This window comes from Ursus americanus, chromosome 4 (assembly GCF_024610735.1).
Source record: "Ursus americanus isolate L20-20 chromosome 4, mUrsAme1.1.p, whole genome shotgun sequence".
Taxonomy (NCBI): domain Eukaryota; kingdom Metazoa; phylum Chordata; class Mammalia; order Carnivora; family Ursidae; genus Ursus; species Ursus americanus.
The window spans coordinates 10,284,702-10,512,986 of NC_142130.1; the positions used below are offsets into that span (position 1 = coordinate 10,284,702).

The 228,285-nt window shown below is 41.1% G+C and overlaps 1 protein-coding gene and 1 pseudogene across 5 annotated transcripts; one reads left to right on the forward strand and one right to left on the reverse strand.

Annotated features, from left to right (window-relative positions):
• Positions 1-739: 739 nt before the first annotated feature.
• On the reverse strand, positions 740-203,201 carry PLD1 (phospholipase D1). Of its 5 annotated transcripts, none has more exons than XM_045788648.2 (27): positions 203,076-203,201; positions 130,520-130,710; positions 130,134-130,261; positions 125,175-125,320; positions 124,858-124,963; positions 123,562-123,627; positions 116,270-116,328; positions 114,922-115,014; positions 106,075-106,227; positions 104,639-104,788; positions 103,858-103,941; positions 88,448-88,529; positions 81,238-81,348; positions 78,346-78,546; positions 77,126-77,339; positions 76,434-76,547; positions 70,618-70,746; positions 69,752-69,870; positions 67,721-67,834; positions 58,063-58,173; positions 55,260-55,348; positions 43,026-43,139; positions 40,692-40,741; positions 24,148-24,282; positions 15,082-15,235; positions 7,514-7,631; positions 740-5,896 (listed from the first exon to the last, which is right to left on the reverse strand). In XM_045788648.2, exons 2-27 carry the CDS (start codon positions 130,677-130,679, stop codon positions 5,672-5,674), a joined length of 3,225 nt encoding a protein of 1,074 aa, XP_045644604.1. In that variant the 5' UTR covers positions 130,680-130,710; positions 203,076-203,201; the 3' UTR covers positions 740-5,671. The 5 variants fall into 5 exon arrangements, 4 of the variants coding, with proteins under 4 accessions (XP_045644604.1, XP_045644603.1, XP_087717523.1 ...); XM_045788647.2 differs by lacking the exon at positions 203,076-203,201 and adding an exon at positions 166,378-166,534; XM_087861397.1 differs by lacking the exon at positions 76,434-76,547.
• Positions 203,202-213,841: 10,640 nt separating this feature from the next.
• Positions 213,842-214,265, forward strand: LOC123786438 (large ribosomal subunit protein eL31 pseudogene; annotated as a pseudogene).
• Positions 214,266-228,285: the final 14,020 nt, after the last annotated feature.

The following is a 228,285-nucleotide window of genomic DNA, read 5'->3' on the forward strand; positions in this document are numbered from 1 at the left end:
TGGTGTCTGCTGTTCAGCCCCACAGCTATCCCTCATATACCTGGGTGTTGTATGTACGCCCCCGGAGTCTTGAAGAGGGGGTAAAGGACAGTCTCAGGGCCATGACCATTCCTGAGCATGTACCTCCAGAGCTGCTGAATGAGCTGAAACATGGCAAGTGCTTAGAAGACGTCCTGGCCAACAAATTCACTCATGATAGCTATTACTGTTATGGGCAGTAGTAATACGGCTGTTTCCTGGTTTCTACTCTGCTGTCCTCGAAGACTGACGTTTATTCTGTTTCACCCTAGGCTTTGCTGTTTTCTCCAGCTTGGTAATTCCCCTACTTGCGCCCAAATGCCTCCTATTTCAGGCACTTTCTTAGTTTGAGAATGGCAGTAACTTTGCACTCTCAATTCACTAGAATGTGGGCACCAAAAAGGCCCACCTGCTCTGACTCGTTCACCGATGCGCCCCAGCACCCTCACTGGCCTTCCTCAGTATGTGCTGACTGGAAGCTGTCTCGGTCTTTTCAAAGAAATCCAGCACCTCACTCTAGCATCACACCTCACGGGTCAGAGGCCTGGGAGAAGCAGAGGACGCTGAGATCTGAGGCTACCTTCGTGGGGGCCCACGACTGGGGTGTGGGCGGGGGCTCCACAGACACGCTGTTCCGTCTCAAGCTCAGACATGCAGCACTCTGGCTCTCAAGACCCCGGTGCAGAGCAACGAATCTGGTTTTCAAATAAAGGGACACTGCTGATTTCACACTTTTAATGATTTAATTAATGAATATTTACATTTTTAAAAAGCGGTTAAGGAACCAGGCACAGAGAGCATTGATTGTGAGGCAGAGAATGGATACATGGATCATTTCCAATGCTTCACAGATGGAAAGTTCACGGGAAACTGAGTCTTCCTGAGTTCACAGTTCTCATTCTGAATACAAACCCTCCAGCCTGCCCATCCTCATTTTCTAACACTTTAGTTACAAACATTGTCAATGTATGCCGATGAGTGCTCAGCTGGGAGACGCCTGCTTTAGCTGACAACATGTCTTTCCAGAACCAAAACCATGTGATTTTATTCCTAAAAGGACTTGACCTTGTTCTTCAAATAAATCCATTGTAGAATGTTGGGCTCTGGGATAGGGAGACTTGAAAACCTTGTTAGGGAAGAGATTAGAACTCACCCAACTCTGTTTGGTTGAGGGACGCTGTCTGGACATTCTCTGCTCCCTCTAGAGGAAGGACCAGTAGGCTTTTCTTAAAGATGGTGAATATTTTAGGATTTGCAGATCATTTGGTCATGAATGCATGGAAATGAATGGACGTGGCTGTGTTCAAATAAAACTTTATTTACAAAAACAGGAGGCCCAGCCTTGGTGTGCCAAGTGCTGCAATAGAGGTGAGGCTAGGAGCCTGAGTTCTGTCCAGATTATGGAAATATTCTGAATGGATGTTCCTTGTCAAGTATTTTGTGTATGTGTGTGTGTGAGTGACACGTGCTTCAACTGCAATACTTCAGCATGAAGTTTTAGAGTGGTTTAGGAGAATATCAGTACCTTTGGCCCAGACTATTTTGTGTGAAGAATCCAAGTAGATCTACATTAGGAGGGCGGGATGTTCTGTTTCCTAGTGTGCAGCAGAATTAGGGTGACATTCACTCACGTGCATTTATCAAGAATAAAGTGAACAACTATAGTTGCTTGGGCAAAGAGGAAGTGAGCATGCACCTTGGCTGGACTGCCATCCTAGTCTCTGACTTTACAACCTCCAAATGCTTAGCGTGACACATTTTCATGTATCGTATGTTTGATTACTGTTCTTAAGTTACACATTAAAAATAGTATAAAGGAAAAATAAAATAACCTATAAGAAATTAAGTCATAAAACATTAGGTTCCTTTAATGAAAGCTTCTAATCTCAAGTCAAAGTCAGTGCCATCTCGCGTGTGAATTACATGCCGTCTGGAATCATTTTATGGTACCTAGCCACCCCCCTAAAAATAATTCGAATCCATTGACTTTTCGCCTGCAACTTTCTGAGAGATGCTGATGAATTCTTTTTCTAGTGCTTTTCTAGATTCAAGAATTTCTCAAGGCCCATCCATTTGAAACCTCCCAACTGCCAGTAGTAATTGGCCTCCAAGGATCTTCCAGGGAAATAAAAATGTATTCCTAAGCACACTTAAAGTCCTTTAGCCTTTGCTCATTTTATACAACAGAGTAGAGAGGGATGAGGAGACATGAAGGACCCTCTCTGCCCCTGCGTAGAGGGTGACAGACATCAGAAAACGCTCAAGGGCCGTATCAAATCAGGGATGTTCATGAGACGATTACCTCTGGTAAAAAATAATAATATTTTGCCAGTCACTTAAAAGGGAAGTGAAGCTGAAGATTTGTTGTAGAGGCCTCATTTTGTCTTTTCAGAAACCCTCTTCTTGTCCTCTAGGATGGTTTACATAATAAGGAGGTGCCCTGCCTGGGGACAGAGGCCGAAGGAATAAGGGGTGAGGAGCTGCAGGACGGGGAGGTTCTTCTTGAAGAGCGTGCAAACCGGGTCTGCCCCTAGTCTGACGGCTGCAGAAAGGCTTCTCCGCCCGCTGTTTTCACCTGGGAGACGATTCGTTCATGATACATCACAACTTCCCAAGTTAGCACACAAGAGATGAACTGCTCACGTTTTTGACCTACAGATGAAGTTTTCTTCCAAAGGTGCTACTAAAAGAAAACCAATATTTTGTTTTACGATATGCCACTCAATTATCTAGCGACCGCCTCTCCGAGCCTCTGCGCGATGCCTTACAGGTGAGAATTAAGAACATCCCAAGGAAGGGCGAGTCACCGAGTGGACACTTGATACCCAGCAAATGCCTGCACCAGACCTGCTGTGTTGAGTATCCTCCAACGACTGAGCTTGGACAGTCCGGACAGTTTGAGTGGCTATTCGACTTCCTGCCAGTCCTTTTGTATAATCATAGAATTTTCCCTTCTTGAAAATAAAAATTATTACAGAGATTATCAGAGTATTGGGTACAGCATTTATAGGCATTTCAGAAGATTACAGTTGACTTCAAATGTGGAGCAGATTCATAATAGCTTTTCAAGGCTTTGAATCATTTGCATTTTAAAGTTGATACCAGATATTGCAATGTTAAAGATAAACTATTTGAACTTCTATTATTAGGTAATAGTGGTGTCAGAATGATGGCTAATTAGACCATGCAGTACACCTCGTGTCCACACCCCATGTGACTTGCAGAATGTTGCTCTATGTAAGCTGCTGTTGCAAATAGGCCATTATTGCATAGAATCTTCCAGAAAATCCACCCAAGTAAAGCTGGTAACCTCTCTCTTTGCAGAAGAACATCTTGCCTTTCAGAAGGTGCAGTAGAAAGGAAACTGGCCCCAGAAACCAACAGTAAGATTTCTTGCCTGAGATGCCGTGAGTTTGTCATTTCATTAGCTCTCTCCTGCACCTCGTTTATTCACCCACCAGTTACTGAGCACCTCCCCTGTGCCCAGTACTGTTCCAGGCTCTGAGGATACACTATGAACAAAACACAGCGAAGTCCCTGCCCCGGGGAGCTTACATTCAAACAGGGGAAGACAGATGAACACTGAAGTACATGATATCACGGTGTTCAAAGCAGCTTAGAGATATCCTGACTGAAATCTGTTTACTGCCTCTCCTCACTTGTGGACAGTGATGACATCAAGAGAGAGGCTAGGAATGGACCACAGCAATTTCACTAGTCCTGCCTCTACCATCTCTCAGATGGGTGAACTCAAGTGCGTCCTTCAACCAATCTGGGCCTCAGTTTTGTCATCTATAAAATGGGGAGAGACTGGACTAAGTGATTTTTTTTTAAGAGAAGGGGACGTTTTAGGCTTTTATTTTTCATGGTGTTAGGAGAGCATTTTGCACAAAAACAAAAGCCAGCGTGTTGACTGTTCTATAGTTTAAAAAATATTTAAAAGTAAACTATTAGTAATCCTTCAGTATTCCACATCCACTCAACCCTTTAAATGCCAATCTAAACTTCATAAATAGCAAATGTCTTATTTACAGCTGCTATAGAATGAAGTTGTTTTACCACCTTCAGCCATCTGAGAAATTATTTATTCATAAAGCATAGTCCCACCTCATTTGTGAAATGTTCTCTAGGTGTGAAATCCTCTCCTGAGTGTGACATTCTCTCCTACTCACCCAGGTTATTGACTTTGTACTCCTGTTTAACCTCTTCCTAACTCCATGAAAACAAAGATTGGGCCCTCGCTTTTTTTTAAAGAACGACTCCAGTGAGATTCTGTCCCGGGAATCCTTACATGTGTGATCAATGCACCTGCATCATGTTTTACGGGCACGGGCCTCTGGGAATGCACAGCAGCTCTTTAGGCTGGAAGAAGAGTTCCGTTTAGGAACATTAGAGCTAGGGTGCACCAAAGGGAACGCTACTATTCAAAAAGGAAAAATGGGTTTCCAGAACGATTAGTAGACTAGGACAATGTGAATTAATGAAGATCCTAACCTCTTTGGAAGCCTGCTGGAATGTTCATGCATATTTAATGATACAAGTTAAATAGCAAGTATTTTGCAATCAATTAATTTTTCTTAAAGAAGGTAACATAGCTGAGAGCTGAATGTCAAATAAGGTTAGCTTTCTACTTATTAATTTCGTAGGAGTTAGGAAGACTCTGGTTCTCTTGAAAGACAAATTGCATTCACTGGTTTGGTTTTCAAATGTAGAAACTCAAATTTCAATCAATCCTGCAGCTAAGGATGATAGGAATTTTCCAGGACTATAAGGAATCTTCTTTTCTTGTCTGGATCCGATCCCCACAGCCACCTTGCAGGCTTCTGAAGGCTGCGTTCTTTGTCTCTGAGTTTCATCAGCTGCTGTGTAATGAAATAGCCTCCATGTGTTTTCAAATTTGATCGGGTGGACCCTATCAAAAGACCATATCTTGTCATTGCCTTTGGAGGCAAAGTAAAATCTCTGCCTCAATGACCAAATTTAATTCCTTCCTACTGCTCTGTGGTGTTAAGATCTATAGTGTTGATGTTATCAGAAGCACCTAACATGGGCAGCTGTATACATAATGTCTACCCTGTCCTTTCAGTCACTGAACAGGGATAAGGACCACATCCTTGCTTGGGTGAACACTCCTACTTCAGGACCAGATGGGCAGGGGTATCCCCATTACTTTAAAGAACCTGGAAGCAGCATCGCAACATCCTCCAGTTATAAACAATATCTTAAACCGTGTGTGTATGTACTATGAAGTGAGGGCAGGTGCAACAGTCATCAGCTGCATTCATGAGGGTCAGAGAAGAATAAGGAGGTTTCGACAATTTCTGGCAGCCTCCATCACAGGCACAGGTGAAGTTTTGTTAGCAAAGGAAATGCATTTTGGTGTACACCGTGGAATTCGTTGTTGAGCATGTGCTCCCAGTAAGAATACAGTCCCTTTTTCACAGGGATAAGCAGGAAGAGTTAGAAAGCCCACCTGATGTTCAGCGTCCTTCTATCAGTAGGACCGCAGTCCTGCCCGGCCAATCCAGGGGGTGCATGGGGTGGATCCCTGCGTGCACTGGGGCTGGCTGCGGCTCTGAGGATCTCCCTGAAGTCACTGTGTGCAGTGCACTTTTCAAGGTGGAAGTCCTTGAGCTGCAAACGAGTATCACCCTTAAGTCCAAACCTCTGTGGGCACTATGGCTTCTTTGGTTCCAACGGAAGGCAGTAGGCTTTCTTCAGACAGGAAATAAAAGGGGAATTGCACTAAGAACCCGCGGATCTTCTTCAGTTCTTCCTCAGCTCTAATGGGATCTTCCCTTGCCAAGATGGGCTTGGTTATAAAGTCTCTCAGTTGAATTAAATTGTGTACTTCATCATTGGGAAGGCACCGGAACACCTGATTAAAACACAAATAGGAAGAAACTAGGTCATAAGTTTAAAAGAAAAGATATCCCCTTTATGGAACACACTCATTCCGAGAGACAAAATCTTTGCTAGGTTTATGGCACAGCACAGACCTGATTAAGAGTTGCTTCTCTTATTTGGTACCAAGAAACCACTAGATTTGCTTCCATCAAAAAAAAAAAAAAATCATAGACAGATCCTTCTAGCTGATCTACACAAGTCATTGCCTTCAGGATAAAGTCAAGCTAGTGGTAGGGGAATTCCACTGATGTCAGCCCACATTCAGGTTAGGATTTTGGATAATAATTCCTAGAATTTCACTGGAGGTTCTGGTCTAAGAGGAAAATTGCAGATTATATTGTCTCTAACTTTTTATTTTCAAAAATGTTCATATCTGTACTTCTACTTAAAGTTATCAATTCTACACTTATATTGCTAATTGAAAATGAGCTTCCCATGTCAGAATACTTCCCTCCTAAATACTTCGGCATGTATTAAGCATAAGAATGTGCCTATATAACCACAATAGCATTCTTACAACCCCAGAAAATCAATTCCAAGTCATTTACGATATGGTCCATATTCAGATTTATCCTATGTTCCCAAATGTTTTTTTATAGCTGCTATTCCACACCCCCTGCCCCCGCCATGAGGATCCAAAAAAGGCTGTGCACTGCATTTTTAAAATTGCATTTTAAAAGACTCCATGCCCATGACCTATTTGCTCGTGGCCTTGAGTCCGCAGTATGAAATAAGTCTATGTAGACTGTCATGTTTCATTAGGAATGATGAATTCTCCAGGCTGGAAGGGACTCCAGAAGTCATGAAGAACAACACACTCTTACTCAATTTCTCAAAGATGGTCAGCGGATCTCAGCTTGGATATTTTCTATGACAGAAAGCTGGCTACTTCACGAAGTAACTTGCTCCCCTTTTGGACAACTCTTAACTCTTGTACATTCTTTATCATAACCCAAGGATAGAACTTACCAAAAGATACATTTGGCCTCCCTAACACATGGAGCTGGTTTTAAAACACCTTTCCAAAATTAGAGATGCCCAACAAAGGACGTGTTTCGTTATTAGTAAGTTCCAGCATGAGGAAGGATACCATTTACTATGCACTATGTGCTAAATACACTTAAAAGACTATTCTTTATTTTCATAACCACCCCAGTGAATATTCCTTCTGGTTTATAGGAGAAGAAAGGAGGGCTCAGAAAGTCAAACACTAGATACAAAGTTATATCACCAGCAACTGGGTGAGCTGGGTTGAACCCAGGTCTAACTCATTTTTGGATCCCATCTGCCTCTTCTCTCTGTGTCACTAGATCCGTCCAAAGGCTGGGTAACCACCTTTGCTCAGGATGGGATCCCAGAGTCAGAAGAGAGATCAGAATGCCACTAATGGCTCTTCTAAACCATAATCCATCATATTTTTTGACACTGTTTTTTAATGTCTACAAAGAGGTATTTTATTACAACTAGGAAATATACTGTTCTTTTACACTCATTAAGAATACTCTGTACCAATAATATGCAGTAATAATGATGTGCTTTTGTGATATGATTCAATTAAAAAAGGTGGGGGGTGACACGCAAACCTCACCTTATCATAAATTGTAGCATTTCGAGCTGCCGTTGCAACCCACACCTCCTTGAAGAATTTGTCACTCACTGGATCCTGAATGTTTTCACTTGGGTCAGAAAGATAGCCAAGGACAACCCTGAAATACAAGTACCCTCCAAAATGAGTAACTGAGATAAAGAAGTTTGCTGCAGGCATTGTTTCTAATGGTAATGTAATTCAGGCACTCAACCATAGAAGTCCTTTTTTAAAAAAAAAAAAAAGAAAAAAGAAAATCAGAGGAAGCCATTAAAACTGTGTGTGTGTGTATATAAAACCTTAGTTGCAAAACAAAACAAAACAAATCTAAGCTGTTATGATGCTTGGAAGTTTTAACTGTTGGATAGACAGAGAGACCTCAGTTTAGTTCCAAGTGAGTCCTTGGAATTTGGCCAAAGCGGGTGAGAACTTTGGAGGATAGGGTTAATATTCAAAACATGGGCCAGGGGGCGCCTGGGTGGCTCATCTGGTTGGGCATCTGACTCTTGATTTTGGCTCAGGTCATGGTCTCGGGGTTCTGGGCTCAAGTCCCATGTTAGGCTCCATGCTCAGTGGAGTCTGCTTGGGGATTCTTTCTCTCCCTCTCCTTCTGCCCCTCACACTCCTCTCTCTCTCTTTCTCAAATAAATAAATCTTTAAAACACACACACACACACACACACACACACACACACACACACACACACAACCCATAGGCCAGCAAATGTACTGAGCCCTTTCCAAGAACTGTCTCAGTAAATCCTCAACAATCTTATCAAGAAGCAACTATTATTATCTCCAGTTTACAAATAAGGGAACTAAGGCACAGAGAGGGTAAGTAACTTGTTCAAGGTCATCCAGCTGATAAGCTGTAGATCTGGGACTCCAGACCATCTGACTCCCAAACCTGTGCTCTTAACCGGGATGAAATACCCCTTTCTCTTCCATCTCTCCCTATTTCCCTCCCTTTCTCCCTTCCTTCTACCCTCCCTCCCTCCCTTCTTTCTCTTGGGCCAAGAACAATGCCAAACTCTAGGGTACAGAAATGAATACAAAAGACATGGAGCTTCTTTGGGTAATTAAACTTAATGGGTAAGATCAACAACGAATAAATAATTATCCTTAAAAAGAATGAAGTACTGTGATAAATACTGGGTGTGCTTTAAAAGTATGATATGGGAGTAGTAGTCAGGGATCCCTCCCCGACCCTTCCTGTTTGCCTGACCCCACCTACCATCTTTCAGCATTCAGTGCAAGGCTTCCCCTTGATTCATGGCTCTCTGTCTCCCATATCCCATTTTTCTCTCCCAGTCCTCAGAGATTTGAACATTCTTCTTTTGCTCCCCCACTATACTTCATATATGCTTTGTTTTGTCAGAACACCTGCAATACTTGACGCACTTTTTGTTTTTAACAGGCTTACGTCCCACATTGAGCAGGTTAATTCTTCAAGAGAACACGGCCTGGCTACTCTCACATCCCCAGAGTGCTTGGCTAAAAAAAAGCCACATACTAGACGTTGTCTGACTTGATCATATCTAAACAGCGGACTGGAAGCGAGACATTCTTAAGCAAAGCAAGATAAGCTTTAGAGGCCATATTGGAAAATAACCTCTAAATGAAATGAAAAACCCTTATACTTACAGAACGCCTTGGAGGAAAAAAAAATTCAACCTCAATCCTGTGAGGTACATGGTACATGATTCCCATTTTGCAGATGGGAAGCTAAAATCTGGAGACATACTACTAACAAAGCTTTCAAACGGAGATTTCAAACGGAGTCTAAAGTCCTTCCTCACATGCCTGATAGGTTCAAAGAAAATCAAAAAGGCTTATGTTACATTGAATAGAAGTGAGGAAATAGGTCTTAGAATGACTTTGGCTTTGACGCTGAGTGAAACTGGGACATATTGCAGACACTGGAGCAGAGGAGTGACAGGATCTGACCTACATACGAAAATACGGCTGCTGTGTCGAGAAGACAATGTGCAGGGCAAGGGCTGCAACAGGGAGGCCACTTGGGAGCTCCTGCAGTAATCTGAGTGAGAGATGGTGGGGGCTTAGGCAGTGGAGAGGAAGGTAGAGTAGAGCCAACAGGTTTTACTGACAGCCAACAGGTTTTCCTGTATCTAGGCATACAATGTGAGAAGTGATGTCATCAAGGATGACAACGGGGGTTTTGGCGTGAGCAACTAGAAGAATGTGGTTGCCATTGGCTGACATGGGGAATTCTGTTGGTAGAGCCAGTTTGTGAGAGAAGACCAGAAATTCCGCGTTGAACCTGTTGAGACTTCCATTAAGCATTCAGGGGTAATGCAAAGTAGGCAGCTGGAGAAATGAATCTGGACTTGGGGAGAGGGGGCCTGTCTGGAGATATAAATTTGAGAACTGGGGTGCCTCAGCGGGAGGGAAGAGGAGGAGCAGCCAGTGAGCCTGGAGAAAAGCAAGGGTGTCGTATCCTGGAACCACAAGCAGTTCACCAAGGAGAACTGTGTCAAATTCAGATGAGAACTGACCACTGGATTCGACAGTGTGGAGGTCCTTCTATGGTTACCCTCTCTGTATTTAAATAAATGTGGATTGACATTATTGTTCTTAATGGTTGCATAATTTCCCATCATGTGAAATTTCTTTAACCAATTATTTTATTATGACCTTTTGGATGGTTTCCAGTTTTTCATTATTCTGAACAATTTTACAATGAACATAATTTATTCATCATGCATAATACTTTGTGAATTTATAGGACTCTTTCCCCAGAAAAAACTTTAGAATTAAAATTTACTTCAAGAAAGGCTCTTCCAACACAGACGCTGTAACCATGCACGTTCTCCCCAGTCATCCCCAACATGATTAATTCCTGAAAAAGCTCAGCCATTTTTACAAGGATAAAAGGACATCACATTTTAGTTTCAGTCTGCACTTTTCCCACTATCTAAAAATTCTTTAAAATAAATGGATTTGGCACCATGGGCTCACTTAGGATTTTTTAGAGTTTTATAACCTAAAAATTTTATTTCCACTTCAAATAATGTCTCCTTCAGACTGTAGAAGAATAACTTTAAAAATGGATTTAAGGGGTGGTGTTTGCACCCAGATGCTGGCTGTCATTAACACCCAAAGCAAAATCTGCACCAAATCTGAAGGACCGTGCAAGTTATGACAACACATTATAATAATACCTCTGATGGGGATCGGGTCTAACCAGCTGCAAACGTAGCAAAAAGAACATTTCTGTGACTTTGCTTTTAACTTAAAACAAGAGGTGACACAATGTGTCCACCAAGTTATCAGCTAAGAGCTTTTTTGTAGACTAAGTATTTAAGTAAGTCTGTAACAGGTAATTTTTAGTAATAAATTATTTTCCCTGTCAGTTTTCTCATGTTAAAATGCACAGTAAAATGAAATTCTCTGGATATGCTTTTGAGGACTAAGGTGAGGGAAAACTCACCTGATTTAACGTAGGTGTGTATAATGGGAATTATTTAATGATTAATGGTTTATGCATCAGTGGAACAGGAGGAAACTGCAGAAAATAGTTCCTGTTCTCTCCATTCCTCATGTCTATTGCTTTACATGACTCTGAGCTCTACTTGGGTGGATAATGGTTTCTGTTGAGTGATGGTTACATCTGTAGAGTTGGATAATTTTCTAGGACTTAATGAACTGTTCGGCACATAGTTGCGACATTCAGTGCAGTACCCTGATGTTTGACGCTATTTGGAATTGATTTCACATCGAAATGTGTCTCTCTGTTTCTTTTCAAAAATAACCCAGATGGAAAATGGATTGAAGCTGCATTTTTTTTTTAAGTGAGAAAATGGCTGTATTCTAGGCCTGAACATTATCTTTGAGAACATTTCCTAATAAAATCAACATGAGGTTTTTTGTGGTGCTTTTTAATATATTAGCTCTGTTTGCCATTGGGGCAAAGTGAAAAATGATTGTTTGCAAACAAATGCCTCTTTAAGACAGTCTGAAAATTGTCAGTGAATTAAAAGCACCTGAGAATATGCTTAGCATGAAATGTATAAGATCAGCATAAAAAAGTTAAAATAAAACTCTAATGATTACTGAAGAGCAACGCCCCCCAATAATGAAAACCCTAGAGCTTTATTAAAGAAAAATTCAAAAAGAATTTGAATAAATTGAAGTCTATACTTCGTTCCTCAAGAGGATGACTCAACATTATAAATATATTAATCTTTTTATATTAATCTATAAATCTACCGTAATCTCAACAACAGTAAAAAAAAAAAAAATGAAGAGAACATGAATAAATAATTCTAAAGTTCATGTGGGAGAGTGAACGTCTAAGGGTAGGCAGATTATTCTGCCAAAGAATACTGATTTGGGAATTGGGGTGGCAAAAAGCAGTATTAAAGCACACAGCTATGATGATGAAACTGGTGTCACACTGGGATGCAAGTAATCAGATTATAACAGCACCCGATGCAGAGACTAGAGATGAGTGGGGCTATACAGCGACGCGGGGTATCGTAAGGAAGCACTGTATGTTAGAGCGGCGAGGAGTCCTGTACATCATTCAGTTCTGGATGATTGGAAGGCTGGGGAGGGATGTTAGAGTCCTTACCTCATTTCTTACATTAAAGTAAAATGCAGGTGTTAAATGTAAAAAGCAGTATCAAATAAGCACTAGAAGAAAATACAGTATTTGATCTTGGGTTGGGGAAACTATACTAAGCATGCAAGAAAAGGAGGGAAAAAACCTGGATAGATTTGATTAATCAGATTTTGAGTTTCCCCCAAATACTCTAAATATGATTCAAGGGCAATTGACAAATCAGATTTGCAACCAGTGTGACAAAAGAATAGCCTCGCATACACTTAAATTACTTATAAATCATTCAAAGAAAGGGAAACATTACAACAAAATGGACAGAAGACATGAATAGGCTAGGTAATTCCTAAAAGAACAATTAATTACTAGAACAATATGGCTAAGGAACACATTTTTTTGAACCCTCAAAAATGTAAATTAACATAATGAAATTCCATTTGAAATCCAACAAATTGGCAAAGATTAAATAAAATAATAGAACTCAGTGTTGGTAAAGACGGGAAGAATAGGCCCTTGAAAGCATTACTAGCGAGACAGCAAGAAGTTAGAGGGTAAAGGAAGCAGCACACTTTCTTTGATTAGAAATTCCATAGTTAGGATCTAGCTAAGGAAACAATTAAGAAGGTAAATAAGATGCTATCTACAAATATATCAACTTATTTATTTGTTTATTTATTTTAAAGATTTTATTTTTATTTTTATTTTTATTTTTTTTAAGATTTTATTTATTTATTCGACAGAGATAGAGACAGCTAGCAAGAGAGGAAACACAAGCAGGGGGAGTGGGAGAGGAAGAAGCAGGCTCATAGCAGAGGAGCCTGATGCGGGGCCCGATCCCATAACGCCGGTATCACGCCCTGAGCCGAAGGCAGATGCTTAACCGCTGTGCCACCCAGGCGCCCCAAAGATTTTATTTTTAAGCAACCTCCACAGGCAACACGGGGCTTGAACTCTCAACCCTGAGACTAAGAGTCACGTGCTCCACCGGCTGAACCAGCCAGGTACCCCCATATCCACTTTTTTATATCAGTGAGAACCCTGCTTATCAGTGAGGTATTAAAGGAGTCACAGCATACTCACATGATGTAATACAGTGCAGCCATTAAATGTTACAGAAAAATACTTAAGGACACAGAAGTATGTAACATTATTTACATAATAAAGAACTTCCCAGGACTGCAAGATCCTAATTACGTTTTTAAAAAGAAATACAGTATAGTAATATACATGTACTGAACAAAGGGGAATGATATACAGCAAATGTTAAAGCTGCTAGCTCTGGGCGGTAGGATTACAGATGAATTTAATTTTCTTTTTGCTTAACGGTATTTGCCAAATTTTCTCCCACAAAAATAGGCTGCAATCAGAACCACCTACACCTTTATAATTATCACACATTTAGAAAGTTAATAAAGAAGCTCAGCGCTTTCAAGAGAATGCTTACGTTCTCACGAAACCGAAAAGACATTTATTTCTAGTTTATACAAAGAAATATTTGCCGCTTCATAGATGCTGCCGTAGGCAATCAGTGGGCTGATTAACAGGGTCCTAATTTTAATCTCTTCCCCACTAAACAAAGCAAATTAACACTAGAAGCTAATTGAAATATCAATGGTTTGAAAAAAAAAATCTTACCGGCAAAACAATTAGTAAGGAGGGCAATAAATACAGCCATAAACACCGTGAGGAAGTATTGACAGATTTTGAGGGATGGATTGGCCAAGCTCCTGGGGCAGAGAGAGCTGACCCCGCTCTGGAACTGAAGGCTCTGAAGCTTCTCTTGCTTCTGCAGAGCCGGAGCCTGGGCTGCTAGACAGGAGGGACATGGCGGCCAGCATTTGCAGGGAGCCCAGTGCTCATGACGCGCCTGCCAGTGCACCCGGTTCCAAGCTCTAGCATTCACGCCACGGGGTTAAAACAACCGCGCAACACGGCCGTGCTGCTGTGTCTTTCCCCAAATAGCTGAAAGCTTCATCAGGGCCACTGGCTGCCTCTCACTGTGGAGGCCACAGAGAAAGCCCACCCTGGCTGATGCAGCTCTAGAATCGTGCATAGGGGCTCACTGCCAAGGCCCAGGCGTAGGACAGTGCTCAGGGTGTTCCACGGACCATGAGTGAAGTCACAGGATCCAGGCTGGGTTCTAGAAGGATCATTCTGACCACGGAGACTAGATTACAGGCACTGGGGTAGGGCCAGTTAGAGCCCAGCCCTGGAAAGTTCTCAGGAACATTAAGGGAAAGAAAGACTCATTTAGGGCCCCCCAGCCTTTGCTGCCCCACACAGTGTTCTCTCAGCTTGAGCACAGGTCAGTGTAAAAGTCACATCTTCTTAAAGATCAGGAATCTTTCATGTCTGGAGCTGAAGTTTCCAAACTTCACCATCAGCCGTCACTCGCACCCTCCTTTAATACTTTCTATTACATCCCTGTATTATTGGGACTATTATAATTTTTAAAAAATGGACTTACTTTAAAAAACTTAAATAGGGGTGACTGAGTGGCTCAGTTGCTTAAGCACCCAATTCTTGGTTCCGGCTCAGGTTGTGATCTCGGGGTTGTGGGATCGAGCCCCCAGTCAGGCTCTACACCCAGCAGGGAGTCTGCTTGAGATTCTCTCTCTCCCGCTCTCTCTGCCCCTCCCCCCACTCACCCTCTCTCTCTAAAATAAATAAAATCTTTAAAAAAAAGCCAAACAGACAGACACTAGATGGGTTGACCGGGCCTGGTCCTAAATCAATGAATAAATTTAAGATGTTATTTTTCTTGATTACACATAAAAATAATAAAAACGATTAAAATAGAAAATATTTATGCCCCACATAAAGTCATTTGCGCACTACTGGTGATTCACCTCCCATACTCTGGGGGAAGCTGTTTTAGACAAAGAAGAGCCCGGGGATGACATGTGTGCTAAGGGCGGGAGGCGGGGCTGGGTTCCAGCACCCACCGCAGTGAAACCACGTCAGAGGGACACAGCTCTGGAGGGCCTACCTGAAGCACTGCAGCCGAAGTCCCTGGGCGAAGCGGCCAGCCTGGTACTCTTCTCCGTCCATCACCGAAGGGACCGTCTCCGTGTCCTGCACAATGACAGCCATTTCACTGTCACGCTTTCCCAGCATGCTTCGGTCGTTGATGTTGGCAGAGCCTATCATGGGAAACAGTGACATCGAACAGTCTTCTCGGCAAAGCAGACACTGTTGTTTGCCCTCCCCACTCAATTCTTCCTTGCTAAGAAAACATTAATTTTGTTCAGGTTATCAAGAGATGCTGAGTTTTGGGAAGGGGAGGCCCATCCTAACCCAGGCCTGAGTCTTGATCAGTCTAAGCCAGCTATGGTTTTTGTGATTTTTACCCATGACTGGCTCAGGAATGGGCACTTGACATCATGGTAGCCAGTGTGACATGAAGAAAAGTCTGCTGGGGGCTTCTAAGAAAGTCTTATCTCCTTATAAACAGACACCAGACTGGGATGCTGTCTCTTACAGCCTTTTGATATTTTGGTTTGAATGTTGGGTGAGGATGTGATTCCAAGAGCTGCTGCAGCCATTTTGTAACCACTAGGGGACAAGCAGACAAGTTGAAGATGGCAGAGCAGAAAGAAGAAACACTCTGGTTCTTCAAGTCACTGAACATTTGTGAAATAATACATCTTCCTTATTGTTTCCCATACCTCCAGCTGAATTTTCCATCTGGTGGTTCAAAGGATTCTAAGTAATATAATCATTAAGCACACAAAGAAAAAAGACACCAATTCAATTTGGTCAGCTTTCAGACTTACTCTGCAGAGTCTGATGACTTAACTCATGGCCATATAATTACGAATGTCAAAACCCCAGAGTAACTTCACCATCAAGAGTCCACTCTCAAATAAGGGTTAGCATTAGTGGCTTGGGTTTTTACATTCTCTTGCCTCATTTGTGTGGCATGCCAACAGGCTCTGTATCAACTTCCTTCCATTCTATTTTTAAATCCAAATGAGCTGAGAATGTTGACTTTCACATGCGAAGGGCAAGTATTTTAATATTAGTTCAACCTGTGCTTTCTCCACTCCTCTGCTGTGCATTCAAAAACCCCAGCACGTTTTTCTGCATTCATCACTATGGATTCATGCTTCTGAGTCCTTGAGGTGTCCTACAAACCACAGAAGGAACCTGACTCTTTTTTCTTCGTCTTCCCCTAGTCACACATTCCACTGCTTCTGCAGGCATGCAGCAGAAGGGCCGGCCTGAAGAGGAGCAAGAGGCTACCCTCTGGGATGCGGACAGTCAGGGTGTAAGGTGATAGTATAGCCCTGCCCTGAGCCCAAATGGCAGCATGCTGTACATGAGAAAAAGCTGGCCCTTCTAAGGAGGTTTTACTGCCATTTGCCATAATGTTGTCCTGTATTCAATATGCAAATCTATGGTAACTGTGGATGCAAATGTGCCCACAGTGACCCTGGGTGACAGAGAAAGGATGGAGCACCTCACAGAAATTTGGGAGCACTACTGGAGCTCTGAAAGGTGGAAACGATTGACACACTTTGTTTTGTTAGCAACAGACTGTCTATTAGACGTGCACTTACATTTCGATGATGCTATAAAATTTGTAGCCATATCTTTGGGCTTCACAGTTGGCCCAGCATTAATTTGGACAAAGTCATTTAATCTTTTTCACCTTTAATTTGATCTTTTATAAACTGAGATCATAATATAGATCTTTTTCTTTTTTAAGCAGTTCTTTTTTTTTTTTAAGATTTTACTTATTTGACAGAGAAAGAGAGAGAGTGAGCACACAAGCAAGGGGAGTGGCAGAGACAGGCTCCCCACTGAGCAGGGAGCCTGACGTTGGGCTCGATCCCAGGACCCTGAGATCACGATCTGAGCTGAAGGCAGATGCTTAACCAAGTGAGCCACCCAGGCGCCCCCATAATATAGATCTTGTAGGGTTCCTGTGAGAAGTAAGATCATGTGAAAGAACTTACTCACTTATAATCTGCTCTACAGTGTTAAATATTATTGGCATTATTATCAGATACTTTGTTAAGACTGCACTAGCTAGAAGACACGGCCATAGGAACGGGCAATTTGCTGGCATGTAGCATTTGTATGAAACTAGCTTCCTGTCTGGGTTCACCACCTCCCAGCCAGGTGTGTGGGCCGGAAGGAGGAGAGGAAGAAAGTGCCCACAGCGCTGCTGCGGGAGTCCACTATGTCCGGGCCGCCAGAGGCTGCTGTGGGGCTGGGGGCTGCTGGATTGGGTGGCCATTGTTGCTCATCACTGCCTGGAAAACTGGGGATGTGAGACCCCCAGGGAAGTCTCCTCTACACACACACACACACACACACACACACACACACACACACACACACGTTCACACCAGGTCCCTCAGTCTCCCTCCTCCCACCACGGTGGGCTCCACATTCCAAAGGGGGGAGTACATTCCCGGACCTCTGAGCTGGAATTCCTAGAGTGTGGTTCTTGCACATCAAGGGCCCATCTGGAGTCACCCGACCACGCAGGATAAGTGAGTTGGCTAGTATTTAATAGGAATGAGAAGAAAAGGATGAGGGAATTTTAGATGAATAATTGAAATACTGAAAATGAGATATTGGTGTAATGTTACCTGCATTCTTATTGTTAAACAGTCCCATACTCTGAAAATCAAATTCAGAACAGCAGATATATTATTATCCCATTTCTATAGAACATGAGGAAAAAGAGAAAGGGCCCTAGAAAGGCCCACATTGAACTGTTAAGAGTGCTGGGTTCTTTCTAGCAAGAGGGATTTTTTTACCTTTTATTCAATATGTGTCCTTAGAGTTTGAATTGTTTACTAAACAAATATGCTTCGTATTCTGTGTATTACTTTTTATGGTAACTGCAATTCCTTGTTTTTATTAGGACATTGCCCTGATAATTTAAAACCACTTAATTGGGGCACCTGAGTGGCTCAGTTGGTTAAGCGTCTGCCTTCGGCTCAGTCCCGTGGTCAAGTTCTGCATCCGGCTCCCTGCTCAGCAGGGAGTCTGCTTCTCCCTCTGCTGCCGCTGCCCCTGCCTGTACTCTCCCTCTCTCTTTGTCAAATACATAAATAAGATTTTTTTAAAAAAGAAATAAAACCACTTAATTTTTAGAGAATGACCTTTTCTAAGTCTGCTTTTAGGGAACATTTAGAACATTGTGAAATACAGCAAAATACAAAAGAATATATGAAACATATATGTACAATATATGAAACATATATGTACAATTTAGGCAATAATAAAATATTCACCCAGGCTGAAAAACAGAACACTACCACATCCCAGAAGCCCTCAGGTGTCTTCCCACGCAGGTCTTTGCCCATCACGAGAGAGATTTTATATAGAATTTTGTGTTCAACATGCTCTCCCTGTTTTCCTAATCAAAGAAATAGTTTACTATTGACTTGTCTTTAAATTACATAAGTGGACCCATATAGTAGATAATCTTTTGAGATTTGTTTCTTTCATTCAATGTTTTATCTTTGGGATTTAGCTGTGTCTGATTATAAAGCATTATTTTCCTCAAATGAGCACGGCAGGACTTATTCATTCTAAATCTGTGGGTGGATGTTTGGGTTGTTTCTAGTGTTTTCTATGGTGCACACTTATGCTCTCCATATGTTTCCTGGTGTGCACATGTGGGACTCTGCCTGGGCTCTGTCCATAGGAGTGGAGTCCCAGGTGCTCCATGGCCTTGTCAAAACCTGGATTGTCCAACTTTTACATTTTTGCCAATTGGTATTTTTTAAAAACTGTTCTTTGTCTCATTAGGCTAATGAGGATGAACATCTTTCAAATGTTTACAGGCCTCAGGTATGTCCTCTTTGGTGTCATTCCTACACAATTCCTTTGCCCATTTTCCTTTGGATGTTGTCTTTGGTTCTTGGTTTACAGTTTTTTTTATAGGTTTTGAATATTAACTGCATGGCAAATATCCTGTTTTTAGCTTATGGTTTAATTATCTTTTTATTCTCTTATAGTGCTTTTTAATGAATAGGTTCTGAATTTTAATGCAGTTGGATTTATCTGTCTTTTCCTTTTCGGTGTGTGCTTTTTAAAAATGTTTCAGAAATTGTGAATCTTTCTGTTGTAGGCGGAATAATGGCCCCCAAAGATGACCACGTTCTAATCCCCAAAGCCTGTGAATAAGTTATGTTACATGGCAAAGGGGAATAAAGGTTGCTAATTAGCTGGCTTTAAAACAGGATGATTAGTCTGGATGATCCAGGTGGGCCCAAAAGAACCAGAAGAGTCTTTAAAAGTGAAGGGGGTTCACTAAGCATCATCCCCTCCAGTTCCATCCATGTCAATGCAAATGGTGGGTATTCACCCTTTCTAATGGCTGAGTAATATTCTATTGTATATGTGAACCATATCTTCTTTATCCATTCGTCTGTTGAAGGGCATCATACGTGGAACATAAGGAAGAGCATGGAGCACTTTAGGAGAAGGAAGGGAAAACTGAAGCGGGGGCAATCAGAGGGGGAGATGAACCATGACAGACTATGGACTCCAGGAACCAAACTGAAGGTTTCAGAGGGGAGGGGTGATGGGTATTAAGGAGGGCATGTATTACGATGAGCACTGGGTGTTATATGCAAACAGTGAATCATGGAACACTACATCAAAAACTAGTGAAGTACTGTATGGTGACTAAGGTGATAATAAAAAAAAAGTGAAGGGGATTCAGAGGCAGATGTGGTTACAGAAGTATGGGTTGAGACTTTGGGGAACCTTCAGAGAGATGTCATGTCATGGAGGAAGGGGGCCATGAGCCAAGGAATGCTGACAGACTCTAGCACTGGAAAAGGCAAGGAATTAGATTCTCTCTTGGAGCCTCTGGAAAGGAATGTGGTCCTGCTGACACCCTGATTTTAGCCCAGGGAGACCCACATTGGACTTCTAACCTACAGGACTGCTGGATTATAAATTTGTGCTGTTTTAAGCCACCAAATTTGTGGCCATTTGTTACAGCAGTCACAGACAACGACTAACCAACTCTACCCTGTTTTAGCTTAGTTGGTTTTGAGGGAAAACCGATTCTTCTATTGAGCCCGAATGGGCTACTTAGAACTTTCTACCCACTGGTGTTCCCTGTACCTCCAGTTCAGAAGATCTCGGCTCAGACTGCATGTTAGCTGCACCCAGTAGGCTTTAAAAAAAATACCGGGGCCAAAAACAAAAATAAAAACCTTGATGCCTGGGCCCCAAACTGGACCAATTAGTCAGAATTTCTGTTAGTAGGAACCAGACATTAGTATTTTTCCCCCAGTACTGCTCCGTCCCTTTATCCATTAATGCATCTTTTTGGGGGGATCTATTTTTTTTTTAAGATTTATTTTATTTGCAAAAGAGACAGCACATGCATGAGCAGGGGGGGAGGGGCAGAGGGAGAGTGAGAGAGAGAATCTCCAGCAGGCTCCCTGCTGAGCGGGGAGCTTGACTTGGAGCCTGATCCCAGAATGCTGAGATCATAACCTGAGCCAAAATCAAGAGTCAGACATTTAACAGACTGAGCCACCCAGGCGCCCCTTGGGGGACTCTAGTTTAAAGTAAATTGCAGGGGCGCCTGGGTAGCACAGCGGTTAAAGCGTCTGCCTTCGGCTCAGGGCGTGATCTCGGCGTTACGGGATCGAGCCCCACATCAGGCTCCTCCGCTATGAGCCTGTTTCTTCCTCTCCCACTCCCCCTGCTTGTGTTCCCTCTCTCGCTGGCTGTCTCTATCTCTGTCAAATAAATAAATAAAATCTTTAAAAAAAAATAAAGTAAATTACAGACTTGAATAAACTTCCCCCTAAATGATATCTATCTATCTATCTATCTATCTATCTATCTATCTATCTATTTATCTATCTATCATCTATCATCTATCTATCTATCTATCATCTATCTATCTATCTATCTATCATCTATCTATCTATTATCTATCATCTATCTATCATCTATCTATCTATCTATCTATCTATCTATCTATCTATCATCTATCATCTATCTATCTATCATCTATCTATCTATCTATCTATCTATCTATCTATCTATTATCTATCTATCATCTATCTATCTATCTATCTATCTATCTATCTATCTATCATCTATCTATCTATCTATCTATCATCTATCTATCTATCTATCTATCTATCTATTATCTATCATCTATCTATCATCTATCTATCTATCTATCTATCTATCTATCTATCTATCTATCTATCATCTATCATCTATCTATCTATCATCTATCTATCTATCTATCTATCTATCTATCTATCTATCTATTATCTATCTATCATCTATCTATCTATCTATCTATCTATCATCTATCTATCTATCATCTATCTATCTATCTATCTATCATCTATCTATCTATCTATCTATCTATCTATCATCTATCTATCTATCTATCTATCTATCTATCTATCTATCTATCTATCTATCAATCATCCCCAGGCAACTCTAATGCAGCCAGGGTTGAGATCCATGGGATTAGGTCAAGGGTAAACCCTCTTGCCTGGGGCAGCCCTTCAACAACAGACTCTGATCTGCCCCTCTCAAGCCTGTTCTTTAAGCACTGATACCCATTTCCTCTACGTAGCTTCCCACCTACCAATCTCATTGATTGCCTCTGGACCTTCTTACTCCCGCTCAGCAATACCCACCCCGATGTTTCTGGTGTTACCTCCCTCCCCTCTAGCCCTTGAGCTCTGTAGGGCAGAGGCACTGTTTGATTCAGTTTTTGTATCTCCCTTTTGTGCTTAGTGGATTAGTGAACACTGAGAAAAACTGTTTCCCTTCATCAACAGGACAGGTTCAAATTCTACTTAAGGATAGCCTTATTCTGTTCAGGAAAGCAAACAAAACGTTAGTTTGGTTAAGTGCCAATATTAAGATGGATTAGAAAAGTGGACTTGGTCACAGATTTCATGACCAGCAAGGGCACTCAGGACAAGAGATAATTAAAGCTCCGCACAAAGGAGATCTTTAGTGCGAGAAAGCAAGTTTCCTTGTGAGGAAAAAGGGAGAATAAACAATTAGTTGTTTTTCTTCCATTCATTATTCAATAATTCTGGCATACATTTGCCACGTTAGAAAATTTAACCACAGGTTACTTTAACCTCTTTGAACACCTGTAAAATATTTTCAACCTAACCTCTCAAACTCCTTTCTGAGAATTTGAAATACTGTTCTCGGAGTTATGAATTTAAGCAGGGCTGATGTGTGAGAGCAGCAACAAACCTACTGCTCTTAGAGTTTCCCCTGAGATACAAAAAAACAGAAGTATCTTTGGATTTTTCCACAGGGAAATCTGTTTTGCCCATGGGGAAGGAGAAAAAGAAATCCAGTCCCTAAAGACTAGCAAGTAAAACCTCTTCATACTCCCAAGGCCACTTCTTTGGTTTCAAGAAAATGGACAAGAATTATGTACAGGATTGATCAATTATTGCTAGCCTAAATAAACTGTAGGCTTTGAGAGTTCAGAGAACCTTCTAGAAAATAAGTCAATTAGAAAACTCAACTTATTTAATCATTAGCTCTGTTATGGCAAACTACTTTGCATTTACACTTTATTTAAAGTAAAGCAGGCTGAAAGCCAAAATGACCTTTAAAAGGAAAATATTTACATCTGTCAATATTTATTTACTTCAAGAGTTCTGAAATCTTGAAGAAATCAACTAAATTTTATTTAGCTTTGCTTGTTTTTCCATTTCAGCACACATCAATACTTTTCTTTTCCTACTGTCACCGCCAAATTTAATATGAAAATTTTCTGAGATTGGCTTCTGAAGAGCAAGGCCAGAGTAGCTTGGTGGAAATTAAAGAAACCCTGTTTATTGGGGGAATCTGAGAGTAAATAAATCCCTAAAGAAGTCTGATCCCTATAGAGCAAGAGATAGAAGACACAGATATTTTTCTAAATGCCCTACGTAAGTATGGAGAGAGAGAGAGAGTGTGTGTGTGTGTACACGCATATATATGTATCACCACACTGTGGTCTATACATTTTCTGGCTGCAGAATTGCTTTTTCTTTCTTTTCAATCATGTTCCAGATAAGACAATCTCATTACTCCTAGATACGAGATTTTTTTTTCTTTTCTCATCGGAAGATAGAGATGGAAATGGCATATTTACTGCCAAAAAATTTCAAAACACTCTACAACATTTAGTTTCTCATAGAATAGGGAAGATAAGGAAGTATCTAATTATAGTTGGCAAACTACACTTTATTTTTTTTTCTGGGAATTTATTTTTTTAAGTTTCTATTTAAATTCCAGGTAGTTAACATACAGTGTAATAATTAGTTTCAGGTGTACAATATAGTGATTCAACACTTCCATACAATACGTGGTGCTCATCACAAGTGCCCTCCTACCATCACCTATTTCACACATCCTCCCAAGCCCTCCCCTCTGGCAACCATCAGTTTGTTCTCAATGGTTAGGAGTCTGTTTTTTGGCTTCTCTCGCTCTCTTTTTCCCTTTGTTTGTTTTGTTTCTTCAGTTCCACATATGAGTGAAGTCATAGGGTATTTGTCTTTCTCAGACTGACCTATTTCACTTAGCATCATACTCTCTAGTTCCATCCAAGTCATTGCAAATGGCAAGACTTCATTCTTTTTTATGGCTGAGTAATCTTCCATTGTGTATATATACCACATCTTCTTTATCCATTCATCAGCCACTAGACACCTGGGCTGCTCATTTTTCCTCCCCATGTCTCCACCTCTAGCCCCTGAAATCTAGGTACTTGGATTAAAAATAAGGGGGTAATAAAGAATTAATGAGAACAGGCTGATTACCACTCTCCTGGGCTAAACCACTGCTCTCTGGCTACTGTAATTTGCACACTGGCCATTTAATTGCTCCAGGCCTCTGTTTCTTTGCAGATAAAAAGAGGGATTAGAAAGGACATAAGTGGAAAATACTGCCTCAGAAATGTTTTAGATGTCATGTTATGGTCCCGCTCAACTGTAAAGGAATCTTGGGGGGAAGAGAAAGAAGGATTTTTGTATGAAGTAAGTCAACTAGCAAGCAACACAATTATAGACCATGTACTCACCAATAATAACAGTGTTGTCATCAGCAATTAGCAACTTGCTGTGGACGTAGATGAGCTCAGTGACTAGATTTCCTTCAAGCTCTGCATGTGTTCGAAGGCCACAGAATGATATGTAATTTATCCACTGATTGCCAACTATAACGTAAAAAAGAAAGCACTAACATGAATATGACCAAGTTCATTAAAGGTACATTAAATTTTACTGTTTTTCAAAACAAATATACTACTTAAATAGGTGGTTAAGAATAGATTGTATACTCTGTGTGTGTGTGTGTGTGTGTGTGTGTGTGTGTGTAATTTCAGAACTCACCCAGGATCTATTTTTGCTATCAGAAGAGTCTTTTACTATTACTATGAATGGATATACATTTTTAGAAAACCATACTGGAGAGCTTTCTATGAATTACCTTTTCCCAAGGCAATCCAAAACTATATCCAATACGAACAATTTATTTTAATGATTTGGCGAGTAACTACTGAAGAGTGATCATTAAAGCCGAGCCAGAGTAGATAACCCAAGGCCTCAGTGTGACATCTGCATCCATCTTGGTTGACACCTGCTGCAGTTTAAATCAGATGCAAAAACAATGCTCAAACGACGTGATGTGTACGTAGTGTAGCGTACTCAGTGCAGAGCAGCAGTTAATTGTATAGACTTTGGGTAAATAAAAATAACACTCCTTGTACATCAGTAACATTAGGAAATGAAAGAATCCTAACTACGTTTGACTTTGGAGAATCTTCCTCAGAGCAAGCAGTACCGGGTTTGTACTTTAAAACTCTGCCCCGTCATCACGTGAGGGCCATTCCTGTGATAAGAAGAAACGAATTCCATACGAAGCCAACCCATAACCATTATCTTGGCATGAACATTAGTCACACAATTTTATGGTCTCTATCCCACATAGCGGTTGTCCTGGCTAAGGAAAGTCTTATACTAAGAATAAACGGAGTGGAACCAAACCATCATGAGTTCTAATAGAAACAGAATATAAATTTTTTTTCTTTAAGAGACTCTGAAGCATACTAATAGAAACAATGGCATTTCGTGTTCTGTTTACTGAAGTTTCCATGTATTACTGATGCTTTCTATTATTCTGTTGATGTTACTCGGTGTTTCTATTAAATTTGGGTATCTTGGAAAGAAATTCATTCAGAGGTTATGGATAGAGATTCCTCCATCTACAGGTAACCTTTCCCTTATATATGTACATAATATTGTAGCTGTTTGCCAAGAGCTGACGTGCCAGTGCACTAGTACGTCATGGGTAAGAGATGCGCTCCTAAAACGTTTCATGTAAATAAGATTTTTGTAAATCAATTTCTTCCCAATTTGTTAATGTTATATTGGATAGATACTTCATCTAAAGCATCAACTTCTCTTTAAATCTTCTCTGATCCAGAAGAAAGAGATATTTCCTCTTTTAAGCCCATCATACCCATAAAATTCCTGGAAAATATTTCTAACATAACATCTAATATATTATTTTACAACCATTCATTTACCCCTCCATTTCTCCTACCGTTATAGAGGTCTTAAACATTTCTGTGTCCCCATTCTTGCATAGTGCTAAAAGAAGTTGAATAAATGAGTGAATTGATGAATGGACAGTCAGGTGACAGCTATTATTTTAGCTTTTGGTTTTTCTGTATCATCTACTTTTCTGCAGCTGGCTCATGATCTAAAATTTTGAGATATAAAGCAGATTTTTCAAGAAATCATGGAGCAAACTCTTTGTTAAAGTAAATAATTTTTTGCAGTCACTTCCCATAAAAAATCCACATTGAACAATATGGTAGACCAATGGTTCTCAGTGTGCACAAGGACTGCTTCTGTGAGGGCCTGTTAGAAGTAAAATCTGGAAATCCTTCCCAGAGGTTCTGATGCAGCAGAAACCCATAATTCAATAAGTGCCCTAGGGGATATCACTCTTCAAACGACACTGTTGTAGAGCTTTGGTATTTATAGTTTTAAGATTAGTGGCACACTTTCAGGAAATAATACACCCTGATAAAGTGAGATGCATTCCAGTGGTGCAAGTCTGCTCAATATGAGGACATCCGTTAATATAAAACATGATACTGACCAATCTAGGGAGAAAAATCATATGATTATTATAACAGATGCTGAAAAGTTTTTGACACAACTCAGCACCCACTCTGGATAAAAACAGTGAAGAAAGAAGAAAATGATGAATACTTGCTTAACATGATTAAAAAATATATATACATTATACATACATAATATGTGTACGTGTGTGGAATATCTTCAATACTGTATAACATTGCCTTGGAGGTATCAGCCAATACAATTAAACAAGAAAAATCACATAAGGAAAACCAGCTCCGTTTCCAGATATGGTAGTATGCTTGGGGAATCAATGATAAAACTATCTCAAATGGCTAAAGAATTAAACATGAAAACAGGATATAAATTAACATATAGAAATCAATAGCCTTCATACACACAAACAACAAACATTTAGAGGATAAAATCAGACAACACATTGCTTACGATGGCAGCAAAAAAGATAAACACAAAGATAAACAATAAACTTATCAATAGATGTGTGCAATTTTTATGAAGAAAAAATTAAAATGCTATCAAACACAAGAACAGACTTGAACAAATGAAAAGACATCCCTTGTTCTGGGATAGAACAATTCAACATCAAAAAGATGCCGACTCTCTCCATGTTAATTTATAAATTTAATATAATCTCAGTAGAAATACCAACATGTTTTTATGAAGTTAGAGAACTTGACATTACAGTTCATGTGGACAAATAAACATCCAAGAATGACTATGAAAAAAAAAACTGGAAAAGAAAAGCACTGAGGAGGGGCAGTAGCCCTATGGACAGTGCTGCCCCAGCACCCAAACAGACAACTAAACCACTGAATAGAAAGTCAAGAAAGAGACCCAAGCTCATACAAAAATTTTGCATATGATAAAAGTGGCATCTCAAATGACCACAACTTTTTTTTTTTTAAGATTTTGTTTATTTATTCGACAGAGAGAGAGACAGCCAGCGAGAGAGGGAACACAAGCAGGGGGAGCGGGAGAGGGAGAAGCAGGCTCATAGCGGAGGAGCCTGATGTGGGACTCGATCCCACAACGCCGGATCACGCCCTGAGCCGAAGGCAGACGCTTAACCGCTGTGCCACCCAGGCGCCCCTCAAATGACCACAACTTTTGCATAAAGGCCTAGGGCTTCACATATCTGTGGCACATAAGGAATAGCAGGGAGGACATCAGGAGAAGGAAGGGAAAATGGAGGGGGGGAAGTCAGAGGGGGAGATGAACCATGAGAGACTATGAACTCCGGGAAACAAACTAAGGGTCTCAGAGGCGAAGGGGGTTGAGGGACGGGTTAACATGGTGATGGGTATTAAGGAGGGCACGTATTGTGATGAGCACTGGGTGCTATACACAAACACTGAATCATGGAACACTACATCAACAACTAAGGATGTACTGTATGGTGACTAACATAACATAGCAAAAGAAGTAAGCAAGATAAAATAAAATAAAATCTATAGAATTAGGGAAGTTCTTCCCAGATCTCCCTCATCAGAGTCACCAGGAGGGGGGCCCTGGCTATATGTGTTTTAAACAGTTCCCATGATTCTGATGTTCTAGGGTTGAAAACCAATGTAAAAAGTTAATAAAAGAAAAATGATATCTTAAAAAAAAAAAAAGGCCTAGGGCCTTTAAATAAAAGGTGCTAGTATCATTGCATAGCTATTTGAAAAAGAAAAATTACATGCATACCTCATACCAATCACAAGAATAAACTCCAAATGGACCAGAGAGAGAAATGCAAGCATACGAAATGACACGTGTTAGAAGAGAAAACAGAGTGAATTCTTACACAACCCGAGTGTAAGGAAGGCTTTATCTATAGGCAATAAAAGAAAAATATCAATAACTTTGCTTAGATTTTAAAAAACCACATGACACAAAACACCACAAGCCAAAAAAAAAAAGGGGGGGGGACAAATGACAAAGTCGGAGAAAGTATTTGCAGTGCATGTCACAGATAAAGAGCTTAGAGTCCAAACCTATAAAGAAGTCTCAAAATCTTGATAGAAAGAATGGGCAAAAGACATAAATGGACAATTCACATACATGAAAAGATATCTGAAAGATATTCTTCCTCACTCATAATAGAAATGCAAAACTACACTGAGAAACCATTTCTTACCTATGATAACAGCAAAAATATAACACATTCTATCAGTGAGACTGGGTTGAAGAAGGCTCTCTCGTACACTGGTGGTGAGAAACCAAACTGGTACAAATTTTTTGGGGGGGGGAGTTTATATCTAACAAATATCTAACAGATATCTAACAAAAGTATATTTTAAAAATTATTTTATTTTATATCTAACAAATATCTAACAAAAAGTATATTTTAAAAATTATTTTATTTTTTCATCATGATAAACTGCACTCCTGTATCCCTTTTACCAATTTACCCCATCCCCCACCCACCTCCCCTCTGGGAACCATCAGTTTGTTCTCTGCAGTTAAGAGTCTGTTTCTTGGTTTGCCTCTCTTTTCCCTTTGCTTGTTTGTTTTGTTTCTTAAATTCCACAGACGAGTGAAATCCTATGGTATTTGTTTTTCTCTGACTGACTTATTTCACTTAGCAGTAGCAATCCTGCCCTAGAAATTTACCCTAAATAAACACTTTCAACAAATAATATATATGCACAAGGTTATTCACTGTATAACAGTAATCAAAAAATACTGAAAATAATCAAAACACCCATACAGAGGCGAACGAGTGAACTGAGTGTGGCAAATCTATACATGGAAGACTGCAGACATAAAGGAACGAAGAGCTCTATGAACTGGTATGCAAGAAATAAGAACATATACATACATCTGCTCATTTCTACAAAAAGAAAACATTGCAAGAATAATCTAGAAACTGACAAAATTGGCTACCAATAGTGGATGTGAGGGAACAGGATAGAAAAGATGAGTGTGGAGGAAACTGACAAAAAGTAAGAGAAGTGACACTTAGCTAAGTATGCCATTTTTACGGTTCCGAGTATTGGAAGTATATTGCACACACTGAAAGAAAAATCAAGAAAGATATAGAAAAAAAACCCTCTAAAATGGAATACAAACTGAAGGAAATGAACCCAACTATATTTCAAATTAATAACATAATCCAAGTAAATTTTGAACACTGACTTTTGAGTATATACCCTTAGGCTAAAGACAAAAAGAACTGTAAACAAATACTGAATTCTAGTGAGTAGATTTATTTTTCATAGTGGTATGGGTTAGCGATTCTAAACCTATTTTCTGTATATTCTAGGATTGAGGAAAGAAATGCATATATTGTATCTACAACACAATACAAAGCCTGAGCCAGGTTTCTCACTGTGAGACAAAGGGTTATAAAAAGAGAGAGATGGCTAGAAGGAACTCTGTGGTGTGGGACTGGAATTGGAAGCATTAATACAAAGACAGACAGATGGACAAATAGATTTATCGATGGGTGATAGACAGGTAATGTGTACACGATGGGTCTTAACGCAATGACATCCCAGAAGCCATGATCACATCTAACACCTAGATGTTGGTTCCTAAATGTCATTTTCCACTAGAAGAATCTAGGTTCCTTGGAGAAACCGTTGATTCTAGGGCTAGTTCTGGACATATACAGGATGAGTGTGGAACTCGGCTTGTGCCACCAAGAAAAAAAGGCTGATGGGAACATATCAAAAGCACATAGGAGCCAACTTTTAAGGTGCTCACTGGCCAAACCTGTGCAACTAGGAATTGAAATTATACACACTGAATAAAATAAGAATCCATATGTCCGTACCAATACAAATACATACATAAATCCACAAATGGGGAAGAAAAGGGGAAACCTTCCTTACAGTAGAATTCCAACTAAGAAATTGAGAAGAAAGTAATAAATACAGAAGAAATGATGAGATGAAAAAAATCAGCATTTGGCAACTATCATAGTAGTAATACCTGAATCATAGTAGCAATAATTGATTCAGGTGAGAATCATTAACGTATGCTAAAACCACTGGGTGAATGTTTGATGAAAAGCAGGACATTTATATAGACTCGAAGGGTTTTCCATGAAGTATTTATCATTACAAAAGGAAAAATCGTTATTCTATGGGGCGGGAACCTGGCAGATAGCACCCTCACTAAATGATCAAAGGCACAACCAGTAATGTGGCAAATCAAGACCCCATTCTTCCTGATACGGAGCACGAAGAGCCTATGGCTTCTGTGATCTTCCTGCTCCAAATGCCTGCATCTCATCATGAGGAAACAGTAGATAAAACCAAACTGAAGGCTATTTTTACAAAATAACCAGTCTGTACTCTTCAAATATATCAAGATCACGAAAGTACCCCCACCCTCCAAAAAAAAAAAAAAAAAAGATCGAGGAATTATTATTAAAGGAAAATAATGACACATGACAACCACATTGCAACACATGACTGCCGAATGTCTCCTGCGCGAGAAAGAAACATTTCCTCCCTTTTGTTATGAAGGACATTAGTAAGCAATTGGCAAAATTTCAATAAGGTCTACAAACCAGATAATAGTATTATATCAATGTTAATTTTATTAATTTTGATTATTGAACTATAGCTGCTTTTTAAAATGTCTTGCTTTTTCCAGAAACACACACTCAAGTATTTACGGGTAAATGGGCATTATGGCTGTGACCTATTCCCAAATGGGTCATAGGGGAAAAACCCACCTATCTATGTATTTATCTATTAAAAAGAATGATAAAGCAAAGAAGGTAAAAGATTAAAATTTGGGAAATCAGGATGAAGTGTGTATGACAGTTCTAGAATCCCTTCTATCAGTCAGAAATTATTATTGTTATTATTTTAAAGATGTATTTACTTATTTGAGAAAGTGAGTGAGAGCAAGCATGAGTGCCGGGGTGGGAGGGGCAGAGGGCAGAGGGAGAGAATCTTAAGCAGACGCCCTGCTGAGTGCAGAGCCCAATGCAGGGTTGGATGCCATGACCCTGAGATCATGACCTGAACAGAAATCAAGAGCCAGACACTTAACTGACTGAGCCATCCAGGAGCCCCAAGTCTGAAATTACTTCAAAATAATTTCCAAAAAAGATCAGTGATGCTAACTAGCTTAGCAGCCTGAAGGTTGAAGACATGTAATAATATGTAATTTTCTAAGGCAGGGATTTGTGCTATTCCCTAGCAAGGCTGGAGAATATCGACAACATATCAATTGGCTGGATAGCTTCACAGCCCATCATCCATACCTCCTTCCCATCCATCCTGGCCTTTGAAATAACTCCTATGAAGTGATAAAAAAAAACCTTGTTTCTTTGTGAAAAATGCCCCTCACAGAAGAAGAAAGCTAAAAGTTAGTACCAATAACAGAACCCAAAAGGAAAGACCGGGGTCCTAGCCAGAAAGTGGACATTTTGGATTAAAGCATAGCCTGTCAAGTGCATGGGGGTACCCACCCAAGATGTTAATGATTCCACCAGAAAAGAAGAAAAAGCAAACTGAGAAGCTGTTTCAGCCAGTACTGTATTCCGTGAAGAAGTGGCTCAACAGGGGACAGATACAAAGTTGGAGATGTTAACTTGAGCTGTGAGGATATACTGAGCAAACAAGTGCCTTCTGAGAAAGTATGAGAATGTCAGGAGCATGCAGAAGCAGTGATAAAAAGCCATTACTGGAAAAGCATCGAGAGGTTTCCAAATTGTATGTCCTAGTGGTATCTGAGAATCTGGAGGTGTATACTGGGCCCCTAGGACATATCTTTAGGAACACTGGTGCGTATGTACCTCAAAAGATGGGAATTCAAGGGGTGCCTGGGTGGCTCAGTCAGTTAAGCGTCTGCCTTCAGCTCAGGTCATGATCCCAGGGTCCTGGGATCCAGTCCGGCATCAGGCTCCCTGCTCAGTAGGGAGTCTACTTCTCCTTCCCCCTCACCTGCTGCTCTGCCTGCTTGTGCTCTCTGTCAAATAAATAAATAAAATCTTAAACAAAAAAAGATGGGAATTCAATACAACAGACTCTTGATATTTACAAGGAAGCTTAATGAAAAGGCTGAGAGTTGTTACAGGCTTTTGTTACTGAAAAAGTTGTAGCACTTCGTATAGGTACATTACTACATCCTGACAGAAAACCTCTAGACCTTGTGTTCAATTACACTCAATTGGCTGCTGAAGTGCCACGATTCACAAAAATTATAGAAATGAGAAAGAAATGCTTTCAATTGAACACTAAATCCCTAAGGATTGGTGCGTATGATAATTGCAGTCCACTAATAGCTGCTAGTTTTCTTTTCAGGAATTTCAACATATTCATAGCAGAAGTTTTGTTATTTCTAAAGAACTGAAATAGTAGAGAACCACAGTTCTCTATCCAATTAGAGATTAGTTATTTCATATATTTAAAACCCACTACACATTTACAAAAACAAAACCAACAATATAACATCGTACCTCGGAAAGAGGCATTATGTAATTCTTCTGTTCTTTATGTTTAGAGTATGAACATTTTTCCCACTGAGATGCCTGATTCTGACTTGTTCCCAGGGTGCTTGGAAATCTTTTCATAAAAGGGCTTAACATTGAAATTACTTCTTGTGTTAAAATCCAATTTTTCCCCTGAATAGGCAAAGACAGGCAAAGGGTCCAGAGCCAAAGGAATGCTTTATAATAAGCTCGGGCATTTTTATGGTTGAGAAACTAAATAATAGGCTTGTTCTGACTTTTTGTTCTCCTAGAACCTCACCTTTGCATTTTTGCTAGTCACTGTCACCACTGAGTGGCTTTCCGGATTTTGTTTTTGTCAATACTTCTTTTAGAGACATCCATTCATTATCATCTTCATTTTAAGCCATTAGGAACAGAGACAGTGATAATGCTCTGGTAAATCTCTGTCCTAGATGCAATTAGATACAACTTTGGAAAGTATTTATTATGGGTGATGTACATATCTCATGTCTACAGTTGTCTAGAGAGTTGCCTGAGCAGCCCATTAGCGAAAAATTATTAAAACGTCCAACACACACACACACACACACACACACAGTATAGATTTTAAATTATCATGTACTAAAAGCTTAATTATTTTGAAAGCTTCCAAATCATTTATAAATCCATATAACATACAATTCACCCCTTTAAAATGTACAATTCATTGCGTTTTTTTTTTTTTAGCACATTCACAAAGCTGTGTGATCACCACTATCTAATTTTAAGACATTGGTATCACACCAAAAAGAAATGCCATACCCATTAGGAGTCACTCCTCATTCCACTCTATCCAGATCCTAGCACTGACTAATTTACTGTCCTGACTCTGCAGATTTACCTATTAAAAACATTTCACAAAAACGGAATTATGCAATATGTGACCTTTTGTGCCTGGCTTCTTTCTATTTACTATCATATTTGCAAGGTTCATCTATTTTGTAGCATGTATCAGTACATACATTTTGACATATAAATAATATTCCACTATATGGACATAAACGTTTTGTTTCTACATTCATCAGTTAATGGATACTTGCGTTGTTTCAAGTTTTTCACTATTATGAATAATGCTGCTATCAACATTCATGTGCAGGTTTTTGTGTGGACATATGTTTTCAGTTCTCTTCAGTATATACTATGGAGCAGAACTGCTGGGTTACATGGTAATTCTATGTTTAATTTATAAGGAATTACCAATTTGCTTTTCAAAGAGCCTGTACCATTTTTTAAAAGTTTTTATTTAAATTCCAGTTAGTTAACAGACAGTGTAGTATTAGTTTCAGACGTGTAATACAGTGATTCAACATTTCCATACGTCACCCTGTGCTCATCACAGCAAGTGCACGCCTTAATCCCCATCACCCACTTCCCTCTCCCTTTCTTCCTTCCCCTCTGGTAACCATCAGTTAGTTCTCTATAGTTATGAGTCTGTTTCTTGGTTTGACTCTCTCTTTCTCTTTTTCCCTTTGGCTCATTTGTTTTGTTTCTTAATTTCCACATGAGTGAAACCATGGTATTTATCTTTCTCTGAGTTATTTTGCTTAGCATTATACTCTTTAGGTCCATCCATGTCATTGTAAATGGCAAAATTTCATTATTTTTTATGGCTGAGTAATATTCCATTGTGTGTTTGTGGTGTGTGTGCGCATGCCACATTTTCTTTTTCCATTCATCAGCTGATGGACAGTTGGGCTCTTTCCATAAATTGACTATTGTAGTAATGCTGCTATAAACATCACGGTGCATGTATCTCTTTGAATTAGTATTTTTGTATTCTTTGGGTAAATACCTAGTAGTACAATTGCTGGATCATAGGATAGCTCTATTTTTAGCTTTCTGAAGAACCTCCACTCTCCTTTCTAGATGGGCTGCGCCAGTTTGCATTCCCGAACAGCACAAGAGGAACGGTTCCTCTTTTTCCACATCCTCGCCAACATCTGTTATTTCCTGTGTTGTTGGTTTTACCCATTCTAACAGGTGTGATGTGATATCTCATTGTAGTTTTGACCTGTATTAACATTATTAGACTCAGTTTGTAATATTTCACTAAGGTATTTTGTGTCTATATTCATAAGGGATATTGTTTTGTAGCTTTCTTTTCTTTTCTTTTCTTTTCTTTTCTTTTCTTTTCTTTTCTTTTCTTTTCTTTTCTTTTCTTTTTTTAAGATTTTATTTATTTATTTGACAGAGAGAGACAGCCAGCGAGAGAAGGAACACAAGCAGGGGTAGTGGGAGAGGAAGAAGCAGGCTCCCAGCAGAGGAGTAGCCTGATGTGGGGCTCGATCCCAGAATGCCGGGATCACACCCTGAGCCGAAGGCAGACGCCCAATGACTGAGCCACCCAGGCGCCCCTGTAGCTTTCTTTTCTTATAATGACTTTGGTTTTGACATCAAGGCAATATTGATTTCGTAGAATGGGCTGGGAAGTATTCCCTTCTCCCATATTTTTTGGGCGGGAAGAACTGGTGTTCTTTGTGAAGAACCGGTGTTCTTTTGTGGATGGTAGAATTCACCCGCAAAGCCACCTGAGCCTGGGCTTTTCTTTGCAGGAAGACTCTTGATTACTCAGTTTCTTTGCTTATTATAAATCTACTCAGAGTTTCAGTTTCTTGTTGAGTCAGTTTTGGTAGTTTGTCTTTCTAGGAATTTGTCCATCTTACCTAGGTTAACTAACGTGTTGACCCATAACTGTTTGTAGTGTTCTTTTATATTCCTTTTTTTTGTAATTTGAGTTTTGTCTGTTTTTTTACTTGGTCAGTCTAGCTAAAGATTTGTCAATTTTGTCCATCTTTTCAAAAAACCAATGTTTGGTTTCATAATTATATTGTTTTTCCATTCTCTATTTATGTCCCCTCTGATCTATATTATTTCCTTCATTCTGCTACCTTTGAGTTTAATTTGTTCTTCAGTTTCTTAGGGTGTAGGGTTTGGTTACTGATTTGAAATCTTTCTTCTATGTTTAATATAGGTATGTTTATAGCTATAAATTTCTCTCTAGCATTGCTTTATTTTTTTTTTATTTTTTTAAAGATTTTATTTATTTATTTATTTATTTATTTATTTATTTATTTATTTATTTATTTGACAGCAAGAGAGACAGCCAGCGAGAGAGGGAACACAAGCAGGGGGAGCGGGAGAGGGAGAAGCAGGCTCCCAGCAGAGCAGGGAGCCCAATGTGGGGCTCGATCCCAGGACCCTGGGATCATGCCCTGAGCCGAAGGCAGATGCTCAACGACTGAGCCACCCAGGCGCCCCTCTAAGCATTGCTTTACAGTGTCTCCCAAGTTTTGATATGTTGTCTCCATTTTCATTCATCTCAAAATATGTTCTGATATCCCTGTTTCTTCTTTGATTCTTTGGTTATTCCATCTATTTGTGAATTCCTAAAATTTCCTTTTGTTGTTAACATATAATTTCATGCTACTGTGGTCAGAGAACATACTTTGTATGATTTCAATCCTTTTAAATTCATTGTAACTTGTTTTATGGCCTGCTATTTGGTCTATCCTGGTGAATGTTTCATGTGTACTTGAGAATGTATATTCTGTTGTTAGGAAGTGGAATCTTCTATAGATGTCTGCTAGGTCTAGTACTTACAGTCTTACGTCTTCGGTTTCGGTGCTGATCCCTGGTCCAACTGTTCTATACGATAGTAAACATGGGGTATTGAAGACACCAACTATTATTTCTAAATTGTCTATTTCTCACTCAATTCTGTCAGTTTTTGCTTCGTGTACTTTGGGTTCTGTTGTTAGTTGTATATATGTTTATAATTCTTGTATTTTCTTGATGAATTGACCTTTTTATCATTGCATAGTATCCTCTCATAAAAGTTTCTGTCTTAAGATCTATTTTGTCTGGTATTGTTATAGCCACTCTAGCTATTTTTTTTTTTGGAGGGGTTACTGTTTGTATAGAATATATTTTATCATCCTTCTACTTTCAAACTATTTGTATCTTGAATCTAGAGTCTCTGATAGATAGTGTATAGTTGGGTCATTTAAAAAAAAAATTCCAGGGTTGCTTGGGTGGCTCAGTCAGTTAAGCATCCAACTCTTGACCTCAGCTCAGGTCTTGATCTCAGGGTCATGGGTTCAAGCCCTGTGTTGGGCTCCACACCCAGTGTAGAGCCTACTTAAAAACAAACAAGCAAACAAGCAAACAAACAAAAGACACTCCATGCTGTTTATCTCCGTACTTAATTGGAAGCTTAATCCATTCTATATCTGGAGGGAGTTATTACTGCCATTTTCTACTTGTTTTCCACATGTGTCATATCCATTTTGTTCCTCCATTACTCCATATCTGCCATCTTTTATGTTACATAGGTATTTTCTAGTGTAACATTTTAATCTCTTTGTTGTTTCTTTTACTATATATTTTTTAAAGATTTTATTTATTTATTTGAGAGAAAGAGAGACTGAGAGAGAGTGTGAGCAGGGCAGAGAGAGAGGGACAAGCAGATTCCCGGCTGAGCAGGGAGCCTGATGCGGAACTCGATCCCAGGACCCCAGGATCATGACCTGAGCTGAAAACAGACGCATTAACTGACTAAGCCACCCAAGCAGCCCCTTTTTTACTATATTTTGAAAGTAATTTCATTAGTGGTTTTCCTGGGTATTACAAACAATCTAGTTTGGATTAATATGAATTTAATTTCATAGTATACTAAAACTTTTATCTAACATAGCTCCATTCCCTTCTCCCTCTCTTATGCTATTATCATCATACAAATTAGATCTTTAAAAATTACATACCCATCAACACAGATTTATAATTATTGCTTTGGACAGCTGCCTCTTACTTTTGATTGGAGGAAAAAAAGTTAGAAAAAGAAAATATATCTATACAGTCTTTTTAATTTACCTATATAGTTACCATTGTTGTGCTTTTTATTTCTTTGTCAACACTCCAGTTACTTTCCAGGAACTTCATTTCTACATGAGGGCTCCTGTTAGCATTTCTTGTAGGGAAGGTCTGCTAGTGATAAATTCTCTCAGTTTTTGCTTATCTGAAAATGCCTTAATTTCTCCTTCATTTTTGAAGGATAGTTTTGCTGGACACAGAGTTCTTGGTTGATAGTCTTTTCTTCCAGCACTTTGAATATGTTGTCATGGTGTACTCAGAACTCCATAGTTTCTGATAAGAAATTGGCTATTCATCTTATGGAGGATGCCTTATATTTCACGATTTGCTTCTCTTGCTGCTTTCAAGATTGTTTTGTCTTTGTCTTTGGATAGTTTGGTTATGATGTGTTTTGGTATGGGTATCTCTTTATCCTTGTTGGAGTTTGTTGAGCTTCTTGGATGTGTAGATTCATATTTCCCATTAAATTTGGGAAGTTTCCAGTCATTTTTTAAAAATATTTTATTTATTTGAGAGAGATGGAGAGAGAGAGAGAGAGAGAGTATGAGCGGGGGGAAGGGCAGAGGGGGAGGAAGAGGAAGAGAAAATCAGTAGACTCCCAGCTGAGCATGGAGCCTGATGCAGGACTCGATCTCATGACCCTGAGATCATGACGTGAGCTGAAACCAAGTCTGACGCTTAACCGACTGAGCCACCCAGGTGCCCTCAGTCATTATTTCTTTAAATATTCTTCCTACACTTTTCTCTCCCTTCTTTTTGGGATTCCCATTATGTGTATGTTGCTGTGTTTGATGGTGTTTCACAGGTCTGCAAGGCTTTGTTTATTTGTCTTCTTTTTTCTTTCTGTTCCTCAGGCTATATAATTTCAATTGATCTGTCTTCAGGTTTGTTGGTTTTTCTGCCCCCTCCAATCTGCAACTAAGCTCCTCTAACATACACTTCATTTCAGTTATATTTTTTAACTCTAGAATTTATATGTGGTTCCTTTTTCTTCACAAAAAAATTTTATAGAAACTTTTTAATAAAATATTCTATTTTTTTAATATTCTCTATTTGGGAAGAAATTGTTTCTTTGTTCTCTTTAGTTCTTTAGATATTATTTCTTTTAGTTCTTCGAACATAGTTACACTAGGTCTTTTAAAGTCATCTAAACTGTCAGGTCAAATTATGACAGTTCCCTGAGAACTGCCAGAGGATGGGAGCTTCACACCCATGGCTCCCTCTGGAAGCTCATAGGCTGCTGGTGATGAAGAGCTGATTTTCAAAGCTGCTGTGGAACTGAGGAGAGGGTGAGGGGTATATGGCAAATTAAAATGCCACAAAGCTTGCTGCTTTTACCAAGATTCTGCTGTGTCTTTTTTTTTTTTTTTTTAATAAACACTCCTCAGAGTGTTACAAGCCTTTGGTTAATGCCCAGAGTTCTAAAATAGTTGATTTTGACACTCTCTGTCAGTGTTTTTGTTGCTTTTATGAAGAAGTGGATTTTTGGAGATTCTTACTATGTCATTCCTGCTGATATCCCAATTCTTTATTTTTAAGTGAAAAATATACCTACATGGAAGCACTAATATTCTCTCCCACATTCTTTTTTAGTTTTTTAAAAGATTTATTTATTGGAGAGAGAGAGAGAGAGTGAGAGAGAGCGAGGGGAGGCAAAGAGAGAGGGAGAGAGAGAATCCTCAAGCAGACTCCCACTGAGCATGAAGCATGATGTGGGGTTCAATTCCAGAACTCCAAGATCATGACCTGAGCTGAAATCACGAGTTGACTGCTTAACTGACTGAGCCACCCAGGTGCCCCTCTCTTCACATTCTGATACATCATTATCTCTTGCCTACCACTAGTCTCTCTCTATTTTGCTTACCAACAGTAAGTGAATCTTTGCATTAGACACTACTTTAATAGGTTCACTCCAAGGAACAGAGGCTTCCACCAACCTTATCTTGTCTTCTTCAGGATAAAATCTAGTTCTTTTTAATGTGGGCCTCCAAGTTTTCACAATCTGTATCCAATCTGCACTGGAGGTCAGACAAGTTGGGTTCTGACTCCAGCTCACCTCTTGTGGAAGCTTCTGTACCTACTGTACAAGGTATAGAACATTATCGAGAACCTACTATGTGCTGAACTCAGTATCAGGAAATACAGATAAGTAAACCCATAGTTATAATACCTGGTAGCTGGGAACTATGTAGAAGGGTCGATTAAGAAGATACCTGAGGGGCGCCTGGGTGGCTCAGTCAGTTGATCATCTGACTTTGGGTCAGGTCATGATCTCAGGGTCCTGCACTTGAGTTCCGCATTGGGCTCCCTGCTCAGCAAGGAGTCTGCTTCTCCCTCTCCCTCTGACCCTCCCCTCACTCATGCATGCTCTCGCAGAGAAAGAAAGAAAGAAAGAAAGAAAGAAAGAAAGAAAGAAAGAAAGAAAGAAAGAAAGAAAGAAAGAAAGAAAGAAAGAAAGAAAGAAAGAAAGAAAGAAAGAAAGAAAGGAAGAAAGAAAGAAAGAAAGAAAATCTTTTAAAAAAAAAGAAGATATCTGAAAAAGTGCCTTTGCAAATGTGAAGAACTACAGAAGTGAAAGGTATTACTGTGGGCTTTTTCCTGATTTATTTACCTCTAAGTATACTACCTTCAAAGGTTTAGTCTAAAGTAAATGAAATAAATAAATAAAAGTGGTTTTCTTCCCTAAATATAAGACAGTATTGTGACAGCCTTGGGACTTCTGCATAATAGGAGGCCGCATGAAGACCTGTTGGCCTTGCAGCATTTGTGTCCTCGGCTTTAAAGCAGGAATGACACCTGCCCTGCTTATTACTTCCCAGGACTGTGGTGAAGGACCACAGGAGAAGACACATGGAGGGTCCTTGTGAAGTTGCTTACAAATCTTACTTATTATCAAAATAATTGGTATAAATAAATAAAAATAAATAAGAAAAATCCTCTTATTTTTTATTACCTATGCGTCTGCAGTTGTGGCATCTTCATTTGAACTTTGCTTGGGGCAATGTAATGAGAATAAATAATTTGTCTCAGTTAAACATTTTGTGGGTTACCTTTCGTGAACAGAGTGCCCCAGTCACACTGTGAAAACATGAATGATTACGGATATGTCATCAAAAACAACTGTGGAAGAAAATAAAAGCTGTTACTTACGCTTTGCGTTTAATTGTCCAAGGATGGAATTTTCTCCTCTGCACATGGTCCTGAACACATGTAAAGGAAAGAACTAATTACAGAGGTTTCAAAGGAACCAATTCCAACTGCGATATCTGTGGAGTATGGTCCTACCCCAAGTAAAAACAGCAAGTGCTTTTATGAAAAGATGTACATTTAAAAAGCTAAAAAACCCACCTGGATATCACTTTTATAATGTTACGGGGGATGGGACAAGATAGTCGTTTTGAGGTAGGTAAATGGAAAAGTCATAAAATTGACATTAGATTTCAGAAAGAGGTGCTATTTTAAAAAGATGGGCTATGAATGAACTTTCCCTCTTATAGAAAATTTGGTGACAGCAAAGATAAATTTAGAATACCTCAACAGATGAGAACACGTACAGACTCACGTTACTTTCAGAGGTGTTTAAAAGGGCAAACACTTAGCAGAATAATTTCAGAGTTAAACTATATACTGAGGCTGTCTCTGTAAAGTCGGCAAATGCCTGGAAAGTGAAAAATAGAGTCTCAAATAACTGACTCTGCTAATGATTTTGTTTCTCACAACTCCGCTAAGAGTCAATGAATTATAAAGACTGACAAAACAAAAAAAAATTCTATGCGCCATCTGCTTGCTCTGTAAAAGTAATTAAAAATACAGTTACGCTTGGGAAATACTGATATTCTTAAAGATGATGCCAGCAAATAGAGATGTTTTTGCATAATAAAAGGTTAGAATTTTTGTTACTGAACGAAAGCCAAGCATGTTATTTCATTCAGCTGGTTCAAACCCAAGAAAACAGTCATCGAAAATAATTACAATTGACAATATTCCAAAAATAATATTAGAATGGCAAACAAAGTGGATAAAATCCAATTAAACATTATGTCAGTGCCTTAAATACATGAAAAGCTTTGTTTGTCATGTTATAAATCAGATAATATTAGAAATGGGCAAATCTTCAATCAAAGCGTATACACCAAAGCATAGTTACAGCTCTCTTATACTGTAACCAGGCAAAATTGCCCCAGAAGAAACTAAAAAAAAAAAATCTTGAGATCCTGGCAGACAGGCATACCTCAAAAAGTCAATAAGAAATGAGGATTAAAAAAAACAAACAAACACACACCATCACACAATGGTGCTCACAAACTATTTCCAGGACCCTCACATACTGTAGGGGGTACGTGTGGGGGCAAGTGGCAGGGGGGCATCTCTGCCCCTCCCCACCATTTGACCAGGTACCTGAAACCTTATCTGCTTTAAATATTAGGGGTTCTGTGTAAGGTCTCATTGGTCCCTCCCCAACAAAAAGGTTTGGTTAGAAAGGTGGGAAGCTACAGATGGTTCTGAAAGACAAAGCATATTAAAAGAAAATATCCAGGTTCTAGTCCTTCTTTGACTTAGAACAAGTGTGATCCTGAGCAGGGCTCTTTTGTATCTCAGGTCACAGTGCTTGTTACTGGAAGCTGGGATTCATGCCCAGACCCGTCCACTTACCTCTTCACTGCCATTCTCTTTCTCAGCTAAGTGACCCGGAGAGAATGTTAGGGGGACCTTTCCATTACTTTCTACACCACCTCTCTGTCTGCTCACCAGACATACCTCCCAACCCTCTTCATGATGCTCTACTGGCAAAGTCTGAAGCTTCACGGGTCTTTTTTTTTGAGTGAATATGGCAGTTCTGCTTTTTAGAATATTGAGAATAGGATTTAATACTTTTCTTAAAAATTTTAACAAAGATACGGCAGAGAAAACAGAATTAAAATTCCAGGAGATAGGAAAGAACCTTCATGCTTCATTTACCAGCCAAGGCCATCATTACGAACCTTGTTGAAAACCTGGCTACCTAAAGAATCATAAACAAACACATAGAAAATCATACTACTTTAAACATTTAATTTTTTTTCTTCAAAGAATATGGAATGCTCAATAACTATGTGGTGGCTGAAAGATAATTTTTAAATCAATATTCTATGTAGGTATATATTATATATATATGTACATACATTTATATATATATAAAGTCCTTGTCTCCGCTTATAAGATCTATGTATATGTATGCCTTGTGTATAGGCAAGGAATATAAAAGAGAGATTTATATTTCAGTTCTTTTTATATTTGCCATTTGTTCTAGGCCTGCCATTTACGATTTTAGGCTCTATTTGAATTTTATCAACTAGTAAACAGGCCAAGATCCAAAAGTAAAATAAAGCGTTCATCTGTTCAACACTCCCTGAATAGATGTGGAGAAACATTTCCATTCCTCTCACCAGCTTACGGGCATGACTGAGAGAAAGCTGAAAACAGACGACTTTAGAACTTTGGCACCTGTAGTTGAAGTGCATTATTGCCTGCAGAGCGTTTCCTCCACCGGTTGAGATGTCTCCTTCAAACCCTGGCAGCAGTGGGATCACCACATACACCCGGTATCTCTGGCTTTCCCTACAAAAGTCAGATGCAGAGCCATTCACCAAAAAATGATAGTTCAGCAGTTCCCATGGTTTTAGAGATTGAGCTAACGACTTCCTACAATACATTCATTACCATTGTAGGGCTTGGAAGGTGCTGTTGGATTGGAGGCCAGAAGCTGTTATCCAGGTAACAGTTCATAACAACCTAAAAAATAAGCTGAACTTGGCAGTAGAGTAGGAACTCTACTCACTATCTCTCTGCAGCATAATTCTTCCTAGAACAAAATCCATGTAAGCAACCCATGCTTGCTTACAACCCATGGAAGGTGGGGTGGGGGGTTAAAACAAAGTTTTGAAAAAGATGTCATCATAATACTTTTATGTATAACAAGTTGTATCCGTTAGTACGTTTCTCAGAGCCCAGCAGATAACAGGCATTCAGTTAATGATTGTTGAATCAGTGAGTTCCCACAGCCTAGATCTCAGAGGCAGAAGACATACATCCTGGTCCCAGTACAGTTTCCAATGCAAAAATCATCATTGCTTAGAAACTTCGATTCAGCTCTGAAAACTGGTTCCACTACAAGATGGTATCCTGGGCCCTTCAATTCTGAGTAACTGATGATTTTTTAAATTCTCTGCATATGTAACTCAAAATTTCTTGGGCCACTGTTCCAATGGATTGAGGACTGCCTTTGAAAGAAAAGCCTTTGAGTAGCCTTTGCTACTCAGTGATGTAACAAATAAAAGGAGGTGGGACTACTTATTTGATCTCCTTTCAGAAAGTAAAAGATTTGGAGAATTATGTTCAAATAGGTATCACTATTTGGAGGCCCGGCTGTTACAGTCCCTGGCTCTATTTATAGGATACACAGGAGGAAGTAAAAGCTGAAAATGACTGTGGTCGAGAAATCTTGTCCATATATCTGAGAGATCCATAGTCACACAAAGATGCTGCTACTTACATTCTTCTATTAATACTTAATTTCTAAGGATCATTTTCTTCTAAACAACTACCTTTTTCTTTCATGTGAATATTACTACCCCTCCCCGAGGGGTCAGATTTCATTGCAACGCGTGCAAACACCAATGTTTGTATCAGGGCACGTGGACAGTGAAGTTCAGGGCAGAAGTGATGGCCAACACCACGGAGTCTGGAGGCCTGCGAGCCTAACTGCCACGCTGAGGAACCAGGCATCTGAATTAGGTTGTTGCAATGGCATGAATTAATCACTAGATGGCAAACATAGTTTGAGTTGGAAAAATGAATTAAAAAAAAAAAAAGTAAACTCTTCAAGCTCTCTGCCTGCTAAGGGTAAGGGGCTCACATCCTTAAATGGTAAACAAGATAGTGGGGAAAGAAGAACAGAAGGAATACCTAAGCTATTTTCCCATCGCCAGCATTTGAAAGTCCAAATGAGTCAAAGCAGACACTTAGAAATGGACACCATCTAGCCACAACTGTCTTTCCAGAATCTCCTTCCCATGAGATCTTCCCAGACCCACAGGCCAGTGCCAGAATACTGCCCTTTGCTCAGAGGTGTCCCTCCCTACTAAGGAAGGTTGGCTCACCTGCCCTCTGAGTCTGGAATACCCGTCCTGCTCACAGAGTCCCAATTCTCCTTCCTGGGCAGCTGAAAGGCACCTTCCTTGGTCAAACCATCCTGAATCTTCCAGTCAAAGCTGGCTTGCTCCTGCCTCTGCACTCCCATGGCACGTGGCCGGGATGTCTCTTCAGCATTCTTTTTGCTTTACACCATAGTGACACACAGATCTGCTGCCTAGGTTACGGTGATAAGCTCTTCTGAAACCCAGGACATAGGTCCACATATCTTTCTATTTTGGGCAGTGCCCAACAGAGGATCCTTGCACACGCTATGCACGCGGTACTATCTGCTTTGGGAGAAGGGGGTCAGGTTGGAAGAAGTTTGTTTCTGGGAAGTTACTGGCAGAGAAGGGATTAGGCTGTAAAAATTAAATTAGGTTTTTCTTTAAATTACATTTTATTTGCATTTTTATTGTGGTACAATATATATATCACAAAATCGGCCATTTTAACCATTTTTAAGTGTACCATTCAGTGGCATTAACTACATTCACACGTGTGCAACCCTCACGATACCTACTTCTATAACTTCATGATGCTAAACAGAAACTCTGTGATAGCTGAGCAATAGCGCCTACATTTTCCCTCCCTGCAACCCCCAGTAACCTCTCATCTACTTTGTGTCTCTATGAATTTGCCATTTTAGATATTTCCTCTAAGTGGAATCATTCAGTAGTTGTCCTTTCGTGTATGACTTATTCCACTTAGCATAACATCCTCAAGATTCATCCATGTGTCAGAATTCCTTCCTTCCTGTGGCTGAATAACATTGCATTGCGGGGGTAGCCCACATGTTGTTTATCCCCTCATCTGTTGATGGGCACCTGGGTGTTTCCACCTTTTGGCTACTGTGAAGCACGTTGCAGTGAACGCCGGCATCCAGAACCTCTGTCCCTGTTTCCAGTGCTTCTGGGTATGTACCCAGGAATGGCATTGCCGGCTCATATATTTATTCTATATTTAGCCTTTGAGGAATCACCAATTAACTTATATTTTCTAATGGATACTATATTGCTTAGAGTACAACATTTAAGAGGTAGAAGATTTTATGATGAAAACAAAATTCTCTCTCTCCTTTGTCCCCAGGCACTGTTTCCCCTCCCTGAGGGCAACTCCTATTACTTTTCATGTTCTTTCAGAAATAGTCTACGAATCTATAAGCATACATATATGTACTTTTCTGTGAAAATATTAGAATACTATAAACACTTTCATGAATGTTATTTTTATTTATGTCTGTACATTGTCCATGTTTTAATAACAATGATACAGAATTCCACATACATCCTTCCCATAATACTTACAGCAGTTCTCTATCGATGGGCATTTAAATTGTTTCTAAGTTTTTACTACTTTGAAATACCTATTGTTATGGATGCTGACCCACATGAGTCATAATTGTGAAATGTGAATACCCCTTTGGAGTGATACTGATGGTCCTAAAACCAAGGGTTTGTGATTCTGTTTGTAAAAGATGGTTCCCTTTATCGTTGTGTTCTCTAAGAGGAGAAATGACCTCAAAACAGAGACCTCACATGTAGGATACTGGGAAACGTCCTATACAAATCTTATGTCTTCAGATAAAATATTCTTGCAAATTTAGTTTGTAGGAATCAGAATGTCCACGTTTTCTTGTTCTTGGGACTCTGTTAGCTCCATATCAAGGTCTTTGCCTTTTTACAATGAAGTAGTTCTTGAATTTCCTGAATGATGAAAATTTTAAACTGTTCAGCCAGTTAGCAGAAATTACTTAGATTTTCACTGTTGTAGAAAAGGGGGCTCTTGAATTTCAAACATAAAATGATGGCTGAGTTTAAGCCAACGAAGAGAAAAATTCTACGCGATACTATGTCCAATCTCCTTCCTTGATCTCATCCCCAGAAGACACCAGCTCTCAGCTGCCGAGGACTCTGAAACACTGCCTCCTCATACAGTCGGGGCGGTGCAGATGACAGCCATCAGCTTAGGGCAAGAACCTGCGCCCCTAGCGGGCAGAATTATTTATGATCTTAAAAACAAGATAAGAGCTGGTGGGCTCTAAACCATTACGTAGGTTCATCCACTGCAGAGCAGAACATTTTCTAAAATGGCTCTCTTGGGCTTTTTCCTAAAATGAGTTTTCTTTCAAACCTCACAACCACTCATAGCAGTGCTGTGTCTAATATCTAAAAATTGGAAATCAATGTCCAATAACGGAGGATGGTTAAATTATGTTACAGCCACTCAAAGAGTGAGCATTCTGCAGCCACGAAAATGACCACGATGAGGACTCACTAGCGAAATACTTCCGGTACTGTGTTCAAACAGCCTGAATGCAAAGTTACAATCACGAGACAATTACAGATGTGGCAGGCTGATACTATGAAATATGCAGTAACTTTTCCCCTTAAATGCATTACCTTCCCTCACCCTGTGCCTGGAGATAGGAAGCAGGCATTGTTCTCAGGTGGCACTCTCCCAAGGGAACCAAGGCACAAGATATCAACTTCTTAGATCTGGGGAGCTGCGTAGAGATCCTCTGAGCTGAGCCAAGAGGATAAAGACACAAGGGTGAGACTCAGTGCAGGGATCCTGCTCTTCACCCTCAAGCAGAATTCCAGGGAGAACAGGACAGACCCCATCGCTTTTCAACAGGACAGGGGAGCCATGAGGATCTGAGTGTGAGACATAATCTTGCTTCCCAGGGAAGCCTGGAGAAAGGTCCACCAGCCCCCATGATGCGCAGCAACAGAAGAGAAGTGGAGGAAAGGCAGGTCTGACAGGAGAAGGGAGAGGCCCCCACGTCACGGTAAGCAGACGCCAGAACAGCCCAAGAGAGATCAATGCTGAGGGCTGGAAGCGTCTTCGCAAAGACCCGGGGCCCCTTACCATCCATACCAAGGACGGGGCGCGTCAGGGAGGGGAAGAGAAGAAAAGGCTGGGTTGTGCCTGAGTGACAGCATACAGAGCAGAAAGAGCAAATAGCAAGAAATTGCTGAATTTGGCCACACTTAAGTGTGGAAGTGACTAGACTAAATTTCCTTCTATTGTGTGGAAATGGAATAAAAATTCAGGCGAGCTATAGAAAAAGGAAATAAATTACAACTCAACAGAAAATATATGTATATTAGTACGAACAAAAAAGATAAGATAGTAAAAAGTGAGTTCCTGGGTGGTGAGAGTGTGGGACCTTTAATATTTTCCATTTTTGTGATCGCTGAAATATTGCCTGTACCTTGAAAAACAGAGCACTAATTCACCATGTAAATGGTCATGGCTTTCCTCTACACTACCCTCCTTGTTCTTCCCTCAGGAAAAACCCTCTCCTCTTTCTTCATCAGAAGTGGGGCTGCCTAAAGTGGCATCTCAGGATCTGTACGAATGCCCCTGAGGAGCTCGCCGTGCTTCTCCAATGATGAGATGCTTTGTTTTTTGAGAATTCGGGATTCATAGATCATATTTCATTGCTATAAGCTCCGAGAGCTGGTATAAATCCTATCATTGTGGATTTTGCAGCAGTGAACACGGCCAGAACCAAGCAGAGCCGTGGCTGGGGCAGAGTGTTCTTGTGGGGAGAATCTACACTGTAGGGGTATCGGTTACATGACACTCGGGTCGGCAGCTTCTCAGTGGTTTGGGACGGAACCCATTTTATTTTACGTTTGGCAAATCTTTAAAAGTGCAGTAGCCCTTTTCAGGCTTCAGTTTTCCCATCTGCAAATGAGGGAGTTGGCTAAAATCACAGCTAGCCCACCAGAGACGCTGGCCCCACTTGTCAGTGACTTTGCATATCGTATGTGCAACTTTGTAGATTACGGCATCATACATACTGCGCATGCACACGCACGTCGTGATTTCATTGGTTATGTTTTGGAGACGCAAGCTCCTCAATGGAAGGATGCTGAAGGTTAGCCCAGCACGTCTAAGACTTCACTCTTGACTTGATAAGCTTTGTGAGAAAGGCCCCTCTGTTGCCCCCAAATAAAACCCTACAAAATGATTGCTGGGCTCTGCCCTGTGCTAATCTTTACATCTCTCTATCTTCTGAGATTACCATTTATATAATTTTTGGATTCAAACAAAAGCCATTAAATGATCTAAATTGAATATTCTCCTGCCATGATCTCTTGTCATCTCTGTCCCAGTGTAACCTCTTCTCAGGTTATTTTACAGAGCTTAGAGGTTGGCCTCCAAGAAAAAAATATGAACCCAGCAATTGGCATACTTAATCTACATGCTTTTTGTTCTTTCTATTACAACTGCAGTTTAAATTTCTTTAAGACAGTGCTTCTGAAACACGCCCAGCATGTCCTTTCAGTGTGGTTCACAAATTATAGGCTATGGTAATTACAGGAGGCAGACTTTTCTGTAAGCTGAAGAACTTCTTACCTATCAAACAATTACTTTAAAAAAATAAAACGTTCATCTGATTTCTTTATTTTAAAAATAAAGTATCTCTCATAGCTTTCTGGGAGGCTTACTATTAGAACATTTCTACTTCCCTTGAAATGAGGGCAGCTTTGTAGCTGAGTGGTACAGAGCACAAGCCGAAGTTCCTAAAGACATGGTTTCAGTCTCAGATCCACTCATCAATAGCTGTGTGACTCACGCCAGTTACTAACCTCTCTGGGCTTCACTGCCGCATTGTAGAATGGGAAAAATTATACATCCGCTAGGTATAGGAATTAAATAAGGTAATGGGTGTAGAGCACCTCGAACGTGGAACAACTCAAAAACTACTTGATAACATTATTAGTTTACAACCACCAATTTCAAGGAGAAAGCTTATACACCTTCAAAGAATAATAAAGGAAACGGGACCTAAAATTAAAACAAATTAAAGCAAAACTGAATTCATTTTAGGCTACAGAATACCTTCTGTTTTATTTTACATTTGGGGGGGATCAATAAGATCAATAAGAAGTCCAACGACTGATTCCCAGGAGCAGAAGGCAGCTATGGACTTCTGGTAGGACACCTCCAGACAGTGTTTTCATAATGCATCTCTGCGTGTCACAGGTGAACGAGCACCCGCGGCAGGAAACCAAAGTAAGTTTCACCTATCCAGCAGTTGCCGTCTAATAATTTAAAACCAGGCATGTTAAACAGCTCTTTAAACAGTTGTTTCTATCATAAATATTAATTCTGAAACAGTTGATTTGAGTATTGTGCTTCTTGATCCCTGCTCAAATTTACAGTGAGCGACCAGATTTCCAGAAGATGAATTTCCTGGAGATAACATCATCGTGTCTTACGTGAACTGATATGTTACGCTTTTTAAATTGCTTTCACATCCATTCATATGAGTCAGGTAGAACAGGTAAGATTTTCTCTGTTACTCAAAAAGCAGTGTCAGAAAGGTAAACTGATAGATTGAAAGGTCACATACCTGTAGATAACAGAGTTGAAAAGAACTCAAGTCTCCAGACACCTGGTCCCCAAATAATTCCAGATTCCCCAGGGGAGTATTCCCCATGCCACCCACTCCTGGGCAAACTGCAAGCACTGTCTGGCACTGTTCTACAGTTATAGGAAGCAGGAAGAATTTGAGCAATTTTCAAAACTGTGTGTTTTTCAAAGTAGTTCAATATTAGAATATGGAGGCATTAAACCAACGGCCTATTTTCATTGTATGTGTCAACTCTGTTGATAGTGCAAAATGGACTCTCTCACTTCTTGTTTACCAAAGCAGCAGAATTATGCACGTCAAGTTCCCAGAAAGAACTGTTTCATCCTCAGAAATCATTTATTCATGGCACACTGTGTTTTAAAATTTCTACCTGGATCAGTGGGTTCTAACTCCTTCTTGGCTTATTCAAACATGGTATAAAGCAGATGAGTTCTTCTCCCCGATCTGCAATCAGATTTGAGTTGTCAAAGATGGGCTTCCAGTGGGTTGGCAGCTGGTCTCAACTCCAGGACAGTTTTACTCATTAGAGGAGACTTTCTGTTTTCTGCCGAGATTCCCACAGCAACTCTTGGTTCGCCATGGGATGAACAACATTCTGAGGCTCTAGGTCATGGATCAGAGCGTGAAGTCTTTGCAAAAACCTGTTTCTGCAAAGCACTATGGCTGTTGAGAAGGAACCAGGAGGAAGTGAAGAAAGCGGAGAACTCACTTCAGGGAACTGGTATTCCCTGGATTCCAGCACTGGCAGAAAAATAAAGTCTCAGCCCGGTCGAGGGAGCTGGCAACTAAACGACTCTGATCTTTCCAGGGTGGGAGGGACCTGGAAGGGAGCCTGTGTTCCTTGGTCAGGCCTGGCTGAATGCTGACTGTCATTTCCCTCCGTCTGCTTTGTGCTAGATTCTATTCTTTTTCCAACAGCCAAAATTATACTTGTTGCTAGGCACGTGACATGGCAGGGAAGTTCTGAGTCTCAGAAGAGTGAGCACAGAGAAGTCAATAAAGGAAGAGAGGGGGTGAACTTGGGCATGGCGCACAGTGGCCCTCAGTGAAAGGGGGATGGGGAGCATTGCAGGCAGGCTGCACGATGAGCTCCCTAATCCCACCCCTCCCTTTCCTAAGAATACAAGCTCACAGACTTGAAATTATTAAATGAAAACATATTTTACAGTTATTATGAACACAGGAGATGAACAATAATGTGGAGCTACAGAGAAGGGGGAAAATGTAAAATATATTTCCAGGATACACGTGCGTATCCGTGAAAAGTTTTATGTGTGATATACACACCCTCTGAAATGTGACTGTCAAAGAAAGGGAGACGATGGAGAGATCAGAGCTAAATAACACAGTTAATTTGAAATTCAATGGACTCATTTCCCATTTCCTATACAAAGTAGGCTTGAAACTGCATCTTTAATGTGCTCTGTGAACTTCCAAGTGTGAGACAGTCTGCAGCAGATGCTACCCTCCCGTGCCCTCTCATCACAGATCCCTTCTCTTTTTAGGAGCAGCTCACAGGATCACTGGGAAATGTTCAATCAGAAAATATCTTAAAGGTCTTTACAGCCCTGAAATACTATGATTTCAGAAGAAGTCCAGATTTTTAAAGACAAACGAATATGCTAAGGAAAAATGTTCTTCCAGGCTCCCAAGCCCTTTAAAAACAAATCTTACAGGTACTTACTAATATATGGACTACAGGGAGCTAACAGCTCGCATGAGCGAAGCTGAGAGTCGTCCTGCTTTCCTTACTAGCTGATCACGGTCACAATATTCGTCATTCACCGCTCAGCCCAGGGAGCTCATTTGTCTGCTTAATGGATTTCTGCAACTCATTTCAATTTCATGAAAAAAATATTTTTCTTCTTTGTCAAATGTGCTTTATAGATAAAGTGGATACTCTTGCATCAATGAAATGGAAGAGGTGACAGAAAATTTAATTTTGTAAATTAAACATAAATTGACCCACAGAATTAAGAGACCGGCATGTGTTATGTTTAACTGTAAATAAGGCTGTTTTTAAGTCATTTCAGAAACAGCTCCCCCAGTAACTTTCTGGAAAAAAGTATGTGAGAAGGCAAAAGATAGAAGTCACCTGGAAAGGCACAGATCATCATTAATACTTGGGGCCATGCGTGCTGTTCTCGGTGAGTACTGAGCAGTCTTGCCGTGCCCTGGAGTTACCTTGGACCATTATGAAACACAAGTGCCTGGGCCCCACTCCAGGAAATTCTGACTCAGCAAGTCTGGATTGAGTCCAGCTCTCTGGATTTTTGTAAAAGTCCAATGGTGAGGGGCGCCTGGGTGGTTCAGTTGGTTAAGAGTCCGACTCTTGATTTTGGCTCAGGTCATGATCTCAGGGTCGTGACAGCGAGCCCTGTATCAGGCTCCACAATGGGCGTGGGGCCTGCTTAAGATTTTCTCTTTCTTTCTCCCTTTGCCCCTCCCCACCCCTGCACTCTCTCTCTCTCTCTAAAATAATTAATAAATCTTTTCTTAAAAAGTCCAAGGGTGACTTTGATGTGTAGTCAGGGGTGAGATCTATTCTACACCTTGCAGGATGTGGTGGGTACTGTGATGTGCTGCTTAAATGCCCTCACCGTGGGCTCAAGACAGCCATTCCCTTCCCCCTGAGAGTGCTGGCTGCTGACTACTCACAGTGAAGTCCTTCTCCAGGATTTGCCCTCCCTGCCCTCACCCAAGGTCATGCTCATTTCCTCAAGTCAGCCTGGACCTGATGACTGGCTAATGGGAGGAGGGGACAACAAAGGCCCAACCCACTTGCCTCAAATTGTGGGAACCCTGAAGGGGTCTTAAATCCCACCTGTCAATGAACTGAAGTTATGTGGTATGGGGAGAGGCACTGGGTTGGAAGTCCAAGGGCTCCGGCTCAAAGGCATTTTTGCCTATTGCTTTCAGTGGCTTAGTCAAGCCACGTCACCTCTTGAATCTTAGTTTTTAACTCTACAAATGGGGACAGCAATGACAATAATAAAAGTAACAACCACGAGGACTATATGATCTACTTTCAAGAGTAGTTATGAATATTCAGTAACAGTCTAGAAACTACCGATCATATAAAATACTGGTAGTTATTGTTGTAACATGTTCTTAGGTCGAAAAATCCCCACGTATTATGTGGGGAAAAAAAAAGATATTAAAGGGCCATGTGACGCTGGAAGTAAAATGATGTTTTAATCCCCAAATGTGTATGTACTTAACATTCTCCACTGCATGTGTTCAAGGAACTGAAATAATAAAATATAATCGTGTTGCTTGTTTGTTTATTTTGTTGCCTTTACACAGAGCTAAAATCAGCCATAAAAAGAAGAGTCGGGATGCCAGGACAACTCAGTGGAGAAAGAACAGTCTTTTCAACAAATGGTATTGGAACAACTGTATATCCCCATATAAAGGAATGAAGTGGGACTGCTGCCTCACGCCATGTATGAAAATAACCCAAAATGAATCCAAGACCTAAGTGTAAGGAGTAAAACTATAAAATTCTTAGGAGAAAAGAAGTATAAATCTTCATGATCTTGGATTAGGCGGTGATTTTGTGGCTATGGTACCAAAGCAGAAGCAATAAAAGAAAAAACAGATAAACTGGACTTTATCAAAATTAAAAACTTTTGTGTTTCAAAAGATATTATCAAGAAAGTATAAAAGAAAACACCCTGCATAGGGGAAAATATTGGCAAGTCATAAATCTGATATGATATTTGTATCTAGAATATATAAAGAACTCTTACAACTCAACACTGAAAAAACGAACTAAGTAAAAAATGGACAAGAAATTTGAATATATATTTCTCCAGAGATAATTACAAGAAATGGCAAATAAACAAACAAAAAAATACACAACATCATTAGTCATTAGGGAAATTCAAATCCAAACCACAATGAGATATCATTTCACACCTATTAGGATGGCCATAATCCAAAAGAGAGATAATAGTAAGTACTGGCAATGATACAGAGAAACTGGAGCCCTCATACACAATAGGAATGTAAAATGGTGTAGCTGTTTTTGAAAACCTTCTGGCAGCTTCTCAAAACGTTAAACATAGAATTACCATATAACCCTGCAATTCTACCTCTAGAGTAATAAAAATATGTCTGTAGAAAAACTATGACAGAATATTTATAGCAGCATTAATCAGAACAGCCAAACATTGGAAACATCCCAAATATCTACCAACTGATGAATGGATAAATAGAATATAGTATATTCTATATATTTCTATATTCAGAAATATATATAATATATGTGATACATTAATTATTATGTATATTAATATACAATGTATATATTATATACAATTACATATATTATATAGAATAATATATTCTATATATTTCTATATTCAGAAAATGGAATATTACCTGGCAATAAGTATAAATGAAATACTGTTAACATCCTATAACATAGATGAGTCTTGGAAACATTAAATTAGGTGAAAGTAGTCAGTCACAAAAGACCACATATTGTATGATTCCATTTATATGCAATGCCCAGAGTAGGCAATCTATATGGAAAGAAAGAAGTTTAGCGGTTGCAAGAGGATCAAGTAAGGAGAAGTAGACAGTGACTGCTAATAGCTACAAGGTTTCTTTCCGGGGTGATGAAAATGTCCTAAAACTGATTAGGTATAGTTGCACAATGCTGTCAATATGCTGAAAGTCCCTGAATTGTACATGTCAAGTGGCTGGATTGTATGGTATGTGAATTATATCTTAATAACATTGTTATTAAAAAAATAATCCCATGAGCTGAAGAAGTAAGACAGAGGGTAACAAGCATTTAAATAGAACCCATGGAAAAATATGATGACTATTTTGCTTTGATTTTTAAGTGAACACAGTTCACTGTCTGCCACTAAATAAATCAAATCACAACTCTAATGGCGTGGGAAAGAGACTGGCCAGGAAAAAATGACTGGGCCCTGGAAGAATTCCGATTGCTTCAAAAATGGGACTCAAAATTCTCAGCAACTGAAATCACATTGAAGGAACCAATAACCTACCGCTAGCTGAACTCAATTTATGCCTGCTAGGAAAAGACCGTATTTTAACACAGGCTTTCAAAAGTCATTTTAGCAGGAAAGGCAAGAACATTCGCAGTAACCACTTCTAGCCAAAGGCCAAAACATTACCTGTGAGCTTTCAGTATCCTCTGAGCAATGGCATCACCTATCTTGTTGAACACAACTTTGTCATCAGCGCAACTTATGAAAAACTGGTTCTGTAAGAAAGACAGTGATCACGTAAGCCTTTCTTATCTTAGTAGTGTATATACATGGAAAACGTGCTCTATTACAAACACTACACCGATGTTAAAAAAAGTTTCACATAGCAGACATGTTCTTATTACTAAAATCATTTAGGAAAGTCAATGACCCTGAGACTAAAAGAAGCCTCATCTCACTCTGGGTCTCATGTGTTTCCAGGCATTTCACATATCATATCTCAGTCCAGTGGGAGGCTACACTGTTATTTCATCATGTGAGTTCTTTGTCGCTGACCTTTTAGAAAGGTAAGAACTGACCTTTTAGAAAGGTAAGAACACTCCAAATTTAATCATTAGGGACCCCAGGTTTACAGATTCATGTATTGTGTAAATGCTCATGATTTAAAATCCTATATTGGTTGGGGTGCCTGGGTGGCTCAGTCGTTAGGCGTCTGCCTTTGGCTTAGGGCGTGATCCCAGGGTCCTGGGATCGAGCCCCGCATTGGGCTCCTTGCTCTGCTGTGAGCCTGCTTCTTCCCTCTCCCACTCCCCCTGCTTGTGTTCCCTCTCTCGCTGGCTGTCTCTCTCTCTGTCAAATAAATAAATAATAAAAAACCTTAAAAAAATAATAACATAAAATAAAATAAAATAAAATAAAATAAAATAAAATAAAATAAAATAAAATAAAATAAAATAAAATAAAATCCTATACTGGTAAATTTTCTGTCTCCTGCTCAATTTACCTTTCTAACAGGGTAGATGGCTGAATCCTGGTCTAGTTTTCTCCACGCATTCTCTATCATTGCCTAGTATCTGCTTTTGCCTTGTCTCATTTGTTTGGGTCACTTACTATTTCTGAAATTCTATTTTAAGTAGCTTCAAATCTCTTTCACAAGTATGTTTGGTACATATAAATAAGCCAACAAACTGGAAAAAGAAATATTTTTCTTTTTTTCTTTAAGTAACCTATACTATTCATTAACCCATAAAACATTCTTTAAAACTCTTCCTAAAAAACCTGGGTACATTATTATCATAATGGTGTAAAAGATTTAGTCGCGGCATAAAGGAATGTTAGTAATTAGGTACAAATACTATCACTATCACATACTTACATGCATTGTTATAATACACCTGTAACATAATCATCATAAAGTAATCTTTGCTAATCATTGTAAAGAGACACAGAAGCAATGACTCGAACTAGGATTATCATCCCTTTGCAACATCATTATTTTTACTAGTTTACATGTTTTTAGACTTAAGTGCATAAATCTCTAAAGTGCCCCCATAAGACAAACTTTCCAGGAGACATTGTGCAGGAACTCTCTCGAGAATGTGTTTTCCCTTAAGGCATCCAACAATAAAAAGTCAGTGGCAACCAAACCATGTTTGTTTTTCTGAATTCATATTACAGAGAAGCTTCGCGTTCCTCGGCAGCTGTGAACACCCACTGGCCGCATGTCACGGCCTGTTCTCCTCTTTTGGGGAGAGCAGGGTAGTTGCCAACCCCTTAGCTCGGCTAGACGTGTAACAGGTCTGTGCTCACAGCCACGTGCGTCCACACGGCATTACGGACGTCACTGAGCGCTGTGGTAGCGCTAATAAGAAAGGCTGACTTAATGCTACTACAAAGAGCTAAGGCATAAGGAGTCTGGGTCATGGATGAGGCGGCCGTGAACATGGTCTATCATGATGGCATAACTGCTGAGATCAGTAATACTAATTGTATCAGTACTGCAAAGCTCCAGACCTTGATATTCACAGTCCTTTTCCTGTCCCATCCAGGATACTGTATTTCATTTAGCCTGCTAAGTTTTGAAATCAGCGTCTCTTCCTCCAGGCCTGTGAAATAAACAAAGCTCTAATTCTTTCCCACTTGCCCTTCGTGATTAGTCACTATATGGAGGGGGAGATGGGAAGGAACACAGGGCTAGGACAGTTTTCTCCAAGAAACCCATCTCCCTCCACACATTGCAAAAATTCAATGGGAAAGACAAGATGGAAATAAAGAAGAGAGATGTGCTCTGATTTATTTTTACATTATCGTGACTTCTAATTTTTTTTCAGGATTGTCCACGTGCTCTGAGCTAGCTTCACATCTACTCTGAAGTACAATTAAGGTCCCCAAACTAAGTGTAGCGGCCCTAGGTCTTCTCCTCTTCTCTGAACACAAACTCTGGCATCTGACCAAGCTTTAAAAGGAACAACGGTTCATACGGGATTGAAGGAGGTGACGCTTGCCCTCCATAACCTCACACCTTCCTTTTCTACGTCCCTTTCCCGGCACTCTCCCTATTCCAGTATTGCCAAACCAGTGGCACCCAGTGGTCTGCATTTGAGCACTTACCCTTGTAACCCAGTAACCACTCCTAGCCAAAGGAGTGGTTACTACTGCTCTCCTGAAGCAGCACATGCCTCCCACTCAGACCCTGCACCTCAAGACAAATAAAAACTTACTCATCCACCTTGTGGTATTTCTGGCTGGTAAGAGTATAGTGAGTTCACACACTTTAATAACAAGAACTTGGGGGACTCCTCCTAGAGGCCTGAACTGAAAATGCAAAGTGCATGTCAGGTATGCTGGGGACGTAAAAATTCAGGTGGCTCGAACTCACATCTCGACACATGCCGATTAACGTACAGATCCTCAGTCTGGGACCCTGAGGTCTTTCAAGCTATTTATGGGAAGGCAGGTTGTCACGCTAACTTACGTGAGCCGGACTTACTTCTATATAGATGTAGTGCTTGCTGTTCTCTATCACGTGGACGTAAGCAGTGTGGATGGACTCTTCATGGTACTTTATACCAGCCGACCAGTCAGCAGCGGAGCGAAGCAGCTACAAGGCAACAATCGGAAATGAGCGGACAATCGAGAGGACGCCAGATGTATTCATAAAATGAAATCAATCCTTTTTCTTCTGCACAACTGAATGATTACAGTGGCTTGGGTGTCATGTGTGGGCCCACGGAGAGGAGGTGGGTGGGACATTGGTCCTTGGACATAATCCATAAGGAAGGAGCCAGGCTAGAAGTCAAGCCCTGAATACTTCCTCCTCCACCCAGGATTATTGTCATTCGAAACTGGAAACCATAAAGTGTAGTTTCTACAAAGAGTATTCCAAAAGTCCCTCTTTCGGTGGCTATGAGTAGGGTGACCATTGGTATTCTTTTTTTCATGATAGTTCCACAATTACACCAGAATGCCTGTTGTTCTGGTGAATTTGTTAATAGTACCACTTTTACTCTCCAAAGTGTCCTGTTCTGAGCCATAAGATATGGTCACCCTAGCTCTGACCTGATAATGTGCTGATTCCTTTTTCCCCAAATAGATAGGGTTCAGATCCATACATTTTGAAATATAAACAGCTTCATTTAGATATATAACCTTGACTTTGCCTTCAATTAGCTGACTGATTCTTCGTGTGCCTCTCCTGGCTCATCTTTCTCATCCCTACTGCCTCCCCCTATTCAGACACTCACCTGCTCCCATCAGGATTACATTAAGGGCTTCCAGCCCAGACACCTGAGTATAAGGTAAGTACACTGATACTTAGCGGGACTGCCTAGTTCAAAGCCTAGCCCAGCCACTCAGTAGCTTTGATCTTGGTCAAGTTTCTCAACTTCCTGGTGCCTCAGATTTCTGTTCTGTTCAATTGAGTATCTATTTTATAGGGTTACAGAGAGGATTAGATGAATTACTGTGAAGCGTGCAGGAGGCCTACTACCTGGTACGTGGTATGTGAGTGTTTGCTATTACTAATGAGAACATTAGAGGATGCATTTGAGTTGTGGCTCATCACAGCTGAGCCGCCGTAGAGACTGTGGCTGTGCACAGGATGGTGGCCCAGAGGACATATAAGCCTTTCCAACTAAGAATCACTGTTCGTTACTTTTTCCAGTATTCTAACTATGACTACAGTACAACGTTGGGCAGACAGCAGGTGCTCAGTAAATATTTATTAACCGATTTTCCTTAAGCAATAGCATGACATTGCAGAAGAATCACTATAAAAAATAGATTTGCTATTCCTGATTTGAAATGAATACTGCAATGGTCTCTCACGAGGTCAACTGAAATTGAAAACAAAAGAATGGCTCCACATTATTAGGAATCTATAAAGTGATCCACTATGTAATTGGTCTTGTCTATTATATATAAAAGATCTCATAAAATTCTTCATCTAGTCAATAACTTTAAAAGTTGTTATCGATAACACTCATGAAATTCAAACTAGAACTTACTAACATCATGGATTTTATCCTCAAAATCTTACTCTTTAGTATGAGGTATTTATTACAAAATAGCTTCCCCTCAAAACACTTACTGAATTTTATCAGATGAATACGTGCCATTGGAAAGTTTAATTGTGAGCATCAATCATCAAATATCTCAAAAGAAAACTCACAAGGAAATTTATATAAACATGATCCACACTGGGAAAATATCTCGACTTCACATCATCTCTAAGGAACTGCATTATTGTCCACCAGTAGAAATGACAAAGTTCTGAACAAATAGGAGTTTCAGTTGTTAGTCCTCTCAAATTTATGTCGAATTGGGATGCGGAGAGGCATAGCCCTGAAAATGCAGGCTACCTAGAGAAGATTCTTCTCCTACACATCCTGATCTGATTCGCGAGAACTCTGGAAACAACGTATAAAATGGCAGAGTATGCTGGGCAGATAGGAACTCCAGAGATCTGTGCTACAGCTCTGCCCTTACGAGCCCTTTCACCTTCAACAAGTCCTTTTAATATCAGGGAGGCTTGCTTTCCTCCACTGTACAACTGAGATCTCTCTCTCTCTCTCCCTCTCACACACACACACACTCACACGCAGAGGCTCGCGCGCCACAGCTGCTGAGTGAAGAAATAAATGGCATAACAAACACAGCTCTATGGTCTGGGGAACGTGGTAGATATTTGATGTATATGCTCCCTAAAAACTTACAGGCGAAGTTTATGTACCACCTTTGGTGGTCACTTCTCAGTCTTCCCCTCAAATCCAGAAACCTTACACTTTCCTTTCTCACTCTCCAAACTTGCCCTGATTCAACGATTTAATAAGCTCATTAACATAAGATATAAATGAGGAGGGCCAAATAGGTTTCAAGTCTAATCAGTTTGGAGTAGTTTCCTGGACAGCTATGCCAGAAAGAGGCTCCTTGGAACAAGACACGCTGGGGAGGAAAGCTAAGATGGATGGCGGAGAGCTCCAGGAAGGGAAAGCAGGCAAGTTCAAGGTAGAGGTGAAACACAGATCCATTCAACTGCTTTAAATGCTTGATAGTCCAGAAAGTTTGTAAACAGCCAAGCAGGCCAAACACATTGCGACGGACTCCCTTCTGTTTTAAATTTAAGATTTACTCTCTCCTTTTTCTTAACTGGTCTGACCAACTTGTCCCGCATTTCTGTTTTAAACCAGCGTAACTGAGACAAGCCTCAAACTCTTGCTTACATATGCAGAAATAGGCCTTATCTTACTGCCATATGTATACTGAGAATCAAATCTAACCCTCACTTTTCAAACCTCAACTCTGAATACACAATTTTAAAGCATATAAAAAGCCCATATTTCTAATTTTATGTTTTAGCTTCAAAACTGTAACCAGAACCAGTCATTTTCCTTTGTACTATGTCCTATTTTTTAACTTAAAAGATAGCCTTCTTAGGCAAAATAGGTGAAGGGGATTAAGAGGTCAAACTTCCAGTTATAAAATAAGTCAGTCACAGAGATGGCACAGAGGATAGAGTCAATGATACTGTAATAATGTTGTATAGTGACAGATAGTGACCACACTTACCATGGTGAGCACTGAGTCATGTACAGAATGGTTGAATTGTTATGTAAAAATAGATAGATAGGGGCGCCTGGGTGGCACAGCGGTTAAGCGTCTGCCTTCGGCTCAGGGCGTGATCCCAGCGTTATGGGATCGAGCCCCACATCAGGCTCCTCCGCTATGAGCCTGCTTCTTCCTCTCCCACTCCCCCTGCTTGTGTTCCCTCTCTCGCTGGCTGTCTCTCTCTGTCAAATAAATAAATAAAATCTTTAAAAAAAAATAGATAGATACATAGATATAGATAGACAGACAGACAGGCAGGAAGATAACCTTCTCTTTTATCCACAAGCCCTAATCCCTTATACACAGTGGGCCCAAGTTGAATATATGGATCGAAACTCAGAAATCTCTTCTCGAAGGAAAACTTTCAAAGCTTTCTTAGTATGTGTCCCAAGTTGCTTTTCTCTTACTGTTATGCTTTTCTTCCATATAAATTCAGCACATATCTTAATTTCTTTGTGTTTTCCTTAACTCCCAAGTCAGTCAGCTGTGGACCAGAGACTGTTAGGACAAGAGCCATTTATATGTCTCTCAAGCAGAAGTTGGCTTCCATGGAGAAGCCCATCAGTGGCACGGGTCAGGAGACAAGGGAAGCACTCAGACTGTTGGGCCTTATTCTTCCAGTCTGTACCCAGGACAAAAGCAGGCCAGGAGCACCAAGAAACGGACTTTGTTCAAGAATTCACCTCACACTATCAAGCCCTTCCTTCTAATCACCACTTTCGTACCACCGAGTGTCACCCATTCACCACACAACATGGGAAGATCCTTTCGCCTGAACAATAGGGAAAAGTTAACCTTGAGGCTGAAGGAGAGGAAGAAAATAAACTTCTGAAGAATAAAACTGAAGGGGAGAGAAGTCCTAGGAAGAAAGGTGTCGATGGGGGCTCTTGGGAGCCAGGAAGAAGCAAGAAGAGGGTTAGGGAAGGACTTGGGGCTGCTGCAACAGAAGAGGATCCTAAATGGCAAGCCGGACACGCAGCTCGGCCTGGCCCAAGCCCTTGGTGGTTACGACCAGCCAGATCTCGTCGGAAACAGCCTGTGCCTGGTGGTGACCACCTCGGGCCTGGAGCCAGACCGCTCAGCCTCAGCCTCACCATCCCTCCCTGGGTTATTTTAACCTCCCAAAGTCTTACTTTCCTCATCTGTGAAAACAAGAGGTTGCACAGGAGTCCGGTGTAGTGACTGGTGAATACTGAATGAGATAAACCACGAAGAGCTTAATGCAGTGCTGGGCAGGAGTAAACACTCGCCGTTCATGGCTCTCCCTCCAAGAACTGCAGTGGCGAGCACAGAATGCCACTGCATGAAGACCTGGTCCACAGACGGGAAACAGCCTCCATGTTAGGAAACTGCCTTAGAGGAAGTTAAGTGGCTTTCTTTTACCCCTCCCTACCTACTTCATTTTTTCACAACACAAAACATGCTGTGGGCCTTTGACATCTACATTGATTCCTACAGTGACATCCTGCAGAGAGTCATGTGGCCATTTTCCCCAAGTGTAGGAACAAGTTTTTCCACTAATATAATCTGGATGTCATTCACACTTGCCTGTATAGTTTTCCTGTTTAATTTTTTTTAACAGACAGAGAGATCAAAGACCTAACTCCACTGGAATTATTTCCCTCAATTTGGCAGGACTTCTCAACAACGATTGTCTAAGGAATGGCTTTTCTACAAGAAGCTGCCCAATTTAATAAAGAGGATTGTTCCCTATATTGATTCCATATTGATGCTAATTTGGCATCAGGCATGGTCTTTTACCTTGATAGACATGCCGAATGTCCTGTCTTGGTCATTTACCTGACATGGCAATGAGAGCATTTGGGCATCCAGTTTGTTCCTTTTCAGGAGAGAACAAGTTCTTTTATACAAGAACTGGGCATAAGTGGTTTCAGAACCATCTTTCCGCCACCCCTCAGCTCCGAGCCTTTCTCCTGCTTTGTCTTCTCTAAATGATCTTGGCAGGCTTCTGAGAATGCCCAGCTCAGAGGGGAAACACCTGAGAGTACTTTAAAAGTGTCAGTGGAAGTTGCTGAAGTCAGCTTTCAGGTTCGGATGACTTTTTTTTTAGGAACAGAAACTCGTGTTGGTGGGGGCAGCCTCCGTTCCCCCCTGGACTGGCCGCCCTGGCTGCTTGTGGCAAGCCTTCTGCGATGGCTGGGCATCACGGCTGGTGTGCAATTACCAAGGATAATTGGACCCAATGTTTTTGTGTTAAAAGAATTAAATCAGTGGGTTCCCTTTTGCAAATAAAAGAACGTGAATCTTACCTACTACCTATTTCATTATGTCAAATGCTCTTTTTCTCCATTTCAATAAATTTATGGTATAAAGATTTTGTAGCCAGAATAACCCTCCTGACCCACCCAGAAAAATGTCCTCTTCTTTGTTCCACGCTTTTGAAAACACGAGGGAAAGCTTGAGGACTGAAGCTAACATTGATATGATCCAAACTAGTGCACTTTCTAAGTGCTTTTGCATGGATTTCACTTAGCTCTCACCACCAACCCTATGAGGCAGATGCTATTATGATGTCTGTTTTATTGATGAAGAAAATGCATATGGAGATGTGAAGCAATTTTCCCAAGGGTGCACGGCTAGTGTGTAGCAAAGCTGGGATTTGAACACACTCTGACTCTAGAATCTACCTCTTCCACTTGCTACATCCCCTTGCTCCTTTTGAGTTAATTAAAGCTTGCGGTCTCTAAATTACGTTATGAACAATAAACTGTTAAAAATTATGCTAAAATTTGTTTTTAAAAAAGAACAAACCTAAGAAAGAACTTTATTAAATAGTGTTAAATTTCTCAACCGAGAGTATGTAAGAGTTATTTGGCTATTGCCACATGATAGCTGAGAGAGTGAAGGGCCTAGAAGTATGACAATTAACCCTTTAAAGATCAAGTTGCCTACAACGTACTGGGTTCCACCTCCCAGCTCCCTTCTGGAGTCTCTGGAAAACCAGGGATTCAGCTCGATTATGGCTTTGGGCTTCTAAGTTCTATTTGCTCATGACTTGAAAACAAGAATGTCTAGAACAAGACGAATAATGTGGAGAGCCAGTAAATAACGTGAAGTGAAACAACACCACAGTCAGAACTTTACAGAAAAGGAGAACAGAAGCAGAGTCATTTCTTTTCTTTTTTTGGTTTCTGGTCCTCTCAGACTTTCCTGACTTAGAAAAGTTGGCACTGGCTGGCTGGGCCCACTGTTTACACCACTGGAGTTGTTTTGGCCATTCTGAAAAACATCTTCTGGTGACCAGTAACACTTCTTAAATTGCGGGGGGGTCCTCTTCAGGAAAAAGAATGCTAATTTACAAATGCAAACTTTGCATACGCTCGAACCACAGTCACAGCCTCCTCACTGGTATCCTTGCTCTTGCTCTCTTTTTTGTCTAAGTTCTCCCTATGTATAACCTATAGGTGCCCGAGTGGGTTTGTTCAGAGAGATGGGAACAGACACATGACAAAATGAGAGATCCTCCATCCATTGGGCTTGGGAAATTCTCACAGCACATTCATTCTTAGCGATTCCCTGATACACATCAGCATAACAAAGGCGCTAGGAAGTCCTGTGCTTAGAAGATCTGCAAAAGCTTCTCTGTCCATGGAAGTCTTTTTTGTGACATAGCTATTAGCATTTCACAGGTAAAACCAGGTTTGGAAACTCTGATCTGGGTTAGTTTTCATAAAGCATTCCTATATCATGCTGCTTCCTGGATGGGGGAAAAAAAAGTTCCAAAGTTCACTAACGCCTCCAGGATCTGGTCCCAATTAACCAAGCTGGCACTCCACGGTATCCCCAATCTGGCCTTACGCCATCTCAACTTCACCTGCCAAGCCCTCAAGAGCAAATGGTCTGCGGCAGTCGGATCTCCCATCCACGGAGCAGGCAGGCTTATTACTTACAGCAGACACCCAGTTCTCTCGTCGTCACTGCCAGACTCGCACAGCGTGCTGGGCCCTACTTGCATGCCAGCGGTTAGTCCCGGACCACACCTAGCATTGTTAACTACATGGTTCAATGTCATAGCTTTCTCTCCCCCAGCTAACTAGGCTTCCAGAGGCAGAGAACTTTTGTCTTCTTCCTCAGCACCCAAGTATGCACTGATGACTTCACTGTGCAAACAGATGGCTCTTAATAAACATATGTTGACGGAATAAATGAGTTAATGAGTAAGTCTTGGTAGACTTCCTTTCCAATCAATTGGCTCTACAGGTTCCTGAGTCCAAGCCATCCGAGCAAATCGAGGATGGACACAGAAGCATATCAGGAGATACCCCGGTTCCAGCCCCACCTCTAACACCGCATTCAGGGATGCAGAGAGGGTGACTCCAGGAGGCATCTGACAGAGCGGTCACGCAGTTTCTGTCTACTTGCCAGGGAACTGGATGAGAATATAGAAAACAGGGCTTTATCCACAGGTAAGAGATGATGTATGTTTATGCAACACCAGCGTACAACTTCCTTTGCTGTTCACAAAAATATGCAATTCCCAGAAATTCCTTTTCAACAGATGCTTAATTAGCATCTGCTAACTTTGATAAGTTGATCCCTGAGTCAATTTTAATGCCATCTCAAATCTTAAATTAAATTCTCTTATTTTCTTAACATGAAGGCTCCTATTTTATCTTACAGCATGGATAATTTTTCCCTCCAAGTAGAATAAAATTAAACAGGTTCATAAAATATTCATTAACTTACATGTGAACACATATATATCTGTGCCTCTAAGTTTAAATTAATTGTCTCCTGTAGCCTGGGATAACTAAATATTTGCTATAGGTATTTCTCTTGAGTGGTTTATCTCTTTGATTGTTCTCTTATTTGATCTATGGCCTGAAATGTCTTTTTATTTCTTAGCTACAAATATTACTTGTATATAGTAAAAGTAACTGATTTAGGCATTTCATTTACATAATCGTATTCACTAGAATCCATGTCCAGATTACATAAATCTGTATTAGTGATGTCCATAGCAGACTGCTGGATCTTTACTAAACAATCCTTTTTTTTTTTTTTTTTTTTTTAAGAAAGGGGGGCTGGGTAGGGGCAGAGGGAGAGGGAGAAAGAGAATCTTAAGCAGGATCCACACCCAGCGCTGAGCCCAGTGTGGGGCTCAGTCTCACGACCCTGAGATCATGTCCTGAGGTAAAAACAAGAGTCGGATGCATAACTGACCGAGCCACTCAGGCACTCTTACTTAAACAATACTTTTGATGCTGATAGTGAATGACCTTGAACAAAAGGCAATGTCAAAGGCGGCCCATCCTAGTTCTGCCCCTGATGATCTCAAGATATCTGAGCTGCGGTAACAATGGACTAGAGCAGGATTTCAAGTCCTACCTCTACCTATAACCAGCTGGTGACCCTGGACAAGTCTCATAGCTCCACTGGGTCTTAATGTTCCTATTTGTAATCTGAGATGCTTCGACTGAATGTGGTAAAATGATGTGACTCCATTAAGCAAATTCCATATTCTATTAAAAGAGCCTCTAAAAGGCATTTGGTTAATTAGGAACTAAAATTAGATTGAAGTATAACTAGCTTCTTAGATGTGAAGTTTCAGCCACATTCCTGGTGGTTAACCGGTATCAGTCCCTGGCTGCCGGTGTATCATGTTGCTAGGGTCACTTCCGAAGGAATTACAGGACAAGCCTTTCCTTGACTGGCCTTTTCTAAGAATATTTATTTACTTATGCATTTACCATTTAAGAACGCGTTTATTGGAATCCTTGTGACATAAAGATTCTTAATTTATATGTAAACTTAATACATTTTTGAGGAAACTACAACCAGACCCTTTAGAGTCAAATGTTATGAGTGGAGGACAAAGAAACTTTTTGAACTATTTTGTAAGTGTAGATGAGCTATTCCAGACTGATTAACCCTCTTTAGTCATTTTGCAACCTACCAGTGATAATATCAAACATAGTAAAAAAGAAAAAAAAAGCAAAAAGATAGAAATATAAATTTCTTGAGCATTTGATGCTTTTACAATTTATGCATGAAAGATTATACAGTTTAAGAATACACATGCTTTCTGTGAGACCCTCTCATAAGGGAAATGCTTCTTAACAATGATTGTTTTATATTTCAGTTCTAAAGTGACTCAGCTAAGGAGATTATCCATCACCCACTCTAGGGTAAGTGTAAGACTCTAGGATAGCTACAGTGGGAGGAAGAGAGGCATGAAAGAGATGAGTGTGTCGCTGAAGAAACGATAATACAGGTGAAATAAGAGACAGACACGTAAAGATAATGATGAATATACTGCAGTGTAGAATAAACGAGAGTGACAGAGGTAACAAGTGGTAAGGAAGTAAAACTGTGCATTTACTATATTTATAAGAGTTTTTAAAAGAGGATAAATGGAATCTACTTTAAATAGGAAATATAATACTAAATTTTAAAAGGTCTATTCAGATTTGCTTTGGAGTTGTCCTCATTGAAAAATCTGAAGCCAGTGTAATAGGCACTTAATCCAGAAGAGTGATTTCACCCAGTAGCATTTGGTGAAACAGAGAAGCCAGCCTTACCTGTACACTGGCACTGACGGACCCAGGCACTTGATATTTCAACTCATGGGCTGTTGTTTGCGATTTGGGAAGCAGGAAAGGATAAGAGAGGGACCGATATTTGGACTTCATAATCTAAAATAAACAAAAACAGGTAAAAAAAAAAAGATCCACATGAGAAAATAGCTCCATTCCTGCCTACTTTGTGGTTACAAAGAAATTCAGATTCATTTGAAAAAGAAAAAGAAAAACATTAACAGTGGAGTTTCTAGTTGAAGAGGCAAGAGATTATTTTTCTGTTCTTTCTATTTTCCAGAGGCAGAAAACTCCTTTTATCCTTCTTTTTTTTTTAAATCTTTTGTAGTGGGCATTTATTGTTTTATATTTTTAAAGAAACTTTAGATGCAATCTAGAGTTATAGAGGTATATAATTGCAAAAATGGTATTTTTTTGTCAATCGATTTCTTACTATGTTGTAGATATCTTGTCACAGTACAGCACTGTATATCCTATTTTAATAACTTCCTAAGAAAATGATACAGAAGAACCATAATTTGTTAAATAAATTCCTATTAATGTGCATTTGAGTTATTTCTCATTTTATCAGAATTATTAGACACAATATCAAAATAAATTACCTATCAGATTACTTTTTTTTTAGATTTTGTTTTTTTTCCTTATTTGCCAGAGAGAGAGCGAGAGCACAAGCAGAGGGAGAGGGAGAAGCAGACTCCCTACTGAGCAGGAAGCCTGACACGGGGCCCGATTCCAGGACCCTGGGATCATGACCTGAGCTGAAGGCAGACACTTAACCGACTGAGCCACCAGGCACCCCAGATTACTTCTTTAACTTAAATACCCAAAAAAGATTTTCTAAGTTAAAGGTTGTATACTTTTTAAAAGCTTTCTGGGGTTTACCAATTTATCCTGTCAGGAAGAGAATATAAAAGCACTGGAAATCCCAAAACCAATCACAGATACCAGTAGGTTAAAAGTAATATTTCTTCATTTATTCTTTCATGCTTCCTTAAATTTTGTTAAAAATCTTTCCATTACTTCTCAGACTCTGTGCTCAGTGGACAGTCTGCTTGAGATTCCCTCTCCCTCTCCCTCCGCCCCTCCCCCCTTTCTCTAAAATAGATAAATGAATCTTAAAAAATATTTCCAGTATTTCTAAAAGGTTATAACATTTATGTAAATAAAAGCTTACATAAATGAAAAATTAAGTGATATTCTAAGTTATTGATAAAACAATTTTTCCCAAATTATCAAGGAGACTAATACCTTGTCGTAAGGTATTACAGTGAGTAAGATGGAACCTTAATGACACCTGGATGGTAGGTACTTAAGTTATTCCTATATGTAGTGATGGCATACGACACAGTCTGAAAAAAAGGAAAATGGCCCCATCTTCTCACACTCCTCCCCTTGCTCAGAGCCACCTCCCAGAAGCTTGGACCAGTATGAACCCAGCGTAATGCCAGGACTGGGAGGATGTGAAAGCTGGAGCTCTCTCATCCAAACAAGGCCCTTTTCCCCCCTACGATAGCCCTCCAGGTGCCCATCAGCCCAGACCAGATACTTAACACTGAGTACCCACACTGTGAAAGGATCACAATAGGCCCTGAAAGTGGCATCTATCTCTCTGTGCTCTGAACTGTCTGTGGTGGGAAAGTTCAGGAACATCTTCTTTTTCTTTTCCCCACAGACCCTGGCATGCTGACAGCCAGGCACTCAAGAGCAGATGGGCCACCACAGTACCTTCTTGCCAACCCTCTAGGTTTCTCCTCTTCCAGGTTCTCTCTCTCTTTTTTTTTAGATTTTATTTATTTATTTGACAGAGAGACAGCCAGCGAAAGAGGGAACACAGGCAGGGGCAGAGGGAGAGGAAGAAGCAGGCTCCCAACGGAGGAGCCTGATGTTGGGCTTGATCCCAGAGCGCTGGGATGACGCTCTGAGCCGAAGGCAGATGCCTAAAGACCGAGCCACCCAGGCGCCCCTCTTCCAGGCTCTCTTTATGTGGCCTGAATCATGACAAAACGATCCACGTACCTTCGTGAAGTTCCAGCGCTGGATGAAGTGACGGGCCACGTCACGAGCCGCCTTCCCGTGGACCGCAGAGGCAATGTCATGCCACGGCATCCGGGGAGTGGAGTATCTGTCAATGAAATCTGCCCAGGTGCCCCGGGCAAGGCTCATCACGAACTGCTGTGCCAGGGACAGAGCCATCCACTGCCAGCACGGACCCCAACCGCAATACATCAAAGGAAACATGGTAATGTTCACTAAGCATATAGTACTTGGCTGGGGTGCAACAATACCTTTATAGCCAAAGGAAACACAGATACACACTGAGGAGCACAGTCCCCCACGGGCCTCCCCCAGGATGTGTCCATCTCACTTAGTATGAGATAATCACTAGGCAAGGAGAGATGTGAGTTGGTGTAAATTACCTAGGGCTACGTACTTAATATTACATTTTTCTTTTGTGTCCTGTTGAAATAACCTCAGGCTATGTGTATACAGTTCCATCTCTATTTTCTCTTAGATACATCAGCACAGTGATAATCTGAAAATGTGCCATTTTAATGCTGGAAGATGAAGATGATACGCAGAAAAGGAGATGATCAAAGGAAAGGCACCATCTCTTGCAGAATTATAGATTATTACCCCCAAAATATGCCTCGATGAAACCTGGAGGTTTCAAACAGTAAGCTATATCTCATGCTCTTTTCTTATTGTAACTACAAGGAGAAGTCCTTAAGTATGTGACTGAATGACAGTCTCCAAAGTTTTACCAAATATTCAAAACAAACCAAAGCAGAACAAAGGACATTATATCCTGCACATGCGTACTCGTTCTATGCTGACAAGTAAAAGACCAAATACGAGCATCCACCCACGATCCCGGCACTCACCAGCAAAAGGCTTATCCAGTTGAACCCAGTCTTTGAAGACAAAATTGCAGTAGTCCTTCCCATGCCAGAACCTGGTCTCCCCATGGAGCTCTCCCATGCCTGTCTGCAAACTGCGGACGGAGCTGGTGTCTGTAAAGGCAGCGGACACGGTGTTCAGGTAGGCCCTGGGGGGGGGGGGGCTCACCCTCACTCATTAAACACCTCGGGACTTCTCAACTGTTCCCCTTAAGGCTCAGCTCTAGGGGAGCATGTGCTCACCCCTCTGAGGCTGTGGGCTGGCAAGGTTTCACACTGCACACAAGTTTATCATTAGTGGGCAGTTGGCGCTGCAACGAGGCTCATCACTTGACGATGAAATTCAACATTCTTCTCCCCATCTACCAGATCACTAAAGAACAGATCACAGAGCTAACCGTGAATAAAGAACTCACTGGGAGGAATAATAGAAGAGCAGTAAAGCCAGGTCAGGCAGAGAAACATAGAGGCAGAGGCCATGAAGAAATCATGCCCTTGGCTCTCCCCAGTGGATATGGGACACACCCATACGTAATGCTTATCTTTTGCATCTCAAAAGCAAGAACTTCAAATATGCAGACAGCCTCTGTTCAGCCCTGGAACTGTCAGGCTAAGTGACACTGAGCTTCATTTTTGGGGGTCAGAAATTCTTTATACATAAAAGGAAGAATTTGGCCTAGATGGCATCTAAGATCTTTGCGTTCTAACATTCTGTATTCCCAGCATCATAAATGACATCCATAAAAAATATCACAACAACACACAGAACTTACGATCACATAGGCACAAAAGCAGCATTCCACTGCAATGTTTCACAGAGCTCTGCTGGGACCGTTTTACTTAAGGGTGAATACTTTGACTTAAACAGTTTTTACATTTATGGGATATGTTGACCACAAAGACGACGAAGCAGGAAGACAAGCACAACTACAAATCACAGATGCAGCGCTTGGCACAGAAGAGGCACTTAACAAATGAGACACTCGATGCAAAACTATTTGTTGAATGAATACATGGTAGCACGTGCCAGTGAGAGTAGTGGACTGGCCCCTCCCACCACGTGTCCCAGAACTGTCTTTCTAAAATGCAGACTGTTGGCTTAACAGCCTTTTAAGAGCACCTGCTGCCTACAGGGAGTCAAATCCTAAACGCTGAGTGTGCACAGAAGGCTCTTTGCAAACTGGTGCCAACCTCCCTTTCTGAGCCCTCTTCCCCCCAGCCAGGCAGAGCACGCTTCTCACAGGATTTTGACAGGCGTGGTCTGTTACGTCTTGGTGCATCTGGCACATTATTCCTTCGGTCTGGACTGATCTTCCTTCCCTCTCATCCTCAACTTCACGTCCTTCCAGAGCCACATTAGCTGTTCCCTGCCCTACTGATACCGCCCAGATCCCGGCAGGCACAGGCAGCCACGTGCAGTGCTGTGGAACCACCCGGGGCTGCACACCCAGGGCCTCCGACTCTGCGCCACAGCCGTGGAAGGATGCACCCCCCTGCTGTGTGTCCCAGCTGTGTAAGGGTGCTCCCCACCAGGCTGTAAACTCCTCAGGGCTGGAGAGTGTAACTTCACTGCTTGGCAGAGCTCTCGGTAGTCAGTAGGCAATCAATAAGTATTTGCAGAGCAAAAGTTTTTAAACAATCACCACACACACTGCTAATATTCTACCTCGAACTGAATAATTATCCTCCAAAGGTTACTGAAATTTTCTATAAAAGAAAAATGTCTTGGGGCGCCTGGGTGGCTCAGTGGGTTAAGCACCGGACTCTTGATTTCGGCTCAGGTCGTGAGATGGAGCCCCTCGTCCGGCTCTGTGCTGGGTGTGGAGCCTGCTTAAGATTCTCCCCCTCTCCGTCCGCTCCTCCCCGCCTCTTAAAACAAAAGAAAAATGTGTTGAAGTGCTAAATATTTATTATTTTTTAAAGATTTTATTTATTTGAGAGAGAGGGCGCATGCGTGTGAGCAGGGGGAGGGGCAGAGGGAGAAGGAGAAAGAAGCCCACGCAGACTCTGCACTGAGCTCAGAGCTGGACGCCAGGCTCTCCATCTTAGAACCCTGAGATCATGATCGGAGCCGAAACCAGAAGCCGGATGCTCAACCGACTGAGCCACCCAGGCGCCCCTGAAAGTGCCGATTATTAACAAAACTAAATAATGTTAAAAATAGGATTCTATTGACTTCTCCCAGTGATTTATTTTCCTGCTTTGTTAAGACTGAAAGGCCAAAGTACTGGTAATCTGTTTGCTCACCTGTAAAATCTTTACAGTAAGCATGGCACTTTGTATTTAAAAAAAGAGAGAGAAAGAAAACAGGAACAAAGAATGAGATAAATAATGGGTCAAATTCCAAAATTAAAAGTACACATATGTAAGATAATATATTATACATATAAGCCAGAGCTTTACATTTACATACATACACTTGTTTAAAAATTAACTTTCTTCTAATAATCAGTTATAAGAAAAACAAAGCAAATTCTAGTCTCAGAAAATTATGTTGGTTCTAATTGGATCCAACCTGTTCAGAATTCAAATCTGTTTTTGGCTTCAGTCTCAATAATCTTGGCCTAAGTTATTCCAAATAAATCAGGGTCTTCCTCAGAACAAATGAGATATTAAGGCACTAGAGCCAAGGGTTCCTAGTAACTGTGGTTACTGCTCCGACGTGCATGAGCACCTAAAGCAGAAAGAGAGGCTTTCTACGTCGGCAGTGCTGATCTGAGGGCTTCTCCTTACTCTGCATCTGGCTCCCCGTTGATTTCATGATGGTACCTGCCTTGTCTTCAGCATAGGTTTCCAGGCTAGTTTTCTGCCATCCTCATCCGTCAGTGGCCCAGACCCTGCCCGCCAAGGCTGCATCCCCTACACCATTACTCCAACCCCCCCTTCTTGACCTTCTTTCCTAGTCCCTCTCATCCCTAGCAAAGTTCTCCCCGACCTTCTCCTACATGTGCCCCTCTAGCTCTGGTTTCTCCTTTGGCTCTAAGATGGACAGCCTCTTCCAGGGTCTCACCTTGGCCTCGTCCACCTCGTTGCCCCATCAGCACTTAAAATCACGGGTTTAACACTAGAATCATTATTGTCCTCACAAAATCAAGCCTGCTCCTGAGATTTCTGCTTTCTGTTTATAGTGGCTCAAGCTCAAACCTCGAAATCAACATCGGCTCCTCTCTTTTCTTTGTTATCTTCTCCACCTACCTCCCCATTGCCACTTCCCAAATCCTAGAGAAATTCTGCTGATTCTTTGGAAAAAATTTGTTCCATTTACTTCATTCCTGGGACAAGCTAGTCAGACTCCTTGAGTCTCTAGTGTAATTTCATAAAACACCACCCTTAAGCCCTCCATCCCCCCACCACCCATCTTCTCCAACCCCTCTCCCCCCAGGGATTCTCCAACATTTAGTGAATGAAGTTCAATGTTGCAGCCTGATTTTCAAGGCCCTCCATATACAGGTACAGATCTGTCCCATCAACCCAATCTATACATAAATTTATTCATCTTTTAACCATAATTCCAAAACCCAAAAGCTCTGAAAATTCAAGTGTTTTCTTACAGCTCATTTGTTGGTAAAATCTGACCCGAACTGACAAGAGATTGTAATCTTTATTTATTCCACCTAGTGCTGCAGAAATATAAATGATTTGCTTATAGGGTATTTCCAGGACCCTGCCAGCAGGATAACATGAAGTATAGGTATTGCATTACCTTTCTAAAACCCCAAATCTTCTAATTTCTGAAGTACCTCTGACCCCTAGAATTTTGAATAAGAAATGGTAGACCTCTATGTATTTACCACATGGCACACCTGAGATCCTGCAATAAACACTCTTGGCATTTCCCATATATGTGCTTTAGGATACAATGTCTACATAGGATGTCTGTTTTTCTCCCTTCTTCGGCTCTACCTACTGAATTTTTGCCTATATTCAGGGCCAGTTCCAAAACAGGTCCTCAATGAGTTATATTTTTTAAAAACCTTCTGATTTTTGAAACTGGGATTTTAGAATCGTGGATCAGGGTTTACCTTTGTGGACAAGGCCTCACTGGCAACTCTTGCCAGTAGGGGTATCTCCCCCTGATGGATTACTAAGACACTAGGTTAGAGAAACATTTAAAACTGATGCTTATCTATTAGCTAATAACCTCTTCGACAGGAGAAAATATGTCTTATACATCTTATACGATTGCATCCTGAGAACAGAGTTTAGAAACGATTTAACCTACTATTCTTTATCCCTTATGATTAGATCTCTGGGGTTGAAACACTGTCTCAACTAAATCGCAAAAACTATTTCCTCCCCTCAGCCATTTATTTAATCTTGCTTAAAAAAGTTTAACTGTTTAAAAATAACACAGTTATCAAGCAAAGCCACTGCAACTTGAAATTCTCCCTCTTGCAACATCATTTTGAGAGAAGAAAAATCTTAAAGATGGCTGAATGATTTTGTATGTATACTACAGAAATATACCATGACTACTAATCACATTCAATACGAACTGATTTTGGTGAATCTTCTCCTTCTCACTGTGGAGTGAGCTTGCACGCACGCTCCACACTGATTTCTGTACAACACCAGTGACGTTCACTAGGAGCCCAGTTCATCATGGTTTTTTTTTTTTTTTTTAAGATTTGTTTATTTTTTGAGAAACAGAGAGAGCAGGGGGAGGGACAAAGGGAGAGGGAGAGAGAGAATCTTAACAACCTCCCCCCCCCCCACTCTGAGCATGAGTCCCACTCTGGGCTCCATGTGGGGCTTGATCTCATGAGCATGAGATCATGATCTGAGCTGAAATCCAGTCGGAGGCTTAACCAACTACACCGCCTAGGCGCCCCCATCAAGGTCTTTTCCGTTCAAGTGAAACTGACATTGCAAAGAAGCTAACCCAGTTTATAGACTCAGGAAAGGAAGTTATTAACGTAAGCAAATACTCAGTTTCAGTTTCTCATGAAGAGTTCCTCTACGTTTAATTCGGGTTTCAAGTCCTGTGAGACAATGTAAGTTTAAGTCATTACACAATTTAAATGTATAACTGTGCTCTTTAAACTCCTTTTATTATTAATACTAGACCCTTACTTTTTTTTCCCCCCAACACAAATTCATAGGGAACTTCAATATGCATATGGAAGCAGGACTTCTCTGTTTGAAGCAAGGACCAATAGAGGTGGGACGGTCTGGGCCCACCTCCACAATATTCCCCTCAGAGCCCCCTGAGAAACACCAGAGTCCACAAGTGACTCAGACCCAGCCGGGGTAACTGGGCTCTCCCTCAGTCTTCTAAATAGCACACTAGAACCGTGGCCTTGGAATTCAGCCAACTGCTCGTGATGGAGTAATCTGCGTTTTTGCTAAATCATAAATCCGAATTAGGAGCTCTGGGAGGCTGATAAACTGGAACACCACTGTGCAAGTTACTTATCATCTCTGACCCCCAGCTTCCTCATCTGTAGAAAGGGAGATAACACTATGACTACCAAGCGTCGACCAGTGCTCAGGGTCGGCACAGACAGTCTGCACACGACAAACTAGCTTGTAAGATTTTACTGCGGTCGCCATACATTACGGTCGTTACTTATCCCTTTAGGTGATCGGCTGCCACGTTCCTCTTCATCCACCGCATTTTAGGCCCTGATGAACTTATTCAAATCCCTAGTTCTTGCAAAAGCTTATGAGATTGCAGTTTCTGATAACACGTGTGGTGTGAACACGGAGCAAACAGAAAGCCAGGCCACAAACACACGCACTCTGCTCACGCAGCAACAGCGCACGCCTGAGGACGTTCCGCCGCCTCACACGTCACTTACCCACGTCAGGTCTAGCGAGGCCCTGCTCAGACTTACTGGAGGAGCGAAAGAGTTTCAGGTGGGGTTTTAAACCATGGATTAAATTCTGACGACTTCTACAGTGATTACAATAACCTGGAGAAAGTTGAGAGTTCTTTTTTTTTAAAGAAATATAAGTACATCAAGTTTTCTAAAGTGAAAAGCAGGCTCAATCATTTTTAACACTAGGCAAGGCTATCAAATCAGTCACAAATTCTGTGTAATAGAAAACGGCAGAGCTTTAAGACAGATGTGAAATGAAGAGCAAATTTACAAGATGGAGGAAATCTAATGTTTGAAGATAAAAGCTTCCTGTATTTCTGGATAGGAAGAGAAATGAGATTCCTTCTATGAAAAGGGAAGGATGCCTCATACTTTTCTTTTTTCTTTATAACGTGGCATTATTTTAGAAATGCTGAGTCATTCTGCTACCATCAGAAGTATGAATTGTGGTTGTTAGGACTCCTTAGGTGAATAACACAATAAATCTGTTCTAAAATGAGGCCCACAAAGCCACAAAACGGCAGGATATTGATTAGGGTGATGGAGCCACCTTTCAGCATTGCTCCTATGACGCCATTCCAGAAAGACAGGTTTTAAAGACTGGTACGCAGTACCCAGCTGTGGGGGGAAGAACGTCATGAGGACACATTCCAGCAAAGACCAAGGCTTACTGGAGGCGCTGTCCAGGCTGCTGACGCTGTCCGCCTTGTGTACGTGCTGCCTGTGCAGCTGCCTGTAGAGGCTGAATGTAGAGAACTTTCTGGACTTTCCTATTCCTTTCAGTTTTGAATCCATATCATCAACACTCTTCAGGGTAGGCGGATTTTTACTAGGTTCATTTTTGTCTTTGAGGCTCAAGGATTCCATGGACCCTGTTGTTTCAGCCTGAGAAAATTATTAAAAAAAAAAAAAAAAGACACTGCATAAGATATGCTGCAATGTGATCCTTTCATTCCCGCTGAGCTGAGGTGTCAAGTTCACACGGGATGGAGGCTCTCTATCAGACACACAATAATGGGTGAGGTCAGCCCGGGGGCAGGGAGGATTCTTAGGAGCTGTTTCAATGCTAGCAAAGGGATACCAGGCATTCCTTTGTAGCTCCCCCTTCACTAGACCAAATTCCTGAAATTTCATACCAGCTAACCTTTTTATCTCAAATAGTTACGTGAGTTACATTCGCTGTGGAGCAACTGAACTTCTGCCTCTGATAAACGTTAAGTTGTGCTGCTTCTGCCAGTGATTTTCCTGGCTATCTAGTCACTAAATCGTTTTTTTTTTTTCTCCGGAAAAGTTACCAACATATCCAGCAGTAAAATAAGATGGAGCCCGTCGAAAATTTTAATAAGTGTATTGATATTCTGGCAACGGTTGGGGTTGAAACAGTAAGTACTGCATATGGACACAGGCATATGGGTATCTTGGCAGCTCTTGATTTGAAAGGTACTTTGAGAAGTTACTGACTTCCGGGATTCAAAAAGAAGCCCTTCCATGACTCCACACTGACCTAGCCTTTATTTGCACGTCCTTAGGAGGAAGATTTCAAAAGCCTTGGCAGGTCCTTGTAATAAGGCTGCTTATTTAACTTCAAGCCCAACTGATGCATATTTTAGTTTATGAACTTTTTTTTTCCAAATAGGGAATGAATCTTTCGTTTAAATGGAGAACGAAGGAGTGGACTGTGAGCGAGCAAATGTGCTATTGTATCTCTTCTGAGGGAAGAGACTGAGATCACAAGATGCAAACTTACAGACGTGCTCGGAGGTATTTGAAATCAGGTGTGTCCATCCAGGAAGAGGCCGCCCCTCATTCAACCAGTCAGTCAGTCATGCTATTAACACATACACAAATCATGTCCCTTTCACGCAGTTCCATAAAGGTGAAATTCACTTACAGTGAAGGAACCCAGAGACGATCCTACGGTGACACGCTTCACACTGCCCACGTCTGTGAGTCTGTGTTCATTGTCATCCCACCTTCCATAGGCCAGGTCAATCCCACCCACAAAGGCCACTGACTGGTCGATGACAACAAGTTTCTCATGATGAGCCCATAGATATACACTGGATGATACATGATCTGGGTGCCTCATCACCTTGGGAGGGAAAAGAAAAACCTACATGTAATGCACTTTTTAAAATTTCTTTCATGTTGTAATAAAATAGATCTGTTTTCTCCCCTGAATAGCATTTTCCTTCTTTCCTTTCTCCTTCCCTCCCTTCGTAGCTTCCTTCCTTTGTTTTGCTTTGGTTTTCTTTCAAGGGTTTATTTAAATTCGAGTTAGTTAATATATAAGGTAGTATTAGTTTCAGGGGTAGAATTTAGTGATTCATCACTTGCTCATTACAACAAGTGTTCTCCTTAATGCCCATCACCCCATTTACCCCATTCCCCCACCACATCCCCTCCAGCAACACACAGTTTGTTCCCTATAGTTAAGAGTCTCTTAAAAAATGGTTTGCCTCCCTCTGTTTTTATGTCTTTTTCCTTCCTCTGTGTTCATCTGTTTCTTCTCTTAAATTCCACACACTAGTGAAATCATATGGTTTTTCTCTTTCTCTGATTTATTTTGCCTGCATAATACCCTCTAGTTTCATCCTCGTCATTGCAAATGGCAAGATTTCATTCTTTTTGATGGCTGAGTAATTTTCCATTGTATATACATACAACTTCTTCTATAGCTATTCCTCAGTCAATGACATTTAGGCTCTTTCCATAGTGTGGCTATTGTGGACATTGCGGTTAGAAACATTGGGGTTCATGTGCCCCTTTGAATCACTATGTTTGTATGCTTTGGATAAATACCTAGTAGTGCAATTGCTGGGTTGTAGGGTAGCTCTATGTTTAACTTTTTGTGGAACCTCCATACTGTTTTCCAGAGTGACTGCACGAGTTTGCATTCCCACCAACAGTGCAAGAGGGCTCCCCTTTCTCTGCATCCTTCCCAACATCTGTTGTTTCTTGTATTGTTAATTTTAGCCATTTTCCCCTGAATAGCATATTCTATAATTCAAATACCAAAATGTGCTATGTATACACCAAAGTTCTAATTTCATTCTCAGTATTTAAAGAAAACGACTCCTAGTTACTTTTTAAGTCTCTCTACCAGCCCCACCCCATACCACATTTTGGGGTAGCTGCCATTTAGCTAGAAATTTGGCCACATAGTTTAGTAAAAGTCAGCTCAACATAATAGCTGATTCTTTTTTCCACTTTAAAGAATTCCGTTACACCTGATATTATTTTAAAAACTCTAAAAATGTTTAATCAACAACTATCTCCAACAAATTTTTAATATGTATATTGATATTTTGGCAGCCATTGAATTAAAATGGCAAGTATACGGAGATAGGGATATACATACTTTGGCAGCTCTTGATTAGAAAGATATTTTGAGACGTTATTAACCTCCTGCTTTCAAATAGAATTCTTTTTAAATGATCCCAGGCTGACCTATTTTTTTATATCTTTAAGTAGAAACATTCCAAAAACTTCGGAGACTACTTTTTTTTTCTTTTTAGTAACCTACTTCTTTTGTGTGTGGTAAAATACACATAACATAAAATTTACCATATTGACCGTTTTTAAATGTACAGTACAGTGGTATTAATAAGTACATTCATATTGTTCAATCATCACCACTATCTCCAGAACTGTTCATTTTGCAAAACTGAAACTCTATACCCATTGAACAATAATTCCCCCATTCTCTCCTCCCTGCAACCCCTGGGAAATACCATTCTACTCTCTGTCTCTATGACTTTGACTTATATATATCAATAGAATCATACAATACTTGCCTTTTTGTGATTGGCTTATTTCATGTAGGATAATGTCTTCAAGGTTCACCTATGTTTTAGCATCTGTCAGAATCTCCTTCTTTTTAAGACTGAAATGTATTCCACTGTATGTACATGCCAATCATTATTGAGAGTGGGATATTGAAGTGTCCCACTGTTATTGCAGAACTGTCTATTCTGCCCTTCAATTCTGTCAATATTTGCTTTATATATTTTGATGGTGATTATTAGGTAGGTACATGTTTATAACTGTTATATCTTCTTGCTGCATTGAAACTTTTATTAACATATAATATCCTTTCTTGTCTACTATAAACTTTTCCTATTAAAGTCAATTTCATCTGATATTAGTACAGCCACTCCCGCTCTCTTTTGATTACTATTTTACATGGAACATCTTTTTTTTTTAACTAAATAAAATATATCATTGGTATATATTTTAAGCCTGTTGGAGATTTATTAATTCATTGCTTTGATGTATCTCAATGACTGAGGAATAACTACTGATAGGCTTTAAATCTTTGGTAAATATCAAATAGCTTTTTTCAAGCTGCTTATTGTGTTTATTTACTTTATTAGGTTTTTATACAAGTTGCTATTAAGAAAAAGCTTCTCAAATCCTAGAGGAGCTCTCTGTTGCTATCAGCATTCAAGGGATGTCACAAGGAGGTCACATCTAAGAGGTTCTGGGACAATCTTACTGTTGAGCATGGGAACTTGACAGAGCTCCTGAATATTAAAACAGTTCTAAGAGATGTGTTCTTGACTAAATGATCAGGGTTGGAAACATGAACTCTGCTGACCCCATCAATACCAGAAGTACAAGAAAGCAGAGTATTTTGTTTTATTTCTAAGAAGGATACAATGTTATTTATTCAAAACATACATTAGAGAATTCTACAGATTACACTGCTCAAAGCAAAACACATCTGAAAAACTACAGAATAATAGAGAAGAAGGATTGTTCAGAAGGATGAACCTAGTACCTTTATGTTGGGGTGTAGACGCATGAGAGTCCTCTTGCTGTATTCACTGTTGATTCCGAGAGCAAGTTCTACCTCTTTGTACAGCATTACAAAGATTCTCACTCCCTGTTGCTGTCACAAGAGAAAACACAGGGAGGAATGAGAATTTCTGGAAGTAGGTTACGATTTTCTTTTTCTTTTTCCTTCCTGTGTATTAAAAACTTTCTTCTACAAACAAGTATAATAAAATATTTAATGAAAAGTATAATACAAGAAGGTGACACATCAGTGTATTTTAAAACACAAATATCAAAAATAAAAATTTATCTCCTTTCCATTCCTATGACTTGTCATACCAAGAGACGGTATCAATATTTGATTCATTATAGCCAGGAGGCTGAAATGGTAACCTCATCTGCTAAAGGTGTCTGATGATCTTACACCTCTGGACATTTTCAAACACTTACCATTGAGGAAAGTTTTGGCCTGATTCATGTTACAGGATTAAGGTTTTTGGTTTTTATTATACTTCAATTAGTTGAAATAGCAGTGCCACAAAATTCTGATGCACTAAATTATACTAAATATCTCTTAAATGTTTCTGGAGCATTTTAATAGAATTTTTCTTTATTAAAAAACATTTAAATAAAAAAATTTATCTACAAAGATGAATATATTGATTCGTACTCTTAACCCACAATTACATTATTAATGTCTGTTTGTGAAATGACTTCTTTCAGTTTCTCTAACATTCAAAAATCCCTGAGTTTTAACAATAGCACAAAATTAACATTGATCTAACCTGAGACCCTGGACTTAAAAGAAGATAGCTAAGGCCATTGTGACGGTCAAATTAAAAGTGCCTGATAAACTTTAACATGCTATACATATAACATTTTTTTATTAATATCAACTATCAAAAAGATAATGTCTAACAGCTGGTAGTGTAAAAAAAAAAAAAAAAAAAAACCAAACCACTGGGGTGCCTGGGTGCCTTAGTCAGTTAAGCGTCTGCCTTCGGCTCAGGTCATGATCTCAGGGTCCTGGGATAGAGCCCCACGTTGGGCTCCCTGCTCATAAGGGAATCTGCTTCTCCTTCTGCCCCTCCCCCTGTTCATGCTCTCTCTCTCTCTCTCTCTCTCAAATTAATAAAATATTTTAAAAAAAACCAAATTAGTATTTCCTCTTCTAGTTCTGGGTAGTGATAAGGTTTTAGCCTGTACTAAACTGTCCCACACCTGAATGTCCTTCCTCTTCTCCCTGTCCAGTCACACAGTTCCCTCACTAACATATAGTTCAGAACGTATTCCTCCAGGATACTCTTATCTTATTTACTCCCATTTTTTGTATGACCTTTTTACTTTTTCAGGTTTGCATCCTCAGTATTGCTGTGCAGTTCGCAACATCTGAACGTGCATTCTCTCTATCCAGCAGCTCTGAAGGCATTCTGAAACAAAGTGCATCCACACTGGAGAATGTATCTACACCTAGACATTTACTATCCTAGGAATAAAAGGCAAGAATTTCCCCATGATACAGTGCTTTCTAAAGCATTAGAAATACAGGCATATCTAATAAAACTATGGTGACAAAGAATAATTTAGTTACAATTTAAATTAATAATCCATGGTAATTAGGCATAGGCGTAGTTCTAAATGGAAATTTGAGTCATTAATTTAAGAAGCCAGCTGGGTTGAACACATCTAATTTATAAGAACTGGTTACTTTCTCAATGCTATAAAAATGTGAAATAACACAGGAGTTAATATTTTTAGGTTGCAGGGTATAAAATCTTGGAGTAAGCCAAATATATGTATAGTTCCCCAATACCGGCCTGCTAATATTAAGAAGCATATTTCGGCCCCTAAATCCTTATAAGAACACATCACTTCAAAATACAAATATTCTGTAACATGTAAAAAGTGTATACATTTTTGGAGGAACATACTAAATATATGTTCTAAGCTGCACTAAGGAAATTTGAGTACTATAAGACTCATTCTGACTAAAAAAAATAGGATAAAAATATATATGTCACCTTATTTCTGGTTGACAGCTGACTTTTGGAACTTGCTTATTACTAGTTATAATTATGCAACTACTATTGCAACCAAGTGTATAAGTACAGATATGAATAAAGAAATAGGTAGTGAAAGTGGAAGCAAGAAATGAACAGATTAACTTCTAACAGTTTTGGCCACTGAGGGCTCTGCAATAAACCACTAATGGAGGGCTTGAAATGAAAATTAGAGCATTATTTTTTTTCTTCTACTGTTCATATGTACCTGCTATTTGAATATTTTAGGATTCAGCACTGGATAAGAGTGATAAAAAACAGCCTCCCATCGAAAGATATAGTATAAAGTTTAAAACCCCAAATTGCAACCTGAATTATAAAATGTTACACCTGACTTCTTTCATCATGGTTCATTTGTTTTAAATGAATGAAATCCTGCTTCTCAGGCTTATGAAATTACTACTCTTGAAGGACAGTAGTTACAATTTAGAAACTGGCCTAAATCTTATAGTTTGCCATTTACCTGCATAACTAATGGATTTTTGAAATAATAGAGATGTTAACACTAATGGATTACATTACTACCCCTCATCTATTAATACCTGACATTTTCTTCCATACTTTGTCTTTTCTCCTGGAAATAAATTAACTCCAAAGGAAACAGGATAGAGACTTTTAAATCTTTTTAGCTTATACACAAAGGACTAATAAGGAAGTAATTGAAGAAAACAGTTCATTTTAGGTAGTCTGATTTACAATTATTTACTTACATCCATATAATAAACGGTTAACTAGTGACAAGATTTCTATGATAATAAAGCAATAAATTCCTCTTTTTTTGTCAAGGTATTACAACACTATCATAAACTCTAAACTACAAAGGGCAAAGGAAAAATGTTTCTGGACAATGAAGGCATTTGCCAGGTCATAATAGTGCAGACTTACACAATATGTGGGAAATACTTGTGTAAAATGAAAGCCACATTAGAAAAGAAAAAAGGACTGATGTTAATTCTGTAATTTAAGAAATACACATTTGAAGCATCCAATGTTTTACCAATGCCTTTTCATGACCCTAAGGGAAAATACTTTTTGCTTAGAGAGGAAGAAGAAAAGTACTAATACGGCAAGTAGAAAAATGGATGGCTTGGAGTGGGCTATGTGATGCCATGTTTCTTATCTCTGCTGAAGTCATGTAACCCAAAGCTTAGCAGAATATACTTCATGGTGTAAACACAGAATAAACTTCATAAAACCTGAGTTTTAAAAGATGAAAGTTCTATCCTCTTTTCTAATTAGTTTTGAATCAAGTAGAGCAGACATACTACTAGATACAGTAGGAATTTTTAGGAGCTTTTTATATACAAAATACATGTAAAGACAATAAAAAATAAGATTTTTTTATAGTTGAAGTCAAAGAGACTCTTTTGAGCCAATTTTTTCCTCTAATTACTCAAGGTACTATGGTCAAGATATTTTCTAAATGCAGCCAAGTTTGTCCACTTCTTCAAGATAGCTTAACGTATGCATCCCCAGGAAAATCCTAATTTTATCATTTGTCAAAGATTTTCCCAGGGGGCATGATATTTCGGGAAAATGAAAAGTAAAGGACAAAAAGAAATCATATCCTCGTCACTCAAATGTAAGCAATGTGAAAGAGCACAAATGTTCCTATGCCTTTTTTTTTTTTTTGAACCCAGTTCTATTTGAAGCACAGTTCTCAAGGTGGAAGACACATTCTTCCCTTCCCAGACATGCCCCCCAGCCCACCACTTTGATAAGATACTGTTTGATCTTTCTGGGTGAAGACGTGATTATTTGTCTCATTTGACAAACCTGAATATCTTCCCTCCTAACGATCACTGACTGCAACTCTAGAATGTATCCTGTGGTCTAGGACAGAAAGAAATTGCCTGACAACAAAATCCCACCGGAGCACCTATACCCTTTTCTGTAAGTCTGCAGGTTGCTGCACTTGAAGATTCTTTTGGTGCAGGTCCCATCAGCAATATCACAGGTTTCTAAGGTTGAAATATACACATTGGATACAGGAATACAGTTGCCATAACTATGATGCAGCTTAGCTCCTGGGGCAGGGGCAGTAAATGCAGACCTGTGGGAAACACTGGGATGTTGACTTGAGTTGTAATCAGCCTGTAAGCCAAGGTTGCCTTATACTATTTTATTTTATTTTATTTTATTTTATTTTATTTTATTTTATTTTATTTTTTAAAATATTTAATTTGTTTATTTGACAGAGAGAGAAAGAGAGAGCACAAGCAGAGGGAGTGGAAGGCAGAGGGAGAGAGAGAAACAGGCTCCCCTCTGATGCGGGACTCAATCCCAGAACCCTGGGATCATGACCTGAGCCAAAGGCAGACGCTTAACCAACGGAGCCACCCAGGTACCTGCCTTATACTATTTTAAATGATAACACTGTTTAACAAAAGGCCAAAGAAATAGGAAAATATCAACTTGGCTATCACCAGAGAAACAAAATATTGTATTTCTTCCCTAAAAACATATCTTGGCTATGACACAAAGACACTAAATTCCTCCTCTCAAATCAACACAATGAGATAGAAGGAAAAAGCCTTTATTTTAATCAGCCTTGTGGACCTCTGGGGCCCATTAATGTAAAAATAAATGTTATTTTCAAGCCAGTACTTTGTGAAGGTAGTGGGTTTCAGAAACTAAATTATTTATGTGAAATTGTTTATCAGCATAGAAGATGTCAATTTAGAATGATCTGGGAGGTGTAGCGAGATTAAGGAGGAGCAATTCTGCCAAATGTACCATAGAAAATTAACATTTTAGAGTATTATTATTTCCTTAGGAAATTTTTAAAATCATTATGTACAATTTAAAAATTTCAAGTTTCCTGAAGCAGATGAAATTGAAAGGAAGCACGATTTTCATGCAATAATATTTACTTGGCCATGGTGTTCACCTAGGACCTCACCAGGGTTCTTGGGCCATCAAAGCAAAGAAAACCCATGCTAGTGATAGAAAAGTAACCTGACCAGTATCTGAAGGGGGAAGTAAACACAGGAGAGTTACCATGACGTGGAGGGCTAGGCCTGCAGGTTCTGAGCCCTGCTCAGGCATTTGGAGCTTTCAGATGTCCCGTAGGCACCTCACACTCAAGTCAGCTAGAATTTAGCTCCTTGAGCCTGAGTTCTCCCCACGTCCTCCCCCTGCCAGATTCACTTTCCTCACACACCATCTTGATCAGATCACCCCTCCTCCCCCAGGCTCCGTTCCCCAGTAGTTCACCATTTTCTTCCATAAAGTCCAAACCACGGACGTGGCTCACAAGCGTCCACATCTGGCTAGAACTGCCTTTCCTGCTTAAGCCCCCCTCCTACTTAAGCTAACACTCCGGTGTAATCAACCTTGTCACTCTACCATCACTGACAAAGCCCTCAGAGTCCCTGTCTCCAGAATGTTTCTGCACCACATTTTCTACACCTAGAAGCCTCCTCCTTTCGTTTCAAACTTTTTTGCCCATTCTAAATGCCCTAAATTCCTCATATTGAGAGGGGCTTCTCCACTAGAGCTACTCAGTGGTCTCCCTCCTGCCTTTGAATCTTAGCACTGCCTCTGTATCCAGTTGACTCTTGTGTAGATAGAGTTTTAAGCTCTTTCAGGTCAGGAATCATGTATTTTATTTATGTACATCCCCATATGATAAGCCAGGTGCCCTGCACATAGTAGGCACTCAACAAATACATGTTGATTGAAACCTACAGCAGTGAAGTGTTGGATAGGTACCATGAAAAGAGGATTTACTAGTATGGTTGACAATTGCTAGGCAAGACTGGAACAACTTAACTAAAATGGAATCTTGAAGACAGATGGGAAAGATGTCATATCACAGAGAGAAACATGGAGAAAGTTCTAGCCCATTCAATATATAGAAAGAAGTTTGGTAAGGCTAGATCTGACCCAGGACATGAGTCCTTTAGCAAGCCCTGCATGGGCAGGGATGGAATCCTATTCACACATATGGTATCTTTAGTAATTAGTGTAGTACTTGGCTCATAGGAGACACTCAATAACTGTATGCTAAATTATTTAAGGAATACGCAAATAATGCTTTTCAGGACCAGAATTTCCAATATTGTGAACGGAATTCTGTTGAGACAATGAATTAGACTAGGCACGAAAATGACGCTGTTTGGCAGTACATATGTCTGAAATAAAGCTTATCAGCTTTTTCCATCAATATTAGCAGTGAGGTCTTACTGTATCTATGGATACCTTCAGAAATCTCAAAGTGAAGGCACGCGGAAAAGACATTGAAAGAAGGGAGATGCGTGAGTGGGGAAAGGAATAGGGGAATGTGGAGAATGGGAAAGAAGAAACGAGTCACAACTTTAAGAAACAGAAAGATGCTACCCCCAATTACCCAGGATCTACAAATCATGCTAGCATGTTTAAGGATAGAATAAAAAAGATTAAGACAATTGCAAGAAATAGTAAAAAGGCCCACACTTCCTAATTTGACACGATTAATAATAGATCCAGATCTATTCTAATTCAACTCTATTTAACCTGGTTGAGAGACAACTACCTAATAACACTCATTAGAAATATGGATGTAAAGTAGCTATTGGTGAGCCCATACTGCTTCAGTTACGGACTTTTTATACCAAAAAGAATACATTGGCGCTCACCCAGAATCTACAGGGTCAACTGGAGAGGAAACAATTTCCCATTTTTACTATGAACTGTCCCAAAACGGGAACCAAAGCAACAGCCGATTCTTAATGTCCTTCCTCTCTGATACTCTTCGACATTAGTTTGGCCCCACCCGACTGAAACCATTCTCCTCATGACCTTATCTTTTGCTCAAATGCAGAATAATGAATAGAATAAACTGCTACATTTCATTTCACCCTTTATTATTCAATAATAAAATCTTGTTACAATTTTTTTTGCTTATAAAATTAACTGCCTATCACTGATTAAAAGTCAGAAATTAGAGTTCCTAATATAATCCATGCTGTGAATTAGGCCAAAATATTTACGTAGTCGAGAGTAACAGGAAAAAAACCAGAACGAAGTAAACCTGAAAACAAGTATTCTACTTTGGGTCAAACTCTACAGAAAAAAGTTGTACTTATATATGGAAGACTTTGAAAGAGAAAAGACATTTCAGAGACAACAAACATTTAAAAAATTACACCAGCATATGTTTGGAATACGTACTGCTTTTCGCTTGAGAATGCAGTCCAACCTCCAACGATTTCCTTCAACCACCGGGCGTTTCAGGAAGATTTCTGGACTCAACCTGAAACCAAAAAACCAAGATTTTAAGAAACTAAAACAAAATAAAAAGTTCCGATTGTGTCATAGGAAACAAAGGCAGTTTTAGCCCAAGTGCCATCATGCACCTGCAGTGTGGCGGGTCAGAGCCCTGCTCTGAGGTCACGTACAGCTTCACCTGGAAACAAGAGCCGCGAGCCAGAAAAAAAGAAAAAAAAGAAAAAAAATCAATCTGGATTTCTCTCTTTCTCTCACATGCAAATATATACACATAAGCAGATGCTGTTGCCAGCCCAGCCAACAGCCATTCTCCAGCTTCTTTCTTTGGTGGGAACCTAAATCTACCTCCCACTCTACCATGTGAATATTCTAAAGACTTGCTTCCCCAGCCTCCCGCGCACCTAGAGCACAAGGTGACCCAATCCTGGATGGAAAGACATACGAGAAAGCACACATGGGGTGAATGGGGAAGCTTTTCCTTTTTGAGCTCTTACACACACACACACACACACACACACACACACACACACACAAAGTGGCTGTAGGACAGATGTTGCATGGGGATAGGATGTTGAGACAGGGATAGCCATGTTGAAATTCTAAGGGGAAGACCAGAACCCTGAAATCACTAGACCATCTCAACAACTTTAGGACTGCCTAACTTGGATTTCTTATTAAATGAGACAGCCACATTTAGTTGAGCTTTCTGTTAATTCAAGCCAAGAGTATTCTGATAGACATAAACACGGACTTCCTATACCAGCAAGCAGTGTCCCCAGGACCCCAGGGCTTTCTGAGCCGGGAAGAAGGCAGGTTTGCGGAGAGATGAAATTTTTCCAATGTAAGAAGGGATCCCTGGATTCTTCTCTTTTGTGCCACAGGCAGCTAAGAGTACAGTACAGTCACTTTTTCTCTTGGGGTTGAGTTTCTTTTTTTTTTTTTTTTTTTAAAGATTTCATTTATCCATTTGTCAGAGAGAGAGAGAAAAAAAGAGCCCAAGCAGGGGGAACAGCAGCCAGAGGGAGAAGCAGGGAGCCCAACGTGGGACTTGATCCCAGGACCCCAGGATCATGAGCTGAGCCGAAGGCAGACACTTAACCAACCAAGCCACCCAGGCATCCCTCTTGGGGTTGAGTTCTAAAGTCAGTGTCTGAGTTAAATCTGCATGTGATATAACTCCTATAATGAGGAAAAACAAAAAATGAACAATAAAGAAAACTTTGGGGTTCCTGGGTGGCTCAGTTGGTTAAAGTGTCCGACTTTTGATTTTGGCTCAGCTCATGATTTCAGGGCCGTGAGATCAAGCCCTGCCTTGGGCTCTGTGGTCAGTGGGGACTGTGCTTGAGATTCTCTCTCTCTCCCTCTGCCCCTCCTTCCTGATCTCTCTCTCTCTAAAATAAATAAATCTTTTAAAAAAAAAGAAAAGAAAAAGAAAAGAAAGTAAAGAAGACCTTATTTGCTGAAATGCCAGACCCAAAGGAGCAGGAGTAGACAGCACAGGATTAAAGCCGTGTAGATTCTAGACTGGAATACTGCCTTGCCAGTGAGTCTTCCTAGCATGTGAAACCAACAAGGTTTTAAGGACCTAAAGAAATTTTTAAAATCTTTTTATGCTCTATTTCATTCAGTTAAAGAAAAATAAAACCCCAACGATAAAGTAATTAAAGGAAACCCATACTGTAGAACATAAATAAGAAAATAGACAAATAGTGGGGTGTATGCGGTATAAATACTTGCATATGTAATTTAGAGTACGAAAGGAATACAAAGGTAATCTATGCCCAAACAAAGAAACAAAAATGCAGCAATTGATAGCAAAAGATCTAAAATGAATTAAAAAGAGGTCTGTTTCAGGTAGAAAAGTGCATTGCTGTGGAACACAATGCTTGTTCCCTGAAGGTGAGAGATATCCAATAACATATAGATACTTGCAATTTTTTAAAAGGATTTATTTATTTATTTTAGAGAGAGAGAGAGAGCTGTAGCAGGGGGAGGTGCGACGGGAGAGGGAAAGAATCCTATAACAGACTCCTGCTGAGGGCAGAGCCCCATGCAGGGCTCGATCTCACAACCCTGAGATCATGACCTGAGCCGAAATCAAGGGTCGGATGCCCAACTGACTGAGCCACCCACGTGCCCCTTGTAACTTTTTGATGTATACATTAATTGTCAACTCAGAGATCTTCCATTTGGGGGCCACTTTTAATGCTATACTCTGCAATTAAGTCTTTATTATTCTTTAATCTATAAGCGTTGTGTACACTGTGTGCAGAACATTTTATTAGATACTTTGGAGGATCTTAACGTAGCTCTCAAGGAACCCTTAGTTTTGAGGATAATGCATAAAAAGATAAAAGACCAAAATTCATGCTTAAAACAAAGTATAAACAATGGTCTCCCTGGCAAGGAGAAAGTAGCTATTTGAGTATGACTCACAAGCATCATTATGTCAGCAACTTCACTAAGCAACTATTAGATAAGCAAAGTTCACAAGAATTGTATAATAACTACATTTCATTGAATCTAGGACATTAATAATTGTAAGATGCATCATTACTATTTGTACTGCTGAGAAAGAAAAACGTATGACAAGTATAGCTGTGAGACGATCTTGAGTGTAATATGCATCCCGATTTCAGAGATGGAAACATGCACCTCTACAGAAATGTTCCTCTCAGAAGATTTTATAGCTTCCAATGCTGCTAAGAGAAAGACCAAGTTTCAAACCAGTGATCAGAGCTTCCATCTTAAGAATAAGAAAAGAGAGGGGCATCTGGCTGACTCAGTTGGAAGAGCATGTGATTCTTGATCTCGGGATCATGAGTTCGAGCCCCACACTGGGTGTAGGGATTACGAAAATAAATAAATAAATAAATAAATAAATAAATAAATAAATAAACAAACAAACAAACAAATAAATAAATACTTCTTAAAAAAGAATAAGAAAAGAGAACAAATTAAACCTGAAATAAGAAGGAAGAGAATAATAGACAAGAATACAACTCAATGCAATCTAAAACAGAAAAATAATATGGAAAACTCAATGAAACTGGGGCACCTGGGTGGCTCAGTGTCTGCCTTTGCAGCTCAGGTCGTGTCCTAGGGTCCTGGGATGGAGCCCTGAGTTGCGCCCCCTGCTCAGCAGGGAGTCTGCTCCTCCCTCTCCCTCTACCCTGGCTGTGTGCTCTCTCTCTCAAATACATAAATAAATAAAATCTTTAAAAAAACAAAACAAAACTCCATGAAACCAAGAGCTAGCTCTTTGAAAAGACTGATAAAACTGACAAACTTCTAGCTAGATTAAAAAAAGAAAAAAGAGGGGCGCCTGGGTGGCACAGCGGTTGGGCGTCTACCTTCAGCTCAGGGCGTGATCCTGGCGATCCGGGATCGAGCCCCACATCAGGCTCTTCCACTATGAGCCTGCTTCTTCCTCTCCCACTCCCCCTGCTCGTGTTCCCTCTCTCGCTGGCTGTCTCTATCTCTGTCGAATAAATAAATAAATAAAATCTTAAAAAAAAAAAAAAAAAGAGAGTTTCACAATGAGATTCCTCATGTCAGTAGAATCAGGTAGCATTTGTTCTTCTGTGTCTCGCTTATTTCACTTAGTATAATGTGCTCCATTATGCATTATATTTCCACATTATATAACATATTTCCACATTATATAACATTATATTTCCATGTTATTGCAAATGGCAGGTTTCCTTCTTTCTTAAGGCTGAACAATATTGCATTGAATGTAAATACAACACTTTCTTTATCCATCATCCCTCAATGGACATTTAGGTTGCTTCCATGTCTTGGCTATTTTGAATAATGCTGTAATAAACATGACAATGCATATACTACTTCAAGACCTTGATTTCAGGGGTGCCTGGGTGGCTCAGTCGTTAAGCGTCTGCCTTTGGCTCAGGTCATGATCCCAGGGTCCTGGGATCGAGCCCCACATCGGGCTCCGTGCTCGGTGGGAAGCCTGCTTCTCCCTCTCCCACCACCCCTGCTTGTGTTCCCTTTCTCGCTGTGTCTCTCTCTGTCAAATAAATAAAATCTTAAAAAAAAAAAAGACCTCGATTTCAGTTCCTCTGGTTATATGTCCAGAAGTGGGATTGCTGGATCATATGGTAATTTTATTTTTAATGTTTTGAGAAACCTCCATTCTGTTCTCCATAGTGGCTGCACCAATGTATATTCCCACCAACAAGGGCTGCATCTATACTCTGCAATTAAGCCTTTATCACCCTTTATTTAATCCACCAGCACTGTGAACCCTGTATGCAGAGCATTCTATTAGGTATTTTGGAGGATCTTAAAATAGTTCTCAAGAGGCCCTCAATTTTGAGGATAACGCATTAAAAAGATAAAAGACTGATATATGTAAGTGGTGGTTACCAGGCCTAGGGAGAGGAGGAAACAAAGTCTTGGTCAAAGGGTACAAAGTTTCTGTTATGTAAGAAAATAAGCCCTAGAGATCCACTGTACAGCATAGTGCCTATAGTTAACGATGCTATATTGCATACTTAAACATTTGCTAAGAGGGTAGATCTTATGTTAAGTGTTCTTATTACAAAAACTGAAAATAAATAAAGAAGATGGGAGGAAACTTTCAGAGGTGATTGATATGTTTTATGGCACTGATTAGGGTGATGGTTTCACAGGTGGATGCTTATCTCCAAACTCGCCAAGTTGTATATATTAAATATATACAGCTCTTTCTGTATGGCAATAATACATCAATAAAGGGTATGCTTTTTAAAAAGGTGAGTAAAACACATGGCCATTGAAAATATATAACATATTCTCAGATGGAGAAATATGTAATTTTATATATGCTGATATTTCATGTTTAAAAAAGAAATGTATGTGTATATACAAGGATTAGAAGATAAAAAAATAAAAATTTTCTTAACTTAGTAAAAAAAAGAAAAAGGAAAAGCATGAGTTATCGATATAAAAAAATGAATGAAAGAAAATCACTACAGGGCCTGCAGACATTAAAATGATATTAAATCAATAATAAGGAAATATTATAGGGGCGCCTGGGTGGCACAGTGGTTAAGCGTCTGCCTTCAGCTCAGGCTGTTGATCCCGGCGTTGTGGGATCGAGCCCCACATCAGGCTCCTCCGCTATGAGCCTGCTTCTTCCTCTCCCACTCCCCCTGCTTGTGCTCCCTCTCTCGCTGGCTGTCTCTCTGTCAAATAAATAAATAAAATCTTTAAAAAAAAAAAGGAAATATTATAAATAATCTTATATGAATATGATAATTTAGAAAAACCAACAATGTCCTTGAAAGAAATGAGTTACCAAGACAGAAGTAAAAAGAAATTGAAACTTTAGTCCTATGTCTATTAAAAACTGAATTCAGAATTTAAAAAACACCAGAACTTATAAAAAGGATAATAGATCACAACAAAGTGAGGTTATCCTAAGAATGCAAGGTTGCTTTAAAAGCTGAAAATCCATCAATACAATTCACCACATTAACAGGAAAAAAAATGATCAATTCAATAAATGCAGAAAAAAGTTTTGACAAAATTCAATACCATTCATAACAAAAACTCTCAAATTATAGGTATAGGCAGAAAGGAATTTCCTCAAAATAATAAAAGGCACCTATAAGAAATCTAACTAAAGCATAATACAATGAGCTGAATGCTGATTTCTCCCAACACTGAGAACAAGGCATAGATGTTCATTCTTATCACTGCTGTTCAGCACTTTACTGATGGTCCCAGCCAAAGCAATAAGGGAATAACATAAAATGGAAGGTATACAAATTAGGAAGGGAAAAGTAAAATGGCCATTATTCACACATCACATGATCATCTATGGAGAAAATCCTAAGGCATCTACAATAAAGCTACTAGCACCAATAAGTGAACTAAGCAAAGTTACAGTATGTAAGATCGATATAAAAAATCAATTGTATTTCTATACACCAGCAGTGAAAAACTGGAACATAAATTTTAAAAAATACCATTTACAGTAATACTAAGAAATATAAATTACTTGGTGATAAATAACAAAATATGGGCAAGAACTGTACAATAGCACCCCCTTATCCGTGGGGTTTGCATTCCAAAACTCCCAGTGGATGCCTGAAACTGCCGATAGTACCAAATCATATACGCTTATCTTGCATATACCATGTTTTCTTCCTACACACATGTCAATGATAAAGTTTAATTTATAAATTAGGGACAGAAGATTAACAACAATACTAATAAAATAGAGCAATTATAACAATAATTGTAATAAAACTGTAATAAAAACAAAATAAATAAATAAACTTGTAAATAAACCTGTAATTTATTTTACATGAATGTGGTCTCTCTCTCCCAAAACATCTTATTGTACTGTACTCACCCTTCTTCTTGTGATGATGGGAGATGATAAAATGCCTACATGATAAGATAAAGTGAGGTGAATGATGTAGGCATTGTGATGTAGCATTAGGCAGACTACTACTCATCTTCTGACAACAGGTCAGAAGGAGGATCACCTGCTTCCAGACTGTGGCTGACCTTGACTAACTGACACTGCAGAAGCAAAACCACACATAAAGGGTACTGTTGTGTGTAGAAAGTACAAAACATTGCTGAAAAAAAATTAAGATCTAAATAAATGGAGAGATATGCGGTGTTCATGAATTCAGGAAGAACAGAGTTTGATGTACCATCTAACCAATGGGGACTTTACCATTGTTTTCCCATATGACTCATCATCCTGAAGGGAGAACCCAGTAACAGGCATTGGTACAGGCAGAGAGAACTCAGGTAAAAGTCCTCTGTTTCAGGCTTGAGGAGAAAGAATGGGATCTTCTGACAGTGATGGGGTGGCAGCATGGGCTCACCGGCACCAGAAACACTGAGGGATTGGAACTTTCCTCTCCACATAGAACTGTGGTTTCTAGAGGACAATGTAAGTATCCATTGCTTGGCTCTAGACACAAGTATCATCGCAGAAAGCATGTAGCAGAGCAGGGAAAATAAAGCCCCACTTTTCTAGTTAGAGGACTGAAAAAAAAAAAAGAAAAAGAAAAAACAAACTACAGGAAACCCAAAAGTGGTGGAGAGGTCACGGAGAAAGCAGAGTTCAGGAAAGCAACCCTATAAAGTAGTTTATCAACTTCTAGCTCACTCCCAAGTTGCCCTTGCATGGATTTGATCCTAAACATTATAACAAAGTTTGAGAACTGAACTAAGAATTAGACCACTGCCAAGGGATGAAAAAATATTCACCATGCAAATGGAAGAAAAAAATAAAAAAAAAAAGCCAGGGTAGCAATCCTTGTATTACACAAAATAGACTTTAAAACAAAGACTATAACAAGAAACAAAGAAGGGCATTACATGTCAATAAAGGGATCAATTCCAATACTGGAGCACCAATCTGAATTGGTAATCAAAAACCTGCTAAGAAATGAATGTCCAGGACCAGAAGGATTCACAGATAAGCTTTATCAAACATTTAAAAAAGAGTTAATACCTATTCTCTTCAAACTATTCCAAAAATAGAAGAGGAAGGAAAGCTTCCAAATACATTCTATGAGACCAGCATTACCCTGATAGCAAAACCAGCAAAGATATCACTAAAAAAGAGAACTACAAGCCAATATCCCTAATTAACTTAGATGCAAAAATCCTCAACAAAATATTAACAAACCAAATCTAACAATATATTTAAAAAAAAATCATTCACCACAATCAAGTGGGACTTATTCCAAGGATGCAAGGATGGTTCAATATTAACAATCAATCATCATTATACAACATATTAACGAGAGAAAGGATAAAAACCATATGACCATTTCAATAGATGCAGGAAAGCATCTGACAAGATTCAACATCCATTCATGATAAAATCTGTCAATAAAGTAGGTTTTTAAACGTAACACACCTCAACACAATAAAGGCCATACATGAAAAACCCACTGCTAACATCACACTCAGTGGCAAAAAACTGAGAGCTTTTCCTCTAAGATCAGGAACAACATAAAGATGTCCACTCTTGCTACTTTTATTCAACATAGACTGGAACGCCTAGCCACAGCAATCAGACAAGAAAACGAAATAAGAGGCATCCAAATCACTAAAGAAGATGTAAAACATTCACCACTTGCTGATGACAAGATAGTAGATATAGAAAACCCTAAAGACTCCATAAAAAACTACTAGAACGGATACATGAATTCAGTAAACTCACAGGACACAAAATCAATGTATAGAAATCTGGTGCATTTCTATATACTAATAATGAAGCAGTAGAAAGAGAAATTAAGAAAACAATTCCTTTTACAATCATATCAAAAATAATAAAATACCTAGGAATAAACTTAACCAAAGAGCTGAAAGACTTGTGCTCAGAAAACTATAAAACATTGATAAAAGAAATTCACGATGACACAAAGAACTGGAAATACATACCATGCTCATGGATGGGAAGAACAAATATTGTTAAAAAGTCTATACTACCCAAAGATTTCATGTAATTTGTATCAAAATACCACCAGCATTTTTCACAGAGCTAGAACAATCCTAAAATTTGTATGGAACCGCAAAAGACCCCAAATAGCCAAGCAACACCAAAAAAGGAAAACAAAACTAGAGGTATCACAATTCCCAACTTCAAGTTATAAAGCCGTAGTAATCAAAGCAGTATAGTACTGGCACAAAAATAGACACACAGATCAAGAGAACAGAGTAGAAGAAGATCCAGAAATACACCCACAGTTATATGGCCAATGAATATCTGACAAAGCAGAAAAGAATATGGTACGGGAAAAAGTCTCTTCAACAAATGGTGTTGGGAAAACTGGACAGCTACATGCAAAAGAATGAAACTGGACCACTTTCTTACACCAAAATAAACTCACAATGGATTAAAGACCTAAATGTGAGACCCGAAACCATAAAAATCCTAGAAGAGAACACAGGCAGTAATTTCTTTAACATCGGCCCTAGCAACATTTTTCTAGATAGGTCTCCTGAGGCAAGGGAAATAAAAAACAAAAATAAACTATTGAGACTACTTCAAAATAAAAAGCTTCTGCACAGGGAAGAAGACCATTCACAAAACTAAAAGGCAACTGGTCTTAATCCACACCAGCAGGTGGAGCTGCAGTTAAAGTTTCCCAGTCCATTCTGGGAGTGGGAGCCCATCTTGCTCCAGGCTGAGGCCCTGCAGGAAGGTATGTGGTTTTATTTCAGGCTGATGCACCCAATCCAGGACTCATTCCAGATACAGATGCAATAGGTGTAACAGTTGTGCTAATTACATGCACCTATTAAGATCAAGAATTTATTAGAGTTGGCTATTATGTAAATAATGAATATACCGAGACAGAATTAAGGAAAAATCTGCCAGTAAAACCAGACTTTTCTAACATTCAAAGGAATATTTTGGTATCTAATCCTAGAGTCATGAGATTTCACATTATGTGGGAAGATAACACAGGAAAACTGGAAGATGTAGAGAGCAATAGTCCAAAATTACGATCGCTTCTTTCAACAGATGCATTACCTTCAGCATCAAAGGGATGATTCACGTCAGAAAACTCACTAACTGGCATGTTAGAATCTCACATGACCTGCATGTGACCACCTGCCCTCCCTTCAGTACAAATTAAGCTATAAAAATACACAGAACTATTTCCGTGAAATTCCATGAGAACACAGTCAAGACACCATTTAGAACTTCTTTAAAAAACATCCTGTAGAAAGTTTATAAGAAAACCAGTATTTGAGCAAATTGTGGAATATAAATACAACTATTTTTAAGTAAAAAACAAACAAACAACAAAACAAAACAAAAACCCTAAAAGGCAACCTACTATACTTGCAAATGACATATCTGATGATAAGGGGCTAGTATCTAAATACATAAAGAACTGATACAACTCAACACCCAAAAAACAAATAATCCAATTTAAAAATGGGCAGAAGACATGAACAGACATTTCGCCAAAGAAGACATCCAGATGGCCAACAGACACATGAAAGGATGCTCAACATCATTCATCATCAGGGAAATGCAAATCAAAACTATAATGAGATATTACCTCACCACGGTCAGAATGGCTAAAATCAAAAACACAAGAGATAACAAATGTCGGCAAGGATTTGGAGAAACAGAAACCCTCAAGCACTGTTGATGGGAAAGCAAATTGGTGCAGCCACTGTGGAAAACACTATGGAGGTTTTTTCAAAAAGTTAAAAATAAAACTGCCCTACAATCTAGTAATCGCACTACTGGGTATTACCCAAAGAATACAAAAATACTAATTCAAAGGGATACCTGCACTCTTATGTTTATAACAGCATTATTTACAATAGATAAATTATGGAAGCAGCCCAAGTATCCACTGATAGATAAATGGATAAAGAAGAACTGGTACATGTTTGTGTGTGTGAATATTATTCAGCCATAAAAAAGAATGAAATCTTGCCATTTGCAACAACATGGATGGAGCTAGAGAGTATAATGCTAAGTGAAATAAGTCAGAGAAAGCTAACTATCATACAATCTCACTCATATGTTGAATTTGAAAAATAAAACAAATGAGCAAGGGAAAAAAAGAGAGACAAACCAAGAAACAGACTTTCATTCTTTTCTTCCTTCCTCCCTCCCTCCCTCCCTCCCTTCCTTCCTTCCTTTTTAGAAGGGAAGGGAATATTTTTTTTTTTAAAGAGAGGGTGAGGGTGGGGGGAGGGACAGAGGGAGAGGAAGAGAAAAAGAATCTTAAGCAGGCTCCATGTCCAGTGCAGAGCCCGACTCAGGGGTCGACCTCACAACCCTGAGATCATGACCTGAGCCAAAATCAAGAGTCAGATGCTTAACTGACTGAGCCACACAGGCATCCACCCCGGGTTTGTTTTTTTTAAAATTAATTAATTAGAGAGAGGGGGAGAAACAAGCAGGGGGAGGGGCAGAATCTCAAGCAGATGCCGCACCCCCTCCCCAAGCAAGGAGCCTGATGCAGGGCTTGATCCCATCACCCTGAGATCATGACCTGAGCCAAAATCAAGAGTCACATGCTTAACCCCTCAACCGACTGAGCTCCCTGGGCGCCTCCCAAGAAACAGACCCCTAACTATAGAGAACAAACTAACTGATGGTTACCAGAGGGGAACTGAGTAGGCGACTGGGTAAAATAGGTGTTAGGGATTCAAGAGTACACTTAGGATGAGCACTGAGTAATGCACAGAACTGTTGGATGACTATAGTGCACACCTGAAACTAATAGAACACTATTAACTCTACTGGAATTAAAATTTAAAATTTTTTTAAAATGAAAAATCTCTTTTTAAACATTCTTCAGTTTTACTAATCCTATCTATTTCTGACATGGTTAATGCAGAGGCTCAGACGCTGGGGCAAACCCCACTTGCACCGCTACCCCTGATGGGCTGGATAAAGAACCAACTATGGCGAACCCTCAACACACTTGCTGCACACGTCCCTGCTGCCCAGGGGTAATCAGAACTACCACCACCAAGAGGTAATGGGAGCTAAGCCGCAGTCTCTGGATCTGCCCTAAGAGCAATTAGCAATTTGGCAATGGAGCTCGTAGCCACATCTTGGTGTCCAACCTCATTTTGGACATACTCCAATGAACACCGGCTAGTTAATTCACAGGTGACTTGAAATAGCACCAAGTACAGAAAAGGCATAAAACCAGTATTCTGGCTAATCCATATTAACTTGTGAAGAATGTTCAGTACTCTTTATATAGAAACTACCTCTTAGGACACCTTCAATACCAACTGGAATTTACTCTTCACTTTAGTTTTTTGATAGTCTGGGCTGTTCAATGGGTCATTATCTCTTCTAACTTGACAGCCTACCTCAGAATTTACCTCTTCAGAAAATTTCTCCAAGCCAAATCTACCCAAATCTGATTGCTTATTTATTCAGTACCTCAAAACAGTTCAGTCTGTTCTTAAAGAATCTCAGATCTAAAAGGAACTGCAGGGGCGCCTGGGTGGCTCAGTCAGTTTAGTCTCCGACTTCGGCTCAGATCATGATCTCAGGGTCCTGGGACTGAGCCCCATGCTGGGCTCTGCACTCAGTGGGGAGGCTGCTTGTCTCTCTGCCCGTACCCCACTCATGCACACACTCTCTCTCACTCTGTCAAATAAATAAATAGAACCTTTAAAAATAAGTAAATTAAAGGAACTTCAGGCACCGTGCAGTGCAGCAGGCCCTCTCCGAGAGGCAGCTCCGTGACACAGGGGCTCCAGAGCAGACACGCCTGGGTCCCAGCCAGCACTGGCTTCTGCCAACTGCCTGACCGTGGGCAGTGTCCTTACCTACCTCATGCGTCTCACTTTTCACAACTATAACATAGCCTCTGGCACTTGTAACAATTTAACAAATGGTAGCTGCTATCGTCAATGTTACTTTGTGCCTTAGAAACCACTCGCCCCAAGTCTGTAAGAGTTAGGTCCCGAAGGTGGTCTGAGCAAAGACCCTCACCATTTCTCTCCTGGACTACAACAGTAGCTTGCCAAGTGGGCTCTACAACCAGTGTTTAATTCCTCTTCTGCCTTATTACCAGAATGATCCCTTTTAGAAAACAAATGTGACTGAACTCCCCAGGTTTAAAAATTGTCAGTGGTTTCCAGTGTTCACAGCAGTAAGTGCAAACTCCTCAGCAGCTCCCCCAGTGCCCTTCACAATTTCCCCCTGACGCATCTCTTCGCTGCCATCTCCACCCGCCATCCCCAAGGATGCCATGCGTCAGCCATCCACAGCCTCCACCCTCCCCCCGAGCTGCTGGGCACTCTCACACTTCTATGCCTCGGTCCTGGCTATCCCCCTGCCAAAACATTCACCTGTCTTTGTCTCATCAAGTCCATCACCGAGCCCCAGGCCAGCCTTCTCTTCCGTGAAGCTTCCAAAGCTTCTGTAGGCTCAGGCATTGCCCCACCTCAGGGCTCCTCCTTCTTTACAGCCTTCTGCTCTCTTAATCCTCATCACCTGCTTTTCCCCAGTCTGTGGTTTTCCATATGACTTCCTGCCTCTCTTGTTCTAGGGTAGGGGCTGCTTCTCCATCATCTTCATAGTTCAGCATCTGTCAGAGTGGGTGCTCATTAAATAGTTCTGGAATGAATCACTAAGTTAACAAGTAAATGGATGGGTGGTTACATGGATTAATGAACTAGAAGGTCCCAGGCTGTTTCTCATTTCACTACCTCCATCTTTGTTTGTTTGCACACTAATTATTTTATAAACTTATTAGCACAATTTTCACTTAAACATATGATATCTCTTGAATTAGATTAGAAGCTTCTAAAGGACAAGTGCATCTTCCAACTATGCTTTTCACTCTCTCAGTATACCAATACTGGACATACCAGTATTGGTTAAGTTGCTGAATGCTCTCTTTTGCAATATACTTGCATGACAAGAATTTTCTTCACTTGTCATGAGGGAAGTTACAATGGAGGCTTTATGTCAAAGGGAGTGTGGTAATAAGATGTTATCCTAGACAGTTATAGAAAAGAAATAACCTGGTTTATTTTCTTTCCAACAACAGAAAACAGTCAGGGTTCCATCTCTTTAGATGTTTAAATGGGAGCCTGTATTTTAGTGTTCAGAACCTTCAAAAGAGATATTATTTTCTTGCATAAAACATGAAAATATGGGCTCAATGGAAAAACTATCTTCAGTCTCTCTCATGTCTTCATCAAACTTTCAGAAATATTATCTAAAGGAATATAGTACTACATTAAGCATAAATTTATTCTCCTAAGTGTTTATAAAGTATTCAACCAAAGAAATAGCTCTTAAGTACGAAACTTTCTTTTATTCCTGGTAACTGAGTGAAGGGACAAAATGTGACAATAAAGGCCAAGATTTAGCTCTGCCACACATGAGAATAAATAGGCTCACAGACATGCAGACTGTCACACACTTATCTACTGACCCTAGATCAATGATTCTCAACCAAGACGGACTCTGTCCTCCACGGGACATTCAGCAATCTCTGAAGACACGACAGCAACCAGGAGCTTGCTATTGACATCTAGTCGGTGAAAGCCAGACATGCTGATGGTGCTAAATATCCGACAATGCACAGAACCACCTCCCATAACAAAGAATTATCTGGCTCAAAATGACAATAGTGCCAAGGTTGGGAAAGCATGCTCTAGAATTATAGATTTCCATATCACTAAGGCAAAAGAGTAGAAAAGCTGAGTTCATATTCCTAATTACTCTCCCCTCTCCCCAAAATCTAGAATTAGGAAGAAATAAATTATGATATTGTCGCAGTTTATATGTAAGACAGCATTTGAAAGGAAACAAGACAGGGAAAAATAAGGAGCAGCTCAGCAACTAAATTCTTAGAAGGAAAACACATTTTAGACATACATGTTCATTTCCACTGCGGTCAATTTTGGCATCTGCAACTGGTTTTAACTGTCCGGGCAGATGGGTAATTGGAACTGAAGTCAAACTATAAAGCCTACACCAACTCCAAGAGTACAATTTCCCAAGAGCTAAATGAGTTTTAAGTATGAGATTTCCAGTGGCTCTGATAAGCATCGCAACTCTCATGGGTATCTGTAAAGGGGGTCAAAAAGTTGAAATCTGATGTATCTCCAGAAAAGTCGACCAGGCCTAATCATTTCGTAACAGGCAAACTGGAACCATTCCAGCTTCAAAGGGACAATTCAGAAGTATATTCACTGGACCCGGTGACTGAAATACCAAATGAAGGCACCCAAGGAAGATTATTTTCTATCATGTCTCAAACTGTACTTGCATTACAAAATAATCTTTACTAAGATGAATATTTGGGTGTCTATTTCTAAATGGAAAGACAAAAACAGGGACGCCTGGGGCTCAGTTGGTTAAGTGTCTGCCTTTAGCTGAGGTCGTGATCCCAGGGTCCTGGAATCGAGTCCCACATTGGGCTCCTTGCTCAGTGGGGAGGCTGCTTCTCCCTCTGCCTGCAGCTCCCCCTGCTTATGCTTTCTCCCTCTGACAAAAAAATAAATAAAATCTAGAAAGAAAGAAAGAAAGAAAGAAAGAAAGAAAGAAAGAAAGAAAGAAAGAAAGAAAGAAAGAAAGAAAGAGGGAAAGAAAGAAAGAGGGAAAGAAAGAAAGAAAGAAAGAAAAAAAGACAGACAAAAAATTAAGCTAAATATTTTAAGCATATATTTGGAGGTCAAGTTTTTTGAAAAGACTTTTTACTGAAGCCTATTATAGTTAGTTGGTTGAGACTGTAGCCAAACCATCTATGGGTACTGTTGGTTTTCATAATGTACGATTCTGGAACAGCACAACACTGTTTTACACGTCTAATTGTAGAAACCTCCAAACAAAACCCCCATAGATAAATACTAACCACCAATCCGTGATAAAAATCTCTTCTTCTGCCTCTTCCATAGCACTTGCCACATCTTCAAAATACCCTTTGGCATTAACGTACCTGAAAGATGAGATTTTTGTTTCATTTATTTTTTTTTACAAAAAGAAAGAAAGGAAACATATCTTATGGCAAAGTAAAAGATGAAAGCCACTGTCTGAGTCTCTACAAAGCCACCAGTTTACTTTGTATAGCTGAAGACCAAGGATTGAAAATCCCATCTTTCGTCTGCCATGCAGGAAGTACAGCAAGGAAATGGAAGTAAGTGACCAGATTCTGCTGAGAGGACAACAAATTGGTCTCATCATCACATGAGTCAGATGAACCCTCTCATCTTGTCGAACTCACACCATTGTTCTTCTGAGACTGAAAACAGACTGGTTTCCAATCCGTGGGCAGAAAAACATGGAAAGCATTTTATTTAAAAGAAATACCCAGCAAGTAAATTCTCATTCTTAAATTGTAGCTAATAACTTAAGTAAACATTCCATTTGCATCAATAAAAAATGGAAAAGTTAGATTTTAAAATCAAACTTCAAAATCTAAAGCTAGCTATTGAATGCTCACTATGAAAATCTTAAATACAAACATTGGAAAACTAATCTATGCTCAAGTAGTCCTATGAAGAAAGGCCCTTGTCAAGGGTATAATGAAGAATATGTTTCCACAGCTTCGAAAATTGATTCCAGATGAAGTTAGGCCTGCTATAATGTTAGATACTATGACTATAAAAAATAGTCTTAGAGCAAGACGACCTTACCATTTAGCTAAAGTATTCTCCTGGACAGCAGCATACGACCCAAATCGATGGTCTTTGAGAAAGTCGGTGCCGTGTTTCTGGATGAATTCTTCTATAGCCCCTCCCCACCACCGAGCATGTCTATAGCTGTTGCATTTTAAAATAAGTGTCCTTCAAAGAAAATCAAAGTGCGGAAAAGAATGATCACTCTGTGTTCTGTCTCTTCAAAAAAATTGAACCATGAAACATGGGCCATTTTGTTTCCGTATTGCAGCAAACATAGGTTGGAAATTTTAAGCAAAGAGCATCCTGTTTATATCAAAAAAGCAGACTTCTGAACATGTTGGGCAGGATTTTAAACTATATACAATATAGCTAAAATAAATTTTCAGGTTATTTACTCGTTCATTCACGCTCACATGCATAAAGTTACTTACTATGACTAGCACTATACTAGGCTGTTGGGGGCAGATAATCGTAAATCTACAGTCAGAAAAGATAAGGAAGTTTAGCACCTTTTTACACACATACATACACAGACACACACACAAAACACATGCCAATGTGTACTACACAGTGTGTATGAGTTTGAATAAATAAATAAATAGATATTAAATACATATATTAGTCAATATGTGAAAAGAAAGAAATATATATTTGTATACATGAGGCTGAACTTTGTAGAACCAAACGTATATATAGAGAAAAAGACATACACATATTACATAACTACGATCTTCCAGAAAGAAACATTTATTAACACAAACACACTCACTAATAAAATCTGTAGTAAACGTACACTTGAGTATCCTTTCAAGGTATTTTTCTTAAAATCTGTGTGCAAACAGAATTTTTGTAAATCAAATCACTGTTTAGGGGCACCTGGGTGGCACAGTGGTTAAGCATCTGCCTTCAGCTCAGGGCGTGATCCCGGCATTATGGGATCGAGCCCCACATCAGGCTCCTCCGCTATGAGCCTGCTTCTTCCTCTCCCACTCCCCCTGCTTCTGTTCCCTCTCTCGCTGGCTGTCTCTCTCACTGTCAAGTAAATAAATAAAATCTTTAAAAAAAAAATCACTGTTTATGTGTTTCTGTTAATTAAAGGATATCAATTTATAAAATAAAATTTTATTTTTTAAAAAACGTGAAACTATCACTCCTTAATTTATCTGTTTGGTAAACTGCTATTACTGGGTAATTAATTTTGTAATAGGCATACATTTTGTTGAAACAATCATAAATCAACACATGCGGTTATTTATTCTGACTGTTGCACATTGGATATTCTATACTTAAAAATATATAGAAAGAAAAGCAGTTTCATTATTTTTGATTGAAGAGGAGTTCTAAAGAACAACTTTCTAAGATTTAAATTATTTTACTTCCTTCTTGACTTAAGGTTGGGAGAAGAACTTTGTTTTTGAGGGAAATCTTTGAAAAATATTTGAAATTTCTACCTTGAAAGATTATCGATTCGGAGCCCATATTTCGTCTCTGTCTCCTTCTTCCCCACCTTAATTTTGAATTCTTTATCTACCAGCAGCACAAAGGCAATAGCACCGCTGTCTGGCTTCATATATAATAAAAATGAATCTTTCACTATCAACCACCTGTAAGAAGAAAATAAATATTTTTAGAGTTGTATTGGATTACTGAAACAAAAAGAACAAATTATGACAAGTTAAGTAAACACTCGCAGACTGTAGATATCATTTTATTTTTTAAATAAAAATGTCTAGTAGTGATTTTTTAAAAAAATCACTATTCAATAACAGCAATAACAAAAAACGAATAAGTCTATGAGGTTTTTCTAAGAAGTACTGGCACCAAGCAATTCAAAGTAACTCATGAGCTTTTTGCACACTAATGGCAAAGCCGGAAACGGCGCTGACACGGCCACGTAGGGCTTGTAGGATGTAGAGCGGGAGCCTCAGCTGCTGGAAAAATGGAAATGCGTTGGGAAAATGTTTGCTAAAATAAACGGTCATAAAAGAGGCAAATAAGTCTCTCAGGAGGTAAAAATCGTCCTCTAAAAACCACCCAGTAAGCATCTAATACTCCACATATTCTGTTTTCATTCAAATTACTTGTGGTTTTAAGGGCTATTAATAAATGATGTTCAATAGGACACGATTTCTCAGAAGCATATATGTAAGCAACTCAATATATATTTAAGGGTTTCATAATGGAAAAAAAGAGTGATAAGCTGGGAGTTGGGGCAGAGGTAGAAACAGCACAGAGGTAAAGGAGACATGCCCTCCAAGTCGCTTACTAGGCTAGTGGGGGCACAAAGAAGGTCCGAAAAACTGAAAAGGTAATGGGTATGAGGAAAAGGGAGTCCTTAGTTCTGACTAAGAGAAAGAGCTAGAGTCACTGTCCCGGGGTATCTGAGCAAGGCCAGAAAGGATCCGATCAAATAAAACCCAAAGCAGGGTGGCCGAGGCATACATCCCACATGGAGGGAAGAGTTGGCAAAGGCACGGAGGTGTGGAAATGCTGCATGCGGTGGGAGAAAGTCTGGTGAGGCCAGGGTCTCGGGTCTCGGGGAGTATAGTAAGGAAAAATGGGCACGTGAGTGTCGCGTGGGGAAAACGGGCAAAGGCCACACTGAGGAGGGGCTGAAGGCCATGCTCAGGAGGCTGATTTCATAGCATGGAACCAGTGTTTCCTCAACTTGCTTTGCCATCAGAAGCTCTGGAGATGCTTGTTAAAAAATCATAGTTTCCCACGCCCCACATGGATCTATTAAGAAGGCGTGACAATCTGTGTTTTTAACAAAAATACTAGGATGATTATTAGGTAAGAGAATCCTCATGCCCTGGCAAGGAAGGAGATGAGAATAACACTGTAATTGTGTTTCAGGAAGAAAGGTATGAAGGACAAAGAGGGATGTGATATATCAGGTTAGCAAACTACTACAATAATATAGAACAACCCTTCTTATACTTCACTGTAAATATGGCTCTCCTGTTAAAATGCAGATTCCGTGGCTAGTACCAGAAGGACAAGAAATAACAAGTGTTGGTGAGGATGTGGAGAAAAGGGAACCCTGGTGCACTGTTGGTGGGAAAGTAAATTGGTGCAGCCACTGTGGACAACCGTATGGAGGTTCCTCAAGAAAATAAAGATAGAAATACTAATGATCCAGCATTTCCACTTTTGGACTATTTACCTGAAGAAAACAAAAACACTAACTCAAAAAGATGCATGCACCCCTACATTTATTGCAACATTATTTACAATAGCCGAGATACGGAAGTAACTTATCGATGAACAGATACAGAAAATGTGGTGGAATATTACTCAGCCATAAAAAAAAAAGATCTTGCCATTTGCAACAACATGGATGGACCTAGAGAGGGTATTATGCTAAGTGATAGAAGTCACACAGAAAAAGACAGATACTATATGATTTCACTTATGTGTGGAATCTAAAAACAAAAACCAACCAACTAAACAAAGCAAAACAGAAATAGACTCATAAATACAGAGAAAAAATTACTGGATACCAGAACAGGGAGGGATGGAAGGACAGGCAAACAGGTGAAGGAGATTAAGAGGTATAAACTTCCAGTTGTAAAACAAATAAGTCCCAGGGATGCAAAGTACAGCACAGGGAATACAGTCAATGATATTTTAATAACTTTGCATGATGACAGATGGTAACTATATGCATCGTAGCGAGCATTTGGTAATGTATATGAATGTTGAATCGCAATGTTGTACACCTGAAACTAATATACTACTATATGCCAACTATACGTCCATGAAAAATAATAGTAATAAAATAAATAATAGAAATAAAATGCAGATTCTGATTCAGTAGATGTGGGGCAGGGCCTGAAATTCTGCATTGCTAACAAGCTCATGGGTGATGGCACGCTGGGATGACATTTGAGCAATAAGGACGTAGATGGCAGGCACGACAATGATGGTGAGAAGAGGCAGACCGTAGGGACTGATTTAAAATGAATACAAATAGCAATGGTGTCATGCTGCCTACAACCCCCTAAAATCGCGTTTACTTACAGTTGTAGCAATCAAATAAATCAGTTCATAACTGAATAAAATAACAGTGGGCACATTATATCGAATACCAGAGAAAGTAAAGCATATTAGAGAACAGGAAAGGCCAGAACACCTGAATATAAGTAATACTGTAAATGTGACATGGGAAGTCAGCATCTTAAAAAGTCTATAATAAATTGTTGCTGAAATTGCTAGCCACATTATGACTTACTGGCTTTGGAGTTTGGGATTTAATACAGACAAATCTATGTTGGTTTCCACCTAGTTTCATTTCATTCATTTGTTTCTTAACGTACAGGCTGGCTCCTTCCCGATAAAAGGGGATGGGATGGACTTAGGGTCACTAACAGTGAAGGACATACATGTGGCATGGTTAACAAAGGAAAAACGTTAAGGTCACAGAAAGCAAATACCTGACCACAACATTAACATAATTATGGTGATGGCATGCCAACTCGCGTCTGAGCTTCCTGGTGTTCCTTACCCAGTGAAGAAATTACAGAAATAAGAAGGTTCCCCCCCCCCAAAAAAATTAAATTCCAAAGGAAGTTTCTCATTTGGGACCTAACAGCAGGCAACCGAGTAGTATAATGGGTAACATTCTCAATAATTGTCACCAAATGCAGGAATTACTACATTTTGTAAGAATTCTCCGAACGCTGCTCAGTGTAAATGCCCAGCCATGGTATAAACAAGGCCTCGGCGGCTTGGAGGGCCTGCGTTATGAGTGCAGACATGCAGCCGCCTATCGATAAACCTCAGTTCAGGATAAAAGAGAGCGGGACGGATCACGAATCTGTTAAAGTTCCTTCCTTAGCGCAGTCCCTTCTCCCAGCTGCACTGCGGTTCAAGTTAGCGGGCACGCAGCAGGGCACAGGCCCAGAGCACTGCTGTGCTAGCCTGCCGACTGGGAAGGAGCCAGAGGCTTTGAAAACCACAGCTGTCAGGCTTGCCAACTTAAGAAGAAAGTCAAACACAGCAGACTCATGAACCTGTGTGCCTAGAAGTCAAGCACTCCTAAGTGCAGCAGAGCCAGCTCTCATCAGAGCACCACCCGGGGACAACAGTGCAGGATTACGGCAGGGTGACCCCTACCCAGGTGTACCCGCTCCTATGATTGGCAGTACAAAACAAGTCTCAGAAATCCTTCTGAGAGCAGAGGCTGGTGGCACAACCACCAGGACAAAGGCTACCAAACATGGTCTTAGGGACAGGACACAAGGTACCACTGTGCAGACAGGCCCTACACCTGGTGCAGGGGGCTGTGATGTTGGCTATGCTGCATAGCCACATTATGTCACATTATATCATGCTGCAGAAATGGGTACTTCTCTCTAATTGACACAGAGGCTCTGTATAGGCTATCAACAGCCTTGTTCACAATGGCAAGGAGCTGGCTGGGTGTACTGCGGGGTGAGAGCACTAGTCGGCACTGGGGGTACCATTCATGTGGTATCCTATGTGCATTCCTGCCCCGCCCCTCCAAGATGTAGCAGCCTGGAAATACAGAAAAGTTTAGTAGAAACAGCTGGGGTTTTTTTGTTTTTTTTTTTAAAGTAGGCTCCATGCCCAATGTGGAGTCCAATGCGGGGCTTGAACTCACGACGCTGAGATCAAGACCTGAGCTGAGATCAAGGGTCAGATGCTTAACGGAGCCACCCAGGCACCCCTGCGACAGCTGGATTTTAAAAGCTGAATGCCAAAGATAATAATTTTTGTTTTGGTAATGAATTCTTTTTAATAGTCATTAGATATCAGAGTGAATTGATTCCTGGCCTTTAATATTAAGCTCTTCTTAATTATGCCATTCATTAAAACTCTTCTGATTTCTTTCCTTTATCACTTTTGTCGATAGACTTTTTTTCTTTAATGAGAGGATATGCATCAAGAAAGGAACTAATCAACCCGTCTTCTGGAAGGCGGCACCAGGGAGTAAGCACCTACCTACCAGTCATCCTCCCTGGCCTCCGATGCCAGCTCGGCCACCCGCCTGGCTGTGCGAACATGCGTAACTGAGCCTGAGGTCTCCGTCCATAACATGAGGACGACAGCGATGCCCAGCTCATCCGTGTTTGTGCGAAATAACGGAGATGATTCACATACATTGCTCAGCCCTGCGCCTCACGCCGGTAACTAGGCACTTTTACAAACATTCTTGTTCTCAAGCAGGTGAGATCATAGTCTGTTCGAACAAGATGCCTCCTGCCTGAGCCACTCCTTGCCGTGGTACTAAAATGCAGACACGCCACCGGAGTCGGCCTTCTCAGCCTCACTCCTCCTGTTCTCTCCCACCTCCGAGGTCTGGCTGGTCCTCAGATTTGCCAAGGTTGTTCTCTGGGCTTCTACATTTGCTATTCTTCCACCTAGAAATTATTTCTTCCAGATCCTCCCAGAGGCAGTCCTTCCCTGTTCATCGACTCTCTGCTGAAACACTCCTCCCCAGGGAGGCCTTCCCAGGCCACTCAATCTTAAACCGGCCCCACCCCACCACGCTTCACTTCCTCATGACACTTCCCTGGAATTACTTGTCTGCTTGCTCACTGTCTGTAGAATTCTTGGTGTAGCTCAAAGCTTGGCAAAATAAATGCTACATTTATTTCTTAAAATCTATACATCTCCTTCTTTCAGACATTATTTGAGATAAGAAGCTTATCATCCAGTCCACCACCCGATGCAAGAGAAGTTGCTCAACAGATAGGCTGTTTAAGCAGAGATTTTAAATTGTTGGAAGAAATGTTTGCCATGTTTGTCTTTTTTTTTTTCTCCTTTTACTTGTCCCTGAGACAAGGTCATTATGAGACTTGATTGAAAGTTTAATTGCCCCATTTGCTTTGTCTTGGTTTGTCAATGTAGCATAAATAAGAAAGTGAAGGGAATGCTTTTTATGGGTACAAAAATAAAAAAGAGAGTTATGAATGTGTCATCCTTAAAAGCGACTCCTATTTAGATACTAATAGTTTCTATCATGAGAAAATTTCTAAACTAATTTTGTCAGCTATAGCTTGTCATTTTATTTGGTACTCATACTTTATAACCCACACGTGTAACTCAGGAAATACTTATTAATGGGGAACCAGGGCTTCAATCTCCGTGGAAAGATTTACACAATTTAAAATGATGACACATTTCATTCCAGGGAGGATCATATCTCTTTAGATTGTCCTGGTTGAAAGCCTGATTTAATCCCAAGTTTAAGATGTGAGGGAGCCAGGTTCTTTTACAGAACAAAGTCTGGCTCCCATCTTTTCTGGCTGCCCCTTCTCATGGAGGTTGTAACTCCGACAGCAGTCCCTTGACCCCGGGAGCTAAAGTCGCCCCCTCCGGTCCTCAAGTCCCTCACCATCCCACTGCCTTCGTTTCCCTTCAAAGGTCTGGTCACAGCTGCACGGATACCGTTCACACTGCTTGTCACCTTCGTCGCTGACTTCCTTTCTCCTCTAGTAAAGCTCTGTGAGGGCAGGGACTTTGATTTTTTACAGGAGCGAGCACACAACCTGACAAACATTAAGCACTCAGTAAATGACTACATGGACCAGACCAAGACTTCCATTTCTGGAGCTGATGTCTCAGGTTGGGTAGGCCCACAAGTCTGCTCTGCGACAAGGAGGTAAGTAAAAGCCGTTTATAAAGGGGCATACTGGGGAGTTATTAGGAGCCAGGGCAGGGAAGGAGAAGGAGGAGGAGCTGGAAAGGAGCCATCAAGGATGTGTTGTGTTTGCATGTCCTTTATTGTGGGCAGGGGGGCTGCAAACCTGCCAGAGGACGCTAGAGACAGTGCAGAGCTTGTGGCAGAATCACCCTGCCAGAGGGCTGCCAGGGCAGGACTCTGCCAGCTGTTGGCCAAGGGCTGCTCCTGGGGGCTGCGAATGCTCCAGTCTGCTCTGTACGCCTGCAAATGGACCCTAACTGCCCAGAGCGTCTGCAGTCAGAGACTCACGAGGGCTTGCCGTTGGAAACCTTGTGCCTGGCCCCCAGCAGCTAGCTGCCTGCAGATGGACCCTAACTGCCCAGAGCAGACGCAGTCAGAGACTCATAAGGGCTTGCCTTTGGAAACCTTGTGACTGGCCCCCAGCAGCTAGCTCCCTTAGCCAAAGCCGATGCGGGATCGGGGGAGGTTGCTCAGGAGGATTCTGCACCAGGGCCCTACTACTGCTTATGTAAGTTACAGCAGTTTATTTGAAAACAGATATTTTATAGTAGACTACTTCCTTTTTTATTTTAGTAAAATTGTTTTACTGGAACACAGAGATTTTTAATTTTTCCAGTCTAATCTCTTGATCCTTTCCTTGTAATTTCTTCCATCCTTTCAAAACCAAGAAAATACGAGCCTGGCTTAATATTTTTTGCTGGTAGTGTACTTTAAATACGTTTAAAGGTAAATCTTAGTTTACAGCTCATATATTTTTAATATACATTTAGCTCAATTTCATATTTACACGTGAGCTCATATATCTTTTTTAAGGTTGGGGAAATAATTTATACTTCTTAATATTTTTCCAAAATCCCAGTAAATTATTATTATAACAAACAACTTATCTGTTACAGTCAAAATATTATGATAAATGCTTTGAGGACACAAGTAAGAATCAGATGAGAATACTGATTCCCAGGATTCTTTGGTTGGATAGGACACAGGATATGAATTAAAGATCTCTGTCTGGAAAGACAACTATCATATGATTTCTCTCATCTATGGAACATAAGAACTAGGATGATCGGTAGGGGAAGAAAGGGATAAAGAAAGGGGGGTAATCAGAAGGGAGAATGAAACATGAGAGACTATGGACTATGAGAAACAAACTGAGGACCTCAGAGGGGAGGGGGGTGGGTGAATGGGATAGACTGGTGATGGGTAGTAAGGAGGGCACGTATTGCATGGTGCACTGGGTGTTATACACAACTAATGAATCATCGAGCCTTACAGTGGAAACCGGGGATGTACTGTATGGTGACTAACATAATATAATAAAAAATCATTAAAAAAAAATAAAGTTCTCTGTCTGTATCACACAGCACAATATACATCCTCACAAATGTAAGTCTAAAATTATCATCCTTGAAGTCTGACCAATTTTTCTTTTTTAGTTTAAAAGTATACAAGTCAGTGGTTTTTAGTACATTCATAAAGTTGTATACCATCACCACTAATATCTAATTTCAGAATATTGTCACCACCCAAAAGAAACCCCATATCCATTAGCAGTCACTTCCCATTCTCCTTTCCTCCCAGCCCCTGGAGACCACTCATCTACTCTGTCTCTATACATTTGTCTATTCTGGACATTTCATATGAATAGAATCATATAATATGTGGCCTTTTGTGTCTGGCTTTTTTCACTTAGCATGATGTTTCTGAGATTCATTCAGGATATAGCATGAATTAGCACTTCATTCTTTTTTTTTTTTTCATTAAAAATTTCTAAACATTTTATTCACATACAGTAAAACTTTCCCTTTAAAAGTATATAATATGGTGCTTTATAATATATTCAAAACGTTGTACAACCAGATATCTTCATCAACCCAGAAAGAAACCCCAAGTCCATTAATCTTCATTCCTTTTTTTTATGGCCAAATAATACTCCACTGTATGGATATACCACATTTGTTAACCATTCATCAGGTGATGGACATTTGGGTGGCTCATACCTTTTGGCTATTCTGAATAATGCTGCTATGAAGATTCTTCTACAAGTTTTGATACAGACTTATTTTTTCAATTCTTTTGGGTATATACCTAGAGTTACCATATGCCCCAGTAATCCCACATCCTATGTTTAACACACTGCACTGTTTTCTAGAGTGGATGCACCATTTTCTACTTCTACCAGCAATGTAGAAGTGTTCCGATGTCTCTACATCCTTGTCAACAACACTTGTTACTGTGTATCTTTTTCATGACCATCATCCTAGTGGGTGTGAAGGTGGACCCCACTGTGCTTTTGATTTGCATTTCCCCTTATGACTAGAAATGTTGAGATATCTACGTGTGCTTATCAGCCATTTGTATATATTGCTGACCAGTGTTTGAGTTCTAGTGCCCACCAGGTTTTTATGTATATAATAAAATTTGTACACTCTGCCTACCTACAAACTCCAGGTTTGAGTTAGAAAGCTTACATGGATACTGAAATCTAGAACTTAAAATAATTTAGAGTGTGCTCTGTTACGACCTTCAAAGGATAGATAATCAATTCATAATTGAAAACTAGTATGTGAAAATTCCCCAAATATCCAGTTCATTAAAACAAACGCACAAAACTGCTAAGACCTACCTTTTTGACCAGCGGTAGCAGGCTCTTCCCTGACCACAGCAATTCAAGCCTGGTATTCTGTGTCCCCCGGATCTTTTCATTATCATACCTTCTCTGAAAGAGACATCAAGGTAACCCAGCATCCTCAAATTTCCAGCTCACACTTAACTGATACAGCCTCATGACTTGGGACTAAATAAACTATTTCCTTCTCATGTCACTTTCCTCTCCTTCCTTCTTCACCCTCAAATAGCTCGATAAGGCATTCACTAGGCTGGATACTCTGGCAAGTGATCTCTAAAAGCACCTGGTTGGATTGGAGGCAGCAAAATTCCCTTGCACATAGTGCAGGACCTTAAGCATTCTGGCTTCTGGCTCCAAATGCTGAGTGTGTGCTCCAGTCATTGCGACAAGCTGAAAAAGACCCCACACATTGCCAAGGGCCTGCACAGGGATGGTTCAGCTGCTACTGAGATCATTGGAGGTGCTCACCCAAAGGTTTACCTGCAGTTCTAGGATCAAGCCATACCAAAGGAATAGAGCACAGCTATTAGAGCTTTGGAAAGAGAAATGTCTTGATTTCGAAAAACAGGACAAGAAATAACAATACTAATTGCTTAACAAAATAAAAATATTAAAACAACTACTAACAATGCCCTTTACTAAAGAAGCTAAGCTCTTGATAATATCAAGCTCTCACATTATGAAGGAAAATAATCATTAAGTTAATTTCAATCTTGTTACCTAGCATAAATTTTACACAGTATTATTTTTAATCATGAAAATGAATGATAAACAACTAACTTTTATAAGTTATTAAAAGAAGGGATTTGGTATATTTGGTATATTTGATTTTTTAAAAATTGAGACATAATTGACATACAATATCATACTAGTTTCGGGTATACGACACATAAATTTGGTATTTGTATATATTGCAAAAATGATCACCTTAATAAGTCTAGTGCACATCCATCACTGTACGTAGCTATAATTCTTTTCTTGTGATGAGAACTTTTAAGATCTGTTCTCTTAGCGACTTTCTAATATACAACACAGTATCTTTATTTCTAATGCTTTCTCCCACATACTATATTTGCTACCTGTATAAAACATTCCCATTGCTGAGCCAGAGGAAATCTGTGCTGTAAGCACATAAGAAAGAGAATGGAGCCATTGCTACCCTTGTTCAGTATAGCAAGGTAGCACTGTGTATAAAGAGATTCCCCGAGTGGCTCTGACTCTGTTGGGAAGAAAAGAAGCAGGTGGTAAAGCCAGGTGAGCTCTGTCACCAGGAAATGCTGATAAATCAAATGGTGATGCTTATCAGCTTCCACACTTCTCTTTAACATGCAACACTGGAACTTACATGCCCTTTGGTCCCAAATCATGGATGAAAGACAGCTGGCTTATGTCAAGGAATTCTGTCTGAAAAGAGGCCAAAAATCCATACTTTAGAAAGGCAGAAAGAAAAAAGATAAATTCATGCATTTGAAAAAAACATGCATTAGATACCGCTATGTGTAAACACACATGGGGGACTACACAGATCAAAAGATGGCACTGCCCTGAAAGAACGGACTGCAAGTGTATACCGAACTAAGACACAGCCAAGAAAGGGGTGTGCTCTGTCCAACGCAGAGACAGAATGCTCTAGAAAGTTGCCAACAGAGATTTTACTCCCAAAATTCTTCTGTGTTTTTGTTGTTGGGGAAGGAGGATTGTGTGGTGCAGTGGAGACACAAATAGTGTTGTGTGAAGGCAGTGATGTTGGTGCCAGGTTCTGGAAGGTGGACTAGACCTGGCATATGGAAATGGGAGATGAAGGGGAAGAGAGGACAGGGAAGGTGTATAAAGGTCACTGGGTGTACAGTTGGGCTACAGTGAGTAAGATGAAGACAGTAATGCGAAATTAAATGTAAAGTGGGCTGAAGGGAGTTTGGGGAGATCTTTGAACATCAGGAATACCAGAATATTTTCAAACAAATGAAATAAAATAAGGGGCGCCTGGGTAGCTCAGTTGGTTGAGTGTCTGACTCTTGATTTCATCTCAGGCCATGATCTCAGGGTTGTGAGGTCAAGCCCCACACACATCAGGCTCATGCTCAGCGGGGAGTCTGCTCGAGATTCTCCTACTCCCTCTGCCCTTCCCCTGATCCCATACTCTCTCTAAAAAAAGAAATAAAAGAAAATAATTTTACATAAGAATAATATAAAAATAATTCTATTTTTAGAGAGTAGAAAAGGAGAATTTCAGGCCCACCTTTACCACATAAATTATGGGAAGATAAAAACTACAAATATTATGATGACAACATCAACAGCTAACATTTACTAAGTGCTTAATATCTATCTGTTGGCCCTGTACTAAGCACTTTTCACACATTATCTCAAATCTCTCTGAAATAGGTGTTATTTTTTCCATTGTACAGAAGAGGAAACTGAGGTTTAGAGCAGGGATACGCAAACGTTCTCTGCAGAGTCAGACATAAAAATTTTAGGCTCTGTGAATTGTATACTTTAACTATTACAGCATAAAAGCAGCCGTAGACAATACATAGATGAATAAACATGGCCGTATTCCATTAAAACTTAATTTACGCATACTAAAATACAAATTTAATATAATTTTTATGTCATGAAATATTCTTCTTAAATTTTTTTGCAAACATTTAAGAACATAAAACTATTCTTAGCTCATGGACCCAATAATAGCCATTGGGCTCGATCTGGTCCATGGGCCATAGTTTACCAACCCCTGATGTAGAGAAGTTAAATAAATTGTCCAAGATAGAGGCGCCTGGGTGGCTCAGTCAGTTAAGCATCTGACTCTTGGTTTCGACTCAGGTCGTGATCTCAGGGTCGTGAGATCCAGCCTCAAGTTGGGTTTCACGCTCAGCGAAGAGTCTGCTTAAGACTCCCTCTCCCTCTGCCCCCTCCACCCCCGCATGCGCTCTCTCTCTAAAATAAATAAATCTTAAAAAAAAAAAATTGCCCAAGATAATATAATCAGCAAGGGACAGATTCAGAATTAGGTCAGACCAGACCGTATCCTCAAAACAAAGCTGCAAAAGCAGTAAAATCATTCACCATGAGTGTTAGATGAAACCGTGAGAGCACAAAGGGGAAAACCAATGGACATTACAAAATTCTCAGCACACACAGGAGTTTCACCTCATGTAAACAGCTAGAATTAGATATCCTGCTCCCAAATTACAGAATTTTCTTTATAAGTAGCCACAGTAGGCCCAGATCTACCAATGGCTGTACACCATGTCAATAACAGCATTAACGGAAAACTCAAAATTAAGAAGATATGTTCCTGGCATCAGGAAGCAGAGGCGAGACCAGACATGGAAAACACTCCACATCAGCAAAGTTCTGGAAGGTGGAAGAACCACAACAATTACATGTCAAAATAGTTACAGAGGGAAGGTGACCACTTCCCAAGCCAATGTGACACCTAAGAAGAAATTGCATTTGATCCAGGCTTATAAATGGGATTAATAAAATGAAACATAGCAGTTTTCCTTTAAAGTTTTGTATATGTGATTGGAAATAATCTAACATTAACCTTGTGAGCAAAAAAATTACAAATCTCTCACTGCTGTCAGTCTTTACCCAGTTAAATGCTTCCATTTCTTTCTTAGGGTTATTTGAGGAAGTATTTAAAATTCAGAAAGACTTGGGGGGCCTGGGTGGCTCAGTCCATTAAGCATTTGCCTTCAGCTCAAGTCATGATCCTGGAGTCCTGGGACTGAGCCCCACATAGCGCCCCACATTAGGCTCCTTGCTCAGCGGTGAGTCTGCTTCTCCCTCTCCTTCTGCCCGCGCCCCCACCCCCGCTCATGTTTTCTCTCCTTCCTCACTCCTCCTCGCTTACTTGCTCTCAAATAAAGAAAATCTTTTAAAAAATTCAGAGAGACTTAAAAACCCCAAATCAAACATATTCTCACAATAAATTTTTTATAAAGATTTTACAAAGACTTTATGTTTCATTTCTGTATAAAATATTGTGATTCAGTATCATATTTTTTAATCTGATTTGTGGAAATGCTTCTAATTGGAAAATATAGTAATGCATAAGTTATTAGAAGTGACACTGCAGACTTGAGCACAGAATCCAAAATGTTTTAAAACCCTAAGCCACAACTTCTCATTTTATCTCGAGGGAGCAGAAAGAAAACGTCAATCCTAGTTTACACCGGTAGAAATTATTACAGCGGTGTAACTAATTTATATGCAAAGCTACAGAACAGTTAAATGGAAGAACAGGAAATGAAAAGGAAAAATCAAGGAAACCATTTAGCTAATACCTGGATAGCTTTTTATTTATATGGCTCTTACAATTGAATTGACAGCACAAGTATTCTTTGAAATAATTCAGAAATTGTATCTTCAGAATATCATAATAAAATTGCTAAGTGTAAAGAATTTCATCTAAATAAAGAAATACATTAGTAATGCAGAAAATTTAAAGTTGTGCACCAATATAAAATTTAAAATTATCCTAATCACTTTAGTTTGACTAGGGAGAGATTTCAAGAAACAACTAGCCCTGTTACAGACCCAAAAAAAAAAAAAAAAATATATATATATATATATATATATATATATATATATATATATATATATATATATATATATATCTGGCAATACATGTTCTAATACCGATTTATCAGATTAAAAGTAAATGTGGCAAGGTCAATTTAGAAGCAAACCCAAATAACACTATGTGAAACTGAACAAAGATTGTGTTGTCCACACTTCTCAATGCATCCTCAGTGATAACATTTCTGTTCTCTGTTTGCTCAGGTGAGTCTCAACATGAATTTAATGATCAGTTTAGCTGGACAATATTCCACAGGGCTTATTGATCTCTTGAATAATGTATTAATCAATATTTTTTTTCCAAAGGAACTTGTGAAAAGTACAAGTAAATGTTAGGCAAACAGGGAAGTGAAGTTCCAATGACAAGGGACAAGCAATTAGCCCAAGGGGTAACAACAAACCCTGGAAATTACCTGGCAATCATGCATACACTGCTCCTCTACCTCGTCTTTGTACTGGAAGGGAAGGGGGTGCTCAGAGGCCACCTGTGTGCCTGAGGTAGCAAAAATTCAAGCAAGTGCCCAAGGGGGAAATTCTCGGAAACAAAGGAGGCCAGAGCGTTGGGTTGGGCAGTGCCCTTATGGGGAGGGTGGGAGGTTGGCTCACCTATTCAAAGAAAGCCTGCCTTCCAGGTCAGACTGTGAACAGAGCCCCAGAGAAAAGAGAAGACATCTCATCAGTGGAGGACACGGAGAGGCTAGCCTCTCTCAACTCTTAAGACTCAATCATGAGAATGACGAGACTTCCCTTACTTTGCAGATGCAGCTGTCTAACAGTACAGCTTCTCTTTGTTGGCATGGCAACACTGTGTGCATCCTCATTCCTCTTTACCCACGCTTCCCCTCAAACTAAATTCACTCACCTTATAAAACAAGGGAGGGCTGAACTCAGTATTATTAGTCTGTGGGATGTTTATCTTCAGATTCCTTACTTCCCAGAGGGTGATTAGCTTGAAATTACCTTCTTGGAGGTAAGGAATCTGAGTTATGACAGTCAAACGATTTACTGGACGTTAGCAATACCATCGTATCAACCCAGGACGCTTCTCCTGGAAATGATGCATTTCCTTCATTTCTAGATTTTAATCTTCAGCTGGAAAAAAAAGTGCATTTACTGTTCCTAATTACTCTTCCTTTCAATTCCCTGCAAGCTAAGCATTTTCCAGTTACTAATTAAAATGCTCAGCTACTGGGTTCAGTACTAGAGCTAGCACTAATACAATTTAGAATATAAAAAGGAATCCTGTTTGAGATTTTGTTTGTTACAATTGAGTAAACAAATCTCTCTTTTTTTTAAATATCTATACCTTGAAGAGAGTGCAAAGACATTTGTCCCTATTTTACAAATGAGTAAAGAAAATAAAATGAATTACCAATAATCTCTGAGGGAATTATCCGATGTTAAATCCACTAAAATACTAAGATGTTGGTTTTTCAGAACCTCAAGGAGGAAAAAAGGAATTAAAAAAGTTGTTCTCCTGGAGAAAAAAAGTTCCTGATCTAAATACTAACCTAAGCAATGACCATATGAAAATAAGAAAAGCTGTTCATGTCTGGTTTCATTGAAATTCTATGGAAATTAGGGGCATGATCCTATCTGATGCCTTGACCTATGGTCCATGATCTCTGCCCTAAAGACCCAAATTAACTTCTAATAGGCTTGCTTTACACTTATAAAAACGTAAATTAATTATATGTGATTGTATAACAATAGCTCTTAATATGATTTTATGGACAGTTTTTTTTTTTTTAATATTTATTTGTTTGACAGAGATAGAGACAGCCAGCGAGAGAGGGAACACAAGCAGGGGCAGTGGCAGAGGAAGAAGCAGGCTCATAGTGGAGGAGCCTGATGTGGGGCTTGATCCCAGAACGCCAGGATCACGCCCTGAGCCGAAGGCAGATGCTTAATGACTGAGCCACCCAGGTGCCCCTATGGATAGGAGTTTTAATATTTCTCACAATTATCAAAGGAGACACAAAGATGCCAATCTAATCTCACAAATATGAGGCAAAAGTCTATAAATCTAGTCTCTAAGCCAGATTACATTAAAGTTCAATAATGTTAGAAAATTAAGATAGATCAAGTTGTATCTTATATCTGAATCATTCTGGAGAATTCCATCCTTGGGGTAAATAAGTGCCCATCAAAAATGTGGAGTAACATATATTTGGGTCAGTTGTAACCAGGTTTTTCCCTTTCAAAGGAAACGTTTAGAAGACATTCTAGAATTTCTAGATATAATATGGCTCAACTCTTGAAAGATTTTTATGATTGGAAAATAAATTAAGATGAACATTTAAGAAAATGTACACATTCTTTAATCAACATCAGAATCCAAAACGTAGTACTCTACGTAGAAAGAGAAGACTAAAGTCAGCAATTACTGTTGGAAAGCTAAAAGAAACAGCACAGTAGTAAAGTCACAGGCAGCAGAAGAGTAAAGCGAATGGAAAAATCATTGCATGCTGGTACCAGTACACACTGAAACAATTCTCCATTACAGAACACAGCATCTTTGACTGCAGAGAACACAACAGGGAGCACCTTATCTAGCCGCAGCAATGGCAGTTATACAGTTGGAAATAATGGCAGTAACATCCTTACTCGCTATACTCTTTCAAAGATGCATGTTCCTGAGTCCCAGAAGGGAAGAAATCCCTCCGATCATCCTTCTCTTGAGATCCTCTGGTTGGACCCCAGTTGCTGGTTTCCCTGGGAAAACTCCAGGATTATGAAACCACATACGCTCCTTCAAGTCCATCAAATGGAACAGTGCCAACTGCTGCAGAAGGTGGGCCATGGGCTCGGCCCCGGATCATTTGTGTGCGGGGACCAGGGGACCAGCTGGCTGCTTGTCCAGCCTCCAGATAATACCCTGGCAGGCAGCAAGGATGCAGCACGTCACCAGAAAACACGGAGCTCTTGCTTCCTCTGCTAAATACACAGAGGGCTTCCTTCTTCCTTTCTGTTTTATAAAAGATATTATTTATCTATTTACTTGAGAGTGAGTGAGCCAGTGCAGGTATGCGGGGTGGGAAAGGAGCAGAGGGGGAGGGAAGGGGGGGAAGGAATCTCTAGCAGACGCTGCGCTGAGTGTGGAGCCCCATGTGGGGCTCGATCACAGGACCCTGAGATCATGACCTGAGCAGAAACCAATAGTCAGATGCTTCACTGACTGAGCGCCCCAGGTGCCCCTTCCCTCTTTCTATTTAAGTATTAAATAAGGCCATTCTCTAAACTAGAGGCCACGTCTAGTAGGCCATGACCGCCTACTCCTCATTTCCGCACATTCACCATACACATACGCTCAACCCCACACTGGTACAGTTTATATATACACAGACACAAAACACATTCTCAGTTATCTGGTCCTTTGGATAACTGAAGTTTAACCCTTTAAAAACACCCCTTCACGGCCTCAGAGAGGACTGACGTTACTGTTTTCTGGGAACTTCTGTAAAAGCCCTCTCCCTCCTCTTTGGCAGCTGTGTCTCCTAGCTGCTTCTAAGCCCCACCACCTCTTTTCTCTTATTTCTTAAGAAGTTTTTCTCCCCCTTGCTTTTCCCATGCTTCTCACTTTCACATGAAAAGACAGGCCTTTTAGAAGCATCGCAGGCCAATCTGATGGCTAACCAGGCAGGACGCTCTGTATAAGCTTTGGTCATTCAACTCTGCTCAGCTCTTTTCATCACCTACTACTCAAGTGTTTTTTCCTTCAGGGTTAGAAATGCTTTCGGGCATTATTCTGGAAGCCCGAGGAGAAAAGGACGTTGGTTTCTAGATAATTTAGCCTAGAGCAGTGTTTCAATTTCATTTAAATCTAATGTTCTAGACACGGTAATTCATATTTGATATTTTTAAAATAGCATCACCATGAACTAAATTACTGCTGTCAAATCAATTTTGCATTCATTTCATTAATTGTAACTTAAGGAACACTGCAGAAGTGGATACAAGCACTTGTGTTAATAAAATGATCCAACATTTAGCTGGCAATTTATGATTTTATAAAGTATTTCAAAATTTAAGTCACTGAACAGTACTTACTGTCGCATGGTAGTTTCTATACATGGGCATTTTTAGTAGCTTTGTCAAATAATCTTCCAGTTGTTTCTGTAACACAAATAGATTAGATGAGAGATGACAGTGATGTGATCATTATCCCATCTTAACTTCTGCAAACTTATTCAATTATTTATTCATATTATTACTGGGCAAGGAATCTTGAATAGCATTAAGGAGTTATTTCCATAATTCCCCTGAATCATTATTCAAATTGCTTCTTGCTATTTAACTTTTCACATGCTTATGTCTTTTATAAACTGCTGACAAGGCCCAAGCTGTATATTCTTTTAATCTTTCATAGTTACTAGCACAGGACTTGCCCACAGTACACAGTCTTAGGGCATTTGTTGATTTTATCAAAAACCTGAATTTCCTTAATTCTAACACTGAATCTACTGGTGAATCTATTACAGTTTTTTAACAGCTGTTGGGCGGGGGGCGGGGGGGAGGAGATATTACAAAATAGGAGAGAGGGAGACTTTCTAGTAAGTTATACCTGATTTCAACTATGTTCAAATGTGGGAGGGTAATGTCGATCACATCGACTGTGAGGATGTGTGGAAGCACGAACTGTTAAAGCCACAGCTTCTCATGTTCGACTGCATTCATATAAGTGCACACAGAAACCCCAGACTGCAGAGTTTTACATATCCAGGTATCTTGGAAAATATTTATTCTAGATCCCTAAAAAGATTTTAAACAAGGTGACAACTATATAAAGGAAAGATCAAATATCACTTTCAGAACATGAAAGTTTCAGATTACAAAACAGAACTGACATTTACTTGTTAATTTTCTAGCAAAAAAACAGTCTCCTACCCTGTGTGGCACCATATGACTGATGTGGAGCCCCTGCGCCTGGGGCTTCCATCCTACCCCTCTCTGACCCTAATGGCTCCACCCATATTTTGGGCATGAGACTTCACATATATTTAGGTAGGACAAGCTACTAGAAAGCCTGGAGCAAACAGATGAAAATATATGCTTTTAAAAGAGGAGCTCTCAAAACCCTCAATGATGAGCTCAGTCTTGACTCCCAAAAAGCCCAGAGGCTCCTGCTGGGAGGACAGCGTCTTCATAGAACACTCCTCCTCGCCCCAGGTCAGAATGGCTTGGGGAAGAAGGGCTGCCTAACAAGTTCCAAAGAAGCCAGCCTGGGTGAGGGATCACGGGGCGAGAACAGTTGCAGCTAGGCAGCCCCTCACCCCCCAGGAGCCACCATGTTTCTACAGAACTGCAAAATTATATTCCGAACAGCAGAAGACTGGAAGGACTTACCCTTCTGCCAAAGAATTGTTCTTCTCTGATCATGTTTTCAGATGAACGGGGCAAACTTGGCATCTCTCGAGGCTCTTCTTTGACATTCTGTCTTCTAAATGTGTGCCTAAAATACACACACAATGGAAACATCAGATTATTCTTTGAATGATAGTACTCTTGTAATATCTTTCATAAAATGGCTTATTTTTAGAAAAGCCTATTTAATAGAAAATACCCACTGACAATGGACGAGTTAACCCATGACATTGATAAAATACTCTTTCCACCCAACTTGTATACTGGGATAACTTTATAATTAATTCTGAAACAGTTACCTTCTAGTGGGAATGGGGATTCGGATAAAAGCTTTGTACTTGAGCAGCTCTCTGTGAAATTCTTGAAAGTGCTTGAATTTCCTCTTAACTTGCCACTTAAACTCCCCATGTGTTAATTCAATAGTGTAAAGATTGATACTTGGTACCTACAGTGATCAATAAAAATAATTGATACTTTAGATAACAACAAAAATTCTAAAATCTCTCCATGAACAATAGCTAATTATTAAGTAACTTAAATCCGACCTACATATTTTGGGTAAGTACTTAGGCCAAATGTTTTCTAAAACAACTGATTACAGAAATAGCATTCCCTTCGATGTTCACCTTATAACTACATAAAGAGAAACCCTGAATCACACCAAAGACAAACTTCCACAAATCATATTGCTCCAAATACACACACACACACACACATACACACATACACACACACGTGCACACACACGCGCACACGCATACACACGCGCACACACATACACACACATACACACACGTGCGCACACGCACACGCATACACACACGCACACATACACACGTGCACACACACATACACACACGCACATGCGCGCGCGCACGCGCACACGCATACACACGCGCACACGCATACAAACACGCACACACATACACACACACGCACATGCACACACACATACACACACATACACACACGCACGCATACACACACGCACACACATACACACACACGCACACACACATACACACACGCACATGTGCACACACACACACACACACACAGAACCCTGAAACAAGAAACCAGGCAAAGGAGACAATGCGTGAAGACCCTAATTAGTCATCAGCAGTAATTTTGCTCGTCTAAAAGTACAAGCAGTGAACAGAAACTGGAAGGGGTGAGAAGAACGCTAGAGGAAATGGATTCCAGGAACGTGATAAGATCTTAGCCCACTTCTTGCCCTTCACAAATGACATTAATGCCTTCTCCTCCTGAAACACAAGGTCTATCCTTGTCTACAGCATCTCCCTGTCTGGAAGAACCACCTGTGACCAGCAAGGTACAGGATGATTAGAGGGAAAGAAACCAAAGAATTTCCTACACACAAAATAGTTTTTCCAATTACTTAACTAAAATGAACCCATTTAAAATTTTAAAAATACTTCTTATTAAAATGCAAATATTGACGAGTGAATTACTTCAATCAGAAAAACTAACAGACCTGGGGGATAGTTTTGATACAGTACAAAGCATAGGAAACTAAGGGATGTTTATAAAACAGAGGAGGAGGGCGCCTGTGGCTCAGTTGGTTAAGCGTCTGCCTTTGGCTCAGGTCAGGATCCCAGGATTCTGGGATCAAGCCCTGTGCAAGGCTCCTTGCTCAGCGGGGAGTCTGTTTCTCCCTCTGCCCCTCCCCACTGCTCATGCTCGCTCTCTCTCTCTCTCTGTCTCCCTCTCACAAAAATAAAGAAATAAAAATCTTTAAAAAAATAAAAATTAAAAAATAAAGCAGAGGAGCAGAGGAGATCTTGAAAGAAGGTCCAGGAGTTGGGGGAGGGGAGGGAGTAGGGAGATGGCAGGGCACTGGACATTCTGGACCACCTAGAGGACACTGGCCTCTGCTGGGAGGTTTAGGCACCAAAGGTGTTAGGGATAGGAGAAAGTACATGTCCCTTTCTCTGTTAGTTCATCCAGGCTCTGGTGTCAGCAAGCCCATGGGTGATTCCTGGCCCACTGTCATTCATTACTGATGTTTGTCACACTTTGCAAACTTCGACAGCATGACCACTCCGTGTAGATGTAGTATAGAAAACAGGAGCCTGAGAATCAAGGCAACTTAAGTGTCCTTAAGTCTGGAATCCAACCACATCACTGGTAAATATTGAAAACTAGTAATTGCTTTGCCTCTAATTAGGATTCGTGACAGTTACTACAACTGGAAGTTGAAAAACACCAGTTCTGGGTTTCAAGATTATAAGCCTGCTTTTACATTGGCTAACATGACAGGCATCATCCTCCATCATGCTTCACAGACAAGAATACAGGAAACTCAGAGTGGCCAGAAATGTTACATTCACGTGAAAGGCTCAATTTAAAATGAGCCAAATAAATAAGAAAGATTATACCATTTAGGCAAGTAGCTACATTTCCTAGGATTATACTTCCCATCCTATGAAAACTGAATACTTAGAAAATACTGCAAATATCCAGTTTTATCCCTCACATATAAACCCCAAATTTCGTATACTAAACTTCTTAGCGATTGTGAGGCAGTACGGTACCATGGAAACAGGCTAGCACAGCCGTTTTGAAGCTTTTAAAGGTCTGAAACCCTGTGGTGCAGCCTGCCAGCTGTGAAACTTCAGCCAAGTGTTACCAAGTGTTACCTCTGTCAGACAACATCCCAGCAGAATTATAGGAATTCTTTGGAATTGGAATAATCTGAAGACTTTTCATAAAGGAACTGCTTACGAAGACATGCTGGGGGTAAGGAAATTGCAGGACAGTAACCTGGGATTCTGAAGGCATCCCCAGTCCTGAAGGGACAAGAGGCAGGACCAGGTACTGGAACAAGGAGAGAACCGTGCGAAGATGGCTGCCTTGGGGGTAGAAGTGCCGTTGGCCAAGGAGCATAGCCAGCCCAAGGTGACCCCCAACTCCTCTGGGCTCTCCATTGTCGGAACCCTAGCAGAGGACAAAAGCAGAGCCTAGAGGGGCAGGGCATGGGGTGGAGGAGAAGGGTGGGAGGGGGTGTAGGGGGCAAATGGAAATCTCCAGCCTGAGAGGGCCCCAATAACATCTGCCTCATTGGGGTGTCATGCAAACGAAGAGAGAAGTGCCCTGCCTTGAGCCGGCACTTAGAATGTGTTCAGTAGTTAGAGAAAGTATATTTTTATTTACCTGGAATCACATTTAAACCTCATGAATTTAGTTGGTATTTCTTGGATAAAGATGATCCTTCGCTTTCTCACACAGACTAAGATTAAACAGAGCTAAACCAAACTCACTTGACTAACAGGAGAGTACAAGCAAAGAGAAGGCCCTGGCTTGGGGCCTTGAATATTTCTCTTCGTGAATAACTTCAGCAGACACCTCATGTTAATAATAATAGTATTATACAGTGGTGCTTCTGTAACCCTGTAAGCGCCGAGGGCAGGCCGCTTTGGTATGAAGATTACTTTGAGTTAAAAAGCAATCAACACCCAGCAGATCCAGGAAAAGCTCTTTACCTGCCCCTCAACTGCCCAGAAAGAATTTATCTAGAGGACCTGCTCCAGGAGGAGCGCTCTCACCACAGAGGATGACGTTATACTGTGGACTAGGTATGGCAGACAGGGAGAACCAGCAAGGCCTCTTTGATCAAAGTCCTCTGTGTCTCCTTGCTTCCCAAAGGCCCAGCAAACATTTGTTTACCAAACATTTGCTCTTTTTCATCTCCCTGTGAATCGCATTCCTTCCCTTTGAAGTCCCAGACCCCTACCCAGTTCTCCATAGTAGTTCGGAATGACAAACAGACCTCCTTTTGCCTGTCTTTGGAATTTCCATGTCTGTGTGGATTTCCCATACATATGAAATTAGATGTGATTTTCTCCTATTAATCTGTGTCATGTTAATCTGAGTCTTTATCTGGCTAGAAGGACCTTTGAAGGGGACAGGAAGTTCTTGCTCCCCAATAATATAATATACAATATTCTTGTCAAATCCTATGTATAATTATTCTTAAGTTCTCATAACAAACCTATACGGTAGGCACTGTTACACCCATCATTCACACGAGGAAACTGAGAAACAGAAAGATGAAGTAACTTGCTGGAGATCACGAAGCAAAGCCAGGAATTAACCATGCAGCCTGCCTCTGGAGTCTGTGCATTTAATCCCTTGAGCATGCTTACCTGCTCTCAATCTAAAAGCTGGTACGCAAAATAAGAAAGCAAAGGTCATCTCAAAGACATTTTTGAGTGGGCCATGCTCGGTGGTGTCTCAGGGAAGTACAGACTCATCTCATACAAAGAGCCTAAAGGAAAGGCTGCACACAGAGGTGGGTGTAAACCAGGGGTCAAGACATGTGCACAAGCACGGGCAGGCCGGGACAGACCACTAAGCAGAACTATGAGGACCAAGGTAGCACGTGTCATCCTGCAAAAGACAAGGAGGGAAGGCAGGCAGAACCGGCCTCTGGAGAAAGGTTTTTCTACACCTCCCCAAGGCAGGAGCCAAGCTGGCCTTCCTCTGCCTGGACCAGAGCTTAACCTGAGGGGACAAAGACCACCAGCCTGCAGCAATGTCCTCTACTTATCAGACTTGACCTCCGTGATAAACAGTCAGTAACAGAGCAAAGGCAGCTGCCCTAACAGCCTCTCCTCCAACCCGGTTCAAGGAGGGATGCTTGCTTGATGAGGTCATCTTCACAGAAGACGCCTTTCCAGTACTCAGAGAAAACCTGGAAACAGGGCCTAAAGGGCAGGTGCTACGAGCAAATCAGAGTGGCAGAGGCCGCCAGCAGAATTCGCTGCAGTGCTTCCGGCTAATGACACGGGCTGATCCAGCACCCTGGCCTTTTTCCTTTCAAGAGCCAGATGGCATCATGATTTTCTTGCTAAACGAGCATTAAGAAAGCTAAGCTTTTCCTTGGCTTATATGTGGCATTCTAGGTGCAATGGCTATGCCCCAGGAGCCCATATTAAACAGAAAATTGGGGAGAGAGGAGAACTAGGAGAGGCGCTCGGCAACTTATTAAACTTATAAATTGCCTTAGGTACCTCTTTTTCTTTTTAAAAGGCATTTTCCAGAATGAGGAAAGAGGCATAAGAGAATAAAGACTAAATGGAAAGCAAAAACTTGAGAGGCGGTGAGGACTTAGAAGTGATTTAAAAAAAATAAATAAATCTGAAAACACGGTCACAGCTACAAGGAAGGAAAACGGAAGTCAGAGTGTTGCGTCGTATACACTGACTAACACAAGGTGAGTCCATAAACATTCTGACCCTTGTTGTAGACGTAAAGCGTTCCACTTCCAGGACTTGGGCTTTTATTGGACAGCCGGAGAGATACGTCTGTATGTTAGGCTCCTTAAATCCTTGAGTCTTATAAATAGCAGAGAACGGAATACACGCTAAAACAAACAAATAAATAACGTTATTGCAGGAATACAATGACATCGCAAGAATATATGACATTAGCCTAACTTGCCTTTTATGGGCCTCTCCCTAAGAATCATAACCTGCTACAATGAGCGCACAGCTAATGAAGCGGTCTCAGCCCGGAGCGAGGACATCCGCAGGAACATCAATCATTTGCTGGTTATTTCAAATCCGCGCTCTGCCAAGCAACCCCGATCAACTCCTTCCTGGCTCAGATCATCCGTCTTTACCTTCCTGTGTCTTGGGATCGCTGGGAGACACATCGTAATCCACCTCCTCTCCCTCAAAGTGCAGCTCCCGCGTGTCCAGATTTTCTATCAAATTACTCATGTCAGCAGCGATTTTCTGCAGTGCAGAGGTATTTACTCTTGGCTCATTTTTCAGGGACATGTTGGCTTCCGACAGGGTAAGAGCAAAGGGGCTGGGGAAGAAAAGGGGGTTACAAGGACTTAATATTTCGAATGAATCCAGGCTTAGAGACGGCATATGGAAACAAGTCCACTAGCGCTGTGTGAGCCCCAGTTATCTCAAACAACTTTTTCATTTATTTTCCTGTTTAACATTTAAAGGATTCCTAGCTTGTAAATTAAATTGGAGTGAGATCCTTAATCACAAGCAAGTAAGAAAGAGAAACACTACACTGAATAAATGCCAACATATCTTTCATCCAATTTCATTAACTTGGATAAATGAGGAGAGACTCCAGGGAGGCTGGTTTGGCAATGGTGATTCAGAGAAAAGGAATGGATTCTTAACTCTAACAAATACATGGAAAAAATGTCATGTAAAATAAAGCAACTTTAAATATTTTCTAAAGAAAACTGAGGGCATTTTACAATAATTTCAGTACGCTGATTTAAAGTATTTTCATGACAATGTAACCTTTCTACGGTTCCTCTGTAGGTGATACCCCAAGCAACGTATATATACCATTGGTTTGAAATAGGAGGTCTGGCCATGACTTTACATGAGTTATAATAATGTACGTGTCCTGAAAGGTAATTGATAAGCATGCCTCTTCTGAAAGATACTGGAGGTGCTCAAATTGTACTTCTCTCCTTTTTTAAGAAAACCAGTTCTATCTCACTTCGACATTTAATAACACAAGTCGTTGCACACCAGTACCCAGGGAAGAAGAGTTCATATAGATTTTATTTTTCCTTTAAAATACGGAGATTTATGCCTTGAGCACTGTCTTCAGAGTTGGATGAAAAATTCCTCTTGCTGGAAATAATCTCTCTGTTACAACCAGGCCCTAAAATGGCAGGATTTTCATACGAGCAACTCCACCACACATGCTCACTTATTACTGCACACCACAAACATTTACAGAGCATCTGCCACTCACTCATTGCGAGATGCCATGAGCAAATACGTCAAGATGAATAAGGCTGGTCCCTGTGATTAAGGAGCGCCTGACTTGGGTACATGACCCCAAGTTCATTCCTGGCCTCCTCCAAGGTCTTTAGCCTTCCTGAGAATGGCACGTGCTGAGTGGAAGACCCTCGGGCCAGGTTCCCTCCTACTGGTATGGCCAAGAAGCTGGGGGAGAGGGGAAAGGAAGGGGAGGGCTCTGTGGGCAACACTAAGAGAGTCTTGGCCAAACTTGGGCAGCCCTTATGGTAATTCAGCAAGTCTCTGAAACCTGTACTACCATGTCTGGTAGAAAGAGATCTTGTCTAGAATACTGGGGTAGAGGAATGTGGTTCTGGTTTGGCCAGATATACGTAATTAATAGAACAAAGTTCTCTGTGAAGCACATAATCGATCATGTTTCTTTCTCCACGTCGGCTGTAAGGAAGTTTGGAGCCACATCGGTGGCCTACTATTAGCAAAACAGAGAGCTGTCCTTGCCTACATCACTTCCCTTCACCTTTCTTTCCCACTTCTAATTTATATTTTAATAACAGGAAGTGTGTACCGATTGCTTCCTACGCACCTGATTTGGTGATTGTCCTTTATATACATTATCACCTTTGTCATCAATAATAAATCTGTGAAGGTTTGTTATTTCTATTGAAGAGGACAAGAGCTTATCATCCCCTCTTTACAGATAAAAACACGGAGGCATAGAGAGATTAGGTAACTTGATGAATACCTTGGACAATGTGTCCAAGGTCACAGAGCTTGTAAGCAGTGAAGAAGGGATTTAAAACCAGGTCTCTCTGACCCAAGAGCGGATGTTCTCAACCACAGTCTTTATCTTCCTGTATATTTTTGGTAGCTACATAAGTGTCCCTGCAATAGATGGAAGTTTTAGTAAACAAAGTGCCCTTGGACAACACTCAAATGGGAAGATAGGAAGTGACTTCCTCTTGAAGGTCAGCACCTCGGGACGGGGCCATTTACACTCTCAGGGCCTTGGTTTCTCCGCCGTAAACTAAGGAGGTTGACCATTTCATCTCTAGGGTCCCTTTAACACTAGAACCCTAACTGTAGATTAAAAATCCTATATATTGTTCAGCTTCCCCATATAAGTAATTACTTTAATTCAAGAAATTAACCCAAGTAGTTTTTCATGTGAAGACAAGAAGCAGGTGGCAGATGTTTTCCAACCTGGATAATTTAACGAAGGGTCTGTTCAGCTTCCGTCGAGAAGCTTGTTGCCTCTGGTCACAATTAAAATATTTATCTTCTTCCCTCTCAACTCAATAAACCCTTATTAGATGCCACCCATGAGCTAGGTTTTGCTTTATTTAAAATACAAGGTAATGAAAAACTTAGAGGAAATGAGACAAGGAAAAACAAGTAAGAAATTACATCATATCATTGCTACTCATGAATCTGTAAAGCCCTTGGGTATTTTCTATTGATTGAACTGTCTTACGGTTAACTCTGCCAACTTCCTCAGCACAGCAAAGGAAAACAAGAGTTACTCCAATGACTTTCCTTTTGGACAGAATGTCAGTGTTAAAATGCGTGTTAAAGTTAAGATATATAGAGATCAGAATAACTATATGCTGCAAGAAAACTGGAATAAATGGTACAGAGTCCCTGGACCAAGCTAAAATAAAAATCCTTTTTCAGATAGGGAGAAAAAAGCAAATAAACTTGTGAAGAACTTGAGTGAGAAGAGAAATAGAAAGGAATCCTCTTATCATTTATACTCGTGTTTATTACATGCTAATAAATAAGCACAATTTTAGCACAGTTTTGTTATTTAATACTCACAATGATACCACCTGCTATTTATGATTATTCTGAAAGACTTAGTTAGTAGCTTGCCTGAGGTCACTTAACTTGTGTCAGTGTGGAGTTTACTTATAAAACAGATTGTTTGGCTCTGAAATCTCATGGACTTGGTTACAGAGGTTCATAATTATTGATTTTATTTAATGGGTTGAATGTCTATAAATTAATCTTTTCTATAAAGTTTATGTTTCATAACAACAAAAGATATTATCTACTTCAATCCCTATACCTTAAAAGGTATCCTACTATAATGACTATAGTCATTATAATTGTAGAAACAACATATCCCAACAGCCTCCTACATTTCTTTTTAACCTTTTATTCTTGTGATTCATAATATTTTATAAGATTGCATGGAGTTTCAGTGGACCCAAAGGGTTTGCAGACTTTTTTTCAAGCTTTTGTGAAGACTCTACCATTTAATAATGGAAAATGAACCAAACTGTCCACGTTACTGTCTTTACTCATGTCCATGGTTGCTTTGCGTTGACGTTTTATCCATCAATTGTATTGCTGGCTTCATTCTAGATTATCAAACTGTAAGGCCATCTACACTTGTATGTTGTCAAATCTTAATTTATTAGCCTATGTTTTCTTTTATCTAAATTAATCTATACTGGTGGGTGAACAGCTGCCACAGTTACAGCCTATCTTAACCAGCAATGGGATAAGGCCTTCAGTGTTTACACTTGAGATAATGTAATTGATTTTGTTATCTCCTTATAAAATTATACTGCAAGATCATTATCTCTCTCGGTACCAAGTAGAGATGGTGCCCATGGAGTGATTAACAGCAGCTGTGTTTTACTTCTGTTTGCATCTCTATCTGGGAAGTAAATGGGGTCGATTTTTTTTTCTTCCTGGTATTGAATACTAGAATTATAATTTTTTGCAGGGAACATTTTTAAATTACCTCCTGTTATTCAGTGGTGAAATCAGAGAACTCTAGAGTTTTCTTCTCATCTTAATGTTCAACATGACTGAGAAGTAGAACATCAAGGGAAGCAGATATTTTCCTTTCAGACAGTACATAAACAGCGCCTACGCCAAAATATAATAATAATAACTAATATGTTAAAATAAATATTAATATTAGTTAATATTTGCTGAGTATATACTATATGCCAGGCACTATTCAAAAAGATTAACTGCACAATCTCATTGAATTTCACAACAACCTTAGGAGCTGGGCCCTAAGTTTTTGTTTTGATGGTGGGGGATGGGGGGGCAGAGGGAAAGGGAGAGAGAGAATCTTAAGCAGACTCCATGCTCAGTGCAGAGCCTGACCCAGGGCTCGATTTCACCACAATGAGATCACAACCTGAGCCAAAATCAAGAGTCAGATGCTTAGCCAACCAAGCCATCCAGGCATCCCTGTTATCCCCATTTTTAAGATGAGAAGCTTAGAGAGGATGGGCAACTCTCCCAGAGCCTGTGGCTAGGAAGTGATTAGAGCTGGACCCAACCCTGGTTGATCCGACTCCAAAGTCCAGCTACTTAACCAGCCAGAAGTGGATCTGGGGGTGGCAGGAGGGATAGACACTGAAGACTTTTACTCCTTACTTCACATAGTCATAGAATAAAACAATTCAAAAAGGAACAACAATAACAAAAAACTCAGTATTCATTCTGTGAAGATAACGGACTTGCTTCTTGCTTCCCTTTCTAACATAACATGCAAAGTTCTCCCCTATTTTTAATATATTATTTGTGCTTGCCAAGAAAAATAAATGCAATATATTTCTAAATCAAAACTCATAGCATGATGCTTGGATGTGAAATGAATTATAATTAGATCATTTAAAACCAAGCTGAGTCATAGGGATTTCTTGTTTTCCCATTTTTCATTATGATGAAATTAATTGGTGGACCCATACTATATAACCTCCCAGAACACATTATATAGCAATGATTTGTACAGAACTGACTAGATGTTCCCTGAAATGCAAACATCATAAATGTGGACTCAAGTACTAAACTCAATCTCTAGTGACATAGTAAACCTTGAATAAATATTTTTTGAGTTGAGCCGACTTTGAATAAAGTAAATGATATTATCATAGTTTACATTCCAGATGATATATTTTGAGAAAATAACACATCAAAAAAAGGAAAAAAGACTCTTGGTGTTTACTTGGATCTTTGATTTTTTTTTAAAAAAGAACATTAGTTCCACAAATATCAATGGAGGGCTTATTACGCACCTTGGACATATAATTCAATGTCAGTGGTGGAGGGGGCAGGCTGGATGACCAAGGTTATTCTACCATGATTATCAGTGTAACCTGGGCAACCAACAGCCTCTAGGGTTTCAGCATCCCCTCTGTACGATGGAAACAGTGCCACCTACACTTCCTACCTAAGGAAGCTGTGAGGAGCCAACGTCATAATGCATACACAACCACAGGCAAAAGTAATCTAGGTTGCTAATTCTACCTTCAAATTCTATTAACAGGAGGGACGCCTGGGTGGCTCAGTCAGTTCAATGTCTGCCTTTGGCTCAGGTCATGATCCCAGGGTCCTGGGATCGAGCTCCCCACTGGACTCCCTGCTCAACAGGAAGGCTGCTTCTCCCTCTGCCTGCCGCTCCCCCTGCTCACCCTCTCTCTCTGACAAATAAATAAATAAATCTAAAAAATAATAAAAATAAATTCTATTAACTGGCAGCCCCTGCAAAATAACCTTAGGAAACTTTCTTTCATTTCAGTGTTTTTCAGGGCTGACAGGCTCGGAAATATCCTGCCTTTCTCTCTTATTTAGCTCCCAAATTAATATACCATCTAGCAGCTGTCTTTCTGGCTGCGCTCCACTAAGAATGGGACTCTCCCATTCAGCCAGTCCTGAAATTTTCCCCATTTGCAGAGAAACTCACCAAACCTTCCCCGGCAAAGACAATCACCAGGCGCTAAGCAGCAAGCCCAGTTAGGGCACTGCCTGTTCCTTGCACATCTCCCCGGCCTCGTCCGCCTCTCCCTGTCTGGCAAGCCATCCCTTCTCCTGCACTGGGTCACTTCCGTTCACTGCAGTGGCTCCTGCTCCCTTTTGGGTCCAGTGCCCTTCATGACTTTGATGAGATCTATGGACTGCCCCCAACCCCAGAAAAAAAATGAACGTATTTTGCGTATATTTTCATAGGTTCGTGGATGTCCCTTCAAGACCCTTCGGTTCAAAAGCCCTTGCACTGAGCTGCGATCATGAGCTGATGGGCTGACATGTCCATCTTCCCACCAGGTGGGGACACTCTGAGGTAGGAGAGGGTGAGAGCCAGACCTTTCACCACAGACACCTTGCTGAGCACCTGCTCCATAAATATTTGTTGATTGGTTGTAGACAAGTCGTAGACTAAGACAGTGAACTGCCATCAGGGGTAACTGCGCACCGGGATTCTGCCAAGGGCCCTTCATGCGTCCTCACAATGCCGTGAGGGAGGTACGGTCACCATTCCCCCTTTACAGAAAACGAGACAGGCGGACCCAGGCGACATGTCAGAAAGTTAGTACGCCAGCTCCCAGCACAGCTCTGGCTGACGGGAAAGCCATCGTCCTGTTCTGCTTCTGTGTCCACTGGCACCCATGTCAGGAAAGGGAGAGGCTCTGTGGAACCACACACTCCCTTCTCCTGTGCGTAGGCTTTGAGTCCAGACTCGCTAGTACTTATATGGTTCCAGGAAGGAGAAGTTTGACTCCCAAACACTATCCACTATCCTCCCAGCTTCAGATCCGATCTGACCTGGGGGCCCGCTGCGCCTAGCAATCTCCCATTTACTCATCCTTCTTTCCTGGTTTCATAACACAGCCTCCGCCGGTCTAACACGGACTCTGCTATTCTCCCTGAGGTGCCAGGGTTGCAGATGATGGTGCTAAATAACCCAGACTCCCTGCGTGCACAGAACAAGAGCTGGAAGCCACGTTCTCTCCTTTACCCCCGCTACAAATCTACAACTACATAAAGCAATTTTTAGCATGAAAATCATCTCTCGATTCTCATGATCTTCCCTGAATCCTGTGACCTCCTTGGATGGCCTCTCTTCTCTGCCGTAAACTTTCTCAGTCGTTTCCTCTGACGTGTCCTCGGGTTAACTATTCCCCGCTTTGCTCTAGCACCAGCTTCCTTTGTTTCAGCTCAGCCATATCTTTGAAATCAAACAGATGTTTTATTTCCAGAGGCAAATACAAGTGTTAAGGGAAACTGATATCTATTTCAAATATGGGTGGATATGAAAGCATTACCTGTCATTTACTGAGCGCCTCCGCCGGGCCAAGCACTGAAGGCACATTACATAGGTTTCCTCTGACCCTCAGGACAATCTCACTTAGAAGCGAGGCCATGGAGCAGTAGCAGCTCACTGAGACCGTGCAGTGGTGCGCAGCAAGGCTGGCCCCAACGCATGGGCCACCCCGATGGTTCACACGGCCCGCCTCCCCAGCCTCTGCCACTGGCTCGGCGGAGATCCACTCCATTCTTAACCTCTCCTCACCCCACCATCCATTTCTGTCTCTCCCCGGCTGAGGGCAGGGCTTCCGCACAGCCTGCACCCCACACAGCCCAGCAGGGGCTAGTGTGGCTCTCGCACCCCAGCTCCACCCACCTCTGGCCGGAACCCCAGAGGCACTGGCTCTTCCTCAGGCTTCTGGATTCAGAGGCAGTGCAGCACCAGGGCTGGAACCCAGCTTCCTCTGGAGTTGGGGGGGGGGGGGGTAAGGGGGACATGGGGACTGAGTCACACAGCCCATAAGATCAGGGGAGTTAAGGCACCGGTGGATACATGCCCTTCCCCTCTCCTCCCACCTGACTGCACTGAGCACTTGGGTACCCCACAGCCAATCTGAAAGCTGTCCTAGGTGACTGAGCAACTGGCTGATTTTCTTGTGAAGCTATGTCTGGCCAGGTAATACACCGCCTTTCTCTCTCTCTCACTCTCTCTCTCTCATCTCTTCTCCCCTTACTCTTGCTGCTGGGTAAAGCCCACCATGCAGCTTTAGCTCAGGCTCTATTATACAGGAAACTGGGGCTATGGTTGTGTTGGAATCAGCAGGAGCCATGAAGCATCCTGCCTCCTGCAGAAATCTATCTTGTGCTAAAGTTAATAGTAATCATAAAAAGCAAACTGGCATAATGCTTTTGTGCCAAACCGTGATCTAGGCCCTTTGCGTGTGTTAACTCAACTGCCCTTACAACAGCCCTATGAAGAGGGTACTATCTCATCCCCTTTTTATAGACAAGGCAACTGAGGGCACAGACAGGCTAAGTGACTTGCTCAAGGTCACACAGCAACTTGATGGGAGCCAACTGCCTAGTTTACTTCTATTTTTGCCTTGACTAACCTGGACAAGATCACTTCAGTGCTCAGCATCTAGTTGTCTGTGTTTAGACTTTATAACAGATACATTATTGTAAGAAAGACTCCTATTTCAGCATCACTAAATGCCAGAGAAAACAACACATTCTAAGCAACCCCACCCCGGAGATAAAAACCTACCCCATAGGTCAAGGGTATTCAGATGTTCTGAGCCAACACCTAAGTAAGACTCGTTCCTGCTTCTGTTGATGGCAACGTACACTTAACCCTTTGTGCTTGGAGAAAATGGGGGGGGGCCTCTTAATTCCAAAGTTTGTTAATAAATTTATTAGGTGTGAGTGAGAGACTTTGTATAAGCACAGGATTGATTTAAACAATAAGGATCCCACGGGGAAAATTCTCTATTTAAAAAAAAAGGTAATTAACTCTGCTAAAAACTGTGATCAGACTTCTAAAAATGACATCTTTGGTATTAAATGAATACTCAGTTTTTTATGGCCAAGAGTAGAATATGCATGTATTGTGATGGGTCTTTAGGAGAGGGAAGCTAACTACATGTGACTTTATAGGAACAAACATTATGCTTGTTGACAAACTCTGCTAATTAATGTGATATAAGCCTTTTTCTCTCCAAGGCAGACTCAGAGCATCAATGATTCAGTGGGTGAGCAATATATGAATGAAATAAATATTTTCTCCAGGATAGAGTTAATTTGCATTAAATGGCTTTAAGAAAAAATTTCTTTCACTGGCTCAAAACAGTAAAGACTATTTTTAGTGAATACATGTCGCTTTTGATAAGAACACATGTTGACCAAGAAGCTAAGCTAGGAATTCAAAAATGTTGACATCACCGTTTCTACTATCATTGCTTCTTTTTTTTAAAACTGCTCTTTGCATCTTATGATGACAACCCCATTCAGCAGGAATCTGCATTCCCTCAGACAGTCTTTATCATCAAAATTCTTTCCAGCTGTCTAAACTTCTATGATTCCTCCCTTTCACTTCTCTCCAAAGGAGCAAACAACCTCCTTTACAGTGAGTTTAGGCAACACAGGGAGCATTTTCAGTGATAACCCACATATCTCACCTATGAGAAGAATGAAGCTGGCAAGCACACGTGTGTAAACTCCTCCAGACATTCTCCAGTGCCAATGAGCCCTCAAATCTTGCCATGACTACTGATAAACATAGCAAAGCCTCATTTTTTTTTACCCATCCACATACTTACAAAAAATATTTATTGAGGCAGCAGAGTACCATGGAAAGTATACGATTTTTGAGTCGAACAGCTTAAATTCTGACTCTCCTTACGCTAAAACAAGTTATCTACATCTCTAAAGCTCAGTCTCCTAATCTATAAAGTGGAAGTAATACTATTAAAGTATTGTAAGAATTATATGATACAAAGTGAGTGGCTTCGAGTTAGGGCTCTAGCAGATGCTGAAATAATGTTAATTGTTCCTATGCCCTCAGCTATTCCTAGAGCTACAAGACGTCTGACCAAGTCCCTGTATCCACACCAGAGCCTAGTCCCACTGCTGAGGACGAGAACTAGCAGTCAGAATTGTATTCTGGGGATGGTCTGATGTCACCCACTATAGAAAACACTGCTACAAATATCTGCCAACAGAATGATGAAGCTAATGAAGTGGACCCTTTCCCACCACAAACCCAGAATTGCTGAATAAATTGTAATCTTATTTTAAAAATACTTAGTTAAGGATAAAAGCAGAGGCAGCAACAACAAAAGCAATAATGAAGGAAAACCTCCAGTTTCCAAGGATGAAGACACAAATTAAAGTGAGATGAGTACACCAGAACTAAAGCTGAAGGGGCCCAAGGGTGTTGGTGTTGGATAAAAGATCTGGGATTACAGTTCTGTCCCCACATGAATGTTAGGAGACATGACCCCAGGACGATAGGAGGCAGGGGCTCGGAAGCAGCCTCCTCCAAATAACCTAAGCCTCAAAGAGTTACCCTATGTGTTTAAAAGAGACTAGAAAAACTATACCCAGGAGCCCTGGAAAGAAACCGCATGGAACTGAGGTAACTACAAAATGAAAACCTTTATATAAAACTGATCCAGGATTAAAATTTCTGGCTTTCAGAAATGGAGGTGTAGTTCCTATTAGATCAGCCACCCTGCAGATAATGACTATAAATTCAATTATAAAAAATAACTGAAGAACAACCACAAAGAAGTAGAAACTGGAAGGTAATCTACATTTGGAAGAAAGGAATGGCATGGTTTTTGTCTAAAGGCAGATTAAGTCCATGCTAGGTTGGGTGACTAAAACTCAGATAGAAAATCATAATTCTACTGGCTTGAGGACCCAGACAACAGGCTTCATGGCTTTCACAGCAGCTGAAAAATGAAGTGGGAAACTCTGGAAGGGAGAGCCACAGAGGAGGAGTGCCAGATTCTGTACAGGCTGACTCTTGAACCATGCAGGCATGGGCACACTCCAAAGCAACTCAGATAGAACTAAAATGACCTCCACAGAGATTTCTGCAGCTGCCCACCACAGGAAAGATAGAGTTTGGAGTTTAAGTCCAGCCAAATTAACTACCCACTCAAAAACCAAAAAACCTCTTGAAAGGAACATAACTGAATTGAGTTTCTACAATATATCAATCATAATGTCACCTAAAATTATTAGACATAGAAGAAACAGAAAAATGTGACCCATTCTGAAGAGAAAAGACTATCATCAAAAGTCTATCATCAATCTCATTCTGAGATTATGAAATCAGCTGACAAGGATTTTATTTTATTTTTTTTAAAGATTATTTATTTATTTAAGGGGGGAGGGGCAGAGGGAGAAGGAGAGAGAATCCCAAGCCACCCAGGCACCTCCAGCTGACAAGAATTTTAAAGCAACTAGTATAACAAACTCAAGAATGTAAAGGAAAGTACATTTTTCATGAACAAATAGAAAATATTAGCAGGAAAAAAGAAAAATTCACTGGATGGGCTTAACAGCAGAATGGCAATGACAAAAGAAAGAGTCGGTGAACTCGAAGACAGATCAATAGAAATTATCCAATCTGAAGAACAGATAGAAGAGGAGGAAGAAGACTTCTAATAAATGAATAGAGCCCCAGTGACCTATGTAATAATATCAAAAGATCAAACATACATGCAATTTGAGGCCCAGAAAGTTGGGCTAGACAAAAAATGAGGAAGAAAAAAAATGTTTAAAGAAATAATGGCCAAAAATCGTATCAACTTTGGTAAACAAAATAAATTTACAGATTGAAGAAGTTTAGTGAATCCCAAGCAGGAATAAATACAAAGAAAATCACATCTATCATATTAAAGTCAAACTGCTAAAATGTAAAGAAAAGAGATGTTAAAAATAGCCAGATAAAAAGGACTTACTACATTTAAGAGAACCATGCTAAGGACCACTAAACTCTCATCAGAAACAAATGGGGGTGGGGCACCTGGGTGGCTCAGTCAGTTAAGCATCAGACTCTTGGTTTTGGCTCAGGTCATGATCTCAGGGTTGTGAGATCAAGCCCCACAGCAGGCTCCACGCTCAGTGCAGAATTCTTTCCCCCACTCCCTCTCCCTTCCCCTCTGCTCCTCCCACCCCTCGTTCTCCCTCTCTCTTTCTCTCTCTCTCTCAAACAAATAAAATCTTTTTAAAAAATAGCAAAAAACAAATGGGGGCTATAAGACAGTGAAATGATATCCTAAAATTCAATAAATATGAAACCAAGTAAATGAATATGTTACTTTCCCTGAAACTAATCTACTAATTCAAATTCCAGAGAATTTCTCACAGAACTTGACAATATGACTCTAAAATTCATAACAGAAAAGAATTAAGAATCAGGAGATAAGTTTTGTCCAACCAGATATCAAGAATTATTATAAAGCTGGAGAAATTAAAATAGTGTGGTACTGACACAGAAATAGACACACAGAACCAAATAGTGACTCCCCCAAATAAACTTATGCATATATGGGTCTTGGTGTATGACAGAAGAGGTATGAAAAAGAATCAGTAAAGAAAGAATGAACCCTTTGATAAACAATGCTAGCACTACTGGCAATTCACAAAGAACTATAAAACAGAATTAGTTCTCAATCTCACAGCTCCCATAAGAATAATTTTTGTATGGATTAATGTCCTAAATGTGAAAAAAAAATTCTGACCTATAGAAGAATGTCTTTATGATCTCAGGGTCATGAAAGCATCTTAACAAGACATAAAAAGCACAAACCATAAAGGAAAAGCTAATAAATTTAACTACACTAAAATTTAAAACTTCAATTAGACAAATGGCAAAATTAAACAACAAACCCAAATTTGGAGAAAACATACATAGAATATATGAAGAACTCCTATGAATACATAAAAAGAAGATCCAAAGACCAGCAGAAAATAGACCAGGAGTACATGTGGGCAATTCATAGAAGATGAACTCTAAATTTACAGTGATTCTTTAAACATGTTTAACCCTTCTAGTGATCAGGGAAGTCATATTAAAACAATAAGATACTTTCTCACATCCATTGAATTAGTAAAATTTTTGCAAGTCAGAAATTATAACGTATTGGTTAGATAATGGAACTCTCATACACCACTTGGCAGAAGTGTGAGTTAAAATAATGTGTTGGAGGGGCACCTGGGTGGCTCAGTTGGTTAAGCATCTGCCTTTGGCTCAGGTCATGATCTCAGGGTCCTGGGATCGAGCCCTGCATCGGGCTCCTTGCTCAGCAGAGAGTATGCTTCTCCCTCTCCCTCTGACCCTCCTCTCTTGCTCTCTCTCTCTGTCTCAAATAAATAAAATCTTTAAAAATAAAATAAAATACCCCATTGGAAAGCAATTTGGCGAGGTCTAATAAACTTGAACATGGCATAACCTTCCCCTGCAATTCTCCCTCTCAATATATTCACCAAGAAACTCAACCATGGGTGAGTTTAGGTAAGAAAATATATTATGAATGAGCACTGAAGCACTGTTCACAGTAAAGAAAACTGGACAATCAAAATGTCCACCTATCAGAGAATGGATAAATGAATTATATTTTTAATGAAGTACTATATGGCAGAGAAAATAAACAGATCAGAACTGCCTGTATCAACATGAATAATCTCAACACAAAGTTTGGCGAAAAAAAGACAACTTAAAATTTTTGTTTAATATTAAAAAACACACAGAATAATCCTATATGGTGCCCATTAACATACCTAGAAGTAGGACATACAAAGCAATTGAGGAAATAATATACAACAACTTCAGAAGGACAGTCACCTTTAGAGAGAGAGAGAATGAGAAAGAATGCAATTAGGAAGGGGTACTAAGAGGACTCAATATACCAGCAACATTTTCTTTGTTTCTTACTTTGATTCAGAAGGCTATATGCCTAAATGATAAAACTTGTTAAATTTGGATGTTATAGGCACATAAGTTTTTATTTCCTAAATGTTAATCTGTATTTTTTAAATATTTCATGCAAAACAAATTTAAAAACTATCAAATAAAAGTGACATTTTACTAATGTCCTTAAATCCAATCTTCGTGGATGATTTTTGCATTCTTTGCGAAAACGAGATGCACTATTCCTTCTAAATTCAGACAGTACTGGTGACCCACTAATAGGGTAATATATAAAATACCGTGAAGTGCTTTGTCCCCCACTGTCCCTCACCCACCCTTGGGAAAGCATATGCTTTGGTAGACTCCAATTCCCTTAAAATCAACAGCTGGCATGCACAAACTTTGGCCATGCTTGGCGATTGGTTCAACTTCAGTGCTAGAAAGATGAAGTTAAACAGGCCTATAGTGGAACTGAAAGCAAATCTGGTCTTTTTTGTGGCAACTAAACCTTCCAAGTAGAGCCTTGATGATCCACGGCTCTGGTCTACAAAGTGGGAATTTCCACTATTAACAGTGGTGATGCTTGGGCAAGGGAAAAACGGACATCAAAACTGAAGCTGTATTTGCTTTTGCCTTCTCAGAGGAGTTATTAAAAGTGATTCAATTAAACTTAAAAAAAAAAAGAAAGCCTTTATATATTCATTTGAAAATTTCCTCTCCTTAGCACCAGGTAATCTAACACATCAAATTAGGAAGTCCTTTTCTTCATTCCAGAAGTCCAAGCATTTCAAATATAATGAAGCTCATTTCACAAGTTCCTCAAAAACGGAAATAAAAATGATAATACATATGATTAAAATTATAGCCAACGTAGCATTTTGCTTCTTTTAACACATTCTCCTATACTTGATCGCATTGATCTTTAGAATACTCAATAAGGGAAGTACCATTGTCCCTTCTACAGTGGACGTGTCCCTTCTACAGAAGCTCAAGGAAGAGAGAAGAGGGGCGTCACTTCAGGTCATTGGGCAGTGTGTGCAGTGGGGCCAGGAGTCCCTCCCGAACTCTAGTGAAATTAAGAACAGATATCTCAGACGAAGACAAATATGTAGCCCCCCATTAGAGAAACACCTGAGCCACTGGCCCTCGCTACCACCTGCATTCTGGTTGAGAGACAGTGTACTAAAGTGATATGGCTACCTAGTTTGTATGTCCATTCCACCACTTACTGGCTGTATAATCCTAGACAGGTAACTTAACCTCTCTGTGCCTCATTTTCCAATAAATAAAATGGGCAGAGTAATAATGCCTACATTATTGGGTTGTTGTGAGATTAAATTAGTTCACATATAAAATGCTAAAAATAATATTCGACCCAAAGTAAGTGCCATGTGTACATTAGCTGCTGTTATTGTAAGCTGGTCTTCTTACTTTTTAAATGCAAAACAAGGTAAATAATGACACCAGTAAGTTCCTCCAAAAAACAATATTTGTGAGACCACTGTCCTATTTAAATTCTACTCATGGTAGGGGCACCTGGCTGGCTCAGTTGGAAGAGTACACGACTCTTGATCTCAGGGTTCTGAGCTCAAGCCCCATGATGGCTGTAGAGATTACTTAAATACATAAACTTAAAAAAAAATAAAAATAAACAAATTCTACTCATGATAGCAGTTTTCAATAAGCCATCTGGGAAAAGTATTTTTGGATTTCCTTAAGCACAAATCTCTCTTTCAGTAGACATCCTTCTTAGATTTCTTCCTTTTAGTTAGATTTGTTCTTTTTATACTTCTTGATTTTTAAGACTCATGCTTCTCCCTAGACTTATTCATATAATATTTGTATGCTAGTCACAAAAGTATTTATACTATGAATTTACCATTTCCTATTACACAGTTTCACTAAGAAGCATTTATAGGAAATTGTTAGCAACCTTATATCATAGTACTACAGAAAATGATAACCAACCATGCATATTATTTCAAGATTTCAGACACTCTTTAGTTCACCCTTTTAACATTGATCAATAGAGTCACTTGCATGTAGATATGTGGCTGGAAAAGATACCTGTGAAGATGATGTTCTTTGGCTCAGAAACCTACAAAGTGACCCTCCTAGTCTCCCAGCTCCATACACACACACACACACACACACACACACACACACACACACACACACACAGCTGGACCATAGCCCAAGATCACAATTATCCCATTTGGATTTCTGATCTCAAAATGCCTTTATAGCCCAATCTCCTACTCAAGTTCTACTCATTTGCTACTGTCTGGTCCGATGGGTCCTAGGAATCGAGCCTCAGTCTGATCAGGCCTCTGGAGTCAACTACCAATTTACAGGAGCAAATACAGAGGGGCATGTTGAATGGTACCATGACAATAGTCAGCAAAACCCAGACCACAGGCAACTCTACAGGTCAAAGAGCCTGGGGTTTTATTCAAGAAAAATTACAAGGAAAAGATAAGGATGCAAGAAAATCTGTAGATTAAAAGTTGTTCAAAATACATATCAAATAAGAAAATCATAAAACAAGCAAGATTAAACCCTAGCGTCTGGGGATGCACACTCAGATGATGAAACTATCAAGAAACGCAGAGAGTGATTACTTTGGGGACAGGGGACTGGCACTGGGGCCAGCTTCTGAAGTGGCCGGCGCAGTTCTTTTTCTTGACCTGAGTAGTAGTTACGTGGGTGTTTGATTTAGAACTATGTAAGACTGTACATTTGGCCCTGGTCCTTCCCCCGACCCGTGCATTTCCCTGTCACTTTAAATACCCCTCCTCCTCCAATCTCTGCCTGCCGAGACCTTCCACATTCCCTCTCACTGAGACTTTCCAGGCTCTTCTCAACCCATTCCCTGCAGGCAGAGACAACATCTCTCTTGACTAAGCGTTGTATCATCTGGTTTCTAAGTTTTTGGTGGCACGTGTATCTCAGAGGTTTGGGGGCACGCCTCATGTCCTCTGTGATGTTGTAAACTCTTGGGAATACGAAGCTGGGTCATTCCCACAGATGAGCACAATAAGCCATCAAGTCTTTTCCGAGTTAAATAAACAAACAAAAAACCACAAAAACAAAAACCCACTACTCAATTAAAATTAAAAATGAGATGAAAGCTTTGAATCCACCAGGCTTACCCGCTCTCAAGATCCCCATCTTCCTTAAGATTCCACAGTCTATCCTCACTCATTCCTTCGGCTTATCTGCAACCAACGTACAGACCCTGGGCCCAGTGGCTTAAGAACAGAGGCACTTAATCCTGGCTCTGCCACTTAGGAGTCTTATAACTAGTAACTTCTTGCTTTGCTTATATAACTCTGGGCCTCTCTGAGCTTCAGTTCTGTCATCTATAAAATGAGACGAATCTTAAGGATCTAAGAAAGTACTCAACCCAGCACCTGACACAAAGTAAGAACCCAATACATCATTGATTGTAGAAATATTACTGCTAACTATGAGTATCATTAATGGGAAAGGTACACCCATTATCAAGCACCAACGCTCTAGCCAAGAGAAGTAAAAAAAACAAAACCTCAAACAGACGTGTTTCCTAAATGCCAAGCCAACCATGGAAAGTAGAAAACTCAGTGCATTTGTCATTCCTTTGGTCTCCATCATACAAATCCAAAATTTTTTTGCTAAAGTGAAGTTATCTGTGTGTCTCTTTTATTCTTCCTGAGCTGGGAGCTCCTTGGAGACCCCGCATGACCATGTCTTGAACTTGTGTCCAGACTCCCTAGTCACAACCCCCTGGCCAGCATCGCGATGGGAGCACAGCCACTGTCTCCCCTGAGCCTCAGTGAAGCCTCTGAATTCTTCTGACCTCCCACTTCAGGGGCTTCAAGCTCCTTGCCATCTCTGAAAGAAATCAAGTACGATCTGTCTCATATCTTTAGCATTTGTTGAGAAGAAATGAGTTGAACGAACACGTAAATTACACAATCAACAGGTACTATTTCACTTTGCCTGCCTGTGTGGGTGTGTATCTGAGAAGAAAGAGGAGCTGACACAATCCAGTTCAATAAACCTGTGGCACACGTATTTGGTGGCAGCCACTAAGTAAGAATTGAGGATACAATCTTTGGACTAATGAAGCCAATGGTACAAAACTCGGTCAGCGCCATCGAGCACACGTGATGACCTACGTCATCATTCAGTCCAACCTCCGCCAGTGCACTGAGAAGACAGAGGCCCGGGGTCCCACAGAAAAAGGAGAGGCGAGTCTAGAACTCAGGTCTCTTTTGTGCCCCGCATACTCACACCAGCCCTTTCAGGGCCAGCTTGTTTCCACAGAACGCGGCTTTGACCCACGTTCAAAATGTGTAAGAAGGACAACCCGACAGGCAGGATAAACTGCCTTTGTCTCAGCTGCCGCCAGACTCTGCTCAGTAGGTGGGGACGGGCTGCCAGCGTCGCTGAGAAGAACAAGTTTGGGATTGCTCAAGAAGCTGTCACTCCCCTGACTGTCGCGAAGGAACAGGATTTTCTCGTGACACCTGACTCTGCAACATCCCTGAGGCTCCAAAGCGCATGGGTCGCATCCACGCTAAGGAGAGACGGCAAACAGAAAGACAGGCTGCCGCACTTCAGTGCACCCAAGAGCGGCCAGCCCTCGTGCCTGCCAGTCGCGCAGCGCAGCCTGTGCGGCTTCTCCAGCGGCTCAGGATGACGGTAATTCCCTCACCAGCTACTCACTGTGCAACCACAATGCGCTGAGCCCCGCGCTGGGCTCTGGGAAACAAATGACCTCACATATCTCACTTTACTATGAAAAGAAGGGCCTGAGGGAAGGAACCCTCTCCTGACTCCTCACCTTCCTCTGTGTATTTCCCTCCTTCCCACCCAAACCCCAGAAGTGGGCTCCTCCCACCTCACCCATCCCCTGCCCTGCTGCTTTCAAACCCTCCTTTCCATTCATCAACTCCTGTATCAACCTCAGCGCTCTCGGGTTTCTTCCTATGACCACTTAAAATATCCCGTAGCACCTCATTTACACGTATGTTCCCCTCTACCTCTTGCTTCTCTTATGCTGTGACTTCACAAGTCAAGCTTTGGAAGGTATGATGTTTCCCTGCTCAGCTGGACTGAGCCTAACATGCTCCATGCTCTCCAACTTCTCAGCCTCCCAAAAGCTGCTCCCTCTACAGCTTTGCCTTCCTCCAGCTTCCTTCTTGGCCTGATTAACTCTTTGCATTGAGGCTTATCACAGGTGCCACCTCCTCCAGGAAGCCTCCCTTGACCTCCCAGTCTATTTTAGATGCCTCTCCTCAGTGCTTCGACAGCATTTAGGGGAGTCCATTGAGGACACTCCTTTCCACTTAGCCTTCGTCTCCTCTAGAAGATTCTCAGTCCCCCGAAGGGAGAGGTCATCTCTAGATTCCCAGTTCCTCGTGTCTTCTGGACTCTCAGAACTATAGACCAACTGAGGAATGAATATGAATAAGACTTAGAACAGCTCACAATATGGGCAAAACAGAGATCATGTGCATAATGCTTTCCAGATTACAAAGCATTTTTCACAAATACATCTTTTTTTCCTCATCCTGCAGGCAAACTATTATTTTTTGCCCTCTTTTCAGCTAAAGAAGCAATGATTCAAAATGATTAGGAGGTCTGACCAGGGTCATACTGTGTAAGTAGTGGGTCTGAGATTCAAATCATGACTCCTGAACTTCACGTTGCCCGCTTTGTCCATTCCCTAGAAGCCACGTTCTTCATATTCCGAGGTACACAATACTCAACAAACTCTCATCAAACCTGGTATCTGCAAACCGTGCTACATGGCTTGTGCCTAACCAAACTACTTAAGAGAAGGGACATAAATGGATTTTGCTTAATTTTAACAAAAGAAGTAAATCTAGAAAAAGAAATAATACAGCCAGAACAATAGAGATACCATTTCCACCTTCCTTTGGTGGGATGGATGAATATAGATGATTAATGGCATCATAACCTCCCCCAAACCTGCAAAGCATCCCAAATTTAGGGCTCACGATGAAATGGCTACAGATCTGCCCTGTGACTCATTCACTATTAAGACCAGGAGACCATCATCCTTTTTTGGTGAAACAGCAGCAAAGACAACTTGTCTCCAAGAACACCTTTGACGCCCAGCAACAACTGCATCTCGGACAAGCCTGTTCCCTCAGCCCATGGCAGGCCTCACAACCCCTGTTCATCCAGTCATGGTTCATGACTCCAGCTCCTCTATTGCTGAAAACCTCTCCTTGCTGGTCCCACTGTCCTTCTGTCGCACTCACCTGGGAAACCAAACCCTGGGCCAAGCCAACCCACTACCTTCTTGGCCCCCTCCCCAAGGTTTCTAAACATGGGTGCAGAAAAAGCATTCAACTGCATGGACTCCAACCTCGGCTGACTCTATCCTGCTCTCTCGCTCTCTCACCCCTATTTCAAGGCACACTGTTTAAAAAAGTTATCTGCTTGCTCCTTTGTATCTTGTCACTCCTCCCTCATTCTTCAATCCACTGCACCTGGCTTGCAACTCGACCCCGCCAGCTTTCGACAAAGTTCCTAACCACCTGTATATTGTGCAATCCTAAAGACACCTCCCCGTTCTTATTTTCATTTAGATTTCTGTTGCGTAACCCTTGACTCCATTCTTCTTGACTCCCTGATTTCTCCCGGCTTTCATGCTCCCACACCCTTCTAGTGGTCCTCCTCCTTCTCCAGCCACTGAGATGGAATGTTCTTTGAAGCTGTTGTTCTGCTCAATATTTACATGCTAGCATTTTTCAGAGTCCTGTGACCCTTCTTTCCCACTCTACCCACCTCTCAGGGTGATCTCATTCGCTCTAAGGATTACAACACATGCTGAGGTTTCCCTTCTTTGGGGTTTTGAAACCACCATTGAGTACATTTCTTTCCACAGGGTACATGCTTCTCAGTCTTCTGGAAGACTGGGAGCTCCCTGAAGACAGAAGCCAATCTCCGCATTCCCAGTCGCTGGTGTCTACTGGGCTCTCAAGAGCTGTTTCCAGCCTATTCTTTCTCCTAAGCCTCAGATCTATATATCGAACTTTCCCTTTGGGTGAACCTAATATGCTCAAATTAGAATTCATCATCTTCCAAATGCCAAAACAGTTCCTTGTCCTATATTTCTTTCCTGAATGAACAGGAAACATCCTCTACGCAGCTGCATAAACTGAATCCTGGAACTCAACCTTAGCAATTATCTTTCCCTAATTCTCTATATCCAATCAATTACTAAGTCCTGCCAAATTCTAAATATCTCTTCAATATGACCACCATATTTTCTGTCCATAACCATGGCAGGTTTGAGGAAATGAAAAAGGTGCAGTGTAGCTGGACATTGGGTTCAGGCAGGTGATTAAGGCATTTAGACTTTATCTCAAAGTCACTACCCACCACCTCCCCTTCCCTCCTCTAGATGCTAGAGGCCTGGAGCTACAAGGCATTCAATAATAATAAACTTGGGCTGCCTCAAATAGAATTTTGCAGGATAAGTAACATCAATTTCAATTGGTTATTGTTTTATTAGTCAGCTAAACAATGGCGTTCTTTCACAAATAAAAAAGATACTGAGCTGAACAGAAAACTGGTTCTGCTCTGCTTTGAAGTCACTACAGTGAACAACAATCTCCAGACCAGCTTCCGCCGTGGGGAGCAATACCTTCATGGGACCATCCGGGTTCGGTTCGGTCACACTGTAGAATCAATGCAATATTTAAAGTAAACAAGCCAAACTGGATGTGTGTGGAGGGTGAGGTTTGCAGGAAGGAAGGATAGAGGAGCAACGAGAAACATGCCAGGCTTAATAACACATGGACATAGTTGACAGATGATGATTCATCATTAAACAGCACTAATACAAAGTTAATAAAAAGCCACAATGTAGTCAGGAAGTGCCTTCAGTGTGTAGCTTCCACAAACTCATTGTTATGGACCCTATAAATGCCCAAAACTATAAGTAGTAAGAAAATTCATTAAAAGAATGGTAATAAGAAGGAGTGTGGGCTACACAGTAGAAAGAGGAAAGAAAAATGTACTGTCAAAAATCTGCAAAGACAATTCTGTGAATATATGAAAAACTTTGAACTCTATATTTCAAATGGGTGAATTTTACGGTTTGTGAATTATAACCCAATGAAGCTGTTGTTAAAAAAAAAAATCTGCAAAGTCACGGAAAAAAAAGACACGGAAATAATAAACAGAGTTGTAATAATCGATCAACATATATCAACACTCAAAGGAAGAGCAGGTAATTTTCCTTGATCCTACAGAGGAACAACCAATGCAAAATCACTTCTACATTTCTTGTAACAAAAATAGACAAATTGCTACTTATAACCGGAAAGACACAAAGGAAAAAGCCATTGTCAAAGCACTTAAAAGAAAGCAATCGGTCTGTGCTTACAATGAATATTGCTCAAATTCCATTGTTTTCACCATCTGAAGACTGCTCAATGAGATTATCATGTTTTCACAAACACAACAGTCACACTGGGAAGTGTCTGCCAAACCAGTACCTTCTTAAAAAATCACAAAAGTATGTGCCACACATATACAAACTAATCTAAGCTCTCAGGAAAAGCATGCATGTCTCAGTAACTAAAAAACAATTAGATAAAGAAAAGATGAATTCTGAGTCCGTGATCTTTCCTTTCCAAAGAAAGGTAGCAAAGATGGTGGAAAGTGGAAACACCTAGCTCCCCATAGGCACACATGCATTTGTGTTGGGTTGTTGGCTTGTTGCAAAAGAGGCAGGGTGCCTATGTTTTTAGTCTGTTTTAGGAAAACAAGTCAGGTCATGCAAAGACCTTTTGAAATCACTTTAAAAGGTGCCAAAATGGAGGGCAGACGTATGCTCAGAATTTGATCCACCGGAGAACAGAAACTGATGATGCCTATTCCTTTGATACCACTCCTTTCTCGCTGATCAAGCAAAACAATTCAGCTGACAAGAAACAAAACAAAAACCGATCCTTCAACTTCTATCCTCACAGATAACTCGTGCAAACCCAAGGAACCAGACACAACTGACTTTCGGTTTTAAAAAGAACATGTTGAATCCACTGAGACTCAGTGTATGGGTTCCACTTAATTAAAGTTGTCTGAAACCAAGTTTGCATTAATGATGGCTACACATCTTAAGAAACAGCCAATGAGCACACAGAAAAGAAGGGCACCGGACTTGGAGTCAAAAGTTTTAGATCTAATCTCGACTCCAGGGACTTGCAAATAAACCAATTCAATCCCAATTGAAATTAAAGAGTTGCCTTTTAATCTTTACATACCTATCTTGACATGCCAGGCATGCAGGAGCTGTTCAGTAAATGCTTTCTGCATTATTACTACTAATAACTACTAATAGCAAGCACTTACTAAGTACTTACATGAATGTTATCATTTAATCATCACAATAATCTTATACATAGGTTTTCAGATTATCTGCCTGTCACAAATTCAGAAACTCAGGTTTAGAGAGATTAGTAATGTGCACATGTGATTCAAGTGCTGGAGGGCAGATGAGGACTGCAGGTTCCAAGCTTCTTTTTTTTTTTTTAAGATTTTATTTATTTATTTGACAGAGAGAGAGAGGGAGAGCACAAGCAGAGGGAGCAACAGGCAGAGGAAGAAGCAGGCTCCGTGCTGAGCAAGCAGCCCAACGTGGGGCTCAATCCCAGGACCCTGAGACCATGACTGAGCCAAAGGCAGATGCCCAACCGACTGAGCCACCCAGGTGCCCCAGGTCCCAAGCTTCTTAGTAATGTGCACTGCTGCCTCTCTGAACTCAGCTGGGCACCCGCCAAAGTAATCATAGTCGTCAACGAACATATGAGTCTCCTCCCCATAATGTTTGTTTTATCACCCACCCTTTCCCACCACCTGTCTCCCTGGGAGCACTGACAGTGAAAACCTTGAGATTTTTGTTCCTCAAAGGGTGGTCTATGGACTGGAAGCAGAGGCATCTCCCTGAAGATGGTTGGAAATGTAGAGCCTTCGGCATATCCCAAAAACAGAATTTGCATTTTTTTAAAAAGATTTTATTTATCTATTTGAGGGGGGCACAGAGGGAGAGTGAGAGGGAGAAGCAGACACCCCGCTGAGCAGGGAGCCCCATGTGGGACTCAATCCCAGGACCCTGCAATCATAACCTGAGCCAAAGGCAAATGCTTAACAGACTGAGCCACCCAGGTGTCCCTCAGAATTTGCATTTTAACAAGATCCCAGGCGATTCAAAGGGACAGCAGTTTGAAAGACACTGGTTTAGACTAGTCCAAAATTATGTATTTACTTTAATGACAGGAGGAAGGGAGGTCTGAGAAGGAAACTATGACAGAAGGGATATTTCAGTGAGAACAAAACCAGCCTTCTATGGCTCTGTCAAGACCTAATTCGCCTGGATGGTGGCACACAGATACTGTAAAGAACCTTTAGCGATCCCTAGGGAACTGCTGAGAGAGGCAAGAGCTGCATCTATAAAGGAATATATCTGTAGTCCCACGCCCTTCTAAAATTTCCTAACCTGTGTCTTTAAAAGTCTCTAGCATGTAGCAAATAAAAATATATTAAGCTTTTGACAAATCGTGAATCCCTCATCAGGGATGATAAGTACTTTGGCAAAGGGTAGGGCTGTGCTGTGGATTGATTAAACTCAAGCTCTGTACGGTATTATTACCACCTTCCCTCACAATCCAGGGGTCACTTCTTATCAAGGCAACTTTATCACAGTTTTCTAACACAACACCGAAGTCAACCTACATTTGAGTTTATACTTGACTTAACTTGAGTTATTTCAATATGGTGCATGGTTTTCTTTTTAAGTGCTAAACTTCCATTTGTGGACAGCAAAGGGCTATCTTATATTTTAGCCAAGAAGTACAGGATAGCAATGGTCCTCTCACAAGAAGCAGGAGTTATGTTGGGCTCAGAGCTGACATCTAAAGAAGCATCTGATGGAGTTAATTTTTACTCAAAATTCCTTACCTGTTTAAACTGAGTTATGAAAGCCTAATAACTCCATATATAAAAGCCATGCACGTAACTAAAAGTGGTCTTCTAGAAGGTTAGATGTATTTTGACTTTTTTTTATTCCCATTTTTAAAATAAAAAATACATTACATCTGTTTCCTAGTCACAAATCGATCCTTGCAGGAGCTAAGAGACTACACTGCATACAGGTGGAAATTCTTTCTCTTCTTTAGTTCTAGCCTTTTTGTTACCTGAAGTCTACTAGGCAGGTTCTTTTCCTTAAAACCTTCAATTATACATTTTTTTTTTAAGATTTTATTTATTTATTAGACAGAGAGAGAGACAGCCAGCGAGAGAGGGAATACAAGCAGGGGGAGTGGGAGAGGAAGAAGCAGGCTCTCAGCAGAGCAGCCTGATGTGGGGCTCGATCCCGGACTGCCGGGATCACGCCCTGAGCCGAAGGCAGACGCTTAACGACTGTGCCACCCAGGCGCCCCCAATTATACATTCTTGACACTGTCTACTTCTTCTTTGTCTTCATCGAGAAAGAACTAGAACAACCAGAATGGACTTCTTGCTAATTAATCATCCAGATATCTCCTGGAAGGTCTGCAAGATATTCCTCCTTCAACAACAATGGGTCTATAAAAAGAACTGCTTTTAATTCGCAGCCCACTCATTGTGTTACCGTCATGATCGTCGTCTGGATTCAGAGATTTTTTATAAACTGCTTATAACCCAGGATTTTACAGTAAAGGAAAAGGAAAGACATGAACATGCTCAAAGTCAGAGGGCAAGTGGGAAGCAGAGCAAAGTTTGGGGTCAGTGTGGCCCCCCAGGGATTCTGACTCAGAGCCAGGTCCAGAGGCCACAGAAACAGAGAGGCACATATTAACTACAAGGGAACACTGACAAGGTAACTCACAGGCCTGAGTCGGCCTGGGATAGGGGCTTCAGGGAGCCCGCAGACAATCAAATGCATGAGTTTCCCACAACAGATCCGAACTCCCAGTCCCAGTGAGGCCAGTAATGGATTGTATTTAAAAATCATAACAATTGTGCTAAAGCAACCGCATTGCTGGTAGGTTTAGGAACGCATCACTTTCAGGCATCCCTATGTAATATGTTTGCAGACACACACACACACACACACACACACACACCATGTATATGCTTTGATCTGGTAACCACGCTCTAAAACACGGGGAGAGGAGCATTGAGAAAGCTGTTCACTGCTAAGGATAAATGCAGACATCTGCATTTAGGTTGAAACACACTGGCAAGTTCAGGCAGGGGTTGCCTGGATTGACAGCGGTTTTGTGAGAAAGCCCTGGGAACTGGGGAGGAGCCAACTTCACCTTGAGCTTCTTGGGAGGGAGTAGAGTGAATGGTAGGAGCACACACTGCATCAGCACAACTGGGCCTGAACCCCCCGTGCTCTCTTCTCCAGACTGTGGAGTTGCTCAAATTCCTTCGGCTTAGTCTCCTTACCTGGAGACTGAAGATACCATATTTCCTTGATTCTTTCTGCCCCCTTCTCTCAATATGTACACATTTTAACTTTCCTGATTTTTTGCAATTTCATGCCAATTTTGCATTTTTTTAAAGATTTTTTGTTGATTTTTCTGAAAGAGAAAGAGAGAGACCATGAGCCGGGGGAGGTGCAGAGGGACAAGCAGACTCCCTGACTCGGGGCTCAATCTCAGGACCCTGAGATCATGACCTGAGCCAAAGTCAGACATTTAACCAATGAGCCACCCAGGCGCCCTGACTATTGCATTTTATATCTACATTCAGCGTGATGGCATTTTCTTTCCTCTCTTTCCCCTGAAAAGCTGAAATTTAACTGATGATGTATCTTGCCATTAACAGTGTCTTCAAATCAAGGAAATACAATAATAATCCTGACCTTAGCACCGTGAAGATTAAGTGACATAACATATTTAAGGCACTTTGGCACATTGCTTTGAAACAGAACAACTGTACAAAAAATGGCGTATGTTAATATTGGTATTTTTATGATCTGATGCATTTTTTTTTTAAAGATTTTATTTATTTATTTGACAGAGATAGAGACAGCCAGCGAGACAGCCACACGAGCAGGGGGAGTGGGAGAGGAAGAAGCAGGCTCATAGCAGAGGAGCCTGATGTGGGGCTCGATCCCATAACGCCGGGATCACGCCCTGAGCCGAAGGCAGACGCTTAACCACTGTGCCACCCAGGCGCCCCTGATCTGATGCATTCTTAGGATACATTATCAGAAGAGCAGTATCCAGGAACGCAGCCAACAATCCCAGCCTGCTACTCAGTCTATAGTTGGAGTACTGCATTCAATCCAAGGACCACAGAACAACAAGGACAAACCATGGACACTCAGAGAATAGAGACCAGGCTGGAAAAGAGTCTGCAAAACACGATATCATGAGAAATGGTTGAGCTGAGCAAAAATGAGAAGCCTTTTGAACATATCCAGGCCCGTGGGTGTAAGTAGACGTTTCCTCTGTGGATCCAGGGGATGGAGCTGGAACACAAGGATGGTTATTCTAGAGAGGCCCACGTCACCTCAGCATAAAGGAGAACTTTCTTAGGCTTTGGGCTCCCTAAGGACAGAAAGGGCCCTGGAAAGCGGAAAGCTTCCTAAAACAGTAAGTGTGCAATCAGCGCCTCGCTGGCACCGCATCAGCTCTCTCCAGAAAAGACTCCTTCTTGGTTTCGTGGCTGCACTCTACGTCCATGTCAACTCTAGAATTCTCTGCCTCGGCCTTCCTCCCCCAGGCTTAGGCCAGATCTCTAGGGACCACTCAGAGCAGTAATGGCACCCTACGCCTCCACCAGCATGGCCTTTCTTCTAGGGAAAAGCTAGTACAAAAGTGGCCAAAAAGTTAATGGAGAAGATGGATGTACTGGGGTGCCTGGTACTGTAACAACTCACATGGGAGGTGAAGACTCAGTTTGGACAGAGAGGACTGTAAATTCTGACTCATATGGCAAGAGGCAGAGCTCCAGGGTTCACACAGTGGAGAAGTATGAAGTCTAGCTCTCAGAGCAGCACTCCACAACTCCTGAGACTGGATCACACCAGCACTTCCCCCACTACAAGCAGACTGTCCCAGCTAGGGCCTAATGAATTCGCTTAAGACGCACACCAGTTTTCTGAATTACAGCAAAGCCTTGGTGAGATCCACATTCTTTCTTCCAGTTACAGGCCAGCTCCCTTATTGCCTCAGTTATATCTATTTTTCTTAAGTTAACCCTCTATCCATGCTTTAAGGAAAAACTCCATGCTCTATGAAAAACTGCTACAATCTCAAAACAGAATGATGACTTTGGACTGTATCTTCTTATCAGCATTTACTTGAATACCGGTATGAAGCTTACTGTGACCTTTGTGATTCAATCACATTGTCAATGTCAGAATCATTTTATCTAAATCTCTCTGAGCAAAGGTATGGGTATCAGCCTTGCCCAATACACAAGCAAGCATCTTGCTCATGTCAGGCAATTAGCGGATAATTTCACTGTGTGAAAATGAACGGCACAGTAACCACCCGAAAGAACCGTGCGGCAACCAACTGAAACCAACCTTCAGTCAGCTTCCCAAAAAGATGCTACTTTTGGTCCAAGAGAAGTCACAGGCTACGGCTTTTTAGTTTTCTACCTCAGCTCTCAGTTAATCAAAGTTTACCTGCACGTCTTTTGTCCAAAGACATTTATAACTGATAGCTCTGTAAAATCAGACATAGGTAGGAATCCATAGGATGTAAGATCAAAATCTCTCTTCCACTGTATCGAGCAGTTAGCCCATGTCCAGCACACGGATGGAGTTTAGGAGCACAAAGGTCAATAGCTCACAGTCCAGGGGTGGAGACAGACTTTTAAGAGCTGATTCTCAGAGTGTGAAGAGAAGTGTAGTGGGAGCCTCGAGGAGGAAGTGCTCAATCTGGGGCCCGGGGAAGGTTTCTGCTGGAAAGGCACATCGGAAGGGAATCTTGAAGACGACTTCCGAGTTCACTGTGCATACTCAAAAGGAACACATTCCAGGAAAAAAGAAGAGTTGCAGTGTGTTAAACTATATAATCTAAGGAACAATAAAAAATAACCCCACATGTTTGAGCAAGAGACTGATGACTGTCTTCAGATATAGAGGGACTGTCTGATTAGGTGTCCACTTTTCCATGTAGACGGTACTATGAAGCTCGGGGGGAGAAAAACCAAGAGAGTGCACATTTCAGTGTATTATGTGTAAGACCATTCTTAAAAAGAATTATTAAGGAAACTGGTTGCCTTGAGCAGTGCGTTTACACAATAATTATACAGTTTCAGAGTCAATTTGGGCCCTAACTCTAGCTTAGCTCATGGGAAGTGCTTAATAAATAGTTGCCATACACCTAGTGAGATGGCGAGCTCGCCCTGACACCGTGAGTTCCAACACCACACCAAGGGGTCATCTATGGCGAGCGAGGTCTCCTGCACGGGGTAGGAAGGCAGACTGTCTCTGCCCCTTTCTGATCTGACGTTATTCCCTCCACTCACTAGGAAAGATGCTACTGAAATATCCACTGAAAAGCTGCTTCCTAAATCCTAGCTCTCATTACTATTGTTATTATACTTTCTTCTGATATTATCTTTGTACTAATTTGATCATCCCTGGTTTTGTTTTATTCCTCTGTGTGTGTTTCATGGTAGGCAAATCCTCTTGCAAAGCCTACTCAAATCCTTCGGAGGGCATAGATAAAGTCATTAAAAAACAAAGTAAAATACCATTCTATAGTTTATTATAAATGACACTAATAACAATAACTAACACTCACTTAACACCTATGAAGCCTCGAGGGCTATGGCAGGCCTTTTAATATAATATTTCACTTAATTCTCACAACAACCCTACAAGGTTAGTACTTATATTTTAATCCCCACTTTATAGATAAGAAAATTAAGTCTTAGTGAAGTGATTTGATGCACTCAAGGTCCCAATAAGCAGTGGTCTAACCTAACAATTTTGCAACACCGTCTGCAACAATCTCATACTAATGGGTAGGTATTCCCATACAGTTTTAAAATTCTAATACTGAATATTTTAATTTGAATCTTAAATATAGGGACTCCGGAAAACACACATGAGTCACTTAATCTAATAAACAGGTGACAACAGTGAGTTCATTTTGTCTTCAGTCTCGTACTTCAGGACACTATTGATAAGAAAGGACCCTTATAGTGACCAGGTCATGTTTACCTAAGTCTCCCTTGAGCATCAAATTAAAATTCCCAGCTTTCTAACATAAGGAATGATTCTATTCATATGAAATGTCCTGAGTGGGCAAATCTAGAGAGACAGAAGCTAGAACATGGGTTACCTTGGGGTAGAGAAGGAAAAATGGGAGCAAGGGAGTGAGTACAAGGTTTCTTCTTGAAATGATGAAAATGCTCTAAAATTACATTACGGTGATGGTTACACAACTCTGTAAATACACTAAAAACCACTGGATTGTACACTTGCAAGGGGCTGACTTTATGATATGTAAATTATACAATATATTAAAGCTGCTAGAAAACGGTTTCCAGGGTTCAGTATCAAGTGATCTCTAGTCATTCCACGTGGCTGCTGTCTTCCAGAATAAACATGAAAACCAGATGTGCATTAAATAAGCCTTACCCAAGAACAAAATGTTCAAACAATGATGAGAATAAAGACCATGCCTGTGAAGTTGGTGAGTTTTCTTTGGAAGCAGCAATGGGCCTTCAGCCTCTTTCTCAAATGTCATTAGGGAAGCGGTGAATGGTATTACCTTTTTATTTTACCAAGCCAGAAAAAATGGAAATATACTTTTATTCATCAATACTAAAATGCTTTTAAGTGTACAGAATGGAGTATTAGAAATAACAGCAATTGGGGAATCAAAAGACCTCAAAAGGCCCAAAAGACTCCAAGTCAACTAGAACCTTGTGGCCTTGGGGACTCAATCATTCTTCAACTGTAAAATGAGGAGGGGGAATAATGAAGTCAATTCCTCTAAGATTCACTTCCATCTTCATTATTCCAGTTGAATCACCTCTTCTAAGGATCATCTCGGTATGTGACTTGTCCCTTTCTAAATAGCATCAGCTGCTTTTACAGCAAGGAAAGTGTTATTGAGACACACCGGAAATCCACAAGAGTGTCTTTTCTAGACTGATGTTTCAAGTATTTAAGTGAGCTTCCTCCCACATCCCTTAGAAATAAACTATCTACCTTAACATCGGATTGGCTAAACCACTGACTAAAATTTTAAACCTGATAGATAAAATCAAAGGGCAACTTCCTATAACAATGCATAAACACAGCGAAACAATTGTTCTCCAAAGTGAAATTATCCTGTCCTTTATAAAAATTGATCTTGCCTCAAATCTAACCTGTCCCTCCTAATCTATTTTAATTATTATTATGAAAATGATAATTTCTTCTTAAAGGAAATCTTAGATTTGCAAGCTATTTGAGGAAAATTAAAATCATTCTGAAAGCCACCACCTTAAACAGATTATGGGTGATGTTAACCCACAATTAAACTTTGGTATATCTTGTTCTCATTTTTTTCTCTCCATAATAGTTTTTTTTTTTCAAATATAATCATGTTTAAAGATATTAGTATGTGGAAAAGTATAGAGAGAAAAGAAAATATAAACTACCAGAAATTCCCACCTTCAAAATAATCCCTAAACCCCTAGTACCTTAAGGTGACCACCGTTTCTGCTCTCCCTAACCATAAGACACACCGAGATGGGTATATTTCAAACATGGTCAAGTATGTGACGCACAAATAGTCTGACTTGGAGTGCTTTAAGTTAAAGATCTATCATCACCACTTCCTATTACGATTTTTTCATATAGTTGGAAAATTGTCATAGGTGCATGATTGTTCCTCGCGTACTTTCCTTCTGTATGTTTTGAATATTTCCAACTTTCATGATAGTAAGTGAGGAGTTTTGTGTTTAGAGCTTTTACACTCCTACCCGGAAAACTCCAACCTATTACCCTATTCCTCTTGTGATTTCTTCTATTGGTTTTAGAAAGAGAAAGTCCTTCCCCACCCAAAGATCAGAATTTTTATTGTTTGATTTCTTTTCTTTCCTTTTCTTCTCTTTAAACTTAGTTCCTTAATCTGTGGGCTATGTTTTTAAATATTGTTAAAGATTCTAGACTTATTTGTCACATGTTTAACTTTTAGCAAAAGCTAGAGTATTTGCCCAACATTTTCAAACACACACTTACATTTTTTAAGGAGATACACATCTCATAGTCTTGGCTTTCCACTAAGCCTCAGACAGCCTTCAGGACTGACAAAATAACCAGAGCTTTGATTATCAGCAGGAAATCATGCTGGGCAGAAATAAAGAGGACACTCACCCAGGCCAAATTAAAGCGAAACAATCAGAAGATCCAAGTTCCTAGCCTTAGTGGTTTTATTATTTTAGCCTTTAAGAATCTCAGAAGTTCCAAGGTTAGCTTAAGTACATAGTTAAAAGACAGTTTTCAATGCTGTGGGCTTATTCTCCATGTGGACTGGTCACCATTGGTCTCGTTCAGTGACCATGGGCAAACTCTGTACCTTGCCATTGGTCACAAGCAGAACAAGGCGAGAGAGGAGGGTACAAGCTCGCCTCCCACCCAGTAGAAAAAGAACACAAAGGACATGCCTCACTTGTTAACAGTAGGTCAATAGAAGCGTCTTTGAGTAAGAAGAGCAGCACAGATGGCAAAGTCTATATGGTTGTTTCTCATTAATAAGAAATACTGGATTATAGTTCCCAACATCATCCACTTCTCATACTATTTTTTTTCCCCACCAAGCATTCCTCGGAGGCACAACACTGTTACTGCTGCTACCTGCTATGACATGGGATAGAGTGTACAACCTTCCCGGGACAGTTTCCTCGACCATAAACTGAGGATAAGGACAACTGGCCTCTTAGGGTTGTTGTGAGGAGTATCTAAGAGGCTTAGGGCAGGGAGTGCCCTTAGGAAATGGTTTCAGTATTAGCTGTTGTTGTTGTTCTGTTGTTATTACCACCACCTCTCCTACTCTTGCTATGACTATTATTACCACTCACACCAGAAATGCCAGAATGTAAAACTTAGGTCAGGTTTTTCAGAATGAAATGAGGAACTGGAAAGGTCTGTGGTCAGATCAGCCTCAGGAGTAAAATCTGTCCTCAGGCTTTGTAATCTGTCTGGGAAGTTAGTATTTACTGTCACCGTGAAACAGTGAGTGTCTGGGTTGGGCGGGGGGAAGCACCACAATCCCCTCCCCCAACACACACACACACTTTCTGATACACCAGCACAAGACTCCTATACATCAGCCCCCTCAGTGAGCAGGGCCAAGCAAGGACCCAGGGGTTCTGGGGCGCCTAGGTGGCTCAGCCAGTTAAGTGTCTGCCTTCGGCTCAGGGCATGATCCCAAGGTCTTGGCATTGAGTCCCACATCGGGCTCCTTGCTCAGTGGGGAGCCTGCTTCTCCCTCTGCCTGCCGCTCCCCCTGCCCATCCACACTTGCTCACTCTCTTTCTCTCTCTGACAAATAAATAAATAAAATCTCAAAAAAAAAAAAAAAAAGAACCCTGGACTTAGGTCTGAAAAAGGAGGTGGTGGCACTGCTCACCGGAGCCTTTCTGTGAATCCCACAAGACCCGAACCTGCAGACCAAGAGCCAACACCCCCCCAAACAGGCACTGCGAAGATCCAGCCCAGGGGGTGGAATGAGAGCCATGTGGGCCGTGAATGGATTTATCGAGGTTCAGCAGTCAGAAAACTGACTTCTAGGGGCGCCTGGGTGGCACAGCGGTTAAGCGTCTGCCTTCGGCTCAGGGCGTGATCCCGGCGTTATGGGATCGAGCCCCACATCAGGCTCCTCCGCTGTGAGCCTGCTTCTTCCTCTCCCACTCCCCCTGCTTGTGTTCCCTCTCTCGCTGGCTGTCTCTATCTCTGTCAAATAAATAAATAAAATCTTAAAAAAAAAAAAAGAAAAGAAAACTGACTTCTAATGTCACAATTACTCCTACATATTCATTTCTTCCCTCCGAGTGCCTGTCTTCCACGGCCAGTCAGTTCTGCTGATGTTTGGGATGTGGGCCAATTCATACTGGCATCACTTGCCTAAAGATTGGTCTCTGACCTTGAAGCTCTGAATCCTTTTAAAAGAAAATAGAGATCACGTGCTTCTGCCTCACCAGCTAGGTTCATAAGGCATCTGAGATTCGGGAGACATCGAGAGTACTCCGAACACCAGCAAGACGGCATGTTTGATAAAAAAGTAATCAGCTCAAAGCTTCACTTAAAATTAGATGGTACGGAATGAGAAAAATACCCGTCTCTGCTTGATTTCAGGCAAAAGGCAGAGACGTAACAAAACTAAGCGAGCGGAGCAAGATGAGAACGAGAACTACAGCACGTGCTAGAGTCAGGAGTAAGGTCTGCTTAGATGCTTTGTCCTCACATTACAGATTCTGAACACCCTACCGTATGGTCTTTTTTTTTTTCCCCTCCCCATGTTTGAAGGAAACTATTTTAATGAATATTCTTTGGGAAAACCCTAAAATCTGGCGTTTAGGGAGTTTCCCCTCTTATTCTATACTTCGCCACATTTGTTTATTTGTGCTTCTACTCCGTGGTATTTGGTTTGGTTCTCCTCTCTTGATGAAAGGCTGTAAAGCCCTTGGGAACACAGAAACAGATTTCCCAGACAAAAATGAGTTTTATGTGAGCTTTTTTTTACCTGTGCCAATTAAGCACAAATAATTGATGAGCAAAATATTCTTAACATGGTTCTTTAAAATCATGGGACAGCTACAGTCACATTGACAAAAGTCTTCCTTTAAATTTTAAATTAAGGACATTTAATAATAATAGTATAATGGTACAAATATGTAGTGAGAGCATCTATTAAAGCACGTTATAGCAGTCTTAGCTTTTTTTTTTTTTTCCTTTTTTTTAAAGCTAAAATGACCTAGTGGATTTGCTGATTAAAAAGGTCTACACAGGCAGGGACAATATTATAACTGAACCATTGTGTCTCAGGGTATACAGGACAGTCAATTTTGTAATCCTGAAATGGCATGTTGTCATAACTTAACAACTTCAGCCTCAGCAGATACGGAGACTGCGCTCCTTAAGGAACTGAGGTCCTTAAAGTTTAGCAAGTCACCCCAAAGATTTTTTTAAAGTTCCTTTTTGTCTCTCTTTTTTGTCAATTTTATTTTTTTAAACAAAAAAGAACATGGAAGAACAGATCCTTTCTAATATATTGTATTTCCCAGTGGGGGAAAAGGGGGGCAAAATAAAGCAACAATAACAGAAGCATATTTGCATTATTTAAAAACACAAGTACATTACATACTTAACATAAAAAAAAAGAATATTTCGTAGAGTGTTACAAACTTTCAAACATTATCCAATTTAACTTCTCTTGTACGACAATTTCATGCGGGGTTGCTTTGGTGACAAATTAATAAAGGTAAAAACCACTCTCTAGGTCTTTAATGAAATTAAAGAAGATACTCTCTTGGCACTTACTGTTATTCACGGAATTTCATTTTATTACTATTAGCAATACTTCTGTGTTTTACAAGGCACACTCCATTGTCAGTCAGATTTACTCCAAAAGTAATCTCAGATCCCAAGGAATTACATAAGAATAAAAAGTGACAAAGAAGGACTCAGTCCAGCCTGACCCACCTGTAGACTCTGCCCACATCGATAGCTATTAAGTATTTTTGACGCATTCTAGAAAAATGCCAGACTTTTCAAAGAGAAAATCACCATGATATTCTGGTCCATTGTAACTATGAGAAGTAGGCCCAAGGGAAAACCGTGCATCAGGCAATCACGTACAAGGGTGTGAGGCAAAACGCCGCTAGCCGGATGGCAACGCACGGCTGCCCGAGGTTCAAAAAAGTACCTTCAACCATGTATAAAATCACAGTTATGCCTAGAATATTTAATGGGAGGGCACAAAGAAAGGAATTCGGAAAAAAGAGCTGAAAATGCTTACAAAGGAGTACAAATCTCTAGACGACCAATCCAACACACATATGCCATTTCATCCTCGTTTCCATGTGCCTTTAATATTGTCTAACAACGCATACATTATAAGGAGAATCCTAACCTCCAAGCCTGCCCACGATCACCGAACTCACATTATTTTCTAAAGGAACACAGCAACGGCACAAATGCTAGGCTGACTGTCATACCGCCTGCCCGGGAGTACAGAAAGAAAATCTGACATATGCAGCAGAAAGTTCAAAATGTTATTTACTAACCTGGTGCCCCTGTGGAAGTAGACGCTTCATACTGCTCTACAGAAAGAACCTTTACTATGAAACTAATCTCCAAAGCAGCTGATAGCCCGGAGGGGAGGAAACGGACTACCCAGGGAATCCACATACACAAGGAAAGCAGTTTGTTCCCAACTTGGCAACTTAAGTCATAGCCAAGCCCACAAAGCACTTTAGCCTATAAGCTTTAGTAATGAACTTGAAACCACTCCCCATATGTTAAATAGACACCGGGCTGCTGCGAGAAATAAAACCCACATACACAATTGAGCAAAGGCTTCGAGCTTCATTTTTGAACTTGCTGCCTAAGAAAACCATAACACACAAACTTAAAGAGAACCCTCACTCCCCTCTCACTCCTCAGATACTGTATTAAAGTGACTCATTCATTTTAAATAGGAGGAATACAGCCCCCCCCCCATTAGAGCCCTGAATTTTACAATGTTGCCCAAGTGGTTAAGTGGTGGTGATAGAGCACTGCAACTTCATTTTACATAAGAGGGACATACAAAGTTACTATTTCTGAGAGAATCAAAGTCACGTACTGTTTTCAGATTTGGGGGGATAGCATTAATTAAGCCTAAAACCTCATGAATTTCTAAAGTCTAAAAATCAACTTAAGTTCAAAAGGCATATTTATTAAAGAACTTCCAACTTTAAGGTTTTTATTTGAGTATAGTTAACACACAATTAGTTAGAAGTGTGTAGCATAGTGATTCAATATTTCTATACATTATGTTGTGCTCGCCGCAAGCACAGCTACCACCCAAGGATCGTTCTAACTTAGGATTCCGACTTGGTGTCTGTATAAACTCATAATTCAGTTTCACCACCTACATTTTGGTTATATTCATAAGACAAAAGATTTTTTGGTAATATTATGGTTGTTTATAGTTTAAAATATGGAACTGAATATGACTTTCCATGGTTTCAAACTAAGAAATTCAAATTTTATTTCTCATTCTAGAAATAGGCAATTGATCATTTCTTTAAGGCATTTAGATCTTAAAACAGTCCATAATGTTCCAGCACGTTGCTGAAGAAATAATGAAAATCCACGCTCTGCTTTTTAATGGAACGTGTGCACAGTGCCATATACACAGTTTGCCCCCAGTTTTCAACTCCAAGGACAGTTTTAATCGCCGTGCTTGCTTCCATGATTTCTACTTTATTTAAAGAAGACCTATTTAACTAGTGGTCAAGAAGACTTAACTCTTGTTTCTTCTAAGCCAAAAATTCAGACCAAAGAGTCCAGGAAAACTCGATTCACTTGCCACCAAACAAGATTTACACGTATTGCCGGTAAAATCAAGTTGCTCAAAACCTGTGAAACTTAAGCCATGAGCATAGAAGCACAACAAGCTCAGGCATGAAAACCTGGAGACTCCCTGAGATCTCACACATGTCCCGCCTGCCACCCGCACCCACTCCCAGGTCAGGGCTCAACGTTTTCTCGCGGGGTCACGTTAGAACGACAGGGGGTCAAGACAGGCACCTCAGTGAGAAAACGAGATAAGAGGCCCTTGCCTTAAAAAGGAGTCAGAACCCCACCTGGTGGCAAAACCAAGAAAAGGCTGGAACAGTTAAAGCTCGGGGGAAATACAACTCTCCCACTGGAAGAAAAACGGAAAAGCAGAAAAGGAGCCTTTGTAAGGGTACATTAATGTCGCACACCACGTGCGGTAAGGGTCATGAAAAGTTGCCCCCCCCACAAGCGCAGAAAATTCTTAAGGATATGAAAGCATTCATGCAAAAAAATAATAATAATTACACTGAAAACCATCTCTTTTATGTGGATCTGGTTTGCAAACATACACAATGATTTACATTCCCAGAAAAATCCTCTGATAAGTAATATTCATCTCTCCTTTACCCCAAAAGCTGTGAGGAAAAATGCCCGCGAGGTCAACATCATCTCTGAAATGGAAGAAATATGGATAAACCCCCAACTCAACCAGCTGAGTACTGGTGGGTCAGTGTCCACCACTCTATGAAAAGGCTGAATCCCTAACACTGTTCCTGCCTCTCTGTCAAAAGTATTTCCTTTGGTCTCATATAAATTATTTCTGCCAACAATGTACAGCATCAGCCTCAATGGAGATGAAAATAGTTACATACTGGGTTTCAAATTACACTAGAGTAATAAACTCCAGAAAAAATAAAAGTATAGTAGGAAGTGACTTTTTTTTTTTTTAAAGATTTTATTTATTTGACAGAAAGAGATACAGCGAGAGAGGGAACACAAGCAGGGGGAGTGGGAGAGGGAGAAGCAGGCTTCCTGCTGACAGGGAGCCCGATACGGGGCTCGATTCCAGGACCCTGGGATCAAGACCTGAGCCGAAGGCAGACGCTTAACGACTGAGCCACCCAGGCGCCCCAGGATCTGACTTTTAAATAAGCCCAAGCCACATTACTGAAACCAAAACTAGTAATAATAGCAGCTAATATTTAAGCTCTTACTACAAGAGCTTAAATGGTGGGCATGGTTCTAAACTTCACCAGTAGTAAATCATTTAAATCTCACCAATGTCTTATTATACCAGTTTTACAGATGAGAAAACTGAGGTCCCTAAAGGCTAAGCACCTTGCCAAACAGTGAGCGGTGGAGCCGGGATGAGAACCCAAGCACTGGCTCTGATGTAAACACGCCTAGCCATGTGCTTTAATAACTCTGTCCTCCCGAGTGCATGCCACTTGGGAAACCCTGCCAGACTCTGGTCAGACACAAGGAAGGGCAGATGGGAGAGGAGAACTGCCCCATAGACAGTCCTCGTGGTGGCGCAGAGTGGGAAAGGCTTCGCAGCCAGGCAGCCACAGAACTGAGACCAGAAGGCTACATGGCAGGTAAGGGACCCCTAGCCAGAGGGCACCCACTCAGCCTTCCAAGCAAAGAGGGAAATGGGGAACAGGCCACTGGAGGGACCACAGGGAACAGAAGAAAAGGCTGCAAACGAGGCAGGGGTCCTCTGATGTCAATTGCACAGAGGCAAAGAGGCATCCAGAGAGTTTAAACCAGAAAGTGATGAGATGTGCATGTTGGAAAGATAAATAAGGAGCCAGGCCTTGTAGAGTGAGTAGAAATTAAGAAGACATTCCAGGTAGATGGAAAGGCAGACCAGTGCAGTCAAATGTACAAGCTTACACTTTCCCAAGCGTTACCAAGGAGGCTGGGGCCGTAATGCAGGCCGCAGGGATGCTAGCTAGTTCTCTTGCAGAAGCTAGGTTCGGGGCCTGAGCCACTTGGAGGTTGCTGAGGCATCCACAGAGCTGGGAACATGGGAGGAGGAGGGGCTGGCCAGAGGAAGAGGGGTGGCGTAGCCAAGCCCCTGGGTTGGACTTTAGAGGCAGAGCGGGGGTCCTGCAGGCCAGCCTGCGTGGACGTGCGGGAGATACAGGTCTGGAGCTCCAGTTCCCGGCCTGCACAGAAGGTGCACAACTAGCAGACATTGCACGGAAAGGATGGAGGCCGGCAGCTGGAGGGCACAAATGAGTCTGCTCAGAGAACACACAGCCATACCTGTGACTTGTCACAGTAGAAATCAAAGGTATCTTCTTATCACATCATGGTCATGGCAAATAACTCAAAGTGTCTTTTCCACTCATCACTACTTCAAAAGTGTAGTAGTTACTACACCTGCCACTAGTTCTTGATATGTAATATCAATATAAATAAGAAAGGATATGTATTATAATGTTACGCATTTTTTGGTATACGGATAACTGTGTATCAGTATAATTGGTTTCCTTTGTAATCCAATGCATTCTAACTTTATGCATGTAAGTCTAGGCATTTAATTTCATGCATTAAACATTATTCTGAAAAGGGATTCATTAACTTCTCTAGAATGCCAAAGGCACCCCATGGCGCACACACAAAAATAAAGAACATCTAGGGGGCGCTGAGTGGCTCAGTCAGTGAAACATCTGACTCTTGATCTCGGCTCAGGTCATGATCTCAGGGTCATGAGATCAAGTGCCACTGTGGCGGCCTCCCTGCTCAGCGGGGAGTCTGCTTAAGATTCTCTTCCTGGGACTCTCCCCCTGCTCACACGTGCACACACTCTCTCTCTCTCTCAAATCAACAAATAAATCTTTAAAAAAAAAAAAAAGAACATCTGTATGATTTAAGGGGAGAAAGAAAAAACCACAGAGATTTTTAAAAGGAATTCAGAAAAGGGGGGACCTAGTAGATGACCCAGGATTCAAACCCAGGATCTCTGACTTGTGTTCTTTCCTCCACCAACTGCACACCCTAAAAATAGTATATAAAAATACTTCATCCCTTCATTTGTGTCAGCAAAGTGCTTTCACGTGTATCAGCTCATTAGCTCATCACAAAGATCCAGAGTAGGAAAAGTCAACCCCAACGGCGTGGAACTTCAGAGAGGCCACAACCCGGGAAGACACCTCTCCTGGGGGGTGGGAGTGAGAGGACGTGGCATCCACCACCCTCGCTCTATGGGGCTGCAGTCGTGAGCACAGAAGAGTGTGTGAAGTCTATCCCTTTTATCAAATCAGCGAGAACCTGACCCGGAGAGGAAGGAATAGTGAGTGCAGAGCCCAAAGAGTTGATCCTGCTTCTTTCCGGGCTTCCATCTTTAGGAAAGCCTCACAATTTATTTGGATTCTTTGCTCAAAGCTCTTTTATTTAGTTCTCGTTGGCGATCCAGGGTGAGTTACAAAATTTACAATATTTCAACTGTTTAATTTTCCTTTGGCTATAACCAGAGCAGAAGCCTGTACTTAAGCAATTAGTTTGAAATTAGATAGACAAACTAAAACAATGCACTCTCTGTTCCCTCCTCGCTGTGCCCGCTAACTGGCGTTCATTATTTAATCTGTGACGCGTGTTGCCAGGGCTGCATCAGTAACAACATAGCTTATTGTCTTCACATCCGCTCTCCATTCTGCATCCTCTGTCATGGCTCCTATCTATATATATATTTTTTATTTTGCTTCTTTTACAGAGTCATTTTCTTAACTGCTAAAAATTGCTCTAAACTATATTCTAACCCCCCAAAAGGTAACAACATTTTGTAACTTGGTAATAAGAAGAAACTTAAGGTGTAAGGACAGACACCCTTTTAGGTTACTGCAAATTTGCACAAAATTATATCATTAAAGCAGATTTTATCTCATGGTTGACTAAAAAAACTTATCTTAATCTTTCTTTATAACCTGATCAATTCACAGATTACTTGGCACCTTCTCATATAATGCATGCATTTCCTTTTCACAATGTGGCTTTATACGACTGACATAATATGGTCTTCTGAAAAACAAGTTGTGTACTTCTTAACATGCATGTTAAAACATAAATTATTATGTTTATTAATGGGCTTTTAATTTCTAAATTCCCTTTTCTTTCTTTCCATAATAAGGAGCCATAGTAAAAATGGTCACTTGCCTTCTACTCACATCACCTAAAAATTAGAATGGGAATTCTTATGGGTAAAAACGAAAGTTCAAAATTGGTCTCCAGACCCTAGGAACAGAAGAATGGTGCCCTCCTGCTGCTGCCTCACTGTGGACGCGTGGACACGTTGGACACACGGACTCAGCACAGCCATGCACTGTATGTGCTGTGAACGGTAACACCCTGGCCACCTGGTGGGGGGGGCAGCGGGCACTGAACCTGGCGGCAACAAGCCTGTGATGCTACCTTCTTTCCTAACCACCCAGAAGCACTGCCTGCCTAGCTTGCCCAATCTAAGTAACTGGAAGGACTCCTGTGCCCCAGCAGTTCCTGTTGCCCAAAGCCACCTGTTTTGTTCCCACCCTGTTTTCTTTACATTGCTCTCAAACAGCTTCCTCGTTATACTTCTTCCACCAGTCACAAAGGTTTATTCAATCTTCACACCCCCTAGTTCTTCCCCTGCTTCAGGTTTGTGTCATGGCCCCACCTGTGATGCCTTTCTCCTTCACAATCAGTAAAAGACTAAAATCCTCCCCAGCTTTTCCTGGGGCAACCCAAACCCACATTGTCCACAAAGCCTTCTCAGATCACCTGGGTTTAGAAAAAAAATCGTTTTTATTTATCACACCTCGAACAATCAGCAGCAAACACATTAGACAGCTAATCATGCTTGATGATGTTTCCACTGTTGTCCGGATTGGTTATTTAAATATCCTATGGCATTTAACTTTTCATGGGGTTATATCTATTTCCTCCAACTAAGTTATCAAGAACTGCAGATCATAGGTTACACCTCTAAAACCAACCATTATCGAAATCATACACCAGGCAAATTAATTTTACCTTAGAGAGCATTCATATCTGTTTGTTGATCATGAGACTTAAATCATTTATATTATTAAATAGTAATTATAATAACAGCCAACACTATCACCATACTATCTTACTACACCCAATACTCTGACATGCACATCTGCCCTGTGAGGTAGATATCATTATTTCCCCCACTTCTCAGATGAAGAAAACGGGGCCAGCAAGGTTAACTTGCCCGGAGTCATCCATTCTACATGTATTTATTGAGCAGCTATTATGTCGACAGCCACTGTTAACAGCATTTAATGATTCCAAGCAGAAATTCCCTATCCTCAGGGAACTTGTATTCTATTAGGACAGATAGACTACCAACAAATAAATAGCAAACCAGATAATGCTAAGTGCTAAGAAGAAAACCAAAGCAGGGTAAGGGACTGGGGAGTGATCATTGGGTAGGCCGCCCACTCCTTAGGGAGGGTAGTCAGAAAAAGCCTCTTTGGGGAGATGACACTTAAGCAGAGACCTGAATGGAGTAAGGTAACAAGCCATGTAATTATCTGGAGGAAAGGTTCCAGGCAAAAGAAACAGTAACAGCAGAGGCCCTGAGGTCAAACCAAGCTTGGAGTGTTCAAGAACAATAGAAAGGTCGGTGCAGTCAGAGTGCCGTGAAAGAGAGAGCAACAGAAGAGAGTGACGTCAGAGAGCAAACAGAGAGGTCTGATCGCATAAAGCTCTGCAAACCACTGCACAGCCCCCCCCCCCCGAAATATAATGGAAAAGCCCCGAAAGGTTTTAATCAGGGGAGTGAAATGCTGTGACATTTTAAAACATTACTCCAGTTGTGTGACTGAAGAATAGACCAAGAGAAAGCAGATTACTTAGGAGAATCCTGCAGTAAACCAGGTGGGAGATGTTGGTGGCTTGGACTGGAATGATGGCTATGTAGAAAAATCTAAAGTATATTGTGAAGATAGAGCCAAGAGAATATTCTGATGTGGGTTGTCGGTCTTCTGTGCGGGATGTAAAAAAAAAAGAGGTGTCAAGGAAAACTCTAAGACTGGTATATAAGCAACAGGGAGAAAAGTCCAGTGACCGAGCTGGGACACAGTGCGCAGTGGAGGGTAAGGAGGGGCAGTATGTTTTAGAGGCAAATCAAGAGCTCCATTTTGCATGATTAAGTTTGAAATACTTTTTATTTTTTATTGTTTTTAAGATTTTATTTATTTATTGAGAGAGAGAGAGAGAGAGAGCATTCGAGTGGAGGGAGGGGGAGAAGGAGAGGGAGAGAGAGAATCTCAAGCTGGCTCTACACTGAGCATGGAGCCTGACACAGGACTCGATCCCATGACCCCGAGATCATGACCTGAGCTGAAATCGAGTTGGATACTTAACCAGCTGAGTCCCTGATATACCTTTTAGATAACCAAACGAGGATCAGTAGGACGTTGTATATATAAGTCTGAGGTTTGGCTATGTAAGGCCAGGATTCTGAACTGAGATATAAAATTGGAAGTCAGTTGGCTTTTAATAACATATTTACACCATTTGACCTACTGAGAATGGATAAAGCACAGAAGGATAAGGACTGAGGTTGAGGGCCCTCTAACATCTAAATGTTAGAAAGAAGAGAAGGATATATCAAAGGAGGCCAAAAAAGAGCAGATGGTGAGTTGGGAAGAAAAGCAGGAAAACATGATGAGATAGAAGCCAGGTGAACAGGGGTGCCTGGGTGGCACAGCGGTTAAGCATCTGCCTTCAGCTCAGGGCGTGATCCCAGCGTTCTGGGATCGAGCCCCACATCAGGTTCCTCCGCTATGAGCCTGCTTCTTCCTCTCCCACTCCCCCTGCTTGTGTTCCCTCTCTCACTGGCTGTCTCTATCTCTGTCAAATAAATAAATAAAATCTTTAAAAAAAAAAAGGGGGTGCCTGGGTGGCACAGCGGTTAAGCGTCTGCCTTCGGCTCAGGGCGTGATCCCGGCGTTATGGGATCCTCCGCTATGAGCCTGCTTCTTCCTCTCCCACTCTCCCTGCTTGTGTTCCCTCTCTCGCTGGCTGTCTCTATCTCTGTTAAATAAATAAATAAAATCTAAAAAAAAAAAAAAAAAAGGCAGGTGAACAAAATGCTTCAAGTATAGAGTGATCAATTATGTCAAAGGCAGCTGAGAAATGAAGTAAGAGGAAGACTGAACTTGCCATTGAATACAACAACATGGAGGTCACTGGTGATGAGGCAAGAGTGGTTTCAGGGGAACTGGGCACAAAAACCTAAACAGAGTGAGTTCAAATGAGAATGTGACTACAAGACATTGCTGAAAGAAATTAAAGACCTAAATAAGTGGATATACCATATTCATGGATTAAAAAACAAAATATTGATGTCAATTTTCCACAAACTGATCCAACAGATTCAACAATCCTAATCACAAACATCTCATTGGACTTTTTTGTAGAAATTGACAAGCTTATTCTAAAATGTGTATAGAAATGCAAATGACCTAGAATAGCCAAAGCCATCATAAAAAGTAAGACCAAAGCTGGAGGACTTATACTACCTGACATTAAGACTTTGACTACTAAGTCGACAGTAACCAAGACAGTGTGATAACTGACACGGAATCAACAAATAGACCAATGAGACAGAAAAGAGAGCTCAGGGACAGACCCACACTTATATGGATATTTGAATTTTCACAAATCAACAGAAAAATCCAATAAAGAATGAAAGGATCTACACCTGAGGCTAAAAAACTAAATTCCTATATGACAAAAATAAATAAATCTCGACCTCAACCTTGGACCATATATAAAAATTAATTTCAGATGGTTCATAACCCTAAATGTAAACGCTAAAACTGTAAAGCTTTTAGATGACACAGAAAGCAATAAACGCAAAGGGAAAAAAATCAGACTTCATCAAAGTTAAAAATTTCTGTTCATCAAAAAGACACCATTAAGAAAAAGAATAGGTAAATCAAAGCCTAGAAGAAAATATATGTAAATACATGTAAATCATATATCTGACAAAGGACTACAGTTCAGTAAAAAGACAGCAAAAGATTTGATGGGACATTTCACAGAGGAAAATAAACTAATGATTAATAAGCACATGAAAAAATGCTTAATGTTAATATTGATCAAAGAAACGACATACATACACACCAGAATGGACAAAATCAAATGCTGGCAAGAATGCAGAACAACCAGAATTCTCATATACTCTTGGTCCAAGTGTAAAACAAGACAACCATTTTAGAAGAAGTTCTGGCAGTTTCTCATAGAACAAATATATACCTACCCCACAACCAAATAATTTCACACCGAAGTGTTTCGTCAAGAGAAAAGAAAACACATATGCACAAAACGACTTTTGTGTTTTTTCATGGCAAGTTAATGGCCCAAACCAGAAAGAGCTCAGGTATCCACCAAGAAAATGAGATACAACTGTTGTATGGTCAAACAATGGAATAATAATAATTAGCTACAGAATACTTAATAATGGAATGATACTGAGCAATGGAAAGACATGAAATATACATGATATGGATGAATCTCAAAAATATTACGTTGAGTGAAAGAACTTACAAATAAAAGTACATACTGGAGCATGGAGCGTGAGGGAAACTTCTGCGGTGATGGTCATACCCCATACCTTGAGGAGGGTTTGGTTGCAGAGGTGGTGTGTTCATTCATCAGAACTCTGAGGGGTGCACTTAAGATCTGTTATTTCAGGGTATATAAATTATACCTCAAAAGATAAAATAACTATAGACAAATACTGAACTCCAGTTAACAATATGCACACTGGAGAGTTTAAGACAGAGTCTACTGATGCCTGCAACTTAGTTTAAAATGTATCCAAACATAAGATGGGTTGATGAAATGATAGGGGATGGACAGATGGCAAGATATGTGTTTGTTATAGTTAGTAAGACATAACATTAATTGCAGAGTCTAGGTGGTGGTTACAGCAGTATTCACTTTAAAATTCTTTCAACTTATCTGTATATTTGAAAATGTTCATAATAAAATGCCGGGCAGGGGAGAAAGTAAAAGGTAAGGAACTGGAGGGAGCAAGAGCAGACAACTCACTCAAGAGTTTTGCTTTGAAGAGGAACAGAGAGGGGCGCCTGGGTGGCACTGTCGGTTAAGCATCGGTCTCTTGGTTTCAGCTCAGGTCCTGATCTCAGCGTTGTGGGACTGAGCCCGGAATCTACTTAAGATGCTCTCTCCCTCTCCCTCTGCCCCTCTCCTGCCCCCATCCTTTCTGAAATAAATAAATCTTTAAAAAAAATTAAGAGGAGCAGAGAGGTGGGGCAAAGCCGGTGAGAAACAAAAGATTAAAAGGTGTATTTTTAAAGAAGAGAGAGATTACAGAATGTTTGAATAGTAAGAATGACCCAGTGAAAAGAGGTACAATGATGAAGCTAGTGGGAGAATCCTGTAGAAACCAAGTTCTGAACAGACAAGAGCACAAGACCTGGTGGGTTGTGGGTAAGGTGGACCTCTGCCAGGAGCACACACAGCTCATCCGTGGCAAAGAGCGGACTTTGGGGGACAGAATTATGTGTGAAGGCAGGAGGATCTGGCAGTGGGGAGAGGAGGTGCTGCTCTTCTGACTGCTTCTATCTTCCCTGTGAAATAAGCAGCAGGATCATTAGCAGAGAGACGGACAGGAGGAGATATTAGAGGCTTGAGCAAAGAGGCAAAAGGTATGAAATAGTTACTTGGGAGAGGGAAAGTATGAACTTACTGGGGAATGTGGTAGGATTGCCGGAGTGCTGAGTGTCACTGGAGAGGGTGAAGTGATCAATTTAATGTCATCAGAGGGGGGGGGGGGTGCGTGTTTCCCAGATATACTCAGCTGTTTGGAGCAGAGTGCAGAATAATAACTGTATAACCCTGATTTTTACCCGGACTGGGTTTTGCAGGAGAGTAAGGCAGAGGGAGGAGAGGGGCAACACAATGGACAAGATGAAAAGGTGAGTAAAAGGGGAAAGGCAGAACACACGGGGCATTAATGGAAAGCAAAAAGGTAGCAGTCAAGGGCTGGAGGTAAAAATCAATCTGGGAATATCAGAAGTGAGCAGAAAAGCTGGTGGATGGTGAAGCTGGGATTTGAACCCTCATATCTGACTCCTGTGTCCACTCTCCTAACTGTAACACTCCCCAGCATCTTCAGCCCTCTGGCCTCTATAATTCTCTGTGCTTGGACAGTGTGTGTACCAATTTTGTCTAAGACGCTAAGGCTATTTGCCCTCATTTGCTTAAAAATAATTTCTATAGAAATGTTCTTTATTTTCAAGGAATGGGAAATGCAAGACAAAGGGTTGGTATGATTTTCCATCCCAACAAATTGGCTAGGAGAGAAAAATTTATTCTCCTGTCCCTTAACACATGCCTTCTGGTCTTATATTTCCCATTCCTAAGGGGAATGAGTTGCTACTTGGAACAAAATAAATAGGACATTAGAAGGATTTGAAGAAACTAGACTCAAAGTAATTATTTCAAAAGAATTTATTTTAAAAACATTTAAGCACTGGGGCGCCTGGGTGGCTCAGTCAGTTAAGTGTCCGACTCTTGGTTTCAACTCAGGTCATGATCTCAGGGTTGTGGAATCAAGCCTGGATTGGATTCCATGCTCAGTGGGGAGTCTGCTTGGGATTCTCTCTTCCTTCCCCTCTGCCCCTCCCCCTACTCACACTTGCACACTCTCCCTCTCTCAAATAAATAAATAAATAAATAAATAAATAAATAAATAAATAAATAAAATCTTTTAAAAATTTTAAGCATTAAGTCACCTCACTCTCAAGAAGAAAAAAAAAAAAAAGATGCCACGACTCAGGCATTCAGAATTTTAGACAGACTGCTAGTCGGGTATTTGAGAAACTGTTTTAAGGCACCACACACTCACTGGCATTTAAGCACTACGGGGAAAAGTCCAGATTCCTAAGCCTGACCTTCTGCCATTCAAGTCCAGCCTTTACCACCCCCCTGCACAAACATCATGGCCCAGGCAGGTGAACTCCCTTTCGTCCTACAAGACCCCTCCAGCCTCACCTCTGACCTCCTGTTCTTACTGTCCCCTCTGCCTAGTCCATCCCTTGCATCTGCCCAATCTCTGCCCATGCACATCCTCCTATCCTCGGGTTCCAGCTCAAACACAGGCAGTGACCACAGTCCTCTGCAGGTGCCAGAGTTCTACATCAGCACCTCTTCAGAGGTCTATCCGGTTGTATCTGGTATCATAGCCACTCGGTACCTACAGAATCGACCCCTTACAGAGACTCATCTAAAATTCCAGCCTGGAACTCTCCATGATTTATCTTTGTATTGGACTCAGAATGCCTCACACGGTGCCTGGCATCATAATGAATCAATGAACAGCCGCTGACAGTACAAATAAACGTTTTAGAGGGACTAATGAGAAAAGTTCAACACAATGGTAGGTGTGCCTATTTTAAGCTCAGCATCCCGTGTCTGACTAAGTTAACTCAGAGATCCAGATTTTTGAATCATTGGCTCTTGCCAAATTATCCTTCAAAAAGTTTACCCCAACTTAAATGCCCATCGTGAGGTTCTAGCAATTTATATACGTGCCCTGCCTGTGTAATAGCATCGTCCCAACAGATACACAGTGTGACACAGAAATGTGAACCACGTATGTCATGTTAAATTTTCTTTTTTTTTTTTTTAAGATTTTATTTATTTATTCGACAGAGACAGAGACAGAGACAGCCAGCGAGAGAGGGAACACAAGCAGGGGGAGTGGGAGAGGAAGAAGCAGGCTCATAGCAGAAGAGCCTGATGTGGGGCTCGATCCCAGAACACTGAGATCACGCCCTGAGCTGAAGGCAGACGCTTAACCGCTGTGCCACCCAGGCGCCCTCATGTTAAATTTTCTAGCAGTCACATTAAAAAGTAAAAGAAACTGAAAATAATTTAGTGACATTTTATTTAACTAAATTTATCCAAAAATGCTATGTAATTTCAACATGATTCATATAAAATTATTAAAGAAATATGTTACATTTCTTTTGTACTCAATCTTTGAAATCCAGTGTGCAGTTTACCCTTAGAGCACATTTCAGTTTGGACTGGCCACATTTCCAGTGCTTCCTAGCCACACGTACCCATATCAAACTGGACGGCACAGGTCTAGAATGTCTTTAAGGATAGCGGCTGCTTCTTTCAGCCCTATATTCTCCACAGTGATTTAGGGGCCACAAGCATGCAAACTCAAGTGTGTAAAAGCACCAAGCTTGCACAAGGCTTGCAGCATAAACAGGGTTCAACCGCGGATGGCTCCCTTTCCTCTACATGCAACAGTGCTCAATAAATGCCCCTGGGATCAAACTTCCAAGGTAGAAACGGTGCTTCCCGATCAAGGCCATCAGGCTCCCTTTGCTCTGTACTCTCCAAGGACCCCTGTGACCTTAATGTGGTTTCACACCACATTTTCCTAGTATAAGAATATTTTACTCACCAATAAACTATCCGAACTACATGGAAATAATAGCTTCTTAAATAAAATAGTAACCTGGTCTTCATCGGCCCCCGGTGACTTTGATTTCTAGCAAATGTGTAGGGTTCCCTGACCCCTGGCTGAATTCGTGAAAGTGAATTTCTGAAGCTGCAAAGCTGAAGAAAAGATTCAGGAAGCTAGAACCACGGGGGAGCTGATCAGAACTGGCTGGGCAGACCGACCCGACCCTCCGTTCCTGCATGAGGGGTTAGTAAAACAACTGAGTGACCTATGCAGTTCCTAGGGCCTTGAATGCTCAAGGAATTAGAATAGGGTAAACAAGTGAGAACCCTAAAAATAACCTAACATCATTAAATACTATTTAAGAATTCAAAAGGCATTTCAGAATCTCTTAGGCCTCAAAGCAACATTATAATCATGAATTTATATTGGACGGTACCATAAAGGCTGCTAATTTGAGCATTCGTGTTGTCTGAGCTTCTGTGATGTTTGATTACATACTCAAAATGCAAATGAACAAGTCTATCATATATATACACATATATCACACGTACATAATACAAAGCTCAACTGGACAAAATTTCGACTAGAATGGGTAACATGGGAATTGCCCTACCAATTCTGGTCTCTCACGCAAACGTTCTAGCCAAGCAAATATATCTTATAACACATGCATTGCCTTGTGGTTATGTCTCATGCTAATGAACTCCCTTTATTAATTAGGAGGTCATCATTGCTTTAAATCTTCTATTCTCTGTCCACCCATTCTTTGCGCCTTGGACATTCACCCAATGCATCCATGCAGCGTTCACTGAACAAATGGTTACAAGTGCGCATCTCCAGCAGAATGCTAGGCACCCAGCAAACGACAGAGAATGAGAAAATGTGGTCTTGGCCCTGGGGAAGCTTACGGTTGAATTCTCACTGCTCATTCTGCTCTTCCACTGCCAGCCTCCCTCCGAGATGCCCAAGGCTGCAGGCCTGTGTGGAAGTACCCACTAACAGGAACCTGGCTGGGGTTTTACTGACTCTATGCCATAAATCAGGCTGTCTGGTGAATTTCCTTCCTTAGAATATGGTCATCTGTGTTCAACACAGACTGACTTTCCAAATTAGTTATGTTGAAAGGGTCTATCTGCACTGAATATTTTTCCCCTTTTATCTTAAAATCAAATTACTTTCTGTTGGCGATTACTGCCGTTTGGGAATTTTTTTTTTTTCCATTAAATAAATACCTGGGTGCCCCCAAGTGGCTGATGCTTCTTTCACACAGAAAGAACTGACTGTACAAAATGCAGCACCCTCGAAAAACCGCACAACCATAATATTAACCTAAGTGACAATGTTATGAATGTATGTACCAGGAAAGGAATCTAAGTATATTTGCATATGTTATAATTTATTTGATGTCAGCATGCCCAGAAAATTAAATTCAGGACTTTTTCCCTTTTTAATGTTCATGGTGTGGTATTCATGTTCGTGGTGTTTAATGTCCGTGGCGTGGTGTGTGTTAGGGGGGAGGAGTGCGGCCGTTCCAGTATACGCAGGGTATGTAGAGGCAGGGTGAGGGCAGATACCTCCCACGAAGCAGCACATTCACTGTGCCGGGATACTCATTTGGGAAAAGGGACTATCTTTTCCCTCATTATCTAATGAAATTCAGATAATACAAGAATTAATTTGGATTTTAAAAAAAAGAGAGAAAAAGACTTTTTTTAGAAAAACCATTATGACGGTCAGCCTGAAACGCAAAAAATCCCTCTGTGCTTGTGAGTGCGTCTGCACTTTCTCTTTGCGAGCACTGAAGGCAGGATACGTGCACCTGTAAACCGAGGAGACGGCTAATGGACAGCAACAGCAGTGTCAGTTACCAACCGCCGAGAAACCAGGCCAGGTCCACAGGCGGACAAGGCCAGGGAGGTGGCAGGCACGGACTGTCCCTTCATGCCCAGCATTCCCAGAGCACGCATACAGCTGAGTGCATTCAGTTAGCACGTCCGTAAACCAAACAGCTTGCCTCTGGTTTTCCAACAGCCTGGCTCTCATTAACTCACCAAATAAAAACCAAAACCAACAGACAAAAACAATGCAGCAACAAATAGAAGAATAACAAATTTTATTACACATTCTTTGAATTGTTCTAAAAAAAACTTTTCACGTCCCCTGAACACCGACCCGGGAAAGTACTGCCAAAATGACAACGAAACTCAGTTCAGTCCTAGACAAAATAGCTTTGACACTTTTGCTGACCTGTGGTTCTCTGCGTCTGCAAAAACATATCACTGCCGAAGACACTCACGCTTGTTAGAATTCTGTTTATATACTTCAACTGCCAAGTCCGGTGATGTGTCTGCGCTTAAATTCTCTGTGGCCATTACAGGGGTTGGTTGGCCTCCGTTCCTAAGACGGCTTATTTGAATTTTATCTCTTCGTTCCATGACCTACTGAATGCCTACTCTCTGCTAGGCACTCTGCTAGGCACTGAGGATTCAAAACTGAGTAAAACATACACTGTCCCCAAAACGCTGGCAAACCCACAGAGGAGGCTGCCTGTGTGGCCCAACAACAAAAGTCTACTGGGCACGAGCAGAGCTGTGCCTGAAAGGAGGGGACAGAAGTGGCTCAGAATGCAGGGAAGATGGGTGGTCAGGGAAGACTCCAGAAGGACAGAGGAGGTTTCCATATATAAGTGGACAAGGGAGGAAGGGCATCTTATTCAAAGAGCCCTAAAGCTGCAGAGCGCAATGTCCACGGTCTGCACGGAGACTCCTGGACTGGGGCAGAGAAAGAGACCGAGAGAGGTCAAGAAGAGGTGTGTCTGAAGCCACGTGACAGCCACTTTGCGAAAGGTCTTGCTTCGGCCTAAATGTTTGTGTCCCCCCCCCCAAAACTCCTATGTTGACATCATAACCAGCGAAGATAATGGAGGTAGATGTGGGAACCTTGGGGAGGTTCTTAAGTCACACACCTTTTGTTAGATCCTTCACTCGTGCTTGCAACAAATCTTTATTAGCACTACGTGCCAGACACGGTACTAGACGTGGTACTGGGGAGAGCGCGGCAAACAACCAAGACATCTGCTCTAATGTTACCAGCCGTGGAGAGGGAGGCTTCAGTGGCAGACATAAAACCCAGAGCTCAAAAGACATAGCAGAGCAAGTGATGGAGCAGGCCTGGGCGCTCCTTCCAAGAGATGCTCAGGGGAGGCCTCTCCAAGAGGTGATGTTTAAGAAGAGGATAGGAAGGAAGGGAGGATGCGAACCACACCGCAGTGGAAACCCTTCAATTCATATCTCCCTAGCTGCAGCAACACTCGCTGTGCTTCCCAGAATCTGGGTCCACTTCTTGGAAGACCTTAGTCACGTTGCTGCTATCTGCTGTTACACCAACCCCTAGGAAGACCTGGGTTTCTCATGGAATGTTGAGATGTGTTCTCAAGACCTGTGGTCCCTTCCCTCCTGCAAATCCACAGTTATGGGATCCCCATGCACGGGGTCTGCTAGTTCCAGCGCAGTGACTTTACCAATCCCTCCGCCCACCTGACCACAAGGTTTCTGACAGTCTCACTGGACACTAGCTTGACACCGAGTCATGTTCAATAAATATTTGTTGAACAAACAAATGAAAGCCCTGATTTCGAAATACATCTGAGGGAATAATATACTTAAATTTGGTAGAAAATCCCATAACAAAGGCCTTATGTGTATTCTTTTCACAAAATTAAGCTCAACCGTTTGCAACTGTGCCCTTTCCAAAAGTCGCCAACTCCTGTTTTCAAGTGAATTTAAATTGGATAACAGAACTAAGTTTTTCAAACTCTTCACTGTCTTAAGATATTCACATCTATATTTAATATAAAAGAATATAGCAGTTCTGGAATTAGTGGTGATTAACTCAAAGCTTTGTGAATATACTAAAAATCACTGACTTGTACACTCTAAAAAGGTGAACTCCATAGTGTGCCAATCATATTTCAATAGAGCCATTATTTTCAAAGAGAATATAGAGAACTCTTCCAATAAAAGATGAATGAGTCTCATCACGGAAAACAAATCTGAAGCGCTACTAATTCTTCCTTTAGTTACAAAGCTATTTTTGGTTTGAATAAAGAATGAAAGGCACCGTTCACATCTCTATATATAGAAGACAGAAAGGTACAGATGAGAAAAATGATTTGTGCAATTAAAAAATTGGACATCTTGCCAGAATCGTTTTAAAAATAAATTTTAAGTTCTGTTAACTTTGATAAGCTCGCAAGGGCTGATGAGCCTCAAAGCCCTTTACTTGCTAGTGAAAATATTAAGAATAAAGTCTTAACGATCTCTGATAAAGAGAGAGGGAAAACAAAGCAGAAACATTAAAATGCGCAATACCAGGCTCTCATTAGCTACCAATGGCAGGTCAGTCCACCTTCCTCCAGAATATCAGAAATGAGGAAACACTGATTTGTTTTTACCCCAGCTCTCTCGAGATGACAGCTAAATCATGGTATATGATGGCTTTGTCATGTGTCAACTTGGCTAGCCTCAACTACATGTCCCAGAATTACCTTCCTTGTATGTTTTCTGTACAGGTTGGCGGCAACGAATATTCTCTTTCGAGCACCAGGGGAAAGAAGGGAGGCAGCAGCCTTTTTCAACATACGCACACCTTTCCCCAGTTAGTTAATCAAATACTAATTTAGTGCCGCTGTGAAGGGGATCTGCAGATGTAATTTAGGCATGTCATCAGTTGAATTTAGTCAAAAGAAAGATTACGGTACTGAATGGGACTGACAGAATTAGCTGAGAGCTCTTTAAAGAAAGGCTTAAACCCTCCCTGAATTCAGAGACTCGAGGCTTTAGCTCTTGTTCTTGAAGATCCAGTCTGCTCATGATAGATTTTTCTTGACCACCTGAATTTCAAAATCCTTATGGATTTCCAGCATGCTTTGCAAGCCCCATAAATGAGTAAGCCGATTCCTTATAATAAATCCCTTAATTCATATAACCTACTAGCTCTGCCTCTTCAATCTACCCTGACTAGTTCATGATATTGGAGTTATTACTATTGAGAAGACGGAGAAAGACCTCTTGGCATGGAATCATCCAGAAAGAAACTAAAGAATCTTACTCTTCCATGAGCTCTCTCCCAATCTCTTGCAATAATGACCAGGGGAACAGAAGATTGGGGGTGAATTAATTTTTAAAAGATGAGATTTATAACAATTTAGAGATGGAGTGAATTCACCTCAATGCCACAGCGAGGCCATAGTGCCTCATCTCTGGCCAGTGAGATGTACGTAAGAGTGACCGAACTCTGATGCAGGTCCTTGGGAGACAGCAGGCCCTTCTTCCCCCTCTTCATCCTCTCCCTGCTCTGTAAATACGAGGTTTGGAGCTCCAGCAGCCATCTTGGACAAGCGCCACAACCAGGACAGGGCAGACTGGAGAGCTGGTGAGAGCCACCACCAGCTGAGGGTGCCTGCAACCATCAGGCCAGTCACAACTGCCTGCCTGCAGACTGCTTTTTACAAGACAAGCAAAGCCACAGGCAGCGGCGGGGGGTGGGGGGGGGGTGTTCTGATGCCTGTAGCTAAACACAATACCTGACTGATCCAAGGATCTTTTCCTCTAGTTTTCCTATTTCCGTAGCAGTTGACTAACACATCCATGTTGATGCATTATAAGGAATAGCTGTACTTAATCTCACTGCTATGTGCATGGGGACACACTAAGTGTTTAAGAGGATTAGAGCAGACAGACAGCTATCGTCAAAGTCCATCTTTATTTCTCCTTGCTTCTGTGCTCTCGCAAAAGGATACGAGAACGTTTTCACAGTCTGCAATAAATGTCTTCCCAAAGCCACTAACTTTAATTCCCATGGAGTAGAATTTCATGTGGCAAGCCTGTGGTCACATCCAAATCCACTTATTCGGCAGATTTGTGATGTAGAAAATTCACTCTACTATCCCTAGATAGGCTCTGTCTTTTCATGGCGGAGTCATCTAATTTCTCCCAAACCAACAACCCTTGAACATGTCTGGGGTTGATTTTTTGCTGAATGCAAACCACACAGACGGTCGTCTCAAAGCCTATAAATTCAGCTCAGTAGCACCGGGCTTTCCGGATGCTCGTGAACAGAACCACCAAGGGTAGCACACACTTTGGGTGGTAACCTTGCCTGCAGGAGCTCTACTGTGTCACTCCATCATGGTGAGAAAGTGTCTGGCACGCCAGGCAGCTGACAACTGTGAGAGAGAAAAAATATCAGGCCCGTGACCAAGGGAGAAAATGAAGTGATTAATATGGAAAACACAGCGAGCAACATCAAACAGGAAAAAAGTTGACATTTCCCTTTAGCTTAAAGTAAGTTTGTTTACTCCTCACACAGACTATAAAAGACCGGATCAAAGTATTGAATCGTGCAAAAGTGTCAGATGTCTTCCTGACCCTGGGTCATTTATGATAACTGCAGAGTCTCTGACTCCTTTATTTAGAGGGAGGAAAGGAGGCGAGTGTGCATAATCGTAACTCTGAAGAGATAAACTTGGGGAACTGTGAGCGTGAACACAATGGGCCAAACTGCTCCCAGCACGAACCACGACCGTGGTGCCTCCGCTCCTTTGTGCCATTTCCTTCCGTTCAGAGTTCCCCGGACATTCCTCCCTGTCCGGTTCTTGGGCCCCTGACCCCTGACACCATTCCTGAGCACTGCTGTTCCCTGGGGTTCTGAGCTCTGGCAAGTCTACCTGTCAATGCCTCTCATTCCACATCCTCATGGGAGGAGCGTCTCAGGCCCGGCCTCACCAGCTTTACGACTCGCAATGCCACCAATTCTCTCCTCTCTTTCCCCGAATGCCCCCAACCCACTGAACTATTGTTCCACAGGCACCTGTCATCTAGTTCAAAACTGAACACGATCAAAATCGGCCTCGCCTCTCCATTCCATCCTCTTTCCCTTTTCCCCAGCCCAGCCACACCCATGTGTCCCCCACCCCCATATTCCACACCTCAGTTCCTGGCTCCACCACGCACCCAGGGGCCATGTTCGCCCTTGTATCTACTCCCTTATTTTTCTACTCCGAGTAGTGGGGGCTGGGTGACCCACAAATGAAATTCACCCACTCCAGGAGTGCCAATGGATCACGGGGCTCCTGGCCTTCAGGCATTCATCTCCACCAGCTAATCTGCAAGGAGGGAAGGGGGCCTTCGGACAGAGAGGCCTCTGTGACTTCCAGGGGCCAAATCAGCAGAGGGCAAGGGGCTGTTTCCCGGCCCAGCTCCACAGCAGTGGAGACTGTGGCAGTCAGCAGCTGCGGGAAGACATGGAAAAGGCTGTCTGCCCCCTCGCCTCTGTGAGTCATGGAAAAACCACCTGGCGACATTGGGCTCCTGGACACAAATGTATGCAAGGTGTCCGAGGTACACACCATTTCTTTCTAGCACCTCCTCCCTTAGATTTGCAAACTTAGGAAAATAAAGCCGGGCACATGGCTTCCTTGGCATGGATCCCATTCTCCAGGAAGGCACCCACAGCTACGGTGGGGGCAGGGCCTCACCTCCAAATCCTTTTGGCCATTGGTCATCAACAAAGCAGCCAAAGCAGAAGTTGCCAAGGGCATGGGCTCTGCAAGCACAGGTAAGGTATCTCTGACTCCAAGAGCACCTGGAAGAGACTTTTAGTAAAGGTCCTACGTATCCACGTTTGAACGCAGACCAGTAAAGTCTGCATTACCTCTATTAACCTGACTTCCTTTGAACCCTCATGCTGGCAGAGTCTGAAGACATTCCCCAAGTCTGTCTTCTACTTTTCACCCCTACTGTGGCTCAGATACCTTTTCCCCACACCCTCTTTCAAAATATTTCTACAGATTGCTACCAAAGTGATCTTCTAGAAGTGTAACGCCAGGAGTGTGCTGGGCTGAGAACTGATTGGTAAGTTTTCAAAAATTTTATGACTCATTTGTTAAACACACAATTATGAAAAATTAAATTACATAAACTTACAGTAAAATAAATTATATTAAACCCAAAGATAATAGGTACTCAGAATTCATCATTTCTTTACTACTATAATACATTTTTACTAATATATATGTCCTCGAGGTTATTTAGGTCCGTTTTGCCCATGTGACAATACTGTGAACTGTGCTGCTACGGGGCATCTGCTCCCTATAACCTGAAGTTGGCTGCAGTGGGAGTCTTTTCACACGGACACAGACAAGCCCTATAAATTATAGTTTGATTTTTGTTTGGTGGATTGTCTAGGCTTAAAAAACTGAGGGAGAAAATGTTGATAAAATATGTGGTGCTTGTGGGAAGTATACTGTGAATAAAATGAAAAGCTGAGGAAGTAATTCTTCTAATACTATCCAATTCACAAAGATGCTTCATGAACGAGGGAAGTTCTGGGACACGGCTTCATTGTTTCACTTTGTTCTTACTCCATACTGTAACAAGAAAACACCAACTACCCTTTTTCATCAATTATAACCATAGGTTGGCTATAAACACAAAATTCAGCAAAAACCGACAGAAAGTTTTCAGAATTAATGAGCTATACGGACTTTACAATAAAGAAAATTGTATGTTTTATTATTTATTTGTAAATTGTGTGCTATACATCCTTCACATCAGGAAAATTTATAACACACACACACACACACACACACACACACACACACACAAAACTTATTTTTCTGGAGAGCTGGTTGTTAACCATTTACCAGCACACCACTGCAGAAATCTGACGAGGTGGTTCCTTTGTTCCAAATCCTTCCATAGCTCCCTATGTCCGCCACCTTTTATGCTCTACTTCAAATCCTCTCAGACTCACCTCATGTTCCCGCCATTGCGACGGCAGCCAGTCCTGAGAAGAATCCGGCCAGCTTCATATACGTGCAGCCTGACAGGGCCTCTCCAGCCCAGGCTGCCCTGATACTGCTTCATGAGGTGCCTTTGGGAACCCACCTGGCGGTCAGGCATACCCAATCTCCAAAAGTGGAGCTGCCTTCAATCAGTGGGAGACGAGTAACAGATTAAAGCTTCTCCCGTCACCTTCTCCAGGTAAGCTGTGCTGAGAGACATTTCATAAGACCTCTCCTGAGAAGGCCCCCCGGAATCAAGCAACCACTTGCTCCCAGCAACGGCCAACTCAATAACGCCTGCTTCCCGGTGTGATTCTCCCTGGGCCTTCACTCCTGCTCCCAGGTAGCACTCCCAATTAAACCACCTCAACAAAACCTTCTGAAACTGGGCTCCAGCCAGCCTGTCACACCCTGGTCACACAGAATACGCATACTCTTTCCCATTCCTGATGCTTTGCTTTGCTCATCCCTGTTCCCTGCTTAGAATTCTAAGGGTGTGCAGAGAGGTAGAAAATTCTATAATTTACTACAGCCACAACCTTACAAAGGAGGAAATTGAGGCCCAGAGTAGAAAAATCTGGCCCAAGGGGCTCAATGGCTAATTTAAGACAGAACTGAAAGCTCTCCTGGTTTTTATGAGCTTCTGCTTCTGATTCCTGAAGTGTCCATGAATATCTATGTTCTAGTCCTGAAAGTCTACTGAATTGTTTCCTCTTCCAACCTCTCAAAATACGTGGATTTCCATTTCCCTGTAAACCACGACTTTTTATTGCCTGAGCCATTTTGTCTCCCACTGAAGAAACAGATAGTAATTGACTTTTACTCAGTGGTTCGATCCAGTTCCTCCAACATTTGCTGGCCACTTTATACAATCACTCGTGATGAGTGCAGTGAGGAAGTCAAAAATGATCGACACGTCCTTTACTTAAAAGGAGTTTAAATCCAGTGGATGAGAGGGAAGGTTGTGCAGGAATATATCAACATATGCTATGATTGTTATAATGGGAGAACAAGCCAAAAAGATTTAAAATATCTACTCTAGTGATTCAACATATATGCATAGAAACACATGCAGAAAATGTCCACATGCATAGGATATAAAATAGGAGCAAGAACAAGTCAACATACTTAGAAAACTATAAGTTCAAAAAGAAGGCTATTTACAGATGTCAGTATTTTAGAGCCAATAATCATCCGGGATCAATCAACCAACAAATATATTAGTGCTTGTTCCATACAGGCCATTTGCTTTTTATACAAATGTATGCCACAGTGTTTCAGACAACCAGCAACCAAAACATTGATTACAATCAACCAGAATGAGACCTTTAAAAGCATCTGGTCCAGTGCCCTCCTAAGGAAACCAAGGTTCCACGTGTTTGTTTTCTTATCCAATCTATTTCCCCTGAGGGATCTGGCCACTCTCGTGCTTCCCCAACAACTCAGACTTGAATCTTCAACCTCTCTTGATCTTTCCATCTCCCTCATCCCCAGGAGCCAATCAACTCCCACATCTGTGGCTTCTGCGCAGATCCATTCCCTAACTGTATCCCTCCCACCTTCATGTTCTTCGGCCCGTCCCTGCATGGAGATGGGGCTGCCCCAATACGTCCTGAAATCACCGTCTCTTCCCAAGCATGCATCACAGTGCCGGGGCTGCTCTTCTTAAACATGGCTCTGATCATGCTGTTCCCTTGCTGCCAAAATCCAAACACCAAAAACATGTTTAGTTAAACAGCCCAGCTCCCTCATTCTCAATTCCATCTGTTCCTTCCCCCACACCAACACTCAGTCCACCTATGCGAGACTACCCCCCCACTCCCACACACAACCTGCACTCGCCCTCCCATCAAAAGATTGGGATGGTGGCATCCCCCAAAACGCCCTACCTGTCAAGGCTTTATCTGCTTGCCAAGATGCGGCTCGACCTCTCCCTCTTCCATCAGGGCTTCCTAGATCACCAGCTGTTCATTCATTTTTTGACCCACTTCTCCACACCCTGTTTCCCACTGTGCATTACTTATACTTATTTCACAGCATTTAATCTTTGGATTGTGGTTCCTGATGTGTCAGCTAAACCATTAGATCAGTGCTTCTCAAATCATGGTCCCCAAACCAGCCACATCAGCATCATCTGGGGACTTGTTAGAAATGCAGATTTTCCGCCCAGCCCAGACCTACTGAATCAGAAACTCTAGGGTGAGGCCCAGCCCTCTGCTCTGATGAGCCCTCCAGGGGATTCTGATGCGCAGTGGAGTGTGAGAACCACTGAACTAGACTGTAAATCCCCCGAGGGTAGTGACTAGGGCTAGGTTAATTCATTCCAGCTTCAGAGGCAGGGCCTGAAACAGACAAGAGTACTAGTGGAATTTCCGAAAATAAATGGCCCAGGGTCATACTAAGTCAGTTGCCGAGATGAAACCAGAACTCAGGTTACCATGAATATCAGACCAGAGTTCTTTCCAGTATGACCACAGTCTCTAATTGTGAATATAGGCCATTTAAGTTCATGTATAAGCGCCTGTGCGTTGTAGAAAATGCACTTAAGTTGTCTAAGAATGACAAATCGTGCAATTAACAAATCAGGTCATTTTCAGTCTGTAACTTCAAAAGGATGAATTAGCGGAGCTGGTCCAGGAGGCTTACTTGGAAACGTCCTGCTTGTGGAAAAGGAGATCCTGCAAGAACTGAAGAATAGTCAGCCACTAAAATTGGGTTCCTCAAGTCTCGCAAGACTATGAAAAAGTAAACTATGCTCACAGAATGGATTTCCAGGCAGACTCAGAAGGTTGTCTTTTTAAAGACAGACCATATTGTAGCTATCTTTCTCTTAAATGCATTTTTTTAAGTAAGCAGCTTTTGACCAAAACATCTGCAAATATCTTAATAATGTGAAAAAAGCTGGCATTTCCTGATGTAAATAAGTTTTTAAATTTCTCACTTATTTATTTTGGGCCTCCTATTTAAAGTTGACTGAAGTTGGCTAAAGTTTTTGAGAGTTTATTCTTTTTCTCTCCATCTTTAAAGGCTTCCTACTCCTTAAGTGCTGTTCTTCCTTATGTATTGTGATGGCTGTCATGTGAGCCATCACGTGGGAAAACCCGTTTTCCATTTTTTCATGACTCATTTGTAAAATGATAGATAAATGGAAGTATCACTGATCCCTTAAAATGTGAAACCTAAAGAAACTTTAAAAGGAAGGAAAAAGTGCTCGGGCTACGGAGCCCAAATAACGCTCACCCATACATGAGTAAGGCGGTCCTTCTGCTGTGTCATCAGCCACAGCAGGAAAGTGGGCTTGATAAGATCAAACGGGACAGGTCAAATGCTGTGGGAGGCGTTGCAAAACTCAATGGCGAGAGTGTGCTCAGTAAATTACGATCCTTAAACATCCTCCACTAACGTAATTCTAACCTCATTTTTGCAGCATTAAGCAGTGCATCTACATTTTGAAGAAAACCAAGCCTCTGTTTTGGGAAACAAGGTCTCCCAAGCCTACCCTCTGAGGAGAAGAGGCTCCACGGTGGCTGGGGAGCCCAGAGGCTAATCCAGGGCCTGACGACTCGCAGTGGAGGGGGGCACCATCCTCCCTGCCCAGGGGCTGTGACGCCTGCCTTGCACATCAGCTCTGGGGGCTGTGGTGAAGAGATTCCCAGGGCTCAAGAAGCCAGGCCTTATCTGAAGCGATGCCTCTCCATCCTTGGCCCACACCCGGCTTGGTTTATGTGCTACGACAAAGAAAAAAAATTATATTCACTTCTGGTCATTCCTGCTCATTGAATATAGGGTCATTTTAATTATAGACAAATTTCATAGCCTCCCTATGTCCTTGGCCCTAGGATAATCACCGTGTAAGGAAATGTTTACTGTATAGAAGTCATCAGATTAAAGGTCTATGACTTCGTGAATAAACAAATTAAATTGAGAAAAAAAATCCTGGGTGGAATCAGAAAGTAGACAAGTTTGATGAGAAAGAATGAGAATTGAATGTCTGATCTGGTTATGCTAAAATAATTCTAATTACAGTCAATTAAGTGAGGTGCTTATCCTTTATGCTTAACTTGTGCTTAATTATCATGCAATACAATAATGACTTCTCAACATGTTCTAAATTAATACCGTTATTCTTTATTGGATTGCAATAGTGAGCCCCTCATGCCTGTGTAGCCAGATGTCAATGTCCAGCTCTGGATCCTGTTGGGAAGTGATTCATAGACCCAATAGCCACTTATGGGGTCAGCCAAGCTGGGATGGGCCTCACACTCTCTGTGGGAGGAGTGAGTCCTCAGTGGGGCATCAGAGCACTAGGGCTCCATGGGTAACCCACTGCACACTAAGCCACTAACCAATACCGGACTCAGAGCGTCTCTCTGGCTCAAATGGCCAGGTCATCTGGTCTCCACATATAATTGCCCACAACTTGGATTTTAAAATAGGAGAACTTATCTGAGACTAACACCACACCACTCCCTGAAGTAGTTCTGTGTGTGAACTGACACAGAAACAAGAATGCCTAAAAGCACTGAATTTTAGAACAAAATTAATAAAATACAAAAGAAAATCTAGAACACTAAAAGAAGTAAAGGGAATGAAATATTTTTAGGATGCTTTTCCTTTATTTTAAGCCAGGTCAACAGGCAGGTGAGGACATGTTAGACTTTTAGATACTTCAAAAAGGGGTGAGATATAAGTTTACATGGTCTCTTTAACTTTATTCTTTAATAGAGAAAAATACTGCACACCAGAGATTTGTCTTAGAAACAGAAGGCATGGAAGACTGGCATGGGGTCTCTTGTAACAAGTCTACCATTCTCTCAGCAGTAAGACAGTATGCTGAGCAGCATTTTCAAAGTTTCTATTTAAGGAAAATCTCAAGAAAAAAAGACAGGAAGGCCAAAAATTACTCCTAAACCCCTGTATGTTATTTCACTTCCTAAGGAGTTTTTAAAAGACAGATCCCTACAGGGGCACCTGGGTGGCTCCGTGGGTTAAGCACCTGACTCTTGGTTTCAGCTCGAGATGGAGCCCTGGGTCAGGCTCCGTGCTCAGCAGGGAGTCTGCTGGAGATTCTCTCTCTACCTCTCCCTCTGCCCCTCCCTCTGCTTATGCTCTCTAAATAAATAAATAAAATCTTTAAAAGACAGATGACTACAAATTTCCCTAGAGTTGATCTCAGCAATAATTTAAAATACTGAGTGCACACTCAGTATACAATAGGGGAAAAGATGCCTTTTGACCTCTACTCCTCCAAAAAAGACCACTGAAATACTTATATTTTAACTTTACTCCTGCAAACAATAAAGAAAAATCTAAGTGATAATTTGTTCTTTATTGCTCCAAATAAATGCATAAATAGGATATTTAAAGGAATAAAAGGGGTAAAGAGTTTAAAAAAAAACAATAGTTTTCTAACATTTTTAAATAACAGGATTTTATTTGTTTGAATAAAATTCCTAAAAAGCCAAATATAAGTAAATAGCACAGTATTGGATTATATAATCGAAAGTATAAGATAAGTATCCATGTGTCCGCACTGATATAAATAATTGAATAACTAAATAAATAAACAAATAGGGATGAAAAGATAAATCTCCCATGCAGAAACAATCTAAATAATTTATGTAACTACTACTCTCTCTAGGAGGTAGGGCATAACTCCGCATCTCAATAGTGTGGGCTGCACCAGTGACTTCTTTCCAAAGGGTTCAGTATTGAAAAGGGGAAAATAAATAACTTGGCAATGGAGAACCCTAACCAACACGACCTCAGCCAGGTGATCAAACTCACCATCAACAAAAACACATCATGTTGATAATGCGTGCCCTTGATACAGTGTGATGAAAATGGTACTTTACTGCTGTGGTTCTCCCCTCAAAACCCATAATCCCAGCCTAATCGGGAGAAAAACATCATAAAAGTTGAGGGACATTCGACAAAATACCAGTACCCCTTTGAACAGTCAAGGTCACTGAAAACGTGGAAAAGTCTGAGAAACAATCACAGGCAAGAGAAGCCCAAGCAGGCAGGACTACTAAAACGAGGGAACAGTATCGTGGATGGGTACTGGAGTAGAAAAAGGACACTAGGCAAAAGCTGAGAAAATCTGAATAAAGTATGGACTTCAGTTAATAATGCGTTAATATTGGTTCATTAATTCTAACAAATGTACCACCCCAACGTAAGATGTTAATAACAGAGGAAACCATAGCTTACCCATGTACACTATCTTTGCAACTTTTCTGTAGATCTAAAAAGTTTATTGGGGCACCTGGGGGGCTCAGTTGGTTAAATGTCTGCCTTCAGCTCAGGTCATGATCCTGGGGCCCTGGGATAGAGCCCTGCATCAGGCTCCTGGAGTCTGCTTCTCCCTCTGCTCCTCCCCCCCGCCCACCACCACTTGTGTTCCCTTTCTCTCATTCACTCTCTTAAATAAATAAGTAATCTTTTAAAAAAATAAATAAAAAGCTTTTTTTAAAAAGGCAAATATACAAAATTATGGTTTTTGAATGGGATGCTGTTGGGGAAAGTGGGGTTTAAAGAAGTTCCAGACCTCTGCTCTCTGCATTCCCACCCCAGCCCAGTTCCAATCCTAGCCTGCCCCTGAAACATGGAGCAGTTTGAAAACCCCGATCTTGAAACATTGGGACCTGTTGTCATTACAAAATGCCAGCCCAGTCCAGGTGGTGGGACAGGCCTCGGCTGCACGATTCGGTCCTGCCTTCAGCCGACCACAAGCCCCGGCCGGCAGCACCACGTCTTATGCACACGACCACATGCTGAGCACTCTGCTGGCATCAAAGCCCTCTGCGTGGTAAGCTCTCCAGCACCAGCATGAGCAGGGACCGCCGCAAACACAGGGTGCCGGCTTCCAGTGTCAGCCCTATCAGCCTTCTTGGCAATAGATCTGCAGAAATCACCTCACTGTTGGTCAAGTCTGTTCAGTGTCTTCTGGTGAGATGGGACAGGGCACACGTCTTCAACACGCATTTCTGGCCTCCTGGTGTCGTAAGGGTGATGCACGCGCTCCAGTTCCCCTTGCCCTGCCAAAACTGCCCCTCGTAGTACTCAAAAGAAGGGGGGGGGACAGGAGTTTCTCCCCAAATTGATCAGGTTTACTTGACATTACTTGCATACTTAATTGATCCATTCTGTCACAGATTATTCACCCACAAGACAGATGGGGGCAGCTGAATCACATCCTTATAAGCTCTCTGAAAATGAAATGTGACGTTCACAAAGAAAGCTACAGATTTTACTTCCCACTAGTCAACAGTGACCTTTGTTCCAAAGGCAGTGACATTCCACAATGAATCATTGCCATGAACGTGATAACATCTGCGGGGTCAGAAAAGAACAAATCGGAGAGTAGTTGAACCATTTGGGAAACCAGTGTTCACACTAATATCATACACTCATACGGCAATTTGGAGAGGCATTTGCTTCACAAGTGGTTAATGAGCACCAACTATGGGCCAGGCAAGCCCTGCTGTCACAGAGCCTACGTTCTTACGCAGAAAACTCTGTGTTCAAGAAAACAAGACTGGAAGAAGAATTCAGATAGGGGTAAGTGTTGGGATGAAAAGCCCCATAATAACGGGCTAGGAGGGAGTCGGTAGGTAAAGCAACGCAGACTGAGTAGGGAAGCAGATCTCATGGTCAGGGAAAGCCTTTCTAGGGAGGTAACATTTGAACTTTTTCTCATGGACCTAAAAGTTAAAAGGATGCAAGCCATGCAGGGACTTAGGACAAGGGTGTTCCAGACAGAGGGAACAGTGCCATGCAAAGGCCCTGTGGTGGAATCCAACTCAGTGTGTTCCAGAAACAGAACCCTTCTGACACCCCCCAAGAAATGGGCAGTGGCAGTTAAGAAAGGTGAAAACAGAGGCAGTGCCTTCACATCTGCTCCTAGCAGCCCTGGGCTTCCAGAGCTGAGGGGCAGCTGGTGCTGCCAGGTGGTGGTCAAGGAGGGAAGACTGGAGGACACAGCTGGCTTGCTGTCCCCATCTAGGAATTGTCAAGAAGAACAGCTCTCCTTTGGGTATCTTACGTAGTGGGATTTCACAGAATAGCTCGTTTAGAAAAGTGGTTCTTAGGGGTGGGGGTGGAGAACGGTACCCATAATTTTTTTTAAAGAGTGAGAATTGCTGGTGCAGGCTATTGACAGACAGTCTATACTTCCATCCCTGATGCCTGCGGATATGTATTACTCACACCCTTATGAAGATAATGGTGCCAGCGATGCCCGTCTCCCATATCACGTGAAGCTAAGGAACGTGATGGGAAGGGTGTTTTTCTGACATCGCATAAGCTAGTCCACTCTTACCTGGAGAGTATACTCTGCTCTTCTTCATGCTAAATACATTTTAAAAACACACCTCTATATATACACTCATTGATAAAGAGCAATGAATCATCCTTCTCCTATTAAATACTATGCTTCTATTATATGAATCGGGGTTCCTCTATTACATGCCATGTTACACTTACAGACTAAGAAAAATCAAATTCTCTAGTTAATGTCAAAACATATACCCTAAAAGTGTGATTATCAAAGGCATACCGTTCATTCTCTCCAGTAATAACCAGATTTGCAGGCAGAAGTCTTTCCACTACTTCTCATCACTGGGGTCTCATGAAATCGCATTCTCATTCAAGATTTCCTCCAGGCAGAATTCATTTCTCCCTCAGCCATACTCCCATAGGGCCACATCTCTACTCTAGCAGCCATTCTAGATTGCTTGGTTATTTGTGGATGCCACTCCTACACAACTGGGACAGGGACAGGAGGGCAATGTGTGAAAGAGGGGACCTGACAGTTCCTGTGCCATTTCTATGTTCCAGGCTCTATGCTAAACACTTTCTAGGCATTGTTTCCTGCAGTCGTCACAACAGTCCTGTGAGACAGGTACAACTTTGATCCCTGTTTTAGAGGGAGAAACTAAAGCATAGAGAATTTTGAAGTTACTTGTCTTACACCACGCGGTGCTAGAGTCCTCTGGATCTGAATCCAAGCTCTCTGGCCCAAGGCTGAGGCCCATAGTCATTATTTCTCCCAGTGGGGATTTTGCGGAGCCCAGCTGTGCCGTACAAGCCTCACGGACCTGCTTTGCTTAGTCGGTGCCCCATCACCCTGCATTTCCAGCCACAAGAGTAGCAGCTTGGTGTTGGGACTGAGGCGATGTAAGGGTCGGAGTTAGAGTCTTTGCTCCATGTTGCTAGTTTTGAAATATTTTCCATCTACATATCCCAACAGGTGGGTTTTTCCTTAGGATAACAGGGTTCTGGCTAGATTTCTGTTTTGTGGTGGTGGTGGTGGTTCTTTTTGTCACGATCATGTTAGTATCACAAATATACTTCATCTCCAAATCCCGTGCCCCTACCTTGGCTTCTACGTTTTTATTCCAAAGTGGGAACAATGGTGAGATTTTTTTAAACAATGTCAGATTTCACCTTCAGTTTGTTATTTTTCCTCCTCTTAGAGCTTTTTATCAAATTTCCCACTTTAGGCTCTGCACACTCATACCACCGCTCCTCCATACACCTGGAAATGTTCTCCTGCTCCAAGCCGTGGAGCCCCCATCCCAATCTGTTGCCGCCTCTCCAATCTCATTTCAAAGGACTCTTTCAACAAAACTTGGGTAGAGAACATTGCAGAAAAAAGGCAAAACTAACTAACTAAATAAACAAATAAGTACAGATGATAAATCCCACAGACTGTTCACTCCACATCTACAAATGTATTTGTAAGAATGGTTAAATGGCACAGTGGAACAAATAACTAAGTAAAACATTAACCATAAAAACCTCCTTTTCTGGAAATATCTATATATTTTGAATAAAATGAATCACACTATCTTCCTTCATCCATTACGTGTACCTTTTCATTCAGCTCACAACTATCGTTCACCACAATGGACACTAGAGACACAAAAATGGCAAAAACAGTCTATAGCCCCTAGGACCTTCCCCTCCCACAGGGAAGACAGATACTAAAGAAAACAATTGCAAACTTGGTGATTCCAATAACATGCTCTATATAAAATCCATGCATACAAAAGTGGTATATACAAAAATAGACTAGATTGGTATGAAGATCCCAAGCAAGGGCTAAAGAATCCCCTGGTACCTCATTGTCCCCATCCTTTATTGATTAGCAATAGTTTTAAGCACCATTAAAATCACTTCCTAATAAACCAAAGGAAAGATAACTTTCAACTTCGTTTGGCATCTCAAAGAGCATTAGGAAGAAACACACTGCAATGCAGCCTTGTAGAAAGAACTGGAGAGGTCTTAGCCCTGTCTTCTTCTGCACGTCCTCTTCCACTTTCTCCTCTCTCTGCATTTGTCTCTCCCTCCCTGCTCACCACTTTTCTTTTCTCGTGTTTATTCCTTATTCTCCCTCCTCCAAATGTACTCTGTAAAAGCCGACTTTGAAAAAAAAAATCACTGTTGAATAGTGAATTTTGATTTTCTTGTTCTTAATAGAAAGTTTGTCAGTTTATGCCCTGAGACACGTCTCTCTCTGTCTCTCAACAAAAGGACCAACCAAATTATTTTTATTTCCATGTTGCTCTTGGCTGATTTTCTTTTGTGCGTCAGAGGTTTTCAAAAGGTTCCCAACTCTAGGTCCAAAAAGCTCAAAAAATGATTGAGCCTAGAATAAAGTATTCCCTTCATGCAGATGGGAGTCCAGTGCCACAAGCATCACCAACAACCGGGGAAGGAATCTGGGATCTGGAGCCCTAAGCGGCAAGCCTTGCCATGGCCCACAGGTGGCCATAAGCTTGTGCTCTGTGCACCCCTGACATCACCCAGGACTTAATTTAGCAGATGAGCTCCAGGATGGTCAAAATGATTATTAAAATACAGAAGCATTTCCCCCCGATTGACAAATACTTCCCCCTCAAAACAAAACAAAACAAAACAAAAAACAAAAAACAGCACATACCCTGGCCTTTCCAGACCTTCCCAGGATCCCTATCCCAACCTCCTGAATCAGGAGGTAAGGCTTAGTTAGCCCAGTAGAAGGTTTCCAAGACCCTGCTCTGGAAATACTGGACATAACCAAACTCCCCCTTAATTTCCTCTTCTGAAAAATAAGGGAGTTGAACTGATTTTCCGATTGCAGTTATGTCAAATTATCTCTTCCTAAGGACAGGACAAGCTAGGAATATCACAACCTGAAAAAAGTTTGTTTGGAGGCTGGAATCTCAGGTTATACTGTACTGGTGACACAGCCGTGCCCAGATTCTGGGTACAGGCTGCTGGAGACGGAGCCCCAGCTCTGCCATATGCTAGCTATATGATCTCCCTGTGCTTCCAGTCACCTCATCTTTTAAATGGAGATGATATTATTACCTATTTCCCAGGGCTATTTTGAGGATTAAGTATGTTCAGGTCTGTAAAATGCATAGAAATAGTGCCTGGCACATAGAAAGTGCTATATAAATGTTGGTTAAATAAACCAATCATTTTCTTCTGTCACTGCAATGTTTGTAGAATAAATTCAAAAATTAAGAAAATTTCACAACAGAAAAAAAAAAAACCCCTGTGACACTATGAAACACTTACATAACATACACTATTGTTGAATGACCCAGCACGAAACATCTGGGACCCAGACTTTACACTGCACTGTGAATTTAGGGAAACCACCGTACTGGAATGCATTCCCACTGCAGCAAAAGATATGATTTGTAGAACTCCTTTTCTAATCAGAAAAGTCACAGGCTTATAGGAAATTTAGGTTACAAGTTTCTCATCTTCACTCTGCAACAACATTTATCCACAGCCCAGCTGGAGAATACATTTTATTGTGTGGTGCTAACACTTAAAGGATTGTAAACATACAACCAGGCCTGGCACAGGGACAACTGTCTCCAGAACACAATGACTCAGACCAACTGTGAGTTTAAAGAGCCCCATCTCATGCTGGGTCCGCTGGCTCCCATCAATGTTTAGTAAACACCTGGAGTGCAGAAGAAATCGCTACACCCCAAAGCTAGCTTGGTCAAAACTGCTTCTAGCTACTAAAAAGGTACCCTGATCTGAGCTCAAGCATCATTTAGACACATGCTACAGCACAGCTAAAGGAGACAAAAGTATTTCAATGTTAGATACATGCTACGCACAGCTCAAGGAGACAAAAGTACTTCCATGTTCTGTGAGATATTAAGGGGAGGAAACTATCAACAACAATAACTCCCTCCTGGATTCCTCCCTCTCCGTAGCTAAACTTCACAATACTTTTATATGCAAATTTAAATAGCTCACCAGCTTATCCTTACATAGTAATGTCGCAGATCTTTCTTGATGGAGATAAGACTGACTAAACAAAAACTGGCTGTGGCTTTTCACCTTTCCTCTTTAAAAGTGCATTTCTGCAACGCTACGAGAAGGAACTCAAACTCTGCTTCATGAGAAAGCTAAAGCCTGCAGCACAATCACTGTCATCAAAATGTTCTGAAAACCCTGTAGGAAAGACGAACAGTGTTCTGTGGATGGACAGTGGAGATGGAAGCACAGCAATGAGAAAGCACTTAATGGACTGAACCGTAAGCTTACAAATGGTTAATGTGGCAAATTTTATGTGTTGTATTTACCACAATAAAAATAAAATAAAAAACTCTGTAAGAGTTAAAGGTAAATGAATTTCATAATAAATTTTCATTAAGAAACCCACACTTGGTCATCAGACAACTTTCCAGGAGCAGGGTCTCCCACTACCCAGTTTTAAGTGAATCGACAAACCTAAATGAGCTTTATACAGCACTTATCAGTGAGATTAATAAATACTCTGACATCAGTGACAAACATGGTAAAGACACATCTTCCTCAAATCCTTAACTAGTCCTGCTTTTTATATGGATTGTGAGTTATACTGGATCCTGGAAAGACACACTGGGAGCTACACAATTAGTTGAAAGGTCCTCAAACAACATTTAAAGGCTGTGGACAAACTCAAGCTAAAAGCTAGTGTACAAATGCACTTGTATGTACCTTACAAAACACTGAATACTGAAAGATCTTTATTCAAACAGGCAATGTGTAAATGTGGTGTCTGTTAACAGTTCAAGCTGTAGATTCTTTTCAGTCTTTATGCTTTCATTACACCACCATTAATTAGCCCTTTTAAGCATCACTAAGGTCTCTGGGTACCTACTCTCAAAAGCCCTCAAAAGGCCCACAAGGCGTTATCTCAACTGCAATTGGCAGACCTGCCACATAAAGTTGGTGGAACTCTCCATTCTGGGGAAAGACCTAGGGATGATCAAACCAGAACCCTGTGGTCCTTAAGCATCTACTTGCGTCTAGTACTTCCCGGAGTAAAGAAGGCAATAAACCGAGACTTGGAGAAGAAGCAAATACAGGCGTGGCGGTAGCTCTGGACTGATTGTACAAGGGCAGTTCTGAAGGGCGTCACACGATCCTATTCAATGCTTGGAGCACCCCGCTCCTGGATCTGAGACTTAGGTCTCAAACACCTCGAGCTGGAGAAAGAAAAACGAGCCCTTTCACACACACCCCGCTCCGGGCCCCGGGCCCTTGCCCCACCCCAGCGTCATCCCCTCGTGGGCGCACAGAGCAGCTGCGTGCCCACACGCCCGGGACCGTGCATCTGGCACGCTGGGCTCCAAGCCCTGGAGCGCAGCACTTCCTGGTTGGTCCGGGATGCTGGTCCCCTAGCGCCGCCATCCCCGTCATCCCACACCGCACGCGAACCCCCGGCGCGCGAGAGGACCGGGGGCAGCAGCCCCCCTGCACAGGCGAGGCCCGACGTGCACCTGAGGGCACGCCCCCGATCTCCCCCGGACCCCGCGCGGCTCTGCGCCCCAGGCAGCGCCCGCCCCGGCAACAGCGCGCGCCGAAGTTGGTCTGCGTCGACCCTGCGAGAACTGGGCCCGAAGGCGCGCACAGGAGGCCCACAGGCCTCCAAGGAGGCTGGTCCCGCGGGGCCGCCCGGCGCTGGCGCCCGCCGCCGTCGCCTCTGCCAAGGTCCCGTCCGAGCTGGGCGGGGAGCGGCCAGCTGCCCGGGGCCGGCAGGAGGAGGGACGGAAGGCGAGCGCCGCGGAAACCAGACGCCCGCGGGAGCCTGGCGCGCCCGGCGGCGGCGCGGCTCCTACCTGTGGGACGAAGGCGGCCGCGGGCACCTGCGCGGTGACGGCGGGTTCTCCGGGCTCGGGTGCAGCTGGCACAGCTGGAGGCGCGGGAGGAGGGGGGGGAGGGCCTGAGGGGGGCCCGCGCTGCGCCGCCGCCCGGAACTCGAGGCCCGGATTCGCCCCGGCCTGGCAGGGGTGGGGCGAGGCGGTGCCGGGTCCGGGTGCGTCGCGGCGCAGGCTGGCCGTCCCCGCGGGGCAGGAGGGTTTCGCAGGCCGGGCCTCTCTGCTCGTTCCCGTTTCTTCTTCTCTCTTCTCCCGGAGTTTAGTGACTCAACCGCACCAACCTACGGAATGTTCAGGAGCATTATTGTTATCCTCAGGCACTCTCAAGCCCCCAAGGGCCCAGGCACCGTTCCAGGAGCTTTGCCTGTGTTCCCTCACCCTCGTCTACTGCAGCCGGTAGCCACAAGTGGCCCACTTTGCAGGTGGGAAAACACGGGTCGAAAAGGTGAAATAACTTGCTTCAGGTGACGCGGTTAAGAAGTAGGAGCCTTGATGACGTCACCTATAAGCCTTCTTCCAACTTCCTAAACTGGTGTTACTGCTAATTTATAGGGAAGGAAACTGAGGCCCAGAAAAGTGAAGTCGCCAGCGTAAGATCACACAATTTAGAGACTACTGGAATTTGTGCCTTGATGTCTTTAAAACTCGAGCTAATTCAGAAATCGCAGCATAAAATAATAAGTCGGGAGTAAAACATGGAAAATTCCCGTTCTGCCCATGGAACCGTACAAATACAGCAATTTTTATATTTTTAGTCCACCTAGAATAAAGTCTTAAGAGAAAGAGAACCTGTTATCTTGTGGTTTGACTAACAGGCCTTTTGGAATATAGTTTTGAATATAGGCCAGCTCCAGCCTCATTACACAATATTACATTCGACCAAGGCCAAAGGAAGCAATCCCTCCACATACACCAAACTGTTAATAACGATGGCCACTTTAAAGCACTTAGTGGATATTGCACAGCTGAGACTGGCTGAGTTACATAATGTCTTACTGCAAACATGGAACTACATGAACTGAAAAATAGACTATTCCAGTCCAGGGAAAGGAAGGGGGGTGAAATTGCAGTCTGGAACTCTTTTTCCTGTAACATATAGTTGCTCATCCCTCCCAAGACTACATTTTTTTCTCTTGAGCACATCTTTTCCTAATGATAGTAGAGTCACACAGCCGTCACTCTTTCCTTGTTGACAGAAATGATTGATGTCTTTTAAATCCTAGGATACTGACAGATTTTTACAATTAAACACATGGCCCTCTGAGCAAACAGAGTATTGCCTAAGAAGAGTTTGGCCAGTGTAAGACAGGCATGTTACTGACAGGCTGAATACTCTTTCCTCCTCTTCTTTCTCAAGTTTTATTAGTCACAGATGATTTGGCAAGTATTCTACACACAATTAACTGCACTCTTACAAGCTTGTCTTTAGAAATTATAATGCTTTTGATTGAGAAGCAGCAGGCTATAAAACTGCATCCCAAATTCCCAGTGTCATCATTCAAACATTTGGCACTAACCTACAACAATAGGTCTTTCTATTAACTATAATTAAAAATAAAATTATTCAAGTGCCCTCCCAATAGTTGAATTTCTGCTTCCTGGTGCTAGAGGAATCAAATAGTAAAAGGCCGCTATGGACTGCCAAAGAGAAGTTTTAGATATGGTATGATTCTGTATGTAAGTATTTCTATTTTCCTGAGTGGTTTGCTGATTGTTGGTTTTTGCTGTTATTTTCCCAAATCTCGCCTGTCTTCAGAGATGTCAAGAAAAAAATGACAACAAAATCCTATTATATAGCCATCTGGATACATATTTGACATTTTTATCAGACAAATGATATTCTAAATCCTTTTTAATTTTCATCTTTTCTTCTCAGTATTAAAGTAATATACGCCCATTTTTATAATTTCTACATTTATATTTTACAAAAATATAAAGTTTTGGAGATAACAGAAAACAATTTTTTTAATTAAAATTACCTATAGCCCCCCCCCAGCATATTACCCATTGTTAACATTTTGGTGTATTCCTTTCTTGTTCATGTTCTATACAGAAACAAATGTTTATTACAAAATTAGCACCGTGCTGTACAAGTTAGAATCCTGCTTGTCTCACTGCTTGAATATTTATAAGTTGACTTTTTTACTGTGACTAATTTTTTAAATATAATTTTTAATGGTTGAAAAATATTCCAGCCGTTTTTTAATCTATGTATCTATTGATGGTTTGAGGATGTTTCCAGACCTTTAGGCAATTTACAAACATGCTAGAATGAATACTGTAAATACCAATCTTTGCTGAGATCTCTATATTGCTAGAAAAGAGTCCTAAAAGTGGTGCTACTGGGTCAACATTTGTCAACACATCAAAGCTCTGTGAAATGCTGCAAAGACACCTTCCAATAGTCAGTATTGCTTGCTTATATTTGAACATGTGATGGATCAAAATCATATCTTGTTTTAATTGGCACTGATTCAATATCAATAATGATGAACACTATTTTTTCATGTTTACTATTTGTGCTATTGACTGAGAATGATATATTAATGTCCATTGCCTGGTTTTTAGTGTAATATTATTGCTCTTTTTGTTAATTTGCATTAATGTTTTCAATGGAAACGTATTATTTATATATACGTACACATTACTTATAGAATACTTTATAAAATATAATGAATACTAATACACATATTATTTATAGATTGCTCTATAAAATTTGCACACCGATGTGCTCCCCCAGATTTCCCTCATGGTATTTTTTAATATGTGCACTGCTGTCCAAATCATCTAGGTCAGTTTGGGAGGACCAGCATCTATCATCTTTTGTTAACAGTTCCACTTTGTCTCTTTTTTCTTTTTTCTTCAGAGAGGGAGGGAGGTAAGGCAGAGAGAATCTCAAGCAGGCTCCACACCCAGCACGGAGCTTGATGCAGGGCTTGATGTCACAACCTAGAGATCATGACCTGAGCTGAAATCAAGTGTCAGGCCCTTAACTGACTGAGCCACCCAGGCACCCCTGGTAGTTCCATTTCTTATAGAGCACCCCTCCCCAAATGTATATCGTCTTAGCAGTCTCCAAGGCAAAGGGCAGATCCTTCCTCTGTATTCCCACCACCACCCCATTTACCCCAAAGGCCAAGTAGAGCGAATCTCAAGGAATGAGGGAGCAGATGATGTTTGGGGTGGGACTCACTGAGCAGAGGCAGAAGCAGCCCCAGCAACAGCTTTGCCCTGACCAGGGTGACCCAGTGAGAGACAGTTTCCTACTTCCTGATTTTTTGTGTGTTTAACCTTCTGCACTTCCTTAGTGCTTGCTGTTCCCAGCCTTGCCTTAAGTCTGTGAGCCCCCGGTGCTCTTTTCCTTCAGATAACAAGAGTCTGAATTCATTGTTTGCCCCCAGTGTTTGCCTCCCTGACATAACCTGTGTGATTTCTGTGTCTTTGGGTCCACCTGATAGTCCCCTGATTAGCAATCATTCACTTCATTTATAAACATTTAATTATTAATGCTCATTAACTAACCACAGCACATAGCTATGCTTAAGACACAAAGTACAGAGGAAGGGATTTTATCCTAGATCACGTGCTGACATAAATCAACTCAGCCATCATAACAGTGACAGAAAGATAAGAACAGTGTGGTTATCAAGACTTACAGTTTTTAAAAATGCATGACCGTGGCTTGCACCAAAAATCTCGAGAGAGAATGAGGAGCAGAGTACATATTGCCAAGGTATGTGAAAGCTCTGTGTCTCTGTATTTTCATTTTAGCTTTCTGTGGACCATTCATAGTCTATATAATTTCTCCTAACAATGTTCAGCTTATGGACTGTCCAGCACATGACTCTTTAAAACGGGCCACACTTGACACCTCCAGCCCCAACTGAAACACCTGAGATGAATCTTCTCAGTTGCCCTTAGCCATCCCTTTGAAGTGTTTTCTTATCCAACAGTCATTAAATAGACCTAATAACTTATTTAAAATATCTCTATATTTTCAATGTTTACTTGCTGTTTAAAATTGTACTCATTTTTGGGCGCCTGGGTGGCTCAGTCGATTAAGTATCTGCCTTCAGCTCAAGTCATGATCCCAGGATCCTGGGAACGAGCCCCACGTCGGTCTCCCTGCTCAGCGGGGAACATGCTTCTCCCTCTCCGCCCCACCTGTGCTCTCTCTTGTTCTCTCTGTCGCTATCTCTGTCTCTCTCAAAAAAACCAAATAAAATCCTCAAAAATAAATAAATAAATAAATAAATAAATAAATAAATAAATAAAATTGTACTCGTTTTCATGGATTTGCATATATGTATAAGGTAGCGTGATTACTAAATAAGAAAACATACAAAATAAAAGAGTGAATATTTGTTTAGAACAGTCCAAGTATATGTCAATTGATTGCTACAATTGTATTGGAGTAACTATAAAAGCAACTGTACTCAGTTTCCAAAAAAATCCATAAATTGCACAGTAAAGAATAATCCCAAGAAAGTAATGGCTCTAGGAACACATAATAAAGAAAAACAACCTTTTTTTTCTTCAAAGCAATTTTATCCAAACATACTCGTGTATTTTTGACTGTTAGACTTAACATCAAATACAAGTATTTATTCACTCATTCCTCCTGAAAACCCACCATACTGCAGGTACTGTTATTGGAGCTGGGGATATGGCATGAACAGAACAGAAGCCTCTGCTTTTCCGTAGGAAGACAGGCCTGAAATATAGAGGAGATCCTGGGTACAATGGAGGACTATAAAGCAGGGCAGAGGAAAAAGCTTCCGCTCTGGGGTTGGGGGAGATGGACAGGGAAGGCTCCTGTGATAAGGTGACATTGGAGCAGAACAAAGGAGCAAAGCCTTGCAGATGCCTGAGGAAAGATCATCTAGGCAGAGGGCCTGGGAGGTACAAAGGCCACGAGGTGGAAGTGTGTTTGGTGTTTTCAGGGAAGGGTAAGGGGGCAAAGGTGAATAGAGTGGTGTGAGCAAGGAGAAAGGTAACAGAGACTAGAATCAAGAGGGGCGATAGGGAGCAAGTTCCTAAAAGGAAGAAGTTTGAATTTAATGTCATTGATATGGAAAGCTTCGGGCCAAAGAATGACATAATCGGACTTTTGTTTCGGAAGGACCACACTGACTGCTGTATGAGAATAGACTGCAAGGGGGTGAGGGTAGAAGCTTGAAGACAAAGCAACCGTCCAAGCAAGGGTGGACTCGAGCGAAAGTCGTGGAGGTGTTGGAAGTGGTCGGATTCTGTATCTTGGTATAGATAGGAAAGAAGCCAGTATTCAGGAAAACCAAATATTCAGGATGAGCCTCATTTGGCAGGGTTATCCGTTATGATTCCCTAATGATAAAAAGTTCATGGGGGCAGGTGAATTAGTGAAGACATCAATGGGGCCAATTAGTTGCACTTTTTATCTTCAGTGAGGCAAATGTTCTATGTGTTTGTGGAATGTAAGTCTGAGCTCTTGCAATCTTGCCCTGTAGAACTTAGCTCTACCATCTTTAGACCAGTTCCTGTATCGTACATATTCCCATTTCAAAATTACAGACAGATTTCTTTCTTATCAAGTTTTTGACTCAGCCTTCACCTAAATAGACATACAACCAATTCAGCATTTTAGTTCCTAACTGCAGTGCTGGTTGAAATCAGATATAACACCTTTATTTTTTTTTTTAAGATTTTATTTATTTATTTGACAGAGAGAGACAGCCAGCAAGAGAGGGAACACAGGCAGGGGGAGTGGGAGAGGAAGAAGCAGGCTCCTAGTGGAGAAGCCTGATGTGGGGCTCGATCCCAGAATGCGGGGATCACGCCCTGAGCCGAAGGCAGACGCTTAACGACTGTGCCACCCAGGCGCCCCCAGATATGACACCTTTAGTCTCAGAATCATCTAGTTTCAGACTCCCTTCTACTCCATTATAATTAGCATTCTCTTGTTTGGTTTTGTAACTTTCCTTGTTCAGTTTAGATTTAGAAAGTTATGTTTGTCATACCAGCAAATGTTTTTGCTTGGAATAGAAATAGAAGGACTTGTTATAAAAGGTTTCTTTAATGATAGTAAGAAAGGCAAAACTTCCCAGGGTGAAAGCCACTTGGAACCCTGCCCATGTGCCTTCTAATCTTTTAGAACCTCCAGAGAATTATAGAAGTGTTTTCTTGGCAAACATTTACTAACAGCTAAGAGGTTTGGAAAACGTTTTCATCTCCCTGCATCATTTTTCATTTTCTAGGAGAAATGCAGTCCTATGGATGGACGGACACTCTAAATCGTTGCTGGTATAGGTTCTCACACTTGTACAGTCTCTTGAATCAAATGTGCACTTTCAAACTCGTGCCTTCGGCTAGTTTGTAAAGCCAGTCAAGACACCCCTACGCTCACACCCCAGATAGAGCAAAAGCAGCTCTCAAAAACCTCTTAGCTCGCAGCTTCAGTGGAGCTCAGAGTGTTCCCAGGAATCAGAACTTCCCTGTAAGGACAAAGTGGAATAAATGAATGAAAGAATGAATGGTTTCTTTATTAGGACAATTTATTTGGTTTACGTTTTAACTTTGACTTACAGACCCTCTGCCCAAAGATGTAACTGCACTATCCTTGTAACAACAAAAAATCAGGGAACAAATTTTGGAATTATAGATCCTTAATATAAAAATACAATGAAAAAGACCCCTGCATAACATCAAAAATACTTTCCAATTCTTTACTCATCTCCTGTCCACTGCTGGGAATTTGCACAGGCCCATAGCCTCCGAAACCCTTAGGACCAGAGAAAATTAGGATATTCAGAATTTTACAAATTTTGGAAAATTCATATAGCATAGCATTGACACATATTGTACCTCCAGCAAGACCTGGGATAGCGCCCCCTAACTGAACACCTTATGGTTGTGCAGCAAAAGATGTAATAAGCACAATGTATGGAAATATAAAGACGATTAATAGCCTTAAATCAATGCAGGTCAGGTTTTGCTGTCAAGTGAGTTATGAACAAAACTTGGTTTTCAGAGTTTTTTGAGTTTTAGAATTGTGGATTAGGCATCGGGGGACCTGAATTAAAACAGAATTAAATAGACTGCAGTAAAAGAACACTTTAAAAGCCTTTTCCTACTCTCACCCATTCATTCATTATCTTAAGGAACAGTATTTCCTTGCTGTTAGACGATAGTTTTTACAGTTTTTACAGTTTTGACAATTGTATTTAGCAAGGAGATCCAAAACCCAATTGACAGTCATTTGGGGCAAGATTTATAAAATGAATTAGTAATGTCTACCTCCAAGTTTTTTGAAGTGGGCAGATACGAGCATTTTTACAGGTGACATGTTTTTCTCAAGCCAATCAGTCAGGAAGGAAGAACGTGCAAAGGTGCGTCATCATAACGCGCAGACCAACTTCCCTTCAAAAGCAGAAACTGCCTTGCAATCAAAGCAACACTTTTATTTTGAAGGCAAAGGGTATTTTAAAATTCTGCTGTCCTATCACAGAATTGCTAGGCACTTGTTATCCGAGAAAAGACAGAATGTGGAACACTAGTGTTTTTAAAAACAAGAACATGTAATTCCTTTAAATTGGACAGTTCTGCAAGGTACTCAGCCATGATAAAATTGGAGACCTTGTCCATGATACACAATGTTTCCAACATCACTCACCATCTCTACCAAGAACAGCGAATAGTTTACAATAGTTTAAAGATCTGGTTTTGTCCTATCGCCTCTACCAGCGACATCTCGTAGCAATTTTTACATTTCTGGCTTCACTTCCTTTGCTGCAAGAGCTTCTTACCTCTGAATGACACAGTGAGTAAACTTATTTTTGAAGCAATTTCTTTTTTTTTTTTTTTAAAGATTTTATTTATTTATTTGACAGAGAGACAGCCAGCGAGAGAGGGAACACAAGCAGGGGGAGTGGGAGAGGAAGAAGCAGGCTCCCAGTGGAGGAGCCTGATGTGGGACTCGAACCCAGAACGCTGGGATCACGCTCCGAGCCGAAGGCAGATGCTTAACCACTGCGCTACCCAGGCGCCCCTGAAGCGATTTCTGTATCCTTATCCCAGACTCCAAATTTTATTCCAGACAAAGCAGTTCTTCCATCAATAGTGACGTTGACACCATTTTTCCATAAAACATTGTTTTTGTTATGGAATTCGTATATGTTGGGAATATATTTTTCTCTGTTAGTACATCTTCCCATTATTCAGTAGCTCTCAGCCCTGTCAGACCAACACACCTTTTGTATTGTGGTAACATTCCCTTTATTAGCTTGAAATGGAATTAATTTATAGTTTCAAAAACTCCATGTAATGTATTGGCAACAAGGGGGAAGTAAGAAAAAGTAAGTTATCATAAAATAGACTATCTCTCAATATGTAAAATTCTCAGACAAACCACACTAGAAGACATAAATAAAAGGATCCACTGTTGGTAGTATTACCTGTAATGAACACATTTTTATTTAAGACAGATTTCCATCTAATTATTGTCTACATAATTGCTCCTCAAATTTTGATGTGCATACAAGTCACCCGTGGTTCTTGTTAAAATATGGATTCTGATTTCACAGGTCAAGAATGGAGCATTTCTAGTAAGTTCGCAAGTAATTGCAGTGCTACTGGTCCCCTCAAAGCGGGACATCTTGAATAGGGAGGGTCAACGCAATTTCTTTATGTTGACATTTGAATGTGACAGTTACAACTGTTGACTGATAAAGGTGTTGCCATGAGTGACATAATTTTCCAAATAGCCTCAAATCAATTCAGGTCAGATTTTGCTGCCAAGTGAGTTAGAGACAATCAGCTCATGAATGATGAATGACCAAGAGTTGTTGCTTACTGGCTCTTAGCAAACAAAGTACAGTTTTCCCTCAATTTGTACACTGGTTACGTTCTCCAAAAATGCAGTGTACATGAAAGGCGTGCAAACAATATTTTGAACGTATATGTAAAACAGTTTAGGTTCTAGGCAATAGCATGCTTTCACTTGCACGAATGTCCAATAAGACCTTTGGAAGTTGTGTGGGACAAGGGACGGCTCTTCATTGTACAAAACCATTCCACACATAGCAGACTTCTAGCATCCCTGGCCTCCACCCATCACATGCCAGCAAGTGGCCCCCAATCACTGTTGATCAAAAATGCACCCCCCCCTTTTCCGGAATATTCCAGAGAGGCAGGCAGCATGACCTCTGTTGATTGATCGCCACTGCTTAAGTGAAACTCAAAATTCCTTTTAGCATTTAATTAAACTGGAATCCAACAGAAACCTAGACATTATAGAAACATTTTTTCCTCCAACTGTATTTTAAGCCTTCCACAGTGTAATTCGTTCTAACACTTGTTTCTCAAATTTTTCCACAATTTGATTTATGCATCTTCCACAATTATTTGCTGATGTTTGTTTGCCGTATTGTTTTGCTCACGTTATTTTAATTATTTTTACTTCAAGAAAAACTTGAGGGAGGATGTCTGCATCTACCAAAATATTTTATTGAAACCATTTTCTTCTTGGAGTCCCTGGGTGGCTCAGTTGGTTAAGCGTCTGATTCTTGATTTCAACTCAGGTCATGACCTCAGGGTCCTAAGATCTAGCCCTATGTCAGCCTCTGCCCTGGGCATGGAACCCGTTTGGTATTCTCTGTCTCTCTCAGCCCCTCCCTTTGCCCCCGCTCATGTGCTCGCTCTCGCTCAAAAATAAATAAATAAATAGATAGATATTTTCTTCTTATTAAGAAATAATTTAATCTTTTCTTCCTACTCTTCTGAAAATTGTAAGACAAGTTATTTCTTTTGGGTTGTACAGTTCAATGTGTGTTCTCAGAAATTCTGATTTTTAGGTAATAAATAAATTACAGAGTGTATTCTAATGTTAATCCTTTTCTTTCCGTTAATCACTGTAAGAAAATTTCTGTAGGCTTCGATCTTATGCAAATAGGTTGATTAATATATATACAAACCAAGGAATCTTTTCTCATCACTTTGTTTACAAAGCCAGAACTTTAAGAAGTCTGTTAGGCTAACACTTAACAGAGATTGATATTTGCAATAAATGCTAAAATGCAATTTAGGTTCAATAGTTAAAAATGAGGAATATATTAACTTCTCTTTTTTCTTTGAGCTTTGTTTTTATATAATTAAGCTACTGTACACCAATTAAAGCATATGGATAGTAAGCAATGTAAATTTTTTATTTTACACGAATTACATATGGATCACCAAAATTTTGCATATAAATATTGAAGACAACAATGAATAAGTTAAAATCTGTTCAAAGAAATAAAGAAAATGAAGCAACTAGTTATGATCGAGGAACACCTATAAGGCTATCAGCTGATTTTTCAGCAGAAAGTCTGCAGGCTAGAAAGGAGTGGCATGATATAGTCAAAAGTGCGGAAGGGAAAAACACTTCCAGCCAAGAATACTCTGCCTGGCAAGGTTATTATTCAGAATTGAAGGAGAGATAAAGAGTTTCCCAGGCAAACAAAAGTTGGAGGAATTTATCACAACTAAGCCATCCTTACTGACTTAAGTGGGAAAAAAAAAAAGCCGTAAGTAGAGGAAAATCATGAAAGAAAACATTCCATTGGTAAAAGCAAACATATAGCAAAGGTAGTGGTTCAATCACTTGTAAAGCTTCTGTGAAGGTTAAAAGACGAAAGCAGTAAACGCCGCTATATCTATAAAATTAGTTAAGGAGGTGATGCTGCTTTCTCTCTCCCACAATACCTCCCACTCTTCCTTTCCATCCAGGGCCTGGCAGAACGGCTCCCACAAAGAAGGGTGGTAGGAAGAAGGGCCTTTCTACCGTCAGTGAGGTAGGGACCAGAGAATACACCATCCACATTCACAAGCACAGACAGAGAGTGAGTTTCAAGAAGTGTGCCCGTTGGGCACTCAAAGAGATCCAGAAATTTGCTCTGAAGGAGGTGGGAACTCCAGATGTGTGCATTGACACCAGGCTCAACAAAGCTGTCTGGGCCAGAGGAATAAGGAATGTTCCATACCGCATTCGTACAGTTGTCCGGAAAACATAGCAAGGATGAAGATTCATCAAACAAGCTCTATACATTGGTTACCTGTGTACCTGTCACCACCTTCAAAAATGTACAGACAGTTAATGTGGATGAAAACTCATCACTGATTTGTCAAAGAAAGGTATAAAACTGCAAAAAAAAATTAGTTAAGGTATACACAAAATAAAAAATGTAAAATATGACATCAAATTTATAAATTGTGGGGAGGGGAGTAAAAATCTAGTGCTTTTAGAATGTATTTGAACTTAAGCAACTTAAAATAGATCACTATCTATAGAATCTTATATATGAACCTCATGGTAACCACAAACTAAAACCTATATAAGATAAACAAAAAATAGGGCTGCCTGGGTGGCTCAGTTGGTTAAGCATCTGCCTTTGGCTCAAGTCATGATCCCAGGGTCCTGGGATCGAGCCCCACATCGGGCTCCCTGCTCTGCGGGGAACCTGCTTCTCCCTCTGCCTGCTGCTCCCCCTGCTGTGTGCTCTCTTTCTCACTCTCTGTCAAATAAATAAATAAAATATTTTTAAAAACAAAAAAGGAATCAGAATATCATTAAAGAAATTCGTCAAATCACAAGAGTAGAGAGCAAGAGAAGAAGATAGCGAAACTACAAAAATAACCAGAAACAATGAACAAAATGGTAACAAGTATATACTTATCAATAATTTCTTTAAATGTAAATGGACTAAATGCTCCTATCGTATGCTCCATGTCAAAGATAAAGACTAAGTGGTTAAAAAAACAAGACCCATCTATATGCTGCCTACAAGAGACTCACTTCAAACTTTAAGACACAAACAGACTGAAAGCGACAGGATGGAAAAAGAGTTCATGCAATGGGAACAAACTAATAACAAAAAAGCTGGGGTAGTAATAGTTATAGCAGACAAAATAGACTTTAAAACAAACTAGCAAGAGACCAAGAAGGGCATTACATAATGACAAAGGGATCAATCCAACAGGAAGACATAACAATTATAAATATCTATGCACCCAACATCAGGAGAACCTAAATACGCAAAGCAAATATGAACATAAAAAGAGCAACTGATAGTAATACAATCATAGTAGGGGACTTATATCAATGGATAGATTATCCAGATGCAAAGTTAATAAAGAAACAGTGGCTTTGACCAATACATTAGAAGCAGATGAACTTAACAGATAAATACAGAACATTCCATCCCAAAACGGCAGAATATACATTCTTTTCAAGTGCACCGGGAATGTTCTCCAGAATAGATCACATGTTAGGCTACAAAAGAGTCTCCGTAAATTTAAGATTGAAATCATATCAAACATCTTCTCTGACCACAACAGTATGAAGCTGGAAATCAATTAAAAGAAAAAACAAACAAAAAATGAGAAAAACAAACAGAGACTAAACAGCATGCTACTGAACAATGGGTCAATGAAGAAATTAAAGAGAAAATTTCTAAAATACCTGGAGACAAATGAAAATGGAAACAGAACATTCCAAAATCTTTGGTATACAACAAGAGCAGTTCTAAGAGGGAAGTTTACAGTGATACTGGCCTACCTCAAGAAACAAGAAAAATCTCAAATAAACCATCTAGCCTTACACCTAAATTAATTAGAAAAAGAGTAAAGCCCCAAGTTAGTAGAGCACTGACTGTGTCTGGCTTATTTCACTTCGGGTAATGTCCTAAAGTTTCATGCATACTGTGGCATATTACAGAATTTCCTTCCTTCTTAAGACTGACTAGTATTCCATCATACATATGTTATTATTCTATAATCATATATAACATATATCACACTTTGCACTTGGGTAGGTGTTGTGTTTCTAGTAATTTGTTCATTTCATCTAGGTTACCCAATTTTTTGAGGTACATTGATTAGTAGTCCCTTATAATCTTGTTTTTGCAGAATCAATAGTATTGTCCCCACTTTCTTCTCTGATTTTAGTAACTTGGGTTTCCCCCCTTTTCTTTCTTACTCCATCTAGCTAAAGGTTGTCAACTTTGTTGATCTTTCCAAAGAACCAACTTTGGTTTCATTGATTTTCTCCATTGTTTTTTTCGTCTCTATTTCACTTATCTCTGCTCTAAAATTTAGTATTTCCTTCCTTCTGCTAGCTTTGCGTTTAGTTTGTTCTTCTTTTTCTAGTTCCCTAAGTTGCCAAGTTGGGTTGTCAATTTGAGATCAGAAAGTGTCTACTTTTTTTTCTTAGCATTTACAACAGCCAAAAATGGAAACCCTGAATATACTCACACACAAACTGTAAACATTAGAAAAGCAGTTTAAAAAAAAACATTCAGAGAAATTCTGACATGACTGCATAGTAAGAGACCCTTCAGGGAATGTTCTTGGAGGTTCTTGGCCCTCCAAAGTAGAGATAGAAAAGATGGAAAGAGGGACCCAAAATTCAAAAGAGTAAGAATTTTATTAGAAAGTCTCAAGCCCTGAATAAGGGGCCTCACGATAAAGACTAAGTTCAAATTTAAAAGGCTATTTCCTAACACAATAGTTGGAGCAAGAAATAGGAGGAAGAAGAGATGAAATCATTGCTGGGTCAAACGGCAAAGAGAAAGCAAAAGAATTTAATTTCTATTTAAGCCTTGTCTTTATGAAAGGAATAACTTTCAAGCTAAAAAATAGAGAACAGCCAAAAGGCTTAAAGCTAAGATAAGTGAAGAATCAGATAAGAAGAGAACTCTTAACTCCTCTAAGTTCCAGTTTCTAAACCTAGATGTTTGACATTCCAGGATACTAAAAATACTGTGGTTGCAATTGCAGAGTCTGTGCTTGGTAATGAGTCAAGAAGAAGCTGAAGATCACCAGGAGACTGGAAAATGAAAACTGATGTCCAAGTGTCCAGCAAGAAAAAAAAATGTGACTCTAGATAATATGAACTAATCAGCCATAATTTATTGAACACCTAACCTATGCTAAACCCTGTGCATGGTTTGGGGGCTATAAGAGGAAAATAGAATCCCTAGCCTACAGGTAGCTTACATTCTAGCGGGGGACCAGATTAGAACATGAAAAGTTAACAGCGCTGCAGTAGAGATCAGTGTTACAGCGAAGACAGGAAGTGGGTACTGTGCAAGTCAGGGAGGGACAGCCTAACCCTACCTCGAGAGGTAGGCGGGGCTTGGGCGCAGATAGAGAGACTGACCTTCACCAGCTGATGGGTGGAAATGCTAGGGAGGAAGAATGAGCAAAAAGCAGGGAGAACGTGGGGTGGAAGTTTCCTCTGCTGGGTGAAGAAGAAAGACTATCTTCAGAGTGGGGGAGGTCTGGCAACAGTCATCTTAAGCTGGGCTTCTGGTTCATATGTCAGATTAAATATATATATATGTTGGAGGGCAGATGACGATGGTTTCACTTGGGGGTCAAATTCATTTAACGCAGGTAGGGCTTTAAGCTAATGCAAGTTGAGTTATCTGATCCTCTGATATCACTGTGACAAGTGGGGCAAAGCCTTGGCCACAGAAGAGTATAACCTCGAGGCAGTTGACTGGCCACTATTGACTGGTGGTTTCCACGGGACATCAGCAAGAACACCTGGGCACTGACGTGGCACCCATGCGGCTCCCTTGTGCAGATGACAGCCTGAGGTTGTGTTCTCTTGATCTAGGGGTTTCACGATGGTGATATCTCCAAGGCTACACCTCAGCCTTCCTTGACTCCCTCTGACTTGTTCAAGAATACTCGCTCTGCCCATAGGCCTGCAGACTTTTCTTTTTTACGGTTAGTCTCGCAGTTTTTGACCTGAGGGGTCAAAATTCTCTTACCCTTTTTTTCTGGTTTTGTTGTACTCATATCCCCTCAAAGTGCCCCTGATTCTTTGAGCTGGGGGAAGGGAAGGCAACAGGGGACTGAACAAGATGTGTGCATGGGAGAGGACAAGAGAGAGGAGTGGAGATAGGAAGCCATCCGAAAGGAAATTAGCCAAACTGTTTACAGGGCAAAGTAGTGAGATTTTGAGCAGCTTTTGTTTCCTTTTCTATGCATCTATTTTAAAAACCTGTTTGCAAAGAGCCACTTAGTACTTTTATAAACAGAAAACTACTCATGAATATTATTCTTTTTCTCAGATGAGGAAGAACCACAATGAGCCAGCAAGAGTTCCCCAGGAATTAGTTTAAGCCTGATATAATATTTGGATAGAACTATTGGGTGGATAAATCAAGGGAATGCGTGGTATTTCTGATTATTTTATTATGTGGAACCGAAGTCGATTGAATAATCATATCCCAAAAGTGTTTATTATAATGTGTGACTATCAACCTGAAGCAATGCTTTTAGTGGGCTGCCACAAGACTCCACATAGCTTCATCCAATACTTTACATGAAAATAACTAACTTGTGTTTATTAAATTTGCAGATGGAAACTGAGGGAACATATCAGAATCAAAGTTCACGATGACTTCAATAGAACAGGCAAGCGGGTCAAATTACTGAGATACCAAGCAGAGATAAGCGTCCAACTGGACCAATCAGCTCTCCACGGCTGGGATGGGAGACAACTGGAGAGAGAGTGGGTGTGAAGCCAGGAGTTTGACCTGCCTGCAGGCTCAGAATGATCTGTAACACTTCCCTGGCCCAAAGCTACCACGTTGTTAGCGTTGATGCAAATGCCACACCTAGAACAAGGTGAAGAATATTCCTCCCTTCTCTGATTAGATGACAACCTTCGTTACTTATATATTAGTGTCCTACTGGCCCCGTTGCATTGAGTGGAGGAGGGGGGAAAGCAGAGGTGTTCCTCATAGCAGAGAATCTGGGAGACATTTTCCAGTGCCAGTGGACCAATACAATGGCTGCCGGTCTTCTTGAAGTTCACACATTTGCTTGGATCCAATACTTAAATCAGCAAACGAACAGATACCTTTCTGCAATTTCCCTAACTTGTAACTTCCTCCCCATTGAGAGTATTTGTGCAAAAATGTTGCACAAGGACTTTCAAAAATTGTTAAAGCTATGCTTGTTTCTAAAGTCCAGGCAACAGTTGAATTTAAGATTCATGGATAGAGGATGTTTTCTACCCTCCTGTGCTAAAACCATGAACCTGGATTTGGTCCTAGGCAGAGAAGATGTTCTTTGAGATGACATCTCCTATAAGAGGAGCTTCCTACCTAGCTTGACTGGTATTGATTGATTGTTTGCCAAAAGTCTTAAGTTGGCATCTAGCATGACTGGGTGGCTCAGTCGGTTAGGCATCTGCCTTCTGCTCAGGCTGTGATCCCAGGGTCCTAGGATAGAGCCCTGCATTAGTCTCCCTGCTCAGCCGGGAGTCTGCTTCTCCCTCTGCCTCTCCCCCTGCTTGTGCACTGGCTCGCTCTCTGTCTCTTTCTCTCTCAAATAAATAAAATCTTAAAAAAAAAAAAGTTGGCATCTAGATATGCTCTCTGATTTAGTCATCTTATGAAATCTGCAGTGTATTTAGATATGAATAATTATAACCAAGTAGATAATAAACTTCTTACAGGCAGGAAACATGTACCTTTTAGGATTTTCATTTCTAGTCCTTTCATCTTTTTAAAATTAATTTTCTTTCTGTCTTCCTTTCTTTCTCCCTCTCTCTCATCTTCCTTTCTTTCTCTTTCTCTCTCTCTCTCTTTCTTTCCTTCTTTCCTTCTTCTTTTCCTTCTTCTTCCTTTCTTCCCCCCCTTCCTTCCTATCTTTCTATAGAGTCAAGCTGTACTAAACACAAAGCAGTTGATGACCGATAGTAATAGCCCCAATCTTTATGTAACAGAGGACCCCCAGGCTAGCCTAAACTGTTGCAAATTCAGACAAGCCTAGGGAGGTTTCAGGGCCAGCTGTATTTGTGTGAGGCCCAGGAGTCCCCTGGGAAAGAAAACTCACAAGGAAGGAGGAGTCAAGGCCAGGGGCTTGACTCAGAGATAATGGACTAGACCATACTAAGACCATCCGCCAAGGACTTGCAGCGGCGGGAGCATCACATCAGCTGTCGGATGAAGGCCCAGGGCCCCGGCAGCTGGAGGAAACAAGTGTGGGAGCCCGTGTGGCAGGAATAGCCGACTCCCAGAAGGAAACAGGAGACGTTCTCTTGCTGAATTCTGCAGGAGGGAATAAAGTCAGAGGAAAATGGTAGAGCCTAGAGAATCAGAGTGTTTTGAAATATTTTAGAAAAAAAATCTGAAGGGAAAACTGATGTACATCAAAGAACACATTCCCTTACCATTCATCATGAAAAAATGCTGATCAAAGGTACCTCCCTTGTGCTATAGGAGTAGGCCCTCTGTTTACAAACGCCACACTTAGGTTAAGGAGAGCCTATGGCTTGCTCATTCCAAAGCCACTCTAACAGGGGTATTCAAAAGGAAGACTTTTACTTGCTTAAAAGGGCACCCAGAAAAAGTTGCAAATCTCTCCTCTAAGGAAATAGAGCACAAAGTTTGCCTAACTGAAATTATTATACTTTTCAAAACATAACTAAATCGATGTTGGGAATACTTCTTTTATTCAACAAAAGTACAAGTGCTCTTTGAAATGTCTTTCTTATACTTACTGTCCTTAACCCAGTATTAACAAGAAAAAAGTGAGTTGATTTGGGGAAATTTTTTATTGCTATTATTATAAACACATAAAATGAATTCTCCACAGTGTGTGTGGGCTTCGCTGGTTGTAAGCAAACATCTCTAGGCTTTGATAATGCTAGACTTTCATACGCTTTTTATTAGCACCTTGCAATAATATGGTCTGCCCTCATCACTCCATTTTCTCATTCGTGGACCTCAGCGAGCACAACCTCAGGCTTCAGTCCAGGCCAACCTCAACCCTGCTGGGAGCATTAAGAACTTATGCTTTATCATTGGCCCAAAATGCATATAGTTGGGTTCTATAATGTTTTCCAGGGTTTCTTTTTCTTTTTTTTCTATCAAGAGAGGAGAAAAAAAATATAAATTGCATGTGGTCTAAAATGGACGTCTTTTAGAGATTGCAACTTGTGTTAACTACATAGCCTTGCTTCCTGTCCACAGAACATGTGCCCATTTCAATATTTACAGAATGTATTATTAGGGAACATAGAATAATAAAACATGAAATGAGGCAAAAGCATAGGAATTTGGCTTTTATTTTGCTTTTGGTAGAGAGATTTTTGTCTCAGTCTTGGAACGAACTTAAAAAATAGAGGTTGTTAAGCTAGGCTGGAAACAATTTTTTTTTATTATTATATTATGTTAGTCACCATACAGTACATCCCCGGTTTCCGATGTAAAGTTCGATGATTCATTAGTTGCGTATGACACCCAGTGCACCATGCAATACGTGCCCTCCTTACTACCCATCACCAGTCTATCCCATTCCCCCACCCTCCTCCCCTCTGAAGCCCTCAGTTTGTTTCTCAGAGTCCTTAGTCTCCCATGCTTTATTTCCCTTTCTGATTACCCCCTTTCTTTATCCCTTTCTTCCCCTACTGATCTGGAAACAATTTTTAAGCAAGAGCAGGAGCCATATTCACCTTTATGGAATCATGCAAATACAATCTGCTTGGAGAATAAAAAGGGATGGACGAGATTAGCAGAGGACATTAGAAGAGCTCATACAACGGCATTTAAAAAAAACAAACTTTGGTCAGTTTAGCATTAAGAAAAAACAAAGGGTAAGCATTTTGTAATTTGTGTGCGCATGTCTGTGTGTGTACATGGCAAGTCTATTTTCATAGCTCTTATGTTTCTTACCCCTCCACATGCCGGTAGACTTACCAAAAACGGTCCATTTGGTAAGATGGCAGAAACTTCCTCAATGTCTACCTCATGGTGCCTTTCCTTCCTGCCACTCACCAAATACATGATTTCCAAAATGGATGCTTTCAAAAATTCTTCTCTCCCTCCCTTTTATAGGAAATGGCCAATTTTCCTAACACATAAACGCCTCTGACCCCACATTTACAAGAACATGGATCGGGAGTTTGACCTATCCCTTTTGAAAAGTTGCCTATCTTTAACATGGAGCATAACAAGTGAAGTGAAAAGATCCTAGGGGATACTACTTTACATCATCATCAAGGCTATCAGGAGCGAGGAAAGGGGAACCCCTGTGAAGAGAGAATTGGGAGAAAAAGTGGAATTCACTCTGTTTTTAAATATCCTAAGTGAATATGGTATAAAAACCACAAAGCATAGTTTTATCCTCAAAGGATGTAAAGGAAATAGAATTTTCAGAAGAGAAAGGCTGGTTTGTGCTGGGGAGAAAGCTGAAAAGAACATTTTATAAGAAAGTCAAACTTCAGCCAAGCACTTAGTTTTTCAGCCTGAGGCCTGAACTGTAAAAATTGGAAGGAACCCTCTCTTCAGGCCTAGGCGGAAGAGTTTGTATTATGGGTCCTAGCAGCTAACTTTCAGCTACATCTCTCCCTCTACGCTCAACTCGGTAATGGGATTAGGGTGCTTCCATTCTGGCTTCCCTCTTCCACTTGTCTTCCTGCTGAAAATCTAGGAATGTTATTAGCATCATTGCCTGATTATTGGCATTACAAATAGTTATTGGTAAATAACGAAAACTGAAAAAAATAACATGTTTAGCAACAATGTACGAGACATTGTTTTGTTACATGATAATGATTTTAAGCTCAGTATTAGATGATTATAACATTTGACTTGCAGAACTTTAACTCACTTTATGCTGAGTTTCTGTCACATTTATCCAAGTTGAGGGGTGCCTGGTTGGCTCAGTGCGTTCAGCGTCCGACTCGCGGTTTCAACTCAGGTCATGGTCTCGCTGTTGTGGGATCAAGCCCCGTGGCGGGCTCTGCGCTCAGTCCGGAGTCTGCTCCAGATTCTCTCTTCCTTCTCCTCTGCCCTTCCCCCTGCTCGCGTGCACTCTCTCTCTGTCTCTCTCTCTCTAAAATAAATAAATAACATTTAAAAAAAATTTTATCCAAGTTGAAACAACTGAGCAATGATGTTAAAGATTCATCTTTAATAGGAATTTCATTCCCTTTAAAACTTGGAGGTGAATTGAAAATTTGCCCTCTTCCTGAACCATGAAATTCTTAAAGCAGGACCTGTTTCTCCCTATGGTATTACCATTCAAACTGAACAGCTGAGCTAATCCTATGATGCATCTGTCACTAGAGGGGGTTAAAGCATTTCTGTCCTCTGCTGCCATGGGGAAAGAAAGGTTCTAGAAATTTGTCCTTTCTCCCCCTTGGAATGTGTGGGAGTATTAAACCCCAAATAGAACAGTGGTAAACTTTTTTTTTCATATTTTGTTTTTCTATAAACAAAGTTTATCTGTGGCCTTGTAGCAGACAGTCAGTTCCAGGAAACACCCCGCAACAATGTCATTCCCCTTGTGTTGCACATAATATAAAAACAGAGTTTAAGTAAATATTTGAATTAGGACCATTTGAAAAATTTGACTTTGGATTCGCCTTTCCCTGGTACGTATCGATCCCTTCTTTCCAGAGTGGCTGTTTCAGTGGATTCAGGGCGCCACACCTGAGCCATTTAAAGGAAGCTGCTTCCATGAAACAGACCAGCAGGGTAGCGTCTTAAAAAACGACATCTGCAGAATGGAACTCAAATTAGGAGGCTCAGCTTCTGCTGCGTAGCTAAGAAATCGGGTCTAGAAATAGCAGTAGAGCAACACCTAGTGCTAAACGTAGATATAGCAGAAAGATCAGCGGTCACAGCGGGCTTGCTAAACTGCCGGGGAAGGGTGCCGTTCGACAGCTCTTTGTACTGGTATCTTAACCGTGGAATTCATCTGTGAAATGACAGGCGTGGGCTAGCTGATCTCTCAGGTCCTGTTCCATTCTGCGATTCTGCAGCTGGGTCTAACTAGGTACTTTTCATTCTCATTGCCCCACGTGCTTTCTAGTGAGCTTGTCCATTGGGTCAAGGAGGCTTGCCTAGTAGCCTAGCTTTTATCTTAAATGTCAATTAGCTTTGGGTGGATCAAGAGAAACAAAAAGAAAGCCTTCTGTGCTGGGACAAGGAGATGGGGAAGTATCAAGAAATGCCCTTTTCTCCCCCTTTAAAAATAAATATATAAATAAATAAAAACCAGGGCAGGATATCTGCATTGTTGAAAAGGGAAAGGAAAGCGTGGGCCTTTGTGTACAAACACAACACCATCACCTGGTCAAAGTAGGCAATGTCTGGCCTGGGCTAGCCAACTCCTTATACCAGGATGATGCACTGAGTTTGTCAGTTGTCCTGTCTCAGAAAAGATCACAATATCATCTGCGTGGAAACACAATAGGAGTATTAGTTTGTATCATCAAATTCTCGTGAATAAGAATGTTATTTTATTATTTTTTTAATTTTTTAAGGATTTTACTTATTTGAGAGAGAGCTCCAGAAAGAGAAAGAGAACACAAGCAGGGGGAGGGACAGAGGAAGAAGCAGGCTCCCTGCTGAGCAGGAAGCCCAATGCAGGGCTCAATCCTAGGACCCTGGGATCATGACCTGAGCCTAAGGCAGACGCTTAAGCACTTAACCGACTGAGCCACGCAAGCGTCCTTTGTGAAAAAAAAATTTTTAATCTTTGCTATCACTTTTCTACAGAGTAGGGGAAAATACTTGTTATCTATGAAAAGTAGTCAGACAAAGAAATAGATAACACCTCTGAATATACAGAGACAAGTAAGAACCATTCGATTAGACAGATCACCAGTGAACATGAGCTGCTTTAAAAGCTGGCACCACCCTGAACTAAAAAGCACTTTAGAGCTTTCTCCCAGAGGCGGAAGTTCTTGCTAGACTCACGAGGTTGGTCTGTGACCTTGCGTCTTCCTCTATTTAACAATCATGTGGCAGTATGTCACATGCCGGTATAGCAAGGCCAAACACTCCCAGCGTGGGCACACCTCTCCCATATATTCACATACAATGCACGTGTATTTACAGTGCAGTCTCACAGCGGAGCGAGCTAACCCAGAAAATTTCCCTTGTGTTTCCGTGTGGATTTTCATGGGGAGGGGATGGAGAGATTCAAGGTACCAAAACATTAAATGTTTCTAAGTGAAGGCCTGAAGGACTAGCTTTGTCAGCAAAATGGTCTAGATAAACTAGGAACTGTGATAAGCAGTTTCTTTCACTCATTCACTCATTCACTCATTCATCAGTACTTCCTAAGCATCTACTATGGGCCAGGTATTGTTCTGGGCTCTGGAATGTAGCAGGGAGCAGCACAAAGTTCTTGCCTTCATGGAGCTTTCATTCTAGTTGGGAAGACACGCAGGGAACAAATGAGCCAAGGGCAATGAAGAATCAAGTCAGGTGGTAATGAGTAAGCTCAACAGAGGGAGGGGGAAAGAGATTGAGGAGAAAGGTCTGTGATGAGGGGCTTTTTGAGCGGAGACCTGGATGAATTGAGGGAGCGAGTCAACTGTTGCTCCATTCTTACTTAGCTCACGTTGCTTTCCTGCATTCTGAATATACAGAAAACTGAGGTTCCCAATATTTTAACCGTTGCTTGGAAAACAGGGTAAGGACTCTGTTTCCTGGCCAATCAGAAGTTGATTTAGAGGGGTGCCTGGGTGGCTCAGCCGGTTAAGAGTGCGACTCTTGATTTCGGCTGAGGTCATGATGTCAGGGTCATAATCTCAGAGTCGTGAGATTGAGCCCCATTTGGGCTCCCACACCAGATGTGGAGCCTACTTAAGATTCTCTCTACCTCACCTTCTGCCCCTACCCCCTCCTGGGCTCGCTCTCTCTCTCAAAAAAAAAAAAAAAAAGAATCTGATTTAGAGAGGTTAACCCTGCTGGCCCCTCTCTGCCCATGGATGGGGATTTGTCTTTTTGAGTTTGTGCACACCCAGATCCTCACTGAATTCTCGCCTCTCCACCTACACCAGGCACTGCACGACTTGGGATGTTACCAGTTCCCTCCCAGTTTGGCAACCCTTTTCAAGTAGCTAGAAAAGAAGAGTGATTTGGCTTTATGCTCCTTCAATCCTTACCCTTCCGGGCCTCTGCTGTGTGGGTTGATAAGTTTTAATTATTTTATGACACAGTCACCAGAGCTGGGCTGAGGTCACTAATTTGTTACTCAAAGGCTGTTAATGATGCAGCCGGTGGGTGCCGGCTCCCAGCTGGTGGGTGCCGGCCTCCTGGCTGCCTATTTGTGGGCCAGGAGGGCAAAGGGAGGCCTCTGCAGAGGAACTCGGCATGGGCTCTATCCGGCAGGAATCCGGTTGGCCAATAGACCATGTCCGTCCTGGTCTGGTCTCCGTTGCTGATACCAGCCAGACGTGGATGCAGTTGGTGGTTCCCGGTGCTGGAGGAGATAACATTTTTACTGATAAAGGCTGCTGGGAGCTAGGCGTTTTGGCCACGCAGGCACTTCAGCTCCTTGGGGATTTCTTTCAAGTCATGGAATCTGAGATATGGAAGGAATCTGAGAAATTATCTAGTCTAACCTCCACATGTCCCGGAGAAGGACACCAAGATAATGAGGGTTTTGGATTGACTCGAGGTCACACAGCCGTGGTCTCTTCCTGCTGCGTTAGACCGCTCCTCATCTTGCTCCTTTGTTTGGGCCTGTGCCCCCTCGGCCGGCCATTCAGCCACAATGCCTGCGACAGTCAGCCTCGTCCATCTCCAGCACGCGCGCCAAGCCCTGAGAAATGCAAAACTAGACACAGCAATGCTCTAGATACAAAGTCCAGATTTTTACGTCAATACATAGGAATGAAACTTTGGTTGTGGTTCTCCCCTTTGTCCTAATTTTATAAAAAGAAAGGGCGAGGAATGTCTCTCTGTGTGTCTCTCTCTGTCGCTGGGAGTAGAGTCGGCAGTTCTAAAAATGTCTCCTTTGTGCGCATGCGGCATCGCCTCCACTCCTATCACGCCCTGGGATTGGGTACAGCCCTATCTGGCACATGTCACGGATCAATTTCCATCTACGCGTATGTGTTTTAAAAGGTGTAGTACACCCGTGTCCTCATCTGCTAGTGGAAAACAAAAATTACAGACTCCCGAGTCAAGCATTCGTAGGTTCAAAACCAGGATTCCACGCTGATTAACTGTGTCACCGTCACTGTTTAACACCTGAAAAGCTGTAAAATGGAAAAAATAATGACAGAGGGCTTTAGTGAAACCATCTGCACTGTTCCTGCCTCTCTGTTGCCTTTAACGTGGATATAATGGGATCCAAAAATGTGTTTAGTTTCTCACTGAACAGTTTGGTTCTTTCCTTTTTCAAAAATGCCGAGAGAAGGAACTAAATGAATATACATTTCCTGTTTAAGAGGATTTAAAGCTTTGTCCCTAAAAGCAACTTAGAAACACGCACAACCTGAGAACATTTCAGGATACTTAGCACGCCTTCTTTCTCATCCCACTTTTCTTGCCCTTTCCCTCCATTTATTTCCCTTTTGTCCACCCTACAAATATCTTTTGTAAAATGTACATGAGTGGCCCATGGCTTCCATCGCTCCTCTGTCCCGGAATCAACTCTGTCCAGACCCAAGCTTGGGATCCGTGAGTGACGCAAGATGCTGTTTTTGGCTTCGGGAATGTTTTCCTCTATGTTCTGACTCCTCTCTTGTTGTCCTTCTTTCCTCTCCATCTTCTCTCCACCTCTCTTCCCCAGACACCCCCACTGTTTCTCTCTTCCTGTTTTCTTAGTTTCTTCCCCCGCCCAGAGCAGAGAGCACCGATCAGTCACAGCCGCTGTCGCAATCCCACTTCTATCTGTGGCTCCTCTATCTCCGTGATTAAACAAGATAGGAGCAGCCTTTCGAAAAGACAGACGATCTCCACAGTAGCCTGTGGGAGGCTGCCTGGTGAGGTCAAGTCTGCCAATACGAGCGTTTCCTTGCAGCTGCAGGGCTTGGGAGAGCAAACTGACAGCTAGCTGCATACGTTTGCCGGTGACACACTTAAGTTGTTTTGCTTTGCAAAAACATGGGAAAATTCTGATAAATTCCAGATGATTTCAAAACACATCCGAGGGTCAGATATACAAAAGGCAGATAACATCTAAACTAGGTAAGTACAAGTTGATGCACAAGTCTCTATTTGGGTCCAAACATCTTGCAGATTGGAAGGCTTTAAATGTGACAATTCCCAGCTAGGGATGATAACAACTGAACTTTGCTCTCCTTAAACCCCAAGCCATTATGAGAAGAGAGGATTCACTCAAAGTTGAAGTCGAATGGCTAGTAAAAAGCAGAAGGAAATGTGCATTATGA

What these genes read in the sequence shown, in the direction of transcription:
- PLD1 (XM_045788648.2), bottom strand. Translation starts at nt 130,679, where the DNA reads ATGTCCCTGAAAAATGAGCCAAGAGTAAATACCTCTGCACTGCAGAAA. An exon ending in GATTTGGGACCAAAGGGCAT is followed by an intron (nt 115,015 to 116,269) that starts GTAAGTTCCAGT and finishes TGTCTCTTTCAG; the next exon opens with AGAAGGTATGATAATGAAAA. An exon ending in AGGATACTGAAAGCTCACAG is followed by an intron (nt 43,140 to 55,259) that starts GTAATGTTTTGG and finishes TGACTTTTGTAG; the next exon opens with GGAAAGCCAGAGATACCGGG.